We start from the raw sequence: 288,358 nt of genomic DNA, 5'->3' as shown, positions 1-288,358 counted from the left end.
TTTTCTTTCAGAATACGAGATGATTGAGCAAGCTGTCAGACAGAACTACACATGAAACTTCCTGGCAGATTAACACTGTGTGCCCGACCGAGACTCGAACTCGGGAGCTCCCGAGTTTGAGTCTCGGTCGGGCACACAGTTTTAATCAGCCAGGAAGTTTCATATCAGCGCACACTCCGCTGCAGAGTGAAAATCTCATTCTGGAAACATCCCCCAGGCTGTGGCTAAGCCATGTCTCCGCAATATCCTTTCCTTCAGGAGTGCTAGTTCTGCAAGGTTCGCAGGAGAGCTTCTGTAAAGTTTGGAAGGTAGGAGACGAGATACTGGCAGAAGTAAAGCTGTGAGGGCCGGGCGTGAGTCGTGCTTCTGTAGCTCAGTTGGTAGAACACTTGCCCGCGAAAGGCATAGGTCCCGAGTTCGAGTCTCGGTCGGGCACACAGTTTTAATCTGCCAGGAAGTTTCATATCAGCGCACACTCTGCTGCAGAGTGAAAATCTCATTCTGAGAACTACACATGTTAATTTTAGTGATGAAATATGCTAGAAATAAGAAACTCTATACTATGAATAGTTGTATGAAGTAAATGGTAATATGAATAATGAAGTGTCTATTTTTTTGCAAATGATAATAAATGATGATGAATAGTTATATGAAGAATATGCTAATATGAATAACGAAGTTTTTCTTTGCAGGTGATGATAGTGATGAAGTTATGGTAATATGAATAATGAAGTTTTTCTTTGCAGATGATGATAATGATGACGTTTATATATTTACTGTTAGTTAAGAAATGCTATGTAGTTATTTAAGTATTTGTTGCAGTTCCTTTTGACAGAATGTCTTACATCGCATAGTATAATGACTGAATGTTTTGGGAAAGACAGCCAGAGTACATACATACTGAGTACACATTTCATTACCTGTTAATTCGAAGTTCACTACTTTTCAACAAAATATGCATTTCTTCTTTCAGCTCAATAATCCATTTTGTATTTTTTCAAGGAGATGCTTTTCATGATATTAATATGCTATAAACACTTAGTTATTAAACCTGTTCTAGTACTTGCTTTTTCTTTACCCAGCTGTGTATCATTCATGAATGTGATCACATATACTCTACTTGTTTCATAACCTTGCTACAGCTGACTCATGGCGAATGACATTATTAATCCTTATTTCCAGCAATAAGACAAAAGCAGATATTTTCATGCTCCAGCAATTAATTATCGATCCCAACGCAATGCATTGCTAGCAAAAAAAAATTATTACCAGTCCCAGTTATTACCAGTATACAACTAAATAATGCTACCAGTTGAAGGTATATTTCTAGTCCTAAATATAATGCAAATTTTTCTGATGTATTGATTCCATTATGTCTATGTATTAGTCGACTACCGACCTTGAGTAATAGTTAAAATGTCTTACATTTTAAATATGTCCTATGTCACTTACACGATATCATATATAAACACTAGTAGCGTGATGCTACACTCAATAACTCCTGTTTTGAATGATGACTTGTGAATAATACTGAATAATGTTTTATAAAACTATATGAACACTTTGTAAATGGCCAATGAGTGCCAATGATTACTGCAATCAGATGAGTTATGAATAGTGTTTTGTAATACTCAATACTTGCTACATGTTTAGTAACTGGCCAATGAATGCCAATGATTACTATAATTAGATGAATTATGTATAAATGGTATGCCAATAATTAACTCTTGTTTTCAATGATGACTTCTGAATAATGCATAAAACAATGCTTTGTAACTGGCCAATGAGTGCCAATAATTACTATATTGAGATGACTTATGAATAATGTTCTGTAATACTCCATACATACTACTTAAATGCTCTGTAAATAGCCAATGAATGCCAGTAATTGTTCAAATCGGTTGATAGACTAGTGTAATTCTCAATGATGACTAGCATAAGACTTAATGTCCTTCACCTTCTGACCTAATTACTAGAAATTACTGCAATATCCGTTTGTCCTGTCCATCCTCATGATCATGGAGCACTATTTGGTTTTTGCACTAATTCTACGTTGATGTGAGAGTATGGATTCTACAAGAATGTGGTGTTGACATATCAAGCTGTCCACCACCTTGAATGATGGAGATGTTATTACGGTCCTACTGTTTGGTGTACCTAATGTACTACCAAAATGATAACATACAATATTAATACAACATTTCAGTGTCTTGGCTATACTGATAAATACTTCAGGGAAGAGAACTTCAGATAGTCTCACTTGGTGTTGTACTTCTGTAGAAAGATATGGACTTTCAGTGCAGCTACGTGCAACCTACTGTGCTACAACCATGATGCAATCCTTCCCATTCCTTTCCTAGTTCTTGTAAAATGGTAAAGACTTATACAGTGCGTTTAAATTCTTGTAAAATGATACAAACATATACAGTGCATGTGCACTTTATTTCATTTGTTAATATGATCAGTTGTCCTAAATATGCTAAAGACTTTTACAGTGCGTGTGCACTTTATTTCATTTGTTAATATGATCAGTAGTCCTAAGTATGCTAAAGACATATACAGTGCGTTTGCACTTAATGTCATTTGTTAATATGCTTTGTACTCATTGCGTATACATTTTGTCATTTCTTGATATGTTCTGTACTCAGTGCATGTGCACTCTTTCATTTCATGTTCTGCACTTATATATATGTTTATACACTGTGACTGTAGACTTAGTTAATTAATTAGATTATAGTAAAATTTGTTGCTCATGGCAAGTCCAATTGAGTCACCATCGCTGCCAAATTTTTGCCCCCCAGTGTAGGGTTATGTAAGAGGTCCATGATTAAAGAATTTGTTGCTAGTGCACTTGAGCTGATGTAATTTCGATGGATTGCTCACGCACTGCCTGCGATATGTAAGATATAAGAGAATCTGAGACTAAAGAGCAGTGCTGACTGCAGTAGGAACTGTGTAGCAGTAGCAGTAAGTTGTTGCTAGCGAGCAGTCTGGTGTATCGTGTTGGCTGGGCCGGTCGTGGTGCAGCAATAGCGGAGCCTGAGCATTATTGTGTAAGGTAAAAGCAGCCTCACGCATATGTAGTATTATTGTATCAAGTCCCAAGTAAATGTTTAAAAAAAATCTCTTAATAATAATCTTTCTCATAAAAAGTAACTTTTGACAATCATTCATTTCAATTTAAAGAATTTACTAATTTCTCCAATCCTTGGTAATCCCGATTATTGAAAAGAAAAATCAGTTGTTTCCTTTTATAAATGACAAATCTATCGGCCAGCATTGCACAGGGCTGTGCCAGAATAATTTCTTATAGGAGCAGATATATATGTGTTATCCGGCGACCTTATTGAGGTAAGAATTTTCAATTTTTTCAGAATGATCTTTCAGGCCATGACGCAGCACTGCTGACGTCCAAAATTTACCAGTATAAATTCACAGTCAATTATTGAAAGATTATAAGTGAGCGACAATTTTATTGAGAGGTTAATCACATTGTATTATTGATAGGTTACGCAATTTTCCTGTTGGTAGGTTATACTGAATGTGAACGACATAATTACATTTTTTTTCTGTTGAGAGGTTTAGCAATTTTTCTGTTTTCAGGTTACAATAAATGTGAATGAATTTTGTGGGGAGGTTACAAGATTCGTGAAGAGACGTTCGAGTGGTCAACATAATCCCTGCCCACACCATTAGGTATTCTCCGCGATATTGGTCTCTTTCCACAATGTTTGGGTGCCAAAATCGTTTTCCACGCGCCCTCCAAATGCAAATCCGCCGAGAATCAATTTCCAGATCGAATGAGGTCTCATCTGTGAAAAGAATATTGGCTCACTGTTCTGTTACCACGTACACAGCGATTGTGGATGTGGGACTATTCTGCAAACGCTATCCCCTCTTGATAGGTGCCCTGACGTCATTATTGGCGTGGTTGTCCATTGACCGGAAAACCATCTTCCGTGCAGAATACGATCGTAACAACATATGTTGACAGTTTGTATGATTATATCGTGGATTAGACCCAGGAACGAGAATTAGCAGTTTGTTGCTTTAATTTTGGACACCAGTTTACTAAGAGGTGTCTTAATGCATTGATTTTTTATTAGTCTGATAATGGCATGATTATTAGAAAGAATCACGAAATAGCTGCTTGTAGTTAACTAATCTTTATTCAGGACAGAGTGTTTCAGCATGTATCGCCATTGTCAAGTACGTCCAAACTGATGTGGCGTCCATATTGTAAATGTCACTGTTTTGATAAGATGGTAAATGTCGTAAATATATTGCAAATAAAACGTTAATTATGGTGTGATAGAATTTTGACAGTTCCTCTCTTACGACTCGGTTGCATTAATTTTTCTTCTATCATGCTTGCCTGGACAATATTTATTCTCGTCACCCAATAGACATTTGACATTTTTGGGATGATTAAAGGGAATAAACAAGGAACTGTTTCATTGTTAGCAAACATACATTGATGGAAAAGGAATCGCAACATTAAGAAATAATTAATGTAGAGTATTGATTTTTCAGGAATACATTTGTCTAGGTAACATATTTAAGTGATTGACATTGCAAGATTACAGGTTAATGTAAGAGCTAGATAAGCCTTTGCGAAGTGAAATGCTGGTATGTTAAAAACAGGTGTAACCGACAGTTTTGAATGCAAGCATACAAACGTTCAAAGGCGTTAATCTGTTGGAAAACGCACCCTGGAATGTTGGCCACGAATGGCAGCACAACAGGTCGAATCACCAGATAGACGTACAAATTTACAATCAGGATGTGTGAAATAACCACGAGAGTGCTACTCCTGTCATACAAAATCACACTGCAGACGACAACTCCAGATGTAGGTCCAGTGTGTAGTTTGTTGCAGGTCCTCAACTGAGCTCCTTCTAAACAGCACATGGCCATCACTGGCACTGAGGCAGAACCAGCTGCCATCAGAATATGTAAGAGACCTCCACCCAGCCCTCCAACGAGATCTCACTTGACACCAGTGGACTCGCAAACAGCGGCGATCTGTGGCTGGTGGAAAGCATGCTGTAGGGCTTCTGTCTCGGAGCAGTCCTTGAAGTAGTCAATTTGTAACAGTTTTCTCTCCTCCACTAGTCACTTGTGTAGCAATTAAATCTTCAACAATGCAGTCGATATGAACAGTGAGTAATTCAAAAACTTAATCATTTGAGGAATTTTTGGTATGGTAATTCGTGTGTGTGGACTTTGGTCTTCACACTACGTGGCGTTACATTCTCTTGTCACGGCTGCTTCAACTTATTCGCCGATATGCACGATAGCCAGGAAGAGCTGTACAAACCGCTGTTATAAGCGATTCTTTGTGCGCCAAAAATGGTTTTTTTACCAATTTTCCGAAATACTTGCAGCTTGTCTTAACAGCAAAATTTTTGTCACTGCATTTTTTTGTGTATTTTTCTTGTGTGAAAAACTTCAGGATCGGTTTGGATATGTAGGATTAGATAATTGCCCTGTAAGTGGTTAAATTATTCAGAACCCTGCCAAAGAATATTAAGGATTTGCAGACGCAATAAGAAGTTACACATCACATTAGTTGCTGTTTGACAGCCCAGAAAGCAATGAATGGTGTAAACCCATTCAAAAACTCATACAAGATAAACTATCACACAAGGATAAAGTCAATAAAGCATTGATAAACTTATCCACGAAAATAAGTCAAAGAAAAGCATTTGTAACTTCTTGAATAATTCCTTACAATGTGCCCTTTTACTAGCATTTGTTGCTCTTTGTACAGTACTTTTCTGTATCTTGAAAATAATCTGTATGGTTCCAGCACTTATTACCTCAAACACAATCCCATAAGTGAGGATTAAATGCATATATGCAAAGTAGGCTACTTTGAGACAGAAAACATTGCTCACTGATGCAAAGAATTCGCAGGGTGTAATATGCTGAAGACAGGCTCTTTACCAAAATTTTCACATGTTCTGTCCATTTCAGCTGACAATCTACATTCATCCCCAAGAATCTGGTATCAGTTAAACAATGTGATACATCACTGTTTACATTTGATGCAGTATCACTGCGTTTTTTTATTTAGTCAGTTTACACAGATTATCTTTTTCACATTTAAAGATTCTTTAATGATCAGTTTCGTTCATCTCTGAGAACTTTATTGGATTTTTCTGTTTTCTATGTTGCATTTTTGTCTGTAATCACTACAGTGCTGTCATCAGCACATAGTAATTTTTCTCCCTACCTTGTCAATGTGGACGGCACTCTTGGTGCTTCGACATCTTCTGCGAAGGGTAAAAAGAACGAAACAAGAGGAGTAGGTAAAACTACTCAATTTGTTCTTATTCGTCGTCGCCAGCGAATGCTGGTTTACAAATCACTTGTCAAGGTGGACGGCACTCTTGGTGCTTCGACATCTTCTGCGAAGGGTAAAAAGAACGAAACACAGTTATCAAAAAGTCAGTATAAATTTGAAAACTGAATAAATCACGGAATAATGTAGATAGAGAGGTACAAATTGACTCACATGCTTGGAATGACATGGGGTTTTATTAGAACCAAAAAAATACAAACGTTCACAAAATGTCCGACAGATGGCGCTTCATCTGATCAGAACAGCAATAATCAGCATAACAAAGTAAGACAAAGCAAAGATGATATTCTTTACAGGAAATGCTCAATGTGTCCATCATCATTCCTCAACAATAGCTGTAGTCGAGGAATAATGTTGTGAACAGCACTGTAAAGCATGTCCGGAATTATGGTGAGGCATTGGCGTCGGATGTTGTCTTTCAGCATCCCTAGAGATGTCAGTCGATCACGATACACTTGCGACTTCGGGTAACCCCAAAGCCAATAATCGCACGGACTGAGGTCGGGGTACCTCGGAGGTCAAGCATGACGAAAGTGGCGGCTGAGCACATGGTCATCACCAAACGACGCACGCAAAAGATCTTTCATGCATCTAGCAATATGGGGTGTTCTTTTTGTTCTAATAAAACCTCATGTCATTCCAAGCATGTGTTTCAATTTTTACCTCTCTATCTACATTATTCCGTGCTTTATTAAGTTTTCAAATTTATACTGACTGGATAGAGCTCTTTACATTTTCCTAGACAGCATCTGTGTTAATATATGTTTTGTCTAATAAGTATTTGACTGCTGGTCTTTTAGAAATGTATAACATTTGAATTGTCTGCATCTGGCTTTCAAAATTATGATGTAAACCAGTTCTTTGTCATATTCCTTATTCCTAAAGTTTCTAATTTGTGTCATAAAATTTTGTGGGAACTGTCATGTTGCCACCTCACTCTCGTTTAATGCTTCGAGTATGACTAGTAAATTATGCTCTACCTGACTGTGTACCTCTTGTGGGCCTGAAGTCGAATTGTTCATTGCAGAGCGTATTTATTTGAGTACTTAATTTGTCTATTTTCCATTACGGTTTCTGTTGTTTTGTAAATGCAATATAACAAAGAAATTGGTCTGTGGTTTACTACAAATGTAGTATCACCATTTTTTATTATTGGAATTAATTTTGCTTGTTTCAGGTTTTCAGGAAAGGGACCAAATCTTTAAGATTCATTATTTATTATTGTTTATGATGTCTTTGTATTGTTTATATGTTTCTTAAGGGCACTGACTGGGATCTCATCTAACCCTGTGGCTGTTTTATTGTTTAATTTGTATATTATCTGTGTCACTTCTTTCTTTGTCGTTGGAAAAAGCCCCACTGTGTGTGGTGGCTGTTCCTGGTGGTGTAGAACATGTGTGTAAGGAAATGCCTCTTGCAGTTTCTTAGCAATTATGCTGCAGGACTCATTTATGAAGTTTACTAGTTCCATTGGGTTGGTGATTTGAACATCTTTGGTTTTAATCTGGATTTCCTGATGTTTTTGACCAATGTTGCGTTGCTTTTGTTACCTGCCTTCAGTAATGTTTTGTTTTTTGCGTGTTTTTGGGCATTTAGCACACATTTCTAAAAGTCTCCTATAATATTTGTAAAATTATGAAAAGGCTGAATCATTCTGGCTAAATTTGATGGATGTAAGATACCTTAGAGTTTCGGTGGAATTTTTTGATAACTATGGTTATGCATTTATTTTGAAGCTCAAATAGAATGCAGTGTTTTGATGAATGCTTCTTTAAATTTTAAATTAGATATTTCATACACTTCCTTCCACCCTTCATGTTGTAAATGAGACGAGAACTGAAATACGTTTGATTCTGAGAAGCCACTTTTGTATGCATTGGATGTAGCAGACTTTTCCACTTAAATATTTGTTTTTAATATCTGACAGAGCTTATCTGATAGGCCTAGATTTTGAACAAGTAAGTGACAGTGCTTTCTTTCTATGTATGTTGCTACATGGTTTGTTATTGAGGAAGATTGTTTTGCCACTCAGTTGGACAGTTTATGACTGATATTATGCAGTAGCTGCAGAAAATATTCATGTATGTACTACAAAAATCATCTGATTTGTTGTTGTGTTGATAATGGTATAAGAATGGTCATTTTTGGACTAGATATCTTGTTGAAGCTCTGACTGAGTTTTGAGAGAAAATATCCCTATTACGTTTGGGAGGACCTATACAAAGTACAATTAATTTGTTTGACATGCTGTTTTCTGTTATTTCAAGTGCTGATTTCAAAATGTGTGTCTTAAATTAATGCTATAAAGTGGTTCTAATTTTAAATTTAATACCTTTTTCGTATAAATACATGAACCCCACCTTTCATGGAAATTTTACTATAGGAACAGGCCACGTCATATGATGTTAATACAAAGTATACAATTTCATTTTCTGTACACCAGTGTTCAGTGATCCATACAATGATACTGTTTAGCATTTTCAATTCTAATTCTAGTTGTTGAATTTTGTTCTTTATGCATTGTATATTTTGATGAAATACATACTTATCATGGTAATTGCCTCCTCTTCTAGCCTGACCTTAAAAAATGTTTCAGATGGGATGGGGCCACTATTTATCGCCTCCTTGTTACACTACAAATTTCACTTTCAGTTTTTTTTATACTTGAGTGGCGGTGTTTCTGTGTCTTCTAGTGCTGTTGTTGTTCTTGCTGCTGTGAGTGCAGATGGACATACAGTGACAACTATCCTGTCCTCTAGATCAGTTGGTGGTGAAGGATTTTGCAGCTTTTGATGGCCGTGGCTGTGTATGATGCTCTGCATGCCCTTTTTGCTCTGATGGCAGTCCAACAGTGTCAAAGTTATTCTTTCTATCCTGAACACTTTCCAGGATAATTTTAAATCTCTTGCAGAGTAATGACTTGTCCCTTTTACTCAGATGCATGTCATGTGCTGTAAAGTGCTTTCTTTCAAGATAATCCACACTGCGGAAAGAAGTATTTCTGTCCGTAAATCACTTTTGGATCTGTTTTTTTTATAACACAACATTCTATATGGACATGCCTATCACACTTACCTTCTGATCATGTATTTTACTAAATGTGTCTCATAGAACTGCGGTCGTAATTATGAATTTCTGTCTGTATACATCATCTGCACTGCCTAGTATCAGGAGATATTGGTTTTATAACACACGATTTTTGTTTTTGTAGTACTTCAAGATTTCCTGCAATCCAGTTTCAGGTTTCACAGGCCTGTCAGTATTGTTTCCTTAGCACCCCTGCAATCCCTCTGCCATGGCTGCCAGCAAGCAGAATTGTGTTAAAACTATTTTTTGTCATTTTAATATCGATGGCTTGTTTACCTTTCTTTTACGATTGTCAGATTTTAATAATGTACTGTGACCCAGTTGGTGCTTTGGGCGTTTTGTTAGTAACGGTCGAGTTGGTGAACTTCACCTGATTTGGAAGCCTCTATAGTTTTAGGTTCGTCGACTAACGTGAATTTCGGACTCTGTTTCCTGAAGCAAGCTTCAGTGCTTCTGAAACACGTGTAGAGTTTGTATGTTTTGATTCACTGCACCTCTCGATATGTTTTCGATCTTGAATTATCTGCCAGAAAGCAAAATCCAGTAGCAAAACTAGGAAGACTGAATTACACTCTATTTAGCCTAACAAAACACTGGAAATAGTATCTGTCGACGCTGCAGGTCCATATCTGACCGTTCATGGAGGTATTTAATATGTTATTGCATTATATGACTTTTTTCCATGTGTGTAAAGTTATATGCTGCTAAGTTCGCTATGGCTGCATAATTATCTAAAGAATTTCCCACAGTAGGTAAACCGAAGTCGTTGATAAGGCCAATACATCTTACTTCACGAAGTAAAAATTGAGGGAGTTTTTGCGAGAAAATGGGATGTAAATAATTTTAATATCAACGCTTAAAGGCCAGTTCACAATGGCCATCATGTCATGTCACATCCCTTCCCATAGAAAGATTCTGCAGTGATTTCGAATGGCGGCATCCACACTAGACATCCCGTCCTGTCCCCACTGTCAAGTTTCTTAAGAAGAAAAATTTGACAGCTGACATCATCGGTAAATTGTTGATCACGTGACCCCCAAGCTTATTTCCTCGCGATACATGGCCGTGAACAGCTCTCAATATTTAGTTTCATTGTGGTTTTTGTGGTTAATATCAGTTTTGTTTTCTTTGTTAATTGTTATAAATTGTTTTGTTTCTTTATTTCTTTTGTTAAAATTTATAATAAACGACAAAAGATTAATTGAAGCAGTGAGGCAACAGTTGGAATTGTACAACATGAGCACACTAAGTTACTTGCCCACTACTACATTTATACAGTGCATTTTTATACATACTGATTTTGTATTTATTATTTTTTCAATGAAATGCATTGTAGTGCGGCTGCAACTTGAAGTGAAAAAGGTACAGTGGGTATAATCAGATTAATTAGTAGGTGAAATTTGTCTGTGTGTTGTCCGGCATTTGTAGCGTTTCATTAGGAAATGGACTGAAACCTTCAGATATTATAAGTTTTTTGCTTAAATAAGTATTTGTAAAGGCTTATTTGTTGTTAAGTAGCTCTCCAGATTGTATGTGAAACAGTTTTGCGGGCATCAGTGGTCAATACTTACACGGTTTCATTAGCTAACGCCAGTTCAAATAAGGTATTTGAATTATTAAAAGCAAAATATAAGACGTAAATTAAACCTATTAATCTTGAAGAGGGAGGGAGATATGACTGTTATGGACTAGCAACTAAACTTAACCTTAAACAAAACTGTTTTTCTGAAATGTGATGGCAGCTCGAAACACTGTGCTTCTTTTAATAATTCTGTGTGCAATTTGAAGTAACATATGAAAAAACTGATGCTTCGACTACCTAAAATAAAAAAGAAAATTCCTCTTATTTGACTCCTTGTATAGTGAGTGAAATTTCGCTTCTGTATCATGTAATGACATTTTTCGGACCCATGCACTGTTTTGTGTTGTTTTACACTTCTGTCTTCATTCTCTAATATACAAGCTATCCCTGTAAGCTGACCATTTGAGTTCAATAAATGTCATTTTCGTACAAATGTGGACTCCAGCATCAACATAAACTAGCTACAATGTTCATGTATGTGCACTTCGCTCATAAAAACAGTTGAAAATCATCTTGCAAAGATCGCAGTTCCCGCAGAGAAAACAGTTGAGGACAGCCATGCTAGTTGATGTCACGTGACCTGAATAGACTTGACATGCCAAGATGTGATGAACAGTGTGAATACATCTTGATGTGACAGTGCCATAAGGTGATGATGTGATGATGACCAGTGTGAATTGGTCCTTAACCCAACAGAAAATGCTTGCACATAGATGTTCCATGAATTAAACAGGTTCATACGCACTCATACACATAAGCAACACACTTCTTGGTTGCAGTACCTTGATTTGCTTGAGCAGGCAGTGAACCATTTTTCTATTTACGCCACAGCATGCCCACTAGGAGACTTGATGTTGAATCTCAATGAGAAAAATGGGTGTATAGACCTGCTTCCGAAATTTCCAAGACAAACAGTATCATACAAAGTAAAGATAAGATCTTTGTCAGTTGCACTCAATCGTCAAGCACAGCTTAGGAAACCACAATACTACAAGTATCTCAGAAACACACAAAATGATGAAGTAGGAAATTATGTTTTGCTCTGAACTCACTGCAAAGGACAGCAAGTGGTCTCTATTTTATGAAGGCTGTACATCATCTCATGCATTCCACACCAAGGTTGTTATTTACTCAGAAACCCTAGAACCAATAAGACTCAAGGCTTGTACCCACACAAAGATTTTTTGCCGGCCTAAGTGATCGAGCGGTTCTAGGCGCTACAGTCTGGACCCTCCGGCATAGATGTGTGTTATGTACTTAGGTTAGTTAGGTTTAAGTACTTCTAAGTTTTAGGGGACTGATGACCTCCGAAGTTAAGTCCCATATTGCTCAGAGCCATTTGAACCACACAAAGATTTGAACAAGTACCAGTAAATAAACATTATGAAAAATAATTACCAGCTATGAGAATATTTGTCATGCTGATCAACAAATGAACTAAAAAACATGAAACATCACGTATCCTGATATGTTTTGGAATGAATATTTTGTTTGCAACACACATATCTATATCAATGATAAGGGATCGATACTAGCTCGAGTTGTATTATTTGTTTGCACATGTACAGAGATATTAATCTGAAGAAGGTCTGCAGTGGCATCAAATCACTTTTATCTATGCTTTTTCTGTGTTTATTGTGATACTAACTATATCTCTGTAGGAAAAAAAATGACCGTATGGCGTTATAGGACATGAGGCCCCATCCAGGGAAGTTCGGCCGCCAAGTACAAGTCTTATTTTATTGCAGTCGACGCCACATTGGGTGACTTGCGTGCCAGTGATGAAGATCAAATGATAATGAGGAGAACACAACATCCAGTCCACGAATGGAGAAAATCTCCTACCCGGCGGAGAATCGAACCCGGGCCTGCTGTGTGGGAGGCAAGCATGTTACCACCCAGCTAAACAGGCGGACATCTATGTAGGTATAAGGTTACTTTCACTAAGTGCAAATGTGCATCTAAGACTTACACATACCTAAATACCCTCTGTATTTAGCGCATTTCAATACTATTGCTTATTTTCTTTTGATGAGAGAGTAAAAGACGGTCATGAACTGGTGAAACACAGTGAACAGTAAAATACAAGAGAATGAGGTCCTGCCAAGAAATGAAAACATCTTACACATTTTAGCCTCAGCCAAGCAGCCCAAATCCAACATCAGCAGAGCAGAGAAAGAGGGGCTTCATGCGTTGTGGAAAGATGAAGATATTGTGGTACTTCCTGCTGACAAAAGAAGTGCCACAGTTGTTCTTAATACCAGTGAATATCACAGCAAAGTGACATCGTTGGCGGAAGATAGCATGTACAAATGCCTAAAATGGGACCCAACTCTGTCATACAGAAGAAAAACGGTGGAGCTCCTGAAGAATTCTAGCCTACCAGAGGATGTCATCAAAAGGGACAAGCACCTAGACCTAGGCTGTATTGATTACAAAGGATTCACAAGCAAAGTATTCCACTGAGGCCAGTTGTTAGCGCCATTGGTTCTGCTACCTAGAGGCTGGCCAAATATTTAACTAAGTTGATGACTCTGGTAGTCGGTCGTTGTGAACATCACATTAAAAACACTCAGATGTTCATTGAGAAAATTAAACAAATTAGAGGTGACCCCAAACGATATTTCAGTCGGCCTGGATGTGGTTTGCTCCTGTGGAGGACACATCGAAACTGTGGCAGGGCATTTTCCTCCTGAAACGAACAAGCTGTTCCGACATGTTACGACGACCACCTACTTCTTGTACAGTGATAAATTTTATGAAATGATGGACGAAATGCTTATGGGTTCTCCATTGTCTACTGTAATGGTCAACTTTTTTAGTGGAACATTTTGCGAAATGTGCACAACTCCCCTTCGTCAATCTTTATTTTATCGTTTTTTTAACGACAGTTCATGGTCCAGCCACATGGCATAGCAGCTCTTGAGCACTTCCAGGAACATATGAACAGCATGTACCAAAACATTCAGCTCACCATCAAGACAGAGAAAGAGGGAAGGCTGCCGTCTTTAGATGTTCTGGTACAATTAAAGTCAGATGGACATCTCAGCCATTCAGTATAACGCAAGCCAATGCACATTAATTTATATCTGAGCGCCCAGAGTTTTCACTATCCAGTAGAGAACAGAGTGGCTTTAAATAAAATGCTAAACAGAGCAAGAACCTTTTCTGACGAAGAACACTTGGTTTACGAAATCAATCGTCTGAAGTATGTGGTCACAGCTACTGGTCACGTGATATCAAGTCAGCATTCACCATGAAAAGGAAACATGAAAATGTTGAACATTGACGTGATGGGCTATCTATTGCATTCCTTCCTTAATGAGGCGCTACATACAGCAGAGTCCTGGGAAGACGATGTATTAGATCTTTATTTCGACCTTCTAAGAAAATAAAGCAGATGCTACGCCCTGTTAAGGACAGAATCTGGTTCAGGATTCCTGGAATTTACAACATTTCATGTGAATGCGGAAGCAATTACGTCAGCCATCAATCCGCACCCTCTCTGACCACTAAGCAGAATATCGACGGCATATTGAAAGTCGTAAGCAGGAGAAATCCGCAGTTGCTGAGTACAGCCTCACAAACAAATATAAAATATTGTTTGACGAAAAAAATTTTTGTCCTACACTCCTACATGCTGGGACCCCATAATTAGAGGCTGTAGAAGTAAGAATATTTGAGAAAAGTTTCAACTGTGACGGCGGATATAATCTTAGCGTTACATGGAATGGGTTCTTGATGGAGTGAAGAGCCATAGATGTTTGTCGTAATGTTTATGCATCGGCGAGGATGGTGGCGCCACCAGTGCGGACGTTGAAACCATCTGTGACAGCATAACATAAGTACCGACCACTCAAGGCCAACTGACCTGGGCACACTTTGATGACGTCTGCTTTGTAGTGCTACAGCCGAAACACAGCCCTCTAGTGACTCAGATCAGCATGCAGCGATTCGCGCGGATTTGCCATTTCTGCTTCGCAGAATTGTGAATAACGTTACTGTTCACTGATTATTATTTACTCTTGATGCTAAAAGAATACTATTCTCAGAAATTCTGTTGTCTTTAAATTACTTCAAACTTTTGGCCTCGAAAGAGTTTGATTAATACACTGTAACAACACACTGTACTGTTATGATTAAAAAAAATGGTGTAAGAGTCACTCACAATGATAGTCATAAATAGTTGTTTTTGCAGTTCAGTTCTGCATTTTTTTGTCAAATAGTGTCGACTGCATGTTTTCAATCAATCAGGGGGGTGTACTTTAAATTCTCTCGGTCTGTGTGTCTGTCTGTCTCCCTCTCGCTCTCTCGCTCTCTCTCTCTCTCGCCCTCTCTCTCTCTCTCTCTCTCGCCCTCTCTCTCTCTCTCTCTCTCTCTCTCTCTCACACGCACACACACACACACACACACACACACACACACACACACACACACACACATACACACATGTACATTCAGAGAGAGAGAGATAGATAGAAAGCTCGTCGCCTCCGATTCCCAATTCAGCTGAAAGCAGTGTTCCCTCCCATTTCCTTTCCTTTCTTCTTCAATTTACGTATAACATACACATACACTACCAGAGGGCACCATCAAACTCAACAACACGACTTCTACAAAACAACCAATTCAAAAGCTCTGCACTGCACTGATGTCACACATCACAACAGCATTAAAGCATGGGTCAAAGCAGGCCAGTGGAATCACGCACTTCCATTGATCCGAGAAGCTGCCAGTAATAAAGTGTTCCCACAATATCTAAGACTGTTGTCATTTTTTGTTGGGAACTGCATTTGCTCAATTATCAGCTGCAGCTGTGAACATTTAGCGTTCGAAAACTCATCTTACAGCACATCCACTATATTTGCAACCACCAAACACTTGTTTAAATTGTCTTGTTCAGACACTATTGACTCAATATATTTCAATATTCTGTCAAATACATGCTTGGTTTTTACTGACTTATATTCTAGTGGGCACTTCATGCTGGAGAACTTTGTATCTGTAGGCAGAAAGTAGGACACTTAAATCACAATTAATACTTACAGAACCTAGAATAACTGGTAACTCATAAGTGCCATCAATAAAACACAGCACTATCTTCTGTTCACCTTTGGCAGGGCACCCCTGTTTCTTGTTGATACGGGTTGCACCTGAAACGTAATTGCATATGTCTCCAAAATTTTTAATAGCGATTTGTTCTTCATATTACATGTAATCTTCCAAACTTCCTCCCATTGCTTTCTCATGATTGTCAAGTTCTACACCGCATAATTTTCTACATGAGGGTTCAGCTGTTGTCAAGAAATCTGGTAAATTTGGAAAAATTGAAGCCACTGCATTTGGTTTCAGTTTTAGGTATCTTCTTTCAAATGTCTTGATATCTCCAACATCTACAAACTTTTCTGTCTTGGTTATGCGCCCTTCAGTAAAAAGTTCGATGCACATTATTGGTTTCTTAAGCTTCGAGAAAATGGTGGGAATTTTCCTTAGCCACGTTTTCTTTAGTTCCTCATCGCTTGGTAAAGAAAATGTGTTAACAGCTTCATTTGGAGATCTGTAATTACTTTTCTAGCCTGCCACACTACGGAACCTTGGCATTTCTAGTACCATTACCTGAAAACAGAAATTCAGTATAGCTTTTGCAATGTAGGTATACATATTTCAAAATGTATTTGTACACATTTAGTTAGTTTACAATGCAGCTTTCGGCAAAACCTCTCAATTAAACATAAGTGTTATCTTTTTATTAAATAGTCATAAAAAGTAATTATATTAGATTTACATATAATGTACTTAATGTTCAAAGAACTGCAAATTCATGAACTTTTCTTTGATAACAGAAGATTGTAGCAGCTAGTACTTAACCCACAAGTCAATACAAAGTCCAACATGCTGAGCAGCACATTACCAGGCGAACTACTTACGAACAACAGATCTACTCTGCCTATGTCACAAACAAGATGACTTCCAGTGCCCAGGACCAGGTTGGTATCTCTAGTCGCTCACGCGACCATTCAAAAGCTGTCTTTGGACTATATAGGGCCACCACAGCTGCGATTTTGACAGTCAGTTGCTCCTGACGATGGCGGTGGTGGAAATGGTTGAAATCTCGAGGCGTTACCCTGAATTGACGCACCAAGAAGTTCGAGAATGTTTTATACATCAGTGCCGTTGCGAAGGACTTCATTGTTATCAAACTAGGGATATGGATGTTATAAACAGTGACCAACCACGTTTTGGGGTAGAGAATTAGTGCACTGTACGTAATTCCGACCCCTGATGGGATGCTAAAAGAACATTAGAAGAAGTAAACAGACTTCCTCCAGGATACGGAGGTGTGCGCATATACCTCATAAGAAAACTATAAATGCTCCCTCCAAAAGAGAGCGCCACTGAAAGGGTGTCGATGGATTCCGGTGCACAGGATGCTTCTCTAGCATCCCTGAGAAAGCTTCATATCACATAAACAAAGTGTGCTACGTCCAACAGTCACGTCTGAACTAAGCCACAGGTGCGCCAGCAGTAAAACGTTACTGTCGACGAAAGTCTATGCGGTGCTCATTATTGAACATTCAAATGTACACGCTAATATGCACAAAAGTACACACAATTATCTAAATGTTAATAAGTTTTGACCTTTGTAGATAAACAATCTATTACCCAAACAAAAAACGAACTTCCAGCTTTGCCTGTATTTACCATATGTGATTCTTACGCAATGAGCTATGTCCAATTCTTTGCAGTTGACAAAAATTCGACGAAAAATTAATAATTGTACATTGTGATCAGGGTAGTAATGTCATCAGCAAATCTCATCCCTGATATCTTTCCACCTGAATTTGAATCCCTCCCTTGAACATTTCTTTTGCTTCTATCATAGCTTCTTGGATGTATAGAGTGAACAGTAGGGGCGAAAGACTACGTCTCTGTTTACATCCTTTTTATCTGAGCACTTTGTTCTTGGTATTCCAGTCTTATTACTCTCTCATGGTTCTTGTATGTTACTCGTCTTTCCATAACGATTACCCCTATTACCAGAATTTCGAACATGGTGCACCATTTTACATTGTCGAATGCTTTGTCCAGAACATGACAATGAACATTTCCTGATTTTCTTCAGTCTTGCTTCCATTATCACATGCAACGTCAGAACTGTTTCTCTGGTGCCTTTAACTTCCCTAAAGCCAAACTGATCGTCGTCTAACAAATCCTCAATTTTCGTTTCCATTCTTGTGTATATTACTCTTGTCAGCTACTTGGATGCATAAGCTGTTAAGGTAAATGTGCGGTAATTCTCGCACTTGTCCTCTCTTTCTAGCTTCATAATTGTGTGAATGATGTTTTTCCGAAGGTTGGATGGTATATTGCTAGACTCATACATTCTATGTACCAACGGGACGAGTCGTTTTGTTGGTAATTCCCCGACGACTTTAGAAATTCCGATGAAATGTTATCTATCCTTTCTGCTTTCTTCTGTCTTAATTCTTTCAAAGCTCCTTCAAATTCTGATTCTAATACTGGACCCCCTATCTCTCCCCTGTCCAATGGTGTATCTTTTTCTATCATGCCATCAGACAACTCATCCTTCTCATAGAGACCTCCAATGTACTCTTCCCACCTACCTGCGCTCTCTTCTGCGTTTAATACTGGAATTCTAATTGCACTTTTAATTTTACCACCTTGCTTCTAATTTCACCGAAGGTTGTTTTGACTTTTCTGTATGCTGAGTTAGTTCTTCCGACATTCATTTCTTTTGAGATTTCTTCACATTTTTCCTGTAGCCATTTCGCCTTAGCTTCCCTGCAATTCCTATTTATTTCCTTCCTAAGTGACTTGTGTTTCCATGGTCGTGAATTTTCCCGAACGTTTTTGTACTTCCGTCTTTCATTGATCAACTGAAGTATTTGTTCTGTTACTCATGGTTTTTTCGCTATTACCTCCCTTGAACCTACGTTTTTCTCACCGATTTCTGTGAATGTCCTTTTTGGAGATGTCTATTCCTCTTTAGGTGAACAGGGTACTGAGTTAGTCTCTTCATTCCTAAGTATTTCTGTATCTCATTTCTTTGTGCATTGGTTCTTCCTGACCACTCTCTTAAACTTCAGACAACTCTTCATTACTACTAAATTGTGATCTGAGTCTGTATCTGCTCTTGAGTACGGCTTACAATCCAATATCTGACTTTGGGATCTCTGCCCAAGGGCGTACCCAGTATCTGAACTAGGGGGGCAGAAATACTAGTCTCAGGAAACAAGGACTCGAGACAACATACAGCACTTCTTACTAAATAAAACAGTATACCAGTGAAAAACTGCTTTTAATAAACATTTTAAATACAAGAATGCTCTTGTACAATCTGAGAAAACATGCAGCATTTCTTATTAAATAAAACAGTAAACTAGTAAAAAACTGCGAGTATCTTCTGGTCTTCTGGGGGGAGGGGGCAGCTGCCCCCCCCCTACCCCTCGCTGGGTACGCCCATGTCTCTGCCTGACTATGGTGTAATCTGACTGAAATCTTCCCTTATCTTCCATCCTGTTCCAAGTACACCTCCTCCTCTTGTGATTTTTATACAGACTATTTGCTATTACTAGCTGAAATTTATTGCAGAGCTCAATTAGTCTTACTCCTCTCTCGCTCCTACTACCAAGTCCATATTCTCCCATAACTTTTTCTTTCCCCTACAATCCGCCATGACTATTAGATTTTCATCTCCCTATACATACTGAATAAAATGTTCAATATCCTCACATGGTTTCTCTATCTCTTCATTCTCTGCTTGAGACAGTGGCATGTATACTAACATTACTGTTATTGGTGTTGGTTTGCTGTCGATTCTGATGAGAACGACCCTGTCACTGACCTGTTCACAGTAACTCCTTCTCTGCCCTGCTTTCCTACTCATAACGAATCCTAGTCTTGTCATACCGTTTTGTGCTGCTGCTGATATTACTCTATACTCGACTAATCATAAATCCTTGTTTTCTTTCCATTTCACTTCGCTTATCCGCACCATACCCAGGGAAAGCCTCTGCATTACCCGTTACAGATTTTCTAGCTTCCCTACCACATTCAAACTTCTGACATTCCACGCCGCAGCTCGCAGAACGTTATCCTTTACTTGGTTATCCAGTCTTTTGCTCATGGTCACCTGTCCCTTGGCAATCCACTTCCAGAGATCTGAGTGGGGGAATAGTCAGGAATCTTTTGTCAATGGAGAGATCGTCATGACACATTTTTAATTACAGGCCACATGTCCTGAACCTGCCATGAAACTCCGTCCGCACCTCTGCCCTCTTTGACAAAGCTGTTGGCAAGACGATGATGATTTCTTATACTGAAAGTCTTCAGCCACAATTGGTGATGATTTTCATTCAGAATTGAAGTAGTTGTGGGATATGGACCCATGATGTTTTTATTACTAGTCAAAGACGCTACCACTAGACCACAGTTTCCTGTGGGACCCATAATGACTATCAAAAATTTTGAATATTAATATGATTATTGTAATATGATTATTATTTGCCAGTTTCCTAGCTTTTGCAATTAAGTATTTTGACCATACTTGAGATGAGGATATCACGTTGATTTGTACTACCATGTCACTAGCAATTTAAGCTGAGAAATCGTGTAGGACATAATACTACAGACTGACATTTCTGTCTGTGTATTGTATGGTAGATGAAAGAATGGGGACTAATAAATTCAACTTAACACAGTTTCTGCAAATTCATATCAATGATAGACATGCTGCTTGTGCTGTCAAGTTGTTTATAAACACATTGTGAACAGTGGTCAGTGAACTGATGAAATGGATATAACCAATCAACATGTTTGCATGTATTTGACAAGGAGTCATGTAAGCAGTAATTTGTGAATTCATTTGCAGAATAAACTTAGAGGACACGTTACTAACTGAAATGGATAAATAACATAGCTAGAGTTGTTTTCAGAGTGTAACAAAAATGTACAGCACAAATTGCAGAACATGTTCCTCGCACGTAGACAAAGAAATGGTGTTGCATGAGCATGGGTCTGGAAACGCTTTGTTTCCATGTTACAACTCAATTTCTGCAGCTCATTAACCATGGGAACCACACAAGAACAGGGCGTTAGAACCACAGGGAACATGCACTCTTGGTGGTATCTGGTTACACCGTTCACCACTGGTGTTTTGTTTTACACATCACGGTATACCTGCGAGGTACATCATTGCTTGTTTACAGGTAACATCAAATGTTCCAGCTAGCAGTACTCCGTTACAAGCACACAGGTTACTATATAGAGTTAATCACTGACTTGGCTTGCACAATGGGAGAGGTGGCAGGTACCCATTTGGTGCATGGATTAGCTGACGGCAATGGCGCTCGCGCTGGACGTTTCTACTGTGAGAGATTTCCAGGATGAAAGTGTCCCAACAGGGAAACATTCGAAGCCATTGATCGTCGACTTAGGGAACATGGAGCATATAAGCCTGTTACTCGAGACTGGGGGAGTCCTAGAAGGACGAGGACACCGCAACGGGAGGTGGCAGTTCTTAATGCAGTTATCGACAATCCTTGTGTCAGTACAAGACATATAGCTGCGACACTGAATGTTGACCACCTGAATGTCTGGCGAGAGTTACATGAGGACCAGCTGTATCCGAACCATTTACAGCGTGTGCAGGCATCATCAGCAGCTGATTTTCCTACCCAGGTATTCTTCTGTGAGTCGTTTACTCAACAAAGTCTCAAACCTAATTTTAGTGCAACCATGCTGTTCGTAGATGTGGCGTCGTTTCAACAAGATCACATGATAAATTTTCACAATCGGCATGTATGAGCAGACGTTAATCCTCACGCAACTGTTGAACCCAGTCATCAACAAAGATTTCTCTCAATGTTTGGGCCAGCACTTTTGATGATTATTTGATATGGTTTCACTGTGTTCCACACAGGTTCAACAGATTAAGTTACCATGATTTTGTAGAGAATGTTCTACCTGACCTATTAGCAGATGTGCCTTTAGCTGTGTGACAAAGCATTTACATCAAGCACGATGGAATACCTCCTCATTTTAGTGTTAATATCTATCGACCTCTAAATTACATATTCAGTGACAGATGGGTAGGAAGAATTGGACTAATTGCCTGCCCTCTACACTCTCTGGATTTCAACACACTGAACTGTTATTTGTGGGGGCATTTGAAAGCTCGTGTGTGTGGAACTGCAGTACATGATGTTCAGAGTCTCTGTGCCCGTGTTATGGAAAGCTGCAAATCATATGCAATACTCCAGTGATACTGGAAGGCATCCGAGATTCACTAATGATACCAGGCTGATGCATGTGTCATTGCCCATGGAGAGCATATTTAATATATGAGGTGAGAAAAAAAAGAGATGTAACATGGAAACAAAGCGTTTACCGACCCACGTTCATATAACATAATTTCTTTCTATACACTTGAGGAATGTATCCTGCAATTTGTGCCATACAGAATAAAAAGGTTATTCATTTACAGGAAGCAACAGTGTTCAAAACAGAAACACAATGCTCTACACATTCTGTGACAAGATATAATGTAGTTGAATACCAGTTCTGCCAAGATGTACTTTGCCTGCCATGTATCACTCACATACGCGAACTGTGACTTTATTGTGTTACAATCACCCTGTTGTGGAACATATTTGGAATTGATTCGTTTGATCTGTTTGGCTTTCAAATTCATGACAATGTGTTGCAAGGTAAAGCTAACAAGTTTGTTGCACATATTACTATGAAAGACAATGTTCAGCCGAAATTTTGCCAGGCCAGAACTGTTCCCATTGCATTATGGGACAATGTGGCTGCTGAACTTAAAGAATTGCAAGGTAGAGGAGCTATTGCTTCCATACAATCTAGTCAATGGGCAAGTCCAATGGCTTTGCTCCGCAGGCCTTCAGGTCGCATTCGCCTCTTATTGGCTTACGTCTACAGTCGATTCACGACCTGTGACTGATACTTCTCCATTGCCCACCCACAGCATCTCAGGGTCAGATTAGACGCTGGTCGCTACTTATCAAAAATTGATTTGCGTGACGCGTTTCTTTAAACACCATTAGATGAAGAATCTCAAACCAAGTGTGTTGTGAACACTCATTTGGGCTTGTTTAAACGTTTGCATTTGCCTTCTGTACCCGCCATTTTCCAACAGTATTTGAAACATCTGACTACTGAAGTTAAAACTATTTGGACGATATTGTCGTAGCAGGTTGTACACCTGAAGAACACATTGCAAGTTTGCGTGCCTTGTTTCGTGTGTTATCTGATGCAGGACTAAAGTGCAGACTGGACTAGTGTGATTTTTTAAAATCTGAGTTGCAGTATCTTGGTCATGTCATAAACAGTCAAGGTGTACATCCTCTTCAGTCACATTTGTTACCCATACATGACCTGCCAGTTCCTCACAATATCATAGAATTGCAGTCAGTCTTAGGGAAAATGAACTATTATATTCGGTTCATACCGAATGCCGCAAAAATCTCAGTTCCATTGCATCTCAGCTCCATTGCATCTCAGCTCCATTTGCTTTTCAAAAACATAAAGCTGCATTGCTCAGTGATTGATGCTTGCTTCACTTTGACCAGTTGTGTTGCAAGTTGCATTCCTCTTATAGAATCAGTGCAGTGCTTTCGCACAGATTTGGTGACAAAGACAGGCATATTGCTTTAAGATTAAAAGTGTTGTCCAAAGCTCAGTGCAACTATTCACAAATAGAGAAAGAGGTATTTCCTATTATGTATGGTGTCATCAAATTCCACCACTACTTGTATGGCAGAAAATTCTACTCAGTAACAGATCACAAGCTGTTGCAGTCCTTGTTTCATCCGATGAAGCTGGTTCCTATACGAACTGCCAAAAAATTGGAAAGATGGGCTTTGTTGTTGTCTCAATACCAGTACAGATTGTGTATCGTCCGACAGCTCAACATGGTAATGGCGGACGCAATTTGACGTCCTACAAGTGGCCCTGATACAGACTTTGACCCTTCTGCTGCATGTCGTTGTCACATCGGTTCTCAGGATTCTAAATTGCTTTAGTCCTTTCCTCTGAACTAATGGAAAATTGCACAGGCCTCGGAAGCTGATTCATATTTGAATATTTTGCTACAATTCATTCGCACATCTTGGCCTTGCTCATTGCATATAATTAAGATCTCTACAGTGCGCCAATACTTTGCACTTCGGCATATCCTTGATATACAGGATGCCGTGATTCTTGTTCAAAATGACAGTGGACAGTCACGTGTGTTAATCCCTAAAGCTTTGCAAAAAGAAGTTTTGCAGTTACTTCATCAAAGACATTGGAGGATTGTTCGTACGAAACAGGTAGCGCCTCGACACTGTTCTTGATAGGGTATGGACACCCAAATAGAACAGATGATGGCACAGTGTGATGCATGTGCGGAAACTCAGTCCACTCTGCTACAAAAATTCTCTGCTTCGCCTAAGTCGTAATCACCATGCCAACGTATGCACATATACTTTGCAGGTCCTTTTTGGAACATTCATAGGTTGATTGTGATAGACTCTTATAGCAGCAAATTTCCTTTTCTGTGCCAATGAACTCGACAACGTCACATAGAACAGTTCAGGCGTTGTCCTCTATTTCTTGTCTCGAAGGTTTGCCTGAAGTCATAGTGCAGAGCAATAGCTCGCAGTTCATGTCAATTGAATTTGAAACATTCTGTGAACACAATGGCATACAGCATGTCACTAGTGCACCGTTCAAGCCACAGTCAAACGGCGAAGCAGATCGTTTTGTCAGAACCTTCAAGCAGCAGATCGCCAAACTTCACACTGCACACACCAGGGACCAAGCATTGCAACTGTTTCTTGCCTCCTATCGCTCGCATCCACGAGATGGACCATCGCCAGGGGAATTTGCTTCATACCTGCCGCCATCGGACACTGCTCCACAGTAGTGGGACAACCTGCGTATCACCCCACTTTGCATTGTTGCCAGATTTATTCAAAATGGCGGATTCAAGATGGCAGTAATAGATATGGCAACGTAGCAATATCTCTCCCCATCCTCTTCCCAGAAATTGTGAGAAGTTCAAATTTTGGCGGAAAAAAGGTGAATTGGGTTTCCTCCACTAACGTGAGAAATTGGCGGGAAAAAATGTCACTTGGGCTATCTCCACTAACCTAAGTCATCCGATCGCGACCTCTACTGTGGAACTGGCAGCAAAAGGTTTCATACAGTGATGGGCTGGTGGATAGGATGGACATAAGTCTTTATTTTCCATGCAGAGTTTATTTAGACAATTTGAGGCAGTAACTCCACCAAGTGTGTTCACCATGATTTCCAGAGTCCTACTGACCTAGTACACAGTACTGCCACAAGTGGTCATCCCTTCCATGCCACAATCCAAGATGGCGGTCTGGGGGAAAATGGCAAGAAAAGGACTCAGCCTGTTCTGGGCTGCTGGAGAGAGGAAAGAGTATACTTTATTTATTTTGGAGCAGTTTATTTAGGGACGGATTTCACGTAGTTTATACAGTATATTGCACTGATACGAAACACTCGCCGTGTGTAGCGCTACGCAAACACGCTCACAATCCTCAAGTAGCTGAAAATAATGCAATGCGCAAAAACTCTCTGCACGGAAAAAATGCTTTCGAACTATCGTTAAGCGCAACGTATCGACGAATTCCTCCCAACAGAGCACCAAGGAACGCACGCTGGGTGGCACGTTCACACCAGTCCCACATGCGAGACGCTGCTGGGACGTGCGTACGTGTTTACCTTTTCTGGCGCGATGCCTCTCTACCTGTTGTCGAGCGAAGACCTAATGGCTGAGCGACTCACCACCACAGGTGCAGATAAAAGGTTGTTGTTGTTGTTGTGGTCTTCAGTCCTGAGACTGGTTTGATGCAGCTCTCCATGCTACTCTATCCTGTGCAAGCTTCTTCATCTCCCAGTACTTACTGCAACCTACATCCTTCTGAATCTGCTTAGTGTATTCATCTCTTGGTCTCCCTCTACGATTTTTACCCTCCACGCTGCCCTCCAATGCTCAATTTGTGATTCCTTGATGCCTCAAAACATGTCCTACCAACCGATCCCTTCTTCTAGTCACGTTGTGCCACAAACTTCTCTTCTCCCCAATCCTATTCAATACCTCCTCATTAGTTACGTGATCTACCCACCTTATCTTCAGCATTCTTCTGTAGCACCACATTTCGAAAGCTTCTATTCTCTTCTTGTCCAAACTAGTTATCGTCCATGTTTCACTTCCATACACGGCTACACTCCATACAAATACTTTCAGAAACGACTTCCTGACACTTAAATCTATACTCGATGTTAACAAATTTCTCTTCTTCAGAAACGATTTCCTTGCCATTGCCAGTCTACATTTTATATCCTCTCTACTTCGACCTTCATCAGTTATTTTACTCCCTAAGTAGCAAAACTCCTTTACTACTTTAAGTGTCTCATTTCCTAATCTAATTCCCTCAGCATCACCTGATTTAATTTGACTACATTCCATTATCCTCGTTTTGCTTTTTTTAATGTTCATCTTATATCCTCCTTTCAAGACACTGTCCATTCCGTTCAACAGCTCTTCCAAGTCCTTTGCTGTCTCTGACAGAATTACAATGTCATCGGCGAACCTCAAAGTTTTTACTTCTTCTCCATGAATTTTAATACCTACTCCGAATTTTTCTTTTGTTTCCTTTACTGCTTGCTCAATATACAGATTGAATAACATCGGGGAGAGGCTACAACCCTGTCTCACTCCTTTCCCAACCACTGCTTCCCTTTCATGCCCCTCGACTCTTATAACTGCCGCCTGGTTTCTGTACAAATTGTAAATAGCCTTTCGCTCCATGTATTTTACCCCTGCCACCTTCAGAATTTGAATGAGAGTATTCCAGTTAACATTGTCAAAAGCTTTCTCTAAGTCTACAAATGCTAGAAACGTAGATTTGCCTTTTATTAATCTTTCTTCTAAGATAAGTCGTAAGGTTAGTATTGCCTCACGTGTTCCAACATTTCTACGGAATCCAAACTGATCTTCCCCGAGGTCCGCTTCTACCAGTTTTTCCATTCGTCTGTAAAGAATTCGCGTTAGTATTTTGCAGCTGTGACTTATTAAACTGATAGTTCGGTAATTTTCACATCTGTCAACACCTGCTTTCTTTCGGATTGGAATTATTATATTCTTCTTGAAGTCTGAGGGTATTTCGCCTGTCTCATGCATCTTGCTCACCAGATGGTAGAGTTTTGTCATGACTGGCTCTCCCAAGGCCATCAGTAGTTCTAATGGAATGTTGTCTACTCCTGGGGCCTTGTTTCGACTCAGGTCTTTCAGTGCTCTGTCAAACTCTTCATGCAGTATCTTATCTCCCATTTCGTCTTCATCTACATCCTCTTCCATTTCCATAATATTGTCCTCAAGTACATCGCCCTTGTATAGACCCTCTATATACTCCTTCCACCTTTCTGCCTTCCCTTCTTTGCTTAGAACTGGGTTGCCATCTGAGCTCTTGATATTCATACAAGCAGTTCTCTTCTCTCCAAAGGTCTCTTTAATTTTCCTGTAGGCAGTATCTATCTTACCCCTAGTGAGACAAGCCTCTACATCCTTACATTTGTCCACTAGCCATCCCTGCTTAGCCATTTTGCACTTCCTGTCGATCTCATTTTTGAGACATTTGTATTCCTTTTTGCCTGCTTCATTTACTGCATTTTTATATTTTCTCCTTTCATCAATTAAATTCAATATTTCTTCTGTTACCCAAGGATTTCTATTAGCCCTCGTCTTTTTACCTACTTGATCGTCTGCTGCCTTCACTACTTCATCCCTCAGAGCTACCCATTCTTCTTCTACTGTATTTCTTTCCCCAATTCCTGTCAATTGTTCCCTTATGCTCTCCCTGAAACTCTCTACAACCTCTGGTTCTTTCAGTTTATCCAGGTCCCATCTCCTTAAATTCCCACCTTTTTGCAGTTTCTTCAGTTTCAATCTGCAGTTCATAACCAATAGATTGTGGTCAGAATCCACATCTGCCCCTGGAAATGTCTTACAATTTAAAACCTGGTTCCTAAATCTCTGTCTTACCATTATATAATCTATCTGATACCTTTAGTATCTCCAGGATTCTTCCAGGTATACGACCTTCTTTTATGATTGTTGAACCAAGTGTTAGCTATGATTAAGTTATCCTCTGTGCAAAATTCTACAAGGCGGCTTCCTCTTTCATTTCTTCCCCCCAATCCATATTCACCTACTATGTTTCCTTCTCTCCCTTTTCCTACTGACGAATTCCAGTCACCCATGACTATTAAATTTTCGTCTCCCTTCACTACCTGAATAATTTCTTTTATCCCCTCATACATTTCATCAATTTCTTCATCATCTGCAGAGCTAGTTGGCATATAAACTTGTACTACTATAGTAGGCATGGGCTTTGTGTCTATCTTGGCCACAATAATGCATTCACTATGCTGTTGGTAGTAGCTAACCTGCACTCCTATTTTTTTATTCATTATTAAACCTACTCCTGCATTACCCCTATTTGATTTTGTATTTATAAGCCTGTAATCACCAGACCAAAAGTCTTATTCCTCCTGCCACCGAACTTCACTAATTCCCACTATATCTAACTTTAACCTATCCATTTCCCTTTTTAAATTTTCTAACCTACCTGCCCGATTAAGGGATCTGGCATTCCACGCTCCGATCCGTAGAACGCCAGTTTTCTTTCTCCTGATAACGACGTCCTCCTGAGTAGTCCCCGCCCGGAGATCCGAATGGGGGACTATTTTACCTCCGGAATATTTTACCCAAGAGGACGCCATCATCATTTAATCATACAGTAAAGCTGCATGTAAAAGGTTGTCAGTGTTATATTGACGTCGCAGGTCTTTGTAACTAAGAGCCAAGTCCCCCCTCTGAACACACAATACAAATATGTTGCAACACTTCCCAGAATAGCACAGGTGCATTGTTCCTAGCAGTCCTAATGTTACATGCAAGACATGTCTACCCATGCATGTGTTTACTGTGGCTGACGCATAGCTGCAAGTCCAGCAGAGGCCTAATTGCCAAACGAGAGATGTCTGCATAGCGGCTCACCCTCGCAGGTGCAGCTAAAAGGTTCTCAATGTTATACTGACGTCACATGGCTATTCTCGGAAATAGTAAGGTGCCACAGGAATAGTTAACAGTCGCTTTTGTAGGAGCTTTCGTGATTTCTCAGCTTATCTGCACGGAAATTCTTGTCCTAACAGGATCTGTTTACGAAAATAGCCCAGAATAGCGACGAATGTATTTCTCCTGATGGTCCTAACGTGGCACCCTGTCCATCACGTGTTACCCTTCCTGGAAATAGGTAAGTCCTGTTTTCAACAAACATCTCCGAAATGCCAACATTCTCACCGCTATGTAGAGTCTCCTATATCCCAGCACAAAGGATGCCTTGCGAATGAATGGAGCATTCTGATCGTCTCAGTAGAGTTTACCTGGCAAATTTTTGATGCTGCCGGCGTGTAGCACTGTCTGTCTTTTTCTTTCTGCACCTGAGGCTTGCTGTGACAAAGCTATTTTGTACAGATCGCCATATTACACTGACAGTTAAACCCTGAAAAAGTGCCCTACCGATCTTCAAATATGTAAAGTCTTGCTCAATTACACTGTTCTGCCACTGAGGACAGAAGCTTGAATATTTTAGCGTGAAACCGACCTCCACATACCGTACCGATGTAATAAACATACAATTCATATTCAGCGCCATACAAAATCGCCCCTTTTGCATCGACCGCCAGACACTCGTACATATACCACGAAGACAGACAGCATAAGCACATGTACCGTATATACTCCTAGCAGCACTTGATATTTCCCATGGGGTCGGGTGGTCATCCACCACAGCCGATGGTCGCAAGTCATCCCCTCCCTATGCTTGACCAGAGCGCCCTCAGTGGACTGAAGTCACTCTCTAAACTGTTGTACAAAGGCGAGCTCTTTTCCCCTTTAACATGAAGGCATTACAGTTTCTGCTTGCTTGCTTGCTTTGTACACCCAGCATACACAAGCACATACACATACATACAGAAAACAGAGCAAACACACTGCAAATGAGGAATATGTGGGTGGAGGTGACTGGATGCAATCAAGTACAGTGCTATGCTATGCCTCCCAATCAGAAAAACTGTGCATTTTTGCTAGGTGTTGACAGCTGTACTACATTTACAAGCAATTTTAGAACACGGAACGAGAGGTTATGTCAGGATTGCTTGGGTATAACCGACATAAAATCGACAGAATTGTGAAAAAGACGGAAAATATATATAAATTGATGGAATATGCACTGAAACGTGGGGAAATTGAGGCAGTACTCGCATGTCTTCTCGTTGGTGCAGAACGATATGTACATTGGAACAAGTATGCGACAGCTAGAGGAGTCCAAGAAAACGTCGACATGGAAGCGAAGGGAACCAAGAAAGAAGTCACTTTTTTCTGTGAAGGCAGCATTCTACTCTACATCTATTGAGGTAACAATGATACACGCAAGAAAACGGAGAACCACCAGCCTCTAAATTTACATGCATCTGTGTTAAAGGATAACAGAGAGTGGATGGAGTGATCGATTGAGATGGAGCTGTAAAGAGGTACGATTTAATGGCAGACTGATGATGCATTATAGAGAGGGTGGGAGATGTTGCTGCAGGTGATTTTACCATTTTTCCGCTGTTTTGTCAGGATGCATAAGTCACATGACATAGCCTGTGTTCGACTCGTATACAACCACGTGTTCTGTATTTGACTTTGAGCACTGTCTACTTGCGATCGTTAACAGCAAACCTCTCGGTTAGCAGAGGACTTTCACCTCATGTGAGATGAAACGTGACCATCCTGTTTCGTCAGATTCCTCTAAAAGAACGAAGATTTATGCGATGTACTCCATTCGTATTTGTCGCATCTTGGATATAAAACCGAGACTTCAGTTTCATAACTAAGATGATTCTAAGTAAGCGATAGGTGTTTGTGAAGCACTGCAATCCCCATGTATGCCTGACAGAAGTGCTGTTTGCTGAGTTAGTGGCGGCATGACGTGTAATTTCACATGTCGGACGCCACTGCTATGTTTTTATCTGTTTCCTTGTAAGAGGTATTCTCCATTACTAACGATCATTTTATGTAGGACTGATTTGGGCATAGTATAATTTCTGAACCGTGATCGGATGTGAGCAGTGGACGCTATATAACTCTGGAAAGCTATATTGCGCATGTATCACACAGAGCCGCTGTTTTAAGGAAGTAGTTTTTTCATCTTACTGTTTGTTATCCTAGTTTATCTTAGAGAAACCTGCAAGAAGGACGTAAGTCATGTGCTGGAAATATATTTCTTACAGTGAGATATTAAAAGCACTGTATTCCACACGACTGATAGGTCGAAAAATGAAGTGATCTAACAATATTGCCTGTTTTAAGCGCAGAACCGTGTAGCCTTAGGAGTGCGTGTGTTTATGTCCTATCTTAACAGTACCCTGCTGGTACTGATCCCAAATACTAGAACAATACTTTAGAATTGACAGCGTAATTGATTTACATAAAATACTTCGAACTCCATCCACCTGATGCTCCATCATGCATAAAAACCAGCCGTTTCTTGTTCTTTTTAACCATCTGCTAATACATCACAACACTTTCAAATCTACGACTATACACTGATAAGTGGTGCTAACCTCCTCGACATGGGCACATCTGGAGAAATCTTGTGTTCTTGGATGGGCAAGGACTTGGCAAGCTCCATTCATTCACAAGACGCATAATGTAGTGGTCTACTTCTGCTCATCTGCAGATTAAATTGGTAATGGTGCTGCAGGGCGAGTTGGTCAAAGACAGTGTGAGGGGCTCTTTCATTCTCTAATTTTATCCTAAGACTGCGAGAATGCCCTGTAACTCCCATCCACTTAGAGATAGATCATAAATTATGCATTATGCTCGAGGTGCTAGAAATATGTAGAGTGCTGTCTAGTATACATTGATGATGTATATTCTGGAGAATTAACAATGAATGGACGTACTGCACAGTCATCTATCTATATTCGCAATGATACTCGCAAAGCAGAGAGGGGGTGGTTTAGCGATGACACTGAAACTGGGAAACATGCTGTCACATCATTGATCAGTGTTGAAATTACTGTAAAATTGCTAAAATTGTTCGCACTATCAACTGTGGTTACCACTTAATGACTGACTGACATCGCTTGTTTGAGTTGGAGAGAGAGTTTTGGTGGAGGGGCAGTACCTTCTGCGGATGGCTAGCACCGAAACAGTGATCGCGTGAACGACTGCAGTATGAGGAATGAGTCAAAATGGAATGCAAAGCCATCAGCTATTCAGTCACTGTGACAGATGAGTTTAAATGTAGAGGTCGTCAATCACCACAATGCCGCCAAACTTTTCCAGTGTCCTTCTGTTGTAACTGTTGTAACCTCCCCGTAGAAATATGAAAATGAAAAGAATTGAATAGAATTGCAAATAGTGCCAAATGTTAGCTTCCCACAGTAATAAAACTCAATGATAATAAAAATGTGCAAAAATGTTAAGTTCCCACAAAATTAACGTTAAGATCATCCTGATAAATTTTATAAGGGCAGCTGCGCTGACCTTAGGCCCTGTGCAATAATTAATCTGATAAATTGATTCTGGGAGGAAAAGCATAGGAAATATTGATTCAATTGGAATGATTCTTTTGTTAAAAAAGATTGCTTTGAAAACAAAATTATTATTGGGGCATTTCTTGAACAAATTAATTACAATTCACATACATTACATTATCAGATGTGCGCAATGCTGCTTCATTACCTTATTTAACAATATACCTCGTCCCGAACCTTGACCAGAGACCCATGTCGACGCCCGCCGACTCCTCACACACAACTAGCACTGACTGAGTGCAAATAGCAACTGAACTGTTCCTGCCGACTCGCTACATGCAACAGAAATCTCGCCCGGTCAAGCGCAGACTAGCAACGATAAATAACTCTCTGGTCAGAGATTCTGTCATGCCTCGCCATCGCTGTACTGAATACACTGAACACATACGTGTTTCATAACCCTCCACTGGGGGGGCAAAAATTTGGCAGCGATGGTGAGTCATTTGGACTTGCCATGAGCAACAAATTTTTTCTTAACTAATTAACTTTACAAACAGAGAATATACAGATGTAGAACATGAAGCAAATATGGTGCACATGCACCGAGTACAAAACATATCAGACAATGACAAAAAATATCTACAATGAGTACAGAGCAAATCACAAAAAAATGTATATACAAATCATATCGATAAATGATAAAAGTGCACACTCACTGAGGTAGTGGACATATCAGGAAATCACAAATGTATTGAAAAATGATAAAAGTGCACAGGCACTGAAGTTCAGTACAAAACATATTAACACATGACATAAGTGCACATGCACTGAGAAATTCTTCAAAGTTTTCACAACAAATGGACATAATGAGTACAAATCTCATTAACAAATGACATAAATTCACATATACTGTAGTATCAGCAAATGAAAAAAAACGTATTAGTCATGAATACAAATCATATTAGCAAAAAATGATTTTCACTACGTTACAAGAATTAGGATAGGAAAGGTAAGGATTGCATCATGGTTGTAGCACTTTAGGTTGCATGCAGCTGCACTGAAAGTCCATATCTTTCCACAGAAGTACAACACCAAGTGAGACAATCTGAAGTTCTTTTCCCAGAAGTATTTATCAGCGTAGCCAAGACACTGAAATGTCGCAGTAATATTCCATGTTTTCATTTTGGCAGTACATCAGGTACACCAAACAGTGGAACCATAATAACGTCTCCATCGCTTATGGTGGTGGACAGCATGTCGTGTCAACACCACGCTCTTACATGGCACACCAACGTAGAATTAGTGCAAAAACCAAATATAGTGCTCCATGATCAAGAGGACATACAGGACAAATGGATAGTGCAGTAATTCAGGGTAGTTAGGTCAGAAGGTGAAGGACATTAAGTCACATACTAGTCTTAATTGGGAATTACATTAGTAGTATGCGGTATTCATTGCCCAGTTATTGAACATTTCTGTACCATGTATGTAGTATTACAGAAAGATGTTCATTAATTGTTTTACAGAGAACATTGAAATTCATTGCCTAATTACAAATCATCAGAAGTCATTCGTTTTACAGAGAACATTGAAATTCGTTGCCTAATTACAAATCATCAGAAGTCATTACTTAAAACAGGAGGTAGTCAATAACATAGTATTACAGAATAGTGTTGATAATTAATCATTGGTAATCCCAATACAGTAATCAGTAGCATTCATTTCCCAGTTACAAAGCATTATTAATTAATCATTGGTCATCTCAATACAGTAATCAGTAGCATTAGCATTCATTTCTCAGTTACAAAGCATTATTAATTAATCATTGGTCATCCCAATACAGTAATCAGTAGCATTCATTTCCCAGTTACAAAACATTATTAATTAATCATTGGTCATCCCAATACAGTAATCAGTAGCATTAGCATTCATTTCTCAGATACAAAGCATTATTAATTAATCATTGGTCATCTCAATACAGTAATCAGTAGCATTCATTTCTCAGTTACAAAGCATTATTAATTAATCATTGGTCATCTCAATACAGTAATCAGTAGCATTCAATTCCCAGTTACAAAGCATTATTAATTAATCATTGGTCATCTCAATACAGTAATCAGTAGCATTAGCATTCATTTCTCAGTTACAAAGCATTATTAATTAATCATTGGTCATCCCAATACAGTAATCAGTAGCATTCATTTCCCAGTTACAAAACATTATTAATTAATCATTGGTCATCCCAATACAGTAATCAGTAGCATTAGCATTCATTTCTCAGATACAAAGCATTATTAATTAATCATTGGTCATCTCAATACAGTAATCAGTAGCATTCATTTCTCAGTTACAAAGCATTATTAATTAATCATTGGTCATCTCAATACAGTAATCAGTAGCATTCAATTCCCAGTTACAAAGCATTATTAATTAATCATTGGTCATCTCAATACAGTAATCAGTAGCATTCATTATTCAAGTGACATACTATTCAGAGCTAATCAGTATTACTCAGAACTCTCTTAAACTGGTATCATTATTTGGGACTGGTAATACATTTTTTTGTTAGCAATGCATTGCTTTGGGTAATTATAGGGGAAAGGAAGAAGAGAAAAAGAAAAAATTTGCTTCCGGGTTGTTCCTGTAAATGAAAATGTTTAACGTCATTCGTCATGAGTCAGCTGTAGCAAGGTTATGAAACAAGTAGAGTATATGTAATCACATTCATAAATGACACAGATTTAATGAACAACTGCTTATAGCACATTAATTTCATAAATATTTTCACCTGCAAAAATATATAAAAAAATGGATTATTATGCTGAAAGAAGAAACGCATTTTATGCTGAAAAGTAGTGAACTTCGAATTAACAGGTAGTGAAATGTGTATAAAGATGTGTTCCATAGCTGTCCTTTCCAAAACCTTCAGTCATTATACTATGCAATATAACACCTGCTGTCAAAGCGAACTGCAACAAATACTTAAATAACTACATAGCATGAATACATAACTTCCACATTATCCTCATCAGTAAAGAAAAAAACTTCATTATCCATCACTTCATTATCTATATTATCATAACTTCATTATTATCATCACCTCTAAAGAAAAACTTCATTATCCATAGTAGCATATTCTTCATCATTATTCATCAGCATTCATCATCATCTGCAAAAAAATCACTTCATTACTCATTACATAACTATTCCTTATCTCTAGCATATTCCATCACTAAAACTAAGATGTGTAGTTCTGTATGACAGCCTGCATCAATCGCCTTGTATTCTGAAAGAAAAAATTAGTTCAGACTGCTATTCCACGATGTGTATAGTATATTCTTGTTAATGCTTGTTAATCCTGATCCATTTACTATTCCTCACGAGGTTTGCATCTTCTTTCGATCATTCCGAAGGTGAAATTCCCATTTCTGTTTAATTTATTTCATTCACGCATCATTTCTTTCTTAAATTGATGAACAGAGATTAATGTCTTGCATTTAAATCATATACTCACTAAATAATGATTGGTTTATGGTAACATAATTAAGCATACAGCATAACATGACAGAAAACGTAATATGTGAAAAACTTATATAGTGTTCAGAGGCAAAAATGTACTCAGTGTATCACAATGTAACAGTAAAGTAGTCATAAGGCAAAATGTCAAAGTCAACTGGTGTTTGCTATATCTTAACTATCTCATAGTGCATACAAACAAAACATGAAACAATCGTATATACCTAAGAAGGACAAAAAAATGTGACGTTCGTTGTTTTCAGCTTGTATGTTGTGTAGTTAATAGAGGCGAGAATTAAAGACTTTAATGGAGAGAAAATTTAATAAAATTAATATGTCACTAGATAACATTGCATAATTATTCATAAGATACGTAAGTTTATCTGGAAAAACGTGCACAGTCTGATATGTAATGACAAGAAGAGCGACCTGCTAACCTCACCTTGCCGGGCACTTGCCAAGAAAAAATACGATTATCATCAATAAGTAGTCATGTGAATATAATTGCAGAAATAGTCATAAAATGTGTAACTTCATCTGGAAAAATATGCACGGTCTGATGTGTAACGACAAGAATATCGACCTGCTAACCTTACATTGCCGGGCACTTGCCAAGAAAAAATACGATAATCATCAGTAATTAGTCATGTGAATATAATTGCATAAGTGATCATAAAATTAGCAAAATGGCATTATAGCATGTTAAATCATAAAGTGTCTTCATTCAATAAAAGATTTGATGTTTGACCAATGGTGGTTCCCTTTAGATTTTCTGGTTCTCAAAGTTTCGACGTGTACAACATTGGGGTGAGGAATGCTGAGAATCCGATATGGACCTGCGTATAGAAGTTCAAATTTACTGCACCTACCTTTTCCTTTGTTGGATAAATAGTGTGTACGTACTAAAATTTTCTGTCCAATGTGAAAGTCACGGCGTGTACAAACCTGTTTTTGCTGTCTTCTCCGGCGCTCTGCGGCACGTTTGATGTTGTTCAGCGCAATGTCGATTATTTCGTGGTGTCGTAATCGACGAGATGTAGGAAAGGTTACTAATTCTTTAATTTTGTTAGGTGGTTCAACATTTTTCAGTATAACAGAGGGAGATAGCATAGTGGATACATTTGGAATGGAATTAATTACATCTTGGAATGAGAATATGTGTGTGTCCCAATCAATGTGTCTTTTGTGGCAGTATATTCTACACAGTTTACCAATTTCTTTCATTAATCGTTCACAAGGGTTCGAAGAAGCATGGTACCTGGATATATAGATCGGAGAAATGTTTCTAGCTCGTAACATACGTGTCCATATAGCAGATCGAAATTGTGGTCCATTGTCGGAAATTACTTTCATCACATGCCCTACATGAAATAGAAAATGTTTTACAAATGCATTCGAAACAGTTTTAGCAGTAGCTTTGCGTAGCGGAGTGAAGGTAACAAATTTTGAAGTGATTCATCAGCGACAAGGATGTAGCAAAAACCTCTATTAGTTCTGGGAATCGGACCAAAAATGTCTACAGCGGCCATATATCTCAATTTAACAGGTACAATTGGATGTAATGGAGGAATATGTGAAGATGTGTCTGACTTAGCTTTCTGGCAGATTTTACATGACGCTAAATCTCGTCGTATACGTTTCTCCATGTTGACAAAATAACAGTTCTGTCTCAGTATAAGAAAACATTTTCTAGCTCCGTAATGTGCGTAATTTAAATGAGTATACCAGATTAATTTATTAACAAGCTCGTCAGGAATGCATAATAACCAATTATTGCTGTCGGGATGAGAGCAGCGAAACAGAATGTCTTTGCGTACAGTGTAATGGTTTCTAATTGTAACATTATTCCTATCTTGCCAGAGGTGTTTAATCTCTTTCCATAGGTTGTCTTTATTCTGTTCTTGTGCTATGTCCTGTAATGACGACGAAATAAAATTTTCGAATGCAACTTGTTGAATGTACATGACGCGGGAATTTGCATTGCAGAAGTTGGTTGCGACGTCTTGCTGATTGTTGCTAAGAGAACGAGATAGTGCGTCTGCTATAACATTTTGTGTGCCGGGAATGTGACCAATTGTGAAATTAAATTCCTGTAAATAAAGCTTCCATCTGCTTAATCTATCGTGTGTGAATTTAGCTGAAAGTAAAAATTGTATTGTTCTGTGTAAACGGTGGTATGTCTGCCATAAAGAAAATGCCTGAATCTCGTAAAAGCCCAAACAACACATAATGTTTCCAGTTCTGTAACAGAATAATTTCGTCCTGCAGGTGACAGAATGCGACTTGCAAATGCGATGTTTTTAATTACAGTTGAGCCACCTTCTTCAATTTCCTGAAAAATATGTACGCCTAAAGCGGTGTTAGAATTGTCGGTGGCAATGGAAAAATTTTTAGTAAGATCTGGGTGCGATAAAAGTGGTGCATTCAACAAAGCATGTTTCAGATTCATAAATTCAGAATGTGCTTGCTTATCCCAGGACCAAATAGTGTTTTTACCTATCAATTGGCATAATCTAGGGGTGTCTAAAGCAGAGTAATGAATAAATTTACGAAAAAAGTTAATTAAACCCAAAAAACTGCGTAGTTACTTCTTCGTTGTAGGAACAGTAATATCACGTAGAGCTTGAAGTTTTTCCGGATCAGGCGCAATGCCTTCTGCTGAAATTACATGTCCAAGAAATTTTATAGAAGTTTTGCCAAAATGCGATTTACTGAGGTTAACTGTGAGTCCTTGTGCACGAAAAGTTTGTAACAGCTGTTCTAGAATCAGATTGTGTTCAGTCCAGTTAGCTTCTGCAATAAGAATGTCGTCTACGTACGTCGTGATACTGTCTTTCAGTTCTGTCGGAAGTATTGTGTTCAAACTGCGAATAAAAGCTGCAGAAGAAATAGTTAAACTGAACGGTAATTTACAAAAATAGATAACAGTCGCCAAAACAGAGAAAAGCTGTATACTTTCTGCAATTCGGATGAAGCTGAATTTGCCAAAATCCCGATTTCAAATCTAGTGTGGAATAAATAGCTGTACCATGAAATTTCTGTAGTAGTTCTTCTAGTGTCTGTGGTCGATCTGTTTCATTAATAATAATGTCATTAATGTGACGCGAATCAAGTACAAGGCGAAGTGAGCCATCCTTTTTCTTGACAATATGTAGCGGGTTTATGTACGGACTAACTGCCGGTTCAATAATTCCTTGGTCAAGCATAGCTTGCAATTCTTTCTTGACCTGTTCTCTATGGATATATGGAATGGGATAATGCTTGGCTTTAAATGTGTCGTGCTGTTTGACTTGAAATTCATACATAAAACCGGACATAGTACCAGGAATGTTGTCGAAAACTGGAGCTTGCTGTAAAAGAATTTTGTGTAGTTGCGTGTGTTCGTTGTCTGTATTTGCACTGCTTTGTTTAAATTTATCAGAAATCATCTGCATTACATCGTAGTCAGCTTCGTCTGGAGTACTATAGTTATGTACGTACGTATCCGTGAACAAAGTGGAATTACAGTCTATGTTACTTGATACGGAAATGACCTCTGTGCGATTAATTGTTTGTTCTTCTGCAGATAGTGAGTGCTGAAATTATATAGCAAATTGTATATTTTCATCCTTCAACATTAAATAGGAATTCTGAAAATCGATAACTGCGTCGTGTTGTACAAGAATATTCGTACCTAAAATAACGTCTGTTGTCAATAAAGGAACAATCCAAAAATTTGAGTGAAAAGTATGACCTGCAATACAAAATGATAAATGCATCTGTAATTTTACATCTACTCCTTTACTCGATACTGCTCCTTTCACTTTTGTTTTGCCTAATGGTAATGTAGGATAGGTATTCTCCTTGTTACACTCGTTGAAAGTTTCTTCATTTATTACTGACATAGGTGACCCAGAATCGATTACTGCTGAAAATTTCGATGAACCAATTTTAATTTCGATGACAGGGTGTGAAATAGTTTTCTGAACAACTGGTCTTTCCTGTAAAAGAGTGTCTCGGATGTCGTCAAAAGTAATTACGTTTTCGTGAACAACATTCTGTGTGTCAAAGGTAGTGCTTGTGTTACTGGAAGATGCGATCTGTACAGTATCTAGTCAAATTCTATCTGACGTGTTATTATCGTCAGGACGATTCTGTGGCATTTCGACTATTTGAACTGTTCTATTATTTCTTCCAGACGTATTACGCTCTGGATGATACCTACTGTCTGGTTCATTCATGATAATATGTTGTTGCTGATCATTTTGCTGCTGGTAAGACCGACTGTTATTAAACGTACGCTGAAAATTGTCCTCCTTATTTTTACGTCTGTCGTAATAGTCATTCCTATACGGTGCATTGCGATAGGAATTGAAATACTGTGTTTTCTGTACGTAGTTGTTCCTTTGCTGCCGTGCGTTACTATTTGTTGTACCAGGGACTATACGTCCACGCGGCGAAACATTAAAGTTAGGTTGAACTTGTGCATTACATTGTTGGTTAGGTATGCTAACCGGCTGTCTTTCATGCTGTTGCGGTGAAAAACCTGTATTGTTACTAAAATGTGGTTGAGACTACTGTAAATTTTGTACATACTGATGATTAAATTTTTCTCTGATGTTAAAGTTCTCATAGTTTTCATTTCTGGAGCGTCTAATGAAAAAATGTCACTTTCGGTATAAAAAAACTTGTCACATCGGGTTTTCATTAATCATTCTTAATCTTAGGTAGAGCAATAGTTAAAGAGCTGTTTTGATAGATATAAAGGATAGTAGAAGAGAAGGCAGCAGTGCAGAAAACTAAAGATGAAACAGCACTACTACAGCTCGAGGCCCTATGCACGCTACGGCACATATTCATTACAGCGTAATGAATCCCCTGAGGTCTATTACATACTGCAAATAAATTTTAGCTTTTGCGTTACAGGCAGTGGCGGTAAAAATCCAAAAGAAAATTGTAGCATCCAGTTCAAAGCTAGTTTCTGCATTACAGGTAATAGCGGTGAAAGTACAAAAATAAATTGTCATATACGGTGCAAATCGTGTATTTGTGCTCTGTCATTATTAAATTCCTTAGATTTTCTTATAGATAAATATTGCTCGTAATCTACATTCTCGTCTCTGAACTTGAGAACACGTTCAGGTTTGTGTGAGAATCTGTTTGTCTGTGTCATTTCGGATTTCAAGTTGCGTAGCTTTTTAGATTTCAAGTCGTGTAGTTTTTCGGATTCTAAGTTGCGTAGTCTCTGTAGATTACCCAAATTATACGCGCTGCGTGAGTCTGACAAATGTTCGCAAAGTGGCGTCTGCTGTGATGTGTTATTAACTGAAATATTTTTCATCTCTGTTACTTCTTGCTGTAAACTTGACAATTTTCTACGTAATGTGTTATTAGACGAATCTATCTCACTGATTGTCTGTTGTAGATTTTGGAATTCAGGTGTTTGGTTAAACGAAATTGGTGCAGTATCGTCTGATTTGTTGTCATTATTACTTTCGATAACATCAATACGACTGGCCAATTCATCATATTTTTCAGTCAGTATTTTTGCCTGATCATCGTTTTTACTGTCAGAAGCATTAATCTGTTTTTGTAATTTACGTGTGGTTTCGTTCAATTTTTTAACGTCAGCTTTGACGACATCGGAATCCTGACTTAGTTCTAATTGTTCGAATCTGTCTGTCACTGTCTGAATATCTACTGTGTGTGTATCTGTTTTTGATTTAAGATCAGAAATTTCATCACGTAATTCTATGTTCAACTGTTTGATGGTATTAATTTCGTCGGACACTGTAGAAATATTGTTGTATACGTTTGTGTTCCTGTCTCTGTGCTGTGATTGTTTCCATTACTTGACGTTTTACTTTATTTTGATCCTGTATAAATTTGCGGAAACGCGTATCACTGTTTTGTATGTGGTGATTAAAACATTCGTCAATTTGAGTGTTCTGTTGTTCGAATTTCGCGTCTATCTTTGCGTCCATTGTGCGCGTAAGTTCTGCTGTCATTAATTTAAACTCGTCACGTAATTGTGTTGCTTTTTCAGAGCATTGTTTACCGACTGCATTAATTTCCTCTATATGTGTTTCTGTTGTAGCTGTTTGCATTTCCCTTAATTCGTGAGCAACAGATTTAATTTCTTCGCTACTTTTCCTTGAACAAGCCTCAATTGCCTTGCGTAATTGTTCCTTAGTATCATGACATTGTGCGGCAATGGCTCTAATCTGTTCACTAAGCTGTCTGGAATTGTTGTCAAATTTTTCATTAAGGTTGTCATGTTTTTCATTAAGTTGTTTGAAATTTTCATTAAAAATGATTCAAATGGCTCTGAGCACTATGGGACTTAACGTCTATGGTCATCAGTCCCCTAGAACTTAGAACTACTTAAACCTAACTAACCTAAGAACACCACACACATCCATGCCCGAGGCAGGTTTCGAACCTGCGACCGTAGCAGTCGCGCGGTTCCGGACTGAGCGCCTAGAACCGCGAGACCACCGCGGCCGGCAAAATTTTCATTAAGATTGTCTTGTTTTTTACTAATTTCATTAAGTTGCTGTTTGAGATTCTCACTTTGTTGTTGTAGCAATCTTGCCATAATTTGTTCCAAGTCAGAATTAGCATTTCTATTCTCTGTGCTGTTTAGTGGTTTACCTGCAATTGTCACGTTTTGTGTGACCATTTGGTCATTCTGTGATTCACAAAAAGGTTTGCTTATCGGATGTGTACTGTTAGACACTACCTCGTATAACAGAACATAAGATTGTGTATGTCAGTAATTTCTTTACGTGTAACGTTTTATGTAGATATAGCCTTTGACTGCGAGTTTAACAACTAAGAGACAGTTATCTTTGGTAATGCGGAAAGGAGGTCGATCTTGGGCAGAGGGGGTTGAGTGGTTTTGGATAGGAAGCGTGGGCTAGAGTAGGTGATGATACAGATGTGGTGTAAAACAATGTCGTATTTGATATTTTTGTAGAAGTGTTAAATGTGAATAAATGAATTAAATACTGATGTGCAAAACTAATGTAACGTTTGCTCTCTAAAAATCAAAATACCACGTCGCCCTACAAACCAGTTAGTCTCATCCAAACACAAAGAAAAGCGCGGGAACATCGCAGTGGAATCACCTCTAGATTTCACGAAGACAACAACGCAGCCATCGATATGAGTTAAGTACCAAACTGTTCGTACTTGTTAACGACCTTGGACTATACATTTGAATCTCCTGTAGTGCCTGAAGTCACCATGTGGACAAAGGAGTAGGACAACTATTTATACAGTGGAAATCATAGTAAGAGGTCTGTTAAACTTGGGGGCTCGTCCGGGATATTACAGTTAAACGCGATGGGACTAATTGTGCTTCGTTTGCGGAACATTACAAACTTTATAATTAGTAAAACGTGAATAACATTGTACAAGTTTCCTGGACCAGAAAAAGTAGTGTGAGAACCAACAAAGTACTTGCTTATCGGAGAGGTGGACCTGTGATCGACGTCGTGTGAAAAGATAAGCACATTTCTGCTTTGTTTTAAACTGTTCATCAAAACTGTGTCCAAACACGTGGTGTCATCATGACGCTATCAGAAGAAATTAAAAAGGAAGCTGGAGAAATGTTAGACTCGAACGTGTGTGGTGTAAGTGACGATCCAGATGACTCACAAACCGAAAGAAAACCGGATCAACAGGACTGGGTAAGTTTACTTTTTGCCAGAATGGGACAAATGCAGTCCGAATTAACAAGGGCAATGAACTCAAATAGTGAATTCCTAGAATCGAAAATAAATGCATCCAGTGAATCGCTGGAAGCAAAAATGAAAAGCAACGGGGATGTACTGAAAGAAGAGATCTCAAATTTAAAACTTCAATTAGGAGAAAGTTTGAAGGGCGTGAACTCCAAAATTGAAGCTATAGAAAATAAGTTTGTGACCTTAGAAAATAAGTTAGCCACAGTTAGCTCAAGTCAAGGGAAAGAGATTGAAAGGTTAACTGCATCTCAAAGAACTGTGGAGGAGAGGGTAGACAAATTAAGTCTAGATACAGAATCAAAAGTTAACTCCTTAGATGCTGAATTAAATAAGATACAAGAGTCTGTAACATGTAATTTAAGTGTAATAGACAAGAGATTCACTGAAATGCAAGATAATTTTGTGTCTAGAAATTTATGTATGAATGGTGGAAGTGTGTGGAGTAATTCACCTGTAAAAAGTTTTCCTTGTGATAATTTACACCCTGTAGATTTTTTACAACACTGCTCTGACAACCTTGTTCCTGGCATGTCTGATAATCTAAAGATTAAATTTGTCAAAAAATTTCTTGAGGGAGAAGCTTTGTCTTGGGCAAACCAACATTTTGATGAGTGGAAAACGTTTGCTGATTTTAAGAAAAGTTTCTTAAATAAGTTTTGGTCTGAGACTGAACAGGGTAGAATAAAAAGTGAATTTTTAAATGGGCCTAGCTTCAGGGGCAGAAACCACTCAATGAAAGACTTTTGCAGGGATCAACTTAGGAAATTGGTGCATCTAGATAAACCCTTCGATGAAATGACGCAAATTGATGCCCTTAAAAGGAGGTTACCTGAAAGAATACAGTGGGAATTAGTGCATGGACCTGACGACTGTTTAGACCAGTTTCTAAAATATATAGACAAATTAGACAGGGCAATGGAGAGAAATGTGCAACAGTTTAGTAACGGAAACCATTACAGTGGGAGGTGGAATTCTGATTACCGTGGGGAGAACCCTAGAAGGGACGATAGAGATTTTCGGAATGAACACCAATATGATAGAACAAGAGAGTACAATGCTAATTGGAGAGGGAGTAACTGGGAAAGCAATGGTGTAACTAGGAACAACAGATGGGAAGGTAACAACAGAATGAATACAAATTGGAGGAGTGACAATAGAGGTAGACATCCGGAAAACTCCGGACCGCCTCAATGAGGGTCCACAGCTTTGGGGCGAACAGATTTAAACATAATAGGACCACTAACTTTCACACAAAACCCAATACTGTAAATAACTGTACCATTAACAAACAGGTTAAAAACCAGGAATACCAAGTGAATTATATAAATTTTGATAAAAAATTTTGGGATGCTATGTGGCACAGTAGACCACCACAAAATAAAAATAGGAAAGATCAAAGTTCTGACTCAATTCTGGATGAGGAGATGTTAAATGAATTTTACAGCTGGGCAAAAAAGGGAGAGCAAGCTAATAATGAAGAGGGTAATAAATGTTTTAGTTCAGAATTGGGGGGGTTGTTCATACAAGAAGGTAATAGTGAATCAGCTGATGATAAACCTAAGCAACAGGAAAAAGAATCAACCATAGAAAGTGAAAAACAGAGAGAAATAGATGAAACTGGCAGTAAAGTGTACCATAGTAGTGATGTTAGTATTTTTGATGTGAAAAGTATGGCAAGCAAACCAGTGAGTGAGTACAATGTTTTTATTGAAATAAATAATGAAGTGTTGGAACTTGATGATAGTTGTGGTGGCGAAGCACAGGAATATGATAAGAATAATGAAGTGACAGCTGAAAATCAATTGCTACATGTCTGTCCTGATGAGTTCATGGTTAATCAAAGTGGTGATAACAAAAGTGAAAATATTGTGAAAGAATTAGATTTGCGTGATATTGTTGAAAGTAAAGGAAGCCAATTCTTAGAAATCCTGTGGAACCAGTATAATGAGAGTTGTAGTAGCAAAGTGTTTTGGTATCGTCTAAGTATTATTAGTAGAGTTTTATGCCCACGCTGGTGGGAGAGTAAAAGAAAGAGTCTGAGTGAAAGGTACATAAACAGTAGGGAGATATTTTGTGTGCAGCCAAAGTGTAAACTTGACACTAGTAACTTAGAATCTGAAAATCAGGTAAACCTGATGAAGACTGAATGGGAGGAAGTAGATGGAAATTATAAAGAAATTGAAAAAGATTTATTATATGAAGTCCCCGAGGGGAAGGCAGATGAAAAGGAATTAGGCTGTCCATACATTAAAATAAGAGTAAATCAGTGGGAAGGGCACTGTCTTATTGATACAGGAAGCCCCATATGTGCAATATCAGAAAAATTTAGAGATAAAATTAGAGATGGTAAGAACTTTGTAGAAATGCCGGTTGTAGGGGTAAAAATCAGAGGTGCCACTGGTAGGCAAAGTAAGGTAGTTAAGAGTCAAGTATTGTTAACATTTGAAGTTGAAAATGTGGAATTTGAGCAGGGTTGCCTTGTGGTCCCAAGGTTAGAAGAAAATATCATTTTTGGCATGGATTGGGTCTTGAAAGTAGGTGTAAGCTTCTCTTGGGAAGATAAGACTGTTATAATTACTGAACCTGAGAAAAATAGCATTCTGAAAACAGAAATGTACATCCTTAACTGTAGTAATTCTTGCAACCATATCAAAGCTGTTGTAAGCAAGGTAGATAATCAAGCCATAAGTGGTAACATATCCTTTGATCTTATAAATGAACAAAATTTCGAAGAATTAGTGGAAGTAAAATTGAAGGAAGCTGTAAATCTAAGTGAAAGTCAGAAAAATCAGTTAAGAGAAGTGTTACGGGAATTTCAGGATACATTCAGTGAGAGGCCAGGGAAGGTAAAAGACTATCAGTGCAGACTTCAACTCAGAGATCATCATCCTTTCTTCCTAAAACCATATGGCATTCCATTCTCCAGGAAAAAAGATGTAGAAAGGGAAATCCAAAAAATGGAAACTTGGGGGATTATAGAAAGAAGTAGAAGTGCTTACAACAACCCATTAGTAGTTGTGTCTAAGAGAAATGGTGGGGTTAGACTTGTACTTGACTCTAGACACCTTAATAAGTTTTTGATTAGAGAAAATGACCATCCTGACAATATGGATGAACTCCTGCATAAATTTGATAATGTAAAATTTATGAGTAGCCTAGACTTGACATCAGGTTTTCACCAAATACCACTTGAACTTGATTCTAGGAAGTATACTGCCTTTTTGTATGGTGGCAAAAGTTACCAATATTGTGTTGTCCCTTTTGGATTGAATGTATCTGTGGCTGAATTTATCAGAGCACTGGATTTTGTATTAGGTGATGAATTGTCTTCAAAATCAATAGTATATGTAGATGACATTCTTGTAACTGGAAAAACCTGGGAAGATCATCTAAACCTTCTGAGACAAGTCTGTTCAAAATTGAGGGATGGGAGAATGACCGTAAAATTGGAAAAATGTTGTTTTGGAGTTAATGAACTGAAATTTTTGGGGCATAATATTTCAGAAAAGGGAATCTTACCTGATAGGGATAAACTTGAGGCCATTGTAAACTTTCCTACTCCCAAGAACAAAAAACAACTCAAGTCCTTTTTTGGTCTCACTGGATTCTATAGAAAATTTCTTAGTACCCAAGCTTTAAATGCAAACTGCTTATGTAACTTACTAAAAAAGAATACTGTTTGGGATTGGACACAAGAATGTCAGGATGCATTCGTGGAAATAAAACAACAACTGTCCCAAAGTCAAATGTTGTATAGGCCTGTTATGTCGTTACCATTCTGTATAATGACAGATAGTAGTGAGACAGGTTTAGGGGCACACTTGTTTCAAAACATAGAAGTAGAAGGAAAATTAGAACACCATTCTATTGCTTTTGCTAGCCGGGTTTTACAAAAGTATGAAAAATCGTACACAGTCACAGAGAAGGAATTACTTGCCATCCACTGGGCATTTAATAAGTTTAAAAGTTATCTTTTAGGGCACAAGGTAATTGTTTTCTCTGACCATAAAGCTCTATCGTACATTCAGGAGTGCAGACTCTATCATGACCGTATAACAAGGTGGGTTTTATTCCTTCAACAGTTTGACTATGAGATCAAATTTATTCAGGGTAAACATAATGTCATTGCAGATGCCCTTTCCAGACTACCAGTAGGTGCAGATGTTGAAAATACTTATGGAAAAGAGGAGAAAGAGTTCAAACTTATGTACTTAAAGGGTGTAAAAGATGAAGCTGAAATACTGAAAATCTGTAATGATATTCGTAGAAACCAAAACCATGATGAAAATTGGAAGTTGGTTAAAAGTTATATAGGGAAAAAGGGAGGAGAAAAGGTAGATCAGTATTATAAAGTACAAAAAGGGATTTTGTTTAGGAGACCTAGACCTGACTTAGACAATTGGAAACTATGTTGGCCTGAGCAATGTATTGACACGTTAATCAGTTACATACATGAAAGCTTGGGACACTGCGGGGCAACAAAATGTATACAGAAGATACAGGAAAATGTATACTTCTATAATATCAGTAGGAGAGTGAAGAAAAAACTTGAAACCTGTGATCGTTGTCAGAGAGTAAAAGTGAGCAACCAAACATCTAAAGGATTGATGCAAAACATTTTACCAAATAAAAACCTTGAATTGACAGCTATTGATCTATATGGACCACTACCAAGGTCAAGGGGAGGGTATAGTTACATCTTCGTTATAGTTGACGTTTTCTCTAAATTTATAAAATTGTATACATTAAAGAGAGCAACCAGTAAACAAATTATCATCAAGCTGACGAATCATTATTTCACAAATGTTGGTATACCCCAGGCCATCATGTCTCATAATGGGTCACAGTTTACATCTAAATTATGGAAAAATTTTATTGAAGATACAGGAATAAAACATATTTTGATTTCGGTTTGTCACCCATCAAGTAACCCAGCAGAAAGGTACATGAGGGAAATTGGAAGGCTCTGCAGAACATACTGTAGTAAAAATCATGTTAATTGGATTGAAAATGTTACTGACTTTGAGGATATAATGAACAGCCTACAGCATTCATCCACTGGTTTTTCGCCTTACGAAGTAATGTTTAATAGACGACCTGCAAATTTGATTTCTGAGAATGTTGATTTCCCACCTTGTCAAACTATGACACCCCAGGAAAGAGAGACAGCTGTTAGGAACACTATGAAAAGACAAGGAGAGGTAAGAAAACGGAGACATGATGCAAGAAGTAAAGGAGTACAGTTCAGGACAGGAGATCTGGTTTTAGTAAAAACACAGGAAAAATCTAAATTGATGAGTTCTGAAATAAAGAAATTTTTTGACATCTATATAGGCCCCTTTGAAATCAAGGAAAACCCACACCCTAATGCCTATAGGCTAATCTACCCAAAATCCAAGAAGTTATTTGGACTGCGCAATGTTACAGAGTTAAAGCTCTACAAACATGACCCATAAAATAGTCATTAATAAGTAAAGAAAGAACTAGTTGACTGGCCCAACTACATCACTTTGTTTTATCATTCAAGGAAAACTTCATGTCAAAGTGTGGAACTATGTCAGCTAAAAGTATGAAGTAGATTTTGTGTTAATGTGAATTATGTCTGTACTAATTTCTCTTTGTTCTCTAGTATACCCATTCATTAAATTTGGTACGAGATCAGTGTGTCGGACTACGAACCATTCTACAGTGTCATAGTAATGTCTCTTAACAGAAACCAAAGTTAATGATGTGGACATTTTTAAAGTAATAGGATATGAATAGTGATTGTGTGTAAGAAGACAAAACCTTGTCATTTCTAAGCTATGTCAGATGGAACATTATTTAATGGATAAAGCAAACTGGAGGTGCTTGTCAGATTATGAGGGTGTACTTTGAAAGACCAGGGATGTTATAGTGTGTTAAAAATGTAGTGGATAGTTATGAAATTTAATCATGCAAATTAAGAATGTATTGAGGTTTAGAGCATTATGGAAACAGATGTTGGTGTATTACTTTTGAAACACTTGTGATGGATTGAAGGTTATGTGATACTAATTTTGAAGTTTATATTGTGGGAGAATATTTTGTAATAGTTTAGATAATTTAGTGTTAAAGTCAATGAAGAGCTGTTAGGAATTTATCCCATACCCTGTTATACAATTTGGAATAATTTCTATTCACGGCAATATGCTATTTGAGCACAGGAGAGTAAATAAAAATGAAACTGCTTAATAATGATGTAAAGTTAAGGTATAAATACTAACAATCTTACACAATTTAAGTGTAGAGTTTGTCATAATTTGACCTATAAAGCTGAAATAGATGTACAATGTGAGGATACTGCAATTATAGTCGCAATCATATGGAACGTCTCAGCTATCTCATTATAAAGGAAACATTAAATCATAAATATGTAAACCAATCTGACTCTGGAAATACAGTGCTGATCACACATAATTGAATTTGCACTGGATTCACCATGTGACTCCATTCATCACATATACTTGAATTTTCCCTAAAAGACAACCATTTAACATTGTGTATAAGTATTACAATATTTTGAACTATGTCTATTTTATGTATGTGGTTAAAAGAACCTGTTTATTTTAGAATAATGATTTCTTTAGATTTAATGGTTGTTTTGGGCACAAGCCATGCCATAAGGTATTTGATTGAAGCACTTATATTAAAAGATTGTGAGAGATGTCTGCATTCCACAGTTCACTTAATATATTCTAAAGAAACCACTGACAATCAGAAGAATTAGGTTAACTAAGATGCATTAAGTCAGTATTGAAGTAAACTTGAGTTTATGCATATACTATATAATTATGTACCCATCTTAACACGGCTCTGCAGCTACCATGATCAATTAAATATAAGGTGCCATATTTTATTGTTAGTTATTAGCTCTTTACACTTATTGCTCAATACAGCCAATGTAACTTTCAAATTGTATATCGTGGGAAGTGTATATATATAACTAAGATCACTTGGGAAACCAATTTTATTACTAACTTTCGGAACTGGAAATTTTATTATGATGTGTGTATTAGATATATTTTATTCCATAGTGACACACAATCCCATGCATGCCATGCACGGACTTGTGTGGGGGGGTATTATAACAGAACATAAGATCGTGTATGTCAGTAATTTCTTTACGTGTAACGTTTTATGTAAATATAGCCTTTGACTGCGAGTTTAACAACTAAGAGACAGTTATCTTTGGTCATGCGGAAAGGAGGTCGATCTTGGGCAGAGGGGGTTGAGTGGTTTTGGATAGGAAGCGTGGGCTAGAGTAGGTGATGATACAGATGTGGTGTAAAACAATGTCGTATTTGATATTTTTGTAGAAGTGTTAAATGTGAATAAATGAATTAAATACTGATGTGCAAAACTAATGTAACGTTTGCTCTCTAAAAATCAAAATACCACGTCGCCCTACAAACCAGTTAGTCTCATCCAAACACAAAGAAAAGCGCGGGAACATCGCAGTGGAATCACCTCTAGACTTCACGAAGACAACAACGCAGCCATCGATATGAGTTAAGTACCAAACTGTTCGTACTTGTTAACGACCTTGGACTATACATTTGAATCTCCTGTAGTGCCTGAAGTCACCATGTGGACAAAGGAGTAGGACAACTATTTATACAGTGGAAATCATAGTAAGAGGTCTGTTAAACTCGGAATTAAATAAATCCGACGCATTCTGATTACACTGCTCGTTTTCATTTAAAAAATTTGTCTGTTTGTCACGTGAACTTTGCAAACCGGTTTTGTTAAGCTGGGCAGCGCTCATTGCAACAGAACGCCCCGCGTCATCAATTGTCGTTAAATAAACAGACGACGCAATTGAATTTGTCTGATCATCAATAAGATCAAAATCAACATTGGTGGTCGATACACACTGATTGTCACTAAACGGAGGATTGTCATCAATACACTGTGTGTCACAAGTACTATCGGTCAAGTTGTTTAATTCGGTTATTTCACTCATTATACCTCGCGATGCACTATTAATAGTTTTTCGCGGCATTTTTACACAAATCACAATTATTCACAAATGAGACAAAGACAATGCAAAATCCAACAAATACAAATACAACAAAGAGCAACGAATTGCCGATGATCTGAGGAAAGAAAGTCACAAAATTAGTAAAAGCGTTGCGCTAAATGCTAATTATATTTTAATAAATAAGAGCAGATATCTGGCTACTTTTAAGAAGATTCACTAAGAAATACGATCCTGGTCCGGATGTCGCCAAGTGTAACCTCCCTGCAGAAATATGAAAATGAAAAGAATTGAATAGAATTGCAATTAGTGCCAAATGTTAGCTTCCCACAGTAATAAAACTCAATGATAATAACAATGTGCAAAAATGTTAAGTTCCCACAAAATTAACGTTAAGATCAACCTGATAAATTTTATAAGGCCAGCTGCGCTGACCTTAGGCCCTGTGCAATAATTAATCTGATAAATTGATTCTGGGAGGAAAAGCATAGGAAATATTGATTCAATTGGAATGATTCTTTTGTTAAAAAAGATTGCTTTGAAAACAAAATTATTATTGGGGCATTTCTTGAACAAATTAATTACAATTCACATACATTACATTATCAGATGTGCGCAATGCTGCTTCATTACCTTATTTAACAATATACCTCGTCCCGAACCTTGACCAGAGACCCATGTCGACGCCCGCCGACTCCTCACACACAACTAGCACTGACTGAGTGCAAATAGCAACTGAACTGTTCCTGCCGACTCGCTACACGCAACAGAACTCTCGCGCGGTCAAGCACAGACTAGCAACGATAAATAACTCTCTGGTCAGAGATTCTGTCATGCCTCGCCATCGCTGTACTGAATACACTGAACACATACGTGTTTCACTGTATTTTATTTAAAATCATCCAGTGTGTTGGTGTGTTATGGTAGCAGCAGTAACAACATGATTTACCTCATGTAATGTCTAGTTTTCTCTGAGAAGCAATGGGAAAAAAAGTATGGCAGTGTACAAAGGGTGTTACAGCAGAAAAAAAATGTTTCAAGCAATGACACAGTGTCACAGGGAGCGTCTCTTGCGACTTATAGTATAGTTTGTGAGATACGGTCATCCTCCTACAGTACAGGCAACGCAGCTTCACACTGATCTGTGCAATGGATCAATAACTGTATATTTAATAGGATCGCCACATGTGCTCGATGCCTGCATGCGGACAGTATTTGTTTTCGATATATGGGAGGAGAAAGCTACGGTAAAACTCTTATCGAGTTCTCTATCGAATGAAGTTAGTGGAGCCTTCATAGTTCGTAATTTTTCTCTGCTGGTTGGTACAGAGTAACGATGATAGCATGTTGGGGTGATACACGTGAATGGGCCTTGAGGGACACGGATCTGCTTCGGGCTGTTGCAGGAGCAGGCTTCGTTAGGTGCTGACCTTATACATCGTACATAGTTGGCGGAACTACGACAACATGTCCCCATTTCCACCAAATGGTCAAAACATGGTCCTGTCACACTAACTCATGTGTCTCTGTTTCTACACGGCTTGCAGGAGGTGGTATATATAGTTCTCTCCGACTTCTGCTCAGTTCTGGCTTACATTGGAACGGTCACATGCGTAAAGCTACAGAAATGGCAGCAGTTGCAAGAGGCATAGGGACTATCTAAAATTTTACTGTAGCAGATAGGTTCGAAAAGGGTGACTCGTTTCGAAATATGAGAGTGCTACAAATATGTCTCACTAGTAGCTCTAATCATTAAAGGACTTCTCCATAGGATTCAACTCAGGCATGTGATTGAATGGAAAGACTTGGTTCCAAATTCCAAACAGCATTTCTACTGGAGAGCATAGCACTAGAGATCTGAAAAATTAGTGTACATTTCTTACGACCTCAATCAGCACACCATCTACTGTTTGTGATCCTTCTCAATCAACCTTCGCCTATAATCTAGTGAATATATCGCAGTACCTTTGACACGGCATTGGGACAGAATGCGTTACAAATACTGGAGAAATATCTAGCAGTGGCATGAGGGAGTTGCAAATACCAGCTTCGTAAAACGTTCTTTAGCCGAAACACTTTCTAAATTCGGTTATTCTATCATGAGGTTGCATCGTCGGCGACGTGTAACAGCACTGTTGTTCTGGTAATATACACTCCGCCGTTCACCGTCTATATTCAGTGTCACGGTATTTGTCTGGAAAAACCACTTTATTTGGAGGTAGTGCAATACCTCGATTATAAACCCAGTATAGCTTTTAACATGGCAATTTGTGTGTACCTGTAGAACCAGGACCGATTGTGATAGTAATATGATCGTGTTTTTAACAAATGGCGGTTTTCAATGCGATTAGGCATCTAAAAAACAGTGGTACCACTCGCAAGAAAAACTTATGAGATACGTCCACCCATCGCTGATTTTCGCTCAGTAATATTTCGTATCGCTGGCGATCAGTTATTGGCGGTATATGTACGAGTGTCTGGCGGTCTACAGCTATATGCATGGTGCAAAACGGGCGACTTTGTATGGCGCAGGATATGAATTGTATGTTTACTACATCGATATGGTATGTGGAGATCGATTTCACGCTAAAATATTCACGTTTCCGTCCTCTGTGGAAGAGCAGTGTAATTAAGCAAGACCCTTTCCGTATTTGACGATCTGTAGACCACTTTTGCAGGGTTTCACTGTCAGTGTAATATGGCGATCTGTACAAAATAGTATTACCACTGCAGAAAGAAAAAGGCGGATAGTGCTTCCACACTGGCAGCATAAGTAATTTGGCGGGTAAATTCATTAAGAGCTGATCAGAATGCTCCATTCATTCGCAAGGCATCCTTTTTGCTGGGATATAGGAGACTCTAAATAGCGATGAGAACGTTTGCATTTCGGAGATGTTTGTTGAAAGGAGGACTTAACGATTTCCAGGAAGGGTAACATGTAATGGACAGGCTGCCACGTTAGGACTATCAGGAGGAATACATTCGACGTTCTTTTGGGCTATTTTCGTAAACAGGTCCTGTTAGGACAAGAATTTCCATGCAGACAAGCTGAGAAATCACGAAAGCTCCTACAAAAGCGACTTTTAACTATTTCTGTGGCACTTTACTATTTCCGAGAGGTAGCCATGTGACGACAGTGTAACACTGAGAACTTTTTAGCTCCACCTGCGAGGGTGAGCCGCTATGCTGACATCTCTCGCTTGGCAATTAGGCCTCCACTGGACTTGTAGCTACGCGTCAGCCACTGTAAACACGTACGTGGCTAGACATATTTCACATGTCCTGTTAGGATCGCTTGGAACAACGCACCCTGTGCTATTCTGGGAAGCGTTGCAATAGATTTCTATAATGCATTCAGAGGGGGGACTTGGCTCTTAGTTACGTAGTCCTGTGACGTCAGTATAACACTGACAACCTTTTATGTATTATACAATAGCGAGTCGCTCGGCCATTAGATCTTCGCTGGCCGGCCGCGGTGGCCGAGCGGTTCTAGGCGCTTCAGTCCGGAACCGCGCGACTGCTACGGTCGCAGGTTTGAATCCTGCCTCGGGCATGGATGTGAGTGATGTCCTTAGGTTTAAGTAGTTCTAAGTCTAGGGGACTGATGACCTCAGATGTTAAGTCCCATAGTGCTCAGAACCATTTTTTAGATCTTCGCTGGACAGCAGGTAGAGAGGCATCGCGACAGCAACGGTAAACACATGCGCATGGCCCAGACGTGTCTCGCTTGTGGGACTGGCATGGGCGCGCCGCCCAGTGTCCGTGCCTTGGTGCTCTGTTGGGAGGAGTTCGTTGATATGTTGCAGCTGACGATATTTCGAAAGCGTTTTTTTCCGTGCAATGAGTGTTTGTGCATTGCATTATTTTCGGCTGCTTAAGCGTTGTGAGCTTGTTTGCATAGCGATACACATGTATTATTTTTTGACAATTTTCGAGTAGTGGACGGTTGTGAACAGATGTGCAGGCTGTGCAATGCATAATTTCGACAGTTGACGATGAGCAAGCGTGTTTGTAGAGCTTTTTACATGCATTATTTTTACAATTTGCGAGTTGTTTGCGTGTAGGTACGTCGGTGAACTGCATTATTTCGGTGATTTACGAGTAGTTTGCAGGTCTGTAGACTATTTACTGTGGCCCCAAACACGCCAGGGTAAGTGCTTTATATCAGTGTAATAAATAAACTACGTGAAATCCGTCCCTAAATAAATTGTATGCATTATTTCGACAGTTTATAATTAGTGAGCGTGTCTGGAGAGCATTTTAGATGTATTATTTTGACAATTTGCGAGTTTTTTGCCTTTCTGCACATCAGTGAACAGCATCATTTCGGTGATTTACGAGTAGTTTGCAGTTCTGTTCAAATGGTTCTAAGCACTATGGGACTTAACATCTGAGTCCCCTAGACTTAGAACTACTTGAACCTAGCTAACCTAAGGACATCACACACATCCATACCCGAGGCAGGTTTTGATCCTGCAACTGTAGCAGCGGTGCGGTTCCGGACTGAAGCGCCTAGAACTGATCGGCCACAGCAGCTGGCTTGCAGGTCTCTAGGCTACGTAGTTGACTCCAAGCTCACCAGGGTGAGTGTTATATCAGTGTACTAAATAAACTATGTGAAACCTGTCCCTAAATAAACTGTTCCAAAATATAAAGTACACTCCTTCCTCTCTCCAACAGCCCAGAACAGGATGAGTCCTTTTCCCGCCATTTTCCTCCAGACCGCCATCTCGGATTATGTCACAGAAGTGATGACACCGCCCTCTGGTGGCAGTTCTGTGTACTAGGTCAGTTGGACTCCGGACCTCATGGTGAACACACTGGATGGAGGTACTGCATCAAATTGTTTAAATAAACATTGCATGCAAAATAAAGACTTATGTCCATCCTATCGAGCAGCCCAACGTGGGATGAGACCTTTTGTCGCCACTTCCATGGAAGAGGTGCCGGTCGGATGACTTAGGATTGTGGAGGTGGTCCAAGTGACGTTTCTTCCCGCCAATTTCTCAGGTTAGTGGAGGAAGCCCAATTGATCTTTTTTCCACCAAAATTTGAACTTCCCGCCATGTCGTCATTGTGATGTTGCCATCTTGCCATCTTGGATCCACCATCTTGAATAAATTTGACAACAATGTAGAGTGGCGTGATGTGCAGGTTGTTGTTCTACTCCCCACCTGTTCTACCGGCAGATTGTGGGTGCGAGATGAGGTCCTTCGTCAACTTGGTGCATGTATGTATCTCATTTCAGGCCCAGATGGTTTGCAGTGCCAACATCACAATCAAATCAGCCAATGTCAGGCACACAGTGATCCTTCTGTATCTTTTCTCCCAGGTTCATGGATCCTGAGAACAGCACTGCTCCAGCAGCCGCCAGAGGGTGTCACCACAACACGGCAGGACAACCCCATGGAGGCAGAGTCCCCTGATGAAGCTGGCCTCGCCCACGTCCTTGCATCTGAGACCTTCTACATCGTGGTATGGGCCTCAGGAGGTGGACACATACCCATTGGGCGTTTTCTGAGGGACATTTCCACCAGAGTGAAGGCTGGATGTTTGGGTATGACTGGAAGTCTGACATCGCCTGCAGCCACTGCTTCCTGTCCATCAGAACATCAATGCTCCACCCTTCCCCTCCCCTTGCCTCTGTTGTCATGCTCCATGTACAGTGACGATCCATCGCTTTGAGGGGGGAGGAATTATATGGCATAAAGTCAGCATCGACTCACCAGACGGGAACGACAGTGAAGAGAAGGCTGTGACAAGAGGTCAGCCAACTGCATGATGACCGACCTCCCTCCAGGACAACAGCGTGACAGCAATAACCCCTAAGTGAAGGCGACATAAGCGCCAAGCCTGACAGGTGGCACCCACTTCGACAGCAGCTTCAATATTAGGCACTTTGTTAGCCGATTCATTAGTAATCTCTACATAGCTCACTTAAAGATCGGCAGTCACTGTATTTTTAGTTGACAGACTTTTGTTAGAAGCGGTAACTAGGACCAGAAATGTTACTTGTGTTTGTCTATTCTGAAGAAGAATTATTATTTTGTATGTCGCCCTTTGCTTGCGACACATCTGTGTAATTGCGCTTGGTGGATTGTCAAATGTAAAGGACTTCAAGAATTCTCAGATCAGAGTTAAGTATTTGTACTTGTTCTGTTGTAATAAAACTCTTTAATATGAGTTGTTTGATTGTCTGTCTAGCAAACCGAGTACACAGGATTCCTAGACACAACACCTACCATATAGATTGCCCTTCACTACAGTTGCATAGTGTGGGAATATTACCAGCCTGCGTTAGTGGACTACTTTGGAGGGCAGGCTGTTCACCAGAAGCAAGAAGTGTATATCCAGACTCTTGACAGGTAGGCTGCCCTGCAAGACATGTGTGTTGTGAGATTGGTATCATCTTGCTTTATCTACATGTTTTCAAGGGGCTACATGTGTGGATGGTCATGGTTGGAGGGAGGTTGAGGAGATGGATAGAGAAGGGGATGGACAGAGTGAGGGTGCAGGACAAGATGGGTGGAAAGTGGGGGAAGAGGAGACGAAGAGATAGAGTTGGGAGGAGGAGATGGATGGGTGTGAAAGGATGAGGTGGACAGAGAGATGGGAGAAAAAAAATGTGAATGCAGAGAGGAGGGAGGAGGAGATGCGTTCAGTATATGTGGAAAGCGTGTGCCAGCAATTCCATGAGGAAAATGTTAGTGGACAATACAATTGGAAAGGAGTCTAGTGCACATAGCTTAGTACGCTTCCCTCAAAGTATTAAATAGGGTTGCAGGCCATTCTATCCCAAAATGACGTGCAGGTTTGTTAAAGGTTAGAAATTCCATGATGTTGTGGAAAATGGAATGCTCAGGAGCGATTGCCCAATACCGACTAACGCTAAAACGCTATTGTGAAGGTTAGCTGCAATACTGGAAGATAGATGCTCACAATAAGAAGTTCTTAGAAAAGCGAAAAAATCTTACCAATATTACTTACTGTAAAAAGGTGATTACAAACATCAAGATGTCTGTTGTAAGAAATATATCAAGAAAAACTCAGAAACCAAAAACAAGAACTGATATCAGAACGAAATGATTGACAACTTTATAACTTGGTTTTCCCTGTGCCCACAGTCCCACTATTGATACAGTAGGTATAGCATGTGTAGTATCGCACCATTTCCTGTGCTCTCCATTTCAACTGAAAGTTGAAGAAAGTGCTGAAGTCGTTGATGAACTCTGCCTCTGGAATGGATTATGTTTACTATCCTATTCTCAACAGCTTTCCAGATCACTAATTGATCACACTTCTATGAACCTTTAACAACCTCTTAATGAAAGTGGCTCTAGTTCATGTCTGGACAATTCAAATAATTTTTCCAGTTCCCAGACCTAAAGCAACACCTGGAAGTCCAACGTCATATAAGAGCATTGTGCCGTTCTTGTGCACCGGAAAAATATTTGAAAAGCTTATTAAGGCTCGTTTAGACTGATGGCTGAAATTTTATAATTTACTTTCAGAAGACCAGTTTAATTTTCGAAAGGGTAAAGGAATCCTAGGCAGTCGGTCTATTTTGCTCTCTGAAATTCTTGGGCGTTCAACAACAGGCAACATCTCACAGCAGTATTTATTGGCGTTAAGACTGGGTATGATAATAGTCAGATTCCAATTCTAATATAAAAATTAAGTCTTATGTGCATTACAAAAGATTTAGTATTTGGCACTGAAACGTTCCTAGACTACAGAACTGTATAGTACGAGTCCATAATTTACTCATTCCTCATATAATTTCAACAGGACTGCCTGAAACTCACTTCTCAGACCTGTTCTATTTTTAATATACTTGTGAGATATGGATAACATCATTTCACAAGGCCTTAAAATTCTGCAGTATGCAGACGGTTTATGCCATTTTTCTACACATCAGGATTTTGAATTTCTTTGTCTAACTTCAGATGCTTATCCTCTGCTTGGTGGTGTTAATGGCCTTACAGTTCTACCTAAGAAATCTTCTGTAGTTCACCTGCAGAACGTATGATCACCCTGCTCAGTCATCTCCTTCCCGCAGGTGAATAAAGCAAATTTTTTGCGTATGGTTTTTAATATGTGTTTCACGTGGGTTGATTATGTAGCTCATATAAACAAGAAAGTGGAAAACATCGTTAACAAAATTGGTGGGACAGAGAGCCTTACATTCCCTTGATCATGTGCAAGGGGCTAAGATGCTCAGTCATCGATTAAGGATGCTTTTAATATCACAAGGCTCTAAAAAGTGGACTTGATAAACTATACATGGCACAATTCTGATGCCTTGGAGCAGTCCAATCAAGTCCGACAAATGCCTTAACAGAACAAACTGCTGAACCTCCATTGCGTGTGCGACATGTGTCCTTGGTGAGAAAATTTGTTTACTACAAGAGTCAGCAACCCAATAGTAGGTTAATCATCCTCCTAACAGGAATTATAGTTAATCTTCCGCTCTTAAGGTATACATTGGAAATAAAGAACCTTGTCGTCTTCTGGTGGCAGCATTAGACTCGGTGCATACTGTCGACCATTAGATTCACACAGATTCACACATAATCCTATTTAGTAGACCGTTCAGATATTAGTTGGAAAATCCAATATTCAGTAGGTCTATTACAGTTTAACAAAAAATTGATTTGGCATAATCAGTTCAAACTTCCACACTTAATTGTTATTGGTCACACTGTGGTCATGTGTATACTGATGGCTCTCGACATGAAAAGACTGCACCTGACATATTCCAAGCAATTTCGTCAAACGCCACATTGTTAATTTTTTACTGCTTAAGTTATAGCGATTCCGAAGACACTCAAATGTGGTCATCCAGTGGGGCTCCTGTACCTGCTGACAGTATCAGACTCAAAAATAGTTTTGCAGTTTATTGAAAACGCAGAGTGGAACAGTAAAATGAATATTCAAATACAGTTCACTGAAGAATCACTGCTAAATAAAAGAAGAAGTGTGAGAATCTCCCTTCTATGGGTCTCAGCTCTTGTAAGATTTGTCTACATTGGCGAGGTAAGCAAAAGAAAAAAGGATGTTATATATTTGAGGGAAATTTTATTGCAGTGAGAGAATAAGGAGTGGGAGAGAGGAGTACTGGAATTTTAACAAGTGTTAAAAATTATGAAACATGAAAATGGAATATCATAGAGAAGTCAAGTACATGGTACAACATGTCATATACACAAACACAAAAGTAATACTATGATTAACACATTTTCATAGAAATGAATCAGTACTACTATTCCCGTCCAAATGTCCAAGAGTGGTATTTTAACGAATAACATAAATTATGACACACGAAAGTAAAATGTTGCACAACTATCAAGTACAGAGCAGCACATTATGGAACTATTTTTAAGTGGCAACGAATGTAAACAATGACAGCAAATTGATATCTTATGTTAAATGTAAGATGCACCAAGTGGTTTGTCACATTATTACACAGGTGCTTAATTCAAAGGAATTTCATTATCAGTTTCTTCTGTGTAAACAGTAAGGCATAGTGAGATGTTTGATTTGACAAACAGTACTTCTGATGAGCTATTTTGATAGATTTGTTCATGGTGTCTTTATATCCAGAAGCAGTTACTATAATAAATATCTCAAAAATTAGGAAAACAGGAGAAAATGCTCAATGTGAACAGAACTTCACTTTAATGAACAGATTTGATGTTTCTTCCTCTCCCTTCAATTTTCTGTCGCTTGATCTTTCCCAAAGTCTGTTCAAGTTAGTTTGGTTAAACAATATGTTAGATAGAGGAAAATTCTTGGAATCATACCTTCACATAATTTTGATTTATTTCACGAGTACTTCTGTTCATTTCTTTTCAAATCTTTAAGAACACCAATTGCCCTTAATGTTCTCTTCTTCAAAATGCTTCTTGTAGACATTGAATCTCTTGGAAATTATCTAGCTTCTCTTCCAAACAGCAGTGTGTGTATGTATGTGTTGAGAACCGAAAGACCATGGTGCTGCTTATGTCAATATTCTAACAATAAATGCTCGCAAACTCTAGGACTCAATGTTTGTCTGTCATCTGAAAAATGTTATTTAATTAATAATAGTAGACATTTGCTATAAATAACACAGCAATTGTTGCTAATGTCTGTCCTGCAGTTTCCTACGTGACTTCACACTCTTGCCCTAGGTTTCAGTTTCGTATCTATAACACGAAATCAGTAGAAAAATTCGCCTTTACAGACCAATCAGCAGTTCTTGAAAGTCTAGGGAAATAGCTTACTATACATTGCACATCTCACACAATCGAAACCCATACATTCACAATTTGTAGTAGCTGGCTGACCTGTCTAGTCAGTCACACGTATTAACAAGAACATTTCCAGGATAATAAGGTACGCCGGCTCTGGATCAGATTCATCTGGCAGATTAACGACGATGGTTTGGTGTGCCAGCCAACCTAGATGTGGTTTTTAGAAGGCTTTTCACATCTTCTAGATGAATACCAAGCTGGTTCCCATGTTTCACTTAAGATATACACTACACAAGCATCTATAACACTTTCTAACACTTATTCACAAAATCTACTCTATATGCAGACAGACTGTGTACACTGATTCTGTCCTGGAGAAGAAGGGGGTCAATAGGAGACTGATTACCTTGGCTGTTTGGTCTCCTTAAAACAGTCAGAATCAGTAGCTAGTCTTCATAGTATGGCCACTTTTAACAGAGGCCATGGCCTCCTTCGACTTTGTAGGACCCAGTGCTCCAGCTTGTGCTGTCAGGCAGCAGGGCCATAGTGCACAAGTGTCAGCTATTTTCCCACTTGTGCCTGTGGGCTCGCTCTGGAACAGCCTGGTATGGAGTTTAGTCCCCAGCTTCTCACAAGATTATCATCTATCATTAATTACTTCTTTAACATTTGGCAGTATAGGTTAAAGAATAAAATGACAAGCAGCACTGGGGTTATAATTCACGTTAAACTTTAGATCTCCCTGCAACTGGGTGGGTAAATCAGTGAAAGGCAGGATGAAGGTAAGGACAGTAATTATTATGTCTAGTAAAGCACTGTTGTGCTAGGTCCAAATATCAGGTTTACGACCGAGCGAGATGGCGCAGTGGTTAGCACATTGGACTCGCATTCGTGAGGATGACAGTTCAAACTCGCCTCCGGCCATCCTGATTTAGGTTTTCCGTGATTTCCCTAAACCACTTCAGACAAACGCCGGGATGGTTCCTTTGAAAGGGCAAGGCCGACTTCCTTTCTATCCTTCCCTAATCCTATGGGACCGACGAGCTCGCTGTTTGGTCCCCTCCCCTGAAATCAACCAACCAACCACCAGATTTATGTCCTCTTTACATTCTTAATGTTGATTATTTTTGTGTTCCAGCTGCAATTTTCATACAGGAAACAATCATTAACTGGAACGAAACTTTAATATTTTGTTCAGTGGAGATCCATCACGTCCCCTGCTCGATCGAAAAAATTGATCGATTACACATTCACGAATTCATAAAACCTTTGCGTCGTTTTTGTGTTTATGGTCGACTGAGGAATGTATTATTTTTCGCATTTGCACAGTTGAGTTTTGCCTTTGCTAAATGTCACGATCTGACATTAACGCAGCATAAGAACTTAGAGATTAAATAAACTGGAGCTTTAATTTTGTTCCATAACCTTACGTACCTTCTATTTTGATTTACTCCTTGATATGGCTTTAAGACGCGTAATACCGAATTTAGCAGCAGAGCCCAGTTATTTCGCTACCTTATTTATCAAATATCATATCAGCTGTTTGACATTAAGCATGAAATTGACAAGCTTAGAAACAGCACACAGAAAAAAGTATTTTGTGTATAGTGTATTTTCGAACGTAATCGTAATTTGACTTCAGTCATGTCATCTTGTTACTGCGGAATGTGGCACAAGATGGCTGCCAGTGGCTTGCCAACTAATATTTTCAGCATTCTTTCCTTTGTTACATTTTATTGTGAGTCGTAACAGTTTTTTAATTTATTCGTGTCTTTGGTTTGCTGCAATTGAAATCATTGTACTGTTTCTTTCTATGGTATGATGAGAAAATGGAACGACATGACAGCGGACCTACGAGTGTATATACAACGGGCTGTGTAAATGTTGTCTCCCAACCATTTTTTCTTGTTAACACACCTCGGTGTATTGTGAAACTCACTAAATTTTGCATTTAGTAAAAAACTACAAATTGTCGTTGGCATAAGTAGAAGCGGTAGTTAGTTCCCCACAGTTACTGTGAAGGAAAAAAAAAAATGTTAAGTTGGAGTGATGTCTGTAGCTCTGTCAAGCTCAGGTGTTTATTGTGACAGCACGCATCTCTTCGTTTAGTACCTATTCTGTTAAGGGATGTATCAGATATCATAGAAATAAATTCGCTAACGTAGTTTGAAGAGTAATATTAGCGATTTTATTTCTCTTTTTATTTAAGATATCGTATGTTAATCATGGGGTTGACTGTGCATACCACTTCCGAGTAGTATTATATGGGTTGACTGTGTTTACCACTTCCCAGTAGTATTATATGCGAAGACAGTTTTTTTTCTGTACAGGCAACATATTTGCAATACACGAATAACCATCCTAGAATGTTAAACATACCAAACTTTTTTTAAAGGAATGTTGTGATTTGCCCATAAGTGACCTCTCATATCTTGTAGTTGTTTTCTGTAGTGTGCAAAATGTTTGATGTTGACATCGTTCTTTTCTGTTAAATTATTAACCTTGTGTTTTGATAGTGTTGATCTTTTTGATAAATAATATTAAGTAATGTTTTCTTTGGTGTTGTGTTTCATGTATATTGCTAAACCTGTTGTCTTAATGATAAATGAAATGTGTATTTATTTGTTTCAGAGACAGCCTGCAAAGATGTTTCATCACGTGCTACCGTCTCATGAATATCCACTGCAAATGATGATTATATTTAGCAGGCTGTTTTTTAACTCATCAGACTGCAGCTAACACTTGTATCACTGTGTTTAGTACAAAGTGGTGTGTTGAAGGCGTGTGCTTTTCATGTGTTGTGCTACTTTTAAATATCCGGTGAATTATAGTGTTGTTAAGTGTCAACAAGTGTAGTAGTGGATGAAGGAGGAGCAACAGTGGCCCGCGGGCACGTGACTGTTGCCTGCCCGCGTGGCCTAGTATGGGCCAACAGTCCATCGTCACTATGAACCCTGCCACGTCGGGCAAGTCGTCCACCCGCTCTTCGGGATACCATCAAAAGGCTCTTCAGGAGATCCGTAATTCATTGCTGCCATTTGCAAACATTGGAGGAATTGGTGAAACTGTAGGATCAAGTGCAGCAAGTACCATCTCCACTCTCTCAACAACTAGTGGTGTTAGTTCAGCATCAGGACTTAGTGGACTGAGTGCAGCTTCTGGCAACAATAGTGAAAAAGACCTATCTGTTCTTCGCCAGGCAGTTTCGCAGCTTGTCACCATGGGATATACAGAGGTAAGTTTTAGGAGTAAATTACTATTAACAGAACACTGCAGTAAAGCTGTCACAGGTTACTGTGATACTAATTTTGTAGCTTACACCATGTAATAATTACTTATGCATTACATCCATATGTTGTTCTGCTTAATTACTTCTTGGTGGTCACAGAAAGTGATATTAATGAGCTGATCAGCTTATTGCATAGTTGGATGACATGAAGTTACAGTTACCAAATATGTTTTCTTCTGCCTAGGTATGAGATTCTTTTACTATTAAAATGAGAGAATGAAAGTTAACTGATATCTGCCTGTTTCACCTCCTTTCTTTCCATGGATCCCTCATTGTCTTTCACCTGTGTATTCATGGGTGTTTTGTTTATTAGCATAACTGTCCAGTATGAACACATAATATTGTTACATGTTTGCAGAGAGCACTTGAGATTTTTATTTCAAATATTTATTTGGTCATATAATTTCAAATTGGAGGGCCTGTGTTCAGAGTCATTGGTAGTTGCTTGTGCCATACTGCTTGACAGCAGCCTCTCCAATCTGCTTATTATGTAGGTGTGTTGTCCTGAATTTTTATTGGTATCTGCTGCTGCTGCTGCTGTTGGTTGCCTCGAAAAGTAGATATTCTGCATATGCCATATTCTATTTGGAACATACCACCTACATGAATGAGGCCATTAGCTTATGTGTGTAGTTTGGTTTTTTTACCACAGTTCACCACTTCGACAACATTACAGCTGTAGGATAAACCAGTTTACACTCCCATTTCACGTGCTAGGCTTACGACCAAGTAATGACAGAGTTTTTATCAGTTACAATTTTGCAAAATAAGACTTTCATTGTAGCTGTTTATATATTAGATTTGTTGTTGTCAATGGGTCTAATTGAGAGGATATATTCTATACCTCTGACAAAGGGAATTGATTTGGCACAATATATGAGAATGCTAAGTAAGTGTATTGTAGTTGATGTAATGAGCCATTGAAAAAGAATAATGAACCAGAGGCATTAGTTTTTTTCCATAGAAGAGAAACTTTGAAAATGGCAATAATCCTAGTTTCATGTATCGGTATTCATATACATATTCCTCATCTTAAAATGGAACAAATGTTTATTATGTTGTAGTCTTTCACACACACATGTGACAGTGGTCAGTCATAATGTAAAACACATCATGCTTGAGAGAATATTGAATTTTTAAAGGCAGGGTTGTGCCAACACCATTGTGTTATAAATTGAAACATATTAATTTGAGATGTAGAAAGGCTAACCTGAGTGACCGGTGCTCACTAAAGGCAGGAGTATGTTTTGCCTTCTAACACTACGTGTGGTTTTACGTGTCATAAACATACAACACAGCACACACTTTTGCTATAAATAAAACATTTCAATCCTATGTGGTAAATGTTTACTTGCTGTAATAGACACTAGCTTCCTTTTAAAGTGCTCTACTTTTTTTTTAGTAAAATTATATAGCCTAGCTTACTTTTATTAACACATTTTTGATCATCAGGATGTAGTTTGCAAGGCTCATCATGTGACAACTGAATGCTTATTGATCTTAAGTACTTCCACTGATTTTTAGAAACGTATGTACACATTTCCAGCTGAGAGAAGACTCTCCTGTAAAAAAAGAAAAAAAAAATTAATATACTGAACCAAGCTGACTGACATTTGTGTACCCAGAAAGGTGGGATGCAGTCTCTCTGTTCTTGCTTTAAATCATCTCCAACCTGTCAGATAATAATGTTGAAAATTTTTCTCTGACTGATGACCTTAGAAGTTAAGTCCCATAGTGCTCAGATCCATTTGAGGCAATTTTTCTCTGTTTAGAGAAATGGTAATAGACCACAGAATTTCTGCTTATTTTGTAACTTATCTTGTGCTGTAGTTTTTATTTCATGTGAAACTTTAAATAATTAAGGATCTACTTACTTTATTTCTTTCAAATTATGAATTCACTGTAAGGCATACTGCTACATTCACATTTGCCATCCACGAGTCTTCTGTCCAATGGTCAATACTCAAGTCATATATATTAATTGCCTCACTCTTTTTTTTTGTTGGTTCATTGCATTGATTGTCAGATAATGCCCAAAAATACCATTTCTTCCTGAACAAACACTAAGTGCATTTAGCTACCTGAATACTCAACTTTGTTTTTCATTCATAGTCTCATGCATTAATATTTACGAGTATAAATCAAATATTAGCAATGTCAGCACCTATCAAAAGTGCTTATTGAAACAAATGTTGGTCTACAAAGTTGACGTTTTACACCACATGTCAGCTGATATTAAAATTATTGTTGACATCGAGGTCAGAAGTTGGTAACTTTGTTCCATTTTGTAAACATTCTGTTGATGTCCATCAAAGCACAGCTGATGTTTACCGTGTCCTTTCCCAAACATTGCTGAACCTATTTCTTGAAACTAGATCACATGCCTTGTGAAGCATGAGTGTGTTTGTTATTTCAAAAATTTCTAACTTTAATGATTATTATATAAGTTAGTTAATGTTTGTCTCCAATATTACAGGGTTTCAGTGACAGGAAATATTTTGATGCTCACTTTGGTAGTACACAAATTTTTGTTAACATGCTGAGAATATAGAAAAGTTATCATCTTATCCTCCAGATTCCATTTTTTGAAATTATATGAGTTCTTTCAAAAGGTGTCAGCGATCTCTTCCCCCTCTTTCCACAGTGGAATTAATACTTCTCCTTAAGTCAGAGAGACAAAACTAAAAACCTTTTCTTTCTATTTGCAGTGCTGATCTTTTTCTTCATTGTGGCTGTACATAAGACATATTTATGAATCAGCATACATTTCCAAACTTAAGTGAACACATGAACATTGGAGATTAGGCTCTTTTGTGGGGTGTCAGTATGAAATTGTAATTTTACTCCAGCATGTGTAGAATTACCGTGTAACTGTGGGAGTAACTCTCCTGTCAATTTTCCAGAATGAAGTGTTAAAGGCTGCTTGGAAGCAAAAGTTGACTAAACAGTGGCAACATTGTGGTGTTGCCATAGGAACGTAAGCAAAATAACATTGAGACTTTTTGTGGTAAGCATGCAGATCATCTGTGCAATGTCCAATTTAGTTCTCGGGAACTTCTTGTCATGTGGACTGTAGCTGTAGTGCAACGTAAGAGAAGCATTGGCATTAAGCTGTAGCCGAGACACAGTTTACTTGGTTTAATGAAACCAAGCACGATATTGCAATGGTTAAGGCTTTCCATTTGGAAGGAGTGGTGCTCAGTTCCCATATGTACTATCATTCAGCTTTCAGTTTGTCTTAGTTTATTAGGGCAAATAGTGAGATGGTTACTTTGTAAAAGGACAGTGCCGATTTTCGTACCTATCCCTGACCCGTCCGAGAAGTTAAGCCCCGACTGTAATACCGTAGTCACGAATGAAACATCCACTTAGGCTACCTACTTTTCTTGTTAGTAGTAGTAGTAGTAGTAGTAGTAGTAGTAGTAGTAATTTCCGGATCACTTTAATAGGGAAATTGGACATGTATTATCACAGCATAAGAAAATTATGCTGTTAATATATACAGGCATTTGCATGCTTACAGGTCTAATTTGACAAAGATGGACTACATTTGATAGTGGAAACACTAGTCTCAGCTCTCCATACCTTTGTCTGTACCTCAGGATGGGGAGAGCTATAGGTTGGGGAAGGTAGAGGGTAATGGCAATTCAGTTTAGGTTTTTGCAATTACACTAAATTATTTTAGTTATGAGTTCTACAGTCTAAATAAATTTTTGTGAATGTCAATATTCCTCTGCAGTGGATGCTGTAACCTGGATTGGAATATTCATTTTTGTTGTCTTTTTCACTGCTGCATAGTTTCAGCTGTGAGCCATTTTCCAGTGTGCGGTGTAAGTTGTCAAATGGACATATTTGGTTGTCACTGAAAATTTAAGTTGGTCATACTTTGTTAACATTCAATTAGATAGCTGGACTTTAAGTTAAAAAAAACCATTTCTTGAATAGCTGTGATGGAGCCTACCAAATAGAAATAATATGCATTTTTTTTTAAACCTACAGTGACAGATGTAATTATTTAAAACTTTCATGTCATCCAATGATGCATAAAACACGTATTCAGGCCATCGTACTGTTCAATTTTGTCATACCTGTTTTTATTTTGCATTAGGGATGACGTCACTATTTCTTGCATTGGTAGCTAAATATTTCTACTCCTGTAGTTTAGTATTTATCACATCATTGTGGTCTCTGTGTAATGACTATTCTGATTAGCCTATTTTTAAAGTACTGTTTCCACGATAATTAGTTTTCTGTTTCTGGGTTGATATTTTCTGTAACATCAAAATTTTGTTATGTGCTGATACTTATAAAAGATAGAATTACAAAAATAGAATTACTCAACTCATTGCTGTCACTTTCTAAATGTTGTTTGTGTAGCAATGCAGTGCTTAAACTTGTCACTTATGATACATTGTTGGTAAAGGAAAGAAAAAACAAAAAGTATCCTCTGTGTTGGCATGGTAGATGTTGGAATTTTTACTTTTGCGCCAAGTATCATGATAGTTCCTGCCATTGCATGTATTCTGTTTTCTTCGGAAGTAGCATATGTTTTGAAGCAAGGAATTTTTTACTTGGGAGAGGAGGGGGGGGGGGGGGGTGCAGGAAGGAAGATGAGAATTTATGCCAACAGCAGATGAAGTGGCTGGCCAAAGATTTTGATACCACACATTGGCTCTGACCCGTGATGTCATCAAATTGGCGGACACACCTATCTCAATAGTAAACAACATGACGACCATGATGTCAGTCACTACAGTAATGAAAAGACATAAGTAATATGCAAAATATTTAATTACATCAATACAGTGAAATTAACACGACAACCATGGAAATTAGGTCGTTTTGGGCAGGGACAAACCAAAAAATACGACACTTCTAATAATACAGACTCACTAAAACCAGTATGAATGCAGTCCACAAAACCAAAATAAACAGAACGCAAGACATAAACAAATTGATATCTGAAATTTCACTTTATCTGTATTACTCAAACGAAGCCCATGTTACCTCAGACCCGTACACATCTCCAAAACCATCTACTGCAAATTTCACTTGATATATATGTAGCTCAAATGAAGTCCGTAATACCGTGAACCCACACCCAACTCCAAAACTCATTACTGCAAAATGTAACACATACTATTGTATTGTACAGACCTGGGGACCTAGAAACACTGGAGAGGCTTTGTCCTTGCCACAGCCAGCAGTGGTACACAACCCCACGACAGGCTACAGCAGTCCATGCACCCCACCGCCACATCACACCGAACCCAGGGTTATTGTGTAGTCGGCCCCTAGCGGACACCCCCCCATCCTCTTGGGAACGTCTCAACCAGATAAGTGTAACCCCAATGCATGGTAGAGTAATAATGGTGTACGCATACATAGAGAAAGTGTTTGCAGAGCAATCGCTGACATAGTATAACTGAGGCAGAATAAGGGGAACCGGCCCGCATTCGCCGAGGCAGATGGAAAACCGCCTTAAAAACCATCCACAGACTGGCTGGCACACCGAACCTTGTCACTAATCCGCCGGGCAGATTTGTGCAGGGGACTGGCACACCTTCCTGCCCAGAAAGCAGTGCATTAGACTGCATTGCTAACCGGGTGGGCATACATACCGTAATAAAAATCAAATAAAACCATCAAAAAGGAACTTACCAACCAAAGTTGCTATCACATAAATCTAGGCTGGCTAACTACACATACATCCCTCGCACACACAACCTAATAAACCTAATAAAATCCATATATATTACCACTTGTACCTCCCAAACCTTCATCCCCCACAAACCACATCAGCAATACTTGTACCCCATGCACCCCCAAAAAATTTCAAGTAACAACCCTAGGCATATCCATTTTCCCAATAGCCCTCAGTAAACACTGAAATGGGAAAGATTTTCAAGCACACTCTTCCTCCAACAGTACTCATCTAATTGAGACTGGAAGGTGGAGGAGCACCTCTTCTTCCTACCTATCAGAGATTTAATATCCCCCGCCCCCACTCCCTATACACGTCTATTGTATTTGTACAAGCCACAGTACAATTGTCTTTAAACTCTCTACTATGACTGACAACTAAATCATCAAACGGCATGTCCCCAAAATCCCTGTAAGAAGAAAATGCATCCAAAATTATTGTGGGACGCTCTTCAATAAACTCAGCAATCAAAGCCATTAATACCTGTTTTGTCTGTATCTCCACTACCCGATAACCAACGACTGAACACCCAGCTCTTGAATCAACAGCCTTCACACCCATAGGCTAACCCTTGAATTATCCCTAACCGCATGTACTTTTGCAAATCAAGAAAATCTGTTTCCTCCACAACTTCTGGCCCACCCAACATCTCTCTCTACTTAGTACTTTGTGAACATGCTTACGTAAAAAATGAAAACCAGTCCAAAACGTGTTTACTAACACCCACCTTGCGAGCACAAAACTCAGTGGATGATTGATAGCAAATATAGTAAGTCATTAAAACCATCTCATGAACAGCCAGTGTAGAATTCTCAAACCAGAAACTTCCTGAATAAACCAATATACATAATTCTGGTGAGAACGACACATACCGGGTGATCAAAAAGTCAGTATAAATTTGAGAACTGAATAAATCATGGAATAATGTATATAGAGAGGTACAAATTGACACACATGATTGGAATGACATGGGGTTTTATTAGAACCAAAAAAATACAAAAGTTCAAAAAATGTCTGACAGATGGCGCTTCACCTGATCAGAATAGCAATAATTAGCATAACAAAGTAAGACAAAGCAAAGACGATGTTCTTTACAGGAAATGCTCAATATGTCCACCATTATTCCTCAACAATAGCTGTAGTTGAGGAATAATGTTGTGAACAGCACGTCTGGAGTTATGGTGAGGCATTGGCGTCAGATGTTGTCTTTCAGCATCCCTAGAGATGTTGGTTGATCACGATACACTTCCGACTTTAGGTAACCCCAAAGCCAATAATCGCACGGACTGAGGTCTGGGGACCTGGGAGGCCAAGTATGACGAAAGTGGCGGCTGAGCATACGATCATCACCAAACGATGCGCGCAAGAGATCTTTCACGCGTCTAGCAATATGGGGGTGAAGTGCCATCCTGCATAAACATCGTACGTTCCAGCAGGTGTTTATCAGCCAGGCTGGGGATGATGCGATTCTGTAACATATCGGCGTACCTCTCACCCGTCACGGTAGCAGTTTTTCTGTCCAGCGCCATCTGTCGGACATTTTGTGAACTTTGCTTTTTTTTTTGTTCTAATAAAACCCCATGTCATTCCAAGCATATGTGTCAATTTTTACCTCTCTATCTACATTATCCCGTGGTTTATTAAGTTTTCAAATTTATACTGACTTTTTGATCACCCGGTACATTGGTCCCTGGTCTGAGATACATCAACATTGGTCAACTTCTTTTCACCTCTACAAATATGGATCCCTCACATACTTGATAGTTAGTGCATGTAACCGAAGGAACCTGATTATAGTGAGCATGTCATCCCCCATAGCCAGATAAAGGGATCTAGTTGTGAACTTGTTTATGCTACCCATAACTAACTAAAAACAAAACAAGAAATTAAATCTCCAACAATGAACTAGACATGGCAATACTAATTCCAAACACAAGTGTGTGTACATTAGCCATAACTCCCAACATAAAAGTAACTCACAAGCAATCCAGCACAGACTCTTCCACTATCAATTACACTCACAAAATTCCAAATATCAGATGACTCAGTTGCATACCTATCAAACAATTTCGAAGCATAACACGCAGCACTGGGGGCCATCTGCAAACATGCTTTGATTCAAGTACTATTGCACCATGATGTCATCCAACACAACACAGCTATGTCACAGGTCATAGTAAGATTTGTGGAACCATAAATTTTGATTGACCTGATGAAATTGTTAGAGAGAGAGAGAGAGAGAGGGAGAGAGAGAGAGAGAGAGAGAGAGAGAGCACAAATTGATAGAGTGGGGATAAGAATGTGAGTGAGCCATGGTCTGTCCATATTAACCTTAATCTCTTAAGGAAACCATGAAATACCCAAATCAGGAGTGCTGTGCAGGTATTTTAATCCTGCTCTTCAAATTCCCTGACGGCCGTGGTGGCTGAGCGGTTCTAGTCACTCAGTCCGGAACTGCACGACTGCTACGGTAGCAGGTTCGAAACCTGCCTCGGGCATGGATGTGTTTGATGTCCTTAGGTTAATTAGGTTTAAGCAGTTCTAAGTTTCTCGGGGACTTATGACCATACATGTTAAGTCCCATAGTGCTCAGAGCCATTTCAAATTCCCAGGTGTGAATCCAGTATGTTAACCTTTGCACCAGTTGCTTGGTTCATCTTTTGGGGACACAGGAAACATAAAACAAGATAATTTGGAACGAAATTGGTAGTCAGGCACGTGATGAAAGGCATTGACTCTCCAGTGGCCTTCATATATTGTTGTTTGTGAAGAAAGAGTCGGCTGATGAAGAACAGTGTATAAGGACATTCATGTAACTAAATAAAGCAATGTATAAGAGAATAGTGGGACAACTTGGTACTCTTTTACTCTTAATTTGTCACATTTGCAGTTTTGGTTTCAAGAAAAGTGTGTTGTTGTTCAGTCCAAAGACTGATTTGATACAGCATTCCACACTAGTTTAAGCTGCACAAGCCACTTCCTTTTTGAATAACTATTGAAGTTTGTTATATTGTGGGTGAGGCTCTAGCAGAGTTGAGAACTGTACATGGTTTCTTTTAGTTAACAAAAGCATTTGTTTTTATGAACTATACAATAATTTGCATAAGTTATGAAGTTATAGGATCAGGGAAATACTTAAGAATAGCTCATTTCCTATGTGAAAAGTAGGAAGCAGAAGGTTGTCCTCTGATGCCCGTAAATAGAGCAGAGATTTGTATCTGACTGGAGTCATGTAAAGTGGGGGCTGCCACAAGTTTCTGTTATCGGTCTGTTACTTCGTGTGATGTATGAATCATCTACTATTAAACATAACAAATGAATTCAGAAAGAGGCTCTTTGTGGCTGACACACATCTGTCATTGTGAAGATGTGTATTGTAATGTAAATAACCTAACTAACATGGTAGTCACTAAAGTCATCTTGTGGCTCTCAGAAAACATAATAACCATTAACTGCAACAAAGGGTAATGTGTACAGTTTATGACAAGAAACTCGGGTAACAGTGAAATTTTATTGTCCCAAGATGGGCAAACAAAAGGTGAGTTCAACCATTTTAAATGCACGTGACTAAAGGTGGGTGACAAATGTACATGGGATTATGCATCAGATTCAAGATATTGTGCAGAAACTGGATGTTATCTTTACATAAGGGTAATGTTGACTGTCTCTGACAAAGAAATGCGAAGGCATGTTTATCTTGCTTACTTTCATCCTATTATCTCATATTATGTTACATTTTGGAGTAATTGTGTGTGAGAATATTGTTAGTTCAGAAAAGCGTTATGTCTGATCTGTGGTGTCAGTTTGGGAACTTTATGTGCAGCATTGTTTGGGTGTCTGGGAATTCTAATGTTGTCATTTTTGTGCATAAAACACCGTCAAGAGATTTTAACCAAATTTGATTCCATCAGAACAGTTGTGCACAGTGACTGTAGTGTATTTTTGAAAAAAGGAGAAGGAATGAAGCACATTTGCATATCAGATCTGTACTTTTATTGCTGATCTAGATTTGAGCTATTGAGTTGCAGTGAAGGTAGCTGTTCAGTAGCTGAAATCAAAATCTGCAGTAAAAATACCGCTCTGAAGATAGCTATTCTATACCCAAAATCTAGATCTGAAATAAAAATACAGATTGGTTAATTGTAACTGATCGCTGATTTCGTTTTCCTCTTTTGATCAAGGGATGTGTTGTCACAATATTGACTTATTCAGAAGTAATTGCAACTTTCACTCAGCAAATACTACATGGAAAAACATTTTGCAGTTGGATCACATTTTTAAGAAAGCATTTCACTGAAGTCTTTAAATCTGAATGAAAATGTTTCCTTGTGGTACACACTGTCTATTCTGCACAGTCTTTTCTTGCAGTAATTGAGTCCTTTTCTCTGTAACGTGTTATTTATTTGTGTATTCTCTCACAATTTTTTGCATTTTGTTAATTGTTTGGTTCTGTTGCTTATAAATTTTCTAATCAGCGTTCCGTAAACTGATTTGTCCCATAAATCCAAGATCAATGAGACACAGTGCAGGAAGGATATTGTAGGTAATAGTATATTACACTAATAAGGCTAATCTAAATTGAGAATGCTAATCAATAATGTACTAAAAACATCAGTAGAACTTAACTTACCGGTAAAGTTGCCATATGTCTTGTGTGTCGTCGTCTCGTCTTTGTGCCCCCCCCCCCACCCCCACCCCCCCCCCCCCCGCGATGTAGTATTGTGGCATGTGTCAATGCACATACACTGACCAGAAGACTGACAATATTTTTGTTGTATTAATATTTATTGGAATACAGGTTGTGGCAACAGTTATTTATCACATAACCTGAGGTACAGGTAAGATTGAAAAGCAGCAATTGGGTTGTGAGTTTGTGAAACCAACAAATGGAAATATGAAATCTTAGTTGTGGTGGTGTACTGTTTTGTAGTGTAGGCCAAGTATTAGGTGAGATTGAAAAATGACAGTTCCATTATGAGTTGGATCAGCAGTATCAGATGTTTTAGTCATGTGATGAGCTTAAAGCTTCTAAGAAATCCCAGTGTAGCTTAAAGCTTCTAAGAAATCCCATTGTGCACATTGGAATGAAAGACAAAGACGTAAAAGACGGCAACAGCAGAGTGAATGAGCTGTAATTGACTGCTTGAAAAAATTTAAAAAATGTGCGAAGGGAAATAATGAATGAAGAAACTGATGGGCTGACTGCATAATTAATTGGTTTCAGAATTTATAAACTCCTTCTTTGATGGTGCTTTAACTTATTCTGATTACCTAATATTCTGGCATTAATATCATCTCAGTATTCACAAATCCAAGTTTAGTAGCCTATGTAAGTACTGTCACACCTACTGTTTGTGCTATGTGTAGCACTATATCTGTCAATAAAATGTTAGTGTATGTCTATAACACAATTTCCAAATACCTCTTATATCCAGTTAAAGAACTTGCAGTGTTTGCATTGTGACCTCTGTGTATATTTTAAAGGCTCATTAGCCAACTGATGTATTTTTATACTGAACGGAATATTGTATGAACAGTATAGAGTGGATTAAAAAAAACAGATTGCACACTTTTCCTCCCTCTTCCCCAACCCTCCTTCCCCCTCTCCCTAGTCATCTCTCTTTTTAATTTTTTAAAAACATTTATGCTGCTCCTATTCTGTGAGAGTGCACTAGCATAATGTGGGCTGCCCTTCATATAATTTTTAGCCCAAGGTGCTACTACAACAGTAGACCTACATTTTTGATAGCAAAGTTTCTCTCACGTACATTTGCTTGAAGCATCTTGAAAAGTACTTATAAATACAGCATTTTGCCTAAGAAATCAAATTAACATTAGTTTTATTTTTGTATAATTTTTTTTTTACTATTGCTTGGGAATGACCAAACTTTTTTTTTTCTTTTCGAAAATCTACATCTTTTGTACTGCATATCTTCTGAAGTGAGTTGGGAAATTTAACTCCAAGTGATACCGACTGAATGTAGCTTGCTCCTTGTGAAAAACTTTTTGTAGTTTTTACTTCTCAGATGTAGGTATGTATGCTGACACAGTGATCAGTTGAAATAAATGATTGCACCAGTCTCTGCTTGACTGTTAGGACTACCTCTCTTCATTAACAGTATATAAACATTCAGCATTCTCTTGTAACTGACTTGAAAAAACTCATTGTGAACCTGCAAAAAATAAGACTATTGTTCCATATAAGGTGTGCCAAAAGTTGAAGACAGAATGACACAAGCAGCGTGAAAAGACAGTACATTTTTATTAAATGTTAAAGTAGGTTCAGAAAGTTGCTAAAGTATGCAGAAATTGATAGAATACTCAGTAAAAATATAGTCTGCTGAATAATAGTACATACATTGTTGTTGGATAAAGAGGAAACTAAACCTTCTCTCTCTTTTTTTTTTTTTTTGTTCATCATATTCACATGATGTGGCTGATTATACATATCTTTTCGAACATTGATGCAGAAAGAGTGATATAATGATGCATGGTTGCTCAGAAACATCTTATGAAGTAGGGGCTTCTGTGCTATCTTGTTGAAATGTAACATGTTCACAATGGAAGGTATACTGATGCAGTGTTTGCATTTGAATCAGTTGTTGATCATAAGGATTTTTAATGATATCTAGTGGATCATTCCATGCTATGTGCTCTCATTTCAGAAAAAAGTTCTTGTATGATCATCACGGATTTTGATGAAATTTCATGTGAACATTTGCATGTGTTCCCAGTGAACAGTTTTACTTTCAACAATTTGATACTTGCGGGGTTAAAACCATTTGTTTGACCCAATAGCGCAGCTTTCAACATTGCATTCCTGTATTTTCAGCTACTTTGAGACATAAATTCTCAAGCAATATTTTATTGAAAGAAGCAGAACTAGACTATCTTGTTTAACTTTTTGAATTCTCTTAATTGAAATAATGACAAAAAAAAGATGTCATGAGCAATTTTCATGTAGATAATATGATGTGAAGTCAGCCAAAAATATACCCATGAAAAAATGTGAAGTTTATCTTTTTATATCTCCAGAAGTAAGTGTGCAATAAACCTGAATCTTTTCATGTGACAACTTGCCAATGCAGGGTCTTCGAGTATACAATCTCATTTCCCACTGTTTATCAATAGTTGCAAATTGAGGGCAAAATTGACATTTATTGTAAAAATGCCAAAATCACTATTTTCACTTTTACAAAAAAAGAAAACAAAGTTGCAAACACTTTTCATTGGAAAAACCACATTCTAATCACCTAAAAAACTAGATTTAGTTTGGGAGTGCCAGCCTATAAGACCCAAAAATAATGGCAAACGCTGCAATGAAATTGCACTCATATTCCACTGGTACTCATATTAAATCTGACATTTTTATTAACTTTTACAGTTGCATAATAGTTTCTGGGGAAATCAGTATTACAAATCCTGACAAGAAGAAGTGAACTTGAATCAGAAAACTGCAAAAAAGTAGTTCTGTGTGTTTTGTATGTAAAAAGCATTTAGCTCTATAAAATTCTTTTTATAAAAAAATTAAAGGGCATGAAAAATCCATTAATAAGGATAGTGTTCTTTCTTTTTGTGTTTCTTATAATTTGAGAGAATAATCTGAGCTCACTGTGGCAGTTTGCAGTCTGCAATTTCAAGAATGCATGCTGCATTGCTGTGAAAGATGCGCTGGACCAGAAACTATAGCATTTGCAGTTGCTAGCTATTTCATACAGCATGATCCACAGGAAATTATTGTGTACAAACACTGGATCCATACCAAACTGGACACACTGAACAATAAGCAGATGACAGTGGATGATGAACAAAAAGCAGATGACAGGGGATGATGAACAAAAAGCAGATGACAGTGGATGAACTTGTTGAAGAGTCTTTTCTTGGTGTCATCATATAATCAAATATCAGAGCCCTTAAATTTGATTTACAGGAGACTGAGCTTATTATTCTAATGGATTTTTCTGAAAACTATTCATTTATCATTCAGGATGCAGTGCAAGGTTTCCATGGGGAAAATAGTCAAGCATCATTCCGTCCTTTTATCATCAACTTCCCCAAAATCAGAACTTTTACTCTGTATATGAGTTTTTGTGTTGTCAGTAACTGTGACATGGCAGAGTTACTGTTCAAATTTTTATAAAGGAGCTGGTCAAAGATGTAAATACACAGTTTGTTCAGATTTCCCACATCCGTTATTTCAGTGATGGCTCCAGTGCTCAATAACAAAAGCCAAAAATTTTCTCTGTCTGTGCTGTCATAAAAGAGATATTGGAATGATGTCAGAATGAATAACTTTTTTACTTGTCTTGGAAAGTAATACTATGATGGGATGGTAGGTACAACAAAGTGATTTGCAGCAAGAGCAAAATTGCAAGGACCAGGTACTAGGCAGATTCCCATGCCAATAAATCTGTTTCTCTTCTGCACTGAAAGCAATAAGGGCATTAAATTGGCTTTCATCAGCAAAGAAGAAACAGAAGAAAATAAAGCATCACTAGAAGAGCACAAGCATGAGCATACTCTGGTAGAAACTAGAGAAAATAATCATTTTTTGCCAACTGATAAAACAACTATTTGGATCATCAGATATTGAAGTGATGCATCCTCTTTTGTGGCCGAAATTAGTGACAGTGATGTCAGTATACCAACATCAGACCTCCTGTCAGAACAATATGCTGCATGCATTTATGGAAAAAGAGTGGTGGATTGGAAACTTCTGAGAGACTTTCACTGAGCAGGATGACAGTTCAGTCAGCTTCATGTCCCCATGTGGCTCAGCAAATTCATTTTTCTTATGATCAATGAGTGAAAAGTGTTGGCTTCCAGGACAGCATACTATTACAATTCTTCCAACTCCAATAGTGACAGCGCCTGGTAGGTAGTGTAATTTTCCTTGTGATATTCAACAATAAATAATTAAACCTCTAAAAAATTTAAGTAGCTTGGAGTAAACATAAGCTTAAGATCATGAAACAAACCTCTTCTAGCTATGGTCTAGAACAATCAATGGAAACAAATCATTGAGTCTTGGCGTCCTGTGGTGAAGAAACCCACCAATGGTTGCTGTTGCACAGCTTCGGGTGTTGGCACCATGGGGATGAAGATGCTGGTTTTCTCACTTTAAGTGAAACCAACAATTGGTAAGCCACCATGGACCATTTATGCAATATTTTTTTATTAGTACACTTCTGTTCTACATAAATCACAGCTGTGGAAAAGGGAAATATACTATACTTTAGACCAGAATTGAGCTAGCACATCAATAGCATCTCAGAATAAAAAGACTCATTCAAAATTCCCATTAACAGGAAGCTTTTTTTTTAAAAAAAAACAAAAAAAAAAAAAGACGGGGAGAGGGAAGACTGCTATTTACGCATTGGACAAAACTTGAAAGCACTTTGTAGAATTTTGTTACAGCTATTGTGCAACAGTTTTACTACTGTGATCTGCAGTGCATAACTAGTTTGATTCTGTAGTTATTACAGCAGAAAAACTGTTTGAAATGTGCCATGATGAGTTGCAACAAAAGACACTTTTTTCTCTTTACGTTTTCAAGTTCTTCTGACTTAAGCCCACTCCCTACTCATCAGAATTTTTAATATTAGCTTTCACAGAAGTGTTAAACAACTGTAAAAAAATCCAATTTAATTTGAGTATCATTGGAATATGAGTGTATTTTCACTGCACCTTTCCCCTGTCATTAATTTTAGGGCCTTATAATTGTGCATTGCATAAGCAAATCTATTTTTTTGGTTGGGTTAGAATATGGTCTTTCTAAGGAAAAAGTGTTGGAAGAGTTTGCAGAAAATATTTTTAAATTTGTTTGAAAATAGGGATTTTTGTGTTTTTACAGAAATTGTCAACTTAGTCCTCAATTTCAAAACTGGTAGGGTAACGAAGGTTTATATTTGGTGACCTAGTGTTGATAAGTTATCACCTGGAAAGTTTTAGGTTTATTGTGCACTTTCTTCCGGAATTACAAAAAGCTAACCTTAACATTTTTTCAAACTTCTAGGTTTTTGGCTGACTTTGCCTCAAATTATCTACATGAAAATAGCCCATGAAATATTTTTATGTCATTTCTCTTAAGAGAATGCAAAAAGGTGTACAAGATGGTGTAGTTTTGTTTGTTTCAAGAAAATATCATCCAAGATATCTCAAAGTTGTTGAAAACTCAGAGGTACACTTTTGAAAGTTGCACTGTGGGGCCAAACAAATGACTGTATTCCTGCAAATATTAAGTTAGTCATCAGGAAACTTTACCAATGCTCATTGGGAACATGTGCAAAAGTTCATATAAAATTTTATCAAAATATATGATGGTTGTGTGGGACACTCTAGACCACTTTCGTTTGGAACGACCCTTGTTTCAGTTAATTGTATTCATTTTCAGATCAGTCTTTGTTAATAAAATTGTAAGAAAATGTAAAACTTTCAACCAAGATGATAGAGGGAGAGGCAGGGGGGGGGGGGGGCTGATTTAGTTGATGCTCGAGCCAACATTACAATGCAGTACGCTAACATTGCCCGAACTGCGTGGCTCAGATATAATGCTACAGGCAGTGAAGCAAAAGTCTTGCCTAGCACCACATTTCGAAAGCTTCTTTTCTCTTCTTGTCTACGCTGTTTATAATCCATCTTTCACTTTCATACATAGCTACATACAAATACTTTCAGAAAATACTTCCTAACACTCAAATCTATACTTGACGTTAACAAATTTCTCTTCTTCAGATACACTTTCCTTGCCATGGTGATTCTACATTTTATATCGTCCCTAATTCAATCCTCATCAGTTATTTTGCTCCCCAAATAGCAAAACTCATTTACTACTGTCTCATTTCCTAATCTAATTCAGTCAGCATCACCTGATTTAATTTGACTACATTCCATTATCCTCATTTTGCTTTTGTTGATGTTCATCTTATATCCTCCTTAAAAGACTCTGTCAGTTCCGTTCAGCTGCTCTTCCATGTCCTTTGCTGTCTCTGACAGAACTACAATGTCATCGGCAGACCTCAAAGTTTTTATTTCTTCTTCATGGATTTTAATTTTACTCCAATTTTTTCTTTTGTTTCCTTTACTGCTTGCTCAGTATACATATTGAATAACATCGGGTATAGGCTACAACCTTGTCTCACTCCCTTCTCAACCACTGCTTCCCTTTCGTGTCCCTTGACTCACCATCTGTACAACTTGTAAGTAGCCTTTCACTCCCTGTATTTCACACCTGCCACCTTCAGAATTTGTAAGAGAGTATTCCAGTCAACATTGTCAAAAGCTTTATCTAAGTCTACAAATGCTAGAAATATAGGTTTGCCTTTCCTTAACCTATCTTCTAAGATAAATCATAGTGTCAGTATTGCCTCATGTATTTCAACATTTTTACAGAATCCAAACTGATCTTACCCATGATCTGCTTCTACTAGTTTTTCCCTTTGTTTGTAAAGAATAGTATTAGTATTTTGCAGCCATGACTTATTAAACTGATAGTTGGGTAATTTTCACACCTGCCAACACCTGCTTTCTTAAGGATTGGAATTGTTATATTCTTCTTGAGTTCAGAAGGTATTTCACCGTCCCACAAATCCTGCTCATCAGATGGAAGAGTTTTGTCATGGCTGGCCCTTCCAAGGCTATCAGTAGCTCCGAGGGAATGTTCTCTACTCCTGGGGCCTTGTTTCTACTTAAGTTTTTCAGTGTTCTGTCAAATTCTTCATGCAGTATCATATCTCCCATCTCATCTTCATCTATGTCCTCCTCCATTTCCATAATTTGCCCTCAAGTACATCTCTCTTGTATAGGTCTTTTATACACTCCTACCATTTTTCTGCTTTCCTTCTTTCCATAGGACTGGTTTTCCATATGAGCTCTTAGTATTCATACAGGTGGTTCTCTTTTCTCCAGAAGTCTCTCTAATTTTCCTGTAAGTGACATCTATCTTACCCCCTTGTGATGCATGTTTTTACATGCTTACATTTGTCCTCTAGCTATTCATGCTTAGCAGTTTTGCATTTCCTATTAATGTCATTTTTAAATGTTTGTATTCCCTTTCGCTTGCTTCTTTTACTGCAGTTTTATATTTTCTCTTTTCATCAATTAAAGTCAATATCTCGAGTGTTACCCAAGGATTTCTACTAGCCCTCATCTTTTTACCTACTTGATCCTTTGTCGCCTTCACTATTTCATCTCTCAAAGCTACCTATTCTTCTACTGTACTTCTTTCCTCTGTTATTGTCAAATGTTCCCTAATTCTCTCACTGAAACTCTCCACAATCTTCGGCTCTTTCAGTTTATCCAGGTGCCATCTCCTTAAATTCCTACCTTTTTGCAGTTTCTTCAGTTTTAATCTGCAGTTCATAACTAATAAATTGTGACCAGAGCCCACATCTGCCCCTGGAAATATCGTACAATTTAAAACCTGGTCCCTGAATCTCTTGTCTTACCATTATATAATCTATCTGAAACCTTCCAGTGTCTCCAGCCCTCTTCCACGTATACAACCTTCTTTCATGATTCTTAAACCAAGTGTTAGCTGTGATAAAGTTATGCTCTGTCCAAAATTCTACCAGGTGGCTTCCTCTTTCATTCCTTACCTCCAGTCCATATTCACCTACTACTTTTTCTTCTCTTCGTTGTCCTACTTTCAAATTCCAGTCCGCCTTGACTATAAATTTTCGTCTCCCTTAACTATCTGAATAATTTCTTTTATCGCATCATGCATTTCTTCAATCTCTTGATCAGCTGTGTAGCTAGTTGACATATAAACTTGTACTACTGTGGTAGGTGTGGGCTTTGTGTCTATCTTGGCTACAATAATGCGTTCATTATGCTGTTCATAGTAGCCTATCCGTGTTCCTATGTTTTTATTCTTTATTAAACCTACTCCTGCGTTAGCACTATTTGACTTTGTATTTATAACCCTGTGTTCACCTGACCAGAAGTCTTGTTCTTCCTGCCACCAAACTGCACTAATTTCTGCTATATTTAACTTTAACCTATCCATGGACAACATAATGATATAAAAATAAACATTTTAGTAGAAACTACTATTTTCCTGCTACATATCACATATGAAAGTCCACTTTGTTACTTACATTCAGAAATACACTCAAAACACCCTGTATTTCATATTATTGTCTTTCATTTCATTTTCGGGAGTCGGGGCGTTGTGGTCTAGCAGTAAATCCTGGTGGGACCTCAGGTTTTTCTGTTTGTATTTTAACTAGGCTTGATCTCTCAGTGATGTGAGGATTCACCAGAAATGACATGTGGTTCAGTTTCCATATTAAACTGTAGGTCCTCATTCATTGCTTGGATAACTCGGTTGTGTTAGGGATATGCAAGTCGCCGAAGTGGTGTCCAGTTGAATACTTGCACCAGGCCAACGAGCCACACAAAATTATTATTATTATTATTATTATTATTATTATTATTATTGGGAAATAACTGTATGCAATTTTTCTACATCTGTTTTCCATTCACTTTTTTCCTGTTACTGTTGTTCTTTCACTTTTTTTCCTTTTTCTGTTTCTAATTCTTTCTTTCCTGGTTAGGGTTTTCATTTTCTGGAAAGTGTAAAACATCATTCATATGAGTTGCAGTTTCACAGTCCTTACTACTAAGACCTTCAGAGAGTCTGTCGGCAGAAGGTATTGCAATTATCTTCCACGAATGAGCTGTTGCTGTTGTCATCATGCTCTCCCAACCCTTATAAATACTGTGTGGTGTATAGAGCATGTTAAGGGAGTTCCTGAAACTAAGGATTTCTGAAATGTGTGCATGTTACAAGGCTAGAATCCATCATTTTCTAGGAGATGAAATGAGAAACAGCAGAAAAGTATTTCGAGCATGTCTCATGGTGGAGCCGGCCGTGGTGGCCAAGCGGTTAAAGGCGCTACAGTCTGGAACTGCGTGACCGCTGCGGTCGCAGGTTTGAATCCTGCCTCGGGCATGGATGTGTGTGTTGTCCTTAGGTTAGTTAGGTTTAATTAGTTCTAAGTTCTAGGCGACTGATGACCTTAGAAGTTAAGTCGTATAGTGCTCAGAGCCATTTGAACCATTTTGTCTCATGGTGGGCTTGGGGCTCATCCCAGTGGTGAAACATGAGTCATTTGCGTAATAGTATACACTAAACAAATATATTCATTCTAATTATGACAGAATACCTAAGGCTTGTTTGTTGCAACTCCCCCCCCCCCCCCCCCCCCCTTGCCCCCAACAAGGAAAAAACAGTGGGGGTGAGCTATTCATAGATAACCCACAAGCAACCAACCAGATAATCCTCGTCCAGATAATTGAGAGTTTGCGATAATCATTGTAACAATGCTAGTGCTAAAGCTAAATGTATTTCTCTATATTGTACCCACCCATGAATAAAATGGGCCAAGAAGTTCCCACCAAAAATATCACACACCTTTCCCACCTACTCTTACCCTGTGGGGAATTTAATGCATGTCATCATGTGCTAGTAGGCTCCATACCACCTGCCCTTGAGTTTGTGTTGTTGAGCATGTCTTTGTTATCAGAAGATTTGTGTGTTCAGAATATTGACACAGCACTCAGTACAGCACTGCTGTGGTGCATTTTTTGCCACCACTCATAAATTGTAGTCTTCTGCCCTTGCACAAGCTCAGTGACACTGATTGGCAGCTGTTATTTGATTGAAAACTTGTGAGTTTTTTATTTCTTCACAGAAAAGAAAAACGGCTACACTAAAAAATTCCCATAGCGTTATTAACCAAATTAAAAACACTTATCTTTCTACCTCACGTTGAAATCAATACCACTTCCTTGTATTCACTGGGCACGGAAAATAATTGTTCAAGCAATATAAACGACAGGCCCACAAGGATGTGACATGTTATTCAAAGCAATCAATGTTTTTCAGCAAGAGCTATATAAATCCTACATTATATTACACTCATTTTGTGATAGCATTTATCTTTTTAGGTATCAGATCAGTTAAAAGAGAACTATCAAGAAATTTAGAAGAAAAATACATTGCTTCAGATTATTTCTTACACAACACTATTCTCTGGTTGGCAGTTCCACATTTATATCCAACAGTCATTTTGCTGTGGATTAATAGTAATTGTTGTGATTAAAAATACATATAGAAAATACATTACCAATGTTTGAGATAAGAGGAGTGTATTCTTACTAATAACACAGGAATGTCTAGTCCAGGGATGATTGACACACAAATTAAAAAATAATAAAGTTTCTTTGTTAGATTAAGATTATGAAATAGTAACAAAGTGTGAGATGTCACAAGATTAATAGATAGTCAGAAGTAAGACTATTCTAGAGCACATAGCATGTCAGAGTTTCATAATTTGAATTACGCTTAAAATTATGAGACTATGTTTCAGAAAAGTTTGCCTTACCAAAAACTCTTGCCTCTGTAGCTAATTTCACTTTCACCATTTAGTTCACCATTTTGATGATAAACAAGGAAGTGGGGTGCTCTACTGTTCCCGATCACCAACATACTGCAATGAATTAAACCATTAAATCTTTCCAGTGTCTATCCCACTGAGTGCATGAGACACTATTGATGATAGTTTCTCCATTAGATGGGAATGTTACGCTTGGTGGTTCCTTTCATATTATTTGGCAAGATGTCATCCTCATCCATCTTTTCATCACATGCTAATGTAATAACAAGAAAGCAACACAACAGTGCAGCGGACATTCATGCATCCCTGTCGTCCACCTGTTCAACCACATTCTTGACACTTCATAATGTGTCTGAAGAACGAAATAGAAAGCATGTTCCCTAGGAATGAGTTAATTTTTAATTTAAAAACAAAGAATCTTCCCTATGACCTTGTGGAGAACATCGTGGTTGGGTGACCATTTTGGTCACATGCTCACTTGTAAGTAAAAGGTTTACTGTCATTGTAAGAAATCCAAACAAGATTATAAAATTTAGAATCATTTTCATGGAACTGAAGTGCTACAACAGATCTTCAGTAGAAGTTGGTTTGAGATGGTGTGTTCTAACTGTCTGTGACAGTGGTGGTTGACTTTTTTTTTTTTTTTTTTTTGTGTGGTGTGAAGGGGGATGACCACAGTTACTAAACGAGACAGTTCCAGTTATAGCTTTTCTGTGTGTTTAATAATCCTAGAAAAACATAAAGAGGTTAAACCTCGGAAGGAGGTGAGTTATAAAAGAATTAACCAAACAATATTTTTAAAACTGAATCTCACTGTCCTGATTTGTTATCAGCAGTTTCCTGAAGTTGTTCCCTCTGAGACAGTGCATTGTTAGGCCAGTCTTTTCTTCCAACACTGACAGAGTATTCCGTTTATGACAGATAGTTAACAGTAAGAAATTTGTGCTATTAAATGATGAAAATTAAGAAATGTGAAGTTTTGCTGAGTGCTCTTTACAGAGAAGGGGGCAATTGCATAAAACAGGTGATGAAACCTTACTTCCTTGGTATGACATGTATCAGGTGTGAATAGTTCCTTTCATAATATGCTGTTGCACATTTGTTATCATACATAATGATATTTAACTCTCGACAGCTTTGCATCCCATTTGGAAGTAGGCTACTTTATCAAAAGTCAGTATCTTTTCATTAATGGTTTGTCACACAATGTCGCAGATATTGATTGCCAACCTCACAGTCTGTAATGTCCTCCTCGTCCTCTCCACCTTCTGAACCAACCTTTCCTACCATTACATTCCTCTCTTTTCTCCTCATCCCTTCTGACATCCACTCTTCTATTAGCTTTCTACACCCCTGTACCATCTCCAGATCAATATTCCCACACCCTATCCTCTCACCCTATCCCTGATGTAATGCCACTATTTATCAGTAATATTACATCCTTACCACATCTTCCTATTTGCTGTTCCTTCTTTCCTAACCATTTATTACATACTTCCTCCCAATTTGTTCCTCCCTCTTCTCTTCCTACATCCACCAATATACTACACAGGATGTCCCATTTATCTTGACCACCCTAAATAACTGTTTGTCCAGATGCAAATTACAAAATGTTTCAGGCAAGTGTTCTTTAGCCGTCAGGGGACATCAATCAGCATGATTGCCTTCATTGCAGCTTTGTTTTTTTACAAAGATAATGAACAGTGGTATGACTTTTTTAAATGGCACCCTGTATTTTTTATTCGGTAATTGATTTCCTCTCCTAAAGACCTTTTCAGAAATGTATCACAGTGTACCATTCACTGAAACTCAACATTATTAAATACATAATACAACATTGACATTGACACACTCAGCACTTAGTGCAGGTACTCGGGGTAATGGAACACATCCATGTGCCGTTGACAGAGGACAAATGTAAACATAAGTAGAATGCACACCCGTCATTGTGTCAACCATTGTTAGTAGTTGTGTGAGTAGAATGTACACCAACGAAGAGAAGGTAGAAATGCTACTGATCTATGGGGAATGTAAGTTAGCAGAACAGTAATTGCAAATACTGTCTTCTTCTGTACTGGTAATTTAGTCCTTTTAATTACTGTTTTGTAGAGTAGGCATACAGCAAAGGCTGTCCTTCCTACAAATTACATCGATATAACGTTTCTGTTGTTGTTGAAGGTAGGCGAAATGCTACGCCGGCAGCGGAACTGTACAGAGAGCGATATCCTGACAAGAACCCACCTTCCCGACGCTTCAGGAAACGGGAAATTTCAACCCACGACAATGCAATCGTCATAGCACTTGCACAGACAAAATTGCCGAAGTTACTGTTCTCACTTCCATTGCTATGAATCCGCATGTGAGCACCCGACAGCTTGAACACGTGATTGGCATTCCTAAAACCAGTGTACATTGTATTCTTACGCGTCACTGGTTCCATCCTTACCATGTACACCTATATCAAGAATTGCATGGGAATGATTTACAGAATCTTGTACAGTTTTGTCAGTGGGCACAGTGGCAAATCCTTGCCAACTTGAACTTCCTCTCCAATGTTCTGTTTACCGATGAATGTTCCTTCTCAAACAAAGGATAGATAAATACAAGGAACGTGCATTATTGGTCCAGCGACAACCCACAATGGCTTAGACAGGTTGAACATCAGCATCAATGGAGAGTTAATGTGTGATGTGGGATGCTTGGTACTACAATTATTGGCCCTTATTTCATCAATGGTAGTCCAAACGGCAGAGCGTATGCCAACTTCCTCAGACAAATTCTTCCTCCTCTTCTGGATGAAGTGCTACTAAGAACCAGAATGCTTATGTGGTATCAACACTATGGGTGTCCAGCACGTAATGCCTTGTGTGTACATTGGGTACTGAATAGAAGGTATCGTGCCAGATGGATTGGCCGAGGAGGAACAGTTACTTGGTCTTCTAGGTCTCCTGATTTAAATCCTCTGGACTTTTTTCTTTGGGGATGCATTAAAGGCATTGTGTATCACGATATTCCAACAACTCCTGAGGACATGCAGGAACGTATCGTGCTTGCTTGTAATTCTCTTGAGCAGGCAACACTGGAAGCAGCAAATAATTCTTTCATTCAATGAGTGCACCAGTATATCGCTGTCCAGACTCACCACTTCGAGCACTTTTGAATGTTCTACTCCCAGGCAATGGTACAGGAGAGTCAAAGTCAATTTTGTGTTATGTTTTTACTTGGTTTTCATTTGTTTTCTGACAACACCAACAAGGGGACGATTTTGTGATCGCCGCTCAAAGTCAATGTTGTGTTATGTAATTAATAACATTGGAGAGAGACGAGATACTGGCAGAAGTACAGCTGTGAGGACCGGGCGTGAGTCGTGCTTCGGTAGCTCAGATGATAGAGCACTTGCCCGCGAAAGGCAAAGGTCCCAAGTTCGAGTCTCGGTTGGGCACACAGTTTTAATCTGCCAGGAAGTTTCATATCAGCGCACACTCCGCTGCAGAGTGAAAATCTCATTCTGGAAACATTCCCCAGGCTGTGGCTAAGCCATGTCTCCGCAATATCCTTTCTTTCAGGAGTGCTAGTTCTGCAAGGTTCGCAGGAGAGCTTCTGTAAAGTTTGGAAGGTAGGAGACGAGATACTGGCAGAAGTAAAGCTGTGAGGACCAGGCGTGAGTCGTGCTTCGGTAGCTCAGATGGTAGAGCACTTGCCTGCGAAAGGCAAGGGTCCCGAGTTCGAGTCTCGGTCGGGCACACAGTTTTAATCTGCCAGGAACTTTCATATCAGCGCACACTCCGCTGCAGAGTGAAAATCTCATTCTGCTAATAACATTGTGTTTCAGTGAATGGTACACTGTGATACATTTTTGAAAAGGTCTTTAGGAGAGGAAATCAATTACCAAACAAAAAAATACAGGGCGCAATTTAAAAAGTCATACCGCTGTTCATATCTTTGCAAAAAATAAAGCTACAACCTAGGCAATCATGCTGATTGATATCCCCCTGACGGCTGAAGAACATTTGCTTGAAAGATTTTGTAATTTGCATCAGGACAAACAGTTATTTAGGGTGGTCAAGATTAATGGGACACCCTGTATACCTCCTACACACTTCCTTACTTCCTCTCTTCTGCCACTTCCATCTTATTTTTGTTCCTCCACACTGATACCTTAATTCCACCTTTGGGTACACCAACAATCTCTATCTCTAACAACAATCAATTTTACCTCTTTTCTGCTGCCCCCTCTCCCTTCTCATCTTCCCTTATTATTAGCCTTATTTTTCCTAATCTTAATCTCCCAACTTTCCTCTTCTCACTACTATAGTCTCATTCTATTATTCCTCCCATCTCTCATTCCATCTCCCTCTGCCACATTCCCACACCTCCCTTCACCCTATATCCATTCCCTCCCACCCTCCCCTCTTCCACAAGTTTGATTAGTGCTGCAGACATGCTCAACAAATAGTAATGGGAGATATTAAAAGATTACAAAATTCCAAGAGCTCAATTTCAGAAAGAGTCACGAAACATACAAATTCCTCCAACATATAAATTGTGTTATGATGATTGCAAGGGAGGGGGTTTGTACAATCAGCCACACAGGATGGCTTGCAGGATATAGGTTTTGATGTAGATATAGAAACAGTAGAATTTTGAAATGTAGTTATATCGATGAGAGACGTTTGGGGATTATTTAGGTATTGCATTGTATAGTTGCCATTTTTTAGATTTTGGTATGAATTTTCTGCTGTGGCCAGTTAAAAATAGTGAGTATGAAAACTTGCCATACTGTAGCACAATGGAACCATGCATAAAAATTTTGGTACAAATTGTGCAGAATGATGACGTTGATGTATTCAATTCTGTTAGATAAAGTGTAGGGAACAGAATCTGTGGGCAAAAATTGTGTACCGAAATGTACAAATGCTTTTGGGTTGTAATATGATAATCCAAAAGAAGGTTTCATGGACTTTTCTATCGCTTTATAAAAGTAGTATGTATGTTGGGATTGCAGTGAAGTTTGCTTTGAAGACGAATGAAGATAACTTGTTTGCGTCTTCCCAAAACAAGCCATCCGTGCGACCATTTGGGTTTAATTTCAATTTTTTTGGCGTGAAAGAAAACCAATAGTGATGTTAGGTGTGCAGTTCCACAACTCAACTTCGTATTAAAGACAATTCTCAAAAAATCCGTTACTTCAGAAAGAGTATTTGAGAAATTTTGTACGTGAAGTGTTTGATGAGAAAAAATTTAGTGGACGACGTCATTTAATTTCCTTTAGAATTATTTTTCATGGAGTTTTGCCGCTTCTGGACGGGGGTTTAATTTCAGTTAGTCTCATGTCACACTTCTCGCATGAGAAATCGCGACCAAGCGTTTCATGATGTTTCATAAATTTAATGCTGGAAAATATCTTTCCTGCCAAAGAGCGACCCCGAAGCATATCCTGATTGACGAAAACATTCTTTAGATAAAGATTATCAGAGCGTAGTTTATCAAGTAGCGTAAGCATATTGGAATGCCTTGTGTAAGACGCTGTTGCTTGACGTCATTCTAAATTTGGGTATATTTTTTTCGTGTAGGAACATAAGTGTAGAAACCGTTTTAATTCTTATGTGAATGGGTATGGCTATGAAACATGTGTAAACTCAGTTAACATACCGGCGACCCTACAATCCCATGTTGTTAACGTATCGTTGGGCTTGCGTGAGGTGGGGCAATTGAGTAAGTGAAACGGTGAAAGACAACATTTAGCTTACGTTACCATTTAGTATGATTAATTTAGATGCAATTTTGAGGATGACATGTAAGAAAGATCTTGGTTATTGTTGTTAAGTTTCACATAATTCAATAGTTTGCGAAAAAAATACAATTCTGAGTACAATTACAACGAGTGCGAGGAAAATTAAGACCTTAATAAGATCACAGTAGGTTTGAATTTATAAGTTTATTTTGTTCCCGGAAATAGATTTACAATCTCTTTAAGAATTTGGAAGTGGAGCTGTTTGCGGGTGACCCTTTGTAAGTCTCACTAAGTTTCTATCACGAACTGTAAGCGTAGGCGAGAATATTTGAGTGGAAATAAATAATGTGATGTTCAGAGTGTTCATTCGGCATTGCAGACTATTAATAAGTGTAGGCATACGACATGGAACCGTTTTACGATGCATGGGCTTGGGTGTAGCCTAAAGTATAAATATTACATGTAAATGTTGTTGTTGGGCTTGAAAATTGGTTTGATGCAGCTCTCCACTTTAGTCGATCCTGTGCAAGTCTCTTCACCTTTGCGTAACTACTGCAACCTGCGCCTGTTTCAACCTGATTACTGTATTCAAGCCTTGCACCCCCACCGTCACACACACAATTTCTCTCCATTATCGAATTAATAATTCCTTTGTTTCTTAAGATGTGTCCTATCAGCCGACATCCGTCTTTTAGTCAATGTGTAGCATAATATTTTTTTTTCCCGCAGTTCGAGTCAGTACCTCCTTATTCATTATTCGCTTTACCTAATTAATCTTCAGCATAGTTGGTAGCATAACATTTCAAAAGCTTCTATTCTCCTCTTGTCTGAACTGTTCGTCCATGCTTCCCTTCCGTACAAGGCTACACTCCAGACAAATGACTTAAGAAAAGACTTCATAACACTGAAATAAATTAAAACATTTTTGAAAATAAAAAACACTGAAGATCGAATATAAATATGTATGTAATATATATGACTTCAAGTCCGCAGCTTTAATTGACTTTCTATGTTGCAATCGACCTATTTGGCTACAATTGCCTTTCCCAAGCTATCTGAGAATAATACATAGAATAGTATCATCATTTGCTTTAATGGTTTGTATTTACATGTTGTGGGTATGTAGTGAGCGTATACTCTGGTACTTACGTCCAATTATTCTTGACTTCCATCTGTGGGATACACGCCAACGGCCGTCTACGATGGAGCGTAAACGTGATTCAACTGAAAAGCCCACTTGTCGCCACTCGGTGGACTTTAAAGTTTGCGGTATTGGCCTGCAAATCCTGTACTTACGTCCTCTGTGAATAGATGTCAACATGGCTGCATGAACCAGGCGCCTGCTGCGGAGGTCCGTACGCAGCAACGTTCGCTCAAAGATCGAGGAGACATTGTTGGTAGCTCCTTGGTTCATTTTGGCGGTCAGTTGTTCAACATTTACACATATCTATCCGCCCGTACATTTTGCCCCATGCGTGTTTCACCCAGATCATCTACGGACCATGGTGCACCACAGTTTCCTCGGCGCCGTGTTTGAGTAGGGCCATTTTGCCGTGCACGGTTTCCTTTAACCACGTCGGCACGCGAACAGTTTACAAACTTGGCCGTTTCAGAAATGCTTCTACACTTGGCCCGAAAGCCTACGATCATGCCCTTTTGGATGTCAGATAAATCGCTTCGTTTCGGAAGTACGTCAAAGGCTGCACTATTTTGCGCGTCCCTCCAAACCGCTTTATATATCATCTACTGCTAATACTGCCACCTGCTGTCTTATGAGTGGTAATTGCGCGTTTACGTCGAACATAGCTGGTGGCCAAGTTAATGTGACTGGGCCGCGTATTTAAGAAGAAAGAATATATATGGGACAAAAATTTTGTGTAATGGTTTAAATACCCTGCTGTGTTATTAAAACTTGACTGCGGCAAAGAAAATGAAACCGCACATTTTCACAGCAAAGCATTTTTCTCACAGTCGATTTGAAGATAAAATTTGGACATTGTTGTTTAAAAAAATATATTACCCAAGCCCATTCTGTTACTATCAGAGACATATACTGAGGTGAAAAAGTCATGAGATAGTGATATGCATATGTACAAATGTCGGAATTGTCGCGTACGTAAGGTGTCCTATAAAAGGGTAGTGCATTAGCGTAGCGTGCATTAGAGAGGCAGTCGCAGCCGACCCTCCAGTGAAGAAACATCGCCTTCATCCCAAATGAAAGAAGAACGACACAACCAACAATAGTCGTCGCCGGCATAAGAGAGGCTATGGTGTCTGCACTAGATGCAGCCTGCCTCAGACTGACAGCCACACTCGATGCGGCAAGATAAGGTGGCAACACCAACACCCCTAGCCAGGGTTTTTGGAGGATTTCCCTAGCCAGTAAGGCGAATGCCAGAGCTGTCCCCCAGGTCCTCCACCGAATATCTCCTTCCCTCAAATGGAATAAAGATCGGCAAACCACTAAATTAAGCCAATACTATTGGCTGAAAAGGGCTCTTCTGTAGCCCACCATCTTCCTGGGAGATGTAATGAAAGATTAAAAAAAAATGTGTGTGTGTGTGTGTGTGTGTGTGTGTGTGTGTGAGAGAGAGAGAGAGAGAGAGAGAGAGAGGGGGGGGGGGGGTGAGGTTGCTCGGAGCGACTGGCGCACACAGCAGACGCATTTGCGGAGCGTGTCGTCGCCTTCGTAACGTCGCCTTAGGGCCTCCCTTTGGATATTGATTATCAAAACTGTCATGCTTTGGGATACGTGAAGCAAAACTGCCGTGTCTCACCTGACAGAGGCGCAGCGTTACCGTTTTTGGGTCTGTGGTCCCTTGATGGTGTGAAAAATTTAAAAGTCAGTGCAGTCAAAAGATACGGCCCTTTGTGTCGCATATTTGATACGAAAAATCACTCATCAAAACCTATAATTGAACTATTTGTATACACAATTATGTTTTGACGGAACCCTTAGGGCACTAGTCCGACTCCCGCACGAGTCTGTTTATTGCTATATACGAGGAAGCTGTGCAGCGCTATTTACAGAAAGCCATCGTGGAATATTTCTTAAGTATGTGGTACCCATACCAAATAGAACTGCTAGTGGTGTTTAAAGTATACAAAAAAGGGCAGCACGAATGTTGACATGATTCCTTACTCACGGAAGTCAAAGAGATGCTGAAAAACTTGAACTTACAAACGATAGAAGGTAGACGCAAACTATCCCACGAAAACTGACTTATTAAGTTTATAGTGATGAATCCGTGAAAGTACTGAAATTTCCTATCCGCTCCTTTAAGCGGCACGGATATAGAGCTGCTTAATTATGGCAGTCATTCTTCCCGTGCTCCACGAGAATGGAACGACAAAAAGCCCGAGTAAGAGTCACAATGGTAGTGCGTTTCACGATTAGAGGTCTAGCGTCGTCATCCCGATGAAGTTTTATTTCCTTAGGTCTGCCTACAGGGGATGTGTCTAGTTAACTTTGATTCATAAAACAGTTCAGGAGAAGCGCGTCCTGTCTCGGCCCGAGCATGTACATAAAATTTTTCCACAGACTGTATCAGATCTTGTTCCCAAACTATTAGTAAAACGTTTATAATGACTGTACCATCGGCGGGACGTTAAACTCTTTAATTGTCCTTACAGCGATGTTGCGTGCTAAGGCCTTCTAACGCTAATGATTGCTAATTCTGTGTAGTGGTAAACTGGTTCCTTGCAATCTGTAAATGTAATGAGCAAGACAAGTATTCCCCACGGTACAACTTTCACCTTTCCAGGTGTTCAGCATTGTATACTCTGCATTAGTTTGTTTTCTTCTGTCGTGATAAAGCAATCTTGAGTCATCACAGATGATTACAGTTTTCACGGCAACATCAGTGCCCCAGCAAACAGTTGTCGACATGTCTTCATTCACTCTTTCTCATGCTAGATCAGTACGAATACGAATGATCTGGCCCAGTCTTGGACCAGTAAAGTCGCATCATTGACATAAACTATAATGCCTAATAACAAGTGATGCATGACCCACACATACTAATTTAGATAGCTCTTCTTGTTTATTTGTTAGGCAACAGACTTCGACTACGCTGTAGAAATTCCACTGAGAAGCTGTTGGACATCCTCCATTGAGTCCCGATCTCTCCTCATGCTGTTTCCATATTCTTGAAGTCCTGAAGACATTCGTGGCTCTCCCTTTGCTTCGGACGAAGACGTGTACTTCTATGTAGATTAGATTAGATTAATACTAGTTCCATGGATCATGAATACGATATTTCGTAATGATGTGGATCGAGTCAAATTTTCCAATACATGACATAATTAAGTTAATTTAACAACATAATTAAGTTAATATAACAACTTTTTAATTTTTTTTTACTTTTTTTCTTAATTTATGTCTAAAAATTCCTCTGTGGAGTAGAAGGAGTTGTCATTCAGAAATTCTTTTAATTTCTTCTTAAATACTTGTTGGTTATCTGTCAGACTTTTGATACTATTTGGTAAGTGACAAAAGACTTTAGTGGCAGTACAATTCACCCCTTTCTGTGCCAAAGTTAGATTTAATCTTGAATAGTGAAGATCATCCTTTCTCCTAGTATTGTAGTTATGCACACTGCTATTACGGGTTTGGTTGTTAATAACAAATTTCATAAGAGAGTATATATACTGAGAAGCTACTGTGAATATCCCTAGATCCTTAAATAAATGTCTGCAGGATGATCTTGGGTGGACTCCAGCTATTATTCTGATTACACGCTTTTGTGAAATAAATACTTTATTCCTCAGTGATGAATTACCCCAAAATATGATGCCATATGCAACCAATGAGTGACTTCTAGTTTAAAATCTCATCAATGGACACACCTAAAAATTTTGAATATTCTACCTTAGCTATATGCTTCTGATTAAGGTCTATATTTATTAATGGTGTCATACCATTTACTGTACGGAACTGTATGTACTGTGTCTTATCAAAATTCAGTGAGAGTCCGTTTACAAGGAACCACTTAGTAATTTTCTGAAAGACATTATTGACAATTTCATCAGTTAATTCTTGGTTGTCAGGTGTGATTACTATACTTGTATCATCAGCAAAGAGAACTAACTTTACCTCTTCATGAATATAGAATGGCAAGTCATTAATATATATTAAGAACAACAAAGGACCCAAGACCGACCCTTGTGGAACCCCATTCTTGATAGTTCCCCAGTTTGAGGAATGTGCTGATCTTTGCATATTATGAGAACTGCTTATTTCAACTTTCTGCACTCTTCCAGTTAGGTACGAATTAAACCATTTGTGCACTGTCCCACTCATGCCACAATACTTTAGCTTGTCTAGCAGAATTTCATGATTTACACAATCAAAAGCCTTTGAGAGATCACAAAAAATCCCAATGGGTGGTGTTCGGTTATTCAGATCATTCAAAATTTGATTGGTGAAAGCATATATGGCATTTTCTGTTGAAAAACCTTTCTGGAAACCAAACTGACATTTTGTTAGTACTTGATTTTTACAGATATGTGAATACATTACTTTCTCAAAAATTTTGGATAAAGCTGTTAGAAGGGATTGGATGGTAATTGTTGACATCAGATCTATCCCCTTTTTTATGCAAAGGTATAACAATAGCATGTTTCAGTCTATCAGGGAAAACGCCCTGTTCCAGAGAGCTATTACACAGGTGGCTGAGAATCTTACTTATCTGTTGAGAACAAGCTTTTAGTATTTTGCTGGAAATGCCATCAATTCCACGTGAGTTTTTGCTTTTAAGCAAGTTTATTATTTTCCTAATTTCAGAGGGAGAAGTGGGTGAGATTTAAATTGTATCAAATTGCATAGGTATGGCCTCTTCCATTAACAGCCTAGCATCTTCTAATGAACACCTGGATCCTACTATATCCACAACATTTAGAAAATGATTATTAAAAATATTTTCAACTTCTGACTTTTTGTTCATAAAGTTTTCATTCAATTTGATGGTAATACTGTCTTCCTGTGCTCTTGGTTGACCTGTTTCTCTTTTAATAATATTCCAAATTGTTTTAATTTCATTATCAGAGTTGCTGATTTCAGACATGATACACATACTTCTGGATTTTTTAATAACTTTTCTTAATATAGCACAGTAGTTTTTATAATGTTTGATAGTTTCTGTGTCACTACTCTTTCTTGCTGTCAGATACATTTCCCTTTTCTGGTTACAAGATATTTTTATACCCTTAATAAGCCATGGTTTGTTACATGGTTTCTTACGAGTATATTTAACTATTTTCTTGGGGAAGCAGTTTTCAAATGCATTTACAAAAGTGTCATGAAATAAATTATATTTTAAATTGGCATCAGGTTCACGGTACACCTCATCCCAGTCTAACTGCTGTAGGCTTTTCCTGAAATTTGCAATTGTTAAATCGTTGACTGAACGTACTACTTTGGAGGACTGTTTAGTACTGCTGAATGGAGCTATGTCATATATTGTAACTAGCTGTGCACCATGATCAGAAAGACCATTCTCAACAGGCTGAGCATTTATCTGGTTAAACTTATCTTGGTCTATAAAGAAGTTATCTATCAATGAGCTGCTGTCCTTTACCACCCGAGTAGGAAAATCAATAACGGGTGTCAAACTGAAAGAACCGAGTAATACTTCTAGGTCATTTTTCCTATTACCCTCTTTCAGAGAATCTACGAGGGCCGTTCAGAAAGTAACCTCCGGTTGATTTAAAAAAATACACCAAGTTAAATAAAAATATTTTAATATATACATCTTACAGCTACATCTTTGCACTATTTTTCTACATAGTCTCCATAGCGATTGAGGCACTTATCGTATCTCTTCACAAGCTTTGAAATTCCTTCTGCATAAAAATCACCCGCTTGTGCCTGGAGCCAGCCTGTGACCGCATCTTTGAGCTCTTCGTCGTCATCAAACCGCTGTGACCCGAGCCATTTCTTCAAATGCATGAAGAGGTGATAATCACTTGGCGCCAGGTCTGGGCTGTAAGGTGGATGGTTGATAACGTCCCACTTGAAGGACTCAAGAAGGGCCGTTGTTCTGCGAGCAGAGTGAGGACGGGCGTTATCGTGCAAAAAAACGATACCGGAAGTCAGCATACCACGGCGTTTGTTCTGTATAGCCCGTCGTAACTTTTTTATTGTTTCACAGTACACGTCTTGATTAATGGTCGTACCACGTTCCATGAATTCAACCAACAACACCCCTTTGGCATCGCAAAACACCGTTGCCATCAGTTTTCTGGCAGAAAAATCTTGCGAGGCTTTTCTTGGTTTGGTAGGCGAATTTGAATGTGCCCACATCTTTGATTGTTCTTTTGTCTCAGGGTTCACGTACTTAACCCAGGTTTCGTCACCGGTCACAATTCTGTTCAACAATGGTTCTCCTTCGTCCTCATAACGTGACAGAAAGTCTAATGCAGAGGCCATTCTTTGAGTTTTGTGGTGGTCGGTAAGAATTTTGGGCACCCATCGTGCACAGAACTTACGGTAACCCAATCTTGCTGTCACTATCTCGTACAAGAGAGTCTTAGAAATCTGTGGAAAACCAGTAGACAACTCCGACATTGAGAAACGTCGATTTTCATGAACTTTTGCATCAACTGTCTGAACGAGTTCGTCAGTCACCAATGATGGTCTACCACTCCTCTCTTCATCATGAACGTTTTCTCGTCCACTTTTAAATAAACGTACCCATTCACGGACAACTCCTTCACTCATAACTCTTGGTCCGTACACGGCACAAAGCTCACGATGAATAGCTGCTGCAGAATATCCTTTGGCTGTAAAAAACCTTATGACAGCACGCGCTTCACATTTGGCGGGGTTTTCTACTGCAGCACACATTTCAAACTGCCACAAAAACTAAACTAGCGCAGGTACGACGTTCACTCGACCACGGCTTGATGCCGACTGACCTGTTGAGTGCGTGAACGCACAGATGGCGTCGCTACTCCCCCCACAACCCGCACTGTGACCAATCGGAGGTTACTTTCTGAACCGCCCTCGTACATTGAAGTCCCCACAAATAATAATTTTCTTCCCCCTGTCTGACAGATAGCACAACAAGGAGTCCAAATTTTTCAGAAATAGTTGAAAATTTCCCGATGGGGACCTATACACAGTTACAATTATAAATGTGCCTTTATTTAATTTAAGCTCACAGGCACATGCTTCTATATGTTTCTCTACACAAAACTTTTTTGTTTCTATACTTTTTGCACAATGATAACTTTTGACATATATGGCAACTCCTCCTTTCTCCATATTTTCTCTAATTACATGTGCAGAGAGCTTATATCCACTTACATTTACCTTATCCATATCAGTAACAATGTGATGCACAGACAGGCATAGTATATCTATTTCATCCTTAGCTTCTAAATCTTCTAAACAAACCAGAAGCTTATCTATTTTATTCTTTAAACTCCCAATATTTTGATGAAATATACTTACATTATTTTTAATTATAGTTTTATGAGAACCTTTCCTTATTCTAACATTTGCAGTACTGTCCTGTCTGAGTTACTCATTGTGCTTAGGCCTAGTTCCTATACCAGTGGTCACATGGTGTTCAGAGAGGCAGATTATGTCAGCTGGGTTGGGTGACTTTAATTCATCAATGCAATTACCTAGGATTGAGATACAACTTGGTGGAGATATAATTTCTGGTGATTGGTGAAAATTTATAATTGATAGCTGTGATTGGTTATCCAATGTGCTAGAATTGTGCTGTTTAATTTCTTTCCTAAACTGAAGATTTGTTTCAATCCTGACCTCTCGTAGAACTTGACACCTTTCTGTCATACCTATCCTAAAAAAGGTGCTGCTCCAACACCTGTAACCACTGGTATGTCACCATTCATGGCAGTGCCTCCCCCCCTTAAATTTCCCGCTATTACCCCAGCCTGTTTACCCTTCGCTTTCCTGTTGAGATGTAGGCCGTGGCTGGTATAGTCCCACCTACTGAGAGAATCAACAGGAACCACACCAATATCAGCCCCCGCACCCGACCCAAGCAGCCGTTCCAACTCCAAATTAACTCTCCCAACAGAAGAGTTCAAATGAGGCCGGTCATGGCGTCTCAGGACAGATGCAAATTCAACATTGGTGTGTCTCAATGCCGACGCAATCTTTACCAGGTCACACTCTATAGTGTACCCAGGATCTCTGTCGATACTGTTCCCTGGCCCTCCCACAATAACCATGGTGTCTTCCCTGGTAAATCCTTTACAGAGTGAACCTAAATCCTCTGCCACCTGATTCAGACTAGCACTTGGTTTGAAAAAAATTGTGACCTGGTATTCTGGTCCTAATTCCTCCTGCAGAAGTTGGCCTACACCTCTGGCATTCTTTTTCAATTTCCTATTGAAAGTTTGTTGTGTCCTGTCTACACCTACCTCTGCTTGAGGCTCATCAGTTTCTAACTGAAGCAACAGGGTCAAACTTATTTTTGACATTCACCACAAAACTGTCAGACTTAGTTCTAGGCCTGTTCCTTCTTTTACCTCTTGCCACTTCCCACCTCTCTTTGCCCTTTTCCCTCCTTAACGTGTCCAGATCTTCCCTAGCCTGATCTAGCTCAGCCTGAAGGGCAGCAATTTTCCCCTCCTGTTCCACTATCTTCCTATCTCTGCTGCAAATCCTACATAACCACTGATGAACCTGATCCACTTTCCCGACACCCACGCCACTGCAGTCCCCCCAATGAAAAAAACTACTGCATCCATCACACCAAACCCGGGAACTAACGATTCTACGGCAAGTCAGGCACTTCTCACTCATGGCAAAAATAATACTTTAGCTAGAATAAATCAATTAAATTACCGAAAATCAAAAAAGACGTTACAAGAATTAAGCCTATTCACAAATGTATATAAGCAAGTTTCTGATTTAAAATTCCGCTGTTTTCCTGAGATCTGCGAGCAGAGTGAGGACGGGCGTTATCGTGCAAAAAAACGATACCGGAAGTCAGCATACCACGGCGTTTGTTCTGTATAGCCCGTCGTAACTTTTTTATTGTTTCACAGTACACGTCTTGATTAATGGTCGTACCACGTTCCATGAATTCAACCAATAACACCCCTTTGGCATCGCAAAACACCGTTGCCATCAGTTTTCTGGCAGAAAAATCTTGCGAGGCTTTTCTTGGTTTGGTAGGCGAATTTGAATGTGCCCACATCTTTGATTGTTCTTTTGTCTCAGGGTTCACGTACTTAACCCAGGTTTCGTCACCGGTCACGATTCTGTTCAACAATGGTTCTCCTTCGTCCTCATAACGTGACAGAAAGTCTAATGCAGAGGCCATTCTTTGAGTTTTGTGGTGGTCGGTAAGAATTTTGGGCACCCATCGTGCACAGAACTTACGGTAACCCAATCTTGCTGTCACTATCTCGTACAAGAGAGTCTTAGAAATCTGTGGAAAACCAGTAGACAACTCCGACATTGAGAAACGTCGATTTTCATGAACTTTTGCATCAACTGTCTGAACGAGTTCGTCAGTCACCAATGATGGTCTACCACTCCTCTCTTCATCATGAACGTTTTCTCGTCCACTTTTAAATAAACGTACCCATTCACGGACAACTCCTTCACTCATAACTCTTGGTCCGTACACGGCACAAAGCTCACGATGAATAGCTGCTGCAGAATATCCTTTGGCTGTAAAAAACCTTATGACAGCACGCGCTTCACATTTGGCGGGGTTTTCTACTGCAGCACACATTTCAAACTGCCACAAAAACTAAACTAGCGCAGGTACGACGTTCACTCGACCACGGCTTGATGCCGACTGACCTGTTGAGTGCGTGAACGCACAGATGGCGTCGCTACTCCCCCCACAACCCGCACTGTGACCAATCGGAGGTTACTTTCTGAACCGCCCTCGTACATTGAAGTCCCCACAAATAATAATTTTCTTCCCCCTGTCTGACAGATAGCACAACAAGGAGTCCAAATTTTTCAGAAATAGTTGAAAATTTCCCGATGGGGACCTATACACAGTTACAATTATAAATGTGCCTTTATTTAATTTAAGCTCACAGGCACATGCTTCTATATGTTTCTCTACACAAAACTTTTTTGTTTCTATACTTTTTGCACAATGATAACTTTTGACATATATGGCAACTCCTCCTTTCTCCATATTTTCTCTAATTACATGTGCAGAGAGCTTATATCCACTTACATTTACCTTATCCATATCAGTAACAATGTGATGCACAGACAGGCATAGTATATCTATTTCATCCTTAGCTTCTAAATCTTCTAAACAAACCAGAAGCTTATCTATTTTATTCTTTAAACTCCCAATATTTTGATGAAATATACTTACATTATTTTTAATTATAGTTTTATGAGAACCTTTCCTTATTCTAACATTTGCAGTACTGTCCTGTCTGAGTTACTCATTGTGCTTAGGCCTAGTTCCTATACCAGTGGTCACATGGTGTTCAGAGAGGCAGATTATGTCAGCTGGGTTGGGTGACTTTAATTCATCAATGCAATTACCTAGGATTGAGATACAACTTGGTGGAGATATAATTTCTGGTGATTGGTGAAAATTTATAATTGATAGCTGTGATTGGTTATCCAATGTGCTAGAATTGTGCTGTTTAATTTCTTTCCTAAACTGAAGATTTGTTTCAATCCTGACCTCTCGTAGAACTTGACACCTTTCTGTCATACCTATCCTAAAAAAGGTGCTGCTCCAACACCTGTAACCACTGGTATGTCACCATTCATGGCAGTGCCTCCCCCCCTTAAATTTCCCGCTATTACCCCAGCCTGTTTACCCTTCGCTTTCCTGTTGAGATGTAGGCCGTGGCTGGTATAGTCCCACCTACTGAGAGAATCAACAGGAACCACACCAATATCAGCCCCCGCACCCGACCCAAGCAGCCGTTCCAACTCCAAATTAACTCTCCCAACAGAAGAGTTCAAATGAGGCCGGTCATGGCGTCTCAGGACAGATGCAAATTCAACATTGGTGTGTCTCAATGCCGACGCAATCTTTACCAGGTCACACTCTATAGTGTACCCAGGATCTCTGTCGATACTGTTCCCTGGCCCTCCCACAATAACCACGGTGTCTTCCCTGGTAAATCCTTTACAGAGTGAACCTAAATCCTCTGCCACCTGATTCAGACTAGCACTTGGTTTGAAAAAATTGTGACCTGGTATTCTGGTCCTAATTCCTCCTGCAGAAGTTGGCCTACACCTCTGGCATTCTTTTTCAATTTCCTATTGAAAGTTTGTTGTGTCCTGTCTACACCTACCTCTGCTTGAGGCTCATCAGTTTCTAACTGAAGCAACAGGGTCAAACTTATTTTTGACATTCACCACAAAACTGTCAGACTTAGTTCTAGGCCTGTTCCTTCTTTTACCTCTTGCCACTTCCCACCTCTCTTTGCCCTTTTCCCTCCTTAACGTGTCCAGATCTTCCCTAGCCTGATCTAGCTCAGCCTGAAGGGCAGCAATTTTCCCCTCCTGTTCCACTATCTTCCTATCTCTGCTGCAAATCCTACATAACCACTGATGAACCTGATCCACTTTCCCGACACCCACGCCACTGCAGTCCCCCCAATGAAAAAAACTACTGCATCCATCACACCAAACCCGGGAACTAACGATTCTACGGCAAGTCAGGCACTTCTCACTCATGGCAAAAATAATACTTTAGCTAGAATAAATCAATTAAATTACCGAAAATCAAAAAAGACGTTACAAGAATTAAGCCTATTCACAAATGTATATAAGCAAGTTTCTGATTTAAAATTCCGCTGTTTTCCTGAGATCTGTATTAAAACAATGAAGGTATACGCCATTTATGGTAGTTTACTTATTTGTTACCGAGAAACTAGTCAAATTACCGTGAAACAAGAAACAAACACGTTTGAAAAATTTAAGCCTAAACGGGACTTCGCGAAGTTACGATCTTTTCGTGTTTTCTGAAAAAATACGCAAAGAAAATTGAAACCTCTAACGGCAAGACGAAACGATACACTAATGCACGTATTTAATTTGTTGTCGGTGTTAAACTAAATTATATTCCTGTCTAAATCACTTAACTCTTGGGAAATAGTTTCTGGCGTCACTTACTCGGCGGCCATCTTGGAACCAAAAAGTACAATCGTGGTTATGAAGGCTGCCGTCTTTCGCTGTGGAATGAGGGCGAAACAAATCAGTTGATACGTCGGAGTACGGGAAGGGCATATCACCTGCATTAGAGCCAAAGCATCGGGCTGTATACATTTTTGCTTCTGCCTTCTGTGTGCTCGTTGATCAGCTGGAAAATTTAGAGTGTTATGGGAAGTTTTCCCCAGAATTAGAAGTCACTGACTATGAAAGACGTGTGTAATGAAGAACACTTGTATAGTTGGTAATAAGTGCACATTCTTTCAATTATATAATAATATGCTTTGCCGATTCCAAACGAGTAGCAGAAAGTAATGCTTCCCTTTATAAACTGTTCGTTAATTAGTTTGACCTTCTTTAAAGTGGTCGCCGTGCAAAGCTGCGCACTAAAGGAGACTCTGCTACGCGTATTGTAACTGTGCTTGAGATCTTTTCAGTTTAATTCTTTACTCTTTCTGAGTATATCGAACTTATCCACGACTTCTTAGTCTTAGAAAAAAGTCTGTTGTAGAGCGCCTTGGGACTTCACGATATCTTTGTGTACCTTTTAGGATGGTGCAGCTTTTGAGTTTATGAGAGTTAATCGTTTGAAAACCGTCGAGAAACGAAGTCCTACTGATATAATGATAATTAAGTTATTCTTCGGATTTTTGTAAGAGTTGCACTCAGGATATCTTTGTTCCAGTTTGGGGTGTATTTGTTTTCCTTTTCGATGACTTGATATCTTTCGCTCTTTAGCATATCCAGCAACTGTCACCTCTTCTTACTTGTGACTCATCTAAGGAATTTGTAATTAGCAATTACAGTATTCATTTATATTATTTGGCTATTCCTGCCTAGGAATTAGTTCGATCCCGAACATTGTTACCCATTTTAAGGTTTTTAGTGTGAGTTTTTAAATACGGAGGTGGTATCACTATTCTTCCAGCAGCGCAATTGTATATCGTATGAATGATGAGCATTTGTGCAGTGTAGTATAGCGTTGTGTTTGTGCAACCATTGATTCTGAAAATGCGCCACTTAGCTCGTTTCTCTCAAGTAACACCTAGAAGACCGCCGAGGTAACGTTCTCGTTCGAGAAACGGATCATCAGCTGTCACGCGTAGTCATTCCAAGAGGCACACAGTGAGATGATTTGGGATTCAATCGATGAGCTTGAACCATGTCAACTGAATATAGGTAAGAAAATTTTTTTCCGGCACTGGGATTCGAAATGATCAGTCTAAGGCAGGCTTCTACTACTCTGGTTGGCGTCGATGACCTTGCCTCCGGAGATGGGTTAATAGCAAAGATACGCCGCAGTTGGTTGCCGAATATATTTATAAAGCAGTTACCCACCAGAAGGTTGGTTTGAGCAGTGTAGCACGGTGTCCGGACAGTTGCCACGCCGGACATTTGCCACGATTTTACCTGCTCCGTAGGGTTGGGTCCCTTGTCTACCCCCCCCCCTTCCCCCCTTCCCCCCTTCCCCTCTACTCCCCCTCACTCCCCCTCCTCCCCCTCCTCCTCCCCCTCCTCCTCCTCCTCCTCCTCCTCCTCACCCGCCCACCCAGTTTGCTTTCGAAGTTCCTAACGTAACCATCAGTATGGAAGTTATTACAACGAACAAGGGCAGGCCTCCTGCTCATTACAAGGGTTACGCGTATCTTAAACAGAGGGAATCTAAAGAAGTTGTTGTTACATGGATGTGCTTACGCCGAATAGCGGATCATTCCAAGGGAAAGCTGCTTTCGAGGAACGGAGAAGTGTTGAACGTATTAGAACATCTCTGTGGACCATCTGACGATGCGGCTCTGAAAGTGAGAAAGCAAGTGGAAAGGGCGAAGAGAAGGTCTCGAGAAGAAACTACACAGTTATCGGAGATATACGCGTATGAAATGGGAAATCTACATAATAAAGTTTATGACTTTGTTTCAGTGATGTCTAATTCAGAATCTATGAAGAGAACCATGCGTCGTCTATGGAGTCAAAGAGTGGGGGAACCAACAAGAGCCTAAGAACTCTTATGAAATTGATTTTCATGAAGATCTATTAAAAATGGGAGATGGCAGTAGTTTTCTTCTTGAAGACGATAGATTAGTGGTGAGAATAATGATTTTTAGTGGAACCAAAGGAAAAGAAAATTTAAAAACATGTTCCCACTTTTTTATGGATGGAACATTTAAGAGATGCAGCAAGCAGTTTGCACAGATCTACGCCATAAACGGAGACTTAGGAGGCACGATTAAAGAAACAAACATTCTTCCTAATGTATTTGCACTGCTCCCTAATAAGAAGAAAGACACATATGTTCGTCTGTTTCGTTTGATGAAACAGGCAGTCTCTGAGTGGTGTCCTAAACAAGTAAAGGTGGACTTTGAGGCAGCTGCGATATCGGTCATTCGTCAAGTTTTACCCAAAACTGAAATAAAAGGATTCTATTTCCATATGAAGAAAAGTTTATGGAGAAGAATTCGAATTCTCGGTCTAAATGAGGAGTACCGCTAGAACGAAGATTTAATACTTCAATTCAGCATGTGTGCAGCGATGGCAGTTGTAAAACCGGAGGGCGTAAGCAATGAATGGATTGAGATTCATGCAGAAGCTCCTGATAACGGAAGGTTCCCTCAATTTTTTGACAACTTTGTGGATAACTGGCTAGAGATTAAGGATATCGCAATAGAAATGTGGAACTGTTACGGAAAAAGGCACCGAACGACGAATGCTGTTGAAGGGTGGCACAACAAAATAAATAGTATTATTGGAAACCCCCACTCTAGAATCACCTATTTGGTAGAGTGCTTGAAAAAGGAAGCAGAGCTCACAAACTGCATGTACATGAAATTGGAAATGAATCTTGAATGTTTTGAAGAGGAAGAAGAAGTACTTGAAGCTGGACGACAGGATAGAGAGAATCGTAAAGAATTATGAAGAGACCGGCAACATTAGGCCTTGCTTGAAAACCATTGCCCATATTCAGAAACCGGACTAAAATACGTTAAAAATAATGCATTAAAAAACTATGAAGACCACTGAGTCCTCGCAGATTACAGAGATAAAATTATTAAAACACTGAAGCAACATTATCGGAGCTAATATTAAGTTGTAATTGTAAAAAGAGTGTACATTAGTTCAGCGTGTTTAGGCACACGCCAGAATGGTAAATGGTCATTTATCATTTTGACGGTCCAAAGCCTGTGCAAAGTGTGATGCGACTCAGCCTTTAATGTAAAAATTAAAAAGTGTTTCAAGCCTCACAAAAGTATCCCTATTGTTGTCACGTTAAGATAACTTTTTTCTACCTTCCAATATTATGACCATACTATTAAATAATTGTGAGTTCTAAAATAATTTTCTGAAGCTTGAGAATCGCAACTGTCACCTAAAATATCGTGGTTTGTTAAACTGATAGTTTCTGTAAAAGAAAATGGGAGCTGAATCTTTGAATTGCACCTAAAATTGACATCCAAAAAGTGATCTGATCCTAAGGTTGACAATTTTGGCACCTCAAATATTTTTTATTTAAGTTTAGCTGCAAACATTTATAGTAGATGTAAATCTACTTAAGAACATTTAGATATAGTTTAAAAATTAAAATTTCTTACTAAATTGTTGATTATCTTTAAACAGGTCAGTAAAAGCAAGGAGCTTACTACTGAAAATTAATTGTTACTAAAGAACATCAGAATCAAATGTATTAGACCAGGGGCGGGCAGGAATTCTGCACGTGTGCGGTGCATGCACGTGTGCAGTTAACAGGTGTGCACACAGGGGCAAGCTGGCCACCCGCTTCTCTCCCCTCCCCACCATACCGTCTCTCCGCTTCTTCCTGTGTAATGCGTTTTGTTTCCTGCCCTGCTTTATAGAATGAAGGAATAAGGGTAGTAGGAGTGCTTGAAAGTAATCATCGTTTGAAAGAGTACCTATTACCTACGATACGTTTTATTTAATTATCACAGGTGGAGTTTACAATACGTTTAATGTCTGGAACAAAATTTCTACATACAGACAAACGCAAACAGTTACGCCAATTTTCATTACTGATGTTTGCTCTTAACCGAGACTGATTAATTTTGCCGGACGCGGAGGTCTAGCGGTTCTAGGCGCTCAGTCCGGAACCGCGCGACTGCTACGGTCGCAGGTTCGAATCCTGCCTCGGGCATGGATGTATGTGATGTCCTTAGGTTAGTTAGGTTTAAGTAGTTCTAAGTTCTAGGGGACTGATGACCACAGATGTTAAGTCCCATAGTGCTCAGAGCCATTTGAACCGTTTTTTTTTATTAATTTTCATAACAGAAAAAAATCTCTCACAAACGTATGTCGAGCCAAACATTGACATTATCTTCGCGGCTTCACGATGGAGACGAGGAAACTTGCTGTGGAAAGTCGTGATAAAAATCTATCACACGTCTTGCCAAAAGGAACCTATCTCTCAGACGAGAATTACGCTGTAGACCTATTAATTCCATTTGCAAACTGGGATGAATATCATCTACAGAAACAGCAGATTGTCTCGAGAACTATTCAAAACCTTGGGATAAGTAAGATATATCCCCAAATGGCTTGAGAAATTCCTCTTTTATTGCACTAAGAACGGCAACAAACTGAAATTTATTATAATGGCGTTCAATATTAAACTTCCGCTGACCAGCGAGAATACTGTCACATATTATACATTTCCAATTTTCACGTTTTTGCACAGAGAAAAAATGATTCACCCATTCCTTTTTAAAAGATAGCAAATCTCCGTTTCCTTGATTCACTCTGCATTTTCCGGTTACTGAAATTCACTACGTAGTGGTCGCTTCGCTTCAACGTCCGCAGCTTGGCCTGGAACTACACTGCGGCAACCTGCCGGCTGTCGCCACTGGTCCGTTCGACGATTGCACGCGAGCAGCACACGTGCAGCGCTGTGTGCTCATGAGCCGCGTGCAACGTTTGCCCGCCCCTGTATTAGACCTACTTTTCTTGTATATTAGAGACTTTTTGAAAAGATATTTGATCATTTCCTCTGTCACTGACCGTGTAATTTCAGTTGCTTTGCAACACCAGGGATATCTACTTCTAAATTATGTTTGCAGCTCTTCTCATTTCGAATTCTGGAATATTTACTACTTCTTCTTCGGTGAAGGAATTTCGGAAAATGCATTTACTAACTCTTTACTAACTCCACTTTAGTGGCACTGTCATCAGTAACATTACCGTCGCTGTCGCGCAGTAAAGGTACTTACTGAGCCTTTCCGCTGATTTACTTAACATGGGACCAGTATCTCTTTGGATTTTCCGCCACATTTCTAGAGCGAGTTTCGTTGTGGAAACTATTAAATGCATCTCGCATTGAATTCCGCACCAACTTTCGAGCCTCAGTAAAACTTCACCAATCTTGGAGATTTTGCGTTCGTCTAAATTATGCGTGCCTTTTGCGGTGCTCCTGCAACAGCATTCTGTCGTGTTTTGTGTGCCATGGGGGATCAGTTCCGTCTCTTATTAATTTATTTGGTATGAATATCTCGAATGCTGTTGATACTATTTCTTTGAACTTAAGCCACAAATGGTCTTCATTTACATAGTTTGGAAGGATTGGAGACTGTCTCTTAGAAAGACGTCACCCGAATGTTTAGCTGCTTTTATAAATAGATATATTTCGCGCTTAGATTTGGTGAATTTCTTTGTTACGGAAGTGAGCCTCGCTACGACTGCGTGTTCGCTAATACCTGTATCCGTCGTGATGCTCAGGATTATTTGTGGCTAAGAGGTCACCACTTACAGTAACCACTTACAGTTTGAATGGCCTCGTCAACTAATTGTTAAAAATAATTTTAAAAAAAGCATTTAGAACAATTACGGAAGTTGTTTTCTATTTACAATAGGGTATATGAAAATATATTTTTGTCAACATGCGGAAGGTAGATTGAAGTAACTGCCAACTATAATTGTATGAGTAGGGTACCTATTTGTGATGAGACTCAAGTTTTCTTTGAACTGTTCAGCAACTGTTTCATCTGAGACAGGCCGTCGGTAAAAGGAACCAGTTACTAATTTATTCCGGTTGTCGAATATACCCTCTGCTCATGCTAAGTCACAGCAACTATCTGCTTCCAATGTAGCTTGTGAACTTGAGCACACATTACATATTTTTTCCTTAAGTTGTCCTTCTTGTTTCTGTTGTAGTGCAGATAATTACAATTACGGCTTTTCCCTCCAGAACCTAAGATGCTTTCTCTGTGACCCTGTAAATACCAAAGCTAAACAATGTAGAACAGCAACGTACGTTACAAGCGTAGCATTCTGTGTTACTTCATTTCCTTTTTTCTAACATTTTAAAATTGTAAGTCGACTTTAGATGACATGTCAATCATAGATGTTCTTATCTCTATTTACTGAACGTGTTTTCAGTTATGTTTTGAAAATTGTCCCGTACAATTTATTAACTAATGTTTTTAGAGAGTAAATTAATATGGAGTATGTCGTTCTTATTTTCAAACATTCACATGCCCGTTTATTCTTTCCCTATTGTCTTTTGGGTATGCAGTTGTAGTAATTAAAGTAGGCACAAATGCAGTGATAAAAAAGAAATGATTAGCGTACATTCGCATTCTCGTTACATCGTTCCTTTCTTGTTGCTCCCATGCCGATGGACTGTTTCTATCGCAATCATTAAGCGTGAAAGGAAGCTACCGTACAGACAGAGGAATCTATATTTATACTTGGCAGAACTAATTACATACTGACATAATCGTCGGTATTGCTCGTTTCCCAAAAGTTATAAATATTTCGATTTCGGAAAAGAAGCTCTGTATTTGGCCAAGACGTGGAAGGAGGAGGTCCCTTACGTACTGGTTGTATCGAGTAAGATGTGGAGACGGCGGTTTGAAAGCGGACAGAGGTAGTACGGAGAAGGGCGTCCCTTACCTGAGGGATCGCTACTCAAGCTACCTGCGAAGGGGCAAGTGTGGCAAATGTCCGGCATTCGTGTAGCTCGTTAGAGGCATGATCATATTAAATATGGTTTGCGTTTGCCGTCCTTTGACCTTAGAACCAGTGAGTTGTAGGGGCACACCCGCCCGCTTTAAGGCCAGATTCTCATTCAAATGAGCAAAAAATGTAAAAAATTTGAATCTTTTTGGGACAATGAAAAGAAATACAAAGGATCTGTTTGGGAATTATGATTTATTATACTTTGAACTTTTTTAAATTTTCAATACAAAAAAGACAACAAAATGGCGTCCGTAGTTATGGTGTGATCAAGGGCCTGCGAGTTTGAAGTACGCCGATTGCGTGCTGTGTAGCCCATCAGGAGTTATCAGAAATCAACAATTGATAACATCAGTCGGTACTACATTAAATTTATGGCAGCTTATACCTGACCACAATGAAATAACCATAAATTTAACGATATGGTGCTAACTCGATCTTACAGTTCGATTTTTTTTTGGGGGGGGGGTTGTTAACGATTTATCGCTTTACTTAAAGTATTTAACATTAACAAACTTCATATATTATAGGTTTAAGCTCCCAAGAAAAGTGTTTACTTTTCGGAGGTCAGAGGTAGAAGTTAACAGTTTTGACAAATCATTTCTCGAGAAAAACCTGTGTAAAGCTTAGGGAAAACTTTTGTATGCATTATTTGTTCAATTTGCTTAAAAAGTAGCCGCGCGGTCTGAGGCATCACGTCACGGTCTGCGCGGCTCCCCCCGTCGGAGGTTCGAGTCCACCTTCGAGCATAGGTGTGTGTGTTGTCCTTAGCGTTAGTTAGGTTAAGTAGTAGTGTGTAAGCCTAGGGACAGATGACCTCAGCAGTTTGGTCCCATAGGTTCTTGCTACAAATTTTCAAAATTTTTTCTTAAAAAGTACATATTGTTATAGATTATTGATGTCGCTAAACCCAGATGTGAAGTCAAATTTTCAAAATTCAAAGTGGCTAATCCAATATGGCGGACCAGAAATTATTTTGAGCAAAATTTGACAAAAAAAGGTGCTTTCGTTACTTACAAACAGTCTGTAATTCCATGATCGTGTATCAACCTTTCCGGCTGGCTGAGTTGGATATGCTGCATTTGGCAGCCTGCAGACGTTGTTCATCAGCCTTTTTGGAAAATACATTTGCGTTCATACTTCAATATAAATCATTTTGTGAACGTGTATCACGGCAGAACAAGCTTTCTACCTGAGCCGGGCGCCTCCGGCTGAGACCGTCTCATGGCGGCGAGACACTGCTTCGAACAATAAGCTGTAGAAACTTTCGTAACGCACAGATTTTTAATCTTTTCGGCTCCGCATTCTAGACTCGCATAACTTTCAAAAAATGGAATAAACATCGACTTTTCGACCATTTTGAATGAGACCATGGCCTTAACGAAAGATCCGAACTACAGAGCAGCTACACGGAGAGGTCCCCAGCGATGGGATCAACTTTTTGAAACCATCTATATGCTGATGTAGGGTAAGATCTAAGGTATCACACGCTACAGCCACTCGCTCTGGTAGGCCGTCGTTTGCGAGTAATTGACGAAAAAATTTCTGAGTTTTGGTGATGCTCTGTATGCTTAAAAAAAGTATCACCATTGAGTCTGTTTGCATGGTGTAACGGATAGGTTAAGGCCGGACGTGATTTCGAATTTTGTAAGTACTTTAATTTTTTTATCTTTAAATCTTTATCGAAATAACGTTGATTATTATCTTTGTTCAGTTAATTGGTTTAAATGTAAGTTTTTATTTCTATTCCTTTGTCACGTCATTTTGATCATCGTATGAATTTTTTCATTTGTTCTCATTTTTTCCTTACATCATTCTTTTTCCGTTCGAAACTTTTGTGAATATGAATTTAATTATATTTACCTATTACAGTATTTAAATATTTGAAAGTGCTTATCTAACGATTAAAAAACAAAAGACGAGATAATCTATTTATGTTGACTGTGCAGTGGTGTCAAAAATGTACTTTTCGATATAAGATGTTCATTTTTTATATATCAATCATCATACAAACATTTAAAACAGAAATTCCTATTGCACTATGGACAAAATAACGCAGATGAAGATTTAATCGAAAGAAGGGGATATAAGAAAAACGAAATTCTGATAAATTGAAGAATAGAAGTAATGAATGCAATAACATGCACGAAAAGAAGGATGATAAAACGAAAGAAATTGAATCTAAATAAATATGTAAAATAAATTAAAATCACGTGAACAAAGATTTCAAGTGGAAAAAGCGTGATACGAAGAAAATTGAGAGCAAATGAAGTCGGTGATGTGGTTAACATGAGGTGACAAAGGAATAGAAATTAAAAAAATTACATTTAAACCAGTTAATTGAAGAACGATAATGATCAAAGCTATTTCGATAAAAATTAAAAAAATTAAAGTGTCTGACGAGATTAGAATCCACAACCTTGTGGTCTTACGCAAACAATCTATCAGTCTATATACTACTCCTTTTTTAAAGCTATTAAATATTACACGACATTACGATTTTTTTTATTTTTATTTATTATTATTTTATTTATTTATTTATTATTATTATTATTATTTTTCGTCGATTACTCGCAACCGAGGGCCCATCAGGGTGTGTGGCTGCAGTGTGAGACCTTGGATCTCAACTTACGTCACTGTATATATGGTTTCAGAAAACCGATTCAACCACTGGGGACCTCACCATGTAAGAACGTTCTGCAGGTGATGTGCCGGGAGAACTCTTGGGATCGCACGAGAATGAAACAGTGAATCTTTGTACTTCTAATTCGACATACCACCTGGTTCTTTACTTACTGTGTTTGTGAGACTTACACGGCCTGATAACATAGTTTGTTTGCAGGATACAATATCCCGTCTCTATGCCCTTGGGTATGTTGGTGCCCACTGCTACCCGCTGCACGTACGAGCTGTTTGATGAAGTGCGGTTATTTGCTGGCCACTTGCAGCGTCGCCGAGCGCAGCGCAGCGACCGGGCGCATCCGGCGCATAGTTATTGCGGACGTGCCCCTGGCATCTTTCCAGCAGGCCGCACGGGAATACCTGGATCCGTTCCACGCCCTAAACGGCGCTTTCAGGGGCGCTCGTGTCTGGTTGCGGGAAACATGTAGCGACTAACAGTTGATAGGCGCCGATGAAGTGCCACATTACGAAAAAATTATCTTAAAATATTGGGGTCTGTGATTTGTTTGATGAGGTATATCACAGACATACATAAATGTGCTCGAATTCTCAGAGACACCCCCCCCCCCGCCCCTTTCTTGAACTGATTTCAATAATCCGAGCGCACACTTCCTCCTGCTTCCCATCCCAAACGAGAAGTGGATCATCAATAAGGGAGGCTTCTATCATCATCATGATCATTGTTTATTGATTATATATTATTTTAGTCTTGTTATGCATTACCAGATCAAAATTACCCAGCCACCTATTAGTGCACATTGATATGGAGTGTGCCCACCTTTCGTCTTTATGACAGCTCGAACTCTGCTGGAGACACTTTCAGTGAAGCCTCTGAAAGTCTTGGAGGAATGGCAGCCCGTTCTTCCTTAAGAACTGAAACCAGAGAACGTAGTGATGTTAGACACTGGGGTCTAGAGCGAAGTCGACGCCCAACTCATCCTAAAGGAATTCCATTGGGGTCACATCTGGGCTGTGGGGAGGCCAGTCCCATTCAGGGACGTTATTGTTCACAAACCATTTCATCACAGATTCTGTTTTATGACCGGGTGCATTGTCAGTTAATACACCCAATCATTGTCCCCCAACTGTTCCTCTGCTACGCGCAGTACACAACGCTGTAAATTGTGTTACTATAATTCCGCATTAAGCGTTTTCTTCAGTGCAGAAAGGGGACCCACCTAACCTCGAGAAACACCCACCAACCTTAGACCCCCCCCTCCTCCGACCGTCACTGATAGGTAACGTTCCCCAGGCATTCGCCAAACCCAAATCCTTACATCGTATGGCAGCTGTGTACAGTGTAAATGGTCACGCCAAATCACTTGTTTTCAGTCATCCACTGGCCAACGGCATCACTCCAGTGACGTCACTCTTTGCATCACCTCAAGTGTCACTTAGCATTGCAGTAGAAATGTGTGGCTTTATGCGCACAGTAATTGTAGGAGCTGGACTGCTGCTAGCACTTTGGAATTTGCAAGTGATTCCTTCTACTGATTTCATATAATTTTTTACAACCACTCTCTGCAGTGCTCCACAGTCCCTTTTCATCAGTACATGATGTCTGCCTGGTCTTGGTTTAGTTGTAGTTGTTAATTTGCGTTTCACTTTACAGTCATATCACTGACAGTGGACTTGGGCAGCTTTAGAAGGGCAGAAATGTCTCTGATGGATTTGTTGCTCAGGTGACATCCACTGACGTCCACATTCAAAGTCACTGAGCTCTCCTGAACAAGCCATTCTGCTGTTACTGCTTTTCTAGTGACAACACGATATTCCCCCCCCCCTCCCCCCCTTTTATAGTGGAGGGTCCGCCTCTCATGGCATCTAGTCCTCAGTTCCTCATTAAATAGGGGTGTCCGGATACTTTGGTAATATAGTGTAATTGATTTTAACTCCTTTCAAACATGGTCTGTTATGTTCTGTCATTTGTTGATTTAGATTTATCTTCACTGGAAGCAAATAGTGTGGTGCCGAAAATGATTGTAATGTCCCATTAACACGTGTTCCTTCATTGCTTTCCCGGTTTAAGGTATGCTAAAATCCTCTACATCTGCTGAAAATTGGTATTACGGAATCAACTTGAGTGCTCTTTCAGTCTTGAAATTCTTTGCCATTGTGATGAAATCTAATGGCAGATGTAATGTTGATGTATTCAAAGTGTGAAAGGTAAGATAAACCATGAACAACTAAAATCTCGATAACAGGACGGGGATTAGAACTGCTGTCCTCCCGAATGCAAGTCCAGGGCCTTAACAACTGTGCTGTGTCGCTTGATGTGGCTAGTTCTCCTTTTCATCAGTTAATATTGTCTGTGTTCTTGATAAATTTACGCAGTGCTTGAGTTCTTTAGCGAGTTGGTTAGTGACAAAAGAGGAAATGTAAAAGTTCTCCATTTTCATGATTTAGACTAGATAGAGAAAATGTAACAATTTCTCAAAAATGAGTCCCTTTCCCTTTGTAACGTCTTACAATCTCCGTGACATTTTCACGGAGAAATTGTGGAGCTGTGGAAATTGAAGATACTAAAGATTTATCAAAACAAACAAGTCCCATGGAAACTTACTTTTACTCGTAGAGCAGAAAGAATCTCATAGGGACAGAGATTTGGACAATGAAAATGCTGTATTTTCGTCAGATCACATTTTTTGTGTGTCTTAGTGTCTTTTTTGTGTGTCTTAGTGTCACCGGCATTGAGATACAGCTGAAGTCGCTAAAAGTGAAAAAAACCGCAAGGCCCGATTGACTATCCTTCATATTATGTACAGAAGTGGGGACTAAGTTAAACCCTCTTGCAACAACAACATACTGTAGATCTCTTGAACAAAAAGCTGCACGCAGTATTTGGAATCTAGATTAGATTGACCCATTCCATGACAATGAGCATGGATTCAGAAAACATAGGGCATGCAATGTGCTTTTCGCACATGGCTTGTTGAAAGCAGATGCGGTTTTCTTGACTTAGAAAAGCCTTTAACTCAGTGCCACACATACGCTTATTTTCAAGAGTGCTGTCATTGGGGTATCCAGTAAAATTTGTGGTTGGATTGAAGATTTCTTGATTGGAATGACACAGTAAATTATGGATGCACTTTCATTGGCAGATGTAGAAGTAACTGAAGTAACTGCAGGTGTGTCCCAGGGAATGTGTCGGACCCTTTCTGTTGTCGTTGTGTAAGAGTCAGTCAAATGAAAACTGGACAGATAGAAAAATACCAAGTAAACTGTTTATTATTTCAAACACAATCATCGTAACTGTTAATACATGGCCGGCCGAAGTGGCCGTGCGGTTCAAGGCGCTGCAGTCTGGAACCGCAAGACCGCTACGGTCGCAGGTTCGAATCCTGCCTCGGGCATGGATGTTTGTGATGTCCTTAGGTTAGTTAGGTTTAACTAGTTCTAAGTTCTAGGGGACTAATGACCTCAGCAGTTGAGTCCCATAGTGCTCAGAGCCATTTGAACCATTTGTTAATACATGTATCCCACTGTGATAAAGTACGTTAAGTGCCGTCATGGAAAAGTGTTTGCGATTGCTTGCAGTGCTATTGGTTTTACCCAGGAGTGCACCTCCTCGCCCAAAACAAATCGAAAGCCACGAATGTCTTTTTTTCTTTAGGGGTCCAAAATTATGGAAACCACATGGGGAGAAATTGAAACTCTGTGGAGGGTTTGTAAGGCCTTTCCAGCAAAACATGTGCAGCGTAGTCGAAATAACCTTGGCAACGTGCCAATGAGCAACGGGCTCTTGGAGTGGCTTTCCTGGAGCAGATGTCCACGGCTTTGGGGGTAAATCCATGTGCATTGTTGACGCTGACACTTTCCTCTCTGGCTCAAAATGATGACACCGTTTTTCATCTCCCACGAAGGGGAAAAAAAGTGGCAGGAAACTATGTTCTTCATCGTGATAATGTTCCGTTCCAGATGCTGCAGTGATGTCGACATTCTGTTCAACTTCTGCTCCTCTCAGATGTTCTGTTATGATGGTGTGAGCGATACCGTGACTGATGGCCAACATGACTCATATGTGGTCCACCACTGTCGTCGGTCATTTCTGACGGCAGCATTCACTGTAGTAATGACATAAGGGGCGATGACACAATTGGCCTGTCCTGGCCAACTGTTGTCTCACAATGACACCTGATCTTCTTGAAATTGTTTATTCCCTGCAAGCACATGCGCACGTGGCCTACTATGTTCGCTGTACACAGCAGGCATTCAGGCATGAATTTCTCTTCCTGATACTCTTTCCACAGTCAGAAACGAGATAAAACTCGCTGTTATTCTTTCCTAACCTCCATAGTGAATCAGACGCACACACAACTTGCTGGTCTCATGTCGAGCACATTTTAACAGACAAATGGCACAGCTGTAAACGTTCACATTGTTTTTTCCTGATTCCCAAATGTGGGCACTTCCATACAAACTCCTTTGTGTGTTACCAACGTCCGCACCATGCTCGTTATATATGCTGTCTCGTTTTCATTATATTACCAATGTCTGCGCCATGCTCTTTATATAGACTGTCTCGTTTTCATTTGACTCCCTTTATATATTAATGACTTTGCAGACTGTATTGGAAGTAACCTCAGAATTAACTTGGATCTAATGCCCAGGAGCATGTAATGGATATACACCACTGTAATAAGACCTATGATTATTTCTGCGGCTACAATACAGTGAAATAAAGTAAAAGAAAATGGCTGCTAAGAACGTGGCTAGATGCAGAGATCAACCTGCTACTTCTTTGTAACAGTCGACATTAGCAGACCCTGCTGGACATGAATAGTGGATCAGTGAGGCTCCGAGCCCTTTGTCATCCAATTTGCCTGTGTGGGGGGCAGCTGAGACAAAGGGGCCAGTCGTCCAAGATCTGAGTGTCCTCTGTTCAGAGACAGTTGCGTGATTTATTTCCAAGGTCAGTGTCCTCCCCTGCCTCTCTCGAGCCACTGGCCAAGCCTCCTTATCATTTTTATTAATGACATGTCATGTTACTGCTATAATTTAAGGACATTATGATTATTTATTACCTGATTATGACATTTTATTACACCAAAAGTGATTTTCTTCCACCAGTCCATTGGTCTGACTATCAGTGTGTCTTCTCAGGTGTGATCTGTCTGCTCTTGTGACATGTGCCTCAACCTTTTATGCAGTTTTTTGCAGCAGAGTATTGTGCTCAATAGCATTTCTTCAAGCATGCAAATATACAACCAGCTTTTTCCATTGCTGTGCACAGTTTTGGGATTTATTTGCTACAATTGTAATGATTTCCCAAAATGAACACTTTTTGAGGCCATAAATATGAGACTTCAAACATTTAAACAATTACTTGAGTGCATTATTTAAGCAAATTACACTGGTGTCCTAATTTAAACAATTAACTGGCTACTGTGGTCTTGGAATTAATACTTCACATCCATTAGATGTGTACTAACCTCATGCTTAGGTGTGTTATAAAGAATGGCCTACGTACTATGACATCACTGTCAGGTCACTTAAGAGGAGTCTGACACCACAAAATTACGATGGACCTGCAAATAACAAAGAGAATTAGAAAGTTTCCTATAGCCATGTCGCACATACTGCATGCCACAAACACAATAAGTTTCTAAATTCTGTGCTGTTGCTACTAGGATAGGAATGGAGGAGGGGATAAGCATTTTATTTAAAAATGAAAAAAAAATTCTTCTAGACCCACACCTTAAGTGCACGCAATTGAGCAACCGCAAGAGCCGAGGCACAGTTGCTGCACACAACCGACCCCCAAGTCAGCTGAAGCTGAAACAACTGGAGGTGCAGACTAGCTGCTGCCTGGCTGCAGTGGAAGGGGGGGGGGGGCGAGTATGGGAGGTTAAGATACGTGATTCCTATTAGTGATGACCACCACCAGTCTAACTATGAAACTTATTATTCAAGTGAATTTGCTACATTCCTAGCAATATATATAAACAGTTTGACAAATGGTATCTGGACACCTACTAGGAATAGTAACGCTATTGTAGTGATCTGAGATACAGGCTCTCCCATGTGACAGTTGTCAGGTGCATTATCTCAGATGTTTGCAATTTGTAGCTGCAGTCAGCACAAACAAGTGGCATTGTGATGAAAAGTGTCAGTTCGTTTCCCACTATGGGGAAGAGAGAGAGAAAAGAAAAGATTTTACTTGGTTATTCGAAAGAGCACTTCCAAATTAGTCTAGTTCGATATTAGTTTAATCAGCGTACATTGACAATGATGTTGAAAACAGGAAGAATAACCCGTACTCCAGCAAAGCAGTGATCATTATATTGCATTTCTCTCCAATCGTTAAGTGTGCTTGGTGATGTAGATACTCAGATGTTATGACTGCCAATGAGTTATGTGTAGTTTCCAGGTATCAAGTACTCTCTGTCATGTACAGGATGGGTACAGTGTTGTACTGTTACCAAATTCTAATGCAACAGTTAAAGCAATAGAAGTTCACTGTGGGCTCTATAACAGAATGACCGTATATCAAGGTCACTAATAAAGTCTTTCGGCATCAGGTTACATACTTAGGTGACTTACAATCAAGGACAACTTCACTCCGCCGGGGAACCACCAGTAATTGATGGAGGTCAATTAGGGATACCCCCACGCACCCTTAGGCAATCATGCAAATTATATTCAGGGCCCTCCAGGGGAATCCCTATGATGCACACGAACCTTAGGCAAGTGGACTAGGGCATGACGTAACTTGATACCAGTCACGTGATATCAGATTTGTAGGAAAATCCTGAACCAATGTGAGCAAGTTAAAATGGCAGGAAACCCTTCGCTTCTCTGTGGACCAATAAGATGGGAGCTCCCTCTCTCCCTTCTCATTCTTTCTAACTTGTTCAATTGTGCAGGCCTCTTGATAAGAGGTATGTGCATCATGGAAGAGAGGTTCAGGTTGGTTATAAGCAATAATTCTGTAGTGAAAGGGTTTGTAAGCAATAACAAAGATATTACAAATTAACTTGACCATTTATAGTGTGTTTGCATCAAAGGGTCCCATACATAGGTTCGCCAAAGTATTACAACACCTGTGAATAGTATTCCGAAGGTGCTCTGCCTTACGCTGGCCCAGTCTCCGACAAATACAGCGGGCTGTGCAGTCAAAATCAACAACGCACCTTCGGAGTAGTATTCATAGGCGTTGTAATACTTTGGCGAACCTATATATGGGATACTTTGAAGCAAACACACTATAAACGGTCACTTTAATTAGTAATATCGGTAGACCCTTAGGGATACGTGGCATCCAGTGTAAATCGCTCCCGTCAACAGAGATAATGTCTTTTTTGTAATATTACAGATTATTTAGGTCTCCGAAGACCGTGTGTATCGCATTCCATGCGAATGTGGCATATCTTATATGGGACAGACTATTACAACAGTCTTGTAGGGATAAAAGTAAGGTCAGCGGAACACCCAATTAAAACAACCAAACAAGTCAGCTGTCACTGATCACTGCCTCGAATACGAGCGTGAAGTCATATATGATGAGACTGTTCTCATGATACAAACGCCATATTTCTAGGACAGCGTAGTAAGGTATCGATCGAAATAAAGATGTCGGGAAACCTAATAAATCGGGACATACGTTTCAGTATAAGCAATTGAAGATCCAGCATTCAGTTTATAAACATCTCGCAGCCGAACTCATTCATCAGAGCTGTATAATGGTGAGAGTGTGTGCGATTCACAGAATAATAGTGCGTGTTCCAAAAAGATAAATGAGCATCAAACGGCGTAGCGGATGCCGTGAATTATTTCGGTAATAAATAATGGTGTTACACCAATACTACAATAAATCAAAAAAGTAGACAAGTTGGCATCGTCAGTAATAATCCAGAATTCACCTTACCAAGATCCGCCACAGCCCTACGTTGAAGAACTAAAATTCCAGAAAGTTCATTAGCGCATATTACGACAGGGGACCGCAATCCATGACACCAGACAATGCCAACAACGGGAACTTAGGAACCGTTTCAGGGAAAGAACAAATCGAGCAATGAGATGGCAAAATGACCAGTTTCTATTACGAACGGAAGACGAATGGTGACTGGTGAAGAAAGTATGTGACCGGAAGACACCAGAATACTCCCCGCGCACTCCACAAGGCCTTTCTGCGGACTCGCTAAGCACAACAGAGACCTTTGCTACCATGTTTGAGGAACAAATATCACTCATATAAGCCGGCCGATGTGGCCGAGCGGTTCTAGGCGCTTCACTCTGGAACCGCGCGACCGCTACGGTCGCAAGTTCGAATCCTGCCTCGGGCATGGATGTGTGTGATGTCCTTAGGTTAGATAGGTTTAAGTAGTTCTAAGTTCTAGGGGACTGATGACCTCAGATGTTAAGTTCCATAGTGCTCAGAGCCATCACTCATATAAGAACCGGTCAATGTCATAGATAGGGTATATGAACTCGCCACCACCAAATTTGTACCGAGGTACCATTGTGCCCCCAAGATTCTTCCCATCCGAAGTGAGAGCCATTCTCAGGAAGCTGAGTAACACCAATAGTCCAGTCAAATAGCAGATATACCTTGCAAAAGGTGGGGTAGAAGAGTTTATTTTTTCAACTCGTTCATATGGTTGGAAAGATTAGAAAACCGAGTTTTGCCAACAAAATTTCGCTTGGGAAAACTTTCTGCTGTGAAAAAACTTGGAAAATTTCGGCCTTTTTTCAGTTTTTTCAAAATATCTCAGTTTTTTTGCTCCTATCGCTTTAACGTCTATTTTCTTTTTTAAAGAGCACAAAATTCTCTACAAATTTGATCCTTGCCATTTTTTTTCTGTTACCAGTATGTAAGGCGCTATAGCACCTCAAAAAATACCAATTTTTCAAATTTTGAGCATAGTTGCAAGATACCTTATTTTTGAACACTATTTTTTCAGTTTCTGTTTGTGTAGTATAAATACATTATACATCATGTTATATGTTGGAATTCACCACCTCACTTTCAGGTATTCAATTTCTCTGTGTGCAATGTGAGGATTGCCGGGCACCCAACTATTGTGATTCTTACATCACTACCTGAAGTTATTATGGGCCACCTGAGCCCTGGTATTTGTAAAACTATAAATACAAAATACATCATTTAGAGTCTCTCTCTCTCACACACACACACACACACACACAAATGGTTCAAATGGCTCTGAGCACTATGGGACTTAACATCTATGGTCATCAGTCCCCTAGAACTTAGAACTACTTAAACCTAACTAACCTAAGGACATCACACAACACCCAGCCATCACGAGGCAGAGAAAATCCCTGACCCCGCCGGGAATCGAACCCGGGAACCCGGGCGTGGGAAGCGAGAACGCTACCGCACGACCACGAGATGCGGGCACACACACTCTCTCTCTCTCTCTCTCTCTCTCTCTCTCTCTCTCACACACACACACACACACACACACACACACACACATATACACACACATCATTTAGAGTCACACACACACACACACACACATATATATATATATATATATATATATATATATATATATATATAAAATAAATTGTCTCAGGAAACTAAACTATTATTAGCTGCAATAGGCAACCTAATTAGGTAGTTAATTATTCTTGTGTATAAAAGCCACACATTTGACATTAAAAATAAGTAGCTTTATTACAATTAAAACGCATTCTCAGTTACTAAAAAATGTTGACAGTTCTGGGTGTGTAATACTTGTAATATCGCACTTTAGCGCACTTGAGACAGATATGAGCATCACTTCCAACGTTTTGATGGGCCAGGTTCCTCAGTGTCACCAGAAATACCTTGAGGTACGGATTCAGGGTCTGTACATAGAGTTGATCCCAGATTGACCTCTTCTTTAAACTGCGAGTCAGCCTCAGCAAGTTCGTTGATTTCGTCAGCGGTTTCCTCAACATCCTCCATAACATCATCTTCACTGTCTTCATATAAAAATTTTGGCACGTTTTCACAGTTGACCCCAATACATTTCTTGCAAATTGAAGAACATTTCAAACCCGCTTTTCTTCAGGAGCACGCTCCGCCACAGTTCAGCTTGCCTGAGCATGAAATAATGTGAAGAAGTGCTTCAGGTACCGGATCTTGGCTCATTATAACGGGTATTGGACCGTGGTCACTGTGATTCCAGCCCCATTTCTCAGGAGGTTTCCAGTTTCCCATCCAACTTTGGACTTGTTGATAAGTCCACAACGAATGACATTGTGCAGCATCTTGTGTAGGTGGCAACCGTGCAAGATTCAGTTTGCTTTTTGTGGCAGACTTGGCGAATAGGTGGTACCGCAAATGGTCTATTGTGTGGGAATTGCTGACACCTCCACTATACAATGCGATAGTAACCTGTTCTCCTGCTGTTATTATTTCTTCACGGGTAGCTTGTGGTTTATTGAACGTGCAAAGCGCTGAGGTTAGGTGTTCATTTTTCGGAACATTATTGCAGCACTTAATTTTTCCTTGACCAAAAAAAGCGGATGTTGTATCACATCCACTAAAGGCGTGAGTGAACAGAATATATTCACTGTCAAACTTGTAAGATGCAGTGAAAAACCACTTGTCTTCTGCATTTCCTCTTCCTGGCTTTAAGAAAAATAAGTTTTCAATGCCTTGCCCCAAACTGGTCATGAGCACAAGCAGGTCAACATCTTCTCCTACAATGACAACACTTCCAAAATCTTTGGTTCTTGAAATGGCAGATGTTACAATCATAATGTCAGCGTCTTCTTGTGCCTGGTGCACTTCAATGCTACTACTACTACTACTACTACTACTACTACTACTACGTGATCAGGCCCAGTGGACCGCACGCATCTGCAAGTTTCCTCCTCCACTGTATTCTGTCCATTGCTTCTATCCGCCATTCGTCCACATCTATTGACATTTGTTTTAAATCTTCATGGAGTCCATCCCTCCAACGCTTCTTGGGTCTCCCTTGCGGTCTCTTTCCTGTAGGTGTGAAATCCTGGAGCTTCCGAGGCCATCTGTGATCCTCCATCCGGGCCACATGGCCAGCCCACTGCATTCGTTTGGCTTTGATAGCTCCTGCTATGTTGGGCTGCTGGTATAGTTCCTCAAGCTCTTGGTTGTATCTGATCCTCCATTCCCCTGTATCTGCATCCAGAACCGGACCGAAGATCTTCCGAAGCACTTTTCTCTCAAAGACAAGGAGCTTATGGAAGTCCTGCTTCCGGATACTCCATGTCTCACAGCCATATAGAACAACAGGCTGGATCAGGGTTTCGTACAGTCGAATCTTGAACTGTCTGGAGAGAGATTTGGACCGAAGCAGTTGTGCTAGGCTGTGGTAAGATCGGTTTCCTGCTTGTATTCTGGCATTGATCTCTGCTTCACATGACGAGTTCTCAGTGAAAAGTGCCCCTAGGTATTTGAATTCTTGCACACTCTTGTAGGAATGGTCCCCAACCTGCAGTGATTGTAGATGATCAGCAGTCTGACAATGACCACGCGTCATAACGAGGTACTCTGTCTTAGCTTCGTTTATGTTTAGCCCAAATTTGCTGGCAGCCTCCTTTAGTGCTTTGGTTATTTGCTCCAACTCCTCTTCCGATCTAGAGAGTAAACAGATGTCGTCTGCATAGGCTAAGTATGCCAGTCTCTTTCCTTCGATTTCAATCCCTTCGTTCTCTTGGAAGGTCTCGCGTATGATCTTCTCGAGGGCAAAGTTGAACAGGATAGGGGACAACCCATCTCCTTGCCTGAGTCCTGTCACAATTTCAAATTCCTGTGCACTTCAATGCTACACTCCAGAAATTCCTTTTTAAGAAGTGTGATCAAACGCATCTTGTTTCGTTTGTTGTACAAGAACTTGTCCTGAGGGACTTGGTTCACCATCTCTGATTCAACCACAACGTCAACCGAAGTATGTTTTTTGGACCTACGAATCCTCTCAGCATTCTTTGTGCTACATTTGTCTCACTCACATGGATACCCATTAAATATAATAGCAAATTGAGATCCAAAATGACAGGTAAGAAACATAGCTTTGGGCTATTGACTTGAAGCAAACATTTCGAGTCCAAGTCACTTTGTGGATAAGGTACCCTCCATCAATGACAAAAAATTTACTCAGTCTACCTGACTTCACATCTTCCACTGGAACGAAGACATTGTAGAATGAATATTTTGTTCCTTTTCGCATGCCTTTTTCTGAGAATAGAGACATTGGGTAAGGAGAAAGTTCATATTTCAGAAAGGCTTTTTACTCTTCTTCACTTTGTTTCATTAAACAAATCCTTTGGAAAAGAGTTAAAGGATCAACAGGAGTAATTTTAGTGCTCCCAGCTTTTACAGAATTGAACGCAGAAAGGAGAGTCACAACTTTATCTTTTCTACGGAACTTTACATCGTGGAAATTGTCACCAACTATTCTTTTCTTGCCTTTTTCCCCCTCTTCGTGACACATATGACAATTAACATCCTCTGTTCCGACAACACCATTGCTGATAGACATATAAAATCACTTTCAGGGAAGGGAGGGTGCACTGAAAAACAATCAAGCAGCTTACGCAAGTCTATTCCTCTTGTATCAAACGCATTTTTAACGAATGAAGGATATCTGCTTTTTTCCGATAACACAAATAAACTTCACGCAATCCGACGTGAATGTGTTCGTAGTTACTGAATATGATGCTGTTTGTCCTGGCCCTGCAGCAGAGTGAGATGGTAAATTCCAATGAATAACATGATGAGTAATATGTTTATACGACACAAATAGAAACTGAAATAATGGTGTTCATAAATTAGTTAATTTGCCACTTTGCTCGAAATTTGAAAAATTGGTATTTTTTGACGCGCTGTAGCGCCTTAGATACTGGGAGTAGAAAAAAATGCTAAGAATAAAATTTGTAGAGAATTTTGTGCTCTTAAAAAAAGAAAATAGACGTCAAAGCGATAGGAGCAAATGAAACTGAGATATTTTGAAAAAACTGAAAAAAAGTCCGAAGTTTTCGAAGTTTTTTGACTGCAGAAAGTTTTCCCAAGAGAAATTTTGTTGTCAAAACTTTGCTTTCTAACCTTTCCAACAATATGAACGAGTTAAAAAAGTAAAATCTTCTACCCCATCTTTTGCAAGGTACAGGCTTTTTTTCTGACAGTTTGACTGGACTACAAGGCGACGGACCCAAATAAAATTTGAAACATGCAAGTGAAGAACCTCTCTCGAAAACAATCGGTGTTAGTAACGCTGATTTACAATGCCTGCTTACTAATTCAGTACTTTTCGGTTAAATAGAAGGAGGCTAAAAGTGACTCTAATACCAGAGAAGACAAGAGACATCACAAACGCAGCTAATCACGGCCCAATAAGTCTTCTAAGCGGCTTTAGTCGAACATATCGTAAAGAAGAAGACTGAAGAACCTCTCACCTTAAATGAAGCAACACGACCAGAACAATTCGGATTCCGGCCAGAAGTCTCCGCAGAACTGTAACTGTTGCGCCTGACTGAGCATATCACAAGCAATAATTTTAAACAAGTTGACAGCCGCCATCTTCCTGGTCATTGAGCGTGCTAACGTGAAAGGGTGGAAGGAGAGCCCAGAAGAAAAATCTAGAAATCCACGACTATACTAATCAGTGATAGCCGTCTAATCGCCAACTTTCTTAACTTTCCTTCAAAATTGATGGTTCGCAGTCCATATTGAAAGACAAGACCCAGGAGTGAAAATTTCTACCGCCGGCCTACCATAAGGATCGGTACTACCTCCTCTCCTGTTTAAAAAAGCATGTCAATGATACACTCATAGCGACACAGATGCAGATCGCCATGTTTGGGGGCAATACGGCGTTCTACTCGCCGGCAGAATCCAAGCGACCAGAATCCGCAGACTCCAAACAACTCAAATTGAGTAGCGAATGCTGTCGAAAACATATAGTGAAATTAAACACAGAGAAGATGGCTACTGTCTACTTCGGTAAGACCTACATTAGGAGACACGTTACAATATCAAAATAGGAACATACCATGGAGTCCTACTGTCCTGTATCTGGAGGTAATTGTGGACCATCACTTGTTCTTCCATGAGGATGTTAAGCACCTGACAACTACGTCACTGGCAGTGAGGAAGCAGCTCATGCCCCTCTCCCTGTGTGACGAATTGAGAGTGGCAACCAAAGTTACAGCACGGTGCTATCGAAAATACCACGTGGCAGTTCTGTTTGGTGCTATGAGATGCAAGTTGCCCAGAACAAGCTCTTTCGATGGATTTTGGAAGGAAACCGGTGTTCGAGAATAGCAGACTTACATCATGACTCGCTCATGGATGCGCTGGACTTAGCAAAGCAGCAACGGTAAACAACTCAATACAAGATAGATCAGGTCCTTGGGACCGTAAGACAACTAGAACAAACTGTAATAGCAAATCCACGCCCCTGGCATAAATGCAGAGCTCCAAACACGGTAGCTCAGATGGTGTAAAACGAATCTTCTAGAACAATGCAGTTGAAGGTAAGCTTACGAAACCTTCCTCCAGAGTGTAATAACTAATAAATAAAGTGCAACCTAGCACTCATCTTACACGCAAACAAGGAGTGGGACTTCGGCAACCCACGAAGAAAAGAAAAAAAAAAAAAAAGGTACTATAGTCTCGTTAGAGTCCAGGCAGCGGGTACGCACAATACAGCTCGCGGCACCTGAAGAAGAATATGGTGGTTGTCCAAATACTGCGCAGAAAATGGAATAAATAACACGACTGAACACCCGAAAGCAGAGCATTAATCATTCATGCTAAGGGAACCTAAGGGATACCTCTAAATATCATGTCGGAGCTCCTTTTGCCCGGAGCAGTGTAGCAACCCGACGTTTCATGGACTCAAGTCAGTGGAAGTCCCCTGCAGAAATATTGAGCCATAGCCGTCCATAATTGCGAAAATGTTGCCGATGCAGGATTTTGTGCACGAACAGACCTCCCGATTATGTACCATAAATGTTCGTTGGGATTCTTGTCGGGTGATCTGCGTGGCCAAATCATTCTCTCGAATTGTCCAGAATGTTCTTCAAACCAGTCGTGAACAGTTGTGGCCCAGTGACATGGCGTATTGTTATCCATAAAAATTTCATCGTTGAATGGCTGCAGATGGTCACCAAGTAGTCGAACATAACCATTTCCTGTAAATAATCGGTTCAGTTGGACCTGAGGACCCAGTCCATACCATATAACCAAACCCAACATCATTATAGAGTTACCTCCAGCATTCACAATGCTCTGTTGAAAAACTGAATCCATGACTCCGTGTGGTCTTCACCACACTCGAAGCGTACCATCAGCTCTTACCAACTGTAATCCTGTCTTATTTGACCAGGCTCCAATTTTTCCAGTCGTCTAGGGTCCAACCGATATGGTCACGGGCCCAGGAGAGGCGCTGCAGGCTAGCAAAGGCACTCGCGTCGGTCGCCTGCTGCCACAGCCTATTAACGCTAAATTTCGCCGCACTGCCCTGACGGATACGTTCGTTGTATGCCCCACACTGGTTGCTGCGGGTATTTGAGGCAGTGTTGCTTGTCCGTGACCACTGACAGCTGTACGCAAACACTACTGCTATCGGTCGTTACGTGAAGGCTGTTGGTAATGCCTGAAATTTGGTATTCTCGGCTCAATCTGGACCTGTGGATCCCGAGATATTGAATACCCCAACGATTTCCGAAATGGCATGCCCCTTGCATCCAGTTCCAACCACTATTCCTCGTTAAAAGTTCTCAGGCTACGCCCACTCCAGCGACTTTTAATTGTGACGTGGATACCAAAATAGTGTCTTTTATGGTAACATGTTGTGTTGGTGCCTCTATCAACGCTTTCCAGCTGGAGGTTCTTCGTTTGTGGTTGAGTGGTTGACCTTTTACCTGATCCATCGACCACTGTAGTCTGTTTTACTCTAGTCAACTATTTGCTCTGCTCCTTTTAAGTGTCCTCTATTTTGTGTTACTGCGGTGTTCATTTTAGCTCTGTACCCCTTGGTGTTCCCTCCCTCTGGGTGCAGAGGTTACGCTTTTACTGTATAGGCCTTTTACAAGTAAGTCTGTTTGGAACTGGGGACTGATGACCTCGATGTTTAGCCCCCATCAAACCCCAAAACCAACCAATCAAACCTCGTTAAAAGTCTGCTAATTCCCGTCGTGCGGCCATAATCACGTCGGAAAGCGTTTCATGTGAATCACCTGAGTACAAGTGTCAGCCCCGCCAACGCGCTGCTCTTGTATACATTATGTACGCGATTCTAGCGCCAGCTGAATATGTGCATGTCGCTGTCCCATGACTTTGTCATGCCAGTATATTTAATACAGTTACGTCCACGATATAATGTGATAAACGTTAGCAGTTTTAGCCTTAACAAAAGATGCTCGAAAATGTGGTAAGCAAGATGTGATTGCAATGGTCCTCATTTTTTGCACTTTATTGGATTATGTAATTTAGTATCATTTCATGCCTCGTCGTGTAGTCATGTACTCTGTAAACACTGATGTTAGGTACGAGGCTTTTTTGAAGTGCGTGCTGTATCGTTTGGAGCGGCGCCTGCCGAAGCCGCAAAGCGAAGCTGGTGGCGCGGTCGGCGGGCAGGGTCCGGGGCGGCAGATTGTGCAGCGCGCCCTGCCTCTGCCTCTGCCTCTGCCCGAGGAATGCGCCGCCCGCCGCATTCTTTGTGGGCGCGGACGCAGGCACACCAGCTGCGTGGCTGGCCGCATCAGCCGGCGCACTTCCCCCACAAAGGCCACCACACCAGTGTAGCTCACAACAAATTCCGGACAAGAAAATGCCATCCAGTAGACACAACGATATTATAGCTAGTTTTCGAAATTAAGCACTGAAGTTGTCTTGTATTTGTACATGTATGGGAGTTCCCTGAATTACCAGTATGTCCGTCAACTTTGCGTTGTTATGTCCGCCATACAGGGTGGTTCAAAAAGAAAGAACAGATGTCAGTCTTTTTTTTTTTTTTATTACAAACTGTGAAAGACGGATGCACATTGTCCATGTCACTGGATAGAAGAGGAAAGTTCGAAGTTATACGCTCGCACGAACGCTATACCATACACTCAACGTGAGCACCATGTGTCGCTCGAGAAACGTCGAAACGGTAGTCCTGTTTCATTCCACAGACGAATCCCTGTAGCTTCTGTTATGGTCGACGGGACGCAGTTGCTGCAGTAACTACAACTTTTGTAAGGGTTCGTATGCAGGCGTCGTCTCAGAACACTCCACACCATTGTTCGAGGACGTTGAAGTTCCTGGCCTGCTCGTCTTGTGAGCTTCGGAAAGCTCCGTGTGAACGCATCTCGGATACGTTCGACATTTTCATCAGAGGTGCGTGGTCGACAAATACTCTTCCCTTTGCATATGCAACCAACTACCAAGCATTTCGTATGCCAGTCATAAATATGCTTGTGCAGAGACGGCTTCGTGCTGAATCGACGACAGAATGCACGTTGCCCTTGAGCAATGGATTGACTTCGCGCAATCCAACACACACAGTGATTTCTCTTGTGGTGTAGTCGCTATGTAGCGACAAACAAACAACAGCGCAGCTGTATCAAAACTCTGAAACTTCCTCTATCGGATCCCGTGACATGCACAGTGATTTTTATCTTTTATAGTTTGTAATAAACAACTGAAATCTGCTTTTTCTTTTTGAATCACCCGTTATAAACAAAAGAACAGTATAGGTTGCCTGCGGGGGGAATTTCTGGCCTGCTTTGGTGAATCAGTAACGTCAGTTGTAAACTACCAGGAGTGATGTATCTGTTGCAGAATTATTGTGTGTGTTGCTTGACTACAAATTGAGTTCATGTAACAAGATCGTCTAATAGCCACAATAGTAGAAGAAAAACTAAACCAGCCGATAGATACGCAACACAGTAAGTAGACTACTACTCCGAAGAAGGAATTAATGTACATCAAGACTTTATAGTACACTTTTGTTATCGAAAACAATCCTACAGGAACGACGTAAAGAAAACATCGAAGGTAGAACTGCTGTTGCTGAACCTTTTGTTAATCCATGTCAAAACAAAAGAGAGTCTTTAGTGGTACATGAGATACTAACCGTAATATACAGTCCTCACTGTCGTATCCTTCCTTCAGTCGGTTTATTGTCTTCTGGGCTGGCTTAGTAAGTGACTTCTGACATCTACACGAAAATGAAGATAAAGTCTCTAGTAATCTATGAAGGTACCGTTGGCATTGATGACAGCTTGTAGACGTTTTGGTATGGAGTGAACCAAATTGCGACTAATATCTGGTGAGATGTTCGACCATTCCTCTAACAACACCGTCTGAAACTCCCGCTTCCGTGTAGAACGACATTGTCGAACCTTTGTTATCAAAGTGTGCTCAAAGACACACTATCGGGCTGAGATCATTCCTCAGTGATATGATAACCACTCCTTAGTTCTCAGAGCCGTACGTTTAGGATCGTTGTCTTGTTGAAAGTAAAAGACACCATCAGGACCCAGTTTCTGTGCACTGCTTCGTAAATGGCCTCACAACACATCGATATATTTACTGTGATACATGACACATTCAATAATTGCAAGGTCACCAAAACCAGAAGGTGCTGTACTTCCCCAAATCATTATGCTTCCTCCGCCATGTTTCACTGTAGGTAGGATATGTTGTGCTTGGGCCCTGTTTTCGATTTGCGCCACACGTTTCCCTTTCCGCCTGATCCGAGCAAGTTAAACTTGGATTCGTCAGAGAATAACACAGTATTCCCAAATTCAGTCGATTTATTGACATAATCTTTTGCGAACAGCAAGTGTGTTCTTCGGTTAACTTCCGAAATAAGTGGCTTCCTCCTGGGAGATCTGCCATGAGTATCACCTGCGTTTTAAACATTCCTAATAGTTTGAGCAACGAACTGTTTGTTGGACGTTGACTAGGTGCCCTATAGAAAAGACCCTGCACATTTAAAGGGCTTTTTTTGAGAAAGTCAAACTATCCTTCGACGCTACCTACATGTAAGATCTCTTGAACGTCCGGATCTGCATCTATTGTCTGTTGTACAAGTCTTTTGAAACTTCTCTGTGAGTGCCCGTACTGTTGTACGCTTAACAGGAAGTTCTTTTTAGTCTCGCGGTATCTTTTGCCTTGCGAAAGCGATAAAACCGCGTTGTTGCGGAACGATATAGGATGCTCCTGGCTCTTCGGACTCATCGTGACACATGAATACCCCATGCACTGGCCGTCAGGGAAGCGACTGAACTGTTTGTCAACTCCGATTAGACAAAGCTGGCACGCGAGCCGCGGTGTGTCATGCACATATAACAAACGTCGTACAGTATGCCGATACTTCTTTGAGCAGGAGAAAAACCCTCATTTAATTGATCACATGTGTTTCTGTTGTGCTGGAAAAATTATTTCCTTTATTGAGTCACGGTTAATGTTATACATATAATGTTGCTGATGTTCATACATTTTGTATTAAATTCGAAAAGATGTCAGTGTCAATACGTTTTGGTGGCACTGAACCTCTTCAAGGAGCTTATAGGCATTTTAACTGCGCTCTCACAATACATATATTCGCTAGTGATATTCGTCGTAAACAACCCATCACAATTTGAGAAGAACGGAGATACTCATGTCCGCATCTCTACAGGAAAAATGTCCCTTACTACCCAATGTTAAAGCTGTCTGTGGCTAAAAAAAGAGTTCAGTATGTAACTGCGGTGTATCGTGGCTATTATTTATCCGTGACTCACTACGAAGCCACAGAGTAAGTCCATGAACCTAAATGAATTGGTGGCAGTGTCTTAGATTACGCTGAGAGCAACGTGAATTGTGATCAGTGAAGTCAATGTTGGCAAAAAAAAAGGTGCTATACAATGACAAGCCGCAAAATTACATGTATTTAATATTGCTTTTTCACCACATGCAGTACTAAAAAATATTCTGTTTCACGTGACAAAAGTACCTTAATGTATACGATACTTTGTAATGCAATAAACATACCTTTTATGTCCATCACTTGGCCCGCCGGTGTGGCCGTGCGGTTCTAGACGCTTCAGTCTGGAACCGCGTGATCGCTACGGTTGCAGGTTCGAATCCTTGCCTCGGGCATGGATGTGTGTGATGTCCTTAGGTTAGTTAGGTTTAAGTAGTTCTAAGTTCTAGGGGACTGATGACCACAGATGTTAAGGCCCATAGTGCTCAGAGCCATTTGAACCATTTTTGTCCATCACTTGAGTTATGAAATTTTTTGAGCCTTCATGTGTATCTCCTGTAAAATTTACTTAATGTGGCTTACGATTCTTTAGTCCAAGCCCCTCATTTATCCTTCGCCCTTATGCGTTTTTGTATTAGTTTGACAGAAATGAGGCGTAAAATGATATGTAAAATTCAAACTTGACGATTTCGATCAATTGCTTTCCTTTCTAACCCCTAAAGTCAGAGACGTTCTATAGTTGCAGAAATTGTTTGGAAAGAATTGGATCAAGTGCTTTGCTTTTTTTGATTCAATCTGTAGCTTTTATCAGGATCCGCATTTGTGTTGTTGAAAGAAGGAAGATAAGAAAGAAAGGAAGGAAGGAAGGATAGATAGATAAAGTTTAAAACGCGTTGAAATCGAGACCATTAACAGACCGCAACAGCTGGGAATGGACAAGGCGGGGGGATTCAGGTTTTCTTGTAAACGAGAAAATCGAAACATACAATCAAAGAGAGAAATACTTGTTTTCAAAACGAACGAAAATATTCCATGGACATAAGTCTATAAAGCAACGTTGTCACTTTCTGATGAGATATGAGGCGTCTGTGAAGAGTTACAGAAACTGATATGTAACAGCAATTCTCACTGTATCACGGTAATAGAAGATTTTAGTACAAATACAAAAGAACTATTCCTCAGCTGAAAACTGTTGTTTGTGATACCAGAAATAACAGTTGTAATCTATTATTAGATTGTCGAGAATAACATATTACACATGTTATGTTCTGCCTTTGACGCATTCTACATGGAAAAAAATAGTAAGCGGACTGTAAATGAAGCTGATAATATTCGATCAGACAAAAGACAAGTTGTGCAGTTGGGATGAAATTAAGTGACGGCCATCATATTAGAAAATGAAAGTTAGACATAGACGAAAGAGGGCAATTACTTAACAAAGTACCTAAGCCAGCAGCATAAGGTGTAACAGGTACGAAAGAAAGGAAAGAAAAATAAATCTCAAATGGTACAAGGCGGCTATTAAATGTAAGGCAAGACTTTCAATCAATGAAATGGCGGTAGGAAAAGATAGAATGTTGTGAATCCTTATGCTCTTCATCGAAACTTCTGCTGTAAGCCCCATAAGTGCAAAGATATATGTGGTCTGTTTAAAAAAAATCTCGAACATTCATAGTTTCACGCCATTAATGTGCTGGGACGAAATGGTGTTAACATCGATGCACACGCCTGTTTCTCATGTGTAACTGCCGGAATTTCATTGTTGTATGTCTGTTAGGTCTTGTTTACTGCTGTATTGAATAGAACGTCGTGTCGCACAGTTTGCGAATTTCGAGATGGCACAGTTAGAGGAGCAAACCGTAAACCGTATGCATTAAATTTTGCCTGAAATTCAAGAAAACCGTTACAGAGACACCAAATGATGCAGGCAGTCTTCGGTGATGATGAGTGCTGAAGTTGAACTTGGTGTTACGAATGGTTAACACTTTAAAAATGGCCGGACCGAAGTTAAAGATGATCTTCGTTCAGGACGCCCTGCGACGTGGACCGACGACGCTTATGTCAGGAACATCAGTGAAATTGTGCGTGCCAATCGAAGACTGACTGTTTGAGAGATTGCAGAAAAATGTAACATTTCAGTTGATTCATGTCATGCAATCGTGACACAGCATCTTGGAATGCATCGTGTTGCCGCCAAGTTCTTCCCACGGCTTATGAGTCAAGACCAGAAAGACCTTCGCCCGGCAAACTGTGAAGAGCATTTGGATCGCGCAAATGAGAACAAGATGTTCCCTAAGGGAGGCATAACTGGCGATGAAACGTGGATCTACGGTTATGATGTTAAGTCCAAGGTTGTCTTCACATTCGAATGGGAAAGGTTCTCAAAGACCAGAAAAAGCTCGTCAGGCCAGGTCAAATGTCAAAGACATGCTGATAGTTTTCTTTGACTTCGATGAATCAGTTCCTCATTAATTCTTACCACAGGGAGAAACCGTTAATCGATGGTAGTATCGGGACGTATTGTGACGCCACCGAGAAAACGTGAGAAGGAAACGGCCTGAAATGTGGCGAGAAAATTCATAGCTCTCGCATCATGATTACGCACCCGCAAATTCATCCCTGTTGGTGCGTTACTGTTGCACAAAAAATGAAATCACTGTGCTCCCTCATGCTCCATATTCTCCAGACCTGGCCCTTGCGGACTTTTTGTTTATTTCCAAAGCTGAAAACCCCGTTGAAAAGACGAAGATTTGCAACGGTAGATGAGATAAAAGAAAATTCACAGACGACGCTTCGCGCGATCCAGCAAGAGGCGTACCAAAACTGCTTCCGGAAGTGGAAACGGCTTTGGGGGCGGTGTGTCAGTTGTGGAAAAGAGTGCTTAGGAGACCATACGCAATAAGTAAAAGATAAGTGTAGAAAATTTTTGTGGACAGAGTTCTAGAATTATTTTAACAGATTTCGTAATGCATCTGTGCTACATTTTCCATTGGAACACGTGAGGATTGTGGGAAATTTGGAATTAAAAGCGGACTCGCGTAAGATTTCGTATCACCAAAACTACTTTTAGCAAGCCTATAGGCAAGTATCAAATCCACAGACTGTATTACACCAGTGAATGGAACATGTCTGGAGCACCTTCCTGCTATTGATGTCAGTATAGATGAACATTAGAAACTGATGACGAAACTTAATAGAACGAGCTTGAAAGCAGCACTGAAAACCAATTACAATAAGACTACAATGATTAATAATCAGTGCATGAAAAGGAAATAGAACCATGTTGTTTCTTCATATTGGAAGGCGGGGTAGACTACATAAGAAAACGAGGAGTGACGTGGATGTGAGTAGCTGAAGACAGCCATGTAAGAAAAAGTCTAGATGAGCCATCTGTCCAGCACTAAGTGTCAGATGACTGATGATGATTAATAAAACTGTAATTTTACTTGAATATTTATTTTATGAATTGAAACACATTGTTCTTGTTGTGATGTACATTTATTTACGTTCCAGACCGGTTGCGCCTGATTACATAAGGCATGTTCAATGGATTTAATCTGGAATACTACTGTTTTTAATATGCGTTCCTTTTAGCTCACATAATATTTTTTCATTAATAAATTAATTTTATAATTATTCTCTTTTTTTCGTCCGAAATCTGCGTTTCCTTTCATCTGGGCAGATAAGTGTCTGCAGCTCGTGGTCGTGCGGTAGCGTTCTCGCTTCCCACGCCCGGGTTCCCGGGTTCGATTCCCGGCGGGGTCAGGGATTTTCTCTGCCTCGTGATGACTGGGTGTTGTGTGATGTCCTTAGGTTAGTTAGGTTTAAGTAGTTCTAAGTTCTAGGGGACTGATGACCATAGATGTTAAGTCCCATAGTGCTCAGAGCCATTTGAACCATTTTGGGCAGATAAGTGGTCGCATTGTCACTTATAAAACGTCGACTCATTTCCACGTCATGATCATTGTAGTACTGATCTGACGTCAGCTAATTGCAGTGGAACACCACTAATGGTTTGGCGCAGGCTGCAGATTTTTCGTACGCGAACTGTTATTTCTGTCGTAATTGTATGTTCATTTAGTTTCTCTTATTTGTTTACGTAAATGTTGCCAACTTAACGAAGTAAATGATCCAAATCTCACGACTATTCATGGCCAGGTGAGAGGAAATACAGATTTCGGCGGGAAAATGAATAACTAAGTAATAACTTATTAATTAAAAACTGTTGCGAACAGTTTTCAAATCTTAAAGTATCGCATATGAAAAAAACTATTATTACAGGTCAAATCCACTGAATATGCTTTAATATAAAAGGCGAAAGGCGTTTGGATCGTAAATAAATATAGATTGCAGCAAAGAAAAGGCATTTCAATATATATAACGAATATTTATATACTTGCTTCGGATAGTGCTCACACCAACATACTTGTTTGCTGGAATTGTACAGTTTCAAGTGAAAATTATGTAGCCTACTATATGTAATCTGTGTCAAATATAGCTTCATAACAGCGTTATATATGTGTCATTTGTATTGGATCTCCCTTGCTTATTCAACGACGTTCAGTTCCAGTAATGTATCATAATTTCATTACGTGCATGTGTTGTTATTTTATGCATTCACTTCTCTTTCCTGAAGCATCTTTCTAGCTGGATAGCGAGATCGAAGTGATTGTAGCTATACGTTCATAAGATTGCAAACAGACCTGTAATTGGTGCAAGTGTACGTGACGATATGAAAATGTACTTTAAACGCCCAATTCTGCTAACCGTAAAGAGAAACTTACTTAGGCGGAACTACAGTTTATTATTCACTCGTCAGTTCCCATCTAAAAGGATGATGCACAGAAATTAGTGTAAGTCTAAAAATTAATAACAGCACTTATGAAGTAATGTCGTGCTGTTGGTGGAAAAGAGACTTTCGAATTTTTGAGAGCTGCATATACTTGCGACATATTTGTTTACATAATTATTTCGATTATAGATGGAACTGTTAGCGCTACATCGCCGATTTTGTTTCTATGTGATGAATGAGGTGGACAGAATTACTCCAGCAATTTTGTGAACGTATTCAAAACAGTAATCCATGAATGCGGGTTGTCCTTGAATAAGTGGGCTACAACCGCACACGTGGGAGAGGTGGAGTAGTTGGTAATACGTTCTTCATAGGAAAAACAGAAACCTAGAAATACTTTGCAATTACGAATATGTAGCTCGTGTCCACACTTCATATTGTGTTACCTCGTGGTAAAATCACAACTTGGCCCTAAATATGTGTTGTTTGGTTTAATGACCTTCCAATTGGTTTCATTCACATGGAAGGGTAAATGGAGGAAGTTTGTTTAATGATGTCGCATAGTACATTTTGTAACAATTGACGTCTTGCGCTGTATTTTATGTAGACAGTGGGGAATCAATGGGTTACATGCGTTTGAGCGTGAGTTGTATTACGTACGTACAGTCGATAAATTTTGTATAGGAAAGAACAGTTGCACACGTCAGATTTGTGCGTAAGTATTTCTTTATCTAACGCTGTCACCGTAACCATCAGTATCGTTAGATGCATGCTAATCGTCAGAGATAATTATTTGTTAAGTAGATATGTGCCGTTTCAACGAAAAATGTTTATCAAGTGAATACATTTTTTAAACTATTTTGGGGAAGAACGTCAGGAGAAAGGCATTGTCCTTCTCAGTGCTGTTCCTTTCATAGAAGCCATGGAATGCTTTCCAGCGTAGTACAAAATGTCGTTTTCGTTTCTGCACGAGGCCGCCGCCACAGATAGTGGTGTAGTGTAATTACACTGGAGACGCACTACCAGAAATCTCTCGCCACTGGCAGACCGAGTCAGCTCGTCTCGTACTGCCTGCTTCTTGCCCCGCAGATCAAAGGAAGCCGTCGACGCATGCCTTCTGCCGTCATTCATCACTCTGCCCTGGGAACTCACTAACAGAAAACGAGCCACGTTAGATACCTCGCATTTTTCTCCTCACAACTGCGTTATATTCCCACATTTTGCTGCATGTGTTTATCCTTTTCTCTGCTTGCAGTTTTAATTAAGGACAGTGATTTGAATTTGCGTGCAATATGCATGTGAACCTTGTTGGCCGACAAGAAGAAGGAAGAGAATGCGTGCTGCCATGCAGTGCATATAGAAAAGCAGTTTTATAACAGCTTTTTTCATCACGGAAACTGTAGTGGCAAGCGTTATCAGACGACTGTGATAATGCCCTTCGAATTACATAGGACATCTTTGCTTCAGATCACACCTAGTGACCCTACGTGACGACGCTTACTCGCGACACAGCGAGTATATAATGACTTCCCATTATTACTTGCATATACAGTGCCGGAAAAAAAGTGCAACACGCTGAAGGACTATTCGCTGTGGCACCAGGGTATAATATATGCATACTGAGGGGTTGTGGGTTAGTGACTCGTTTGCCACAGTCATCGGCGATTAGCTGGCGCTCATGTGGCACCCTGTGTTTTGACTGTGCAGGCAGTAACTGTGCTGAGTTTAGACGCGAACAGTGGTTGCAGTATTCATTCTAGGGTACGTATCCCTGTTGATGTGCTTTAGACATTTGAACGTGGTCGCATTGGAGGCCCTCTGGAAGCTGGATGGACTTATCGGCGGATTCCTGCATGTGTTGGTTGAGCACAGTCTTTAGGGGTGTGCTGATGCCTTCAACAGTGGTCTGTGCAACATTCCTTCATCTGTAGACCAACTGCTGTACGTCCGCATGGTTCAGACTCACGTGAAAATCGACGCAAGTGGGCAGCAGTGACCGACCAAGCATCAGCAAGGGAAGAAATTTGGGCCCTGTTGGATCTGATGTGTCACCAAGGACCATCGGGAACGTCTGCTTGCAGTAGCACAAACAAGGAGAGCCCCCCAGCGGTGCGATCAACTTTTTGAAACAATCCATACAGTGATGTAGGTTAAAATCCCAGGTATTACACACGGCAGCTATTGACCTTGGTGGGCCCTCGTTGCTGATTAATTGACGGAAAAACTTCGGATACAGCGTGGTTGCGTGGTATAATGGATAGGATAACAGCGTCACGTGCAGGACGTCGAGGGTTCGAATCTCGTCAGGTGTACATTTATTTTTATTTTCAAATCTTTATCGAAATTAATTCGATCATTATTTTTATCCGGTTAATCTGTTTCAATGTAATTTTTTATTTCTATCCTGTCACACATCATTTTAATCGCCTTATGAACTTTTTCATTTGTTCCATTTTTTCTTTGTATCATTCTTTTTCCAGTTGGAATTTTTGTGAATGTGAATTTAATTATATTTATATATTATAATATTCAGTTATATGAAAATTCTGAACTATCAGTTAAAAAAAACAAAAGATTAAATACTCTATTTGTGCATTTTTTGTTTTTGTTTCTTTTGGCACGGTAACCGACATACAAACATTTAAAATGTAACATAAATATCTATTGCACTATGGACAGAATAATGCATATAAATTTAAATGAAAGACAGGTTTAGAAGTAAAACGAAATTCAAGCAAAATGAGAGAAGAAAACGAGGGCTCACCAGGGTGAATGGCTGCAGTGTGTGATACATGGGATCGTAATTACATCACCATGTAGATAGTTTTAATTCGATCGCACCGTTGGGGCCTTTTTGTAAGATCACGTATGCATGCGTCCAGCTTACCACAGACACCACGAAACCGTTAAGCACTGTTTCTCTGGTGTCGTGAAAGAGTCAACTGGAGAGCGGAATCGCATCTGTTGTGTAATTCGCCCGCGACACGCTTTTTTTTTAACATAAAGGATGGGGCCCCTCCACGCCCACACCAACGTGGTGACCAAACCAAAAGTTCTACTGTCACCTCCGTATAACATGTTAGTTTTTGAATCAGGAGTCACAGGATGCGGCCTGTGATGTTATCCATGCGTCTGGGTAAGATTACTCATTAACATGGTCCATCAGGAGATAGAAAGTGGACGAAAGCGATCGAAGGGTAGCGGTTGTAAGGGCAGACGAAAAAAAGTTCCAAGCAGGCTTCATCACTGGCTTTATAGTAGTGGCCAGGAGAGGGCGGGGGGGGGGGGCACCCGTTACAACTCGCAGTGGAATTTTGTGTATGGGTGCGACTGGGCAGCCTTTGCTGTGACGTGTGTTTAATTTGCTTTGAATTTGTTATCATATGTTCCTACAATGATAAATTACCTATCACCTCACTTGTCAGTAAAATGAACTTGTCTATGATCGTTTTGTATTTTTTCCGGTAGTGTTCATTGCCGATTTCTCATGTTCTTAACGGTAAATAAGCAATTTTTAGGATGCTGATGTATTATCTCGGGATATTTGTGCGCATTATGTACTACGGAGTAATGATTCTTTCATCTTACTATGAAATAATGAACTTGTTTAATTTTTGAGACAATGCTCGCTAATAGCGTTGCCAGCATGTCTGAGGAAAACTAACCCTGATTATACTACGTGTTTTATAATAAAAACAACATCACTCAACCGGCGTACTGTCAGGGATGAATAGGCTGGATCTAGAAAGGTAATGAAGAAGTATCATAATCGATGACTTGATGCCACAGGGGAACGTGACCACTGTAGTTGTAATGAAGAAATACACAGTGTTGGTTACTTGGTGTGTTTTATTTGGATAACTGGTTAAGATCCTTGATACAGGTCATCCACAGATCCATACAACTCATTACTGCAAAGTGCACCGAGCGGGGTGGCGCAGTGGTTAGCACACTGGACTCGCATTCACGACGGTTCAAACCCGTCTCCGGCCATCCTGATTTAGGTTTTCCGTGATTTCCCTAAATTGTTTCAGTCAAATGCCGGGATGCATCCTTTGAGAGGGCACGGCCGAATTCCTTCCCAATCCTCCCCTTATCCGAGCTTATGCTCCATCTCTAATGAGCTCGTTGTCGACGGGATGTTAAACACTAATCTCATCCTCCTCCTCCTGCGAAGCGCGCAGCTTGCCAGCAGTGCGAGAATTTCACATAAAACGTATCAAGTTACCCATATGGTGTCTTTCTTCATCCTAATGAAGGAAAATGAGACTAACTGCAATTTTATTGCCGAGTCACAATTTCTGTGAGGACTTTGTTATATTTGTCACTTTCAAATTGAATGTTTCACTCTTTAATTGGATTATTTCTGCGATGTAAATTTTTACCTAGTTGAAACTGTGCTGGAATCCAATTAGAACCCACTCAGTTGCCCCTGCACTTATGAAAAGTAAGTTTTGGGGTTAGAACCCCTGACCGGTTTATATAATATTTTAATGTATCAAGTGATTATTTGCCATTCTTTGACGAATTATGCCCTTTACATTTTTTACTTCTAATTATGCAAGACCATATCTTGCTTCGAGTCCCGTCATCAGAATGCTAGTTAGTGTCGTCGTAAGATTTCAGCTGCTTACTTCTTTTCGCAGTGTTTTCGGTTCATTTATCATAAGGGCGTTTCTCCAATTCTGGCGTTTCTCCTACTCTGGCCACAGTGACATTTTGTACAAGTATTTGTGGAATTATTTCATTTATTGAAATTTCCGTTGTTATTTCTGCAGTTGTTGTGCTCTGTGAGCTATAAATTAGTGCATCTGTATGGCTGTAATTACTTAAAGATATATTCATCGATGTAATGACACAGATGTGCCTGACCCGCTGTCTCCCAGAGTTCCAACTCTCGCACGATGCACTGCAGTCTTTATTCCAGTGATAATGAATACAGTCTCCCCCCCCCCCCCCCCCCTCCAAGAAACCATGGACCTTGCCGTTGGTGGGGAGGCTTCCGTGCCTCAGCGATACAGATAGCCGTACCGTAGGTGCAACCACAACGGAGGAGTATCTGTTGAGAGGCCAGACAAACGTGTGGTTCCTGAAGAGGGGCAGCAGCCTTTTCAGCAGTTGCAGGGGCAACAGTCTGGGTGATTGATCTGGCCTTGTAACACTAACCAAAACGGCCTTGCTGTGCTGGTACTGCGAACGGCTGAAAGCAAGGGGAAACTACAGCCGTAATTTTTCCCGAGGGCATGCAGCTTTACTGTATGGTTAAATGGTGATGGCGTCCTCTTGGGTAAAATATTCCGGAGGTAAAATAGTCCTCCATTCGGATCTCCGGGCGGGGACTACTCAAGAGGATGTCGTTGTCAGGAGAAAGAAAACTGGCGTTCTACGGATCGGAGCGTGGAATGTCAGATCCCTTAATCGGGCAGGTAGGTTAGAAAATTTAAAAAGGGAAATGGATAGGTTAAAGTTAGATATAGTGGGAATTAGTGAAGTTCGGTGGCAGGAGGAACAAGACTTTTGGTCAGGCGAATACAGGGTTATAAATACAAAATCAAATAGGGGTAATGCAGGAGTCGGTTTAATAATGAATAAAAAAATAGTAGTGCGGGTAAGCTACTACAAACAGCATAGTGAACACATTATTGTGGCCAAGATAGACACGAAGCCCACGCCTACGACAGTAGTACAAGTTTATATACCAACTAGCTCTGCAGATGACGAAGAAATTGAAGAAATGTATGATGAAATAAAAGAAATTATTCAGATAGTGCAGGGACACGAAAATTTAATAGTCATGGGTGACTGGAATTCGGTAGTAGGAAAAAGGAGAGAAGGAAACGTAGTAGGTGAATATGGATTGGGGCTAAGAAATGTAAGAGGAAGCCGCCTGATAGAATTTTGCACAGAGCACAACTTAATCATAGCTAAAATTGGTTCAAGAATCATACAAGAAGGTTGTATACGTGGATGAAGCCTGGAGATACTGACAGGTTTCAGATAGATTATATAATGGTAAGACAGAGATTTAGGAACCAGGTCTTAAATTGTAAGACATTTCCAGGGGCAGATGTGCACTCTGACAACAATCTATTGGTTATGAAATGTAGATTAAAACTGAAGAAACTGCAAAAAGGCGGGAATTTAAGGAGATGGGACCTGGATAAACTAACTAAACCAGAGGTTGTACAGAGTTTCAGGGGGGGGCATAAGGGAACAATTGACAGGAATGGGGGAAAGAAATACAGTAGAAGAAAAATGGGTAGCTTTGAGAGATGAAGTAGTGAAGGCAGCAGAGGATCTAGTAGGTAAAAAGACGAGGTTTAGTAGAAATCCTTGGGTCACAGGAGAAATATTGAATTTAATTGATGAAAGGAGAAAATATAAAAATGCAGTAAATGAAGCAGGCAAAAAAGAATACAAACGTCTCAAAAATGAGATCGACAGGAAGTGCAAAATGGCTAAGCAGGGATGGCTAGAGAACAAATGTAAGGATGTAGAGGCTTATCTCACTAGGGGTAAGATAGATACTGCCTACAGGAAAATTAGAGAGACCTTTGGAGAAAAGAGAACCACTTGTATGAATATCAAGAGCTCAGATGGAAACCCAGTTCTAAGCAAAGAAGGGAAAGCAGAAAGGTAGAAGGAGTATATAGAGGGTCTATACTTGGGCGATGTACTTGAGGACAGCATTATGGAAATGGAAGAGAATGTAGATGAAGATGAAATGGGAGATACGATACTGCGTGAAGAGTTTGACAGAGCAATGAAAAACCTGAGTCCAAACAAGGCCCCGGGAGTAGACAACATTCCATTAGAACTACTGATGGCCTTGGGAGAGCCAGTCCTGACAAAACTCTACCATCTGGTGAGCAAGATGTATGAGACAGGCGAAATACCCTCAGACTTCAAGAAGAATATAATAATTCCAATCCCAAAGAAAGCAGGTGCTGACAGATGTGAAAATTACCGAACTATCAGTTTAATAAGTCACGGATGCAAAATACTAACGCGAATTCTTTACAGACGAATGGAAAAACTGGTAGAAGCCGACCTCGGGGAAGATCAGTTTGGATTCCGTAAAAATATTGGAACACGTGAGGCAATACTGACCCTACAACTTATCTTAGAAGCTAGATTAAGGAAAGGCAAACCTACGTTTCTAGCATTGTGGACTTAGAGAAAGCTTTTGACAATGTTGACTGGAATATTGTCTTTCAAATTCTGAAGTTGGCAGGGGTAAAATACAGGGAGCGAAAGGCTATTTACAATTTGTACAGAAACCAGATGGCAGTTATAAGAGTCGAGGGGCATGAAAGGGAAGCAGTGGTTGGGAAGAGAGTGAGACAGGGTTGTAGCCTATCCACGATGCTATTCAATCTGTATATTGAGCAAGCAATAAAGGAAACAAAAGAAAAGTTCGGAGTAGGTATTAAAATCCATGGAGAAGAAATAAAAACTTTGAGGTTCGCCGATGACATTGTAATTCTGTCAGACAGCAAAGGACTTGGAAGAGCATATGAACGGAACGGACAGTGTCATGAAAGGAGGGTATAAGATGAACATCAACAAAAGCAAAACGAAGATAATGGAATGTAGTCGAATTAAATCGGGTGATGCTCAGGGAATTAGATTAGGAAATGAGACACTTAAAGTAGTAAAGGAGTTTTGCTATCTGGCCATATAACTAATGAGGAGGTATTGAATAGCATTGGGGAGAAGAGAAGTTTGTGGCACAACTTGACTAGAAGAAGGGATCAGTTGGTAGGACATGTTCTGAGGCATCAAGGGATCACCAATTTAGTATTGGAGGGCAGCGTGGAAGGTAAAAATCGTAGAGGGAGACCAAGAGATGAATACACTAAACAGATTCAGAAGGATGTAGGTTGCAGTAGGTACTGGGAGATGAAGCTTGCACATGATAGAGTAGCATGGAGAGCCGCATCAAACCAGTCTCAGGACTGAAGACCACAACAACAACAGTGAATACAGTGTGGAGGGCCACTTGATCACGGCCTCATTGTCGTAAAAGTAATGAAAACGAAATTCTGAAGTTTTGAAGCGTGCTCATGTAATCACCGAAAGAACTTTGGCCCCTGCCAGAAATATGGGGAGAGGAGTTGCGAATAGTATTCTGTAGAACCACGTTTGCTAGGAAAGGAAAAAAATTTCTCGTCTCGCGCGGAGGTGTTGTTGACATCAATCATATTTTGTTCTGTTATTTTGTACAGATTGCGCAATAACGTGCCAACTTGATTTGCGGAAAAAAATGGTTCATTCGAATTTTTAGATTAATTGCATTGTATTTGTGTGTTTCAGACTCAAGGATATTGTAATACAGTAAAATTCTGTGTTTTAGATGGCTTCTCACCAACGGATTTTCTTCGAAAGATGGTGAAAGATTGTAAGGGTTCAAGTCTTTCGTTTTGTATAGTAAAGAAGTGGATGAGAATATGGCCGGCGCACATTCCTCTTGATAACGATCTTCCATACGAAGAGTGTCTCAAAATTGAGACCATAAATGAAAACATGTGGAATGTACACAGAAACGCTATCGGTCTTTCGGCAGTTAAAGACAGGCGAAACTGTAGGCACCCTGTAAAAGTCTGAAGAAAGAGTAAAACTGATTTTACCCGAAGAATTACCTATGGCAACACGCGCAAAACGAGAGCAGCATTTCGATGGCAGGCAATGAAAACGTCGTAACTCCATCGTCTGTGAAAACACGTAATTCCAATAACCAGTAACTCCATAATCAAAGAGAGATTTGAAAATGCGGGGATTTCTCTAAACTGTCAACAACTACGCTTCTATTACACAGCTACGAATGTAGGATATTTCTGTTTCACATTATTTTATTTTTGAAGAAACCAGTTTTAATTCCCGCGCAAAATTTAACAAAATGGAGTTATGTGGTTTTCATTGCCTATCGTCGATTTGGTGAATGCTGACTAAGACCAAAGTTTCCGACTATGTTTGGATAAAATACCGATTTGATATTCTCGGTAAGACGTGAGTCACCGCTTCAGCCCCGAAAAGAGAAAATAATCCGAGCATTACTTGGAAACCGGTAATCATGGATCAAAAATGCGGAAATCGATTTCATGTACCAGAAGGCTACGACTAATGTTTTTCAAGATGCAAAAGAAATCCTCCTCATTGATAATCTTGTAAATTGTAGAAATGATACATCCGGTTAGAAGAAAAATAAGAGGAAAATAATCTGAATAGTGACATATTGCAGGGGTTATTTGAGGATCTAGTAGAATAAAATTTCGGGGATAGAATCGACTCACTGAAAGCATTTTGGACAGATACGTGAATTAAAAGAAAACTACGTCGAAAACTGTGTTCATGTTTGATTTAAAAAGTTTTTTTTTTCCTGCTAGGCAGAATTATATTGTGAACAGTAGTGGTTCTGTGCCACGTCTCCAGGGATGCGATGACTCACCCACACATTTTTGCATCGTGTAGCTTCGAAGACCCGCACTGATGTTGAGTATTGTTTTTGACGTGCTGGATAGCGGAGATCGGGCGTGAGGCGTGGAGCCCCGCGCTCCGGGTTCGAGGTGTGGCCGCGCTGCCAGGCTTGGGGCTGGTTCTATTTCGGGCTAGGCGCGGGCCAGGAATACCGGTGCCACGGCTCCAGCGGCGCGCGCTCGAAACTCGATCTGCCCGCGGCTCTTCACCAGGCTCGCGCTTCCTTTTTGTACGCCCTCGGAAGTTGCTACCTCATGAGGCACGTCTTTGGTTGCCAACTTCCTTTTGATGTTATTACCGTCTACTGCTTTCCTCCTCCTCACTGGATACTTGTCAGAGCGAACATATTGACTAAATCTGTGTTAGATGTTGATCCTGACCGTATTCTGCCGTTCTTATTCTCCACTGTCGCATCTGAAAATTAATTACCCTCTGAGCTGTTAGTTCACTTTGCAACAATATGTTTCCTTTTTTTAGAAAGATGTTTCCTCAGACTTAATCCTAGTCTTTGCGCATTTTACCAAACATTATACTTTTTTAAGATTACACTGTAACAGTTTTCAAATTGTTTTTCATTATTCTCATCTTAAATGTTTCTACTGGCCCGTTTGTCCTCTGTTTCACACATTATCCGGACGCTAAACGATTAGGCACAGAAAGGTTAACTGTTGTCAATCTGAAGGTTGGTTGAAACACCACAGCGTTTTATTAGGCATAGCCGTGTTGGAGGTCCTCCGACAGTCTCACTCACTTACGCAACTATAGAAAACAGTTTAACGTGGGCCTCCGAGTCATGGCTTTAATTGGCATTTCTGACATGTAAAAACATTGCCTAAGTGAAAAGACTACACAAATGCTAAGACTGACAACGGACTGAACCCAAGACCTTTCGGTCCGTAATCTGGCACTTTATCTTTCAGACAGTGAAATCATTATTTGACCACAGAATTTTACGTTTTTTGAAGAAATTTACCTTACAGCGATGATGTTTTTAACTGTTGATTGCGAACTGGAGAAAAATTCTTCCCTTGTAATTTATCTTTCTCAATTTTGTTATGTAGTATGTAGTTTTTCCCAAGTTTACTAGTAGGCCTTATACTTGCCCCCCTCCCTCCCCCCCCCCTTAATTTGTATGTAACTATGGTCAATTTTTGATTTCAAGAATCTGTTTCATCATTGTTGAAATGGAAGGAAATGATTCTATAAACCTTCACCTACATTGGAATTAAAATTCTATTGCCTATAAGTCGTCCAAAAGAAAGAATGTTTATTTATCAATCACAATCCCTGTTTGCATTAGCGCTGCCACTGTTAGTTTCGACAGTTCCTGCATCATCAGATGGCCTTTCCTCTACCACAGTTATCCCATGATCTATCCAAAGACGTCTGCGTACATAACAGCTGCTAGTCATAACTGGCAGTAGCAGCAGCAGTGGTTCTAGTAGTACCTTTAATTTTAGTTTTAAAGGTACGTTACGAACATTGATCTAATACACACTTACTTTTTCAAAATAATTATGCTTCATTTTCATCTCTTGCTAATAACGCCTACTGCACGAATTAACATAAATTGTAAAAACAGCACGCTCTATGTTCGTTTGCTGAGCAACCATATGGTGCAGTTGTGTTCCTACTGTGAACGATTTCTTTCTAAAACGTTCTGTGATTGTAAAACTGAAGGACCTCCACATTCATTCATTCATTCATTCATTCAGACACCGTGTTCCGTAAATCCCATACATCAGTTGGTGGTGGAACTACTCAGAATTGCTGTTAATCTACTCGCATTGATAATCATGGTAATTACTTATAAATTATTTATAAATATCCGTCTTGATCAAATATATTATACAACTCAAATTACCGGCTTCGACGTACTGCCATCATCAGATCACTAAGAGTATTCAGATACAAATATCAACGTCGAATAATATCTGCAAAAAGGCACATGAAAAGGGCAGTATCATCGTCGAATAATCTTCACATATGTGCTCAGCACTGTTTATGTACCCAAGGGGAAAAATCATTGGACGATTATATTTGTATCTGGACACTTTCGATGATCTGATGATAGCACTGATTCGAAACCCGTATATCGTAAATGATGAAGTCGGACATTTATAAATAAAGTGCCAAACATGATCGTGGACTCTTTTACACACTTCATGTCTCCAGTGGATATATTTCTTGATTACTTCGTATGTGTACAATTACATTAGATGGAAAACTGCCACCTTGAACACTTTCGTTGCTCTTCGTGTATTTCACGTAACTCTACATAATCAGCTATATGTGTACTGGCAAAGTCAGGAGTTGAGCTCAGTCCACACCACCGAGCGCAGATATTCTGATAAATCGTAGAATAGATGGCTAATAAGGATTTCGAAGATAGAATATATCCGCGCGGAAAAATACTGCCGTGGATCTTCAAAAATGTGAGGTAACTTTGCCGATGCGTTGCGAATCCAGTATGCAAATGGATATTATTTTTCGTTCCGCTTTACGTGTCGGATGAAGAATCAACGAAGTGATTCCAAATGTACTTACCGCCCACTTTAAGGTGGCCATTTTACAGAGAATACTCTGAGCAAAAACTTTCAGTCCGCTCGTAGCACAATGCCTGCTGGGCAAAGCCAACACTACCTAGAGAGGTGGTGGTGGAGAAGCCCTCCCCCATCTCCCAGGGCAGCCAGATTATAGTTTATAAAAGAAACGGAAGTTGTAATGAATATGTTGGAGCATCACAGAGGTGACACGAAAGTCGATGGTGACCAGCTAGAAGAACTCGATAATAATAGCAACCACTAAGCGCAACATCGCACTTGAATCGACACTATTTTCACACAGGCTACTTAATTGGTACAGCACACAATATATTTATAAATTGATACGTAGCGTAGGTTGGCAACTGTACCGCAGCGGCCCGAAGTGAGCCGAATTTCACTGACCAGAAAAGGGTTTTCGGTTAGAAACAGTGACACCGCTTCTCGTGATGGCTGTATCATATAGTATGCTCAGAATTCTGTAAGGACGGAAATTTATATTAAATGTGAACCGCAAAATTAAAATTTCTCAGAGTTATGGGCATTTTGTCATGATAAAAGCATACTCAGTATCACATTCATTGGAACACAGTACTGCTTTCGTGAATACTCGTAAGTTAAACACTTAACACACAACGGAGACCTGTTATTCTCCTTATAAACAACAGATATGATTTTTGCTGCCACCAGGCAAATGGCAGTAACCTTGTAACACAGGGGTAGTCAACCTTTCTTTACCTACTACCCACGTCTGAATCTCTGTTAGTAGTAAAAATTTCTAACCACCCACTGGTTAAATAGTAATGATTTTATGAAGAAGGGTAGTAACACTACGTAATAAAATTTATTGAGCGGAGTTGTAAAAGTTAAATAATAGTAATTACGTACCAAATACTTTGTCAAAATTTTATGACGAACTAATGAAACTTTTTTAAAACATTTACCGCCTACCAATCACCATGAAATCACTCAACAGAGGAAGGTCCACTGGACCTGACGGGATACCAATTCGATTCTACACAGAGAACGCGAAAGAACTTGCCCCCCTTTAACAGCCGTGTACAGAAAGTCTCTAGAGGAACGGAAGGTTCCAAATGATTGGAAAAGAGCACAGGTAGTTTCAGTTTTCAAGAAGGGTCGTCGATAAGATGCGCAAAACTATAAGCCTATCTCTGACATCTATCTGTTGTAGAATTCTAGAACATGTTTTTTGCTCACGTATCATGTCATTTCTGGAAACCCAGAATCTACTCTGTAGGAATCAACATGGATTCCGGAAACAGCGATCGTGTGAGACCCAACTCGCTTTATTTGTTCATGAGACCCAGAAAATATTAGATACACGCTGCCAGGTAGATGCCATTTTCCTTGACGTCCGGAAGGCGTTCGATACAGTTCCGCACTGTCGCCTGATAAACAAAGTAAGAGCCTACGGAATATCAGACCAGCTGTGTGGCTGGATTGAAGAGTTTTTAGCGGACAGAACACAGCATGTTGTTCTCAATGGAAAGACGTCTACAGACGTTAAAGTAACCTCTGGCGTGCCACAGGAGAGTGTTATGGGACCATTGCTTTTCACAATATATATAAATGACATAGTAGATAGTGTCGGAAGTTCCATACGGCTTTTCGCGGATGATGCTGTAGTATACAGAGAAGTTGCTGCATTAGAAAATTGCAGCGAAATGCAGGAAGATCATCAGCGGATAGGCACTTGGTACAGGGAGTAGCAACTGACCCTTAACATAGACAAATGTAATGTATTGCGAATACATAGAAAGAAGGATCCTTTATTGTATGATTATATGATAGCGAAACAAACACTGGTAGCAGTTACTTCTGTAAAATATGTGGGAGTATGCGTACGGAACGATTTGAAGTGGAATGATCATATAAAATTAATTGTTGGTTGAGATTCATTGGGAGAGTCCTTAGAAAATGTAGTCCATCAACAAAGGAGGTGGAGCAAAACACACGTTCGACCTATACTTGAGTATTGCTTATCAGTGTGGGATCCGTACCAGGTCGGGTTGACGGAGGAGATTGAGAAGATCCGAAGAAGAGCGGCGCGTTTCGTCACAGGGTTATTTGGTAAGCGTGATAGCGTTACGGAGATGTTTAGCAAACTCAAGTGGCGGACTCTGCAAGAGAGGCGTTCTGCATCGCGGTGTAGCTTGCTGTCCAGGTTTCGAGAGGGTGCGTTTCTGGATGAGGTCTCGAATATATTGCTTCCCCCTACTTTCACCTCCCGAGGAGATCACCAATGTAAAATTAGAGATTTGAGAGCGCGCGGAGGCTTACCGGCAGTCGTTCTTTCCGCAAACTATACGGGACTGGAATAGGAAAGGGTGGTAATGACAGTGGCACGTAAAGTGCCCTCCGCCATACACCGTTGGGTGGCTTGCGGGTATAAATGTAGATGTAGAAAGCTGTAATGTTCGGTTGTGGGCGATACGGACCGGGTTGACTACCACTGTTCTAACATATCTCTATTCTTAAAGGCATCCCCAACGTAAGCAATTCAAAATTGAGAAACAAGTGGTAGGATAATTTTTACATCATCTGCCCGTTATTCATATCCTGTCCGAACTGCAAATATATTGGAGCTGGACTGGAGCTGTTGCTCGACTTTGCAGCCTTGTCAAGATACTCTTGTATACGCTGGGAGTGTTAACTTTTATATTGAATTAAAGGTTTTATAGATCGACTTCACATTTGCCGACACTTGAGCACAACAAAACGTACCAAAAATGACGTGTTTTGGAGAGATCTCTTATACGGCGTGTCACTGAAACATGGCATTTCCGTAATAAGTAAAGTGATCCGTATTTAACACAACTGCAACGTACCAATTTATGGTCTTCACAGTATTAAATAGGGAGCACTTCTTAATGTTCTGAAATTTATATGTATTTTGACACAAACCTATTCACGTTCTTAGGTTATCAGTTGGACAACTGAGTATTGTAAACACTGATAAAATGACATGTTACTTACACAGATATTATTTGTACAGATGATAGAAAAGACCATGCAAAAGATATATAAATGGTGTTTTCTTTCTTTTTTATTTATCATGGTGGCATAATATTTTGTATAAATAATATCTGTGTGAGTCGCACGTCATTTTATCTATGTTTGCTGCATTCGTTTGTCATTTGGCAATGGTCTAAAAAGGGTCATATCATATTTGTCCGGCCGCCGTGTAAAGGACTGCCGGGTAGGCACTTGCCACTAAACAAGGCTGCCCTGTAATGTTTTAAGTTTTCTATTAGAAAAGGCTTTTGGCACCATTCCTCACAAGAATCTTCTAACCAAATCGCGTGCCTATGTAGTATCGCTTTAGCTGTGCGACTGGGTCCGAGATTTTCTGGCAGAAATGCCACACAGTAAGTAGTAATCGACGCAAAATAATCAAGTAATACAGAAGCGATAGCCAGTGTTCCCCAAGAAAGTGTTATAGGCTCTCTGCTGTTCCTAATCTACATAAACTATTTAGGAGATAATCTGAACAGCTCTCTTAGATTGTTTGCAAATGATGCTGTGATCAAACGTCTTGTAAAGACCAAAACCAATTGCAAAATGGCCTACACACGATATCTAAATAATGTGAAAAGTGGTAATTGTATTGTCACGTAGAAGAAGGTGTAATTAGATGAATGACGAACACTAACTTCACTCAACGAAGGTTTATTTAGCACTTCCACACACAAGAGTGCGGAGCGAACTGCTTCCGGCTAGAACACATACAGTATATAATACGGCTACAGAACATTCCAGTACAATGATTTTTGACATTTGTGGATACTTCTAGAATGTACTCTAACCGAATATAGAAATTGAAATTGTACTGTCCAGGTGAGTTTTGAACTCACGACTCTCCATGCAACAGTTCAGTATCATAACCACCACACCACGGCGCTATTCAGCTTTTTCTGCGACATTGCTCCCTCCTTAAGAGAACAGCGTCTCGGTGTTACGTCATCTTAGTCCGGGAACGAGTCATCAGTCCTGCATACTCCGACTCCTGGTGACTGATTCTCGCCCTGGCGGTGATCTTCTTAGAACTTCTTTTGCCGCTACGGTCTTCGTCACCTTTCCGCTTGTTGCTGTCGCTGGAACTTCGAATTTACCCTGGGTTGCAGGATCCTTATAGGGCTTCATTCGAAGGACGTGGACCGTGTCACTGATCTTTCGTCGTCTTGTGTCGGGGTCGAAATCTTAAACTTCATAAGTAACATCAGACAATTGTCTTACAACTTACTAAGGTCGGAAGTAGCACCTAAGGAGCTTCTCAGAGAGACCAACCTTCCGAACAGAAGTGAAGATCCAGACGAGGTTACCAGGCTCGTAGACATCAGGACGGTGGCTCGCGATATACCTTCGGCGATCGTTTTCTTGAGCCTCCAGCGTGCGGAGTAAGCTAACTGCCGAGCTTCCTCAGGTCTGGTTAACACCTGGCCGATGTAGCCGTCGTCCACCTCTTCAGGATGTAACGGAAACATAGTGTCCATCGTCGTAGTCGATGCACCGGGAAACTGGCGTAAATCCTGTGGTGTCTTGTTTGTCGGTGTTGTAGGCAAACACCACTAAAGGTAGCACCTCATCCCAGTTGCTCTGCTCAACATTGACGAACAATGATAGCATGTCGACCAAGGTCTTATCAAGGCGTTCAGTAAGCCCGTTAGTTTGCGGATGGTAGGCAGTCGTCGGGTGATGAGTAATGTTGCACCGACGGTTTATCTCTGTCACAAGATTCGATTGTAAAACTTTCCCTCGATACATAATTAACGACGTTGGGGCACAGTGTTTTAATACAATGTCTTCCACGATGAATTTGGCCACCTCGAATGCTTCGGCTGTTTTCACGGCTTTTGTAATGGCATAGTGTGTCAGATAATCAGTGCAAACAATAATCCATCTATTGCCACTAGCAGACGTTGGAAATCGACCGAGGAGGTCAATCCCAACACACTGGAAAGGCGTTTCGGCTGGTGGAATTTGTATGAGTCGGCCAGGTGGTTTCTGAGGAACTGCCTTTCTCCTCTGACACTCTCGACCGTGCGACACATAGTGACGGACACTCCTAAGTAAATCTGGCCAGAAGAAATCTCTTGCGAATATGTCTACTACTACTCCTCGGCTCTACAGCCCTTGGAGGGCCTTGGCCGCATCATAATATCCTGCCACCCTATCCGATCCATGGCTTTCCGTCTCCATCCTCTGACACCCAGCTTTTTCACGTCTTCTTCAACTCCATCCACCCATCTCTTTCTGTCTCAATAAATTCTGAAGGTCCAGCCTCAGCTGTTTCAAGGAATTTCTGTAGAACATCTAAGCGCGTGTGTTTAGGAATCACCGGTAGCCACTTCTTTCCAAACAGATCGAAGTTTTTCTTGCAAAGTAACCCATTAACTACCTTTAATTGTCCTTTCACGTCCGACCGATTTAAGGAAAACATAATTTCAGATACCGTGGCGTCCTTCTGCTCAGCAGAGAGATCCTGGAGTGCAGCGAGAGACGGTCACTATCTTCATCAAAGTCCTGATGGTCTTGCACAGGGTTTCTTGAGAGACAGTCGGCAACTTGGTGTTTTCTTCCACTTTTGTACATTATGGTAATGCCATACTCTTTAAGACGTAGTGCCCACCTGGCGAGTCGTCCTGTTGGATCCTTAAGACCTGTCAAACAACAAAATGAATGGTGGTCTGTAACAACTGTGAATGGCCTTCCATAGAGATACAGTAGAAATTTGTACATGGCCCAGATCACAGCAAGACATTCTCTTTCTGTAGTTGAATAATTTCCCTCGGCTTTTGTAAGTGTCCTTAAAGCATAGGCCATAACCTTCTCTTTTCCATCCGAAATTTGCACCAGAACAGCACCGATCACTTACCCGCTGGCATCTGTGTTTAGTTCTGTAGGTGCTCTCTCATCATACAGACCAAGTACAGGATCAGTCGTCAGAGCTTTTCGCAGCACATCGCAAGAATCTTGTTGAGCACCATACCAGATAAATTTAGCATAAGCTTTTAACAACTCTTGGAGTGGCCTGGTTTTGATGCAAAAGTCTTTGATAAAAAAGATGGTAATAAGAACATAATCCGAGGAGGCTTGTCACATCTGTAATACTTTTAGGAATAGGAAATTCAGTTATAGATCTCACCTTTTCTGGGTCTGGCCACACACCTTCGTTTGACACAAGGTGTCTCCAAGTATTTTGATTTCTTTTGTTCCAAAGAGACACTTTCTTGGATTAACTTTCAGTCCGCCTTGTCGGAGACACTTAAGAACGGCCCTCGGTCTTTCTATATGTTCGTCAAATATCTCTGAGAACATTATAATGTCATCTAAATAACAAAGACACATCGTCCACTTCAGGTGCCTTAGATGATTATCCATCATCCGCTCAAAAGTTGCTGATGCATTACACAAGCCAAACGGCATTACCTTAAACTCATACAGACCCTCAGGGGTGATGAATGCGTTTTCTCACGATCAGCCTCATCTACTTCGATTTACCAGTATCCCGAGTACGTGTCCATGGTTGAGAATAACTTAGCCCCCTTCACACAATCTAGTGTATTGTAAGTTCGTGGAAGAGGATAAACGTCCTTTTTAGTTATCTTATTAAGCTTCCTGTAATCAACTCGAAAGCGCCAGCTGCCATCCTTGTTCCTGACGAGAACCACTGGAGACGACCATGGGCTCTGCGGAGGCTGAATGATGTCATTCTTCATCATTTTCCCCGTCGCGAATTATTCTACGTTCCGTTGCTGACACACGGTATGCTCTCTGGCTTATTGGTTGATGGTCTCCAGTGCTAATCCGGAGCTTCACCGTCGATTTGTCTGATTTACTCTTCCACATGTGGATTAAAGCATTCAGAGAACTCCTTGGAGAATGGCAAGTAGCTCCTTCTGTTCTTCCTTAGTGAGATCTGGTGATAGTCGAGCTAGAAGATCTTGTCTCGTAGTGATAGTGCTAATTTCGCCCACAGACTCGGCTTGGGAGGTTACTATGGCGCTCAGGTTTTGCTACGCACATGTGTCTTGGATGGATCTGCGGTTCTCTGCGACAGTTAACTATCTACAATTCGCCGAATCCGTTCAATCGGCAGAGGTTGGGATGACCAAGTTATTCTACAGTGGTATGCTTCTCTTACATTCCACTACAAAATCCAGGGGAAGATGCATGCCATGATACGTGACAGTTACGTTTCTAACGCTGACTGCAGGAATGATCACTTCATCCAGCACACACAATCTCCACACACTCGGATGCGCATCTTCCTGTCCACAGTATCTCATCTCGTGTAGCATAATCTTCGAGTGACTATACTCTATAATTGCGTGAGAAGCTTTCAAGAAGTTCCATCCGAGAATGACGTCATGACTACACTCTTGTAAGACAATGAATTCTAAGGGCTGTGTAATGCCACTTATACCCACACGAATGGTACATGTTCCTGTAGGTTATACATATTTACCATTAGCCACCTTCAGCAGAGATGTTTTGTTGTCGACGAATTCAGTTTTCTGTAACTGGCGATGGTACTTCTCCGAAATGACTGAATGTGATGCTCCAGAGTCCACAAGAGCTTGGGCTGGCCGGCCATCCATGAGGAAATTGGCGTAGTTTCCTATCGTATTTGTAGTAATCGACGGCGGAGGATTTTTCTCTTCGGCGCTCTTACCTCCAAGGAAGGTCGCACCCTTTAGTTTTCTAGGTTGCGGCGGCTAGGTGATCGGCTGTAACTTCTAAACGGCGATGGAGACCTTGATCGGTGTCTTGGGGAGCATCCTCTCCAGGGGCAAGCTTGCGGCGATGATGACCTACGTCGTCATCCACCCATATCTTCTTGTTCATCTTCGTCGTCCCGGAGTTGGCGGTGGCTAAGACCAGTTTGCTGTCTTCTGGCGCGGGCGTCATCAAATATCCGCCGCCTTTCTCGACATTAGCGCACCACATGTCCCGGTCTTTCACAGTGGAAACATACTGGTTGGTTATCCTGGGTCCTCCAGACGTCAGTCTTTTTTGGTGCCCAAACAGGTTCCTCATGCGGCGTTGTGGGAAGCGTCTCGGTTTTTTGCTCTCCGTGCAATCCAAGTGCCTTCTGAACTTTCTCTCTCACTATCTGATGAACACTTGTGAAATCAATTGCTTCCTACATCATTTTATCAGACATCGATACGACGTTTGGAAACCATTCAAACTTCATGCTGGTAATTCTTTTTTGATGCATTGCCTCGATATATTGGCATCATTTTATGAAGTCGTCTGCTGTCGAAACCTCCTTCAAGAGTAGGGCCTGATACATGTCCTCAGCAACTCCCTTCATGAGATGTGCACTATTTTACACAGCTCCAAGACGTCTTGAATGTAGGATGCTGTAGTTTCTCCTGGACGCTGTGCCGTGCACTTTAATTTATCTTCAGCCTTGCACTTCTGTCATTGTGTGTCGCCGAAATACTTGCTCAGTTCCGCCTGGAATACTTCCCAGCTTATGAACTGCTCCTCACTGTTCTCGTACCTTCGCTTAGCAGTGCCCTCCAAGTAGAAAAATACGATAGCCAAACACACGGTGTCATCCCATTTGTTAAATTTGGCTATACGCTCATATACCTTCAGCCACTTGTTTGGTGGCTCACAGTTTCTGTCTTCTTCTTCTTCTGCCCCCGATAAATTGTGATCTGTCGAATACGGCTCGAACTCGGGGTTCTTGCCACGTAAACGGCGGCTCTGTCGTGGCCTGATGGGAGCCACTGTGTCGTCCATAATGTGCGCTATCACAAGTTCCAATACCCAGCGCCTCCACCAGAATAATACCATGAAGAAGAAGGTGTAAGTAGCTGAATGATGAATACTAACTTCACTTAACGAAGGTTTATTCAGCACTTGCACATACAAGAGCGCGGAGCGAACTGCCTCCAGCCAGAACACATACAGTATATATGCGCCTACAGAACATTCCAGTACAATGATTCTTGACATTTGTGGATACTTCTAGAATGTACTCGAACCGAATATAGAAATTAAAATTGTACAGTCCAGGAGAGTTTTGAACTCACGACGCACCATGCAACAGTTTAGTATCATTACCACTACAACACAGGGCTACTCAGCTTCTTCTGCGAAAGTATCTAAACGAGGAAAAGTGTGATTACAAAAAGAAATGCGTTAAATTTCGATTACACTGTAACATACATCAATTTAAAATACTGTCAAATGTTCGACTGCATACCTAGAAGAATAGCAGCTCGTTTTGTATTGACGCGAAGTAGGGGAGAGTCTCACCGAGATGAGCGGGTTGGGATGACAATCATTAAAACAAAGGCATTTTTTGTTGCGGCTAATCTTTTCACGAAATTTCAATCAACTTTCTTCCGTGAATTTGAAAGTATTCTACAGTCGTCATCTTACAGAAGGAGAAAATTATCATCATAATAAAATAGGAGAAATCAGAGCTCGTACGGAAAGATTCTAATGCTCATTTCTCCCACGCGTTTTCAGAGCGTGGAACCATAGAGAAATAGTCCGAAGATGGTTCGAAAAACCTTATACCAGGCACTTAAGTATGCATTGCAGATGTAGATGTGCATGTACGTGTGTATTTGAATTTATTAATGAGTATTACAATATTATATTTTAATTAACACATCTTTCGTTCTTAAATATTTTCCAGGTATGTAATACTATATTACATTTTGAAGTTATTTGGACAGGAATATAAAATCTGAAATGTTTCATTTTTCCTGATTGTGACGACTGCCTCCATGTGTATAGGTTGGATGTACTCTCTGAAGAATGTGTTGCAGGTTTGGACTGAATCCTTTATTCTTAGATACAGATTGTCAAAAGTTTGTATTCTCATCCTAAAGTAGTTGAAAGATTTATCACTATCATTCCTCGAGTCCTCAAAAGGTATAAAAAAAATGCCCCAACATCGTATTTTCTCAAGTTGACTGGTTGAAGCCATAGCATTCTATTTCTTAATTTCTTCTGACATCTATAAAAGGACATCGACGCAACCAATTTATTGCTATAAATTTGTTTAGCTCTATGTCAAACTTCAGGAACGTCTGAAGTTCTCTTGTCACATCAGCCTGTCAGATAACGTCGGCATAGGCTACTGCTGTTATAAACCTTTACAGCAGTATACCTGTAGATGAAACAGTTGAGATAATAGGAACGAACCTATTGAGAAACAAGAAAATGAGCTAACCAGCAATCATAGCACTTACAGATGTACTTAATTTAGTACTCTCAAATAATTATTTCTCCTTTAGCAATAAAATTTACACGCAGGACCTAGAAATAGCAATAGGAAGCCCTCTTAGTGGCCTATTAGCTGAAATATTTTTCAACCATATAGAAAATAAAATACTGACACTAAACGATAACATAACAAGCAAAGTTAAATTCTGTAAGAGATAGGTAGATGACACCTTCATTCTATTTGATGGCACAGACAATGAAGTGACAAACTTTTTCAACAAATTCAATACCCTACATAAAAATATTCAATTCACCCTTGAACAGGGAGAGACCACCACCATACCTTTTCTAGACATAAAATATCAAAACAGATCCAAAATGTAACTTACAGTGTTTACAGAAAACCTTCTGGCACTGATACGACTATACCTAAGTCCTCTACACATCCCTCCTCCCACAAAAAAGCTGCTTATAGATCAATGCTGTACAGAGCACACAGATTTCCACTTCAACAAGAAATAGAAACCATAACATATACCGCAATACACAATGGGTATAATCCTTCTCTAATACCATATCACAACAGATAAAAAATAAACTGAACAAACAACATCAAACTACACTCACAACTGACAGTGCCCTAGCAGTCAAATATGTAAAATTTATCTTGGAATAGTATCCGACAAATTAGCAAAACTGTTCAAAAACAGAGAAGTAAAAATTAGTTCAGCACCACCAACAACCTAAGTAGGAAGCTTATTCACAATATAAAACCATCAGATACAAGTCTTGATCCATCTCGCATTTACAAAATTACCTGCATCCAAAATAATAAATATTGTATCGGCCAAACGGGCAGAAATTTCAGAACTCGATTTGAAAAACAATAGCCTGCTACAGAATTGTTAAACGTAACAAATCAGCAGTAGCAACTCACATTAAAGACACCCTTTGAAAATCGAAATTTTACACAAAATAGGAAAAAGTAAAAGAATGGATCATGGAATAAATGGAAATTTTCACACATAATACAAAGTATGGAGATAATTTTCTTAAGGAGATAACCGAATTCAAAAACTCAAAATTCTTCAAAAGTCTTAAGCCAGTTCTAACCCAATAGATTCGAGATGTGTCAGTGTAAGTAAATGACTACCAATCTGCCAGTACCAAGAATATGGATACAAAACCTTGATAATCGATACTGACTCATATGCTACAAGTCTGCCATCTTGTGTTGCGTGAATAATGTTTACATGTATGTGGAAGCAATTTGTGCAGTGAATTACGTCGGAGCCGGCCGCGGTGGTCTAGCGGTTCTGGCGCTGCAGTCCGGAACCGCGGGACTGCTACGGTCGCAGGTTCGAATCCTGCCTCGGGCATGGGTGTGTGTGATGTCCTTAGGTTAGTTAGGTTTAAGTAGTTCTAAGTTCTAGGGGACTTATGACCTAAGATGTTGAGTCCCATAGTGCTCAGAGCCATTTGAATTACGTCGGAAATCAGCGACAAAATACAATGTGCAATAGTGCAATACTGCAGTGTTACTCAACAGCTCGGCCATTACATCAGTGATGCAAGTGAAGCTGCAAGGTGATGAAATTGTATGTGATCAACCGCCACATAAAAGCCTTTCACGCTATTTTCGCAACACACAACTGATGCAAAATTATCTGCATCCTATACAGGCTGTGATATCATACATAGTCAACCACAAGGAAATAAACCAGCAGAAGACATCACTGACATCGATTTCTGGACATCCACCCCCCCCCCCCCCCCCAAAAAAAAATTGCAACACCAGCCACTACAGTGACAAACAATTGGCAAAGAGTTCTAAGTTAATCTAGTTAAAGATCGTTTATTTTTAAGTGACATTACTTTATATGTATGTATAAACACCTGAAGATGAACAGAACACATTCGAAACGAAAATAAGGAAGTGGCTGGTAGCAGAAATTACAAATAAATAATAATCTTCATAGTAATTGCATGTTGATAGAACCTACCGAAAACAAATCTAGCAGCCCGCTTATGAATTGCTTCGATGTCTTTCTTTAATCCTAACTGGTGGTGATCCCAGACACTCTAGCGGTACTCGAGAATGGGTCGCACTAGTGTTCTATACGCGGTCTCCTATACAGATGAACTACACTTTCCTAAATCTCTCCCAGTTAATGGAAGTCGACTATTCGCCTTTCCCACTGCAATCCTTACATGCTCGTTTCATTTCATATTGCTTTACAGTGTTGCGCCTAAATTTAGAATCGATCTGATTGTGTCAAGTAGCACACCACTAATGCTGAATTCTAACATTATGGGACTGTTTTTCCTATGCGTTTGCGTTAACTTACATTTTTCTACATTTAGAGATAGCTACCCATTCATAACAACTAGAAATGTTGTCTACGTCATCTTGTCTACGTCATCCTGTAGTCATGCAACTTCGACATCTTCCCATATGTCTTTCTTCGCATCGCCAAAGATGTAAAAATCACATAGTGAGAGATACGGGCGGTACGGAGGATGTTGCAGTGTTTCCCAACCAAATCACAGAAGCTAGCCTTTGTCCAATTGGCAGTGTGGGGGCGTGCATTAACGTTCAACAGATGATTCTGCCCGACAGCATTTCTGGGCGTTTTGACTTTATGGCGCGTCGCAGTTTCTGCAGTGTGCCTTCATAGCGCAGCACTCTGATTGTGGTTCCAAGCTTGAGGAACTCTAGGAACAGATAGCGTTGCTGCCTCTGGATCACGAGGTCCCGGGTTCGATTTCCGGCCGAGTTGGGGATTTTCTCTGCCCGGGGACTGGGTGTCTGTGTTGTCTTCATCATTTCATCATCATCATCATCTTCATCATTCGTGACAGTTGCTAGATTGGATTAAGTTTAACATTGGACTGTGTAAAAATTGGGACCTTGTATGGGCGCTGATGACCGCGCAGTTGAGCGCCCCACAAACCAATCATCATCATCATAGAGAAAGCATCCTGTTGAACGATAACGCTCGCCCCACACTGCCTGTCGGACTAAGGCTACACTTCGGTGACTTGGTTGGGAAACACTGCAACATCCTCCGTACAGCCTGGATCTTACTCGGTGTGATTTTCACATTTTTGGCAACATGAAAAAAGAAACGCGTCGACGTCGATTTCAATCGGACGAGGAAGTGCAAGAGGTGGTGTGGTCGTGGATCCGTCAGCGGCTGACCACGTTCTACGAAACAAAAGTTGATTGTCTCCCAGTGGAATAAATGCTTAACGCCTGTAGTGATTACTTTTGAACGGAACCAATCCGTGGTCCCGTTGTGGCGTGTGTTCGGTTTTCATTTGACTGGCCCTTACATATACGGCATAACAACGATGCAGACACACTTTCCTGGGAAACTCCTTAGGACACCCTTGTCTCTCATGAATATACACCGTCGAAGACAACGTTCTGGGTTCTATTGCTTCAGAAGTCTTCGAGCCACGGTCGTATCTGGGAACCTATTCCATATGCTTGTACCATCGTTAACAGTCTGCAATAGGCCACCGTGTCAAACGTCATTTGTAAATCTAGGAATATGGAATCTACTTTTTTTTTCATCCCGAGTTCACAGATACCATGTGAGAAAAGGGCAAGCTGAGTTTCGGACGAGTGATGCTTCTAAAATCATGCTGATCTGTGGACAGAAGCCTTTCCGTCTCAGTAAACTGTTTTATTCGAGCCGAGAATATGTTCAAAGATTTTGCAGAAATCGATGTTAGGGATATTGTTCTGTTATTTTGCGGGTCTGTTCGATTACCATTCTTATGTATAGGAGTCACCTGCGGTTTTTTTTTTTTTTTTTACAGTCGCTTGGGTCTTTGCGCTGGGCGAGAGATTCGCGATTAATGCAAGGAGCCAATGCCATGAAGTACTCTTCGTGAAACAGAATTGGACTTCTACCCGGACCTGCTAACTGAGTTGTTTTCGACTCTTCCAGTTGCTTGTCTACGCCAAGGATGCATATTATAATATCCATGTCATTAACATCGATTTGCAGCAAGGTTTTGGAACATATATTGTGTTCGAACATTATGAATTACCTCGAAGAGAACGGTCTATTGTAACACAGTCAACACGGATTTAGAAAACATCGTGCTTGTGAATCGCAACTAGCTCCTTACTAACATGAAGTGTTGAGTGCTATTGATAAGGGGTTTCAAATTGATTCCTTATTTCTATATTTCTAGAAGGCTTTTGACACTGTACCACACAAGTGGCGTGTAGTGAAATTGCGTGCTTATGGAATATCGTCTCAGTTACGTGACTGTATTCTTGATTTCCTGTCAGCGAGGTCACAGTTCGTAGTAATTGACGGGAAGTCATCGAGTGAAACAGATGTAATTTCTGGCGTTCCCCAAGGTATTGTTATAGGCCCTTTGCTGTTCCTTATCTATATAAACTATTTAGGAGACAATCTGAGCAGCCGTCTTAGGTTATTTGCAGATGATGTTGAAGATCAAAATAAATTGCAAAAGATTTAGAGAATATATCTGTATTATGCGAAAGTGGTAATTGACCCTAAATAATGAAAAGTGTTAGGTCATCTATATGAGTACTAAAAGGAATTCGTTAAACTTGGGTTACACTATAAATCAATCAAATCTAAATGACGAAATTGGTAGGATATCCATCCTAGAATTTTCAGTTTTTTTGTTGATCAATTGATCATCAACGTACAAGATTCTTGTATTAGTTACAAACTTTGCGGCAATATCAGCAAAGTCTGGGACATTTTCTCTTGGTTCATAATTTTCTCCCAAACAAGTCGTTTGACGTTGACCCTCAAACCATCAACAGTCCACTTTCTGTGAGATGTTGCGTAATACTTCCATGAAAAATTTCTGCCATATTTCTGGGAGAGCAAGTTTAGAACTTTGGCCATGTATCTGTTTTTCATCTCAGAAGCAGGACAATCGCTCCACATTATATCTTCATAAGCTTCTTCCCTGTTTGGTGGTTCTGTATTGAAAATATTACAGAGTAAAAAGTCAGGGAAAGTAAACACTATTTTTCTGTCCTTATTCGTAGTAGGGGAACAAATAACGAATGTTTCACTTTTTCCTTTAAAGAATAAGGGTGCTGTGAATAACAGAACATTTTCTCTGCACCAAAGTGCAGTCATAATTTCATTCTGGTATTCACATGAGAAAGAAATGGCAAAATCTATCTGCAAAATGCAGGTACTACTGGCTTCTAGTGTATCGTTTAGAGATGGGCAAAACTGTTCTTTTCAGAGATTGGATCAGAACTGTTCGCTCCCTGAAATGAATTAGCTCTTTTTCATGACTCACCACTCACTTACAATAGAAAATAAATGGAAGGCACATTGCCCTTTAAACTTGGTTTATTCCAGTACTATACCTGTATTTTGATCTTATTTGATCCTATTTTGAAGTAACACAGATAATGAGTAAGAATTTTGTATTGTTTATTGAAATTTCCACGATATAACAAAGTTTTTGATTATTGATTTATTTTGCACTATCGTGGTTTTTTGGGTGATCGGAAAATGTTGTAACTTGAGATTTACATTAACAATATATTTGGCTATAATGTATTAAAATTTCATTAACCTCATACAAATACATCGCAAGCCATATATTTTTAAAGTGAACGTTTCCTTCCGAAGACGCCTAAAATCGCAAAATCCGTACCAGAATAAGAAAAAAAAATATAAATTTGACTGTAAAACGAAAGTGCTGCATATAGCCTTACGCAGAATAAAACAAGGAAAATATTGGTGTATCACATTTTGCGATACGTTTATCGGTTCGCTCGTAATTAAGGCGTAAATTCGAGTATCCATAATAAAAATCCTATGGTAAGAGGAGTCATCAGGAACCTAATCTAATCAGTTTAAACAAATAAAAATAAAATAAAAACGATTGATGTATCCATAACATAATAATGTAATATACATAGCGGTATTACTACGAAGAACAATATCCAGTAGAGAGGAACTCCGATGCAGAGGCGCTGAGTCGAGCAGGTCGAGCCGCGAGCTGTATTACTGCATGAGCTGAGACCGCAGAGACCAGAGTGACACCTGAGTCGCTTTGCTCAACGCTCTGGCTAGAGTCGAGACGGTGGGGTGAGCGTTGAGCGGGCGAGTTCCGAGGGTGGGGGGAGCTCACCCGCTCCGAGCCAAATCGTCGGTTCCCTTGCGAGCAGGTTTTTGCAAGTAGTTCCTATGTTATCCGCTAGGTGGCTCTCTGTCCTGTTGCTCGCATCAACTGCCCAGAGGGCAGGACGTGCGACTGAAACGATCGCCGACAGAGTGCGATGCGAAGTTAAGCTGCGCCAGACACTGCACACGGCAGACGACGCACAGAGACGGCACCGCATATGTGAAACACAAAATCCAATGGGGCACTGCACAATGCAGGCAGCCAAGGTAGAAGCAGGGCAGAGGCCCGCGCTGGCTGTGTTGTGTGGCGTGCACTGTGCTCTGACCAGCAGAGGCGCTGCTGATATGCTCCGTCTCTCTCTCTCTCTCTCTCTCTCTCTCTCTCTCTCTCACACACTGCCGTGGGAAACGTTTGGAGCTACCGTTCTTTTTTTCTGAATCACTGATTGTTCACTCCTTTGAAATATTCAACTCTATGAATTACTTCAAGAGCGGATCCCCCATCTCTAGTATCGTTCTCGAACGCTGCAGACTATATACGTTTGAGATTTACTTGGGCTTTAAAGCTTGGCAGGTCTTGTAGTGTGGCTTCAAATAGCCATTCTTTAGAAAGTTTTAATCCTTGATCTTCTTAGCACTTCCAAATAACTTCATCATCGCAGTTCTCCGGCATCAGCAAAAGTTTGCCGGCCGAAGTGGCCAGCGGTTCTAGGCGCTGCAGTCTGGAAAAGCGAGACCGCTACTGTTGCAGGTTCGAATCCTGCCTCGGGCATGGATGTGTGTGATGTCTTTAGGTTAGTTAGGTTTAACTAGTTCTAAGTTCTAGGGGACTAATGACCTCAGAAGTTGAGTCCCATAGTGCTCAGAGCCATTTGACCCATTTGAACCATCAGCAAAAGTTTGCCATTACAGCAGGCTTCACTCCTGTTTTGCCAGCAAGCAGAATTAAGCTCCGTATCACACAGTATTTTCTCCAAGAAAGAGTTTGAATAGCTCTATTTTAAGGCTTTAACTCTGAAAATAAAGTTCTCGTGTACTCTGCACTTGCACTGATCGGATGGAATACTTTTCGGAAGTAAAACATTCTTTGGTCACAAGCTACAACATTTGGAGAAACTAATAATGAGGTTTTCTCCTTTAAAAATTGAGAACGCTTGTTTCAAGAACATTGTCAAGTACTGTTTTTGCAACTTTTGCTTGATTCCATTGCCCCAGATAGTGATAAAGTCCTTAATTCCTGGGAATGACTACACGGTATATGGCCTGAAGTAGAGCTCTCTCCATTTTGAATGATCGACTTTGGATTTTGCGTGAGAATGATTCGCTTCTGTGGTTGATGGTGACAAACCAGCATGTTCTGCTAATCATATTAGTACTGCCATTTTCTTCCTTGGTGATTTGGGCAATGTTCGTACTGTTCTCCATAATGCCTTTCCCAGTGACATCGCACATTGATAAGGACCTACACAGAGCTTTGTGAGGAGGTAGAGGGAGATTGCTGCTTAAGCTTATCACCCCTTTTCTTGACCTCTGCAGTCTCTTCCGATCTCTCTCATACTTACGAAGTTTGTTCAGCTCATTTTCAATCATGTCCTGCTTCTTTATCTTCCGTAATTGTGAGATCCGCTTGTTTTCCTGTTTTTGAAAATCTAGATTTTCATGTTTCAGTCGTTCACGAACCGTTTGCATTTGACTTGCACCCGTACTAGCTGTCTTTGACATTATGTATCCTTAAAAAGAGAGAAAATATTGTAGCCTTAATTGATAACACATTAGATGTTCCAGTAGTTGTTTTCAAGAAAGCGTGAGCTTCTACAATTTTGAAAAAAATGCAATTGTCACGTATAGAACACACTTTAATACCTAACATAAGCTATAATAGAAATGTGGATAAAATCATAAAAAATTATTGGAGTTTTAGAACACAAAACTATCTTATAAAATAAATAAAAGAAGGAAAATTATTGATGAATATGCATAAGAGGCAAAAATGCTTTCTTTTCCGTCAAATGTGGGACAAAGAGATGCTTAACTACTTATGGCATGATTACTGTTCACAAAAATCATTTAATTGAATGCTGCAAATGTGTTGTCAAGTACTAGCTTTCCACTAAGTATGCTGTACAAATTTCTAAAGAGCCTTGCTGTCTGCTGACAAAGCCTCCAAAATAAATCTACAGTTAGTCATCTGGATTCAGTACTTCCAACTCATAACAGCAGATTTCAACAAAATATTGTTCAATATGTTAACTTTAAAGTTTAAAGGCACAGTATTAGCTCTTTAGGTTTCTTTTTAGGGAAATGTGCTGTTTTCTGTGGAATCCTCGTGCTCTTTCTAACGAAAAAAACACTCCTAAGCTTCTTGATTTATTTCTTAGCTGTAGTAATACCTTGCTCTATAGTGACACCGTCGATAAGGACAGGACTATTTGTAGCTACACGGTCTAAAATAATTCCGTTGCATGTGGGCTGTCGAGCTACCTGCTCAAACCAGTACTTCGCAAGACTGCCTGTCCGTACCCGTACAATGAATCCATAGATGTCCCAGTCTTTACGCGATAGGTTATAGTCGTCTCCAACTAATATTGCATGGTCTGGATGTTCCCGCACTACTTTCTTTGAATAACTCTAAAACTGTCAAATCGACCTCGTTAGGGACAGTACAGGGTGTTTCAAAAAGAATATACGTAATACAAAGTATTATTTTGTCCAAACTATAGATCCCTGCGCCTCGACTCAGCTATCGGACAAACGAATACATAGTCTAGTTTATATTAATAGCCGCTAGATGTCAGTTGTCGTCTGATTGATAACCGTAATATGTTTAAAATGGCTGCTACTCCGCAGCAGAAATCATTTTGTGTTGTCGAGTTTGCGAAGTGCAATTCCGTGATTACAGTGCAAAGACGTTTCAGGGTGAGGTACTAAATTTGATCTCCGAATGGGTGGAACATTCGCAGATGGTATCGACAGTTTCTACATACAGAATGTGTATGTAAAGGAAAGAGTCCTGACCGTCCTAGTGTTCCTGAACAAAATACTGCACGAATTCAAATTGCTTTCCAACGTAGTCCTTCAAAATCAACTTGTCGGGTCAGTTGGGAGTTAAAACAGCCTACAACAACAATTTGGCATGTTTTGAGACGTCGGTTGGTTATGAAGCCGTACAAGTTACAGCTGTTACAAGCTCTGCGTCCTGATGACAGACGCAGACGTGTGTCATTTTGTAACAAGATTCTTGATGTCATTGACAATGATAACACTTTCGCACAACGCATCGTGTTTCGTGATGAAGCGACTTTCACTGTTAGTGGTCAGGTAAACAAACGCAATGTTCGAATTTGGGGCCTACAGAACCCGCATGCAACCATCGAACATGTACGAGATTCCCCCAAAGTCAATTTGTTTCGTGCGATATCCCGATTATCTGTTTACGGCCCATTCTCCTTTGATTGAAACACGGTTAACGGTCAGCAGTATCTCGCTATGTTACAAAACTGATTGTTTTCGAGTCTGCACGAAGACAACTTCAGTTTTCAACAAGACGGGGCACCCCCTCACTGGAGTCGCCAAGTGCGATATCTGAATAAAACTCTACCGAACCCTTGGAGTGGTCGTCAAGGAGCTGGCAACTTAGCATGCCTCAGCTGGGCTCCACGGCCGCTTCTTCCTGTGGGGTTTCGTTAAAGACAACGTTTATGTACCACCACTCCCTCAGAACCTGGAAGAGTTGAAGAACCGGATCCGTACTGCCGTAACATCAGTGAAGAAGGACATGCTTGCCCGAGTACGGGAGAAATTTGAGTATCGATGTGATATTGTTCGTGTCGCTGATGGAGGACATAGTTTCGTAAACATGTGTGTAAAGTTTCACATTCGTATGGCTTGCAGTTTAATAAATTTAAGCATTCGAAATACGTATATTCATTTTGAAACACCCTGTATTTTGGTCGACTGCAGTGAACACTCTCCCTTCTATGGCGTCTAATCTGTCTTTCCGATACACGTTCCAAGACTCGATAAATATTTAACAGCTTTTTGTTTGCGGTTTTCGCCAGCTCTCGGTCCTGAGAATGAATTGAGCGCGACAAATTTCCTAGAGGGCAGTAAATTTGGGAACTTTGTTACGAATAGGAGTACTTCGACGATTTCCTGATAAAATATTGATAGTTCTACTCTGAACACGGTCTGAGTTCGTTACCTGCGTGTCGTTTGCCGAATGGGCATCAGAGTACCTCAAACTACCGCTTAGCCTAGAAAATACCCCATATGCACTCCATACATAAGTACTCTGATAACCGAGTAGCTGCTTCCTTTGTGTAATGCACTCCTGACCTGTCAAGGGAACCCTACAAATCCCCATCTGATTAAACAGTTCTAGAAATCTGCAGCCAAGACAGTCACAGATTCGACTTGACACCATACCAAAAGACACCGATCAACTCTGGGAACAATAATGCAAATAGCGAGCTCTGCTGGCACTTAACTGAGAATAGTCTCAGAAGCCAATCGACAGGCGTCATTGGTGCCGACGTTAACTATAACTTTTTTGCACCCTGCAAGCTCGTAGCCGCAGTCAAGTTGTCCTCCACCTACGAGGGTGAGTCAAATGAAAACCTTAAATATTATTTATTGTGCAGAAGTGGTACAAAGCTGTATCACTTTTCAATATAATCTCCCCCACGCTCAATTCAAGTCCTCCAGCGCTTACAAAGTGCATAAATTCCTTTAGAAAAAAATTCTTTTGGTAGTCCGCGTACCTCTTCATCAGAACGGAACTTCTTTCCTCCCATTGCGTCTTTGACTGGCCCAAACATATGGAAATCACTTGGGGCAAGGTCTGGTGAATATGGTGTATGAGGAAGACACCCAAAATTCAGATTGTGATTGTTGCAACTGTTGTACGGGCAGTGTGGGGCCTTGCATTATAATGTTGCAAAGGGACACCTACTGACTGCAATCCACCTCTCTTTGATTTGATTGCAGGCCGCAGATGATTTTTTAGAAGATCTATTTATGATGCACTAGTGACAGTAGTCCCTCTAGGCACGTAATGCTCCAAAATGACGTCATTTTTGTCCCAAAAGAGAGTCAGCATAACCTTCCCTGCTGATGGTTCTGTTCGAAACTTCTTTGGTTTTGGTGATGAAGAATGGCGCCATTCCTTGCTCGCTCTCTTCGTTTCCGGTTGGTGGAAGTGAACCCAGGTTTCGTCCCCAGTAACGACTCTTGCAAGGAAGCCATCACCTTCTCGTTCAAAGCGCCGAAGTCCTTCACAAGCATCAACACGCCGTTCTCTCATTTCAGGAGTCAGCTGCCGTGGCACCCATCATGCACACACTTTGTGAAACTGGAGCACATCATGCACAATGTGGTGTACTGACCTATGACTAATCTGTAAACATGCTGCAATGTCGTTCAGTGTCACTCGGTGGTTTTCCTTCACTATGGCTTCTACTGCTGCAATGTTCTGTTGAGTCACCACTCGTCGTGCCTGACCTGGACGAGGAGCATCTTCCACTGAAGTCACACCATTTGCGAACTTCCTACTCCATTCGTAGACTTGCTGCTGTGTCAAACATGCATCACCGTACTAAACCTTCATTCGTCTATGAATTTCAATAGCTTTCACACCTTCACTACGCAAAAACTGAACAACAGAACGCTGTTCTTCCCCGGTGCAAGTCGCAAGTGGGGCGGCCATCTTTATATTGATACTGCGACGGTATGTGTGCATCTGCTATGCTGCCACCTACAGGCCATTCCGCACGCTGTTTGTAGCACGCTTACCAACTTACAGGATATGTTGTTGTTGTTGTGGTCCTCAGTCCTGAGACTGGTTTGATGCAGCTCTCCATGCTACTCTATCCTGTGCAAGCTTCTTCATCTCCCAGTACCTACTGCAACCTACATCCTTCTGAATCTGCTTAGTGTATTGATCTCTTGGTCTCCCTCTACGATTTTTACCCTCCACGCTGCCCTCCAATGCTAAATTTGTGATCCCCTGATGCCTCAAAACATGTCCTACCAACCGATCCCTTCTTCTAGTCAAGTTGTGCCACAAACTTCTCTTCTCCCCAATCCTACTCAATACCTCCTCATTAGTTACGTGATCCACCCACCTTATCTTCAGCATTCTTCTGTAGCACCACATTTCGAAAGCTTCTGTTCTCTTCTTGTCCAAACTGGTTATCGTCCATGTTTCACTTCCATACATGGCTACACTCCATACAAATACTTTCAGAAACGACTTCCTGACACTTAAATCTATACTAGATGTTAACAAATTTCTCTTCTTCAGAAACGATTTCCTTGCCATTGCCAGTCTACATTTTATATCCTCTCTACTTCGACCATCATCAGTTATTTTACTCCCTAAATAGCAAAACTCCTTTACTGCTTTAAGTGTCTCATTTCCTAATCTAATCCCCTCAGCATCACCCGATTTAATTTGACTACATTCCATTATCCTCGTTTTGCTTTTGTTGATGTTCATCTTATATCCTCCTTTCAAGACACTGTCCATTCCGTTCAACTGCTCTTCCAAGTCCTTTGCTGTCTCTGACAGAATTACAATGTCATCGGCGAACCTCAAAGTTTTTACTTCTTCTCCATGAATTTTAATACCTACTCCGAATTTTTCTTTTGTTTCCTTTACTGCTTGCTCAATATACAGATTGAATAACATCGGGGAGAGGCTACAACCCTGTCTCACTCCTTTCCCAACCACTGCTTCCCTTTCATGCCCCTCGACTCTTATAACTGCCATCTGGTTTCTGTACAAATTGTAAATAGCCTTTCGCTCCTTGTATTTTACCCCTGCCACCTTCAGAATTTGAAAGAGAGTATTCCATTTGACGTTGTCAAATGCTTTCTCTAAGTCTACAAATGCTAGAAACGTAGGTTTGCCTTTTCTTAATCTTTCTTCTAAGATAAGTCGTAAGTTTAGTATTGCCTCACGTGTTCCAACATTTCTACGGAATCCAAACTGATCTTCCCCGAGGTCCGCTTCTACCAGTGAAAAACTGTCTGTAAAGAATTCGCGTTAGTATTTTGCAGCTGTGACTTATTAAACTGATAGTTCGGTAATTTTCACATCTGTCAACACCAACAGGATAACGGCGCGAAATTTCGATTTGTTATTAAAAACATAAGGTTTTCATTTGACTCAACACAATCAACTCAGTATTTTTGTTACCTATATATGACGGTAGTATCTGTTCCCGAAAGAACAGTTACCGTGGATGACCATGCAGCTTTGCTAGAAATGAAATGATAGTTAAATGGACACCCTAGCTGCAAACAGGCGTTGATGTACTTCACTGGGGACATGTTGAAAATGTGTGCCCCGACGGGGACTCGAACCCGGGATCTCCTGCTTACATGGCAGACGCTCTATCCATCTGACAAGGGAACCTCCCCATCGCACCCCCCTCAGATTTAGTTATAAATTGACACAGTGGATAGGCCTTGAAAAACTGAACACAGATCAATCGAGAAAACAGGAAGAAGTTGTGTGGAACTATGAAAAAATAAGCAAAATATACAAACTGAGTAGTCCATGTGCAAGATAGGCAACATAAAGGAGAATGTTAGCCGATGAGCGCCATGGTTTCGTGGTTAGAGTGAGCAACTGCGGAACGAAAGGTCCTTGGTTCGAGTCCTCCCTCGAGTGAAAATTTTACTTTCTTTATTTTCGCAAAGTTACGATCTGTCCGTTCATTCATTGACGTCTCTGTTCACTGTAATAAGTTTAGTGTCTGTGTTTTGCGACCGCACCGCAAAACCGTGCGATTAGTAGACGAAAGGACGTTCCTCTCCAATAGCAACCGAAAACATTTGATCGCAAGGTCATAGGTCAACCGATTTCTCCACAGGAAAACACGTCTGATATATTCTTTACGACACTTGTGACGGCATGTGCGTCACATGACAGGAATATGTTGTCGACCCACCTAACTTGCACACTTGGCGAATGGGTAAAAAGATTCTTCTACCTTGCCCGATTTAGGTTTTCTTGTGGATGTGATAATCACTCCAAAAAAAGTGTTGAAAACAAGAGTTTGTCACATAAACTGCATCAAATGAATGCAACAGTTTCAGAGTCGCACAGTTTTCCCTGTGCTCTGTCAAAACATATGTTTTTTTACGTTTTCAAATGTTTCCGTGCGTAGTCCGTCAAATTCTGTATATATCCAAGCAAATCTGAACATGTCCTGGAATTTTGGAGAGCGAAGTTGATTATGTGTGAGTGCCTGAACTTTGATAATTATCTGAAAATAAAAAATTAAAATTTTCACCCGAGAGAAGATTTGAACCAAGGACCTGTCATTCCACAGCTGCTCACGCTAACCACGGGACCACGGCCCTCGTAAGCCAACGCTCTCCTTGATGTTGCCTACCTTGCGCATGGACTACTCAGTTTGTATATTTTGCTTATTTTTTTCATAGTTCCACACAACTTCTTCCTGTTTTCTCGATTGATCTGTATTCAGTTTTTCAAGGCCTATCCCTGTGCCAACTTATAACTAAATCTGAGGGGGGTGCGATGGGGAGGTTCCCTTGTGAGCCACCGCAGGCACAGAGGATAGTGCGTCTGCAGGGACTTATCCCTTGCACGCTCCCCGTGAGATCCACATTCTCGACATGTCCACACCACTACATTCGTAGTGCACCTAATAGATGTTTGCCCATCATACTCATTACTCGTGGCAGATTAATCTACCAAGTCCCGTACGAGTTCGGGCATAGCGTGTGCGTTCGCACAAGAAGGTCAATGGCCGGGATGCCATTATTTTAACTATATATGACGGTAGTATCTGTTCCCGAAAGAACAGTTACCGTGGATGACCATGCAATGGCAGACGCTCCATCCATCTGAGCCACCGCGGTCACAGAGGATAGTGCGTCTGCAGGGACTTATCCCTTGCACGCTCCCCGTGAGATCCACATTCCCGACATGTCCACACCACTACATTCGTAGTGCACCTAATAGATGTTTGCCCATCATACTCATTACTCGTGGCAGATTAATCTACCAAGTCCCGTACGAGTTCGGGCATAGCGTGTGCGTTCGCACAAGAAGGTCAATGGCCGGGAAGCCATATTTTAACTATATATGACTGTAGTATCTGTTCCCGAAAGAACAGTTACCGTGGATGCTATGCCCAGCTCTACTACAACTCGATAAAGTTGGAGAAAATCAAACACCAGGATAACATATTCAATTTCAGGTATAATAATAATAATAATAATAATAATAATAATAATAATAGTAATCTTTCAATTGGACGCCACTTTGGCGACTTGCGTATATCCAACCTACCCCAGGGATCTAAAATTTAACGTGGAATCTGAACCACGTGACGTTTCTGTCGATTTCGCACATCGTTGAGAGATGAGGGCTGGGTTAAAACACAGACTGAAAACTCAGAGGTCCTACCGGGATTCGAGCTCGTGACATCTCAGTTTTCAGTCAAGCACGATGCCACTAGGCCGCCAGACACGACGAAAATTTAGCTGTTACTGATAGTTTGATGTCTACATCAATAAAACACATAGAAGGTACTATGAAGTGAATGGTGTATTTGGAATACTTCGGCAGCTTAAGTCTTTAACAGAACAAGAGATCTTGAAAATAACCCCAATTGTCATCATTGCTTGCCCAGAAGATTTGGAATACTAGGTGACGAACAGGTGCAGTTTGCTCAGCTACTGCTACTGAAAACAGAAAGCACGAGCCTCTGGAACTGCAGTTTTGTAAACTTTTAATGGAAGAATGGCGGTCGAACCCGAATGGGGCTTCCCGACCAACAATGCCACACGATCATTCCATTTTTCAGTGGAAAATTCATTAGAATCGTTTTTCCCAAATGTAGAAATGGTCTTACGCATTTACTTGGCCTTAATGATCACCAACTGCAGGGGAAAACGTTCTTTTTTAACATTAAAGCGCACTGAAAATGAGATAGGAACACCAAAGGACACGAACGTCTGAAAGAGCTCACCTTAATAAACACAGAATGTGATTTGTATACAGACATTGATATGACTAGTGTTGTCTCTGAATTTGCCCAAATTAAACCGAGAAACACCTCTTTGTTAAGTGCTGTTTTATTCTACATCCCAAACTTTCTAAGGCCTGAAACAAACCAAGGGCCCCTACTTAGCTTTTGCTATGGGCCTGCGCTGGGTTATTCCGAGACTGCGTCTCACTAGCCAGCACCGACAGATCATCAACGTCCTCCACCATTATCTTCTATTGCCTAAGATAAGGGTATCCATTTCATTTTTATTAAAAAATGGGACCTTCAAAAATTAGAATACCACTTGGCACAACTAAGGAAAAAAAGGGACACACATTGTGCTGACAAAATTTAATGGACGTAGAATTTCTGCTGCACTGTCACCGTAATTTCCACTCTTATTTGTTTTATCAAGACTTGCATTTTCGTTTGAACACACGTGCAATATTTCTTCGTCTTTACGTGTATCACAATGTCAGACCTTCCAGCATGTCCAACAGCAAAAATTGGTATACACAAACTACATTCTACAATTTCTCCACTGTGAGTAATAAAAGTAAACTCACTCTTTATTTTGATGTTAAAATTGCAATTTCGTTTTGGCACGAAAAACAGTGAACATGAATCTGTACCACCAACACTGCGAAACGTTAACAGGAAGTAAACAAAGATTGTAGAGCAGCTTGGACGCCTCCTGGCTTATATACTTGCGCAATGCGCAGTATATTGCAAATCAGATATCCGATACGAAAAATACTTTAGCCAAGCGAAATAACAAGACCGCTACGGTCGCAGGTTCGAATCCTGCCTCGGGCATGGATGTTTGTGATGTCCTTAGGTTAGTTAGATTTAACTAGTTCTAAGTTCTAGGGGACTAATGACCTCAGCAGTTGAGTCCCATTGTGCTCAGAGCCAAGCGAAATAAAAAAAAGCAGGACTTTTGGAGTCCCCAAAAACCTGGGACATTTTGGAGAAAGCGGGACTTCAGGGAAGAACGCGACGAATGTACACCCTATTGAAGATATCAAACTCACGTGATCTTCTTACGGCTCTTATGCCTAAGTAAGGAAAATAACCACGATATTTTTTGAATATAGAAGTGAAATTGATGTTAGTCATGTATATAACCTAGATACGATGGAGTCAGATACAGTAAATGTAGGGTTAAGAAGTAGCAGATGCCAATAGGTTATAGTCTTGTGGACTTACATCCCACGATGTGTACTTACATCCCACGATGTGTACTAATTATTTAAAATTGATTAACCAATCTGAGTTCTTGTGTGGTAAATACAGACTGAAATGTGGTATGGGACAGATAATGTACCGAAAGTCGTGAAGGAAATGTTAGCCAAGTCAAGCAGCCTTTTTGGCATGCTACTGAATGAACTTGGGGCTACTACCAAAAACCCCATAATAGAACAGATGTGGAGTTAAAGCACAATTTCTTGCATTGCAATTTACACAGAAATGTCTCGTAGTTCGCTAGGAGGAAGATTAAGAAAAAGAGAAATACTCTTAACACTAACATTTAGCCGGACGGCTAGCGAACGTTGGGGATCAAAGAAAACCCTTACCCAAAATTTGGCTATCAAACGAGAGCCCGTTGCTCCACACTGGACTAAGTATGTGCAGATTTTGGAAAAGGAAGATTTTATAATTTTTTATATTCGAGCTCATTGGGAGAATTGTGAAGCTGAAACATTTCAGTCTACCCCTGCGGTAAGGTTGTCATTGAGCCGAGGGAGGAGGCGGCGGCACAAGAACATGACGTCTCTTCCGTGATGCTCTAAGAGGGTGACGGCCGGTCGCGGTCGTCGAAGGCCTTGGAAGGCCGGTGGGCTGGGGACAGGACCGCCAAGGTCTGCCCCAAAATGTTGGCCGCCTCGTGAGGCACGCGTCATACTCAGGGAATGCGCCGCCGCCGCGTTGCCAGGTCGACTTTCTCATACTATGAAGCACCACAATCGATATCTCGAACTGCGCAGTGTCTCATCAAAATTATTTCGTTTCAGAATTGATTTGTAAATTAAATAATGAAAACAAAAGGACAACAATATTTGAGCTCAGGAAAAGAATGTAACATAGACCCTCATGCAGTTATTCACCAAGAACAGTTAACCGATACCTCAAATTTCTTTTAGTTGCGGCCACTATTTTTATAAATCCTTATTGTTTGTCATCATTGTCACTGACTCGTACATGTACACAGATGTTGTGTGTGTCTCAGTCTCTTCGTAAATCGATTGTGAACAGCGTGTCTTCTTGAAAACTAGAAAGTCAGTTTGTAACGTTTATTGATTTGTAATAATAATTATAATGAATAATAACTATAATTAGTTATAAAGAATAAAGTTCTCTTCTAAATTCGTACATGCATTATAATCTTAGCGGCGTACATACTCTGTGCTCCTGCATGCTAACCGTCCTTAAGATGATAATCTAGGTGTTTCTTTTGTTGTGAAATCCAGCCAAGATCTACCGTGGCCCATCTTTCATCCTTTCTTCTTTATGCCTTACTCTTAGCCACTATGAAGTCACGATCCACATCCTGATGACCTTCCCGCACAAAAAAGAAAAATCTCTGTACTAACCACTGGTGTAAACAAATTATTGTGATTATATTGAAACATTTTATGTATGCCTTGCCTGACAACAGAAGTGAAGCTTACAGAAAATGAAGATGAAATGAAATGAAACTTAATGGATTGAGACGGTACATGATGTTATTTTAGTGATTAAAAAATCTAGTCAAATGTACAAAGTATTTGGTAGTGTGTGCCCACTTCTCAGTACAATGTTGGACATTCTCTGGCCAACATAGGTGCACTGACTCATTTGGGAAGAGTGCCATAAAGCTGTTGGATTCTCTCCTAAGGCAAGCTGGCCCACAGTTGTTCTAACTGGTCCTTCATATTCTAGATAATGGCTCTGGGACAGAGTTCATCCGTAGCAGTCTCATATGTTTAATTTGGCACAGATCTGGGTATCTTGGTGCCCATAGGAACACCTCAGCATCTCATAAAAAGTTCATAGAGACATGTTCCATTTGTGGACAACCAGTGGCCTGTTGTTTTCAACATCACGATACTGTCACAAACGAGGAAACTCATGAGGATGCAGAATACCCATGAATACCATTGTGCCGGTCAAGTTTCCTCAACCACAGCCAGCCATGACTTGAACTCATACCCACTGGCTCTCTACACCATGCTGGCAGGATCGACATTCTTGTGCCACTCCAAAGCATTAAAAGAACTGGACCTCTCCCCAAGTCACTGTCATACTCTCGGTAATCCAAGGTAAGGCAGAACCGCGATTCATCACTGAACACAATGCAGTGCTATTCATTAGCACTCTATGCTTCCTAATTACAGCACCATTCCAAATGCAGCCGTTTGTACTGCAGAGTTAATGGCAGCCTATATGTGGGACAGTAATTCTCTAGTCCATCTGGTACTAGTCTCTGATCACAGGTGCGAGATGACGTAGAATGTTTCAGGGAGTCCAGTACTTGTTTTCTTATGGCAGGTTGCACATGTGAAGTAATTGTGATGTGCTTGATGCATAGTGTGATGATCCTCACTTTAGTTGGTTAGACATAATCGACTGGAACCTTGATGGCAAGTATTCCTCTGCACACGTTCCCATGCAGTCCAATGTTGGGTCACTTCACATCCGAGTGCTCCACAAATCTGGACATTGCATGATTTGGCCAGCCAGCCAAATGGAGACTTACAATAAGATCCCATTTAAACTCTGTCAAGTGTTCATAATGCTGTCTCACATGAGTATGTTGCATCTCCATGTCTTTAACAGTGATCACTCAACATCTGATGCTGTTCACACCCCATGTATACCCAACCAGGCCTGGTAACAACAATAAACACAAACAACACTAATGCACTGTGATGGCTTTTCTGTCACAGAGAACTATAACTGTAATCACTTACGTACTGGCTGGTAGTGTGTATGTGTGCGAAGTTGCATTACATCCAACAGTGTTTTCCAGGTGCTTCACTTTCTCTTTGTCAGGCTTTGTATTGTTATTATTATTTCTTTACTTTCTCAGACGTTATGTCTGGTTAAAAATGGAAAGTGACGCGGACCTTGATCAAGCGTCACTTCCTTTTAACTGTACGGTATATGTTATATTGCATTTAGGAACTTTCGGGTAATTGAACATGTATCAATAATTACAGATTTCTGTAGTTGTATATATAAGTTTGGATGTAGCTGTATTGCATTGATGTACTGGTGGATATTGTGTGGTATGACTCCTGTAGTTGATAGTATAATTGGTATAATGTCAACTTTATCCTGATGCCACATGTCCTTGACTTCCTCAGCCAGTTGGATGTATTTTTCAATTTTTTTCTCCCGTTTTCTTTTGTATATTTGTTGTATTGGGTATGGATATTTCGATTAGTTGTGTTAATTTCTTCTTTTTATTGGTGAGTATGATGTCAGGTTTGTTATGTGGTGTTGTTTTATCTGTTATAATGGTTCTGTTCCAGTATAATTTGTATTCATCATTCTCCAGTACATTTTGTGGTGCATACTTGTATGTGGGAACGTGTTGTTTTATAAGTTTATGTTGTAAGGCAAGCTGTTGATGTATTATTTTTGCTACATTGTCATGTCTTCTGGGGTATTCTGTATTTGCTAGTATTGTACATCCGCTTGTGATGTGATCTACTGTTTCTATTTGTTGTTTGCAAAGTCTGCATTTATCTGTTGTGGAATTGGGATCTTTAATAATATGCTTACTGTAATATCTGGTGTTTATTATTATTATTATTATTATTATTATTATTATCATAGATATCTGGTACACATTGAATGTGGAGGTAATGACAAACTATACAGCTTGTCCCACAAATGGGTTTACATTGTGTGAACTTTAATAAATTGAACAAAAATAACAAAAACTATGAACTATTAAGTCACATAGATGGTCATGACATTACTGATTATGTTTTACGTTGAAGATATTGAAACTGCCCTCCATTGGCAGCAGTAGAGTGTCTGCAATGCTACGGATCAGATTGACACACATGTTGTGATTCCCAGTGGAATAGATTCACAGGTCGCCACAGTCATCTCTCCCATATCATTCAGCGTACGTGGCTTTATGATGTAGATGGTGTCCTTCAGAATTACCCACAGAAAGAACTCTAAAGGTGTTTCAATGAGAGATCTGGCTGGAAACTCAACACTTCCCTGCTGGCCTATCCACCTCTCAACAAACGCAATTGCCACACATCATTGTGGTAATGTGATTGTGCACTGTCTTGCTGAAAAGATCAGTGTTCATCTCAGTACAGGTAGTGAACAGCTGGTACAATTAATTCATTTGTTTGTATTTTACACCTGTCACCTTCATACTTTACACCTGTCACTTTTTCTTAAAAAAAAAGTGGGGGGGAATAAGTCATCTGACTGACATATTACGAAACACTGATAAACTAAGAAGATGAACAACTTATTCTTCCGGAACATGAGGACTATGTCTTGCTCAGTACACAAAGTTCTGGTGATTGGCCGTTCCATTCTATTTAGAAGTTATCTCATCAGACCAAACAGTGACGTCAATCAGCAGTTCGTTATTGCAAATCAATTCACAAAATTCAAGGCACTTATCCAGATCATCCTCGTTTATTGTGTGAAGCAACCTGGGAATGAAGGATCTCCACTTTGTTTGCCTTAAAATATGGTGAACATCTGATTCATGCACAGGTTGTCGTATGGACTTCTTTGGGGGTCTTGTGAAAGTTTGTACCACTGCACTGCTGCAGATTTCTTCCTGCATACCACCCCTTCTTCACATCATGCACACTTCCTTCCTTCTCGCATTTGTCACTTAATTTTGTTATTGTTACACCTGACAGTAGCATGGTATGAAACTCTGCCTGCCATCATCTGTGCACTTTCATGCCAATAACACCTCAAATCTACTTTCTTTGCTCCAAGGACAAGTTTCCAGCCGTGTTGCTATTTGCATACAGTTACTGGCAACTGAAAATAAACAAAAGAAAAGCAAATGTATGGCTACACACACTAGTCATGAAAGCACCATATAATCATAATTGGAACTGGCTATCAATAACATGCCTCAGTTATTGAAGTTAAAACAATGTCAACCCCTTTGTAGGACAGCCTGTATTTGGGGGGGGGAGTGAAAATCTGTGACACATACCTTCGTCCTAGAACTGATCCCTGGATCTGTGTCCATGCTGCATGCCCCCTCCCCCCCTGCCCATCCCCTCCGCCCCTCAGTTCTTGAATGGTTTTTACATTAAAATTACATTTCTCATTTCCATAAGTCAAAACTGATTATACACACTGATTTCCATGTGCTCATAGTGCAAAAGCTTGTTTGCTGGTTCTGTTATTTCATTTTTTTCTTTTTAAAGTTTCAATTAAACACTGTTTTACTATTATTATTTAAACTGAGTTTCAGCCATCGTTTGATACATGGTCTATCAAGTTTTCCATTCATCGTTATAGTTTACTTTCATCATAAGCAAAGAGGAAAATTTTATAAATAAAACATTGATTAACACATATTCCATATTCTGTTTTCTGGTTCATGGATCATAATACTTCCTCTTGGCCACTGCGGATAGTTTTGGTGGTATGGAATCACCTTGACTAACTCATTGCATTTACAAATTTCCCGTGTTTCTTATGGATAGAAGTTGTATCATTGCTGTATATGTTCCTCAGTTTAGAAACATAGGTTGAATCAGTGTTTTTCAAGAGCTGTAAATACATATTTTGTTGAAATCATGTCACATTCTTCTCAGTAACTATAAGTCCCAGACGAAGTGATAATTCATATTCTTGGTTCCAGTCCACAATTTAATTTTGGAGTTGCAGATTGCCAGTTGCCTAAGTAAAATCCAGTATTTTTTTCTGTGCATATTTGTTATAATTTTATTGTGTGATGTATATATTAACGAGAAGGGGCTCATAGGTCTATAGTTTTTTGACTCCTTTTCTGCAAAGTAGAACAGTTACAGCATTGTTCCATTGTCAACGATGTTGAAACCTTCTTTTAATTACTTTAATTACCAGTTTTTACGACTTCAGTTAAAACACCATTTTCTTCAAATGTCATTCCTTTCTTCATTCCTCAGATGGCTTCATATGTATCTGCCAGTACTTCTAGAATGTCATTATTTTCATTACTATCTATCTGTACTTCTGATTTATCTGGTGAACTATATAACCATGTAAAAAAAATCTAGGATGTCTTTACAGTGTTTTCTTTGTTGTTAATTACTGTACCCTCAACCAAACATAGTTACCCACTTTCATACACTTTTGTTTTCAGTTACTTCCTTATAAAACTTTTTGTTATATTGCCTCACACTTTTTTACATTCTCTCGAAACTGTATGCAAGTAGTCTTTCTTAATTCAACATGTTCTATTATGCCCTACTCACTGTTTCCTTGAAGCCCCATTTTTCTCCATCTGAGTTCTGCTTTTATGTTACCTTCTTCAAACTTAATTTCCTTTTGTTTTATTGCCTTCATTAAGTAATAGCCCCATTTCTGCTTACTTGCATAATACTCATTTTTGAAGACGCTTTACATGTTGCTTAGTTGATCTGGTGTGTATGAGAACTTTGCCTGAGGAGTCTCTCTCTCTTTCTAGTTTTGTATCTGTGCCAACTTGGAATCTGTGTAAATTCTCTTTTGTGTGATAAAGTGTAGTCAGCTTAACCTTTTTTCCATTTGGTCATTACCATGTCTTTTAGTGTTTCAATTTTGAATGTGACTATCTTTCAGCAACTATATATGAGCTGGTGGAGAAATAACATAGCCAACCAGTTGCAAATAATTATTTAATACATTTACCTAGCTAGGTTTTGACACCTCTAAGCATGACTTCATGGTAATGAAAATTTAGAAGCCTTTAGGTTACATTGTGAGAAGGCAACAGTCAAAGTTTAGAGCAGACATGCTTAAGTCAAAAATTAAAAATGTTCCAGCCTCTCTCTCTCTCTCTCTCTCTCTCGTCTGCCCAGGACTCATAGAGTTTAGTGAGAGATGACTAGGTGACTAGGGGTACATTTCAGTAGATCTGTACTTCCAGTGGTTTCATCCCAGACATGAGTGAATTTAAGGCTCAGCAACCAAAACAGGTTTGCATGCTGGTAGTGGCAGATGTTAGTGAGCAGCCTGTCTGCATTTGTTCTGTTCTAAGCAGTCAAGATAGTTTCTTTACCAGACAAAAAACTACATGGGTTGAACACCTGGGTTGGCCACTAGGATTCTATCTGATAAGTTCCTTTAATACTCATTAAGATGTAAATGTTCAAGAAGTGACCATTAAGAACCCAGAAGACAATCCTTAATAGGAATATATACACACACTGGTTGCCAGCTACTCAAAGTAGTTTTGATGAAATACTATTTTAGTGTTATTTATATTTATACTTATCACAATTGTCCTTGACAACAGAGGTGCTACCTGTCATTCACTTCATTGAACAACAACCCTGTTTCAATATTAAATCGTATTATGCATTGAGGCAGTCAGAGTTTCACTGCTTTTTTAATTGTTGTGCCTTCATGCTTCACCTTTAAGACACATTTTGTACTCAGGTCATCCATTCCATCAAAGTCAAACTGTAAAAAGTATGATGTTAAAATGCTTCTTATTACCGGCTCTGTTAAGACAGCACAAATGATAGAGCAAATGTACAAGTATGTGCTGCGGTGTCAAAGTTATAATTTACAACAGGATAAACCTGAAAGGAAGTTACATATTTAGTTTTATTTTGCAGGCAACATTTGTTACATGATATTAGCTTCCTTTTGGGTTGTGCTTATACTTAACAGCATTTCTTGAGGTACCTCTGTTTTTATCATTTTCTCTTCGCACTACCCGTGTGTAAATGATACCTTACTCAGTTTAGTGGGCACCATAGAATTTCCCCTGAATGTGTCAGTATTTTCACATCTAGCAGTGTTTTTTGCGTGCATAAAACGCCAAATTCTGTGTAGACTCAGATTTAAGATTAAACTGTAGGTCAACTGTTAACTTTATTAGTAACTCTTTTGGCAGATCAGAAGGAGGTTAGTACATGCCTCCAATTTCACTGTGCCAAGCGAACCATTATTTAGAACCATGCCAAACAAACCATTATTGAAACTTATCACTGAGCAACATGGGGCAGCAGTTAAGACACTTGACTTGGGTTCAGAAGAGCAAAGTTCAGCTTCATCCCACTATCCAGACTTGAAGTCTGTGGTTACCATAAATTGATTAAGGTGAATGCTAGAATTATTCTTAATTGTTTTCATTTCTGCATCCTAGTTGAACTCCCAAGTTTTGCTCTGTTTCTACTGACTTGATTATTGTATTGCTTCCTCTTTTCTTTTCTTAGTACAATTTTGTATTTCTTTTCTTTTCTGTTTTTCAATTTAAGATATTCATTACCAATAGATAGTGAACTAATGGTTTACTGTAATCATTTTTTGCATTTCTTGCAGTCTGTGATTATTGAGAAATATTTTTGTGGTAGTTTTTGTGGTCCTTCACCCTTTTTTTTTTTTACAGCACACGCTGATATTTTTCTATGTATCTGCATTTCACTGGCATTACTGACAATGAGTGTACTCCCCAATGTGTCAGAAATCATTCTCTCATACGGTTTTTTTTGTATCTAGCTGATAAAAACATGTTGCTGTGTGTTGTCTTCTCTAATTTTTCTTTCCTCATATAAACAGAGTTTTTAGCTGCAATGCAGAAAACATCAAAGAATGTTATCGTCATTTCATTTCTTTTTTAAATGTGTATGATAGTAGTGAGAATAAGATATTAAAACAATAGTGATCTTTCTTTATTGTGTACAGTTGTCTCTTTTTCTCTTATTCTGCCTAATTATTTGAACAAGCTTGTGTTCCAGATTTATTGATATCTATATTCCACTGACTCTGTTACCAAAGCTAAATTTATATTCTTGTGATACCTGTGATAAGTTTTCCTTTCAGTCTCTCAAGATCCTGGTAAAAACATAAGTGTTAGATAGCAAAAACGGGCTCCAATAACAACATCTAAACATTGTGTTCATTAAATAAAAATGGTAACCCACGTATAAAATATATCAAATGAATGCATTTTACCTACATCATGGATACTATTTATTTTCTCTGACATAAGTCTCGTAAAAATTTACTATTCTTGGAAACAATACCTGACAGTGTGTACCAGCTACTTGTTATATTTCAGTATCTTGTGTGATGTGATCCGTTCACAGTATTTGGAGTGCTCCAATAATGCAATACAAAAATATAACTTTTCTGGAGCAGTGATTTGTTTGTGTTATTTTCCTTCACAATAAGTCAGCAAATGTACCAGGTGAATTACCAGTTAGTATTTTATCAATAATGCCAATGCAAATTAATAGAAGTGGCATAATGTGGTACTTAGGCAGTAGATGATAAACAAAACGGTTCAAATGGCTCCGAGCACTATGGGACTTAACATCTATGGTCATCAGTCCCCTAGAACTTAGAACTACTTAAACCTAACTAAGGACATCACACAACACCCAGTCATCACGAGGCAGATGATAAACAATTGGACAATGTTTGCCTTTGCTAAGGTACTACACTGTTGCGTTATTAGCTAAAAAATGGATCTTCTGTTAGTTAATGTGTTCTTGCCCAAAAGTCAATTTTGTTACCATGTGTTTGCTTTTGTGTTGTATAATTTTGGGAAATTATTCCAAATGAATACTGTACAGGTTTCAGCTTCTGAAGCATAAGATGTATTCTCTCTCCTTTTTTATGCAAGCGAGATAAATAGCTTTTCTGTTACTTGTCTCATTGTGATAAGTATTTATTTCTGCAGTTGGCAGTACTCCGTATACATTTCTATATATTTTATTTAATATACGGTACTGAAGGCTATTAATTGCTCTTTGCTGTAGGAAGCATCCCTGCGGGCATTGAAACTGTCAGGGGGGAGATTAGAAGCAGCCCATGACCTGTTGTCAAAGCAGCAGCATGCAGAGCCTCTCAATGGAATTACCAAAGGACCCTCTCCAGGTAAGACCAACCCTTCCATTTTATATTTAATAGATTTATAACGTCCTGTCATTTAATCACTTGATGCCAGTTTTCTTTCCATTTAAAATAAATATATTACAGTTTTTCCACATACCCACATGCGTGCGCGCGCGCGCCCACACACACACACACACACACACTCTATCTCTCTCTCTCTCTCTCTCTCTCTCTCTCTCTCTCTCTCTCTCTCTCTCACACACACACACACACACACACACACACACACACACACACAGACAGAGAGAGAGAGAGAGAGAGAGAGAGAGAGAGAGAGAGAGAGTGTGTGTGTGTGTGTGTGTGTGTGTGTGTGTGTGTGCGAGCGTGCATGGATACTAATTCTAACATAATTTAACATTTACTTAATCATGGGTAGGTTGTTATACAAAATAGAGTTGTTGATGTTATTAGAGAGAGAGAGAGAGAGAGAGAGAGAGAGAGAGAGAGAGAGAGAACTGATATTCTCCAGATGTAGTGGCTTGAGATGATTTATTGTCTCACATGGGTAGGGTAGGATGGATTCAGTAGTAGTGCAGATAGAGACAGCAGGCAGTAAAAATGAGATAAATGTACAGAAATAACTATAACTTGTACAGTTACCCACAAAGGCAGGGTATACACGGGAAGGTAAGGGGAGGGGGAACAAGGCGGAGAGTGATAAACAAGAAGACAATATGATCATGATAATACGAGGTGAGCATAGACTGGATTAGATAAGAGATGGATGGGAGTGTGAAGCTAGCAGAGAAGGTGGGAACAGGAAATAGTTGGAGAACAAGTCAGGGAGAAGGGGTTGGAAAGGGGACAAGTGTATGTAGGTGATCTTAACAGACATTGAGGCAGTGAGATTTGTGAGACTTCGAAGGGTTTGCCGTAGTTACAGTACCAACCATACAATTGAGAGGAACTTGTTTCATTGGAGATGGGGTTAAGGGGGGATTCGGAGGACACTTTTTTTGAAGTAGCTGTTACATTTGACCATACTACATTGAGCTATACACCCTCTTATAAAATTGTGGCAGTAATTATATGGGAGGACAATTGATAATTGGTCATGTTCTCATTGTAAACTATGCCATGATTGTAACAAATTTGGTAATGACATGGGAGCTTACATATGTGGCCCTGTCTCTTAGGATAGTATGTTGTGCTGACAACTGAATTCAACCTGCTGTCCAAATCCATCAAACAGACCTTACACCTGTGTCTTTTAGAGTGCAAGAGTGCCTATGCAGCAAGGGGCAGTGATCAGGAGTAACATTATTATGAATAGTCTGGCAGTGGAATACCAGTTTGGGAGATGTGGGAATAATTTTGTGAGGTAACCATCACGCTTATGTAGATTATGCTGGAATCAGTTTAGCATAAAATGGATACTAATTCTAACATAATTTAACCTTTACTTAATCATGGGTAGGTTGTTATACAAAATAGAGTTTTTGATGTTATTAGAGATAAACATGATGTGTTTTCCATGAGATGAAAGTGCCTTTGGAAATATTGTATATTTGCAATTTTTACATGAGTGACTCATGCTCTTTTTTGATAAAATTGAAGACAACTAGTAGGATCAGCTGAAAATATGTTGATAACACTATACTTTGTAATGGCGTGGTTCGGATTACTGTGGTAAGACCAAAATAAAAGTCAGCAGAAGTAGGAATAGGTAATTGAAGTATCTGGTTCATATGAAGTTTTGGCTAGTGATGCTTGAGCAAAAGGCACAAATAAAAGATGTGTTGAATCATACAAGGTGTGTTCCATAAGTAATGCTACCAAATTCATAAAAAAAATCATTTATTGAATATATACGTACAAATAATCAAAAATTTTCAAAATAGCACCCTCTTGCATTGATACACTTCTGGAGGCAGTGTTTCCATGCCTGGAAAGCCTTTTCCGGAATGTCCTTTAGAGCTGATGTAACATGTGCCTGGGTGCTTTCAATCATGTCCCAATGTTTTCCTTTCATGACTCCTTTTAACCAAGGAAACAAAAAAAACCCAGTGGGAGCCAGGTCAGGACTATAGGGAGGCTGGGGAACCAATGGGGTCTTGGTCCTGACCAGGAAGTCGTTGACAGTGAAGGCACTGTGACTTGGCACATTGTCGTGGTGAATTTTCCACGTGTCCTTGATGTCGCTTCGGCAGCACGAGACCCTCCTTTTCAGTCTTTTAAGCAGTTCCAAGTAGAAAGCTGAGTTACTCTAGTCCCGGTAGGTACGAATTCACGGTGGACAATTCCTCTGACGTCAAAGAAGACAATGAGCATGGTTTTGATCCTGGACTTTCTCACACGTGCCTTCTTGGGACGGGGCGACGATGGGGTGTGCCACTCTGAACTCTGCCTTTTTGTCTCATGGTCGTACTCAAAAATCCGTGACTCATCACCAGTGATAACTGAATTTAAAAAATGAGGATCATTTTCACACATTTCCAACATTTCTTGGCACCGAAGCACTCACATGTGCTTGTGTTCGTCAGTCAACACTTTTGGGACGAGTTTGGCACACACCTTTCTCATGTTCAAATCTTAGGTCACAATGTGGAAAACAGTTGTTTTTGATATGTTTAGAGTTTGTGCTATCAATTGAAGGCTCAGCTGTGTGTCAGAGTTCAAACAATCGTGTCACATTTTCGTCGACTTGTGCGGTTGATGGCCGTCCCCTGTGAGGTTCGTCGGTGATCTCCTTTCGGCCCTCCATGAACAACCTGTGCCATCAGAAAACTTATGATTTGGACAAGCAATCGGTCCCAAAGGCATGGTAAAGTAAAGGAAACTTTTCGGTGATGAGCTTCCCAAGTTTAACGCAAAATTTGGTAGTGTACCATTGCTCTACAGAATGTTCCATTGTGCCATGTTACATAAACTCAAAACGGGGTTGACAGAAACGCACGTCCTGACTCTCTGGCAGCTTGCAGCTGAATGAGACAAAGAGCGTTTTGAAGCTAACACCCCCCTCCACTTTGCCCAGCCAGTTACAACACGCTGTGGTGTACCGTTGCGTCAGAAAGAAATTGGTCATATTACTTAGGGAACACACACTGTATTCTTCCCAAACCAGATAATCAATGGCTAGTGTTGAAATGAGAGAAAGTGTAGATTTACGGTGCTTGTGAAGAGAACTATAACTCTGTCTTGGAGCGGGAAAATTTAAATGGTAAGTGAGATGAAAATACTGAAGAGTCAAAACTAAACAGTTAAAAATACTTTACAACAGAATGTCAGTCAGTTGGGAAAAGAACATGAGACAGTGCTATGTTCTTGTTGAACTCAGTTATACACTGAAAATTCTTTCTCATACTTCATACCTCCTACAAAACCACTGCATCTGTAAATTAGTACCTTTTTCATCCGTATCAGCAGAAAGTCAACAGATGTTAAGACGCGTGATCTGTAAAGTCACATACACTAAATATTAGTTTATATGCACAGTGTGTGTATGTGATGGAGAGGTGGGATGATGGGAGAGGTGATGCACAATCAATACAGCACTTGTGATTTAAGTGACAGAAGATATATTCTAGGTACACAAAATATCAATACCTCATAAATAAAAATTTGGATTCTTACATCTCTGCATTACTGATGCAAGTAATTCTGCAAGTAATTGTTCAGGCACTTTTCTGCTCTTTTTTAAGTGTGTGTGTCTCAACCTTCCTCATCATTTTTGCAATTTGTTTTTATTGTACATTTGCCACCCAGTATGCATTCTTACATGCAAGTGAGGAGTTACAGGAAAGCTTCATGGATATTTCCACACAAGAGAGGAAGTAAAAGAACTTAAGTTGCTTCGGTGGCCGTTTTGATGCTGCTAGCGTTACCTTAATGATACGTAAACTCTGCTGATATTGATAAAAAATTATATTCAGTTGTACATTGCGTGTTTGTGAGCATTAATTGTGAAGAAACAACCTCTGAAGAGGATCTATATTTAATATATTTAAAATGTATGAGAGTTTGTCAAAATTTTGATGATGTGTGATATAACAAGATAGTATTGTTTATATTTAAAACACTACTTTAAAAAATTATAAAATGATTGTAGTTGTTAGAATGGCATTAATTTGACAGAAAGCACTTAGTTTCGTATTTGAAGTAACATGCCTGTAAGGATTTTACAGACCTATTGTCACTGGAGCTGAGATATGGCGTCACTTTTGAGGCACCTGTTGATGAGACTGTGAAACTATTGTTTTGAGCTATTCCAAGTGTGACTGTGTGAAGCATAATACAATAAGAAGGTCTTTTTCAGAGAGCTACCAGTATAACACATTTACAGCTGTGCCTTTGTAGACAGGGATAATGAGAAAGTATTATTTTGTGAAATCATTAAACTGAAAGTTATACATGTAATTGTGATGCATTGATCACAGTTGCTGTACCCTGAACATTTTCATTCACTCTCATGCTATAAAAAGGTGGATAGTGTAGATCAAGTGACATATGTGACAGTTTGTCACCGGTATATTGCCATTGTTTGCAGAATAGCAGTCCTACATTAATCATGTTTCATAGATCCTATCAATAGAGAGAAGCTTCAGGGATGTCGAACGAGTGAAGATTTACATAAACAGATGAAGAGTATAGCCTGTAAACTTCATCCGTGAACTGTGTTAACAATAAACTGTCACTATACTGCTTAATGATACTCTTGCTAATTTTAACCAAGTAAATTTGCAGACAAACTGCTGGTTCCTCAGATATGTTAAATAGCTGCTGTTTATCTTCTATTGGTAATTTAATAATTACTTGATCACGTTAGTATTTTTCAGAAGCAATAGTCACCAACATCTATAAACACAGATTCCTGTTTACAGAACATTACTATGTGCCATGCAACTTTACATTGAACATCGCTATTTGCCAGGTAGCTTATGAAACTTGTCAATCCTTGAATCTAAATATTCATATAATAGATATAAAATAATAATAATTTATGCAAGGAATAATAGTAATATTCCAGGAGGTAACCAATGCACCCATCAACAACTGGCAGTCAAGAACTCGGATTTTGGGGAACCAGAACGTACATGATTACAGAGAAAGTTGGAATTTTCTGGCAAAGTTCCATATAAACATCTATATTTCTCAACATAAACACACTGATCCTACCAGGACAACTGCACAACCTAATGTTGGAGTTTGATAAACTAGAGATAATGATACGTGCCCTGCAAGAAACATGCATAACAGACGAAGACACAATGGATTATGGAAATTACCATACTTTCAAGAGAGAGACAGAAAAAGAGCTGCCAGGGGTGTCCTACTTCTGGGCATGGCCTTTATGATACACAAGAAGATAATCAATCCAGTTACAAAAGTCACTCCCTTAATCAATAGGCTGAGGACAATGCACCTACAGTGTGCAAACAAGAAATACACCATGATCAACATACATACCTCCACAAATGGAGATAACAAAGATGTCCCAAAATCAATAAGGAAATTCTGGGCAACATTAGAGACAGCAGTGGCCAAGATCCCCAAAGATGACATAAAAATTTTGCTGAGTGATTTCAACACACAAATCAGCAGAGAAAAATATACCATAGAACTGTGGAAATGTTCCCCATGCACAAATATAGAAACAAAAATGGCACGAGACTCATCAGACTAAGCCCATAAACAGCTTGAAGATTATATCGACATCTCTCAGGAAATCCCTATGAAAAAAGAAAACAGAAGTCACCTATACAATAAAGAGGAGGATTCCAAATAGACCGTAGTAATTTCCTACCCAGCCCAGAAAGAGCTTGTAGCCGTTCTGCCTGCTTTATTTATTTCTTTGTTTGTTGTCCTCGGTGTTGACGTACTGCGTTGCTACACTGGCTGAAAAATGGGTTGTGGAAGTACAACACAGACTACTTTAAATGATGTAACTGACAGAGGCACAGTTGTGTTTCACTGTCTTTTACTTTCACTTTTCACAACCTCCAATATTACACAGTTATATATGGCCAGTGCACTATTGTTTAACCTTTGATAAGCCTCATTAATAGTTTGCAGGCAAACCTCCACATACTGCTACAATACTTTCCTGTTGAACATCAGTGAGCAGTAAAAACATAACCACATAATTCACAGTTCTTGAAGAATAATCAGGTACGTAAGGAACAGACACTGTCATTGCTTTAAAACACGGCCTGTTGGTGTAACACTTGTTTCCCTGTTAAATTGGTGCATTGTTGTTGTTCTAACCAACATGGGTTCCTCGTCTAAAACTCGGCCGTGGACTGACTGTCTCGTGACCAAAAATCAGGCCCTTATATATCATCACAATAATCGGTACTGAAACTACACATCGTTCGAAGTTAGATTTACAGAAATTACAATTAAAACTTAACTCATTAAATTAACTGAATACATCGAAAAATTACATCTTTTTAACAGTTTCTTCTACTGCAAGAGTTAGGCCAAATAATTTGTTTAAATCATGAAATTAACAAATATAAGTATGCAAACAATACTTTGGACAAAACTGTTAATTACTTTGGAATTAATTAAGGGCTGGCTTTGCTAACATGTTTTCGAAAAAAAAACCAAATAAATACTTACAGAATGCTGACATTTCATCTTCCAAATGTTTACAATTATTACAGAATTTATATTTGTTTATATGTCAACAATAGAATTTAAGTTATGAAACAATTACTGATTTCACCCTATAACAGAAGATACTAACTAGGAATAGTTGAAATAAATTTGGAAATCAATTACATACACGAAACTAAGCACAAAATTAGATCTGGTGATATCTTCTTTAAAACTGAGAGCCAACCTTTCTCTTTTATGAAAATGCAGATTATACTCACGTATGTTAATGTTAATTAGTTAAAAGTGAAAAAATGAATTTAAGGAGGCAAATGCCAGAACAAGAGGGGGGAGTCAAATTATCCCAGCTTGCTTCGTCACAAGCTCCATGACATGCAAGTTCATATAGGTGCGAATGTTGATTCAGACCACTACCTAACTTGAGTCAAAATCAAATTTGCACCAAAGAAAATCCATCAGAAAAAACACACATAAAGAAGCTTGACATGGAAAAGATCATAGAATCCAACATAAAGCAGGAATGGGAAAACAACAAGCAAACACATGACAAGAATTTCATAGAAAGATCACACGAAATGTAAAAGAACTGACACCACAGAAAAACAGTACTAAACACCCATGGTGGGACTCAGAATGTGTAGATGCATTATAAAGAACCAAAGATGCCTTCCAGGAATACAGCAATAAAAAATCCCCAGAAACTTTTAATAATTTTAATGAGTCAAGAAAACAGCTACAGAACTGAGTACATGAAGAAGCAGATGGACACTATAGAGGAAAACTTCCGCAACCAGAACACAAGAGAATTCTACAGGAGTTTCTCAAGGAAGGTCTGCATGTACACGCCTCAGAATTTGTGCTTCAGAAAACAAGATGGGATATTTGCATTAACTGATCAATAGAATTGTCAGGAACTGGCACTTTACTTCTCTTATGTCCTTAACTGCCCTGAACCTGAAACAAGATTCTCAACTCAGGATTGTACCTTTACTCACCCAGAATCACTCCCACAAATATGTGAAGAGGTGAACAAAGATATACTTAAATTAAAAAACAACAGAGCATCCAGTGAAGATGGCATCATTGCAGAATAAAGAACCTCGGATCAAAGTCATTATCACAATGTACACAAATAATAACAACCATACGGCAAACAGAAAAACTTCCTGATGACGGGGAATGTGCACTTATCCATCGTCTGTAAGAAAGGGCATAGAATGATTGTGAACAGCCATAGAGGAATCTCCCTGCTACGAGTCATCTACAAAATTTACTCAGCATGCTTGCTGCTGATAACACAAGAACAGTTTGAACACAATATTGGTGAATACCAGACAGGCTTCTGCTCTTGTTGTTCCTGCACAGAACAGATCTTGAATCTGATAACATTTCTAAAACACAAGGCACTAGAAATACAGCAATTTGCACTTTCATAAGTTTCGAAAAGTGTACAGTTCTATTGACCGACAAGCCTTGTTCAGTGTCTTAGAAGCACAAGGACTTCGCCCAGAAACACTATGACTAATGAGGCAGACACTGGCTGGCACAACATCGAAAGTTAAATTCATGGATGAAATCTCTAATCCCTTATGATCAAAACAGGAGTATGCCAAGGCGACAGATTATCCCCACTATTGTTCAACCTCATCCTGGACAAAGTTACATGGAAATGGAAAAAAGAACTGAAAATCCCATGACACTGGAAACCAACATGAATAGGGTGATCCAGGGATCAGATCTCAAACCGAGCTTTTGCAAATTACCTACCCATTCTCTCAGATAATAAAGCAACAGCGACCAAACAAATAGAAATACTAAAAGAACACGCAGAAAAAGTTAGTCTGCAAGTCTCTTTCCAGAAGTCTGAATTATTCTGCTCTAAATTAGACACAAAATATGGCAAGATAAACAGAGTTACACATTTCAAATATCTAAGTGAAATACTCAAACCTACAGGAGGAGAAAAGATATCACAAAAGACTTGACTACAAAAAATGAAGAGATCTTACGGCAATAGACAATACATACATAGTAAGAAAAGTTTGTTGGTTCAAACAAAGGTCAGCCACAACAACAAACTAACCAAGCCTGAAATACTATATGCAAGCAAGACACTAACAATCTATACAAAAAACAAGCATACTGAAGGAAGAACACAAAATCGTGAGAAAAATTCTTGGCCTGAAGCTGACAGATGAGGGATACCGATTACACTTTAGGAAAACCACAGAAATTGTGTTACATTTAGCAGCAGATGTCAGAAAAAGAAGGTTAACATTCTATAGTTACAACAGAAGGCTACCACCAACAAGACTCACCAACAGAATTCTGACATACATACAAGGGGTCAAATCAACGAAACCATGGAGCACCCAAGTCAATCTTGACCTAGAAAAAGCATAAATAAATACAATAGACACTGAAGACTGAAACATATACAGAAATAAGATATGCAAGTGGAATGTGAGGTCAGAGAGTAAGTCCCAAAGAAATGAGGTATGAAGTGGACTGAAGAGTGGTAATACTGGCCAGCTGCAAGTAATATTCGCACTCTGAGGGTTCTGTACAAATTGAATTGTGTGTATAGACAGCTTGTCCATTCTGGGAATTGAGAATCTCAATCATTTTTCCTGCTATTAATACTGCTAAGATATCAGTCCCAGGGATTCCAAGATTTTTGAGAATATTTTAATTCCAACAATAAAAATGTGATATAAAGGAGGCAGGAGGCAGGTGACCATTTTTATAATAATCAGTAGTTCTTTGTTTAAGCTGATCAGCCCACAATGTTAAATGTCAAACATCAAGTGAGGAATGACTTTATTGTTCATGTAATGGCACCAGAACACACACATAAAAGATGGTTGTAATTGGCAAGCTTTTGGAGCCAGTGGCTCCTCCTTCAGGCAGGGGAAGGAAGAGAGATGAAGGGAAGGGACTGGAGAGGTCTAGGAAAAGGGGTAGATTTCGGGAAAGTCACCCAGAACTGGAGGTCGGGGGGGGGGGGGGGGGGATTTACCATATGGGATGAGAAGGAAAGACTGATTGTTGTGAACTGCATCAGAGGAGATTTGAAAACCTGAGAGCTTAAAGGTGGAAGACAGGGTAATATGCAGACAGAGATTACTGCTTAAACATCATGCGTGAGTTAATAAGAGTGAAAAGCTAAGTGCATTGTACGTAACAGAGGAGGGAGGGGGCGGTGAAAAACAGACAGGTAAGACAATGGAACATTTAGGATACTAAAATGGAGTGAAGCAAAGAGTAGTTACAGTTTTCTACATCTTTCATTGTCTTATCCATATATTTTTCACCCCCCCCCCCCCCCCACCTTTCCATCACTGTACAATGCACATAGGTTTTCATTCTTATTAACTCATGCATGATGTTTAAGCAGTAATCTCTGTCTGTATATTACCATGTTTTCCACCTTCAAGCTCTCAGATTTTCAAATCTCGTTCGATGCAGTTCCCGATAATCAGTCTTTCCTTCTCATCCCGTACGGTAAGTCTCCTCTGAGCCACGGTTCTGCGTGACTTTCCTGAAATCTGCCCCTTTTCCTCAACATCTCCAGCCCTTTTCCTTTACCACTCTTTCTTTCCCTTCAACCCTTCTGCCTGAAGAAGGAGCTATTGGCTCCAAAAGCTTGCCAGTTGTAACCGTCTTTGTGTGTTCTGCCGCCACTTGGTAAGTAGATTTTTTATCTGTCCAATTAAATAATTTTGCCAATAATCGATTGTTTTCATTATTTTCTTGCTTGTGTGATGCTTTTCGCAATTTACCCATCATCAAATATCCAGGAGCGAATACTGCAGTTAGATATGGCATGTCAAGTTGTATGTGGGTATCTGATGAGGGATAAATTCTGAAACCCATCATATGAGCAATAATGTAATTCTGTGCCTGATGTTTGACTTTTATTATTGTGACCCAGTCAGCCTGAATGAAGAACTACTGACTGTTTCAAGTTTCACATCAGGTAACAATTGATGAAAGAAATATTTTTTGTCATGTGATACAATTACAAATTAACAGTTTCCGGAATTTTTCCCCTTTGCTTCATTCGGGTCTCATTCCATCATTCTAGATAAATGTGAGGTACCATTGTGTTTTCATGAAATAGTTTGTGAGTACTGAAACATGTGGCATAAATGGCTGTATCCTTTGATTGCATTGACATAGAAGCTTCAGTTTTTTAAACTGCCAAGGGGCCATAGACTTCAGTATGTGACATATATTTCAGCTTGATACGTATACCTGTTCCTGAGAAAAAGGGTTTTTAACAGTCGTGCAGACAGATGGACAACAAAGCGATCCTATAAGGTTTCTGTTTTTACTGACTGAGGCACTGACCCCTAAAAATAAGAGACTTGTGGGAAATCAGAAAAAATACTGAAATAAGGCAGAATGCTTTGCCTAATCCTGCAGGATCTCGGCGCAAATAATAGTAATAGTAATAATAATAATAATAATAATAATAATAATAATAATATTATTCCCGTGGAGGCCCGGGAAAGGAATAGGCCTCCGGTATGTTCTGCCAGTCGTAAAAGGCGACGAAAAGAACAGACCACTAATAGGGCTAACCCCCCTTTTAGTGTGATTACTTGGTTCAGGACAGAACTAAAGAAGCCTCGGACAAGCGCCGTCATGGTCAGGGACGACGCTTGAACCCTATGCCCGCCCACAATGGTAACGACACTGCTAGCCAACTGGAAAATGATTTAAATCCAAATAGAGGTGTTTTGCAGGATATGCTTCCTGCAACCACCCTAGAAGGAAAACAAAGACAGAGGATGAGATGGTCAGATGAAGTTAATCGACACCTCATGTTCTGTTATTACCAAGCAACAAACCTAGGAACCAACACAACTGGATACAGATCACAAGTACACACAACATTTATTACCAGATACCCAGAATTAAAATTTTTAACAGAACAACGACTAGCTGATCAGATCCGTGTAATAATCAAAAATAACAGGATACCCCAGTCAGAATTAGAAAACATCAAACAACAAGTACAACAAATACTAGAACAAAATAATGTGCAATCAGAAGAAGAAGAAGAAAATACAGTAATGGACTCAAACATCCCAGAGCAAACAAACAAAGAACAACACACATCAATTAAACAATCAGAGGAAAACGACATCTTAAGACAGCCACCAGAACAAGCACAAATAGAACACGAAGTGACACACATGTTAGATATAGAAGAGAAATTTCAGCTGACATATATAGAATACAAAGACACAAATACAGACATTAGACCATTCTTGCATAGACCACCAAATAACCCACAAGTCGAAACAACAATAACAACTATCAACACAATCATACACAACAAAATAAATGAAAATACAACAATGGAAGAGTTACAACTACTGGTTTATGTAGGAGCACTCACTACACTAAATATACACACTAGGCAGAGATCAGAACCAACCAACACACAGAAGAAACCCACAAAACCAGCATGGCAACACAGACTACAGATCAGAATAGAAAAACTGAGAAAAGACATCGGACAGCTAACACAATTTATAAGAAATGAAATATCAGACAAAAAACGAAAAAGGTTAGGTAAAATCTCACAACAAGAAGCAATGGAGCAATTAGATGAAAAGAAGCAGAAGTTACAAGCATTGGCCAAACGACTTAGAAGATACAAAAAAAGTGAAAATAGAAGGAAACAAAACCAAACATTCAACACAAACCAAAAGAAATTTTACCAGACAATAGATAACACACACATTAAAATAGACAATCCACCAAACATAACAGACATGGAACACTTCTGGAGCAACATATGGTCAAACCCGGTACAACATAACAGGCATGCACGGTGGATACAAGCAGAAACAGACTCATACAAGATGATACCACAAATGCCTGAAGTGATAATTTTGCAACATGAAGTCACCCGAGCAATTAATTCTACGCACAATTGGAAAGCCCCTGGAAATGATAAAATAGCAAATTTCTGGCTAAAGAAGTTCACCTCAACACATTCACATCTAACTAAATTATTTAACAGTTACATTGCAGACCCATACACATTCCCTGATACACTTACACATGGAATAACCTATCTGAAACCTAAAGATCAAGCAGACACAGCAAACCCAGCTAAATATCGCCCCATAACATGCCTACCAACAATCTACAAAATATTAACTTCAGTCATTACACAGAAATTAATGACACATACAACACAGAACAAAATTATAAATGAAGAACAAAAAGGCTGTTGCAAAGGAGCACGAGGATGTAAAGAGCAACTGATAATAGATGCAGAGGTGACATATCAAGCTAAAACTAAACAAAGGTCACTACACTACGCATACATTGATTACCAAAAAGCTTTTGATAGTGTACCCCACTCATGGTTACTACAGATATTGGAAATATACAAAGTAGATCCTAAATTGATGCAGTTCCTAAACATAGTTATGAAAAACTGGAAAACCACACTTAATATCCAAACAAACTCTAATAATATCACATCACAGCCAATACAGATTAAGCGTGGAATATACCAAGGAGACTCATTAAGTCCTTTCTGGTTCTGCCTTGCTCTGAACCCACTATCCAACATGCTAAACAATACAAATTATGGATACAATATTACTGGAACATACCCACACAAAATCACACATTTGCTATACATGGATGATCTAAAACTACTGGCAGCAACCAATCAACAACTCAACCAATTACTAAAGATAACAGAAGGATTCAGCAATGATATAAGTATGGCTTTTGGAACAGACAAATGTAAGAAAAATAGCATAGTCAAGGGAAAACACACTAAACAAGAAGATTACATATTGGATAACCACAGCGACTGCATAGAAGCGATGGAAGAAACGGATGCCTATAAATATCTAGGATACAGGCAAAAAATAGGAATAGATAATACAAATATTAAAGAAGAACTAAAAGAAAAATATAAGGCAAAAAATAGGAATAGATAATACAAATATTAAAGAAGAACTAAAAGAAAAATATAGACAAAGACTAACAAAAATACTGAAAACAGAACTGACAGCAAGAAACAAGACAAAAGCTATAAATACTTATGCCATACCAATATTGACCTACTCATTTGGAGTAGTGAAATGGAGTAACACAGACCTAGAAGCACTCAATACACTTACACGATCACAATGCCACAAATATAGAATACATCACATACATTCAGCAACAGAAAGATTCACATTAAGCAGAAAGGAAGGAGGAAGGGGATTTATCGACATAAAAAACCTACATTATGGACAGGTAGACAATTTAAGAAAATTCTTTCTAGAACGAGCAGAAACTAGCAAAATACACAAGGCAATCACTCATATAAATACATCGGCTACACCACTGCAATTTCATAACCACTTCTACAACCCTTTAGATCACATAACATCAACAGATACGAAGAAAGCAAATTGGAAAAAGAAAACACTTCATGGCAAGCACCCATATCATCTAACACAGCCACACATCGATCAAGACGCATCCAACACATGGCTAAGAAAAGGCAATATATACAGTGAGACAGAAGGATTCATGATTGCAATACAGGATCAAACAATAAACACCAGGTATTTCAGCAAGCATATTATTAAAGATCCCAATACCACAACAGATAAATGCAGACTTTGTAAACAACAAATAGAAACAGTAGATCACATCACAAGCGGATGTACAATACTAGCAAATACAGAATACCCCAGAAGACATGACAATGTCGCAAAAATAATACATCAACAGCTTGCCTTACAACATAAACTTATAAAACAACACGTTCCTACATACAAGTATGCACCACAAAATGTACTGGAGAATGATGAATACAAATTATACTGGAACAGAACCATTATAACAGATAAAACAACGCCACATAACAAACCTGACATCATACTCACCAATAAAAAGAAGAAATTAACACAACTAATCGAAATATCCATACCCAATACAACAAATATACAAAAGAAAACAGGAGAAAAAATTGAAAAATACATCCAACTGGCTGAGGAAGTCAAAGACATGTGGCATCAGGATAAAGTTGACATTATACCAATTATACTATCAACTACAGGAGTCATACCACACAATATCCACCAATACATCAATGAAATACAGCTACATCCAAACATATATATACAATTACAGAAATCCGTAATTATTGATACATGTTCAATTACCCGAAAGTTCCTAAATGCAATATAACATATACCGTACAGCAAAAAGGAAGTGACGCTTGATAAAGGTCCGCGTCACTCCATTCCTCACCAGACTTAACGTCTGAGAAAGTAAAGATAATAATAATAATAATATAATAATAATATCCAGTGTGATGTAGCAGTTAATTGGTGAGCCATCTGATTCATGTGTGTACAGATTCCTTTTATTTCTATAATTGCCTGTTTGACTTCGGAGAAACATGATTCTTATATGTAGCGTGATTCTGTAGATCACACTGCATGCTATGATCATGCTATTTCCAAATTTATTGAGCTGTATTAGGCCACTAATGCTGAGGCAAGGATCTTAAATATGCATTATGCGGAGTTACTAGGTAGCAAATAAATAACAACACTGCAAAAGAATCATCACATACTATTAATGGCAGCACAAATAAATGAATAATGTTCCAGATAAATACAAGTAGATTAATGCCAAAACACTTCTTTTTTACGCCAACCACATCTGAAATTATAGTGTTTGGTATGTCAAAAAATCAAACCACAGAGATATTTTAATGCAAATATGGGATAAAGCTCTAGTGACCTGTAGAGGGCAGTGACAGTGGGTCATTGGCACCCAGTGCTTTTTTCCTACATATAATCACCGATGTGCGTGGCCAGCAGGCATACAAAAATAAAAAAAAAAAAAAAATACATGCTGTAATGTGAAAAAGGCAGATTTAGCTTCTACAATTTCTAGAAACACTCATTTTTATAATAATGTAGATTGAGGATTACTCCTGAGGTGCATTACACTATCACTCATCCAAAATAAATTGAGAAATGTAATGTTTGCTTAATGCACTTGGGGACTCAATTTTAAAGAACTTCCAAGTGGAACTTCTATGAATTATCTGTCATCACAGTGTTGACTGATCCTTTCAACAGTAAAGGATCAAATTTCTAGCAAGTGTCTGGAGTTTTGTATCAGATTCACTTCTGGTACAACACTGAAGAGCACAATGGCTCAGAATTTTGTCCTTCGTGACAACAGATTCTAGGAACAATGCAATCACCTTTAGGAGCAGTGAGGCCAGATTTAGGTGTCCAATAATAAATCAACTAAGAAGAGTGTTGAGATGATACCTGATTTCCTTCAACATTCAATCCAGTCTGAGCGTGTGATCTGTTGGTATTAACTTCATTACTGACGTGATATTAAATCATAATTTTTCTTTCCTTTAATAGTAAATAAGTTGTTAACATCAGTGTTAAATCTTTATGTGAGCACACTCCTGATACCATATTCAGACAAGGAAGTTCCCAGTGGAATGGTGCCCACAATTTATAAGTTGTCTTTACTAAATAGTAGAATATACTTTCATGTTGATCATATTTTTTGGATACTGTATTTGATTTTCTGTCATACAAAAGACATTATAATTTCACACTATGTTGATTACATGGTAGTGTCAAAATTAGATCGATGAGAATCTTGAGTTGTTTTTTAATAATACTGTTAGTCATAAGTACCATCAGCAGAGGCTCGTGTGATGATCCCATCACTATAAAGCATCATTTTTCTCGTGGAGTGTTTAGGAGGTATCTAAATAATCTTGTGTATTCCACCATTAACGTTGCACAGTTTGACTATGTTCCAGTGATCTCATTGCTCAGTTTTGTTTCCTTATGTTCTTAATGAGTGGGAAACAAATATTGTTAGGTAATAAACAGCTAACTGTCATTTACAATTTTTGCTCTGCATCAGTGGTTGATTTACTTTTTCAGATTTCTAGCTGAGCTGATGAGTCCATTTTTAAACAAAACATTTCATCAACATATTGTGTGAAAAAAAATGGAGCTGTCAGCTAACTAAAACTATACCATCAATTAGCTCTTCATTTATAATTTCTGAGACTTTTATCAGAAATGTTGATTTTTTTTCATTTTGCCTGTATGTAAATTTACATTTATTTATTATTAGAGATGAGTCAGTAAAGGAATTACTTGATTATTGGTGCATAGGTCTTTCTGCGCTGAGCACGAAGTTGATCCGCAAGCCAAGCCTAGAACGTGAACTGGCTGGGCCTCACCGTGGATCACCAGCATTGGACAGTGGAGCAGGCTCTTCACGCTCTGATAGCCCAGGCCAAGGTCACCCTCACCCTCAGCTCAGCCGGCAGTACTCACCAAGTGCCTTTGCTGCTGCAGCAGCCGCTGCAGCAGCTGCAGCCGCCACTGAACCACCCCCACCAACGCCACCTATTGCAGCTGTTTCTTCAGTTCCTCCCCCTGTGCCACCTCCTCGATGCAGTTCAACCCCACCCCCTGTACCTCCACCCCCTCCTCACCATGTGCAGCAGCTCTTGAAGCGCATGTCACCAGCTCCTGTGCCTGTTGTACCATCACGCCCACCTCCGCAGCCACCTTGTCAGGTGTCAGTGTCTGTGCCTGTTGTCACACCTTCTGCACCATCAGCTACGAGGGGTACGAGTCCTACTTTAGTAACACCTTCAAGGCAGCAGCCAATGGTTGTTCAAAATGGTCCACAGGTAAATTTGTAATCTGCATAGTTTTTATATTTATTTACCGCACCATTTGATCTTCTTGAATAAGAATATCATAATCTTATCTATTACATTTCTAACAATTTATATTTTATCTGTTGTACATTGAAAACAATTTTAAAATGTTGTGTATGATTTAAGAAATACCTCTGAAACAACCAGTAAACATATTTTTCCTAATGTCATCCATTATACCTCTTCTTAAATTCACTGGCTAAATGTGGCATTCAAATTCAGTTCTCATCAAAACTACAAAATATTTTTGACTGGGTGGCAGAAAGTTTTTAGTCGGTAAATATTTGGAGTTTAATGCCTGACAGTACATCATAACTTAATTTTGTTGGAAACAATATCACACTGCAGTGTGAACCACTCTTCTTTTTTTGCATCAACAGCCAGTGTCTTAATCATGTCACGCAAAGTTTATGCTTTTAATGTCTTTATTCTGAATCTTTCTGTAGAGTAACTCATTACTGCTCTTGAGGCTTATGTGCTTAATCTTTGCTTGTCCTTATGGTGAATGTTGTGACTTGTTGGTGTAGTAAACTTGATATACTGTTTGTAATACATTTTTAGTACTGTAGAGGTTAAGTGATGCATGACCTCAGTGGTGGGTGGGGGAGCTGGGCTGCTACTGGCCAGGAAGGTGTTCTACTCTCCGCCTTAGGTGTGTTAGCAGCAGTGTGGTGTAGGTACCTGGTAATTTGTCTGACATCCAGTGATAAAAACAGCATTTTCTATGTTAATTTATTTGGTGTCGGAATACATCATTCGAGGTTGTACTAGGTTGCATCAGCACAGCCCAAGGCGTATGCTGGTCTCAATTGGTGAAGCACATTGAGACCAGCAAGTGACCTCCGGTCACAATCAGCATACTTCGTTGCCCCTGTGTGACAGGCAGCAGCTAAGATGAGTATACATGGTCATCACTCTAGCGGAGTGGCACTGAGTCAGGTCTTCAGGCAGGGTGGTATGTGATGGTCAGAGAATGCAGCCATCCCTACTGATACTGATACACAGCTTATGTTATTGCAGGATATTGCAGTGTGTGCAGAGCCACACTGTGGGCACCTTGTGGGCAGTAGCGGCTCGCAGAGGTGGTGTGTGCCCACATGTGATTGTGGGTGGGCTTCAGAGTGGCCCATGCACGAACCACAGAACCTTGGGCTCTGTGGTGCCCAAGGTTGACAGCCTGCAGTGGATGGAAGTTATCCAGCATGTGACAAACAGACTGGAAGGCTCCAAATCGGTAGCAATCACACTTAGGCAGAGATAGCAAGGTCGCAGCTATTGAAGGCAGCATCTGTGATTTGAGGTTTGACCAGCATAAACTTCACCTCATAGCAGGCTGCATGTGGTGATTGATATTGTTTGTGTAAAATGGGCAGTATTTATGTGAGCTCGGTCTGCCACCATTTCTGGAATGGCAGTACCATCCGACCAACAGAACCGCTGCTTGAGACATACTCATTGGGAAATCATGACATCACTTCCTTGGTGGCCCAATCCTTCAACTTTGTTAACTTAACTGCAGCTTTGGCTTAAGTAGACTCAGTCTGCACAAAGAAGGATCAAGACTACACTGACACCTGAAACCAAGACACATTACCACAACTCTGTTGTGCTGGCTACTACAGTACTGCTGCACATACAGGAGCATCTGCTCTGCGATAATGCATCCTCTCTGAGTTTGTATTAGCCCACTGATCTTTCCTTACCTTTTGGCCATGGATATTACTACATTGAACCACCACATGGCATATATAGAGAACAAACTAAAAATAAAATTGAAAACTCTTTCCTATTAACAAATTCTGTAACAATTCAACTTAAACAGGAAATGGTCCTGTGTAATTGATCTCTCATGCTTGGTACTTCTTCCTGTTTATCTGGTGGTTTTTTAACTTACTGTTTGGTGCACATCCATTGGTATCTTGACTTTATAACAAAAGTTTACCTTACATTTTTCCAGGAAATTTATCGCTAAATGTATAGTGACATGCAACTCGCATATGGCACTACTAGTACCCACTACGGTAGTCTCATTGATTTCCCTTACTTTAATGCTAATTACAGGTTGACTCATTTTTGCAGTGCTGTGTTCTGTTGTACCTCGCACTACTATATCATGTGCATTAAGTTGTTCGCCTGCTGTTTGATTGGTTTATCCTCTGCGAGGGATGAATCTTGCGACTGTATGTCATTGGCAACAGCTTCCCCCAGTTGGATTTCCACCATGCACTGCCAAAGATCACTATTCACATTACTCTTTCTCTTAAGCTCAGTAAACAAAATATTGCAAGTGTCGTCAATTTTATGAACCTCCCCATCTGCAGATGACCACTTATGGAGGGATTCAGTGTGGTCAGCCCAGTCACTAGTACATCTACATCACATGTGTATACATACTACGCTAGCCATTGCACGCTACATGGCAAAAGGTACGCTGTACCACTTCTAGACATTTCCTGTCCTGTTCCATTTGCAAATAGGGTGAGGGATAAACAACTGTCTTTATTCCTTGGTATGAACCCTAATTTCTAGTACCTTGTCTTTATGGTCCATATGTGAAATATTTGTTGGCGGAAGTAGAATCTTTCTGCAGTCAGCTTCAAATACTGGTTCTCTAAATTTTCTCAATAGTATTCCTTGGAAAGAACATAGCTTCACATCCAGTGATTCCCATTTAGTTCCCAAAGTATCTCAATAACAGTTGGATATTGTTCGATCCTACTGGTAACAAATCTAGCTGCCCACCTATTGTTTCAAAGTCTTCTTTTAATCTGAACTGGTACAGGTCCCAAACACTTGAGCAGTGCTCAAGAATAGGTCGTACTAGGGGGCAAATTCATATAAAACTTGTTTCACAAAGCGCTTAGCATCCAGCGCACGTTGGTCTATCGATTATTCGTATGACTTTGAAACGTGTCCCTGTCGGGTTTTGAATATTGTTGAACACATTCTAAGTTGATTTCTGAATGAATCATAAGTTGATTTGTGAATGCGTTCATAGTGCACGTGATGTCTCTGTCAGTGGAATCCTCGTCACATCTAGAAATAAACTTTCCTGCAGACAAAAGCGGCTATATGAGCTGAGCAGAGTGTAGCTGAACGAAAGAAAGCCAACCACTGTCTGATTATGTGGTTGATAGGGTTTGCGAATGATGAGTGTTGTTACGATTACCTGTGAAATCCATAGATTTAGACTACTAGAGTGTAAATAAACTACTAACAGGAATAATAGGTAAGAAAGATACGTATTATAATCTCGGTGTATCCAAGAAAATGAAATTTTGACAGAAAACTTTTGGTCAGATCGCTATACTAGCAAGGGCCAGTTGTACAGTCTCCGGTTAGCAGCCACTTTGTCTGTTCTGGAAGTAGCATGGAAAACGCGTTGTACGAACACGTAACAATGCCTAACCGGAGAATAATCGCAGGATAACTAAACTGATGATTCTGGCAGAGTTAGTGTAGTTAACCGGCGAATAAGCTTTGACATTGGCAGGAATAGATACAAAATTAGTGATGACAACATTGTTTGTTAGAATGAGGAAGGAGAAGAAACCGGGACATCACACAAATTATGGAAGAATAAGACGATTCCAAATTTCTATAAAAATTTCACACTACTACTTTTCGATCTCATGCTTGAGAAACTGGAGCGTATGAATGAAGTGTAAAACTGTTTCCTAATTAAAGCTTTTTGCTTGTAGTAGGCCTAATAGGCATTTGATATTGGTACTTTGTGAATTATAATCTGCCATGTTATAAAAATGACCATTTGTGCCAAAACAGTCTTGTTTATTTGGCGAGTGTTACAATTGCTGCAGTATTATAAAGGCCTATTTTGTTTTATCTCGCAGACAGTGACAAAATATAGGTAATCAGGTTGAGAAACCACACCAGTCTTGGGCCTATTTGTAGTTACAGCTTTTTCAGTATTAGACAACGACATTTCGGTTTTTCATGTAGCAAAACGTTTGACGAACTTTGATGAGGTAACAGATCCTTTTGCAGAAAGGAAAGCACGCCATGTAGAGCTGTAGCAAGATTAGAGAGAAAAAAATTCTAGGAGCTAAGGATTGAAGAAATGTGTACTGTCTTGCTTGTCTCTTCTCTTTTCTTTACTGGCTTTATGTATCCTATACTTAATTTTATGTAACACGAAGCAGCAAGTTGTTAACTAATAGAGAATAAAGAGTGCAAATTTTCTGAATAGTTTTTTTTTTAAAAAAGAGGGGCTGGATGTCAAACTGGCCGACTGGAAGCAGGAGAGGCACCTCAGGACATTTTAATTTCTGCTGTCCTGAATATAGTTTGATAGCATCCAGTACAAAATGTACACATTTCAATTCCACAGACCGAAATACAGTGACGTGCGATAGAAGAATGCTGTGTGAAGCGGTGTGGCGCTGCACTTTGGCACACTTAAGATCAGATAACATGTCTTACAGTTCCTCGGACACGTATATTTTATGTATCAGTCTTCAGAAAGATGTGCACTACATAGTGAACGTATTTTTGAAAATTCGATTTTTTAAAAATTTTGATGTCCTATCTCAAATGCTCAAGGGACACCACTATCTACTATTGCCCCAGTTCAGAAATATCGTAGATACGGGTCTGATGCGCAGAGCAGTCTGAGTTATAATCGGGAAGCGAGTAGTCTCCATGTGACCCGTGTTTACATTTAGTGATTTTGCCGTTTCCTCATTGTCTACTGCACTCACGTCAAATGAAAACAAAATTGATTTCTTTGGCCGGGAGCTATCATGTGACTTAAAATACATTCACATAATTACGGAAGGCTAAAATACGTTATTAGTTTCAGATTTTATTTTATTTGCACCTTTCTTACAATCAAGCATTAATTGCCACGCAGAACAATGAAGTTATTTTTATCGGTTTACTGAAGAAATTTTCTTTATTAATCTTTTCCGCTGAGGCAGTCAATATATTTGGAACAAAGTGTTTAATTTCAAACTATTGGCTAGTTTCAACTGTTCGGTGCATTTCAAGTGTACGTTTTCATCTTCTAGCACGTATGGCATTATGCCATAACAAAAAACCAGACATGAGATAACAAAGTACTGGTACCCAAGGAAATTTACATCTCGAAACCACATTGAAAAGCTTAACATCAGGTCGATGCCTACTTCACTGGGAATCTGGGACTCATTTAAAAATCAGGTCTTTGATGACGAGCCACACAAGATCACACTTTTATGTCATTATTAAAAAAATTACTGGCACATTTGTGTGATATATCTTAAAATGTAATACGTGCATAAAAGACCAGCATTATATGTGAAAGCTTAGCTTCTGTTGCAGCGCATTGGCCTTAGAGACCAATATTATATGTGAAAGCTTTGTTTTTCTTGTAGAACATTATATATATTAATTTAAACCATTAACTTTTCCTGTTCGTGTGTTCGCACTACTTAACAGTGATGTTGCTATTGGCTGACTAAACCACGTGTCCGAAGCTCTGAATATCCGCTGTCATCGGCTGGCGAGATCACGTGACATGAGCTGTGACTAGCTTACAAATACGCATCGCAATCTCGATTTCAATGCTTCGGAAAGTAACATATGGTGTTTGGTGGAATTCGAATTTATACTTTCGTAATACGAAAATATGCAGCGTACATGTTACTGCACATCAAACGTCTTTCCAGAAGGTGTTTTTTCGCTGAGCTTCATTTTCTATAGTGCCGGGAAATTCTACGCCCATGTATAAAACCATAACCATTCAAAGGATTGATAAGTTATAGTGTTCCGTGAAAAAATATACTGTCAATTAATAGGGAAAAGCTATGTTTCCACCCAGGAGAAAGTGTATTTTTAACCGGGAAATCCGGGAATTTTTTTTCCTTGTCCATGTATACACCCTGTAGGTTAAAGTTGCCTTCAACTAGTATCACATGGTCTTGGTACTTAGGTGGTGCTGACCGTAGACTTTCTTTGAATAACTCTAGAAGTGTCAAAGTGCAATCGGGTGGCCGGTAAAAAAAATCCAAGAATTAACTTGGTTCCACCTAGACCTGTTACACACAACCAAATTACTTCACTCACACACGATTTTGACCTCAATAGAGGAAATATTTTTGTCAGCTGCGGTGAACACTCCCTCTCCTATGGCATCTAATCCGTCTTTCTGATACATGTTCTATGACTCGCTAAATATCTCGGAGCTTTCTGCTTCAGGTTTCAGCCAGCTCTAGGTCTCAAGAATAATTTGAGTAAATAAATTTCCTGGTGGAAAGTAAATACATGTAACATTGTTACGAATACTTCAACAATTTACCGATAAAATTTTGACAGTTGAAGTGTCTGTAGTGTGTATCAGCTGACGAGTGTTCATCAGAATATCTCAAACTACTGCCTAGCCTATAAAAAGCCCATGTGCACCCCACAAATACTCTGCTACCTGAGTAGGTGCTTCCTGTGTGTAGTGCACCCCTGACCTATCAAGGGGAATCCTACAAATCCCCACCTGATAATGCGGGGCTAGATATCTGCTGCCAAGACAGTCATAGAGTCAACGAAGCCTTCGCTTCAGACCCTCTACTCAGCTCCAAACCACAGGACCCTGCTTGACTTTGGGAACAATGCTGCAAATTACGAGCTTTGTTTGCAGCCCATGTGTGGGGGCAGCAGCTTTCACCACTTCCACCAGCCATATGTATGAACTGGCCTCAGAACCCATGCAACTGGCGTCTTTAGTGCCGACATGAGCGACAACTTGTAGATGACTGCACTCTGCATGCTCAACAGTGGCAGCAAGGCTGTGTCCACATCTCGGATGAGGCCCCCTGGCAGACATACCAAGTGCACATTGGCTTTCTTTCCAGCTCTGAATGCTATCTTCCTAGGGGCTCCATAATGTGCCTAACATGGAGCTCCCGATAACTATAGTTGGAATCACAAATGATGGCGGTCGAGTTTAGGCTTGTTCTGCGCACCTATGACATGTTTTTTCCGACACCCAGTGAGCATTCAATAGTGTTCTCTGCAGTCTGCTGTGAATGTCATATCCAGTGTGAATATTAAACATGATTGTAGTGAGTTATTTAGTGCATTTTTATTCCATTACCTGAGAGTTGTCACTGCTGATGGTGGTGATAAGCAACAAATTCCGCACAAGCAAACGAGAGACATAATTTGCCGTATACATGTTTTTTTCAAGTGCAAAGAACGTGTACACGCTTAACGCAGTTGTCACATGCAACAGGCAACAATGCAATCTCTGCCCATGTTTCAAACTGCCCCAACCGCCATCGTTTGTGGATTGGACTATAGCAAATCCCTGCCCACAAGTGCTTGCTTGTACCCTGCTGAAGGTATGACCACACATTCATTCACAATGCAATTAGGTGTGGCCAGATGGACAGCTTCCACATTGGCCCTCTGTCTCGAGCGATTCAAATGTGTTACCACCTGCCACTCACCCTGCTGTGAGGTTGATGTCTGACATCCTGTCATAAAACCGGTAGTCTCATGTATTCTTTATTTTGTCTCAGCGTCAGTATATGTCAGTCAAGGTGGTGCTAGGTGGTGGTCAGTGGTCCAGGGCTGAAATAGGTTTTGATCAGTGAAGCATACTTAGATCAACAAGCGACCTCCTCTCATGGCCAGTGTTCAGTGTTGTCACTGTGCAGCAGGCAGCAGGTGAGGAAAGACTACATGGTCAGCACTCCAACCATGTAGCACTAGTCAGATCTTGATGTAGGGTGGTATGTGGCAGGCAGAGAAGTCAGCCATGCTAACTAGTACTGATGTGCAGTTTATTGAAGGGTGAACCATACCATGCAGAGCCAAATTGTGCACCCCAGTGTGGATGGCAATGGCTCATGGGGCAATGGCAAGTAGTAGCAAAGTCTGCAAATACAGGCAATGGCAGCTAAAGCCCCTATTACATGGTGCACCAAAACCGTATGCCTATGTACCAGCGTACCAAGCGTGCATACCGAGCGAGGTGGCGCAGTGGTTAGATACTGGACTCACATTCGGGAGGATGACGGTTCAATCCCGCGTCCGGCCATTCTGATTTAGGTTTTCCGTGATTTCCCTAAATCGCTCCAGGCAAATGCCGGGATGGTTCCTTTGAAAGGGCACGGGCAAATTCCTTCCCCATTTTTCCCTAATCTGATGAGACCGATGACCTCACTGCCTGGTCTCCTTCCCCAAACAACCCAACCCAACCAAGCATGCATATTTGTAACTACAGACTGGTCCACATCGACGTTTTACACCATCCACACAGGATTACCTGGTGTGCATATGCAGTAGACGGTAATAATGCGCAAAATGCAAATAGAACTGTCTGATCTCTTGTAAAGTTGTTCATTCTACCACGCGAAACTCGAGGGAGACGGTGCGATTTACTGGAATGTCATTTATTTAAATTATTTCTGTGAGCTCAAGTTCCTGTTTAGTAAGAAATTATTGTAATTATTTTTATCATTATTTATGTTGTAATTTTTATTCTTTTATGATGGTTACTTCTGTTCTGAATTACAGACTCGACAGTTAGTTTTATATTATGACACTTGGTTACAAGGTGCTATACACACACACACACACACACACACACACACACACACACACTTGCACATGGAGGACCCACTCTTTTTTGGAGCTATTGCCCTGACAGTGACAATAAACCTTTGGATTAGAGCAGAATGATGACAAAAACGAAAAGCCAGTGCCTGGGCCACTAAGAGTTTTACAGTCTTTGTCTGTTGAATAATGTGTCTACTAATTTTCATAGTTTCACCTATTCTACTGCTAGATGGCTATCGCATTAGGCCAGTACCGTTCACGGTGGATCATCGTATAATACCCCGTTTGGCCCATGCACAAACGTAGGTGGCTTGCAATGGATGTAAGTTAGTCAGCGGGTGCCCCGCTGGCTGGAAGGCACCAAGTCAGCAGTAATTGGACTTAAGACGTGGATAACTGACTTGCAGCTAGTGCAGACAGTTGGCCAATTATGACATCATTGCCTTGCTGACCCAGTCCTTCTGCTGTGTCAACAGTACTGTAGTGCTGGTGTGCTGTGATGATGTCGCATCTTATCTTTTCAGGAGATCTGGGCGATGACTTCCGCAATTTAAGCATAGTCTGATTATGAATTCTTTCACAAGAAAACCCACCACTGACATTTCTAGTGCCATTATGCCATGAAATTTGTCTGCTGATGTGGTCACGGGTCTCTTCCACTAGGCTAAGAAATGCTGTGGTGCAACAGTACCTATACAAAACTTGAACTTAATTTTTTCGGCTTCATTACCATTGTTGACTGCAAACAAAACTCATATTTTGAGTTAGGGATTTAAATAGCACATTCAGGACATAGCTGCTGTTGTTGATTCTTTCTTGTTCACTGACTTCTGTTCCTCTGAGGGTAACAGATCTCTTGGATCAGCATAAAAAGGGTCTGTACAGGAGTTGCCTGCCATTGGTTGCATGAGACATTACGTCTCTTAGGCATCAGAAGTTGTCATATATCCACTTTAAACAGACACAAGCAGACATATCAGATATGTCTGCTTGTGTCTGTATATGTTCGGATGGATGTGTGTGTGTCTATATATATATATATATATATATATATATATATGAAGCAACCGTGGGTTGCGAAAGCTTGACTTTTGTGTGTGTGTTTGTATTTGTTAGTGTCTCTATCAACATACCAACGCTTTCGTTGAATATACATATAGATGTATTTGGATGAATATATATATATATATATATATATATATATATATATATATATATATATAATCTGTCCCTTTTTCCCCCTAAGGTAAGTCTTTCCGCTCCCGGGATTGGAATGACTCCTTACCCTCTCCCTTAAAACCCAGATCCTTTCGTCTTTCCCTCTCCTTCCCTCTTTCCTGATGAAGCAACCGTGGGTTGCGAAAGCTTGACTTTTGTGTGTGTGTTTGTATTTGTTAGTGTCTCTATCAACATACCAACGCTTTCGTTGAATATACATATAGATGTATTTGGATGAATATATGTCTGTACCACCTTCTGTAAGACCATGTATAGTTGCCTAAGCAAAGCCTTAGTGTATAAAGAATGCCATGTGTTATAAGTAATTTTTTATTTATATAGTATTGAGTTACTAACTGAAATATGTTTCATGTTATTGTACATTATTCTTTGAGGGCTAAGACAGATTTTATGCTCGTGTTTTGGATAGAGAACAATGTCATGAATGTTTCCATGAAAATAGTAAGCTTCAGTTACAGTATCGTACAGCCTGCTACATTCATATTACTTACTTGCTTAAATTGTAAATTTCATTTAAAACAGCAGTTATTTACATAATTTACAGGTGCAGCAGCAGCTGTCTCAGCAGATGCAGGCATTGAACCTGTATCCATCCAGTTCTACTGGAAGCAGTGGTGGACCAAGTGTTTCTGCTGCAGGCGGCAGTAGTGGTGGTAGTGGCTCCCTTTCTTCTGAACCACCACCCCCTTACCCTTTAGTACCTCCATCACCTACTGTACCCCCACCTCCACCATCATATACTGTATCCATTCAAAGTCGACAAAGCCCCACACAATCCCAGCAGGAATACAGGAAGAGCCCATCATCAGGAATCTACTCGGGTCCAGGATCAGCTGGCTCACCTAGCCCTGTTACAGTCTCTGTTGCCAGTCCTCCACCCTCAGCTTCATCTGTCGCTCGGCCGACACCTTTGTTAGCCTGGAGTGCACGTCAAGCGAAGACGCAACCTCCTATCATCATGCAATCTGTGAAGAGCACACAGGTTCAAAAACCAGTTCTACAGACAGCCATTGCCCCAACTGCACCCCCACCTACTGCACAGCCTCCAACTCAGTCACAGCCTCCACCCCCTTCGTATGCGTTGTCTTTGCAACAGAAGCAACAGCATGCAGTGGCTGCTGCTCAAAAACAGACTCCACCTCCTGTACCTGTACAACAGTCTTCTGTTGGTTCAGTCACCCCAAGCCAGGTATCTGTACCCACAACAGATCCTCCTAGCTATGCCATCACTATGCAAGCACTTGCCGCATCAAGAGGACATCATCACCATCCGTTGCCACCTCCACCGTATGGTCCACTACCGGGTGCTGATGACGGAGTTGTAGCAAGTGGTGCTCAGGTTTCCACTGTGGAAAGTGCAGCTACGCCACGTCCTTCACCAGCAGTCCAGCAAGCTGCAGGCCATAGTCATCACCCGCCACTGCAACGCAAGTTTTCACCAGCTGTTCCTGAAGGTGTGGTTCGTGCTGACAGTCCAGGATCAGTGCAGATTAATGACTGCAGACCATCACCTCAGCCTCCACTGCCTGCCTATCCTTCTGAGAACCCCCAGCAGACACCACCACTTCCACCCACCACCTCGTCTTCTGTAGCCAATAAGAACAAGGGTTCACAAGCAAATTCACAGAATGGAGGTGAACGAAGATCTGGACCAGCACCCCCACCGTATAAGATTGACCATCAGTCGCCCATACCAGAGCGTAAACATATTAGCAAAGAGAAAGAAGAAGAGCGCAGAGACTGCAAAGTGCGCAACTATTCCCCTCAAGCTTTCAAGTTCTTCATGGAACAACATGTAGAGAATGTGTTGAAATCACACAAACAGAGGTTAGTCCGCCGTATGCAATTGGAGACAGAAATGTCCAAAATAGGTTTGAGTGCAGAAGCACAGTGCCAGATGCGTAAAATGCTCTCACAAAAAGAATCAAACTATATTCGCCTAAAACGTGCCAAGATGGACAAGTCAATGTTCACAAAAATAAAACCAATTGGTGTTGGAGCATTTGGTGAAGTGGCTTTAGTGCGTAAAATTGATACCCATCACTTATATGCCATGAAAACTTTACGAAAAGCAGATGTTCTCAAGAGGAACCAAGTGGCTCATGTTAAAGCGGAAAGAGATATTCTTGCTGAAGCTGATAATGAGTGGGTTGTGAAACTGTATTATTCCTTCCAGGATAAGGACAATTTATATTTTGTTATGGACTACATTCCTGGAGGAGACTTAATGTCATTACTAATTAAATTGGGCATCTTTGAAGAACCTTTAGCCAGGTATGTCTTTTTTTCCTTTCTTTCTTTTTTTCCATTTGATTTTCGTTTACAGTTATTACGGGGCACTAATTCAAAAGCAGGAATTTCTGCTTGTTTAGTTTGGGCATAATTTAAGGTGTGTGTTGGTTTCTTGTATTATGGATTTTTCTGTTACCTGTCACATATAGCCCATGTGGTTATTTTTGTGGAAAGCATGGACAATTTCTTACAAAGGATTGCCTGTTTAACTGACCCTCATTTTGTCAAAGTGTTGCATGAAATATGGTGAGTCACATCAACAACTCTTAGTAAGTATGTGAAACTGATGATTAATGAATTGATACTGGTTGACATTGCTAAAACATGTCTAATATTACAAGTGGGTGCTGGTAAATCCATAGCTCTATAAAGAAAAAATGCTATCATGGATTTGAAATTACGCAACATATTCCTCCTTGAGCTCAACACATTTATGGCATCTTTGTTCTGGCTTCTTTAACCCATCCTTAAGAGAAAAAAAAAGTATTGTGGAGCAAACCACTCATGTGCACCCTTTTTGGCTTCCTCAGTGTTCAGAAATTGTCTTCCTTTGAGATGTTTCTTGAAGTTTGGGAACAGATATTAGCATGAGGAGGCCAAGACACATTAATAGGGTGGGTGTTTGAGGATGGCAAAGTGAAGGCCTGCCAATTTTTGCTGTGTGATGGCTGCCTTGTGGTAAGGAGCATTGTCTTGCAGAAACAAGATTCATTTTCTCTGTTTTTTCCAAAATTTGAAGATGAATTGTTGCATCAGTTAGTCAAAAAGTTAAACATATTACTTTGCCGTGATGGTTTTACTGTGTTGTAAGTAGTCGACAAGTAGGGTTCTATCTGTATCCCAAAAAATGGATCTGAGCAACTTGTCTGCTGACCTTTATATTTTGAACTTATTTGGACATTGAGAACCACTGTGTGTCTATTCTTTGGACTGTTTTTTGGATCATAATGTATATCTATGTCTCATCCATGGTGATGAGACAGTCCAAAAATCCCACAGGATCCTAGTGAAACTGGACCAAAATAGACTGCGAAGCAACAACGCATTCATTCTTTTGGTTTGCGTTGGGACATTTGGGAACCACTCCTGCTGAGAGCTTTCTCATGTCCAAAACCTCATGAATAACATGACCCACACATCCTCGGTATATGCCCAGTGTCTCTGCTATCTTTTTAGCAGCTATCCTCCGATCATCCAGGATCATAAAATGAACAGCGTCCATGGTTTTGCCTTCCAGGATGCTCTTCATCTTCAGTGCTGAAATGCCCTGTTTTAAATGCAGCAACACAGTAGTGCAGCTTCAAGTACATGAATATATCACTCACTTCACCAAAAGAAATAACTTCCATAATAAAATCTTTAAAACCAAAGCATTCTAGTGGGTACGATGAAATATCAACAAAGTTAATTAAGGCATGTTCTTGTGAGTTTAGTACAATTCTAAGTTACTTGTGTAACCAGTCAATTATAACTGGGACATTTCCTGACTGGCTAAAATATGCAGATGTTAAGCCTCTATTCAAGAAAGGGGATAAAGAGATACCATCAAACTACAGACTGATTTCACTTTTGCCAGCATTCTCAAAAATTTTAGAAAAAGTAATGTACAGGCAGCTGCTCAACCATCTGACCACAAATAACATATTATCAAGAACACAGTTTGGATTTCTGAAGGGTTCTGATATCGAGAAGGCTATTTACACCTACAGTGAAAATGTACTTAATTCATTAAATAACAAATTACAAGCAGCAGGTATTTTCTGTGATTTGTCAAAGGCATTTGATTGTGTGAACCACAACATCCTTTTAAGTAAATTAGAATTCTATGGTGTCACAGGCAGTGCTGCAAAATGGTTCAAGTCATACCTCACTAACAGGAAACAAAGGGTGTCAGTGCAAGGGACTAGTGAATTAAGTTATCAGTCATCATCAGAATGGGAAGAAATTACATGTGGTGTCCCACAAGGATCCATCTTAGGGCCATTGCTTTTCCTTGTGTACTTTAATGATCTCTCATCAGTTACACTGCCAGAAGCAGAGTTCTTTTTGTTTGCAGATGACACAAATATTGCAATAAATAGTATGTCAAGTGTAGTTCTAGAAAGATCTGCTAATGATATTTTCAAGGATATTAATAAATGGTTTAAAGCCAACTCACTGACATTAAACTTCGAAAAGACTCACTATATGCAATTCAGAACCTGTAAGAGGTTTCCACCCAGCATATGCATAAAATACGAAGAAGAGCAGATAGAAGAAGTTGACAGTCTTAAATTCCTGGGATTACAACTTGATAATAAATTCAGTTGGGAAGAACACACCACAGAACTGCAGAAACGCCTTAACAAATCTGTATTTGCAATTCGAGTGTTAGCAGACATAGGTGACATAAAAATGAAAAAGCTTGCATACTTTGCCTACTTTCATTCCATAATGTCATATGGTATAATATTTTGGGGTAACTCTTCAAGTCAAACAAAAGTTTCCAGAGTCCAAAAGCGTGTAATATGTATTATTTGTGGAGTAAATTCACGGACGTCCTGTAGAAACCTCTTCAAAGAACTGGGTATACTAACTACTGCCTCTCAGTGTATTTACTCTTTAATGAAATTTGTCCTAAATAATATATCTCTTTTTCCAACAAACAGCCCAGTTCATACATACAATACCAGGAACAAAAATGATCTGCACAAGGACTTAAAAGCACTTACTTTAGTTCAAAAAGGGGTCCACTACTCAGGAACACTCATCTTCAATAATTTGCCAGTAAACATAAAAAATTTAGTTACAAATAAAGATCAGTTTAAAAGGAGCCTGAAAGACTTACTAGTGGCCAACTCCTTCTACTCCATTGACGAATTTTTTAATAGAAACAAATGATGTATTGTATATATTCATACTATTAGTATTGTTATTTCAGCTTAAAAAATTGGCATGTTCCACATCCACGAGGATCTCCTCAGCACGGATCTATGGAAGGAAAAACTAATCTAATCTAAGGGCAGTTACCACCCATTGTGCCAGACATTTCACAATGAATTTATTTGGCAGCGTTTCCTTTTTTTAAAAAGGATGCGTAATCACAATGTGATTTTCTTTCACTATGAATTCTCCTTTGTGTTGCACCATGCTCTCTTCAAAACTGCACAGAAAAATAAAAACCTATGTTACTACTACACAATTATTATCATATATAATGTAAAGAACAAGGTTTAATGCCAGAATGTCAGAACCCGTCCATCGTTTAGGAGGAAAAGCGAGGGACTTATCAGCACTCTGCTCGCACATTTGCAGCCTCTAATTAAAGCTATATGTAACTCCAGTCATCACTCTATGTTATGTGGAACATTACTGAAAATTGCACATGTTTGGATTTTGAAATATTAGTTGTAATTTCAGTAGTCAGTTCCTGACCTAAAGATCAGAGAAGCTCCTATGAATGCATGGTTTCAGTTGCATTACTATTATTTATATTACCAGTTGCCTGTAACAGCATTGTCACTATTGCTATTGGTTAATACATAACTCCTACTCTAGATTAACGTCTGTTGTGGTTTCTGTGAAGACCAATAAAAGTGCTCCACAGTTCACTTGAAGCAAAAGTACAGTTTAGATTCATTTTGTGATAAATAAATGAAACTGACCAATAAGGCAGACAAATGTTCCATGGTAGGCTGCAGCATTCATAAAATTGTTGTGGTCACATCTTTTCAACATGTACGTATTAGGAGATCTAAATGATTAATGGAAAATTTCATATAAAGGTGTGAAACAAATACTAACAAAGAGATAGAGGGGCTGGCCAGTACTTACCTCAGCTCAGTACAGCCGATAGATACACATAAAACAGAACTGAAAATTTCCATTCCTAGCTTTCGGAACAAATGTTCCTTCATCAGGGAGGGGAGAGGGGAAAGAAAGGGAAGAAGGGAAAGGAGGAGATTCAGTTACTCACAACCCAGGTTATGAAGCAACAGGGAAAGGAAAATGGGAGGGTAGCAAGGATGGAGGCATGGTTGTCAGAGGGAAGCCAAAGATATTCTACTGTAAGTACTGTGCCAGCTTCAAACCAAAGAGGATGCATACAGAAGTAAAGAGGTATATAGTATAAAGATAAACACAACTATGTTGGATGAAAAGATGCGTGAATGGCTAAAGAGGAAAGGGAAAGAGGAGAAGACTGAAGAGTGAATGGGAGTGAGGTTGTTTAACGTAGGTTCAGTCCAGGGGGATGGCGGGATGAAAGGATGTGTTGGAGTGCAAGTTCCCATCTCCGCAGTTCAGAGGGACTGGTGTTGGGTGGGAGGAGCCAAATGGCACATACGGTGTAGCAGGTTCCTAGGTCCCTAGAATTATGCTGGAGGGCATGCTCCGCTACTGGGTATTGGGCATCTCCTAGGCGGACAGTTCGTCTGTGTCCGTTCATGCGCTCAGCCAGTTTAGTTGTTGTCATGCCGATGAAAAAGGCGGTGCAGTGCAGGCATGTCAGTTGATAAATGACATGTGTAGTTTCACACGTAGCCCTGCCTTGAATTGTGTATGTTTTACCAGTAGCGGGGCTGGAGTAGGTGGTTGTGGGGGGATGCATGGGGCAGGTTTTGCAGCGGGGTCGGTTACAGGGGTAGGAACCGCTGGGTAGAGAAGGTAGTCTGGGAATATTGTAGGGTTTAACAAGGATGTTACGGAGGTTAGGGGGCCGACGAAAGGCAACTCTGGGTGGTGTGGGGAGAATTTTGTCAAGGGATGATCTCATTTCAGGGGTTGACTTGAGAAAGTCATATCCCTGGCGGAGTAATTTGTTGATGTTTTCGAGGCCAGGATAATATTGAGTGACAAGGGGGATGCTTCTGTGTGGTCTGGAGGTAGGAACATTGTTGTTGAACGGGGAGGAATGTATTGCTGGGGAAATCTGTTTGTGGACAAGGTCTGCAGGATAGTTGCGGGAGAGGAAAGCACTGGTCAGGTTATTGGTGTAATTGTTGAGGGATTCGTCACTGGAGCAGATACGTTTGCCACGAATACCTAGGCTGTAGGGAAGGGAGCGTTTGATGTGGAAAGGATGGCAGCTATCAAAGTGAAGGTACTGTTGTTTGTTTGTGGGTTTGATATGGACAGAGGTGTGGATGTGAGCTTCAACAAGATGAAGGTCAACATACAGGAAGGTGGCTTGGGTTTTGGAGAAGGACCAGGTGAAATTCAGATTCGAAAAGGAGTTGAGGTTATGGAGGAAATTAAGGAGTGTTTCTTCACCATGAGTCCAGACCACAAAGATGTAATCTATAAACCTGTACCAGGCCAGGGGAAGCAGCTGTTGGGTCTTCAGGAAAGCCTCCTCCATGCGGCCCATGAAGAGGTTGGCATAGGACGGAGCCATCCTGGTTCCCATGGCCGTTCCCCTGATTTGTTTGTAGGTCTGGCCTTCAAAGGTGAAGTAATTATGGGTGAGGATGAAGTTGGTAAGTGTGATAAGGAACGAGGTTTTTGGAAGATCTTCGGGTGGGCGTTGGGAGAGGTAGTGCTCAAGGGCAGAGAGACCATGGGTATGTGGGATGTTTGTGTAAAGGGATGTAGCATCTATGGTGACAAGAAAGGTTTCAGGTGGGTGAGGAGTGGGAATGGATTTGAGGCGTTCTAGGAAGTGGTTTGTGTCTTTGATGTAGGATGGGAGTCTGCGGGTGATAGGTTGTAGGTGCTGGTCTACCAGAGCTGAGATACGTTCGGTTGGGGCTTTGAAGCCCGCTACAATGGGACAGCCAGGATGGTTCTCTCTGTGGATTTTGGGTAATAGGTAGAAGTTTAGGGGTACGTGGCTCAGGTGGAGTGAGTAAGTCTATGGAAGCTGTTGTGAGGCCTTGTGAGGGACCTTGGATTTTTAGGATTTTTTGCAGCTCAGTCTGGATGGAGGGAATGGGGTCCTGGGTAACAGCTTTGTAGGTTGAGGTGTCAGAGAGTTGACGCAGTCCTTCTGCCACATACTCCACACGGTCAAGTATGACAGTAGTGGAGCCTTTATCCGCCGGGAGGATGACAATAGAGCGGTCTATTTTCAGCTCCTTAATGGCACGGGATTCAGCTGGGGTGATGTTGGGGGTTGTCGGGATGTTCTTCAAGAAGGACTGGGAGGCAACACTGGATGTGAGGAATTCCTGAAATGTCTGCAAGGGATGGTTTTGGGGGAGGGGAGGAGGATCCCTTTGAGAAGGCAGTCGGAACTGTTCTAGACAGGGTTCAACACTGGGTCTAGTATTTGGGGGCTGTGTTTGGTTAGTGAAGTGATATTTCCAGTTGAGGTTCCGGGTGAATGAGAGGAGATCTTTAACCAGGGCAGTGTGGTTGAATTTAGGTGTGGGGCTAAAGGTTAAGCCTTTTGATAGAACAGATGTCTCTGGAGGAGAGAGGTATCTGGATGAGAGGTTTAGGACTGAATTGGGACTGGTGATATGTGGCATTTGACTGTGGTTATAGTTGAGATTTGGTCTGTGTGGGGTATGTGCTGGGATGGGGAGATTGAGTAGGGTGGCTAGGCTAGGTTTATTGGCTATGAGGGGGGTTTGTTGAAGGTTCTGTTGTGGTTGGTGTTTGTGTTACCCAGGACCCCATTCCCTCCATCCAGACTGAGCTGCAAAAAATCCTAAAAATCCAAGGTCCCTCACAAGGCCTCACAACGGCTTCAATAGACTTACTCACTCCACCTGAGCCACGTACCCCTACCTTCTACCTATTACTCAAAATCCACAAAGAGAACCATCCTGGCCGTCCCATTGTAGCGGGCTTCAAAGCCCCAACCGAACGTATCTCAGCTCTGGTAGACCAGCACCTACAACCTATCACCCGCAGACTCCCATCCTACATCAAAGACACAAACCACTTCCTAGAACGCCTCAAATCCATTCCCACTCCTCTCCCACCTGAAACCTTTCTTGTCACCATAGATGCTACATCCCTTTACACAAACAACCCACATACCCATTGTCTCTCTGCCCTTGAGCACTACCTCTCCCAACGCCCACCCGAAGATCTTCCAAAAACCTCGTTCCTTATCACACTTACCAACTTCATCCTCACCCATAATTACTTCACCTTTGAAGGCCAGACCTACAAACAAATCAGGGGAACGGCCATGGGAACCAGGATGGCTCCGTCCTATGCCAACCTCTTCATGGGCCGCATGGAGGAGGCTTTCCTGAAGACCCAACAGCTGCTTCCCCTGGCCTGGTACAGGTTTATAGATGACATCTTTGTGGTCTGGACTCATGGTGAAGAAACACTCCTTAATTTCCTCCATAACCTCAACTCCTTTTCGAATCTGAATTTCACCTGGTCCTTCTCCAAAACCCAAGCCACCTTCCTGTATGTTGACCTTCATCTTGTTGAAGCTCACATCCACACCTCTGTCCATATCAAACCCACAAACAAACAACAGTACCTTCACTTTGATAGCTGCCATCCTTTCCACATCAAACGCTCCCTTCCCTACAGCCTAGGTATTCGTGGCAAACATATCTGCTCCAGTGACGAATCCCTCAACAATTACACCAATAACCTGACCGGTACTTTCCTCTCCCGCAACTATCCTGCAGACCTTGTCCACAAACAGATTTCCCGAGCAATACATTCCTCCCCGTTCAACAACAATGTTCCTACCCCCAGACCACACAGAAGCATCCCCCTTGTCACTCAATATTATCGTGGCCTCGAAAACATCAACAAATTACTCCTCCAGGGATATGACTTTCTCAAGTCAACCCCTGAAATGAGATCATCCCTTGACAAAATTCTCCCCACACCACCCAGAGTTACCTTTTGTCGCCCCCCTAACCTCCGTAACATCCTTGTTAAACCCTACAATATTCCCAGACTACCTTCTCTACCCAGCGGTTCCTACCCCTGTAACCGACCCCGCTGCAAAACCTGCCCCATGCATCCCCCCACAACCACCTACTCCAGCCTCGCTACTGGTAAAACATACACAATTCAAGGCAGGGCTACGTGTGAAACTACACATGTCATTTATCAACTGACATGCCTGCACTGCACAGCCTTTTACATCGGCATGACAACAACTAAACTGGCTGAGCGCATGAACGGACACAGACGAACTGTCCGCCTAGGAGATGCCCAATACCCAGTAGCAGAGCATGCCCTCCAGCATAATTCTAGGGACCTAGGAACCTGCTACACCGTATGTGCCATTTGGCTCCTCCCACCCAACACCAGTCCCTCTGAACTGCGGAGATGGGAACTTGCACTCCAACACATCCTTTCATCCCGCCATCCCCCTGGACTGAACCTACGTTAAACAACCTCACTCCCATTCACTCTTCAGTCTTCTCCTCTTTCCCTTTCCTCTTTAGCCATTCACGCATCTTTTCATCCAACATAGTTGTGTTTATCTTTATACTATATACCTCTTTACTTCTGTATGCATCCTCTTTGGTTTGAAGCTGGCACAGTACTTACAGTAGAATATCTTTGGCTTCCCTCTGACAACCATGCCTCCATCCTTGCTACCCTCCCATTTTCCTTTTCCTGTTGCTTCATAACCTGGGTTGTGAGTAACTGAATCTCCTTTCCCTTCTTCCCTTTCTTTCCCCTCTCTCCTCCCTGATGAAGGAACATTTGTTCCGAAAGCTAGGAATGTAAATTTTCAGTTCTGTTTTATGTGTATCTATCGGCTGTACTGAGCTGAGGTAAGTACTGGCCAGCCCCTCTATCTCTTTGTTAGTATTTGTACGTATTACGATGTTGTTTCATTGAAAGCAAGCAAGTACACACATCAGATGCATGTGCCAGACATGAAAGTACATTCACCCAAAGGGCATAGCAGCTTAGTGCCCAATGAGTGTAGTTTTATTGGTGGCCTTGTTGTCCTAGCTGTGGTTAAAGTCATGTGACAGTGTTGACTAGATGGTGTTGAGGGGTAGATTCAACCACCTAACTGTGAAGGTTTCCTTTTGTTATGTGGATTGACACCTTCCTTCAGAAAATGTGTGTGTGTGTTTGTGTGTTTCGTGTCTTAATTGTTTCATGTTGTGGTGATGATGATATTGTTCGGTGGTGGTGGTGGTGGTGGTGGTGATGATGATGATGATGATGATGATGATGATATGACAGTGCTTATGATAATGATAGAAGGGACCTTGTAGAACCCAGTGCTGGCATATACCGAAGGTGGTGTCAAACTTGGACTTACATGCCCTGTCTTTATATGCCACTGCAAAAAAGTTTGAAATTTTGCCCAGGAACTTGGCACAAAGTCTAAGAAGCAGAGTCTTCACACCAACACTTGTCCTTTCATTGTTGGCAAATAACGGTGGGGAACGTTTCTTCCACAATCAAGATTCGAAGCGGCTGTCTCTTTGTTGAGTGAGTGTCCCTACACATAGTGTACCTATTGGTCCTGGTTTGTTGAATGAGATGCTCTTGCAGGCAACAAATTTGTATGTCAAGCACAGCTAAATTCTTGAATATCTTGTCACAGAGTAAGCATATTTGTCCTCATACATTGTTGAAAATGCACACCTTCAAATTTGACAAAACTTATTCACCTCACGAAATTTGCATTTTGTAATTCCTGAGCAATGTGAGGCAAAGAGTATGGTTAGATCTTGTTTTAAAGGTTTAGACATTTGGCTATTGCTGTACATCTCATATGTTAACGTCTTCTGCAGTCATTTTGTGTATTAAGGTGCTTTCTGAATGGAGCATGTCATCTTTAAACATTTTTTCTGAATCAGTTTTGTTACAAATGTGGTGTACAGTACTCACTCCCCCCCCCCTCCCCCTTCCTGTCTGCCCCTCAATTCCCAGCCCTCCGCTACGGACAAGAAATTTCTTGAAGAAACTGAAGAAGTGGATTATTGGTGTGTCTAATTAAGGACTGTTTTTAGAAACTGCTGAACTTTTCATGTTGTCTTTTGTTGGCAGCATGTGTGCTGCTGAACATGACATCAGATTTGATTTTTCATATTATACAAAAGTTTCGCACCCATCTGCACACAGTTTAGTAAGCAGGCGTTTTACGTAACAGGCATGCAGTCTTTACAAATGTTCTTCAGCAATAATCGAGAGAGGTGCAGGGCTCAGAAGAAGCAAACTCTGTCCAGTACACAGATTGTTAGGGGGAGAGCTATGCAGAGCGAAGTCTTGCTCCCCCCCCCCCTCCCCCCTCCCCGTCACACACACACACACACACACACACACACACACACACACATTGCAACCACTATAACTATGCCTTGCACTTCATTCTTACGATCTTCTCTCAATGCGAGTGATGAACTTTATTTTCAGCCATGTGAGGATGTGCAGCGGTTAGCACACTGGAATACCACTTGGGAGGATGATGGTTGAAATCCCTGTACAGTCATCCTAATTTAGGTTTTCCCTGATTTCGCAAAACTTCTTAAGGCATTCTGGGATGCTGTCAGAAGGGCACAACGAATTTCCTTCCCCATCCTTCCTACATCTGCACGTGTGATTTCCTGTTTCTTTTTCCAGAAAGGAGTTGTAGGAATCACCATTGATAGACAGAGCACAAAAAACCTCATAATTCAGTTACAGCTTTTGTAGTGCTACTGCAAACTCTATGGTTTTTTTTGACATGGTTGGTAATAGTTAGCAACAAAATTCTAGTGGCCCCAGTGTTCTGACTTCCACTGATTCGGAACTAGAGAGCTTACGGAATACACTTAGGTTTCCAGTACACTGATTATATGATGACTAAAACTGTTTCACTTCACTTTTATAATTGCAGAAAGTACAAAAGACAAAAATGTAACTGACTTGTATGCATCCGAATAAAAATAAAAATGAGCCCTCAAACTGTAATTTTTGTTTTGAGTGTAGACACCATTTACACAAGCTGGCACACACAGTATCTGGAAAACACTGAAACTGTATGCACATGGACCCCAGTGTTTACTTAAATGAAGTATTTTAAAGTTTTCTATGACGTATTTACTATGATCTTATGGCAAGGATGTGTAATCACAGTTGTTATAAACAGATCTAGAGGTGCACTTTAGATTATGATGATGAGTTATTTCCAATGTATATTTGGTGTGGCATGTCAGGTTTGCGCTCATCTTGGTATCAAAGATTCACATCCCTTCTCCCCATCCCCTCCTTACTGAGTCGGCCACCAGCAAAGGAGTGGGAATCTTTGGCAGCACCTGCCACTCCTGCTAGCAAACCATCAGGAAAACCCCTACGTGTCACCCAAAAATACATAGATGTTCATCAGCAGGCAACATCACAAGAAGTGGCGTGAAAGCCTCAACAATTTTATTTGTCTTGCGGCAAAATAAAGAGAGTGGTATTTGTTTTCCGACCACTAGAAACCACGCATTTTATCATGACTACCTTGAGAAACTTTGATAAAATGCAGCATGCTATGTGTAATGGAAGTTATTGTCTTAAAATTTATTGCATATGACATCTTGAAATGGATATTAATATTGTGAAACCTCACTACTTAGGACCAATTGGGGTTAATCCCAGTTTGAATTATCAACCGTCCGACTTAGAGAAACGTTTTCTAAAGTAGTTATCTGAAGATATAATTAGGAATATAACACACAATTTATGTTGTGGTTAAATAAAAAGTAGATTAACTGTAATAGTGTGTGAAATACTGCTCACTATATTTAAGTGAAACTAATGTAATGATACCACAAGAATGAAACACCGTACGTACTCAAAAGTTGCATTAAGCTTTCTCAATGTGTAGACTACTGCACATGTCACTACTGTATGTATTCCAAAGTGAAAGTCTGCTCTAGACTGGAAATTTATGTGCTACATTTACTATATGTACTTGGTCAGCTATGTGCTGCTGACATCTGGATCTACAATGATAGGTCCACAGCTACCAAAAGAGAAGCTACTACCTTACGTTGATACCATGGCAATATTTTCATCCAAAATGTACAATTATATGGCGGTTGAGACTCTTTTGTGCACTGTTCTGTTACTGTTGCATCTCTTTTAGTGTAAGGTAATACTTCAGGTAATCTGGATTAAAGTCAGTAAAGTTGATAAGTGTGTAAATTTTCCCTTGGATGTGACCTGTTCATTCACTGACATCACTTACTTATGCTTTTTCACTCGATATTCCTTGGGCCTGGTCTATTATTCAGTCTTCAGTAAGGATTTGTTCGCCTTTATGCAGGGAGTTCCAAACATCCCCCATTGTTGTAGATTGTTCAATCATTTTGAAGGGTCGTGGTTTTGACTTCTCTCCAACTGCTGATAATGGCACTCTTGGTATTATAAACTTTCAGTTTCATTAGACTCTATTACTTTATATTGCCTTCACCATTATCTTCAGCATTGAAAAGCGTGATGCATTTGTCAAGTTTCTTGTGTCTATAAAGGCACTTACAAATACGGACCACTCCTTGATCTACGGGCTAGATCAGTGATATAGTGTTTGGACGGAGAAAAAAATCACTCAACCAGTTGAAATTATAACTTTTTAAATTGGAATTTTCAGGCTTCAGTGACGAAGTGGTTCTTGAATCAGTGAGAAAATAACTGTGTGGTAACCCTAGCCTTTTTGTTAGCTTTAGAGATGACTGGGAGATGCTGTATAACAGTTTTGATTGTACTAGGTTTTACAGATTTCCTGATTATGGCTGGTTTTAAATGGTGTGAATGATCAGCATTTGCATATGAAAGACCAGTGATTCATTCCTTACTTGCTTTATGTCTGTCTGGTGAACTTCTTTGTCTTTTTTTGCTGGCCCATATATTGCCAGGCATGGATGGACTCACATAATTAATGTGTGTTGCAGATCTGTGACAAAGACATATCTTCCTCTTTTAAAACAATTTTTAATCCTTCACAAAATCATTTAGTGGTTGTAATATCTGTATTTAAACTTTCCTCGTACACTTGACTGTTAGAGATATTGTGGCTATTACTTATCCAGTACTAGCCTTGAGACATATTTGGCCAAATTTATCAGTAAATCTTTCCGTCGCAACCTGCTGTTCAACTCCTCTTAGTGGAACTCTCGACAGACTGTTATTGTTTGTACTAAGTGTGCACACCATCATCAGTGGTGTGCAGCGTAGCAGCCTGGACAGAAACATGGGCTTGGATTTTAATAAGCAGTATCATCTCCTAAACTTAACAATCTCTATTTGTTAATAACTTCATTAAGTGTTCTGTATTGTACTGTGCAACATTTTAATACTCATTTGAGTTACCATGGGGATGGAATTTAACATGACTTGGCATGTGGACTTCAGCAACAAAACTGAGCAGGCGTTGACTTTTTTGTGTGCTTGTGACCCACAACGATACATACGCTAATTGTTATTTGCCACAAATAAAGTGGTAGGAAGGGCAGGGACACTTTCAACATTTTACAATAAATGAGCGAGGCAAGTAAAGCAGTATTTCACTTTGCAATAAAACACCAGTCTGAACTATCACAAATTTCACATTAATGAAGCCCAAATTTGTACTGTACACAACTGTCTCAGTTTCTTTAGTCAACTGTGCGGAAAAGTTACACAAAAAGGATCCATAAGTGACATCAGATTATCAGGAAATGGTATATTGTCACGTAGAAGAAGGTGTAATTAGATGGAAATGGAAATGCCGTATGGCTAGGACCTCCCGGCGGTAGACAGTTCACCTGGTGCAAGTCTTTCGAGTTGATGCCACTTCGGCGACTTGCATGTCGATGGGGGTGAAATGATGATGATAAGGACAACACAACACCCAGTCCCTGAGTGGAGAAAATCTCCGACCCAGCCGGGAATTGAACCCGGGCCGTTAGGTGTGACATTCCGTCGCGCTGACCACTCAGCTACCAGGGGCGGATTGTAATTAGATGAATGATGAACACTAACTTTACTTAATGAAGGTTTATTCAGCACTTGCACATACAAGAGTGTGGAGCAAACTGCCTCTGGCCAGAACACATACGGTATATAGAGTTACAGAACATTCCAGTACAATGATTCTTGACGTTTGTGGATACTTCTACAATGTACTTGAACCGAATATAGGAATTACAATTTTACAGTTCAGGTGAGTTTTGAACTCACGACCCTCAATGCAACAGTCTAGAATCATAACCCCTACACTACGGTGACTGTGCTACTCAGCTTCTTCTGTGACATTGGTACCTCCTTAAGAGAACAGCGTCTCAGTGTTATGTCCTCCCAGTCCAGGAACGAGTCATTGGTCCTGCATACTCAGACTCCTGATGACTGATGTTCGCCCTGGTAGTGATCTTCTTAGAACTTCCTTTGCCGCTACACTCTTCATCACCTCTCCGCTTGTTGCCTGACGCTGGAGCTTCGAATTTACCCTGGGTTGCAGGATCCTTATAGGGCTTCAGTCGAAGGACATGGACCGTATCTCTGATCTTTCATTGTCTTGTGTCGGGGTCGAAATCTTCAACTTCATAAGTAACATCGGCCAACTGTTTTACAACCTTACAAGATCCAAAGTAGTGCCTGAGGAGCTTCTCAGAGAGACCAATCTTTCGAAGGGGAGTGAAGATCCAGATGAGGTCATCAGGCTGGTAGACAACAGGTCAGTGGCTCGCGTCATACCTTCGTAGATCGTTTTCTTGAGCCTGCAGCATGCGGAGTCAAGCTAACTGCCGAGCTTCCCCAACTCTGGTTAACACCTGGTCGTCCACGTCATCAAGATGTAACGGAAACATAGTGTCCATCATCGTAGTCGCCTCACACCGATGTGCCAGGAAAAATGCCGTAAATCCTGTGGTGTCTTGTTTGGCAGTGTTGCAGGCAAACACCACAAAAAGTAGCACCTAATCCCAGTTGCTCTGCTCAACTTTGACGAACATTGATAGCATGTCGCCCAAGGTCTTATTAATGTGTTCAGTAAGCCCATTAGTTTGTGAATGGTAGGCAGTCGTCGGGTGATGAGTACTGTTGCACCGACGGTTTATCTCTGTCACAAGATTCGATTGTAAAACTTTCCCTCAATCTGTAATTAATGACCTTGGGGCACCGTGTTTTAATACAATACCTTCCACGATGAATTTGGCTACATCGAATGCTTCAGCTGTTTTCACGGCTTTTGTAATGGCGTAGCGTGTCAGATAATCAGTGCAAACAATAATCCATCTATTGCCACTAGCAGACATTGGAAATCGTCTGAGGAGGTCAATCTCAACACACTGGAAAGGTGTTAACTTTATCTATAAGTAAGATATTATTTTACTACTGTAAGGGCTCCTTCAAACAAATATCCAAAAGCTCAGCAGTTATTGTACTTCAGATACCCACCATACATCAACATTGGTCTGGCTATGCAAAATATATCTACACTTTCATGTCAGTTATACATATAACTGTATCTTACTACATTGAAGCAATGAAAGGAAAAGTATATGTTCATTAAACTGGAAGCTAATCAGTTATCAGCAAGCATAAAGATTACACATAAAATAGGGTCATCACTTCACAAGTGAAAATCAAATCAATTTAGTCTGGTTATACCAACAAGATAAACTTGAAAAACAAAACACAAGAATATTTACCATCCGTCTGAGAACTTTCAATCAAAAAGAAGAAAAGTTTTACTATATGTTAACACCGTTTACAAGCACATGAGCAAACTTGAAAATATTTATAGCTCAAGGGAGTGTGTGTGTGTGTGTGTGTGTGTGTGTGTGTGTGTGTGTGTGTGTGTGTGTGTGATTACAGTTCAAGTTTACTTTGTAAAACAGACAGAAAAATGTGATGTTTATAGTTGGAAAACATTTAAAAGATGCAAGTAATACAAGTTGTGGTCCATCTGCTGAAAGAAAAATACGTGTTATTGACAGTTTTACTTTGTCACACAACACTTTAAACAACGTGCACACTTTGTGACAGATGGGTATAGCAGCTGGTTTTGTTGTGTTCTTCTGTTGGGAACGCCTTGATTAGCATGCACACTTACACAACAGTATGGTTGATTTTCATGGCCCAGCAGCAGATGTTGTTAGCAGCTAGCTCCTTAGACAATATTGGTGATCTCGCAGATACTCAGAAGGAATTTCAAAGTAAACAGAGCTAGCGTACAGCTCCTTGCACATGAACACACCTCACTTCTTTGGCTTTCTTCATCGGCAGATGAGACAGGACATGATGCTGGACTGCAGCACAAGACCTTCTGCTCTGTGACCTGCTTCAGCAGGGGACCTGTAAAAAATAGTGTGACTCAGCATCTATATGCACAATAATCTAAACATGCACAGCACATAATGTTCTCACATTCTCAGTTCCTGCAATTGTAAGTGTTGCAACACTACACATACAGTATACTAACACAGACAGTATGATACGCTACACAAATCACTGTTCATAAACATTTGACAGTTCTGTTATTTTGCGAGTACCACTCAGCCTTTTTGCTGGCCTACATCATGTTCAATTGCATCATCGTTGACCTCCTCACCATCATCTTATGCCTCCTTTTCCATTATATAATATTTACAGTTTCATAAGTGTTCGGAAGGGGTGCACCCATTCTGTTCTACCCATTCTGTTGTGCGCAGGTCTGCGCACATGCTGTTGACCTTGGCTGCTCACTCTTATGTCACTCCTCCTTCTGCATCTCTGTCTGAAATTAGGTGAGTGATTACCTTGCATATTTTTGTTGAGGTAATCTTGCCTTTTTTCGCTTCCTCCAGCAGTGTTTTCTCTTGATTCTCGTTGTTCCTATTGTCTTTCAGTTTGTAGAAAGTTCATTTTGTAAAAATAGTTGTCATGGATGCTCTACGGTTTCAGTTCGTGCCAGTCAGATGATTATAAACTTTGCACAGTAGGCATTGCGTCACCTAGTGTATAACGTGATTTTCTTCGTATGGTACTTCCAGATAATGATTTCTCCCTAATTCCTTTATCAAAATTTGGAGTATGTTTCGTCATATATTTGGTTGCATATACAGTTACAAATAGGATTTAAATGCTCATTATTTGTGCTTTTAGACCAGTATTTTGCTAGGAACAGTGTCCCCAACTCTGCATATGACAAGTTTTCTTTTCCTTGTTTCAAGGACAACATTTCTTCAAGACTTTTCTCACGATCTAACAAACTGACGTTTTTCTTCTAGATCATGTTTTTGTTTTGTAACAGCCAACTTTTGCTTCTCTGCAAAATAATCTTTGAATGTTCTTCTAGAACCTTCACCTTCAAAATATTTTGTTTATCTTTTGACAGTTCATCTGCAACCCTAAGGGGAATGTTGGCATCCAGTTGAATACTACCATCATCTGTGCAGATGCTACTCATTTTGTTATGTGAGACTGGGTTCTGCTTGACATGCTAAGGTCAGAACCAGGTAACTCAGTTAAGAAGTGTGCGCCTGAAATTGCTTTCTCCTGTGGCTTTATTTGTATTGAACATTCTGGAAGAAGAATAGTTCTGTTTTGCATTTCCTTATGTGCATCTGTGTGATTCTGTTCTTGCTTCTCATCAAATATCTTCACTGTTACTCTTGATCCTCCTGGTATATCTTCTGTTCTCCTTAAATTTTTATTTAATTTCATCCACAAATTTCACTCGACTTTCCTTTTATCTTGTTGAGTGGCACCATTATCTTCCTCATTAGTTCCTTTTAACCGAGCCGAGTTACCACAACATGATCTACTGGTATTTTCCATATTACCAACAACATTTTTACATTTGAAAATCGAAAGTACAAAACACAAGCCTATCTAACTTCCTCCTCATAGAATTAGTCATGTGCCATATACAGGTAGACCCTGCTATACCCAGATTCATTATCTGAATTTTTGCCTATACATGATTTTGGGTTTAAGTCCACTGCTGCTATTTTTTAACAGTACGCTGAAGGAGTAATGGTTCAGTTCATTTCAACGTGCATCTTCTGTCGTGTTTGTCAAGATGTGAATCATCGGTTTAGGTCATCCGAGCTGTGAAGCTGCTACTTGATAGGGCCTGTATTTAAAATGTTGGGTAAAAGGAAAGAAAATGTACCTGTTGAGAGAAAGAATCATGTACGGAGGTAGTATTCAGTAGAAACAAAGTTAGAAGATTTGGATTGCTAGACATTCAGCATGCTTTGGTGCATGGTGACTCCACTGTGAAAATTATTTTTGACATGCGAAATCAGTTTGAAAAACTTCTCAATCTTCAACTATCTTAAGTGTGACTAGAGTGACCAAATCTCTTGGAAAGAATGGGAAAAATGCTAAGCCATTGGATTGAGGGCCACAACTAACACAGCATGTGCTTCTCTCTGGAGCTACTATTCAAGCTAAACCCAAGATCTTGTATGCAGATTTAATGAAACCAGAAGCTGATCCAACACCTTTCTTGACCAGCTCAGGTTGGTTTGATTACTTCAAGCTTCATTTTGGTCTTCACAACATTAAAATGACAGGAGAGGCAGCTGTGCCAGATAAAATTGGAGCTAAGAAATTTAAAAAGATGTTCAAAGAAATTGTGACAGAAAAAGACTATACTTTGAAGCATGTTTTCAAAAACCTTGACGAAACAGACATATTTTTGAAACAAAAATGCCTACATGCATGTTGATTTCTGTGTGTGTGTGTGTGGGGGGGGGGGGGGGGGGGGAAGAAAAACAGTACTGGGATTTAAAGATGCCGAGGTCTGATGCACCGTTCTTTTCAGTGAAACATTGTAGCAGATTGCAAAGTGAAACCCCACGTGATTTTACACTCAAGATTCTAGGGCACTAAGGGGTTGTGACAGGAGAAGACTGGCAATTTGTTGGGGATGGAATAAAAAATGTTGGCTGATTTCTGTTATTATCAGTGCCAATTTGTTAATGAACTAAACAGAGAATTGTAGGCATACTGTGAAAAAGAAAAAGATCGCTTTCAAAATTCTTCTCTTCTTTGATAATGTTCCCAACTACCCACTTTCCTTTTTGGATTCAAATTAAAACACTGAAGTCCTATTTCTGCTGCTGAACTCTACATCTTTCCAGCAACCCATGGACCACACAGTTATTTCTACATTCAAGACATACTACATGCATAAAATTTTATCCAACATCAGAGAAGAATGTGATTTGAATGATGAACTTACTATTAAACAATGCAAAATCCAGGATGGAATGTAACAATATTAGAGAAGAAAAGGTGCTACTCACCATATAGCGGAGATGCTGGCGATAGGAACAACAAAAAGATTCACACAATTATAGTGTGGTTTCAGTTGCCTGAGACTGCAGACGTGTGTGCAAGTTGCGTTTGTGTGAGTGTGTGTGTGTGTGTGTGTGTGTGTGTGTGTGTGTGTGACTATTGTTGACAAATGCCTTAATGGCTGAAAGCTATAATTGTGTGAATCTTTTTATTGTTCCTATTGTGACTCAGCATATCTGCTATATGGTGAGTAGCATCTTTCCTTCTCTATTATTGGAACTTACTGTTAAGATTTTCAAGTGACAGTTCAGTGCAAATATGGCAATTAGTGTTATTAGAGATTTGTGGACTTACATCACTCTAAAATATATGAATGGTGTATGGAGGAAAGTGTGCCCTGGTGCTGTGCCAAAGCTAGAAGGTGACGTGATCACTGATGCAATGAGAGAAATTGCAGACATGACACAGGAGATTGGGTTCGCTAATATTGAAGCTGTGCTGTTTTCCGAAAGATCAAGAAATGAGTAGTTGGTAAGGGGTTCAAGTTACTATGACATAACACCATTGAAAGTAGTACTCCTTTCAGATACAGCATAATCACAGCACATACTGCTGCTTTCTTTCATTGTTTTTCCCCTTTCAGGAAATATTTCATGTTGTGTGTTTCAGTTTTGTGCACTGTGGAAGCTGAGCAGTATGCGCGATTTGATTAATATCAGAGCATATGGGAAAAATTTAATGTTTATTCTTCGGAATGGCCTGTTGTATTTCAATTACTGACCAGATAAAAATTTACCAACATCATCCACTCTCCCCCCTCCTCCTACCATTCTGTCCATCCCCCCCCCCCCCCCCCCCCCCCCTCCCTGGTTTAGGAAATGTGCTCAGATTGTTCATTGGTTATGCCTGTTTACTGAAGGCAGATATTTGTGTTCATCTCCAGTCTGACACATAGTTTTAACTTGTTATGCACACTCAAAAGTTACTGAGATGCTATCTGCCAGAACAAAACAGTCATACAAGTAACAGATGTGATGAAAGACATTACACTATTCAAGAAATAATCTAGAAAATTGCTCGGGACCCTGGCTTCATTAGGAAACAGCATGCAAGGATGGTAACAAACAGGCTTGAGAAATTAGCATGACAGATGAAAGCATCATTATATCACTGGTGGACAGAGTGCAATTAGAACCATATGGAACAGTCAGAGATAAAAATGTAAAGAAGCAACAAGCAGGGTAGAAGAAGCTTCTAAATAGAATTATTCAGGACCCATAAAATATAATATGGATACAAAGAGCCAAAATAAATAAAATGTATTTCAGAGGGAAATTAATCTTCAGAAAAAAGCAAGGTGTAAAACAAGACTGCTGAGAACAGAAGCAAATACAATAAGTTAAGATCAATGGCATGGGGAACCATGCATATACTGTAAAGCAAGTTCCCTTCTGGGAAGTTCAGAGATATTGATCTTGGACTGAACTGACAAAAACTGGAGATAATAGGTACTGTTTGCCCGTAATGCCATTAATCGACTGTAGTGGTGACATCCATCACATTCAGCCATTAGTGGAGGGATAGATGAATATAAATAATGAAAAAAATAAGCAGAACTCAAAAATGTGCTCTGTGCATGCACTGACAAGTTGAATTAAACGTAGCTGTCGTGTAAGAAAGAATGATTCTGTCACTTCAGTAAATTGGATTCATATATTACACTACCGCTCATTAATTTCAATATGCCCTGGTATTTCAGATTTACAACACAAATCAAACCTTATTTCTCACAAAATAAATTATATTAACTTCCACATATATAATACATCACAATCGTTATATTTTTCTTTCATCAAAGTACCCTCCTTTGGATTTAATGACTGCCTCACAAACTCGAGGCATGCGGTCAATCAGTTTTTGTAGGTATTGTGAACCTATATGATTCCACACAACCTTAAAAATATTCCAGAGATGTTCTTTGCTGGATATACTAACTTCCCTGATACATTTGTCCACTTCATTCCAGACCATTTCAATGGGATTGCAATCGGGGCCTTGGTACGGTCATACCATGTCATTCAGTACTTTGTTTTTCCTTTGATGCAATATAGTTCATACAGTATGCTGACCGATGTTTTTGGGTTATTGTCCTGTTGTAAGGTGAACCCTTTCCCTATTAAGCGCAATCCACTCCATGTGGCATGATACTGAAGTATGCGGTGGTACTGCTTATGATCCATATATCCTTCCATTTTCACAATGTCGCCAACTCTATCTCCCACAAAACATCCCCAAACCATAATAGAACTTCCACTCTGTTTAACTGTGGGTAGAACACACTGCTGGGCTACACTTTCCCCTACAAATTGGCGAACAAATATTCACCGTCTGGTTCCAAAAATCTCGAACTTTGATTCATTGGTGAATAACACCTTCATCCACTCTTCGAATGTCCAATTATGATTTTTTCTAGCCCATTCAAGTCTCTTCTGTTTATTTGTGGCGTTTTCTTGCTGTGTGACATTCTCTCAAGCGAGCTTCAGTCTACTGTTGCAACAGATATTGTTGTTGTGTTCATTTCTACCAATTCTGCATGAATTGGGGCTGCTGTTTTGAATCTATTTCTATTACTGGTAATTCTGATATATTTATCATCACTTGTAGTTGTTCTACGAAGTCATCCTGGTTGTGGTACGTTTTTATTGTTACCTGTTGTCTTCTCATGGTGATTATTGCACTCCCCCTATAGACACACTACACTGTTTCACAATTTGGTGAATAGATAAACCTGTTATAAACTACAATTGCAGCACATTTTTCTGTGGATATCTTTGTTCGTGGAGCCATACTAGCGATGTGCGCACTTCAATGTCACAAAGGAACTGACATGCAGGGACCACATGTTATGTATCGCAAAATGCTAGCTGTTTGCTGCGGACATCACATCACTACAGGGAACAACACAGGTGCACCAAATGCAGTGTCTGTCGGCAAGTAGGTAAACAAACATATCAGAAAGGTACATAACGTTTATGTACACAACACTGTTTGTTGGATACTATTGTATCTCAATGACCACAAACAAAAATCATGACGTGTACAACTGTTGTACTATTCCTTTGCTTCCTGAACTGTATCCATGGTATTAGACCTTATCTACAGAGAGCTAGATGTCATTTATTGGGTGTATTGAAATTAATGAGCGGTAGTGTATGTTACAATGATATTGTCATGTCTTATACTGACAATGTAATTGAGGGTTGTACACTGGCTGTACAGGAAACAAGATTAAGACATGGTTGATGGTGTCTTCAGTCTTGGTGCGACACTGTTATACACTATATCTGAAAATGCGCATATATTGGGCTTTACCATGGGTCGCTGTACGGGAGGTTGTGTGCATATATCAATTAGGGCTATGTTGTTAATGAATGCCATGGTCATCTGTATGTAGATGCCAAGAGTAACTGAGTAATATACATTAAGAAAAATATAAGATGAATAAGGCTGAATATTATTGTTTTCTGTATATGAATTCACTTGTTTATTGTGACTTTTTTTCATGTAGTTTCTAACACATAACATTTTTTCTGTTCCTCGTGATCACACTACATACGACTGCTTTCTTTCATTGCTCTTTCCCCTTTCAGGAATATTTCATGTTGGATGTGTCAGTTTTGTACACTGTGGAAACATGCTTGTTCTTTGGAATGCCCTGTTGTATTTCAATTACAGGAAAATGTTACTGCTCTAAATCTGTATTTGTACCAGTTAGTCAACCAAATGGTGTGTGTGGTGAAGGCCACATAATTTGTTAGTATCAGTGATGGAAAAAAATAAGTGGTACTCTGAGTGACCTATTGCCGACTCTGGTGTTTACAAATTATTACTGTAAGAAAATATACCATACAGTTGACATTATTTATAGAAGTAGGCCCACATGTGAGTGGCACATTTCTAGCACACACAGTTTCATTTCAACTCTTTTTTTTCCGTACTTTCATCACACCTGCCATTTTTCATCACCAGTCTCAACAAATTCACTTTTTTTATTTATTAGGGATGAGAAATAATGCATAATTGTACTATCCATTTTGTGTCCAAAACTCTATTAGAATTCCACACTTTGCCTTAATCTCTTTCAACATTGAATACAGAACTGAACAAGCAATATCGCATCACTGCATAACAATGAAAGCAATGCATTCTCAAAATGTATTTAAAATCTGACCACATAAGACTATTATGTAGCTCCTATTTAAATTTTGAGCAATTTGTCAATTACTCTAACCAGCTTCTTTGAGCCTAAGTACACGTACTCTGTCAAATGCTGACATCTGCATATATTGTTCACGTGCCTGTCTGTGAGGCATAGTTACTTTCCAACTGAGCACATGTAATGAAATTCACAAAGACTTTATGCCCTGGTATCAATATTCCCCTGTTTACTATCCATTGCACCTGCGCAGTGTAAATATGCTGCAGCGTGTGTGATTTTTCTGCCTTTTAATATAAATAAAGTATACTTCATTTTTTTCCAAAAAAGTTAAATGGGATGAATCCCCGGAAACACAGCTTTGGTCAATATTATTCTACCACTTCCAATTTCACCTGCACATGGTGTTGGGGAAAAACAACCATCAGTACACCTTGATAGAAGGGAACTACTCTCATTTGCAAAGAAGTAACATGGATTTTGAGTCGTCAAAAAACATGCACTATTGAAATGAAGTTTTCATTATGCTCGTAACCTGTCATGTTTAGTAACTGCCACTGGAATTAATTGTGTACTCATTTCTGTGATATTTTTGTGCACACTAAACAAACTTGTGATGAACTGCAAAGTCCACCTTTGGTAATTCTGTATTCTGTGGATTCAGCTGCATGGCAGACACAAAAAATTCATCTCAGGAGTCTCGTACTCCGTTTTATTATTCAGAAGCTTGTGCAATATCGGATTGGAATGATTTAGTCTGTTGAGTTTCATGAGCATCATTCTTGTTAAATTTTGGCATGTCTCCGAGATCATTCAGTGTGTGCTGTTTGCCTTCTTGATAAGAAATTAAATTCCGACATTACCTTGCATTTATCGAGATGTAAGAAAAAGCATGAAACTAATGTTTATCTTTAATATAAATAAGAGCATCATCAGTGAACAGATACTACATCCAACCACTTTAAAGTCAGTGGCTACATGTAATATAAGATGTATCAATGGTCTCTGAATAGCCAGTCATACCATGTCAGCATGTGCAGTGAGGACTTTTGCCACACCCAGACTGCTTCACAGCACCTGCACATGCAGTGTACAGATTGCTGGGCACACTGCACCCACTATGGATGAGCATCTCTCAACAGTCTGCCATAAACTGCTTGGACAATCACATCTAGTTCACAACATGCACAAGATAGAGTGCTTTAACTTCAGGCAATAGTCCCCCAGGCAGTCCTTTTGCCAATATGCTATTTATAAACCTCAAAATTGTGAACAAAGATAACTGTTTGCAGGTGGACACAGGAACTACAGTTTCTTTAATAAACCTCTACTCATCTAGTTTCTCTAACATTATCTCTAACCTCCCATATGCTGGTAAGCATAAGGTGATGGTTCAGTTCCCCTCGGGGTTAATTCACAAGTGCCATATCCTGCAAGATCACATGGCTGACTATGCTGCTTATTGTCAATAGTCACTCGACCAGAAACGTTTTCAGTCTGGATGCCTTCTTGTTTGGATTCTTCATCAGTGACCTGTATTCGAACCTGTCCTGTTATGCACCACAGATATCCGGATTAATACCTCCTTGTGATGAGATATGGTGCCCGATTCCAGAGTCCTTACGGAAGAACTTGATCGATTCCACTAGCACCTTGACCATGTGCCAGGTAGTAGTCAAGAAACCCAGTGGCTCCCTCTGGCAGTGTGACAATTTTAAATCAACAATCAATGGTCAGGCAGAAGTAGCAACCTACCCTATACCACTTCCAGAGGATCTCCTCACGAAACTTTTCGTAGGAGAATATTTTTCTAAAATCGACATTGTCAGTGCATATTTGCAAATATCACTGTATGAGAAGTTTCAAAACGTAGTTATCAAAGCTCCCTTAGCGTTTTACGGATACAGATGCTTGCCTTTTGGGATCTCTTCTACTCCTGCAACCTTCCAGTGATACCTGGAACAGTTAACCATACCCATATCCTCTTCCACCTAACTATCTAGACAACTTAATTGTCGTGGGTGCTATACATTGGGAATTCCTGCAAAACCTTTACGCATTATTTACTACATGATGTGATGCAGTGCCATGTAGAGAAATCAAAGTTTGGAGGAGCAAATGGAGTACCTTGGGCACTTGGCTAAACAAAGAAGGGATCGAGCACACTGATTGCTAGGCAAGAGCTATTGACTATCTACTCCATCATATAAAGCTTACAAAAGCTGCAAGTTTTGAGAAGGGTGAACTGTTGTTCCGGGTTCTTCCCAGAAGTTGCTCACATATGAAAGTTACATGTTTAGCTACTCGTTACTAACTTTACTTTAATCATGGGCTACAAACTGCTGATAGTACCATTTGGACCATGCTACAGCCTTCCAGAATATACTGCATAATGTCTCCAATGCTGGACCCTTTTTCTGAACTCTTACATTTATGCAATTGAGTATAAGCCAATGGCACAATATGCAAATGTGGACTTTCTATCTTTCCTTCCAATGAGACCTTGCCTTTGACAAGAGGGAAATTTTGTGTTTCCACATAGACGCAAAAAGGAGACAGACCTTGGAAGGATTTTCTACAATGGCTGCACTAATTACTGCTGACACTGCGACCTGATCTTACAACTTACATGCTCTATTTGCTCCATGGGTGGACCACATACATTTCAGAGAACAAAAATTAAGAAGGCCACATGTGATCTCCCATCTACCACTGTCGGTCAGCCATCAACAATGCTCTCCTAAAAGATGCTTATATAGATACATAGTCATCCATCATTCTAGCTGCCCCGCAGCCACAGGTTTTACAACCACTTCTTCATGGGCACTGGGGAATATCAGAGATAAAAGTCCTAGGAAGACAACACATATACTTACCAGGCTTAAATAGGGGAGTGGAAACCATGGTGCATGGCTGTTTAACTTGTGCTTGACATCAGGCAGCATGACTCCCAATCTTTCGCTGCTTGTCCCATCCTTTCAACATAGGGATCATGTTCATTTGGAGTTTCTGAACCCTTTTTTGAACTCTATGTGGCTAACAGTTGTGAACAGTTACTCTAAATAACCATTTGTATTAAGCATGGTGTCCAACACAATAAAAGCTACAACAAATGTGCTAGATCAGATTTGAGCCACAGAAGGGTTTCTACAAGCTATGCTATTTGACAGAGGGGCCGCAATTTAGGGTAATGGGTTTTGGACAATTCTATCCATTACCTTGTTAGTCCACTATCTCACCCAATTATGAAGTTGAGCATATTATGCTGACATTTAAGTAGCAAATTTTGAAAGCATGGGGAACCGCAACCACCACAGCAGCGGTGCCTATGCTGTTCTTGAGCACATACGGGATCACTTGCATCCAAGACCATAGCCCAAAGCTTCAGCATGAGTGAACACAGTCAATGTTTCTCCATCTTCTGATCTTAAAGCCTCAGGAGCCCTTGTCCCAGCACTCAGGATAATAATTGCCAGGCACAGCATTGTGGTCATGCTCATACAGAGAAAAATACGTGGACATCAGCAATAGTGGTTAACACCCATGGGTTGGCACATCATGTCACTCAACACACTGAAGATCTCGTGCAGCCTCCACAACCAAAACAACAACACCCACATCGCAATGTCCCAGCAAAATGCCAGACATTTCCAGTTCCTCCCACCAGCTGGAGTGCTGGCACACCAATCGCACCACTGGTTCACCTTCTGAAACATCATCCAGGATGCTTCCACCCAGACAAGGGGCAGGTGTCTGGTATCCTGTCCCGGCAACTTTAAAACACACTGGAGAGCATGGAATTGGGTCTTGGCCACTAGGCAGAGCTGCTACAGCCTACAGTGCTAGCAAGGTTTGCTGCTGCTTCACACATAGTTCTGGTGGCCATTTGGAGCTCACAGCTGCCTTATAAGTGACATGGGGTCAGTGGTGTATTCACTTTGCTATCGTCTCGCCCTCTTAATGCACCATTGGTTTTCGGACTCCGCTTTCACTGTATCTCACATTTTCTTTCTTTGTATTACTTGTTGGACTTCGTTTAACTGTTATGCTGTCTCCACTTCTCAGCTTTTCCACTGTTTATGTAGCTGTTTGCACTCAATGGTGTGCCGTTGATGGCCGCAGACCAGTTGGCCCAGCCTTGCTGAGTTTCTTTTGAGTCATTCTATTTGGTCGAATCTCAGTCATCCTACTGCTGACACTATCTAATAAATTTTTTATTTATATTGTGAATGTTTGCAGTTGTGTTGTACTCCATTGGGGCATAACTGATGTTACTCTGGTTTCAGTTGGTCTTTTACCAACAACAATCTTCAAGTTCAAGCACATATTTGTGAAGATGCTCTGTACAATCATATCTTGGTCAAAAGTTTATTTAAATTTAACCATTACTGGTTTCAGATTTATTACAAATTCATCTGCAGATGGCTCTTACAAATTTTCTTGCTTTCTTCTCGTATGGAAATCGTTATTGGCTTTGTGTGGTAAATATTTCTGTGCTATGAATTTATCATGTATTTGTGTTATACTTTTTGAAATTTATACATTTTGGCACATGCCATATGTGAGTGTTGTTAAATTCCCAAGAAACTGACAAACACAGACTGTCATACATTTTATGGCAGCACACATTCTCAATTTCTTACACTTTTCAGAAATCTAGGAATCTACCTGTTTGCCTGTAATTTTTGTGTTCTAGATATCATGTGTGAAAAAGGCAAGTTTCGTACGAGTGATTGTCCCTGATCTTGTGCTGTTTCTTTGAGAAAAGTTTCTTTCCTCCAGGCTTGTCATAATGGTTGCAAGCTAAGAATGTGCCCTAGGATCTGGCAACAGAACAACATTATGGATTTTGGTGTATTATCCTGTGTACTTACTCTTTTACCCTTTTTAAAGACAGGAGTGACACACATTCTTTTCCAACCATTTGCAGTTCTGATCCAAAAAAGGGTCTTTCACACTGAGTGTTTTCCAAGAAAGTGGCACAATGGTAAGACACTAGACTCAAGGGGACTGATGACCTCAGATGTTAAGTCCCATAGTGCTCAGAGTCATTTGAATACTAGACTCACATTTGAAGGACAACAGATCAAATCCACATGCTGCCATCTGGGTTTACTATTTCAATGGTTTTCATAAATTGCTTCACCCAAATGCTGAGATAATGCTTTTCAAAAGGAGATGGCCAATTTCCTACCCTTTCCTTAACTAATGACCTCATTGTTGATGGTATGTTAAACACTAATCCTTCTTTCCATTTACTCAGTGTATTCAGTGTGAAGTCTTACAAGAATTTCATCAGAGATTGGTCCGTTAAATGTTTTAAGAAGATGCAGGTGGTTACTCATACAATGTGTGTATCCAATTTATTCATAAGGACTTACAGAGTTTCAGAATATCACTGTGCAGAAACTACTAAACATACAGAAACGTGACATACATCAGTGGATAGAGCATTCCTCCAAATTTCGATTCATTAATACGCCTTGGTGCAATTGCATTAGGGGTTAGGCATGTCACAACATGTAGGCAGATCATCCACTTTGCACTGTTGGGTTGAATTAATTCACACCTTAAGACAGACAACATAATTAACAGATTTCAAGACCAAAGAACTGTAGCATTTTCCCAGCCACTTCAATGAATTGCATGTGTTTATTAATGTTCACTGCATCGCAAACCGTGCCTGTATTGAGCACCTGTAAAGTGAGTTAAAAACTTTGGAGAGATGCTCTATCCACTGATTTGTGTATCTTTTCTGTATGTCTTGTAGTATTTGTGCAGTCATCTTCTAAAACTGTGAAGGTGCTTACGAATAATCCTGTATTCCAATATCACTTATTTTGAGGTGTGTGTGGTGGTCAAACATTTGGTTGGTAGTGCAGGAGAGGATAAGGGGAGGCAGGTATTACATTGTAGGCAAGAAGCTATCTCAGCATGAATGTTAATCAATTTAGGGAAACAATTAAAGCTTGAATCAGGATGAGCAGTTAAGGGTTTTAACTGCACTCGATGTGAATGTGTGTCCATTATCCATGCCAATAACTGCCTTGCTATTTTGCTTCATAGACTATATGACCATATTAGAAGTGCTGAGTTCGTGATTGAAACCCACAAGTATAAAGAAATCTTTCTTTTCTATTAGCATGTGATAGCAGTAGGTTCCCACCAACAACATCAGACCAGAGATTTATTATGGAATGTTGAACTGCCACAATACAAGGCATCTTAAGGCTAGGATTACCATCACCAATTTCAATGACAACACAGCCATATCAGACATCTGTGTGACACGATACCAAAACAAATCTCATCATGTCATTATTCTGGATGAGATATAACATATTTTTAATTGCCTAATTACAAAATATAAAGAGTCATGTAGTAAATGCTTGCCATCATACCAGGGCCAGGAGAAGTTGCAGCAGCTTATAGGGATGTCAGCTGGCATTGGCACTACAGTCTAAATTACTGTGGTGTACAGACGGTAGCAGAGCCAGGATGGGGAAGGTGTAGGCACATTTATTTGGTCCAAGCCTTGTTGACACAAATTTATTATTTAACAATAATTGGTTATACATCCAAGTTAATACAATTAATAGTTTAAAAGGAAATTTTAGCAATAACTTTTTTTAAAAAAAAAGAAACATTCTCTAGAAGAACATGCAGCCCCACTCTGAAACTTTACATAAAGGTACTGGTAGTAAAAGGTATATTATATCGTACAATAGTGCAACATGTACAAATATTAACAATTACACCAGAAAAATATTGAACTTGTGATTTGTACTACATGTAAATCCAACCTTTAAAAAATCCATTTTGGCAAGAGTGCAACAAATTCCCTACTGCCTGCTTTTTTTTTTTAAAAAAAAAAAAGTGGCAATGATAATCAGTTTTTTTTTACCTCCTGATTTCACTTAAGCTTACGTAAACCCTACACAAATGTCAATGCCATATGACATCAGTTCACCTTTCGTGACAAATACATGAAATTTCTAAAATATTTTATATCAGTTAAGTAAGCTGTAGACAGAAATAACATTAACGGCTGGTGGCATGAGTAAACACTGTCAAGTTTTAATTTTACGACGGTCGTGTTATCTAGCAAATTTTCATTTAAATACTCCCCCCACGTGTTCCAAAATCAATTCAGTCAGCCTATAGAAGAAACACAACTTAATACACAAATATAGCAATATCAAGAAATAGATGGGTTTATCCCAAGCAATATTAGTAGAATTAGGAAATTTGCAATTTAAACGCACCAATTTTAACAAAGTCTAATGTAATAATAATTTGGACAGAACTTTCATTAAATGACCGATGATGGTGGGTACCCTGCCATACACTATGAAACAAATTAAGAATTATTCACAGTAGACACCTGGCACATGATCATATTCTCTGAATATTTCAAATCACAAAATGTTGGCTACAAGTACCAACCACATAATAAAGTAATGATCATGCAATATAATAAAAGTATATGAAAATTTCGGCCTTAGCCAGGTGACGAGAACCACACCAATGCAGTTTCCTGTTACACTCGAGTGCTAGGCCCAACAAACAACAGCTGGTCATGGAGAACCACGCTAAGCAACCGAGCATTCTGTCCTCCCCACATGCTCGCAAACAGCTACACTCATCGCAATCCTTAATCGGCTGGCACCAGTTGACTCCCCACCGCTTCCGTCCTGTCATCATATACTGACCGAGCCAGCCTCCAAAAACTATTCCTTCGCGCACCAGCGCCAACAGCGCTCAGCGATCATGCCCCCTATTGCAGTGGCGAAAACAAGTGAAATAATCTTGTGGGTAAATCAAAGATGCTGAGCCGTGACACGGCTCAACCTCCCCCACCAAAACTAAAACATCTCTCCGTTTAAGGACCACACTGGGACCCATCGAAAGTAGAATGAGGTGCACCTTTAACCTGTGACACATGAACTCGTAAGGTCTTGTTCCCCTGAGGTTCCTGTACAAGACGAGTAACTGGTCCAAGCACCTTACGTCAACATATGGCCCAAGAAAACGATGGGAAAATTTACCGGCACCTAGTCCTGGTGACTGACCTTGCGGATTGAAATCACGGACGAAGTCCTGGTCTCCCACCTTGGCCACAAAGGGTTTCCTGCCTCGGTTATAACGACTCCTCAGATGTCTATGATCCTGCTCAATGTTACTATGAGCTCTAGCCCAGTTTTGTTGAATAATCTGGGGATCCACTTTCTCAGGCAGCAAGTCCATAATATCCCACAAGTTAGAAAGTGGGGAATTTAAGGGATACGCCAACATGAGACTAGCAGGAGTTGCCTTCAATGCCTCATGCTGGGCTGAATTAAAGGCTAGATTCAACCAGGGTATAGAATGATCCCATTTAGTACGTGATTTGGCATGATAAATTATTAGTACTGCCTTCAAATTCCTATTCACTCGCTCCTCGAATGATGGCTGGGGATAACAGATAGAGGTGGTAATATGCTTAATCCCACTGCCAAAGCAATACCTTTTAAACTCCCTAGAAAGAAAGGCAGGAGCATTGTCACTAATCAGTGATCTAGGAGGACCAAAGAGGGAGAAAATCCGGGTAAGATGACTTATGGTATTAAGAGCGGTCATGGTGCAAACAGGGATGAGCCAAGTAAAACGCGAAAAGGCATCGACCACCACTAAAATATACCGATTCCCCGCACTGGTGCGAGCCGTTTTAATACTATCAAGGGCAGCTTGTTGACTTTCCCCCCATATAGACTTGCAGCCCTTCTTGCGAAGATCATTTAACGGTGCTGCAAGCTGGGCGAAGTCTGGGGCAAACCGCCGAAAATAATTCAAACCGCCAAAAATAATTCGCCATTCCAATAAATTGAGCTACACCCTTACGATTTGCCAGAGGGGGAAATTTCCTAAGGCTGTGCGTACGCTCTGGGTCCACGCGAATACCATCACCTGAAACTAGGTGACCAAGAAAGGAAACTTGACAGCAAACCAACGTGACCTTGATGGGTTTCACAGCTAATCCTGCCTCCCTAAACCTTAACAAAACTTGGCGAAGGTGTTGCAGATGTTCGGCAAAGGAACGGCTATAAACAACAACGTCATCAAGCTAGTTGTAAACTCAAACGAACTTGAGGTCGCCAAGAACCCTATCCAAAAGGCGAGATAACACAGCAGCCCCAGTAGACAAACCGAACGGAACCCGATTAAATTCATATAAATTCCAGTCAGTGCCAAAGGCAGTGGCTGGTTTGGAATCTCCAGTCAAGGGTATCTGATGGTAGTCTTGGTTAAGATCCAAAACAGAAAAATACTGAGCACCAGAAAACCATGTAAACGCATTATGCAGGTCAGGCAAGGGGACTGACTCAAGTACCACCTTCTTATTTACAGCTCTATAATCCACTACTAGTCTATAATCACCCTTTTCAGGTTTCGGGACAAGAAACATTGGTGAAGCATACGGTGAGGTGGATGGTCTGATTACTTTAACGTGCAACATTTGATCAGTTTTCTTGCGTAGAAAAGCCATCTTAGGTGGCAAAAGGTGATAAGGGCTCTGACTCACTGGAATATCAGCCAAATGGATCTTATACTCAATTAAGTGAGTGACACCAAGTCTATCTGTCAAAACATCCGGAAACTGATCCAAAACATCAATCAGCTGAGAACGTTCGGAGTTATCAAGATGATCAAGTCGGTAACCTTGCCCTTGTAAGACAACAGAATTGACCCGAGCCGCCGCTTGACAAGAACAAAATGCAATCTTTTCCTGAGGGGCGAACTTAAAATAAAATGTGTTCATCCTGAAATCCATAATAAACCCGGTACGACGCATAAAATCAGCACCAAGAATTACAGTAACAGACAAGGAACTCGCGATTAAAAAGGTAATTGGCCAAGTAAATCCACAGATACCTAACCACACCCAGCACTCTCCCACTAGAGGCAAATCTTGGCCCCAGCCGTACGACATCTCTGAGAAGGAGAACGAAGCCGCAAAATCCCACGAACGTTTCTAAACTCCTGATACCAGGCGTGATCAATGAGGGGAAACTAGATGCCAGACTCAACCAGCATGCAAACCGGCTCATGATTAATAGTAAGACACACAAAGGGAAGGGGTGTGCCATGTGACGCCACTACATGATTACACATGGCTTTTCTGCTCGGACTTAACCCCCCCCCCCCCCCCCCCCCCCCCCCAGGTGGCGTCAACTACCACACCTCAGCGATCTTTGCACCGGACACTGTCGCACTAAATGATCCTGAGCGCCACAACGAAACATCGACCGCTCACATTCTCGCGAAATGCCTGCGATTTCCCAACTCTAAGGGGTGTAATAACTTCACTCGATCCTGAAATGGATTCATGCTGCTCGATCCTGAAATGGATTTGCACTGCGCATCTGCCAGTTGTAATGCTTCAATTGATGTAACTAGTGAATTCAGTTGATAGAAGGTTTGATACTAAACACTGCATGTGCCCTGTCCTCCAGCCGAAACCCTTCTACAATAGTAGTAACGACGTCCATTTCCATGATATCCATTTGTAATGCTTTCACCACGATGCGAACCCAATTAACATAAGCACCTAAAGCTTTAGTCGTACCTAAGATTACTCAAGTCACCTTTAGATTGAAGCACTTAAGCTAGTAATTCAGCCAGGAACCCCAGAACTAATGGATACAGTAATGCCAAAACCGTAGACTGCGAAATTTGGAGAGCTTCTACATGTTGTTCGAAGTGGACCAACAACCATAAAACGTGTTCAGTCTGGTTCATATCATCAATCAAAAGATCTCTCACTTCTTTAAGCAAAAGTCCTAATGGATTGGGCAACTTGGCAAATTTGCTAACCTGGCAATTCTGATCTATAGGCACCACCAGGGCAAGTTTTCAATCTGTCCTGACAGGTACCGAATCCCCGGAATCACTAAGTACCTCCTCATTTAACCCCACTGAATTAACAGCAACAAGAAGCGACTGAAGATCCCCTTTTAATCGAACCAGTGAAATACTCTGTGCCGCATCAAATTCCAATTGTTCCAAATCAGCCAAACGATAACTATAGTGATTTAGCTGAGCTTGAATTCTATACAACTGTCGATGGGTTGGTCGACTTTCACTTAAAAAGGCAACCTTTCTACCTAACTCTTGCAACGCGGAGGAATAAGAAAATCATGGCGGCACCTACCTCGCCAATTGTAAGCAGTGAGATAACAAAAGGTTCGGAAGCAATGGAGTGCAAACGGTCCAACAAATCTTGCACACTCCCTTCATGCGACAACTGACGAATTCTCAATTCATATTGGAGCTGCTCTTTCTTTAAGTAGCTCCAGCCAGCAAAGCATGTATTCTCCATGACCACTATATATCTGAAACAATTCCAAAATATATAATTCAGCAAACGTAGTTCAACAAGGCTTGGTCCTCCAGAGAAAACGATGCTCTGCTACCATTTGTGGTGTACAGATGGTAGCAGAGCGAGGATGGGGAAGGTGTAGGCACATTTATTTGGTCCAAGCCTTGTTGACACAAATTTATTATTTAACAATAATTGGTTATACATCCAAGTTAATACAATTAACAGGTTAAAAGGAAATTTTAGCAATAAAAAAATTTTTTTCTTAAAACATTCTGTAGAACAACATGCAGCCCCACTCAGAAACATTACGTAAATCTACTGGTAATAAAAGGTATATTATATTGTACAATAGTGCACGTACAAATATTAACAATTACACCAGAAAAATATTGAACTTGTGATATGTACTACATGTAAATCAAACCTTAAAAAAATCCATTTTGGCAAGAGTGCAACAAATTCCCTACTGCCTGCTTAAAAAAAAATGTGGCAATGATAATCCATTTTTTATTTTACCTCCTGATTTCACTTAAGCTTACGTAAACCCTACACAAATGTCAATGCCATATGAAATCAGTTCACCTTTCGTGACAAATACATGAAATTTCTAAAATACACTCCTGGAAATTGAAATAAGAACACCGTGAATTCATTGTCCCAGGAAGGGGAAACTTTATTGACACATTCCTGGGGTCAGATACATCACATGATCACACTGACAGAACCACAGGCACATAGACACAGGCAACAGAGCATGCACAATGTCGGCACTAGTACAGTGTATATCCACCTTTCGCAGCAATGCAGGCTGCTATTCTCCCATGGAGACGATCGTAGAGATGCTGGATGTAGTCCTGTGGAACGGCTTGCCATGCCATTTCCACCTGGCGCCTCAGTTGGACCAGCGTTCGTGCTGGACGTGCAGACCGCGTGAGACGACGCTTCATCCAGTCCCAAACATGCTCAATGGGGGACAGATCCGGAGATCTTGCTGGCCAGGCTAGTTGACTTACACCTTCTAGAGCACGTTGGGTGGCACGGGATACATGCGGACGTGCATTGTCCTGTTGGAACAGCAAGTTCCCTTGCCGGTCTAGGAATGGTAGAACGATGGGTTCGATGACGGTTTGGATGTACCGTGCACTATTCAGTGTCCCATCGACGATCACCAGTGGTGTACGGCCAGTGTAGGAGATCGCTCCCCACACCATGATGCCGGGTGTTGGCCCTGTGTGCCTCGGTCGTATGCAGTCCTGATTGTGGCGCTCACCTGCACAGCGCCAAACACGCATACGACCATCATTGGCACCAAGGCAGAAGCGACTCTCATCGCTGAAGACGACACGTCTCCATTCGTCCCTCCATTCACGCCTGTCGCGACACCACTGGAGGCGGGCTGCACGATGTTGGGGCGTGAGCGGAAGACGGCCTAACGGTGTGCGGGACCGTAGCCCAGCTTCATGGAGACGGTTGCGAATGGTCCTCGCCGATACCCCAGGAGCAACAGTGTCCCTAATTTGCTGGGAAGTGGTGGTGCGGTCCCCTACGGCACTGCGTAGGATCCTACGGTCTTGGCGTGCATCCGTGCATCGCTGCGGTCCGGTCCCAGGTCGACGGGCACGTGCACCTTCTGCCGACCACTGGCGACAACATCGATGTACTGTGGAGACCTCACGCCCCACGTGTTGAGCAATTCGGCGGTACATCCACCCGGCCTCCCGCATGGCCACTATACGCCCTCGCTCAAAGTCCGTCAACTGCACATACGGTTCACGTCCACGCTGTCGCGGCATGCTACCAGTGTTAAAGACTGCGATGGAGCTCCGTATGCCACGGCAAACTGGCTGACACTGACGGCGGCGGTGCACAAATGCTGCGCAGCTAGCGCCATTCGACGGCCAACACCGCGGTTCCTGGTGTGTCCGCTGTGCCGTGCGTGTGATCATTGCTTGTACAGCCCTCTCGCAGTGTCCGGAGCAAGTATGGTGGGTCTGACACACCGGTGTCAATGTGTTCTTTTTTCCATTTCCAGGAGTGTATTTTATATCAGTTAAGTAAGCTGTAGACAGAAATAACATTAACGGCTGGTGGCATGAGTAAACCCTGTCAAATCATTCCATGTAGGCTTTCACGGCCGGCGTCTTCATCAGTAAACACTTCCGGGCTAAGTTGCCGTGGTCGATCTGTAGAACTTCTTCTCCCTGACGTTTCATTCTCAACTACTGAGAACATCTTCGGAGGCGAGTCAACGACTGGCTGTTAGGAGCTGGGGCCGCCGCTTATATGGATATCGTAGAGGGCGCCACGGCACGTCATGTGGCGTCGATGTGCAGCTATCTCTGGCTATCGTCTGTTCTCTCGATTGCAGGCAATCGATTGTCATGTGATTGATGCAACGTCGACCGCCATATCGTATCCAATTTTAATCCTTCTTCTTTACGATTAAAATTGTATTGATGTTTGTGGATTTCAATTGCCTCTCTATACATATGTGTATAATAATGCGACGTCCTCGCTAGCACGCTTGTTTCACCAATAGTCAGCGCAATTGGAGCTCCTACCCAAGAACTAGCCAGACACCTTGCCTCTTTGTTACAACCTTACATAGGCAAAACTGAAAGTCATATTAAAAACTCTCTACACTTCATTGAGAAATTGAGGGAAATTACTGTCGGTCCTAATGACATCCTTGTCAGTTTTGATATAGTATCTTTGTTCACGATGGTTCCAGTTGATGAAGCTCTCTCCCATATAGCCGATATCTTCCCTACTGATGTAGTAGCCTTGTTCCAACACTGTCTATCCTCGACCTATTTTCAGTACAATGGTGAATTTTATGAACAGATCGATGGGGTAGCCATGGGAAGCCCCCTAAGTCCCGCAATTGCGAATTTATTCATGGAATATTTTGAAAATCAAGCACTGCAGTCGGCCAAAAAAAGCCCCTCGAAGTGGTATCGGTATGTGGATGATACCTTTGTAATATGGAATCATGAGGAAGAAGACTTGAATGATTTTCTGGTACACTTAAATAGCATCAACCCAAAGATTAAATTTACTATGGAGAAGGAGAAGAACGGACAACTTAACTTCTTGGATGTATCAGTTATCAAACGGGCGGATGGGACCTTAGGCCATAAGGTCTACAGGAAAGGTACACATACTGATCGCTACCTCCATAAGAACTCAAACCACCACCCTAGGCAAAAGAGGGGGGTCATAAAAACATTAGTGGATAGGGCCAATAATATTTGTGAACCAGGCTACTTACAAGAAGAACTAAATCATTTACGAATGGCCTTTGCGAAAAATGGTTATACGAAAAACGAGATTAACCGAGCACTTCACCCAAATAGAAAAAGGCCTAAAAATAGGAGACAGCAACAACCATCAGCTGGAAAAGTATTTCTTCCGTTCATCCATAATATCACGGATCGCATTGGGAAAGTACTAGCCAAGTTTCACGTAGAGACCATTTTCAGACCTACTGAGAAAATTAGTGAATGCCTAAGATCAACAAAAGATGCTCGTCACCCCTTAGCCACCCCAGGGGTATATAAAATTCCGTGCAGTTGTGGCAGGGTTTACATAGGAACTACAAAAAGAAGCATCAATACACGGTTGCCGGAGCACAAAAGAAACTGTTGCTTGGGACATATCGACAAATCGGCAGTAGCGGAACATGTTTTTAAGGATGGAGATCACGAAATAAAATTTGGTGAAACAAGCGTGCTAGCGAGGACGTCGCATTATTATACACGTATGTATAGAGAGGCAATTGAAATCCACAAACATCAATACAATTTTAATCGTAAAGAAGAAGGATTAAAATTGGATAAGATATGGCGGTCGACGTTGCATCAATCACGTGACAATCGATTGCCTGCAATCGAGAGAACAGACGATAGCCAGAGATAGCTGCACATCGACGCCACATGACATGCCGTGGCGCCCTCTACGATATCCATATAAGCGGCGGCCCCAGCTCATAGCAGCCAGTCGTTGACTCTCCTCCGAAGATGTTCTCCGTAGTTGAGAACGAAACGTCAGGGAGAAGAAGTTCTACAGATCGACCACGGCAACTTAGCCCGGAAGTGTTTATTGATGAAACTCTGTCAAGTTTTCAATTTCACAACGGTTGTGTTATGTAGCAAATTTTCATTTAAATACTCCCCCCAACGTGTTCCAAAATCAATTCAGTCAGTCTTGAGAAGAAACACAACTTAATACACAAATACAGCAATATCAAGAAATAGATGGGTTTATCCCAAGCAATATTAGTAGAATTAGGAAATTTGCAATTTAAATGCACCAATTTTAACAAAGTCTAATGTAATAATAATTTGGACAGAACTTTTATAAAATGATCGATGATAGTGGATACTGTGCCATGCACTATGAAACAAATTAAGAATTATTCACAGTAGACACCTGGCACATGATCATATTCTCTGAATATTTCAAATCACAAAATGTTGGCTACAAGTACCAACCCCATAATAAAGTAATGATCATGCAATATAATAAAAGTATATGAAAATTTCGGCCTTAGCCAGGTGACGAGAACCACACCAATGCAGTTTTCTGTTACACTCGAGTGCTAGGCCCAACAAACAACAGCTGGTCATGGAGAACCACGCTAAGCAACCGAGCATTCTGTCCTCCCCACATGCTCGCAAACAGCTACACTCATCGCAGTCCTTAATTGGCTGGCACCAGTTGACTCCCCACCACTTCCGTCCTGTCACCATATACCGACCGAGCCGGCCTCCAAAAACTGTTGCTTCACGCACCAGCGCCAACAGCACTCAGCGATCACGCCCCCTATCGCTGCGGGGAAAACAAGTGAAATCATCTCGTGGGTAAATCAAAAATGCTGAGCTGTTACACAGATCAATTACAAACAGTAACAAATTTACCATATTAACAGTGGGACAGCTGATGTTTGCTGGAAGGACTTCGCTACTTTTGCTGTGCATGAGCTCGTAGCACATTCCTCTTACTGTATCCCTTGCCCTTCTGACAGCAGACATCTTGCGACATGACCATCATAATGTCTCATATTGTAATGGGTTACTGGCATTGTCTGTATATCTAGTTTCCTAACATGTCAACAATTGTTTCAAGGCACATAGAATTTTGCTATTTGTGTGTGTGACTCTTGTATGAAGTGCATTTTGAGACATTGGCCATACCTCCTTGTATTTGAATGAATGAGTAAATTAAAATACGTATTTCTGTTCAGAAATGCACTTCCATTTCCTGATTTATAGGTGTTTGAGTTATATCTCAGAAATGTTACTTACAAATTTTGAATAATGCTTGTAATTTTTAAAATATGAGATCATTAATAGAAGCAATATTTCAGTAAAAATCATGTAATTTTTGATTGTTTGAAGGTATAAGCATCACATTAGTTAGTTTGTAGTTTGACATCATATAAAATACTTTTATCCAGTTAATCCTAGTTAGGAAAATGCTATATTTTGTAAAATCGGCATCTTATCCAACTATTTATTTTTATCCTTGTTTCAAAACATCATAATATGCAGCAGATTAGAAGTGTAATTATGTTAACAACCATTCACAGTGCTTCAAACATGCATGATACAATATGTACAGAACTGAGTTGTTGAATGTTTTAATTTGTATGATTTTGAGATGATCAGAATATGTGATAAGTATTGCTTTCTTTTATTAGGTTCTATATTGCTGAACTGACATGTGCAGTGGAAAGTGTACATAAAATGGGATTTATTCATCGTGATATAAAACCAGACAACATACTCATTGATAGGGATGGCCACATAAAATTAACAGACTTTGGTCTTTGCACGGGTTTTCGGTGGACTCACAACTCCAAGTATTACCAAAGGAATGGTAAGAAATGTTATAATAAAACACTGTTAGTGTCTATTTGTACATTGTTCCTGTAGTTATATTCATTTTACATTGAGGCTGTATATGGACAACATCCAAATTCAATTCCCCACCCCCATCCCCACACTCCCCTTCTATGGTAGATTTACAAATTCTTGCTCGCTTTCATTTCCATAGAATAGTTTTTCCATCAGTCCCATACTTAATATAAGGAGCAGTCCAAATGAAAAAGAGACGGGTGGGAAAAGTAAGTAAACTGTTTATTATTTCAAAAGTAATTGCCATAACTGTTAATACATTTATAACACTGTGAGACAAGATGGTCAGTGCCATCATGGAAAATATTTGCATTTGGCTATGGAAACATGATTGTGCCCAGGGTTGCACCTCTTTTTTCAAAAGCAAATTGACAACTGTGAATGTCTTTCTTGAGAGGCTCCAAAACTACTGAAATCGCATGGGGAAAGATATTGGCTGTATGGAATGTTCAAGGGCTTTGCAGCAAAACTTTTTAAGCATAGTTGAATCAACCTTGGCAACATGTGGACCCACGTATGTGCATGCCTGACTACAATTATTGTTCTGCACACAACTGCAAACATTTTTCCATGAAGGCACTGATCATCTTGTCTCACTGTGGACTAAATGTTTTAACAGTTATAGCAATTGCTTTTGAAATAATAAACAGTTTTCTTATTTTTTTCCTCATCTGTCTCATTATCTCTGACTGTTTTACATTCACTTTCCTGTGTTGGTCAAAGAAGCAATACTATTCAAGGAAACTAATCACAAAAAATAGTGCAAGAGGAAGACAGGCGTTCATGTGCTTTAGTCATGTTCCATTGTCATTTAACAGGATTGTTACATTATTATTGTTTCTAGAGTGCTGTTTCAGTTTTGGAATTGTATTGTTATGAAGTTTAAGGAGATAAATAAGAAATATATAAACTATTGGGTATTAGGAGCAAATAGTAAAATAATAAGCAAGGGAAAGGCCATCTCATGGTTTCATTTTAAAAGAAATTCGAGACAAACATCAGAGCAATACCTTATTGCCTAAGGACTTGCTGAAACTGTCATCAGCTGAAAGTATATTGGAGAGATTGAGCTGTTGAAACATAGTGAATTAGAAGCCAATAATAATTTATGAGATAAAATGGTTATTGGTTTTGATAGAAAGTGCCACGGTTACACAAAGCAACCCATCTAAGAATGAACTAAACTCACACTTCAGCACAGTTACTCAAAAAGAGTACAATAGTACAAATGATGGGAAGGCCAGGGCTAAGAAATGGTGATAAGTTTAAGAGGAATACACTTGGCAAAATGTGAATGCAAAGACAGATTATGAGGATGAAGATAACCGATGGCTTAATCAGAAAATGAAGGCCTTAATAGATTGGATGAGAGTTCACTTACAAAACAGCTCTTATGTGCAGGCTGGGAATGTAGGAGGGAGGAGTGGTAGGTGCAGGGGCTAATGATGACGATGACGATGATGATAGTGGAGTGGAGATGTGTATTGAGAGGGGTGATAGAACAGAGGAAGGGGAAATTGTTGGGTAGCGTGTTTGGGGACAGTGGGCAAGTGGAGATCGAGGCCAGGAGGATAATGAGATTGAGGGGTGTGTTTTAAGGATAATTGCCATCTGGAGGGAAAGATCCTGATGGCATGAGTTGTGATGCAACCACTGAACTCATGCATGTCATACTCAGCACTTGTTGTGCCACTGGGTGGTCAACTTTGGTTCTTGACCTCAGTTTGGCAGTGGCCATTCATTCTAGTGGATATCTGCCCACAGAAAATGCTGTGCATTGATTGCATCAGAGCTGGTGTATGGTAGGGATGCTTTCACAGGTAACCCTGCCTCTGATGGGATAGGATAAATGTGTGACAGGACACTGGAGTAGGATAAGCTGGGTAGGTGAATCAGGCAGGTCTTGCACCTGGGTCATCCACAGCAAAATGACAACTGTGGCAAGAGGTTGGAAGTACGAGTGCAGTAGGGATGGACTAGGATGTTTTGTTGGCTGGAAAAGGGGGGGGGGGTGACAGAACACCACTTTAGGAAGGGTGGGAAGGATCTAGGGTGGCAGGGATAAAATATAAAGTGAAAGGATTCAAAAGATTTTAGCCATAGTTTTTGCACAAATAGTCATTTTTGTCTTTACTAATAGCCCCACTCTGCTCGTGGGGCCACATTACACCTCCTGAGTACTTGACCTCAGCCTCAGTGTCGAAACCTTTTCCAGAAACCAGCAAACCACCCTTTTTGCAGACCCTTAACTGTCGTGCTGAAAAATCTGTTCTCCAACAGCAAGAGATGGTAAAAAATTTCCTTTTCTTGTTTTGAGGTTAAAAGCAGATTGGAACCCTCCAAATACCTTCTTGTTGCCAGTATCATGTAGATTTTTCTTGAAAACTCTACACTTCAACGTATTCCTTCGAACTTGATAGGTGGCTGCAATAGTTTCGTTAACGATGCTGTCCTTCACTGGCTGTATTGCTCTTCACGTGTGACTCAGGTGCCTTCATTGATTTTCTTCTTTGTGGTTATGCGTGTGCAATTTAAAGATGTGGAAAAAATAAAATATTTTTATAATTTAATAATAATGATAATGACAATAATAATAATAATAATAATAATAATAATAATAATAATATTGTCATTGAATAATTGTTGTATTTATTAAGATTCAGTATTTATAAAGTTACCTTCAAATTTTTTCACATAAGCAATAGTAAAAATGGAAGAAAAACAAAATTTGTTGAAGGTGAGATACTGGGCACAGGCTGCTCACTGTGCCTATCTAGATGCCAATATGCAAAAGTTATTTTTAGTTTGCGAAGACCTCCGATGAAAAATTTGTTGACGTGGTAATTTGTCAGTAACCACTCTTTTAATGCAACTGTGGCAGAAAAATCTAATTTGTGGTGTAAATTTGTATTAACTTCACAAACTAAAAATTTCCCTCAAACCAGAAAGTTTCAAAACCACATGAAACAAGAATGCGAACAATGTGATATCTTGGCTCCTCCAGATGACTATGTGTAACTGAGGGGGTTTCAAGTGGCACTTTTATGCAGCTGCTGTGTGAGTGCAGTACTGTATGGAGTCACAAATTCAGATCATAATTATGCCCACACTAAGTCATTAAGAGAGAGAGAGAGGAGGGGTGTTTGCACCCCCCGCTCTTCCCCCCTGGCAGTGTATAATATTAGGTGGTGGTAATATAGATTAATTTGAATAATACATTTTATATACTGTATACAATTTTTATTGGTTAGTGAGGTGCAGGTTGTGACAAAGATATGGGGTTTATTTTTCAATTGGCACTTTTGTTACGAACTTCAAGTTCTGCTGTATTCTACACTTCAGTAGAATACTGAAGATTAGATAGGTAGAAAGAATGACTAATAAGGAGGTACTGAATCATATTGGAGGAAAAAAAATTTATGGCAAATTTCAAATTTAAAAGGGATCGGCTGACATAGAATGAGACATCAAGGAATTGTTAGTTTGGTAATGAAGGGAAGCATTAGGGGGTAGGCGGTTTGCAATTGTTAAGGGAGTCCTTGGCATGAATACAGTAAGCAAGTTAAAATGGATGTAGGTTCAGTAGTTGTTCAGAAATAAAGAGAATTGCTCATAATTGATTAAGGTGGGGGAGCTGTGTCAAATCAGTATTTGGACTGAAGACCACAATAACAATAATATTATAAGGACTTGCTGAAAAGTAAAATTTTTTATGTGAAATACCTTGAAGCTTTTAAACAAAATGTCTCTATTATTCTTCATGGTTACATATTTATTTCTCAACATTGTCACCCTGTTGACAAACACATTTCTTCCAACAAGAGTCCACATTGTTGATGGCATAATTTTAGAATGTTTGTGTTTGTTCCTCGAACCATAGCCTCACTTGTACTTTCACTACTTCAGCACTGTCAAAGTGAAGTCCTAGAAGGTGTTCTTTGAGTTCTCGAAACGGATGAAAATCAGATCGAGCCGGATCGGGACTGTATGGAGAATGAAGGCATTGGGTTGTTGTAGATGTTGCAGCACTCGTTTTGGTCTGACATTGTCATGCTTAAGGAGCTCCATGTGTAGTAACTCTTTGAATTTGAAACTCAATTACAGCACCCTGTTTCTCAAGCAACAACATAGTTAATTTACACACCGTCATGTTACACACTACAACAATTCAGAGTCCTCTAGTGGCAGAGTGATGCAAATTTGTAGACATGAAGTATAAAGATGTAGAATGTTAATAATATACGTTTTATTTAAAAAAAGCTTTAAGAGTTTTCACATAAAAAATTCAGAGGAATTACTTTTCAACACGCCCATGCGTTTAACATTTTGGAGACTAGCCAGTCAGAAGATTATTGGGCCTAGGAAACCAGTCATTTATGCCATTATTTAAAGTGTTACTGGCACATATACAGGGTGTTACAAAAAGGTACGGCCAAACTTTCAGGAAACATTCCTCACACACAAATAAAGAAAAGATGTTATGTGGACATGTGTCCAGAAACGCTTAATTTCCATGTTAGAGCTCATTTTAGTTTCGTCAGTATGTAATGTACTTCCTCGATTCACCGCCACATGTGTGGGCTGACGAGAATCCGCACGCAATTGTGCAATCACGTCATCAACACAGATTTTCTGTGAACGTTTGGGCAGGCATTGTTGGTGATGTCTTGATTGGGCCCCATGTTCTTCCACCTACGCTCAATGGAGCACGTTATCATGATTTCATACGGGATACTCTACTTGTGCTGCTAGAACATGTGCCTTCACAAGTACAACACAACATGTGGTTCATGCACGATGGAGCTCCTGCACATTTCAGTCGAAGTGTTCGTACTCTTCTCAACAACAGATTCGGTGACCGATGGATTGGTAGAGGCGGACCAATTCTATGGCCTCCACGCTCTCCTGACCTCAACCCTCTTGACTTTCATTTATGGGGGCATTTGAAAGCTCTTGTCTACGCAACCCCGGTACCAAATGTAGAGACTCTTCGTGCTCGAATTGTGGACGGCTGTGATACAATACGCCATTCTCCAGGGCTGCATCAGCGCATTAGGGATTCTATGCGACGGAGGATGGATGCATGTATCCTTGCTAACGGAGGACATTTTGAACATTTCCTGTAACAAAGTGTTTGAAGTCACGCCAGTACGTTGTGTTGCTGTGTGTTTCCATTCCATGATTAATGTGATTTGAAGAGAAGTAATAAAATGAGCTCTAACATGGAAAGTAAGCGTTTCCGGACACATGTCCACATAACATATTTTCTTTCTTTGTGTGTCAGGAATGTTTCCTGAAAGTTTGGCCGTACCTTTTTGTAACACCCTGTATAATTGATGTATATTCAAGAGTAATACATACTAAATAAGGACCAAGCTTCAAGATTTATTTTTCATATTTGCTTTATTTCTTTGATAGATTACAAATTTTAAAATAATAATGACATAAAGTATAATTATCCTCCCAGAAAAAGGTGGGAGGTGGGTTATTGAGCAATTTATTACTCTTGAACTTCCAAAATTTCTTACTCGTGCAACAAATGTGGCACATTTGTAGCAGAATTACAGCAATCTGCGAAACCTAATGAGTACATTCATGAAATTACTTCAGTACAGAATGAGATTTTCACTCTGCAGCGGAGTGTGCGCTGATATGAAACTTCCTGGCAGATTAAAACTGTGTGCCCGACCGAGACTTCAGTACAATCATATTAAATCATCCACTCATGACAGCGGCTGTTAAGTTTGCTAATGTTATTTTTTTCTCTCCAAATAAGTCTATAATTTGACAATAGAAGGCAGTGCCAGTTCAAGAGACAGATAGTGAGACGTCCGTACAAAATTACCATATGAAGAGAGTCCAGTTTTCAGGCAACACGTGGCTAGTGCATTGAGAAACTAATGGCCAGACTGACCTATACTGTGATGCGGTCTTTTAACACAAAGTTGTGACCCTAACTATGCTCAGGCTTGATTTCCAAAGTGTTAAGGAAGCCGCATGTATTTATAAATGCTGAGTGTGACGATCATATTTTTGTATGGGTTTTGTAATGAAAATTAACTGCAGACTACTAGGTTAAGAAACCTGTTTTTTGTTGAGACTGGTGCAGTGCCCAGCAGTCTTATTTCTTGTGAACTTCCAAATGAACTATGTTGATGAAGTAGTAGACACTGAGTACGTGGAACATAATCCTTCATTAAGTACAAGCAGAATTCATACATATATTGGTGGCCCTATATACAAGAATATGGTGGGCACTATGAATACATGGCCTCTATCCTCACCGTTTACAGTTAATTCAACATTTTCAAGAAGAAGATGAAGGTAGATGATTGGAATTTTTATCGTTGGCTAATTGCAAATCACTGACTAATTCCATTAATGCTGTTTACTCATGAAGCCTTTTTCACTTGTGACTGTGTCAGTAACTATTGGAATTCACATCAATTGTCTGGGAAAAACTCACATGCCTGCTTGGGGGAAAAAAAAAACAGTTTCAAGAATGCTTCTGTGTAAGTAGGTGGTGTGGTATGGTAGACAATCAATTAATGGACCTGTTGTGTTGCTGCACAGTCCTACAGGGCCCTGCTATCTAGACTACCTCAATAATGAGCTTCCAGTGTTATTGGAAGAGGTTCCTTTGGCTACAACGATGGTATTTTTTTTTTTTTTTCAACTTGATAAGGTCATTGCACATCTGCTCATCATGTGAGACACCATTTATACCTGACATTCCCTGGAAGATGGATCAGCCAAAATAGTCATGTCTCATGGCCACCAAGGTCCCAGACCTTACCCTTCAGTTGTTTGCCTATGGGAATGGTTGATAACAGAAGTGTAGAAAGAAAAAGTAAACTCAAGAGACAGATTTATCATTTGAGGTAGAATTTCTGAAAAATCAATGTTCACCTTAATCATTTGCCTTTGCTTTTCATCATCTGTGAGTATTTGTTTGGTATTTTATCCATCCTCAGCAAATGTAGTTGTATATAATGAAATAATAAGCAACCAGTTGCATAAAGGAAATTGAATTTCTTTTATGCAACTGTTGCTTATTCTTTTGTTACATATTTGTTTGGGTCACATTCTAACTGCTGTATCTACCAGTATACAGATTGTAATAATACTGAGATAGTGTATTATTTCTGCAAACATACATTTTTTTTTCAAATGGAACAATACCTATTGACATCAACAGACTCAAAGTAGGGAAAATTAGAATGTCAGTGGTGTTTGTTACAGGATTCAAGTGCGAGTCATTTACGAGATATAGTATTTTGAATAGTTGCCACACTGACACTTGTGTAATATCTGTGGTAGCACACACTAAAGAATAACATAGTTGCATACACTAGTTAATGTGGATTCTGACCAGTAACAAGACAACTGACCATCAAGGGTTGTGTTCAAAATGATCACTGGCAGCAGCAATACACACTTCCAGTCTTGTATAGAGTGATTGCTGCACATGTGCTAGCATTGCAGCAGAGATGTCTGAGCAGGCTGCAGTAATACGTCATTGCATGCCATCGGGTGTAGTGGGTTTGTCCTTGTGGACAGCGTCTTTCAGCTTTCTCAGCAGGAAAATGCCTACAGGCACCAAACACAGGGAATGGGCCAGTCAAGGTGTAGGTCCTTTGTGTTCAGTTCAACAATTTGGAAACAATTCGTGAAGACATACTGTAGAACTTCATACACTATGGAATGGATAGCCATGTTGGACCACAGGTTCCTTGTAGTCTGTAGTGCGTTCAGTGTTCCATCTATGCTAAACGAGCCTATGAGCTGACAGTTAACTATCCCACACCACACACTTACACTACATGGACATTGATGTTCCACCTGATGAAGCCATCGGATTTGTCAACAGACCAATAGTGCATGTTTCGGCTGTTTACCTGGCCATAATTAAAAGTGCCTTCATCACTAAACAGGATACATGATATATCTGGAGCATCCTGTCTTAATGCCCATGTACAGAAGTTAGCACAATTCTCGTAATCATTTCCAAGCAGCTCCTGATGGAGAGAGACATGATAGGGATAGAACCCATGTCGATGGAGAAGACGTAGGACACTTGCCTGACTTGTGCCACTTCTCTGTGCGACTGCGCAGGAGCTGAAGTGCGTATCAAGTGCCACAGCAGCAAGAACATTAATTTCCCCTCTTCAGTCATCATTTGTTTCCTTCTGTTATGTTGTCTGGGCATTACACTACCATTTTCAAGTAACCGGTTGAAGAGGATGATAAATAATTGCTGAGAGGTTGACATGTAGTGCGATATCTTGTCGCAGACAGCATACAAAAACGAACCGCATTCTTTCCACACATTCCATTCACTATGAGCATGTAATTTTTTTCTGCATTGGTAAATCTGAAAATCCATTCACGACCTACTGCCTCGACTGTCACAACCTGACTGACCAGCAAGTCACAGTGCACTCAAGGAACACACAAAGACACCTTAAGCAAACATAATAACATTGTACCTAGCAACTTTACAAGTTGAATGGCACAAAAAAATGTTGGTGCGGAAACTTTGTACAGTATGGTATCTCGTAAACGACTCACACTAAACTCCTTCAACAAACACTACTGACATTCTGTTGTACCCTACTTTTAGTTTGTTAATGTGAATAGGAAGAAGTATATAGAGGGTCTATACAAGGGCGATGTACTTGAGGACAATATTATGGAAATGGAAGAGGATGTAGATGAAGATGAAAGGTGAGATATGATACTGCGTGAAGAGTTTGATACAGCACTGAAAGACGTGAGTCGAAACAAGGCCCTCGGAGTAGACAACATTCCATTAGAACTACTGACAGCCTTGGGAGAGCCAGTCCTGACAAAACTCTACGGTCTGGTGAGCAAGATGTATGAGACAGATGAAATGCCCTCAGACTTCAAGAAGAATATAATAATTCCAATCCCAAAGAAAGCAGGTGTTGACAGATGTGAAAATTACCGAACTATCAGTTTAATAAGTCACAGCTGCAAAATACTAAAGCGAATTCTTTACAGACAAATGGAAAAACTGGTAGAAGCCGACCTCGGGGAGGATCAGTTTGGATTCCATAGAAATGTTGGAACACATGAGGCAATACTGACCTTACGACTTATCTTGAAAGAAAGATTAAGGAAAGGCAAACCTATGTTTCTAGCATTTGTAGTCTTAGAGAAAGCTTTTAACAATATTGACTGGAATACTGTCTTTCAAATTCTAAAGGTGGCAGGGGTAACATACATGGAGCGAAAGGCTATTTACAATTTGTACAGAAACCAGGTGGCAGTTATAAGATTTGAGGGGCACGAAAGGGAAGCTGCAGTTGTTGTGAAGGGAGTGAGACAGGGTTGTAGCCTCTCCCCAATGTTATTCAATCTGTATATTGAGCAAGCAGTAAAGGAAACAAAAGAAAAATTCGGAGTAGGTATTAAAATTCATGGAGAAGAAGTAAAAACTTTGAGGTTCGCCGATGACATTGTAATTCTGTCAGAGACAGCAAAGGACCTGGAAGGGCAGCTGAACGGAATGGACAGTGTCTTGAAAGGAGGATATAAGATGAATATCAACAAAACTAAAATGTGGATAATGGAATATAATCGAATTAAGTCAGGTGATGCTGAGGGAATTAGATTAGGAAATGAGACCCTTAAAGTAGTAAAGGAGTTTTGCTATTTGGGGAGCAAAATAACTGATGATGGTCGAAGTAGAGAGGATATAAAATGTGGACTGGCAATGGCAAGGAAAGCGTTTCTGAAGAAGAGAAATTTGTTAACATCGAGTATAGATTTAAGTGTCAGGAAGTTGTTTCTGAAAGTATTTGTATGGAGTGTAGCCATGTATGGAAGTGAAACATGGATGGTAAATAGTTTGGACAAGAAGAGAATAGAAGCTTTCGAAATGTGGCGCTCCAGAATGCTGAAGATTATATGGGTAGATCACATAACTGATGAGGAGGTGTTGAATAGAATTGGGGAGAAGAGGAGTTTCTGGCACAACTTGTCAAGAAGAAGGGACCGGTTGGTATGACATGGTCTGAGGCATCAGAGGATCCCAAATTTAGCATTGGAGGGCAGCATGGAGTGTAAAAATCGTAGAGGGAGACCAAGAGATGAATACACTAAGCAGATCCAGAAGGATGTAGTTTGCAGTAAGTACTGGGAGATGAAGAATCTTACACAGGATAGAGTAGCATGGAGAGCTGCATCAAACCAGTCTCAGGACTGAAGACCACAACAACAACAACAACAACAACAGCAACAGTGTGAATAGATATTGTTTCATTTAAGAAAGTGTGTGTTTGCACAAAAAATACATTTTCTAAATATTACTACAATCTGTTTATTGGCTAATAATACAAGCCCTTGACTACCAATCCATTCTGTGAAAGCTGGCCAGAGTGGCCGAGCGGTTCTCGGCGCTACAGTCTGGAACCGCGTGACCGCTCCGGTCGCAGGTTCAAATCCTGCTTTGGGCAAGGATGTGTGTGATGTCCTTAGGTTAGTTAGGTTTAATTAGTTCTAAGTTATAGGGGACTGATGACCTTAAAAGTGAAGTCCCATAGTGCTCATAGCCATTTGAATCATTCTGTGAAAACCAAACATCAATAGCACTTTCCATTTCTGCAATATTTGCAGTGTAAGCTTTAGGGGATTCGCCACGTCTCTCTCTCTCTCTCTCTCTCTCTCTGTGTGTGTGTGTGTGTGTGTGTGTGTGTGTGAGAGAGAGAGAGAGAGAGAGAGAGAGAGAGTTTGAGAACTGATTAATATGTGGATGGTGTCTTTCAGGTGAACACGGTCGGCAAGATTCCATGGATCCAGCAGAAGACTGGAACAACAGTGAATGCCGATGTCATCAACTGAAACCATTGGAAAGACGCAGACGGCGCGAACATCAGCGCTGCCTAGCTCATTCTCTTGTGGGGACTCCTAATTACATTGCTCCAGAAGTTTTGCTGCGAACAGGTTACACTCAGTTGTGTGACTGGTGGAGTGTAGGTGTTATACTTTATGAAATGCTTGTTGGTTCACCTCCATTTCTTGCTGGAACACCTGCAGAAACACAATACAAGGTTAGTATTTTCAGTTCTTTTTATACTTTGGTATGAATAATGATAGCAACATTTTAGGTTCTTTTATGTTGAATGTTATGTTTCTAGTCCAAGGAAGTTTGCATAAGCATTATTTCTTTTTACTAGTAATGTTGAATTTTCATGCTGTTAAGTAGAATTTGATCATAAACTTTTATGTTTTCATTAAAAAAATTGCTCCTTTGAAATGTTTACTTCATTTCCTTGGTATTATAATAAAAGTTCCACGGAGTTTCACAAAGCAGTTTGGGGTTGCTGGCTGTCCTTTCTATGCAGCTAATCCAGAATATTAAGTGCACATGTCTTCATAGATTTTGTAAGCTTTTTCACTCTTTTTTCGAAAGATTGTGATTGTTATCGCCTGTCTATGAAGGCTCTGTTTTTAGTGTGAACTTTGCTGGACTGAAAAAAAAGTAGGTTTTCATTCAGCACCATGACAGTTGCTGATTTGGTATTGCCGAATTGATCACATATATCTGACATTTTGCCGATGTTTGCCAGTATGTGCCATTAATTAGCATGTGAAAAATTAATGTTTGATACATATTTTGTATTGTACGTTTCTCCATTTTTTGAGTCTGTGTCGCCTGACCACCAAGAGCTGTTGCAGGACTATTTGATTCACGGGTCCAGTTATATGGCTCCTTCCGTGTATAGCTATTTTACAACTATGACGAGTGGGGCCTGAAGATGGCATCAGTGTAATGCCGAAACTGGTAGCACATAGAAGTTCATAAAATAAAATAAATTTCTACAATACATACGGCTGTCGGTAAATTATTGCATCAAGAAGTTCATGCCAGCTGTCATCTCACGATCCATAATGGATCAACGAAGACAATCAACATCTGTCTTCCCAAGTTCTTGGAACTGGGGTGATGCAAAACATTTTTTGATGTGTGTATTTATCTGAGCTAGATGAGTGTCTATTTACAAGGAACTAGTTATTAGTTCACTGAGAAACATTTTTAGCAGTTCCTCCTGTTGCTGTCTCTCTAACAGGATTAATTACAACATTTCTGACATCTGCAAAAAGTACCAGCTTAGCTTGATCTACATTATATGGAAAGTTATTCTCATATTTCAGGCATAATAGTGGTTACAAATAGGATCTGTTGGGACTTGATTTTATTTGTGATTTTTGTCGTTTCAACGTGGTTTTAAACAACCAGTGCTATTTTTTCATTCTTTTTGTCAAGTATGATTAAGACCACTTGTTTGTAAAACCATTAATTCCATAAAATATGAGATGTTCTTGAGAGAGTATAATGCCCAGACAGGTTATAAAAGGTACCAAATACCATGTATCATTCTTACTGACCAAACTATGGCAGCATCCCCTTGAGCTGCTCATTGTATTATAACCACAATAAAACACATTAGAATTACAGTTTTTTTTTTTTTTTTTAAGAGGCTTACAATGTGTAAAATCAGACTTAAAATGCATCATTGGCTTGAGATTAAAATTACACTTTCCACTGTATTTTATCCCAGAACACTTTTACTAATGCTGATACAGGTTTTTAAGGAGTATAAGATGCTACAGACTGTAAGACACACCTTAATTTTATACATTTTTTTAAATAATGTTTTTTACCATTTTTATTATTAGATTTAAAAGCCAGACAAAAAAAGTTTTTAGTTCATAAAACCGAACTGACCTTTTAAAATCTCTAAAAATCGTCATCTGAACTTTCTTCTTCTTCTTCTTCTTCTTCTTCTTCTTCTTCTTCGTCACTTCATGTATAAGGTGGTCTTCATTGCCATTGTGAGCATTACTTACACCACATTTTTTGAAAAATTTAATGATAATGTCTTCTCTCATTCTAGACCATAACTACTTTATACAGTGACACACTGATTGTAGAATAATGTAATTTCATAGATAAAAAATCTACTCTCCAAGTTGTGGGAGGAGAGCACACATATAAAAAGAAGGTCTTACAAAAAGGAGCCACTGGCTCTGAAAGTTACCATAAGTAAAACCTTTTTTTTTATGTATGTGTTCTCCTGCTGCTGCTTGGTGAGTAGATTTAATATCTATCCAATTATTTTATATTGTCAAAAATGGATTGATTGTAGATCGATTGAAAGCTCCCTTTGGTGTGAATTCATGTCGGGTTTCATCCATCATCCATTTGTTCCATTTCTCCCTCATGTACGCTTGAAATGGTTTATTTATCAAGCCATCAAAAGGTTGCAATGGTGAAGTGAGCCTTCCCAGAATAACAGCAAGGTTCGCATTTCCCTGTCTCAATTTCTCTTTCTCAGAATTTTTCTATTGACTGCTAAACTGATTTAGCACAAGAAGAGAAATCTTCTTTGATAAAGCACATTTCCTTCTCTCCCACACTCTGTTAATCCATAATTTCATACCAGCCTTGTCCATCCAACCTTAGTCATGTACGTGAATGTTAACACCTGGCGGTGTTTCAAAGAATTTGGCATTGTTTTGCACTTGAAAATTATCATTGGATTAAGTTTAGTACCATCAGCACAGCATGAAAGGACAACAGTGTAGTGCATTTTTTCATATCTACTTGTTTTTATAGTTACAGTTTTAGCATGGCAATAGTTCTGTTACTCGGTTCACCAAATGTCAGAGGACTTTTGTCTGTATTCAGTATTTGGCGTAGTTCCACATTGTTTTCCTTTCAATGTCGAATAATAAAACAACGGAAAGATAATATTTTCTCTTCATACTGTCATGGAATTTTCTGAGGTATTTTGGTTTTTGTTCACATGCCAAGTCCATGACGATTCGTAAATCTGTTGCACTAACTGCACCTTTAAAGTCTGTTAAGTTCCAGCACTATCTTATGAGAGTGTATTTGAATCATTTTTATATTAATTCCAATACCATTTTGATGGTGTCTTTGAGTCCATTTTAATATGTTATCTTCTTGTTTTGGCCATTTTACATTCAGTCTTCCTAATTTTTTTTTCAGTTCTTCTTTACTAATCTGCCAATTGTTAATGGTTTCTTTCTGTAGGCGGAGGGCTGAAATGCCACTCATATGCTCTGTTTCTACACTGAAGTGCCAAAGAAACTGCTACAGGCATACGAATTCAAATATAGTGATATGTATAAACAGGCAGAATACGATGCTGCAGTTGGCAATGGCTATAATGAGACAGCACGGGTTTGTTGCAATTGTTTGATCAGTTACTGTTGCTACAATGGAAGGTTGTCAAGATTTAAGTGAGCTTGAACGTGGTGTTCTAGTTGGCACACGAGCGAAGGGACACCTATGAGGTAGCGATGAAGTGGGGATTTTCCTGTATGGCAATTTCATGAGTCTTCTGTGAATACCAGGAATCCGATAAAACATCAAATCTCTGACATCACGGTGGCTGGAAAAAGATCCTGCAAGAATTGGACAAACAATGGTTGAAGAGAAGCGTTCAATGTGACAGAAGTGCAACCCTTCTGCAAATTACTGCAGATTTCAATGCTGGACCATCAGCAAGTGTCAGCATGCAAACTATTCAATGAAACATCATCACTTTGGGCTTTCAGAGCTGAAGGACCACTCATTTATGCTTGATGACTACATGACAGAAAGCTTTATGCCTTTTCTGGACCCATCAACAGCGACATTGAACTGTTGATGACTGGAAACATGCTGCCTGGTTGTACGAGTCTTGTTTCAAATTGCATCGAGCGAATAGATGTGTATGGGTATGGAGACAACCTCATGAATCCATGGATGCTGCATGTGAACAATGGATTATGCTAGCTGGTGGAGGCTCTGTAATGGTGTGTGTGTGTGTGCAGTTGGAGTAATAATGGGACTCCTGATATGTCTAGATATGACTCTTTAACAGGTGACACATACGTAAGCATCCTGCCTTGTCACCTGCATCCATTGATGTCCATTGTGCGTTCTGACAGACCTGGGAAATTCCAGGAAGACAATGTGACACCCCACAGCTCCAGAATTGCTACAAAGTGGCTCCAGGAACACTCTTCTGAGCTTAAACGCTTCTGCTGGCCACCAAACTCCCCAGACATGAACGTTATTGAGCATATCTGGGATGCCTTGCAATGTGCTGTTCAGAAGAGATCTCCACCCCCTCGTACTCTTACGGATTTATGGACAGCCTTGCAGGATTCATGGTGTCCGTTCCCTCCAGCACTACTTCAGACATTAGTCGAGTCCATGCCACGTCGTGTTGCGGCACTTCTGCGTGCTCACAGGGGCGCTACACGATATTAGCCAAAGAGGTTCTTTGGTTCTTCAGTGTTTGTTCTTCTGCAAATGCTATTACTTTCAATTTGTAGCCCACATCATATGAATACCTTTTATTTTTTCCATTGCAAAAAAAGCTATTAACAAAAATATTATACTGTTACCTATAACACAAATCACTTTAAATTTAGGTTCACTGGCACTGTAGATTGCAGTGACACATCGTAGGCTGGACAGTGTTCAGGGTTTGTGATGATGGGACAGGAGAAGACACTGTTAGCAAGCTTGTGAATCCCTGCAACTCATGTTCATCGCATTGGTGCATCACTGCTGTCAGTTGAATACAATGTGGCCAGGTTGAGATAGTTTTCCCGTGGCATCAAATATATGTCCATTTTTAAGACTGATGAGAATTTTACATCAAACACTGGACATTTTTATATTAATGTAGAGTGTAAGATGCACCTGAAATATGGAGGCAATTTTTCAAAGAAAAAAGTGCGCCTTATAGCCCACAAAATATGGTATCCATATTCATAACTGTAAATAATAATTAAAAGTAAACCATTAAAATATGACTATTTCAGCATTACATTAAGACAAAATTCAAAGTAATCTTATTGCTCATTTGGATTTCCAAGAGTTTCTTGGGAGATGTTCCCTATTGATTCGCATTGAACTTTTTTTCAGCACCTGTTCAGGGTACTATGTAGTGTCAGAAATTTCCTTAACCATTGTTTTATCCTCCTCTTGCAGTGAGTTACCTACAGATATATAAATTGAACTTATTTTGCAATGCCAAAATATATTTAAACCAAGTAATTGATTTCCATTAATGACATTCATCTGAATATTTAGTACTATGGCTTTTATTGCCACACCACAAGTAAAAAAAAGAAAAAGAAAAAATTGCTTTCCTTGTTTAACCCTTGAGTGGGCGTGCCTATGTATAAAGTGCGCTGAAACATTGTTTTGTACCAACAGTGACAAGTTGTTTTCTCATATGTCCAAGAGAGCAGCTGTAACATAAACAGTGAGCCAGGTGCGAAAAAAAATTACGATCTGTGAAAGAAAATATCCCAGATTCTGAGCTAGCAGCACAGTCCCACACTTAGGTAGTTATCTAAGAGATAATTAGTAATCAAATAAGCAACTGGCAGGGATCTGAAGCAGCTATCCCGTTCAATGCTTTGAGTGGGTCAGTTGTATGTGGCAACACAGTGCTCTAATGAAAGCTTACTTTATTATTGTTTAATTGAATGGGGGGGGGGGGGGGGTGTACTTTACCTCATATGATGTGAGTTTATTTTATTGTTGTTTAATTAAAATTATATTAAACTGTCTTTTTTTTGCTCATACATGTTTATTTTGGTAACATAAAGACAGCTATTCTTTACATATGTACAAAATTTGTCGTGCACCCATTTGTGTTATGAAAAATGGTGTGCTTGCTTGAGGGTAAAGTATACATGACTGTAAGTGATCTATTTGGAAAGAATAGTTATCTGATCACTGATTAGCACATATTTAACAGCATTTATGTAAAAATATGCTTAACATTTGACCAAATACGTTGAAGCTTTGTGTATTGCATAAGGAAGTTAATAATTAGTAGAACAAAAATATCATTCTTTTGATTGTAATGCAAGTAGACACTATTATTTTAACACAAAGGAGTGGAAACTCACACATTTATTTCTGATTCAGGTAATACATTGGGAGACAACACTACATATTCCAAAGGCAGCTAATTTGTCTCCTGAGAGCAAGGATTTGATTCTGAAACTGTGTACATCTGCAGACCGTAGACTTGGAAGAAGTGCCAGTGACATAAAGTCTCATCCATTCTTCACTGGCATCGATTTTGAGAAAGGTCTTCGTCGACATGTGCCACCTCACATCCCAAAAATTCATTACCCAACTGATACATCTAATTTTGATCCTGTTGATCCAGAAAGATTGAGAAACTCTGGTTCTTCAGGATCTGACAAATCGGAAGATTATTCTGACAGTGGACGGCCTTTTCACGGTTTCTTTGAATTTACTTTTCGAAGATTTTTTGATGATGGGGGAGGTCCTTCATATTCTAGGATTAGTCTTGATGAAAATGACAATCAAGGCCCTGTGTATGTATGACATAAGTTGGTGAAGGACTACACTGGTAACGTAGATGGTAGTGCTGCAGTACTGTGGCAAGCAATGCTAACCTGTGATACACTATGGCGCTCTCCTGTTTTTGAGGGTTGCTATTAGTGAAAAATATTTTATTATAAAGTAGTGAAGTGGCCCAGCCTTGAGGCATAATTTTAAAACAGTTTAGGTTAAAGTATTCACAACTTTTGTTGTACAAGGTGATGATTCAAAAATTGAATCATGTAGTATTTGTGTATAATTTTTAAATACTGTGAATCTTTAAACCTTAATTTTGTAAATGCAGCTGTTTAAAAAATGGAAGCATTTTCCCCATCACCATCAGTCCATGAATTATTGGTGCTCTGTTATGTGAAGGACTGCAATTCACATTGCCATTCTGCCGTATTCTTAACTCTCTTCCATGTCTTGTAGCTTTAAATGTGTGTTATTTGCTGTGTCCTATGTTATTATCAGTTTTCGTAAGAGTGATAAGATTTATTGTGATGTGTGTAATACTTCCCAATCCCCACATTTTTTGACAAGTATTCATTTTAATTGTTGTCTTTTGTTTTTTAAAAAAGAGGAAAGATTGGGAAGGTTTTGATAAGTGTTTTGTGTTCTAATGTGCACCAGTGCCTGTTAAGTGAAGCCAGTATTCTGTCCACTGCTGTGCCTTAAAGTCATTTAGATATCGAGTAAATAATATGCATATAGTGTATAGTTGTTGTTGAATTGTTGTGAAATTCTAAAGTGTCTTGACTTTTCATTGTTAATAACATTTGTGCATACGATTTATAACATGTTCCATTATAATAATAGTGCTCGATGACTCGTCACGCTTTTCTCTCTGCCTTTGTGTGTGTGTGTGTGTGTGTGTGTGTGTGTGTGTGTGTGTGTGTGTGTTTTTCTTGTCTTGGAGGGAGACAGAGAGAGCAAACTCGGTGAATTATCTGTAAGCAAGTTTGTTTTATTTAACTTCATAAAGTTTTAAGAGTTACTACTTTAGATGCAGCAGTATTATACACAAGTAAACAGATTGGAGTTGTTATTTAAATTTAAATTCTAACCATTCTGGAACATAAATGCCTTACAATGGAATTTTTATCTGGAATTGTAATATACTTGTTAGATTTAAGTTTGCCATTGAACTATTTAAATCTTTTTTATTATTATTATTTAATAAATTTACAAACCCGCTATAAGCTGGAAGAATCTATAGGGAAGTTAAGACATTATTGGTTGAAATTTGTGGACCACTGTTGTAATTTTCCTTTTTTTCTTTCCTGTGCTTATTTTGAGAAGAGATTACATTGATGGAAAGTAAGTTGTCTTGTAACCATTATGTTATGGTTTTCCCCAATTAGGTTACAACAGTCTGACACATATTTCCACCAAAATATGCTACTTCTCTGCATCACTGATGTTCTCAGTACTCTCTGTGAATCACTGCTATTATAGTTCGACAAACAGGCAACTTGAGTGTTCATACTGCACAGTTCTGTGATCATCAGCTTTGATTTTCACTACATTGTCAAGTAGTGCCAGTCCAGATGTCTTTGTGCAGATGCAAACCTATGATGCCATTAAACATTTTACACAGTAAATTTGTTGATGTTACTAAGCTTATACATGTAAGTGTAATGCTTTTTCCTTCCTTCCAATTTATAGTTCTTTCCATTTTTATGTAGACTGAAAGACTTAGATCAAAGTATTTTAGTGTTTTGAAAGCCACCACATGTAATGTGTTGCTATTCCGGTGATAAAACTTAAGAAATCGAAATATGTTCAGCTGAATATGTCAGATAGTGTGAGCAAGTCAATAAAAATGTAAGGTTGAAAATCCTTTTGAGGGGTGACAAACTGTCATTGTGGACTGAAATCATACAGATGTGTTCCATTTGTTTTGTAATTTGTGTTAATGCTGTTGCTGTCATTGTTATTGCTTCAGATGATGTAAAGACAGGTGTATTCCATGACCTTCACTGAGTCTTTTCATCCATGTGGCAGTCTTGTACATAAAATACACTATTTTCATGAGATATAGCTTAGTGCTCTCTTCCACCTCTTAACCGTTCCTTTCTAGATTGCCATTGCTCTTATGTATTCATGGCTGCTAAACATTTAAAGAAAATGTGCCTGGTCTGCAGAACTTCACAGTACGTTACACAACTTTATTTTTTGGTTCAAGTATTCTTTGTATTTTATTGTGTTTCAGTTTTTCAGTATCCATATAAAAAAATCACACACACACACACATATCCATTCAAGGGATAGCTTGTCAATTTGTAAATGTATGGAATGACACAGGAAAACGAGTAGTTTTGAAATGCCCAGTAAAAATAGAAAAATCCAACAAAATAATTTTACTGACAACAGCTGAATCCCTACAACTTGCCTGGAATCCAAATTATCAGTGTTTCAAAATTATGTCCTGCAGATGTCGTCCTCCTGTACAATGCATTCTTCCAATCTGATCTTGAGGCCCATTGAGTGTTCCACCATTTCAACTGGGATACCACAAATTTCATTGTGAATTCTTTGTTTCAATTCATTCATTGTCCTTGGCTGAGTCATGTAGGCCTGACTCTTAAGATATCCCTCCAAGAAAAAAATCACAAAAGGACAAATCCAGTGATCTTGTTGGGAGTCAGGAGATTTCACTGAAAAGTGAGGTGACATGGTTACCAAACAATTTTTGTTCAGCCGCCATTGAAAGCCTTGCAGTGTGTGATATCACACCATCCTGTTGAAACCAGAAGTCATGGAATATTGTTCAATGCAGGTGCAACAAAAGATTGCAACATCTCAACATCCGATCTGAAAGGGCATTCACCGTAATCCACTGTTCGTTTCCAAGAAAGTAAGGTCTGATGAAGTCCACGTGACATAACTGCACACCATACTGTCACCTTGCTGACATGTAAAGGGCATTCATGAACTTCATTAGGTTTGATATCTGCCCAGTAAAGATAGTTCTGCTTATTCACACAACCTGTGGGATGAAAGTAGCCCCATCTGACATCCACAGGTTGTCCAGAAATCCATTATCCTTGTTTATTTTTGCCATAATTGGCTGACTGAATTCTGAACTCAACTGGTAATCATTCTCCTTCAGTTGTTGCAGGATTTGCTGCTTATACAAATGAAATTTTAAATCGAAATGGAGAATTTGGCAAGCTCTATCCCAGAACACCCTGCCCGCAGCTGCATGCTTACAAACTGAATGTCATGAGCTCCGTAATACTGAACACGTACAGCTTCAGGATTTGGTGAAGTACAAGCATCTCTCAGTTGTCCAGTTGGTTTCTTTTTTAGAGCAGATCCAGTGACTTCAAAAATTTTAATTCAACTTTTTATTGTGTGTTTCAAAGGGAATCAGCCCATAATACCCTAAGTTGAAAAAAACATAGGAACTCCTTCTGCACACTTTCCAAACTATCATTGTTTCTGGAAAACATTTTTAGGCAGAAGCATGCTGTTGACCATTGCGTTGATCCAAAATTAGCCCACTAAATGGCAAGATTGTTTGCAGTCAGGGTCCCTGTTCTCTAGTGCTGCCAACTGTATATGGCTATCACTACATATTTCAAAAGTTCTCGTTTTTCTGTGTATATTGTACATTAAATTAAAACAATTGATTTCTGCATTCTATTTGAACATAATTTTGGGTTGTGCCTACAGATGAAAGTAAGTTTTTTGTCTACCTTACATCCAGGTGACCATTCTGAGGAAAATACATACTTTCTCGCCCATCCAAAGATATGTTGCAGCAATTTATCTGTAAATGTAAGTCTTCCTCCAGCTTGCTTTTTTTCTGATTTGTTCATTAATTGCATTACTGGCCAGCGAAAGTATGGCTGGATTGTGCTCTTTGAGGCTTCATTGTGATTTTTTGTGAGTATATGGGAAAGGTTGTGTCTCTGGTATGATGGTGTTAAGGAATCTTCACATTTTGTCCTATCTGGAGGATGCTTTCAGAAAAAGTCTGTTAATGCTTATTGAAAAAATATGAGAAGAAGACTGCTTAAAGAAGTCACTAAATATATCAGGATTTCTGGGTAAGCTAGTACCACACATAGCTATTTGACCACAAAGAAACTCAGTGGCTTTTTATATCTCTTTTCTGTTGAGATTTACCAACATGAAGTTGAAACTTTGATGAATCCATGTGCATTCATGTATGGTAATAGCACTTTTTATGGGAGAGAGGTGAAGGGGTGCAGTATTGTCTCATCAGAATTTTTTTGGTGGTTTCCTTGTTAAAAAAGGATTGGGCTAGGAGAAATGTATTCCTCATTAATTATGTGCGCCTTTAAAAAATAGTCTTAAAGATTATTTATAAGAAATGTAGTCACCTCAGCTTTGTATTGTGGAATCACTAAACGAAGTATGAGCTGTGTTCTCTTCAGTGACCATAGGACTTGAGTGAGACAGTTCATTCACTTCCAAAATCACTAGAACCAGATGCCAGGAACACTCATCCTACTCTTTCTGAACCTCCTTCTGTTATGCAGAAAACACTGTTCTGTCAGAAATTGCATAGTAACATGTGAGAAGTTATGCAATACAAATCAGTATTCAACAAAATGATGATCACAAGAAAGAGTGTCTAGTTATTTTTCATAAGTTATATGTTAACACTTACTAAGTGACTCGTATCTGAAAAAGAATGGGCTGCTCCCATGACAGTTCAGTTCATTCATGACAATAGGTTGCATCCTTTATTTATCAAAATTGTGTGCCCCCTAAACATATTGTTTGGCCTATAGAATTTCTCGATAGTATTGAAATGTTAAAGATGTGGTTATTGAACTGTGGTTCTAGGATTTAGGAAATTTTATCAGAAGATGCAATGGATATGAAAGCACAACAGACAGACTGTTGGATACTATAGAATTTAAACAATGCTCTGAAATGAATAATTTGTACTGTTAGTGTGTGTAATTGATTTATAAGAACGTTTTATCACCAGTCTTAACGATATGCAATTTCTGATTCCATACAACACTTAAGAGAAAAATGTTGGAGAATAATTATCTGCTGATGATGAACTGCAGTCTTGGAGCCCTGGTAATTACATGTGCTTGTTTCTTGATTACCAAGCAGGAGCTGATTTATTTTCATACTGCTGTTACAGTTCCAGTGTAAGTCATCTTTTTACTGTGTGAAGAAAGATGTTTCGAATAATCTTAACTATTTCTATATATAGGTTTCAGTAGCATCCACAGGCAGTTAAAAGCTTTGAGAAGAAATATTTCTGAAGCAGGGGTCCATTATTATATTCAGTATTTTTAGAGGTCTTTTCTGTCTGTAAAAGGAAAACCTTTGATGTCTTATGCAATTAAAGAAGAAATTTCAAGGTCAAGGACTTAGGGGGGGGGGAGGGGGGGGAGTGCAGGCTGTTTATTAGGATCAACAATCTGAACGACATATAATTGTGAATACTATTGTTGCCTACTTATTTGCAGCATCAAAAATCTGTACAAGACCAAACAACTCCATCAAGACTGTGCATTGGAGGTAAAGCACTCATTGTATTAAAAGAGAGAAATCAGTTGTATTACAGACAAAACATTGAAAAAGTAAGGTGAGCTCTCCTTTCATAGGACTGCAGGGAATTAAATGCCATGTAAAATTTACATTTGGGCAAATATGTAATTAAAAATTCACATTTTCACAGATACAAATAAAATGTAAAATTGCCATCTTCAGTAGCCAGCGAGCTTGCAGATAGAGAAGATTTGGAGTAAATGAGACTACCAGGGATTGCTTGGAAAACTATCCAGAACCCCCATATGGGTAGACACAGCAGTGTCCTCTCATCATTTTGTGCTTCCTATAATCCCACTGTAGTCTCATGTACTCCAAACCTTTCTGGCATTTTGCAGAAGAAGCCCTCATTCTGAACAAAATTGTTTTTGCCTTGTTTTGTTTGATGAATTTTGACAGATGATGTGAATCGGTTATATTAGTGCTGATGGAAGTGCGAGTGTCTTACTCGTATTTCCATAGGTTATAAATTCTGTCTCTGCTACCAAATAAAACACTACTGTTGTAGCTAAACTTGTTTAGCTTCTGTTAATTTAGAAACATGTTATTTTGACATTGTCAAATTGAAACACACAGTTTATGAGTTGCTTTTAAGTGAATACGATGGACACTGAATTATTATTTCACGTATTAGATGACGACGACTCATGACAGTCAAAACAAGTAACCTGCCATCCACCAAATGTGATCAAGACAATTTGTGAATACAAAGCATTTACTGTTTAAGGTTATGTATGCTGCAACTTGGTAATTACATATGTTTTTGTAGCATTTATACAACTGTTGTATTGTTTTGAAGTTTGTGACCTTATGGACTCTTTATTACAAAGCATCATGACAAGAAAAAGTAAATCTGTTCTCTACATGAAGGGTGATTGGAATCTCACACTGGTTTATTAAATATGATCATGTTGGAGTTGGGATGCCCATGTCTTCCTCTAATGTGTGAAGTGACTGACCCAGCTGTTTTTTTTTTTTTTTGGGGGGGGGGGGGGCTGTAGTTTAAAAATAAATGTAAGCCAGGGTGCAATTTGGCCATTTTCACTTCAACAAATCATTGCCAGAAATGAGGGAAGTGATATATGACGGGGACTACTGACTGAAATTGAACTACGAGCTTTGAGTTTGTATTCTGAGATTTAGTCACTGATCCATCTTTACATTAAGTAGGCAATCAGCTGTGGAAATTTCCATATTTGGGAAGCAAGTGACGTCATTAGCATTATTAAGTAAGTTACCAGCCTTGCGGACAGAAGGAAACATGATGTGCAGTAAATAGAAATAAATCGGAGCTAGCAATCCTGAGCTTGACTGAGAATTAAGTAGAACATGATAAGAGTATAGAGTGTCAAGAAGAGAGAATCAAGATTAGTGTCAATTTTATTAATGGAAGACAGACAATATGAAGTGTTTGACAGAGAAAAAAGCATTTACAGGATTTGACAGTTTTGCCCCCAGGGCCAAGTTTGTACTGATTTTTCACACTGAAGGAAATGTTCATACATTAATGATCATGTAGAAGACAGTTCAGAATATGCTACCTTTGACATCGCAATCATGGTTAAAATAAGCCTGTAATCTGTGGACTATGCAACACAAATATTGTATTGTAGGTGTTGTCATGAGGATGGGCCACCAAATAATGGAGTTGGTTCAGGAGGTTTTCATCATAGGTTCAAAATTATATGTTGGGTTAGCACACTGGACTCACATTCGGGAGGACGATAGTTCAAACCCACATCCAACCATCCTGATTTAGGTTTCTTGTAATTTCCCTAAATCACTTCGGGCAAATGCTGGGATGGTTCCTGAGAAAGGACACAGCTGACTTTCCTTCCCTAATCCGATGGGACGGATGACGTCACTGTTTGGTCCCATCCCCCAAAGCAACCAACCTACCAAACTTGTATGTTGTATCTGATTTGTGTGCTGTTAAGTGCTGACTAAACACAGAGTGATTTTACTTTGTTTTCACTATTAAAGTTATGAAAAGCTAACAACCGTAGGGAAATATGTTACAGCTAATGCATCGTTTATATTAAAATTATTCTTTGAAATTGATAAAGAATAGAGATGCTGCAGTCAACAGCTTTGCATCATTTCAGATCTGCTTAAAATAAGGAAAGACCCTTCTTTTTAGTTAGTTGGTCATGGGTGCACAGAGTTATCATTACAAGTGGAATAGTTTCAACTTTTTAATAGAGATGACAGGAGGACTCAGATTTGGCCTTGTTTGAGGAATTGTTTAATCATCTGTAGGAAGGAATTTAAGAATTCATGAAAAGCATAGTCAGTACAGCTAAAGTAGAATCTCATTGTTAACTTTCACATACATGACAGTTATTTAATACACCAGTGTCTTAGTGGTAAGATGAATACCACACACTGTGTTCAATAAAAATTTAGATAGTGATATTACCAATAGAAGGTTTGGGGTTACTTCCATTCACATTGCACGCACATGCTATGACCAAGTGTTGTTTTGGAGTCATGTAGAGGAAGCAGGAGCTTTTTAAGTGCAATATTGGATAATCACTTGGCATTGTTTCTTACATTTGCAGCATTTTATAAAATTTGGCAGAAATATGAACTTTGGTCTGAAATTACTTCTGTCTTCCTTTTTTCCGTAGCCCACCCAACCAAATACAAGCTTGACAATGAGGACAACACCTTGCTCTACTGTGATGAACTACAAAGGGAAACATTTACATGTAATGGAATTTTCAGTGCCATATGTAACTATTCTGTCCTGAGAAAAAACACAAAGAATAATCTCAAAGATGCTGTAGGCGTATTAAACCCCAAAAAATCCTAAATGTATGTGGGCCCTTCCAGGTATACATGTTGCTTGAAACATTTGTATACAGTAGGATTGACGTTAGGGCCATAGCCACCAAATCTGTATGTTTTGACAGATACAAGAACAGCATAATAATAGACACAAAATGCAGATGATTTTTAAGAGTCATGCATTAATTTATACCCACGGCACAGGACCAAATATAAAGCAACATTATAAGTGATGTGGTTAAAACTCTTATTACCAGGAAAATATATTGTTTTTAAGGTATTTGACTTGGTAATTATAAGGCACCAGAAAAGGCAATGTATTAACCAGAGACAGTGACTGAGTGAGGAAGTAATGCAATTGAGAAATTTTATGAAGTAGTGACAAAAGAAAACCTAAAACCACAGTACAAAGGAAATGATGATGTGGTAGTAACAGTATGTGTGTGTGTTTGTGTGTGTGTGTGTGTGTGTGTGTGTGTGTGTGTGTGTGTGTGTGTGTTAGCAATTGCTTTGATTTGACAACTGAACAAAGTGTTTTACATGCAGCTAGAATTTCTTTATGATGAATATGAAGTGTTCAACTTCAAGATTGCTCATTCAAGGTAATAATTAAAGAATTATGTCTGTGTTATTGGGAATAATGAGTAATGCAGGCACTATATTTCTTGAAGATCTTATTTAAATTTAGTAAAGTAGTGGTGTGCAGAACTGGCATGCAGATGAATCAAGTGCCTTCTCAAAATTCATAAAGTATTCGAACATATAAAATTTGTGTAGCTGGTTCAGCATATTATTAAATCTGAAGCAGTCATTTACATGTGATAGTTACATGAGAAAGTGTATATAGTGTGATTTGTAATAAACTTTACAAGATGATAACCACACAGTGTACAAATTTGCAAGATGTGATTTTTTTTTTAATGGAATGACAATGATGTGTCCACATTTGTTACTACAGATGCACTAGAGGATGGGCAATGCTTGAAACCAGTAGTGCAAATAAAATACTTCAAACACAGCTGGTGGAATAATGTCCTCCTTCAAATTTATTGGGGCTGTGGGGACCACCCAGAGTAAAATGATTGAAATGTTATCTGACTGACCCCTATGAACATTTTTTGTGTTCAAAAGTTGCAGTTTAGATGCCCTGTGTAAAACTGTCACATGCTGATTGATGCTACAACTGGAATGTTTATATGAGGGTTGGAACTTTAATAGTGGCATCTATTTATTTACAGCTTTTACAAAATAGACACGTGTTTCAAAGTTTTACTGACCTTCAAAGTAGTTACCAGCATTGTGCATAACCCATTGCCAGTGATGTGGAAGTCGTAGCAGTGCCAGTTGTGTTGACAGTTTGAGTGGCGCGGTGTATTGTCCAACGAATTTGTAGCAGTTCTGAAGTGAATGCCGTAAAGTGTTTCCTTCAGTTTAGAAATAGAGTTGAACTCACGAGGGCTTAAGTCAGGGGAGTGCAGTAGGTGGTACAGCATTTAGCAGCCCTATCAGTCTAACAAATAAGTAACAGCTTAAACTGTACGTGCTTGAGCATTGTCCTGCAGAATGGTCAGGTCCTGCAGAAAGTGTCATCACATCTGTCTCTAAGCTGGTTGTAGGTTGTGTTCCAAAAATGAACAGTATAGAGACAGAAGTGATGACACTTTTGCAGGACATTTTGCAGGACAATGCTCAAGCACATACAGTGCAAGCTGTTACTGATTTGTTTGACTGACGGGGCTGCTAAATGCTTTACCACCTACTGCGATCCCCTGACTTAAGCCCTCGTAAGTTCAACTCCATTTCTAAACTGAGGGATACACTTTACGGCATTCGCTTCAGAACTGCTACAAATTCGTCAGGCAATACACTGCACCACTCGAACTGTCAACACAACTGGCACTGCTAAGAGTATCCTACGACTTCCACATCACTGGCAATGGGTTATACACGATGCTGGTGACTACTTTGAAGGTCAGTAAAACTTTGAAACATCTATCTATTTTGTAAAAGCTGTAAGTAAATAGTTGCCACTATTAAAGTTCCAATCCTTGTATCTCTGCAAGTGCGCGCAAAAAGCAGTTTTGTTGCTTCTTATTTGAATACACTCTTGAAGGTCTCTCTCAAAGCTTTTAAATGTGCACTTAGATTTACTACTTCTTTGGATGGAACAAATGAAAGTGAGTGGTTATTTTCATGTTGTACAAGTATTAGCAATTTCTTTGATTTGATTAGTGTTACCGTTTAACTGCCTGGCTGTGCCTTCAACATGTCTATAGTAATAAACATTTTTTCTGGTAATTTCCTGTAAATGTCTTTTTTTAATTGTTTTGGTTTCATGTTGTTCTGAATCAATGTTTTTAGTGTCAAACTTTATTGATTCATGTAAAACATGTTTCTTGTTACATGCACAGGCCTACTGTAAACTCATATGCTTTTCCCTTCATTGCCCTCCTCCTCCCCGTCCTCTTGTCCTGTACTCTCCATTTTCCATGCAGAGGGTTGAAATCCGTTTGGTAACCTTGCTGATCACTTTTCCATATGAAAATCTAAAAATGACATATCCATTTGCAGTAATGATTGTGACATGTTACACTATAACCGACCAATCAAATTAAAAGAGCTAATACACACACAAAACAATTGTATATATCTAGTGATACCTTGGCACCTTCTTCATATGCTTTGTTTTTTGTAGATTAGAAGTTGCTGTCCAACAGCTGAAACTGCGTATCGCTTTGCTTTGCACTTCTGACTGATTATGTGTAATGAGTTTTTATCTAATGACATCACTGTCAATGTGACTTAGTATAGTAAATATGCCTTCTCTCTCTTTTTACTTTACACACACACACACACACACACACACACACACTTTTGCATACATAATATCATAATCTTCATTTTCTATCCATTACACTGGTTTATTGTCTTATTACTGTTTGTCTCATATTTTCTTAGAAGTTATGTCACCGATTTTCATTTCCATCCACTATGTACTGATCTGTTCCCCTTTATACAGCCATTTTTCTGTCTTGACCTTTGTCCTGTGGCAGCTAATTACTTTGTCCCTTTGATAAAACATTTACCTTTCAGTAATTGAATCTCCTCTACTTTGCTTTATTTTATCCTGTTTTGGTTTCCTCATATGCTTTGTTGCATTATTAGTATAGTTTGACTGATTCATGTATTCACTCATACATTTTGTGGTTTGGTTATTGTTATTTCATTTTCAGATCCAAGTAATTTTTGGTTATGGTGTTGGAAATATGTATTGTACCCTAGTTTCCAGAAATAAAACACACAAAGTTCTTTACATATACATTATAGGTAGAAATCTGAGCAGATAAGAGAAATGCCATATGCATCTTCAACTCTTTTACATCAACTGTGCAAACATATTTCACAAGCTGCCATACAGTGCATGACCATTTCTAGCCATCTCCTTCCCTGCTCCACTCACAAACAGAGCAAGGGAAAAAGACTATGCACCACCATATGGGCCCTCATTTCTTTCATGTTGTCTTTGTGGTACTTACGTGAAATGCACATTGGTGGCAGTAG

The 288,358-nt window shown here is 39.8% G+C and overlaps 1 protein-coding gene across 2 annotated transcripts; it reads left to right on the top strand.

The window, feature by feature from the left end:
- Nucleotides 1-63,646: 63,646 nt before the first annotated feature.
- Nucleotides 63,647-278,061, top strand: LOC126254345 (serine/threonine-protein kinase Warts-like). 2 transcript variants are annotated; one of them, XM_049955304.1, is made up of 8 exons: nt 63,647-63,896; nt 64,790-65,393; nt 188,887-189,004; nt 205,789-206,315; nt 216,682-218,411; nt 258,822-259,000; nt 269,830-270,113; nt 276,032-278,061. In XM_049955304.1, the coding sequence occupies exons 2-8, from the start codon at nt 65,082-65,084 to the stop codon at nt 276,458-276,460; spliced, it is 3,579 nt and encodes a 1,192-aa protein (XP_049811261.1). In that variant the 5' UTR covers nt 63,647-63,896; nt 64,790-65,081; the 3' UTR covers nt 276,461-278,061. The 2 variants fall into 2 exon arrangements, with proteins under 2 accessions (XP_049811261.1, XP_049811262.1); XM_049955305.1 differs by lacking the exon at nt 63,647-63,896 and adding an exon at nt 64,127-64,266.
- Nucleotides 278,062-288,358: the final 10,297 nt, after the last annotated feature.

This window comes from Schistocerca nitens, chromosome 1 (genome assembly GCF_023898315.1).
Source record: "Schistocerca nitens isolate TAMUIC-IGC-003100 chromosome 1, iqSchNite1.1, whole genome shotgun sequence".
In the NCBI taxonomy this organism is placed as follows: domain Eukaryota; kingdom Metazoa; phylum Arthropoda; class Insecta; order Orthoptera; family Acrididae; genus Schistocerca; species Schistocerca nitens.
The sequence above is the reverse complement of the archived record's forward strand: the minus strand, read 5'-3'. Positions and strand labels throughout refer to the sequence as shown.

Bases quoted from the DNA above. Each gene is read 5' to 3' on its own strand.
- LOC126254345 (XM_049955304.1), top strand. From the start codon at position 65,082: ATGGGCCAACAGTCCATCGTCACTATGAACCCTGCCACGTCGGGCAAG. The intron at 189,005-205,788 runs GTAAGACCAACC...ATTGGTGCATAG, and splicing joins TACCAAAGGACCCTCTCCAG to GTCTTTCTGCGCTGAGCACG. The intron at 206,316-216,681 runs GTAAATTTGTAA...CATAATTTACAG, and splicing joins TTGTTCAAAATGGTCCACAG to GTGCAGCAGCAGCTGTCTCA.